The sequence below is a fragment of the Mirounga angustirostris genome, unplaced genomic scaffold (genome assembly GCF_029215605.1).
Source record: "Mirounga angustirostris isolate CCGP_5_RB_7025 unplaced genomic scaffold, mMirAng1.0.hap1 SCAF_11, whole genome shotgun sequence".
In the NCBI taxonomy this organism is placed as follows: domain Eukaryota; kingdom Metazoa; phylum Chordata; class Mammalia; order Carnivora; family Phocidae; genus Mirounga; species Mirounga angustirostris.
This window is the reverse complement of record NW_026991719.1, coordinates 95,721,098-96,009,455: the sequence shown is the minus strand read 5'-3', so window position 1 is coordinate 96,009,455 and position 288,358 is coordinate 95,721,098. Positions and strand designations below refer to the sequence as shown.

General features: G+C 40.4%; 1 protein-coding gene and 1 pseudogene across 10 annotated transcripts; one reads left to right on the top strand and one right to left on the bottom strand.

The window, feature by feature from the left end:
• Positions 1-75,690: 75,690 nt before the first annotated feature.
• KLHL13 (kelch like family member 13) lies at positions 75,691-281,261 on the top strand. Of its 10 annotated transcripts, none has more exons than XM_054509024.2 (9): positions 75,691-75,970; positions 161,228-161,301; positions 230,639-230,707; positions 236,428-236,569; positions 256,152-256,284; positions 256,837-257,033; positions 268,635-269,430; positions 276,853-276,966; positions 279,649-281,261. In XM_054509024.2, the coding sequence occupies exons 2-9, from the start codon at positions 161,252-161,254 to the stop codon at positions 280,134-280,136; spliced, it is 1,989 nt and encodes a 662-aa protein (XP_054364999.1). In that variant the 5' UTR covers positions 75,691-75,970; positions 161,228-161,251; the 3' UTR covers positions 280,137-281,261. The 10 variants fall into 10 exon arrangements, with proteins under 10 accessions (XP_054364999.1, XP_054364994.1, XP_045737765.1 ...); XM_054509019.2 differs by having other exon boundaries at positions 75,691-76,050; XM_045881809.3 differs by lacking the exon at positions 230,639-230,707.
• On the bottom strand, positions 109,369-109,899 carry LOC123842624 (large ribosomal subunit protein eL27-like; annotated as a pseudogene).
• Positions 281,262-288,358: the final 7,097 nt, after the last annotated feature.

Sequence of the window (288,358 nt, the reverse complement as noted above, 5' to 3'; positions counted from 1 at the left end):
TTATAAGTCACAGTGTTCTAGGGCGCCTGGGTGGCTCAGTTGGTTAAGCGACTGCCTTTGGCTCAGGTCATGATCCTGGAGTCCCAGGATCGAGTCCCGCATCAGGCTCCTTGCTCAGCAGGGAGTCTGCTTCTCCCTCTGACCCTCCCCCCTCTCATCCTCTCTCTCTCTCTATCTCATTCTCTCTCAAATAAATAAATAAAATCGTAAAAAAAAATTAATAAGTCACAGTGTTCTAGCAGGGTCAATGGCCAGGTTGACTGTGTGCAGTCATGTGAGTTATGGAACTCAGGCTCCTTTATTTCCCCTAAATGAATAAACAGGATTTGTTCTAGAGCTTGGGGCTGACTGAATCTATAGGAGTGGGGTTGGGTTAGTCAAGTGGCTTCAGCTGTGGGAATTGGTTTGCTCTTTTACTTCTTGAATATAAATCTAACACTTTTCATAACTGTAGGTTTTTTCCTAGAGATGTGACTAGATTCGGGTTCACTTTTTAAGTTAAGAATCCCTCCTGGGTGGTGTTCTTTTTCCTTTATTGCATCTTGACATCGGAAGGTCTATACTGTCTGGTGTCTCACTTTTTATAATATTAAGGTTGATGAGTGGGGTTCATTCAGGTGGTTCAGGCTGATTTTTGCATTATAGTATCCTATCAAGCTTCAAGCTGATCATTTTAGCAGTCACTGATGATCATGGCCTAGGTCCATTATTTCCTTAGAAGGAGGAGATTGTTGATTTTCCAATGCCATCATTTCTTCTGCATTAGCTAGAATTCTATAAAGAAGAAATTTCCCTCATCTACATCGTGTCTATGTTGAAATGCAGTTCTTATAGGAAAGGTAGGACAACTGTGTGATTTTTGCCTTGTAGTTATCAATTTTCAGAATGATTTTGGTGTCCAAGTAAGCTTCAATGGTGACTAATATGTTTTTATCAGCTCATGATGAATTCAGAGATTTTTATATATTGGATGTGTCTCAGTAAGTCAGTGATTTTTTACTTTGATACCCCAATTGCCCCATAGTAGGCTAGTGGGAGCCCCTTTAAAGTTGACTCATGAGGCCTCTGGGCATGACCACAGTAGTTGTTACAGCTTCCTTGCTTTCCTGCACAAGAAGACCTCCCCAGCTCATCTAGTACAGTCCCTATCCCAGACCTGGAGTCAGCGACTTCTCTAAGGAATCCTCTTTATTTCGTGGGGGATGATATTCAGAGATCATAATTTGTGTCCGGGTCCTCATTGCTACTATGTGGTCATTGCTTCTTGGACTCTTCAATGGTCAGGGCAAGAAATGACTTTTTTGTTTAAAAAAAACCCTGAGTTTATAGTGATATTTCCAATTTAAATTGAACATTGCAGGGTTTTTACCTAGCTTCGACTTTGTGTATGTATCTCCTTTCTCTTATTTTGAACATCTTGGTTCTTAATAGCATTAACATAGTTACCTATAATATAGCTCCCTATAAAAATAAAAATAGCACTATTATCATTAACAGTAAAACTACTGAATGCAGTTCAGAATTTCTTTGTAGTTCTCTGTGTCCTGACAGTATATCCAATTTGGGATGTACAGTCAAAATCCTGTGTTTTGAAGTCAAGTTGAAATAATTCTTTTCTCCATATTGCTTTGTCACCAATTTAGTATAAAGTTCAGTTCATTTGTTTCCATTTGCTTTCTATTTTTAGGGATTTTTTCTTTTTGATTAATTTTGTTCCAAAGTCAAAGTATATAACAAAGTATATTTAAAGAAATCCCAAAATCATCCCAGTGTTGTCCACCCTCCCTTGCACTATGGAGAAGCATCTTCATTAGTTATTGTTTATCCTTCATGTTGTGTCATTTTTTTTTTTAAGATTTTATTCATTTGCGAGAGACAGAGAGTGAGCATGAGGAGGTGCAGAGGGAGAGGGACAAGCAGATTCCCTGCTGAGCGGGGACCACGACGTGGGGCTCAATACCAGGACCCTGAGATCATGACCTGAGCTCAGGTCAGACACTTCGCTGACAAAGCCACCCAGGTGCCTCTTTATGTTGTTTCATTTTGAAACTATAAGTGAATGTGGGCATGTGGAGGGAATATGTATGTTTCCCTTTAGATTAGGCTACTAAAAAGGTGCCATATTAGAAGCATTGTTTTACTCTTGCTTTTTTCCCTAGTAATAGATCCTGTTGATATACCATATCAGAATATAGAAGTCTTCCTCATTCTTTAATTTTTAAATAGCTGAATAATACCCTTTGTGGGTATGTACCATAGTTTATTTAAGCAGTTCCCAACTGGCGGACATTTGAGTTGCTTCCAGTGTTTTGCTACTACAAATGATTCTCTATTGAACGGCCTTATACATACGCTATTTTGGTTTTGTCAGTGTATCTTTGTAATAACATGGATGTAATTATTAATGTGAGCTTCAGTTGAGCAAAACTATTTCCATATCCTAGTAGCTGGTCAATAGTAAGAGCTCTTTGCCAATCTAGTGTTGATGAATGCTAGCACAGGAATAATCCTGAAGATAGCCAACACGTACACAAGTCACTTATAACTCACTGGCTCTCAATTTTCCCCAAATGCATCATACCCACTCTAGTCTTTGGCCCTTTGCTCTTCCACAACCCACTGTCCCTAGAATTCTTACCCTTCACCATGAATTCTAATGTGAACGTTTCCTATCTTACTGTTTTGTTTCCTCTGTCCTTTGAATGTATTTTAAAACTTTTAAGTTTGTAGTTTGACTATCCAAGCAGTCTTCAAAATGATGCCTATCTTCCCCCTGCAATTAGGGTATACTGCTGCCAGATGGCAGAAGTATCTTGGTTTGGGGGCACCTGGGTGGCTCAGTTGGGTGTCCAACTCTTGATTTTGGCTCAGGTCATGGTCTCAGGGTCATGGGATTGGGTCTCATGTGGGGCTCCTGCTCAGCAGAGAGTGTGCTTGGGATTCCCTCTCCTTCTCCCTCCGCCCCTCCCCCCTGTTCTTGCGAGCTCTCTCTCAAATATATAAATAAATCTTAAAAAAAAAAAAAAAGAAGTATCTTGGTTTTGTTCTCAAGGTCCAAAGGTAAAAGGATGGGCGACCTGGGCAAGTTTCTCAGAGCTGTTTCCTTATACTGTAAATTGAAAGGAATGGGTTGGGTGATTTCTAAATCCCTGTCTCTAACTTCTATGAGTCTATATAATTTCCTAATTGTTTTCAGTTTCTTCTGACCACCTTTTTTTTTTTAAGTTTCTTTTTTTTTTTAGTAATCTCTACACTCACGTGGGACTTGAACTAAGAACCCCAAGGTCAAGAGTTGCATGCTCTTGTGACCGAGCCAGCCAGGCACCCCTCACGGCCTTTTTATTTCCTCTTGGCAAGTGAAAAAAGTGAGCTATAGGTCTTTCCTAGGCTGAAGGCATATAAAACTTAGGAGTTCTAACTGAAAAGAAAAATTAGAAAAGAAAAGCCATTTTACATGTTATTTTGACCAAAGAGTGAAAATCCTCTTATCACTCTGGTTTTTTATGTTTTGTTGTTGTTGTTTCTTTGTTTTTTATTGTTGTGGGTTTTTTGTTTTGTTTTGTTTTGTAGCTGCTGGCTAGGTATTACTTGAATTTGCATTTGTTTGACTTGATAATTTATTTACTTATTCAACAAATACTTGTTGAAGGCCTTCGTGCCAGGCACCATTTGGTTATTATTGGCTTTGCTCCTTTTGTTGTGTTTTGTTTTTAGCTGTAGCTTGAGCTCCAAATCTGTTTTGTTTTTTGTTTTTTTTTGGAGCTTCTAATCATAAATTCAAACAATTCCCAGAACAGAAACTTCTATATAACAAATTTAAGCAATTTTCTGGACTAAACTATAAACCGGATTGATCATGTGACTTAAGTAGGTGGAAGTTATTTAGCGAGTCTCATTCATTTTGAATTATCTGACCAATAAAATTAAAAGACAAAAAAGGACTGAATTTTTGCCTGTGGTTTTTTTTTTGGTTTTGCTAAGTGAGGCTGTTAAAAAGAGGCAACTGCCACCCTAAGATAAAAAAAATCATTTCAGCGCCTAGAAAAAAATTAGAAGGGAAATATTCATCAGAAACTTGTAATAAAGGAAATTCTTTCAAATTGAATAGATGTGTAGAGCCACAGAACATTCTCTGTATTATCCTCTTTGTTTTTCTTTTCGTTTCGCCATGGACTTGTGTAAACACTGTCAGGGGCTAGTCCCAGTGTGTGGAGCGGTGTTTGGGATTCACTGTTTTAGGACGAGAACTGTATTTTATTCTGACTTGTCTTCCCATTGTGCTAAGGCTCCAAGAGACAGTCATCAAATTCAGTTGAAGTCTATCTTTGGAGTTAATGTGTTTTCACAAAAGCGGTACTGTTTTGACTGAGGAGGTGGTGTGTTATGCTGTGAATGACCCTGATGCAGTAAAAAAAAAAAAAAAAAAAAGGCTTTGTATCCAGTTAAGTATTTGTAGCCCAGATTTTACAGATGATGAAAGAGACACAAAGGTTAAGTGAGTGAGCACCCTCAACTCAGTGAGTCAGGAAAATAGACAAGAACAGAGCAAGACTCTGACTTCTAGGACCATGTAACCACTCAACTGGAATCAGAAATTAGAACAGATGGGGGCACCTGGGTGGCTCAGTCAGTTAAGCTTCTGACTCTTGATTTCGACTGACGTCATGATCTCAGGGTTGTGGGATCGAGTCCCCAGTGGGGCTCCGCGCTCAGCAGGGAGTCTGCTTGAGATTCTCTCTCTCCCTCTCCCTCTGCTCCTCCACTGTGTGTGGGCACACTCTCTTTCTAAAAATAAATAAATAAATAAAATCTTTAAAAAAAAAAAAAAGAAATTGGGAGAGATTAACTGTGATTTACAGCAGTTTTGACTGACTCATTACCTGAATGATCCAGGATGACTTTTCAAGCAAATATGCATGGGTTTAGACCCTAGTCTCAGGCTGAACGGAATTTGCTTCATCTGTGTTACACTTGGCTCTGGAATAAATTTGCAGTTTGCTCCAACTCTCTAGAAGAAAGTGAATTCTAACAATGGTCTTCCAAAGTCCCACTTAATGAAATTCTGTGAAGATGCACAGATTCATGGGATTTGACAATCAGTAATTATCCCCAGCATTCTCACAGCTCCCTCCTGCAAACTGGACTAATCTTGAGGCACCCCCTCAGCTCAGAGAGCCCAGAATTCTATGATTTTCTACATCTTCTGACCCATAGGCTGATCCTGAGTCGACTAGATGAGGGACTATCCATTTTGACAAGATTTTCTAAAGATTTTGTGCATATTGTGTGTCCAAAGCCATTTTTTATCATCAGCGGAGTACAGGGAAATTTTTGCTTTGTTTAATTTCAATTTTATGTTTTGGTGTAAAAATACTGTGAGTCTGCAAGAAACCCCCTTAGAGCCCATTCATATTATTATGAGTAATCTCATACTATTCTCTCTAGTCCTAATCATCCTGTGAAGTTAAATTTTATCCCATTGTTTGAAGGGAAAAAGCCAAGGCTTAGAAAGGTAGAATTTCAAGTGGTCCTGGAGGACTGTAGGGCTGTCAGCTGATAAGAGTTATGAGGCAGGGAGCTGCCCCCACGAACCCAGCCCGAGTCCTCAGAGGATGTGGTCCCTTTAAGACTAGGAGAGGCTACCAGAGAAGACCTGAGCAGGGAAAACCTGGCCAAGATCCACAGACCTTGTTGACACAACCTGGCTTCTCTGGAGAAGTCCTTGAGGCTATTTTGTGTGGCTGGGCTCCTGCCTTGCTATGGGTTCCACTTCCTTGGCTCCTTGTATGTCTGCTATAGCCCTGACCCCACGTTTCCAGGACCAGACTGCTTGATCACGTAAAGGGATGCTTATTTGGTCAATGTTCATGATCTCTCTCACTCCCCAAAGTGAGTATATTCACTCTTTCTTTTTTACCTTAATTCCTCTGACCTGAATCTCAGTCCGCGTGGTCTAGCAGGCTCCAGCCTCAGCTCGCTTTTGCTCATGCCCGCTTAAGGATCCTCTGTTGCCATCCTTACCAAGAACCTGTCTATTCACTCTCACCCTTTCCAGCTATGTGTCCTTGATCCCAGCCCTGGGCCTTCTATAGTTACCAGTAGTGGGGGGATTAGAACTGATTATACAGCTCATATTTGTTCTTCGACATGTATTCATTTGCATCCATTTATTCCAAATGTATTCACTGAGGGTCTACTATTAGTCCCTGTGGTACGCACTGAGGGTAAAGCAGTGAACAAGACAGTTTATGGTTCCTGTTCTCATGGAGTTTAGAATTTAGTAAGAGAGATGTTCATTCATCTAATAATCACACTAATAAATATATAAGAACAAATTGAGACAAGTGCTCTGAAGGAAAGGAACAAGTTTTCATGAAAGCATATAAAAAGGTAAGTTTACCTTGCCTGGGGTCGGGGGTTTGGGATGAGGAAGGACTTCCCTTGGGAAATGATCCTTTGGCTGAGATTTACCCGTTACGAACAGAGGAGTCAGGGGTGTGTTGGGGCCCCTTAGAGTCGGACTGGCAGACTGTCTAGAATAGGTAAATTGACTGAGGGCCTCAGCTGCTGTGTTCTGGCCCTTCCCATGAGCTGTTCCCTCCTGCGATTGTGTCCAGTGGGGAGCCTAAGGCACATTTAGTGCCGGTAGATATGTGCACTGCTTTGTTGGTCACCTTTGGCTCCAGGACTTGGAGAAGCTTCCTTAAACTACATGGTAGTCCAGACCACTCCCATTCCACCTTCCCGCCTCTCCCCCTTCGTCAGGGTCAGGCTTTCGTCACAACTCCCTTCCTCTTTTCTTACACACACTCACTTCTTTTTTTTTTTTTTTTTTAAGATTTAATTTATTTATTTGAGACAGAATGAGAGAGAGAGCACATGAGAGGGGGGAGGGTCAGAGGGAGAAGCAGGCTCCCCGCCAAGCAGGGAGCCCGATGCGGGACTCGATCCCGGGACTTCAGGATCATGACCTGAGCCGAAGGCAGTCGCTTAACTGACTGAGCCACCCAGGTGCCCCGTCTTACACACACTCACTTCTGCTATGAAAATCTTTCCATGTTGGGTCCCTTCTTGACATGTGCTTCTGGGAGGACCTCAAATAACACGCATAGAGTGGGCTTCTGAATCGCAGGGAATCATCTTTACTTCCTGGGCCTAGCTTTGACTTGCATGAGGTGGAAAGAAGACTGAAAGCTGTGAAGCTTCAAAAAACTCATTGTTGGTAGATGTTGGGGGCTAGCAGCAAGTCTGCCATGCCCTTCTGCCATCCAGAAGCTGGGGAAAGGTCTCTGAGCAGGGGTCTTAGGGACACTGTTATCTTTATTCCCCACCATCCTGCATTGCTGCCTCTCGTCTGTCTTCCTGGCTACAGCTTTCACTCTTTTGCTCCAGATAGTTACTACAATTACCGAGTAATTACCCAAGGAAATATGGGTAATATAGCAGAGAACATAGAATACCCCTTTCCTGATAATTATCTCATTCATCAGGGCCTGTCTTCCAGTTCCCTCAAATCTTGCTGATCTTGGTTTGGGCCTTTCCACAAGTTCTTTGCCATATTTTTTTGTCTTCCTAAACCTGAAATCTTTTCTTTTCCATGCTCAATTAAAATGCCCTTCTGTTTTGAACTTAACTTGAAGGAGCAGTGAGTATTCTAGAAAAAGTCAGGCCAGAGATGGAATCTCAGCTCCACACCACTTCCTGTATGTGAGACTTTGGGCAAGTTACTTAATTATAAGCTTCAATTTTCATATTATAAAACAGAGTTAATAACACTTGCCTCCCAGGATAGATGTGAGGATTAAATGACCTAGAATATATAAAAGGACCAAGTACATAGTAGCTATGGAAAATGCCAGATCCCTTTTAGCTCCCATACCACCCTTCCTCTTGTCATTCTTAACTCTTTTTTACTTCCCTGGAAGCCTAGTCCCCACAGCACATTTGCCCTTCCCAAAACAGTAAGGGCCTTGAGAGATCTATTTCTTTTTAAAATTTTCCACATCCCAATGATCTAACCACAAATAAGTCCTTTCTCTTACTCATTATCTTTTATTATTCTAGACTTTGGTACATTCAAAACTCGAATGAAAACATTCAGCTCATCGTAGAGACATGGAGCTTACAGGGCCACAAGAGGAAAAAATTAAAAACTATAGACTAGACTCCATTCATGTATTCACCAAATATTTCTTGACTCTATTATATCTCCACTGTGTGATGCCTAAGTGTTCCACGGCTTACTTTTCCAGGATAGATCTCAGCATAGAAGAGGGAGCAGTGTAAAATGTGTTGAACATCAGGGTTCCAAAATATCCTGGGCCTCATCTCATGGGAGGGATTGGCCTACTGGTAGACCACTCTCTCCTTAGGCCCTGGTGTCCCCCCAGCTTGTGGAGATCTGTTCTTACTCTACAGCTCTTCCGTTCTCTAACCAGGTAGCCTTGGACAAGTTCCTTAACCTTGAAGACACTGTTTTTTCACTTGCAAAATAGAGTGAAGACAAATATTTTTCTCTGAACGTTGTCACGAGGATGAAATGACCTGACTCCTCCAAAGTGCTTAGCACCATGCCTGGCGTATCATAAGTGCCCAGGATCTGTCCCCTTCCCCCTGCATTATCAGCACCACTATTATTTAGGTTAAGTGAGCCTAGCAGCTTGGAGGCTCAGATTTCACAAGTTCACACCATTTTCCCCTTTCTTTGGAGGAGGATGGGGGCAACAGATAGGAAGGCCAACTTTGCCACTTAGTAGCTATGAGCCTTTGGTAAGTCATTTAACACGGCTAAACCTCAACGATGAGATCTGTAAAATGAGGAGACTAACGGTCCCAATTTCGTAAGACTGTTGGGAAGATTACATGAGATAGTTGGGGAAAGGCACTTAGCCTGGTGCCTGGCAGAACATGGTGAACACATATTAGAAGTTAGCTGTCAGAATGACAAAGTTCCTCTTCTAAGCTCTCTGTACCCTCTTACACTCCCTTTCTATCTCCTATTTGGGGCAGGGCTCTGTTTAGAGGAAGCCGAAAGTAATTGCTCACAGGAACAATCTCTTTATTCCTAGAAAGACCTCTTTTCTACTTTATTATGTAGGCAATTATATCCCTTTTGACTAAATCTCCCCATTTCAGACTCTGCCCTAGGCTTAGGCTTTTATCCCCAAAGGATCCATAACTGTGTTTTATGAAGCAGAAGAATAGCATACCCCTCCTCCTAACACACCCACCCACCCACCCACCCACACACACACACATTCACACTCCCCAGGTAAATTCTGCGGTCCCTTCCTCCATGTGGATTCTATCTATAATTTTTAAGAAGCAATTTTTCTTTCCTGCAATACAGTGGGTCAGTAAATAAGAGATTTCATGCATCAGTGTCAGACCAAGAGGCCTCATTGACTACACTGTGTGTCCTCTCCACCTTCAGCAATTTCAATCTAGGAGTGCCTCTGACCTATTAATGTCAAATGCAATGTGCTCAGCCTCCAACAGCCTCCGCTTTGGCTTACAGGTGCATTAATGCCATTCTGACCCTCGGAAACCTTTGAGTCAGCCTGTATGGTGAAGAGAGGAGAAAAATGTGTGTGTGGTTGGGGGGAGGTGGGGTAGGGTGGGGAAGGGCAGAACTCAACTGAATTATAAAGCCCATACTTGCCAGCTTATAAGAAACATTAAACCAAACAGCCTGTACAGTCCATTTGCCGAAAAGACATTTAATTATTTCAGCGAGAACTAGTTAGAGATGGGAGCTCATAAAATAAACAAAGAGACCCTAGCATTTGATTTGAATGCCTTCCTATTTTGCCACAGGCCACAATTTAATTAAAATTCTGAATAGAAATTTTAAGATGACACATTCTTCTCCCTAGCAGCCAACAATAGAGAGAAAACATACCCAATATTTTCCTGGAATTTTGGAAGCTTTAACGAAATGCACAAAGCTAGGCGATCTTTGCCTTCTGCCCCCACCCCCAGCCTCCCGTGGATGAGAGATGTTTGCAATCCTTAGGCTTGATGTTTAAATCTGGGCCAAGAGCCCACAGGTCATAGAAACTTTGCTATTTTAGAGAAAAATGCAGAACTGATTATGAAAAGCTGACCAAAAGAGGTGGAGGTTAGTGTGGGTTTTGGGGGAGAGACATGGTTTTATTGATGTGATTCCCTCAGTAGAGCAAGCGCTGAATCAAAACTCAGGAATTCTGGGCTCTAGCCCTGGCTCCAGTCATTAACAATTTATTTTAATCTTCTCATTAGTTCAACTTTGCCATCTGTGAAATGGGATAGTTGAGGCCATAATCCTTGCAGGTCTCTCCAGCGGTAATATTCCATGTCTTTCTATAGGAAGATAAATATGGCTTTAGGATAGAAATGGCCACAAATTCAAACAGTTTGGAAATGAGGGCAGTTCTTCCAGCTGTGTTGATGAGGCTCCAGAAGGAATTACATAAATCAACACATCTATTTTTTGTTGATATCTAGTTACTAGAGCAATGCCTGGCTCATAGTAGGGGCTCAATAAATATTTCTTGGCTGAACTTATGACTCTCCTAGAGAATTTTAACTCTCTTTCTTTCTTTCTTTTCTTTTTTTTTTTTTTTAAAGATTTTATTTATTTATTTGACAGAGAGAGAGCACAAGCAGGTGGAGTGGCAGGCAGAGGGAGAGGGAGAAGCAACAGGGAACCTGATGTGGGACTTAATCCCAGGACTCTGGGATCACAACCCGAGCCGAAGGTAGATGCTTAACCGACTGAGCCACCCAGGCGCCCCTGTTTCTTTTTTTTTTTTTTAATTTAATTTATTATTTGAGAGGGGAGAGAGTGGAGTATGAGTGGGGAGGGGCAGAGGGAGAGGGAGAAGCGGGCTCCCCACTGAGCAGGGAGCCCGATGTGGGGCTCGATCCCAGGACCCTGGGATCATGACCTGAGCTGAAGTCAGACTCTTAAGAAGTCAGACTCAACCGACTGAGCCACCCAGGTGCCTCTTTAACTCTGTTTCAATTACCTAGCTTTCCAACCCCTGTTGTGCAGATGTTTAAGATGTTTTGATGTACTTGGGGGTAAAATTTGCTTAATAAGTAATATGTTAATTTATAGGCCATTACAATTGACTTGTTTTTTCTGTTAGTAAATTGCTACCATGAGGGATTTTAAAAATTGTTATCTATACATCAATTAGGTAAAATCCTAGGGATAGCAATAATTTGTATCCTTCCTCAACATAGGTTGTGTGGTTTTGTTTGACCTTGTGGATTTAACAGCCAAAGGCCTGAAAAATGATTTCTGTCACAGTCTCACTTTCCATTCATTTCTTTATATTTATGGCCAAAGAGAAATGCATTATTTAAATATTTAATTTTTCTGTTGCACATAGAAGTTTCAGAAAGCTCCTCTGCACCTGGGAGGAGCCTTTATGTTGGATGTTCCATCCCTTATCAGCAGGAATCATAAAACCTCTGAGTTTAAGTCTTAAAAGTTATTTTGGTCAGTATCTCATCTGATGCTTGATTCCCTTTGACAATATTTCCAATGGAACAGTACTTTCTGGCAATGGTTCAGGTCTGTCTTATAAACGAGCTCTCTGAACTACGGTTCTTAGTCAGTTCAGGCTGCTATAACAGAATACCATGGACTGGGTGGCTTATTAACAACAGAAATTTATTTGTCACAGTTCTGGAGACTGGGAAGTCCAAGATCAAGGCCCTGGCCCATTCAGTGTCTGGCAAGAGGCTGCTTTGTGGTTTCTAGATGGCTGTCTTCTTGCTATGTCCTCACATGGCACGAGGGGCCAGGGAGCTCTCTGGGGTCTCTGTTATAAAGGCACAAATTCCATTCATGATAGCTCCACCTTCATGATCTCATCATCTGCCAAAGGCCCCACCTCCAAATACTGTCACCTTGGGAGTTAGGGTTCCACATACGGATTTTGGAGGGATACGCACATTTGATCTATAGCAGATTCCCCCCTCATCCACTTTCTTCTTCCTGTTCCAACTAAAGCTTCTAAAACTGGTAGCTTCCGCTTCCTTGCTCCCGATTTACTCCTCCATTCACTCCCCCATGTGGTGTGATTTAGCAATGATACCGTTCACACCAAGGTCACGGGCGACCTCCATTGCCAAACCAATGTATACTTACCTCGCAGCGCTTCACAGCATGTGAAATAACCAATCCCTCCTTGAAATCTTCCTTCCTTTGGCTACTGTGCCAATCTGCTGTCCTTGTTTTTTCCTCTTACCTCTTACCTCATCCTCTGGCTCTGCTTCCTTGGCTGGACTCTTCAGTGTTGTTGTTTCCCAAGGCTCTAATCTTGACCTTCTACTCTGTCCCGTACACTTTTCCTAGAAAGTCTAAACCACTACCATTTATTTTATTTTCTAATTTTTAAGTAGGCTCCGTGCCCAATGTGGGGCTTGAACTCACGACCCTGAGGTCAAGAATCTCATGCTCCACCCACTGAGCCAGCCAGATGCCCCTAAACCACTGCCATTTATATACAGATGGCCCCCAAACCTCACCTTGAACCTAGATTTCTCTTCTAAGCTCCATATTCATTCGTATGGGTATCCATATTCATTCATGATCTACATAATCTACATATTCTAGATATGCAGACAACAGCATATCCCCACCTGGATGCCTTAGAGATACCTCACCATGTCCCACCTGGATCATTGCAGCCATCTTCTGTCTCTTCCTCATTCCATTCTCCACGCTTCTGGCTGAGTAATTTTTAAAAATCCAAATCTGATCGGGCCACTCTCCAGTTCAAAATTATTTCGTTGTTCTCCATTGCTTATAGTATAAATCTAAACTTCTTTATAGGTCATATAAGGCCCTTCATGATCTTTACCATTTTCTCTAGGTTTATCTCTGTGCCCATCCATCCTTTCCCTCTGCAACACTGATCTACGTGATTCATCTGATAATATCACGTCCTTTCATGATGTCTGAGCTCTTGCACAGGTTGTCCCCTCTTTTAAGTCAGCTTAAGCGTAGCTGTCTCTGGGAGGTCATCTCTACTCAGATTCTCACCCCTCTAGTCTCCCGTTGTGCCATATATCGATCTTCATTATAGCTCTGATTGCTTCTATTGTGTGTTGGTTTCATTAAATACTCATTTCCTAGTTCTTTTTTTTTTAAGATTTTATTTATTTGAGAGAGAGAGACAGAGATAGTGAGAGAGAGCACAGGGGGGGAGTGGAAGGCTCCCCGCTGAGCAGAGAGCCCGACATGGGGCTCGATCCCAGGACCCTGGGATCATGACCTGAGCCGAAGGCAGACGCTCAACCAACTGAGCCATCCAGGTGCCCCCAAATGTCCCTTCTTTTGCTGACAGGTATTGTCCTAATTATTATGGGGGAGGAGGGGTAGCCAGACTGCTAGGATCTTGGGTAGCCTAAGCATATTAAGGATAACAAAATCTTTAGGGGCTGGGATGCTCAAGTATATCAAGGAAGATCAGCATTTAGAGGCTAGAGTTCTCCAAACAAATATAACTCATCAGTGCTTTGAAAAATTCTAAAGAGCCTATTACACGAAAATCAAAATAGTGGTAACTTCATTGTGGTGGGGTGTGGTTAATCTTGTGTTACAGGAGAAGCTTTTGGTGTGCTATTACATTTTATATATTGATCTGGGTGGTAGTTATGTTGTATACATAAATAAAAATTTATTGAGTGATTCACATAAGCCTTGTGCACTTTATATATATTATATCCCAGTAAAAAAAAAAAAAGAGAGAGAGAGAAACTGAAGGGAAAATATATGTAGCAGAAAAAGTAGCCCATCACAATTTGTATTTCAAACCAAGCTTGGCACCCATGTTCAAACTGCTGTATTATAATCATGCTTTACCTAAGGCCTATAGAGGACAAATTGGTGACCAAAGGAACAGAGCTTCCTTTTAACAGTATTCTTTACCTGCCCATTGTCCTCATTATATGTCAAGCCTTTTGAGGGCAGGGACTGTGCCTTTCATGTATGTATTCCAAATGCATAGCGCAGAGTAGGTGCTTAATCAACAGGCACCTCTATGACAGTTGATACTCTTTTCTGCAAAAGAGTAGAGCAGACAAAGCCTGTCCTTTTACCTTCCTTCCTACTTTTCCATGTTCCTCACCTCCATCTTGGTGCCCCTGTGCCCTGCCCGTCACCCCCAGCTCCCTGCTATCGTAGCTGAAGGAACCATTCGCCTGGTAGAGGGAGTGCTATGCCTGTCCCATAGTAAGCCCTCAATAGACACTTGATGATTGAGGCAGAGAAGCAAGGTTCCAGGGTGCTGGTGTAAGTGGGGGGCTGAGTGAGTTGAGGACGTCGGACAGCGGGAAGGTGCACTAGGTCACAGGTCGAAATGGAGCCAAGGGCAGGTGCCACCGGCAGCAAGACACCAGAAAAGAAAGTCAAGAAATAGACTAGGGCCCCAGAAACTAGAGCCAAGTCTGGGGCCCTGGGGCCTGGAATGCCGAGCCAAAGAGTGTTCCGCTGCAGGAGCCAAAGTCAAGAAGAGCCAGAGCTGAGCCAGTGGAGATTCATGGTCAGGTGGGATCAAGCCCCAAAGAGACTCACCTGCGCAGGCTGACAGTTTTGAGTCAGCTGGACCATGATTCTTTTTGGTTTATGCCTTGTCTGTCCATCTTATACTGGCTGAGTACATTTCTTTGGTAGTCCACTAATTCGTATTTTCCTACCAGGGGTTTAGCCGATGATAAGAACAGCTTATAGGGGGCGCCTGGGTGGCTCGGTCATTAGGCTTCTGCCTTCAGCTCAGGTCATGATGCCGGGGTCCTGGAATCGAGCCCCGCATCGGGCTCCCTGTTATTCAGGAAGCCTGCTTCTCCCTCTCCCACTCCCCCTGCTTGTGTTCCCTCTCTCGCTGTCACTCTCTCTGTCAAATAAATAAATAAAATCTTAAAAAAAAAAAAGAACAGCTTATAGTAGTAGAGTCCTTTAAAGTCTGCAAAATGCTTTTGCAACCATTAAATTCCTGTAACGATCCTATGAGGGAGTCCCCGCAGGTGTTACCATTGCCACTGAACAGATAAGGAAACCGAGACTCAGAGAAGTTGAGCATCTTCCCCGATGTCACACAGGTACTAATTGGCATTAGAGCCGGGAGCCAACTCTTATGAGTGCAAGTTCAATGAACTTTTTTTTTTTTAATCACACTGTAGATGCCTGATAGGGATTTAAGGGATTACCTTGCCCTGTGATATTTACCTTTTCATAAAAGATTCTTGAAAATGCCAAAGCCCTTAAGAAGTAGAGAAGTGACTTTTGACCGGTGGAAATTTGGGATATTTTTACAGAAGGTGGGGGATGTTTTCAGTCATGAGATTCTGCTCGGTTGTTCCCAAATCATACCGTGTAGTTGGCAGCCTAGTCTGTGTTCTCCTGAGAATAGCCCTGTTATCTGGACTTTATGTTACATCTACCTGGGCCGATGCGGGTGATAGTAAAGGGTCGTCCTTTGCCTATAGTAAATGCTACAGAAGTGTTACTTACTTTTTTTTTTTTTTATTGGCAGCATTTGTTTTTGTTTTGTTTTGTTTTGTTTTAGATTTTGTTTATTTATTTGACAGAGAGAGAGAGAGAGAGAACAAACCCAAGCAGGGAAAGCAGCAGAGGGAGAGCCTGAGCCACCCAGGTGCCCCTATCGGCAGCATTGGCATTATTCTATGTCCTTCTGGTGAGAACTGTGTCGGGTAAGTGTGTAATATGAGTGTTCTCAGGGATGCCAAATCAGGTAGAGTGAGAATTGGCTTCCTTAGGAAGAGCCCCAGATTGTGCAGGGAACCCAGCCTGTGATCCCGTCTGTATCTCAGGACCCTGGAATATTCATTTTGCCAAGAGTCCGAGCACCTGAGGAAGTCAGAGGTGTCATTTCCCACAGACAACGGCAGCTTATTTCCAGAGCAGCTCCTGCCCTCCCAGTGAGGGATGTATCATTATAATCACCAAATTACATGATAGAGCAATGCCCCTCTGGACGCCAAATGACCGAATGTCTCACCTTGCATGTGTGAAGAATTATATTTAGTGCCCTGAAATTTTCGTGCGAGTGGATGCTCTTTTATTCCCTGGGTTCCCGGAGGGGGAGCAGACCCCCTGGGGGCCAAGTGTAGGTGTGGCCACTAGGAAAGAGCGGTGGAAGGTAAGTAAATGAAGCTCTCTCTTCATTGTCAGAGAGCAATTGAGATGTGCAGAGTCCCAGCGTCTTCTCTGGCCGCTCCAGAAAGCCTTCTACAGTCCCTACAGCTCCCACTGATCTTCTTGCCTCTGATCACTTGCTATAGCACGGCCTGCCACTCAGTTTGGCACTTAATTATATACTGCCTAAGCTGAAAGTCTCCCTCCCCAATGACAGGCCCGTTCCAAGTACAACCATGTTCTCCCAGCACAAGTCTGATGGACATAGTTGCTATTTCAGAGGGAGAGTCCAAGCTATAAGTTAACTATCTCTTCCCCAGGATCCTCCAAGCTCTATCTCTGTACCCAGTCAGATTGCCAGAGAAGCTCCGTTACTGGGCCGTTTTGCTTTGGTCTCTTCCCCTACTCCCCACCTCTTAAAATTGCCTTTATAACATTGTGTCATATTTTATCATGTTTTTTTTTTTTTTAAAGATTGTATTTATTTATTTGACAGAGAAAGCGAGAGAGCACGAGCAGGGGGAACAGTAGAGGGAGAGGGAGAAGCAGGCTCTCCGCCAAGCAGGGAGCCCGATGCGGGGCTCGATCCCAGGACCCTGGGATCATGACCTGAGCTGAAGGCAGACGCTTAACAATCTGAGCCACCCAGGCGCCCCTGTTGTATCATGTTTTTGCATGAAAGCTATCTCAGGTCTTTGACGGATGCAGGGAACACGTACGGAAATACTTAGTGTATTCCTGTGTAGGGTAGACCAAATGAGTATCTCCGTAATTCGTGCCACGTAGGTGTTAATGAAGATGAGGAAAGCAAAGGGTTAGTTTATCGGGTAGGCTTGGAGCAGGCAGAGATAGTCGTGGGGAAATGTCAAACAGCGGATACCTATGGTTTCTGAAGTGCTAAGAAGTATAAGGAAGTTGTGAAAAATAGGAACGCTTAGGGCTGTGACTGCGGCAGGGTACTGGCTGCTTGGGAAAGGGAGTGAGAACACTCTCCCTCCATCTTGTCCCTTCTAAGTGTCCCCCATCTCAGCGACCCTGAATCGGGCTGATGCTCTCCCCCGACTGGCTTCATGACACCTCCTATAGACACTTTTCTTTTTTGAAAGATTTATTTATTTGAGAGAGAGAGAGTGCGAGAGCGTAAGCAGGGTGAGGAGCAGAGGGAGAGGGATAAGCAGACTCCGTGCTGAGCACAGAGCCCAACACAGGGCTTGATCCCACCACCCCGAGATCATGACCTGAGCTGAAATCAAGAGTTGGATGCTTGGGGCGCCTGAGTGGCTCAGTTGTTAAGCGTCTGCCTTCGGCTCGGGTCATGATCCCAGGGTCCTGGGATGGAGCCCCGCATCGGGCTTCCTGCTCCACGGGAGGCCTGCTTCTCCCTCTCCCACTCCCCCTGCTTGTGTTCCTGCTCTCACTGTCTCTCTCTGTCAAATAAATAAATAAATAAAATCTTAAAAACAAAAGTTAAAAAAACAAAGTTGGATGCTTAACCAACTGAGCCACCCAGGCACTCCTATAGACAGTTTTTTTCTTTTTTTCTTTTTTTTTTTTTTAAAAAGATTTATTTATTCATTTGAGAGGGCGAGAATGAGAGAGAGTACATGAGAGGGGGGAGGGTCAGAGGGAGAAGCAGGCTCCTCGCCGAGCAGGGAGCCCGATGTGGGACTCGATCCTGGGACTCCAGGATCATGACCTGAGCCGAAGGCAGTTGCTCAACCGACTGAGCCACCCAGGCACCCCTATAGACAGTTTTTAATAGCTGCGGTTTCCTGGGGACTCTGGCGTATGTTTGCTTGGTCACACACTGTTGATTTCATGCACACGAGGGCCCCGGAGCCATGTTGGGATCAGACTATATACCTTTAGCTGGTATGTGATCTGCAGATCTGTGTGCTTGAAATTGGGCATCAAAATATTGTTGTGCCCAGTGTGGTCATCTTTCATGATCTTGACCATGGGGTGGAATCTGATTTTAGATATGTCAAAGATATGTCCAAGGTCCTTTCAGACTCGATGACATTATGAGTCAGTGACTGGGAACTGAGACAGATCTTTCAGCTGATGGTAGCTACAACGTAGAGATGGCAAGATTCTGGCATGATCTATTGGTCATGACTTTGTGCTTACCATTTTTCTCTTAAAGTAAAAGCAACGTGTGGAAATCAGATTTCACAAATAAATTAATGGGTGGTTATTTGCTCTACAAAATGACTCACAGAGATTCCTTTAAATAGCAAGCTCCTCTGGTGTGCTTAAAATATGGGTCAATTTATTTTTAAAAAGGCTTTTCACGTGCAGCACATTTAGAAACAAGTCTGTTATATAAAGAAAGATACATATGCATGATGGTTTGGGGTTTGGTTTTGGATTTAACAGACTTCGCTTGTCCAGATGAATTCGCTTCTATCTTGGTCCAGGAAAGTCTTATTTTGACTTTGGTAGCTGAAGGTAATTGGATTAGGATTCTTAAAAAAAAAAAAAAAATCAACTGAGAAGTCCCATTCATTCTGCCTCCTGTGGTGGTCTCAGACAAGCAGACTCTTGTTGCAGGGGAGTCTTAATGGTCTCAATGGTCCTTTCTATTCACTTCTTCCCTGGGGGTGTTAGCAGAAAGTGTGGTATTTAAATTTTTTTTTGCTGGAGTATCTAGATTCTCAAAAAGAAGTCAGAAACCTCTGGTAATGTGTGAATCACATGGACAAGGTCTGCAATGTTTGGACAAAAGGTGACCTTCCTGAACATCGTGGGAAGATCAGTACCTCGTCTTGAGTTCTAATTGAAGTCAATATTAAGACCTTTGGGAGGTAAGTTGCTCTGAAAGTCATGAGACCATCATTACCTAACTGTCTTGTTCTGCCTTTTAAGTCAAACCCATATGTATTCATCTGTGAGGCACGCTGAAACTCAGCAAGAATGGGGAGGAGGAGAAGATTGAGCTGAACCTCAGTTAAGGCTCTCATCCGAGGAGGATGGCCAACTACCCAAATCCCAGCATCTAAAGAGATGGGACAAAATTCACCTTGAATTGGGCAGGTATTTGTGTCCTGAGGGTCTCATCTGATGGTTTGCGCCTAGTGGCGCAAGTAGAAGTCGGAGTTAAGTACATGGCAGTATCATGCTTTGTGGTAGGTGGTTGGCTCTATCTTTCTGGTTTCAGTAGGATTTCAGCTAGTAGCTAGGGAAAGTAGGACAGGTCTAATCCAAGAGGAGAAGGAGTGGCCAGAGTCAGACGGGGACTGAGGGATCTAGCCAAGCTGGTTGGGGTTCCAGGTAGGATTCCAAGTCCAGCATAAGACATCGGATGTGATTCACAGACTATGGAAGAAGCACAGTCATGCAAGGAATAGTAAAAGCTGCTTCTTATTCACCACTTACTACCGTGTGCCGCAGATTATTTTACTTCATCCTCAGACCATCTCTACGAGGCAGTCTGTTGTTGGTTTTTCTTTCTGACATCAAATATGTGGTGTCTTTTCCAACACCAACTAACTCTCCAATTCTCTGACACCAACAGGGTGTCCAACAATTCAATTAAATTCTGACACTCACTACCCCAGAGTTAGTTCTGACTTCGGAGGTTAAAGGCTCAGTCCCACATGATTGCTGTCACTTCAGAGACCAGCTGCCAATGGGGGGGGGGGGGGTCCCCAGGTGACACATACTTCTGCCTGGCTGACAACCAATTCACATGTTCCCATGACCTCCCCACCAGGTTTGATAGTTCTCTAAAATGACTCACAGAACTCAGGAAAGCACCTGACTTATGATTACCGGGTTATTATAATGGATAGAACTCAGGAACAGCCAAATGGGAGAGATGCAATAGGGCAAGGCACGGGCGGGGAAACAGGGCTTCCATGCCCTGTCTGGGTGTTCTCCCTCCCAGCACGTCAGCACATCAGCAAGCTCACCAACCTGCAAGCTCTCCTTTTTCAAGAGTTTTGCTAGAACTCAATCTCCGGTGCCATCCCCCTCTCGCCCACTCCCCGCACTCCCTCACCAGGGAATACAGGGGAAAATGCCAGCGCTTGAATCGCATGTTTGGTCTTTCTGCTGAGCAGCCTCCATCTTGAAGCTATCTAGGGGACCCACCTTGAGTCAGCCAGTTGCATAAACTCATGCGTGGAAAAGGGCTCATGATGAATAACAAAAGACACTCTTAACACTCTGAAAATTCCAGGAGCATTAGGAGCTTTGGGACGAGAATTGGGGAAGAAGACGGAATAGATTTTTTTTACTTTACCATTGGGAGGGATTGCTATCTTTACTTTCCAGATAAGGAAACAAAGAGGTCAATTAACTTAGCTGGGAAGTTAAGTGATAGAGCTAGAATTGTACTCAGTTGGGTGGGTATCAGAGCCCTGCATTTAACTAGCTTGCTGATTATACCACATAGTGTATGGCATGGCGGAGGTTGGAGGGAAGGATTGTTGAAACTCGGATGGCTCCCTGCGCCTACACTGCTTAGGGCAGGCAAGGCCTTAGGTATCAGGCAGTGTAGAAAATAAAATTCCCAAATCAACACTGCAGAAATTACAGCTCAGTTCTGCTGAAAATCTAACACACCAAAGGTGGTAATACTAAAGACCATTTTTCTTTTTCATTTTAATTCAGGGAGAGCTGGAATGCACATGACTACCAGTCGCACGTTGGCGGGGGGCGGGGGGTAGGGGCAGGTTGGTGGAACAGATTTCAGATACGAAGGGGAAGTTGAGTTCATGGCACCTTTGTGGAGCGCCTGACTGCTATTTGCAAGGGGCTCTGTTAACAATGCTTAGAGAAGAAAGGTAGAATGAGGAAATCAGGCAGAAGCTACACCAGTCAGCCTTTAAGAAGACTCTAGACTCCAGAGATCACCCTGTCTAAATGTGTCAACCCTATAGGATCAAAACAAGTATCTTGGGAGCTTACCTAACAGTCACCCGTATGTGGTATCAGCATCGTCTGCCTGAAGCAATGAGCTTCTGAGACTCACCCCTCTAGCCCTCACGGTTGCCCAGGTGGTAGGAGGTCTTGGGAATTGGGTCAGTCTAGACCGGTTGTTATCCAAGGAGGCATGAGACTGCATTTCCGGTGCGGAGAGGCAGGGTTGTAGATACTCATTTGGTCATCATCAGGAAGAAAATAATACTGTGCAGATGTAAAGGATGAGTCAGGTACATCATGGAAAGAGCAGAAACAAAAAGAATCTAATGTTTGGGAATCAGACATTGGGAACCGGTGGCCAGCATAGTTTGGAGCTGAACAGGTTAGGGTCCTGGTGGAAGGAGCCAAGCCCTTGAGAGTTTATCCTCTTGAGGAGGGCATGGGTGCCTAAAAGTGCCTTAATTGTGCAAACATGCATCTCAGATTTGTTAGGCCAGCCATAGTAAGCGTTGTTTACAGTCTTGAACTCAGTATAGTCTGTTCAAGTATAAGGATATGCCCTGAGGCAGCACGGTGCCTGAGGAAGAGCAGGGAACCCTGAATTGGGAGCCAGGAGATTTGGATGCTAATTTAAGCTCTGTCACTAAATTTGTTGTGCCACTAATTTTCGGAGCAAATCACTTAACCTCTCTGGGTCCTAGAATCTCCTTCTATAATGGGAAGAGGTTGGGCTTGACAGAACTTTCCATAATCAATTAAGGGAGAACTTCAAACTGACACCTGACTTCTGTCTTGCCCTTCCCCGACCTCTTTCTTTCTTTCTTTCTTTCTTTCTTTCTTTCTTTCTTTCTTTCTTTCTTTCTTTCTTTCTTTCTTTCTTTCTTTCTTTCTTTCTTTCTTTTTCTTTCTTTCTTTCTTTCTTCCTTCCTTCCTTCCTTCCTTCCTTCCTTCCTTTCTTTCTTTCTTTTTTTTTTAAATATTTTATTTATTTGACAGAGAAACACAGCGAGAGAGGGAACACAAGCAGGGGGAGTGGGTGAGGGAGAAGCAGGCTTCTCTCAGAGCAGGGAGCCCGATGCGGGGCTCCATCCCAGGACCCTGGGACCATGACCTGAGCCGAAGGCAGACACTTAACAACTGAGCCACCCAGGTGCCACCCCCCACCCTGCCCACCTCTTTCTTATTCCTTCTGTCTGTGGTAAAGAATGTCAACACTGTCGTGGACCACAGAACAATTGGAGTTGTCCTCAGGTCCCTTCCAACTCTAAAATTCCATGATTTTGTTTCATTGTAAATGTAGGTGTGAGAAACATTAACTTCATCCTTAAAGATTGAGTTGCAGTTAGTTGGAAGATATGTTTAGGGCATATATGGGCGATAGGGCTTGCCACGTAAAAAGCTCTGCAGAGAAAATGGAATTAACTGGAATTAAAGAGAGGGATGGTTGTATCTAAGTTGTTGGAAACACAGCAAGTGTGAGGATCTCATCTGTCCAACAGGGAGAAGTTAAATGGAGCAAACTCATTATGATTATTACTGTTGTTATTATGGTTAGTTATTTTTTTAATAATTACCCCCAGGGCAGCAAGTACCCAGCCAGGCTCCCTATATTAGTTACATCTTTCATTCTTACCCTAAACCTATGAGATATTATTGTTTTCTTATCCCCATTTTTCAGATGAGGAAATGACTTCGCTCACTCCACAGGAAAAAGAAGCTTCTGGAGCCATGTGGATTGGGCTTGAGGTGAATGAAGAAGAGAGTATACCATGGTTTTGAAACTTGGATAGGACCTGGAACCCTCAAAGGAAGGGTTGAGTGTCTCCGATGACTGGGTTAAGTAGTAGCTGATGAGCTTGGAGCAGAAACAAAAAGAATCTAATGTTTGGGAATCAGACATATATGAGAAGGTATCAAGTTGGTTTTGTTTTGTTTAGAGTCCCCATCATTTTCTTCAAAATACTACTTTTTGTTTTTATCGTGAATTCTTTGTCAGTAATGGAATACATCAAGTGGATTTCTATGGCTTGCCTGTAGAGCGGAATGCACCATTTCTGTAGGGACACGTTTGCCTACAGAGATAAAGTGTTGAGCCTGATGATAATTCCCCTTTAGGGAGGCACTGTACTAAATGTATTGGCTGATTTGATGCTCATTATAGTTGGCGCCATTTAAATTTATTGATCTTTAGAGCTATGCTTTGTAGCATATATCTGGGCAGCAATCAATAATTTTATATTTAGTGTGAATTTAACTGTAACCAAGAGATGGAGTGCTTCTTTGTCATGGCTCTTTATTGTAAATAGAATTTATGCTTTCTCTGTAGTAATCAGAATGAATGCAAAATGAGTTTTCGGTATTCCTACTATGCTCTCAGCAAAGTCACAGCCAGGTTAGGAGGCATAGAATTCAGTATCTCATGAATATGAGATTTATGGATTCCACTTCAGTGTGATGGAGATTTTTTAGAAATATGGTACTTACTATGCTTCTGTATTTCAGAAATATTTTTAAAATTGTCTTATTAAATATCATTAAGAGGAAAGTGCATCTGTTTTGATAAGAGCTTAATTATATCAATTTGATTCACTGTCCATGAATATAAGTCACTTCCCTTTTGTGTTTTATTTTATGTGTGTTTCCTGCTGAAACATACCTATTTCCTCAGATCTTTCATGAGTGCTAATGGGGAGAGTATATACTATTTATTAATTTGTTCGTATATTGATGGTAATACACACTATAGTCTACCTGTGTAAAGTAATTTTCAGAATTCTCAACAAGATTATACAATCTTGTTAATCAGCTCAGCCTCTGTCAGTTTAGATTGTTCTGAAAACTCTAGTCTGGCACACCTCTATGTTGCATTTATTTATTTATCTATTTATTTATTTGTGAGAGAGTGTGTGTGCGTGAGTGGGGGGGGGCAGAGGGAGAGGGAGAGAGGATCTTAAGCAGGCTCCATGCTCAGCATGGAGCCCGACATACGGCTCCATCTCACAACCTTGACCTGAGCTGAAATCCAAGGGTCAGATGCTTAACCGATAGAGTCACCCAGGTGCCCCTCTACGTTGCTTTTATTGACCCTCTCTTCTTGATCTACTCTGAAATTTCTACCATTAAAATAACTCTGGAAGGATATGCTAAAATACACAGATATTGCCTGGAAAAGGGAGGAGGATCCTGATCATCCTATTCTAGCCATTTAAAGGTGCCTTATCAGTGTTACGTGCCATAAGAGAAGTATGGACAAAGAGTTAAGTGTATAGAAATATCAGTGCCTGCCCAGTACTTTGTACCGTGTTACCTTGGAAGATACTCACTAAACAGCATCATAATGTCATCTAAAATCTATCCTCAGGGTGAAAATTTATTGTAACGATAAAATCAACTGGAAGATGTGTGTGTGTGTGTGTGTGTGTTCCTATGGCATTTCCAACATGGATTACATACATCTATATCACTGGGACATTTTAAATAAAAAGGAAAGAGGATTATCACCTGATATCTTGAGTCAGCCTCTGTCTAACCAACAGAACAGAAAAAGATCCTGGGATCTAAGTAGGGCACTATCCTCCTAGCTGCAAAAGGGCATTAGGATTTGTAGGGGATCATAATCTGCCACGTGTCACTTTGGCATTAAGGATTATTTTGAGCTAAAGGCATTTAAGATTCAACAGATGCAGAAAGAACCTTCCCAGAATTTCCCTTATCTAACTAAAAGTAGAACCTTCTGAAAAATGAGTACAACCCTAAGTCCCCTCTCCCAGGAAAGATTCTGGCCATGAAAAAGGCAGAAAGTTGATGCCAGTGTGGGCCTTCCCAAACAAATCTTACTTCATTAGTTTCCCCCATATATTTGCATCCCCGCATTTCACTGCCCTTGGAAGCCCGAAACCCTTTTCTTTTGTCGTCACTTCTCTATAAACTCATTGTTCTTTGTTAAGATGCTATATAGGAGCAAGCTCTAACCACCCCTTTGAGTTACTCATCACTGAGTTTCCCCTATGTGTATTTCTGCTATGTGTGTTATTTATTAACTGTTTGTTTTTCTTTTGTTAATCTGTCTTTTGTCAGTCAGATTTCCAGGATTCCAGCTGAAGAACCAGGGAAAGTAGTAGAAAAAATCCATTTTCCTTGCCTACAGACTAATGTCTGAATGTCTGTTTATTTTAAGCAGAAGTGGCAGCTCATATGCCGGTAGGTGCAGACATGTGATTTAAATGAGCGAAGCAAGACAGATATATTTTATTGAAAGACACATTTGTTTGGCATATTGAGCACATAGCAATATTCTTCATTTTTGCAAAAAATGCTATGTTTTTCTTGAAATATGTGGCACATATTTAGCATTTGTTTTCCTACTTCCGTTAGACACAGGAGAAATATTTCATCATCTTTTTTTTTTTTTAAAGATTTTTATTTATTTATTTGAGAGAGAGAGAGAGCATGTGAGTAGGGAGAGGGGGAGAAGGAGAGATAGAATCCCAAGCAGACTCCACACTGAGAACAGATCCTAATACGGGGCCTAATCTCATAACCCCAAAATCACAACCAGAGCTGAAATCAAGAATGGGATGCTCATTCGACCGAGCCACTCAGGCGCGCCTCATCTTCTTTACTGGAAGAAAAACAATAGTTCAAATGTCATAATAAACGGCCCCCTATATCCATCTGCAGGAGAGGAGTAGAGGAGGCAGTAGGGAATGGTGAGGAATGTGGCTACTTAGAGAATGCATGTCCCCTCACATAGGGGCAGCTTCTATTCAGCTCTGGCCAGTCATTACCACATGAGAGTATGGGACCAACATGGCCATATTTTCTGATTTTTCAAGAAAAGATGGGAATAAAAACTTTTTAATGTAAAATCTCCCATTTTTTATTTTTATTTTTTTAAGTAGGCTCCATGCCTAGCGTGGAGCCCAATGTGGGGCTCAAACTCATGACCCTGAGATCAAGACCTGAGCTGAGATCAAGAGTCGGACACTTAACCAATTGAGCCACCCAGGTGCCCCTCACTTTTTAAAAAAATTTAATTTTAATTTTTTTAAAGATTTATTTATTTATTTATTTATCTATTTATTTGACAGAGAGAGAGATAACAAGAGCAGGCCCATAAGCAGGGGGAGTGGGAGAGGGAGAAGCAGGTTTCCCGCCAAGCAGAGAGCCCGACGTGGGGCTCGATTCCAGGACCCTGGGATCATGACCTGAGCCGAAGGCAGACACTTAATGACTGAGCCACCCAGGTGCCCCTAATTTTAATTTTTTAAAGATTCATTTATTCATTTGAGAGAGAGAGAGAGAGAGAGGGCGAGCATGGGGACGAGGGTCAGGGGGAAAGGGAGAAAAAGTCCCAAGCAGACTCTGCACTTAGGGTGGAGCCCAATGTGGGCCTGGATCTCATGACCCCAAGATCCTGACCTGAGCCCAAACCAAGAGTCGTCCGCTCAACTGACTGCGCCACCCAGGCACCCCGGTAATTACACTTTTTGAACAACAAATTGGGACACATGATCTGACAGTGAGACATAGTGTTTGAACGTGGGCATGTTCAGGACAATATGGGACACACGGCAGACATTTGATAAAAACACATTTGAATTGCCTCCGAGGGATTTACTGTTTTGCTTTCTTTCCAGGTAGTAGTCTCCTGTCACAGGGTCTTTTGTGGTTTTGGTTTTTAATACTGCATCGACGAAAACTCCTTGCGTGGACCTGCCTTCTAGTGAGTTGCAGATACATAGAGGCTCTGGTGCTCTGGCTCTTCTTCAAGGCACTGAAGAACCTGGCTGACCCCACCCTTAGCCTGTGACAGTTCCCTGTCCTCCTAGTCCCCCATCTGCCGTGGAGAGAAAAGCCCCGTGCTTAGTATGCAGGCCCACTTCCAAGTGCTCCCTCTGTTGGCTGGGGTGGTAGTGCAGGCGAAGCTCTCATATTTGAATTAAATGCTTTCTAAGAGAAGGTTCAGACCAATTTGACTTTGGGGTTGTTTAGTTTTGGGTGGCTGCTGGGGACCAGGCTGAGGCCGATCCTTCATAGGGCAGATGTGAAGAGGGAAACTAGAAAGCAGCAATGGCGTCATGGAAAGGTCTGGCCTCCGAGTCTTAGCTCAAACTGAAAAGTGTTTTGGGGCCTGGCTCCTCTGTGTAAGTCCAGGAGGGGTGGCTGCCTACAGAAATGGGAGAGTATGTGCTCCTCGCAAAGGTATTCCAAAATCAAAATCATTTTAGATCCGTTCTGTTCTCACAAAACATGTGCTGAATTAGGCTCACCTGCTAACATTGGGCAATCCGGCCTAGACCCTCTCTCTAAGAGCCCTCCCACTCTGGCCTTTCATTAAACCCAAACGGAAAGAAGGCCAAGTGAATGTGTGGCCAGACAGCTTCTAGAAAGAAATGCTGTTGCTCCCAGAGAAGACTGGAGAGGAACCAGTTCTGGGCAGGCATCTACATCTTTTTTTTTTTTTTATTTTATTTATTTTTATTTATTTATTAGAGAGAGAGCGAGCACAAGTAGTGGGGAGTGGCAGAGGGAGAGGGAGAAGCAAATTCTCCACTGAACAGGGATCCTGATGAGGGGCTTGATCCCAGGATCCCAAGATCATGACCTGAGCCAAAGGCACATGCCTAACCGACTGAGCCACCCAGGCGCCCCTCTACTTCTTTTCCCGTGGAGGTTTTCTTGACCTCCTGCCTGGGCCCAGGGGTCTTCCAGACCTCTTGTTTAGACCAGTCCTCTCCAAGGTAGCCTTAAATCAATCACATCCACATCTTGAAGAGTATTGTTCACGTTCTGTTCGGTGCTTGTCCCCGTAGCTGCCAACCAGCAGATGGGGCTTGTTCGATTGGATTTGGATGTGGAGACAATCCCTGATTTGACTCTGAAGCCTTGAAGAGTAATCTTGTGTTGGAATGCGGTGTGACGAAGGGCGAGGCAGCATAGTTTCTTGGACTTTGAATTCTTACTCCTGTCTGTTGAAAATGAGAATGAGGAGCAAGGTCCGTTTGTTTAATGACAACTTATTGACTCACGTCTAGTCCTTACACGTTGGTGGTGTTTGTTGACTCTTTCAGAGTATGTATGTGCTGAGTGGCCTGGCGATGAATGTGGGTTTTATGTATGTTTTAATTTTTTTCTTGAAGGATTTTATTTTTAAGTAATCTCTACACCCAACGTGGGGCCCAAACTTCCAACCCTGAGATCAAGAGTCACATGCTCTACCGACTGAGCCAGCCTGGCCGCCCCTGAATGCGGGTTTTATAGACTGCAGAAAATATCAGAGCTTGAAGGAACATTGCCCACCAAAGCCCTCATTTTCCAAATGAGGAAGTTGAGGCCCAGAGAAGAGAAGTAGCACAGTGTTTTTGTGGCTGAGCTTGTAGAACTCAGGGCTCCTGTTATTTATTTATTTTTAATCCAGAGCTATTGATCTTTATTATTTCCTAATGTGTCACGGTTTTCATAGATCATTTGTAGAAATCAGCCATCCCTTCATTCATGACTCTGGTACTTGCCTTCCTAAGAAGCCCATAAATATTGGAAATCCCACATGACTGATAGATACTCTGGAAAATGTTGCTAGTGAAAATTGTTTCCTAGCTGCAGGCTGATCACATCCAATAGGGATTCCTCAAACTTAGTAATCAGTGGGAACACTTAAGATATATATATATATACATATATATATATATGTATATATATATACATTTTGCAGGTATCACCATCCCTAATTGTTGTTAACACAGTTTTTAGTTGGTTAGAAAACTATGATCATGGTAATGGTTAAAAAAATCGTAGGTTTGAAAAACAGTGTCATACTTTTTTTTTAATCTTAGTATTGAGTATGGAGTAGCTTTTCAATAAACATAGATAAGATGAAATAAATAGTTCACTGCAATTCTAGCTTTTGCTTTTGTCCATTGGTCCAGACCTCCCAGGAGAAGGGGGACACATGCCCTGAGCTGCAGGAAATCTGATGCTGTTTTTCTAGAGCAGTCACAACAGCAAAGGGCTCCAACTATGAATATTTTCTAATGGCATCTGTATAGTGTAGACAGAGCTTAGCCCATCCTGCCTGATCAGCAAATGTTCCAGGCCAATGTTAAAACATTACTGTAAGGAGCCTACCTAGGTAAGCATGTCTTATCATTTTTGGCCATCTTGATGACACTTCTTTATTTCTTAGCTCCTCTGTTCTTCCCATGGTACAGAAGATCAGCTGGATATGGTGCTTCTCAAACAATTCTGCTTTACTTTATAGTGGAGAAAAATATATGTGGACCTTGGCAAGTCAGGGAGTAGTTTGAAGTAGCATCTTACACGTGCACAATTTCTGTAAAAGCTTGTGTTTTATTTTGTAAATTCATGAGAAGTTTTTATTCTGCTATGTCCTTATTTCAATAGAAAATTAATTGTTTTTTTTTTAAAGATTTTATTTATTTGAGAGAGAGAGAGAGAGAAAGCATTCAAGAGAGATCATGAGCAGGGGTGAGGGGCAGAGGGAGAGGGACAAGCAGACCCCCCCCCCCCCCCACTGAGCAGGGAGCCCTATGTGGGGCTCTGTCCTAGGACTCTGAGATCATGACCTGAGCTGAAGGCAGATGCTTAACTGACTGAGCCACCCAGGCGCCCCTAGTTGGGTTTTTTTTTTTTTTTTTTTTTTTTTGAGAGAGAGAGTGAGTGAGGGAGAGGCAGAGGGAGAGGGAGAGAATCTTAAGTAGGCTCCTCGCTCAGCGTGGAGCCCCATGCAGGGCTCAGTCCCATGACCTTGAGATCATGACCTAAGCGGAAATCAAGAGTCAGTTGCTTAACCGACTGAGCCACCCAGGCGCCCCTAGTTTTTGCTCCCAAATTTGAGGTAAAGTTGCAGCTCAGGATAATGTGCTTTGTTTATATCCTAAGGCCTTCTCTGGGACACCTGGACCACATTGTCAGAGCCCAATTTTAGGAAGATGGAACTAGAGAGTACCCAACAGATCCATCCCCTGAAGCAGGTCATTGTTCTTAGCCTGAGGAGGTCACGCTCTCTGATTTCTTTAGATTTACGGCAGTTGTTTTGAAACAATTCTTAAAAACCCATACAAGTAAGGGCCCCTGGGTGGCTCAGTTGGTTAAGTGTCTGACTCTTGATTTCGGCTCAGGTCATGATCTCAGGGTCATGAAATGGAGCCCTGCGTCGGGCTCCATGCTGGGTGTCAAGCCTGCTTAAGATTCTCCCCCTCTCCCTCTGTCTCTCCCCCGCCGCCCCCGACCCTTGGCTCTTGTGTGTATGCTCTCTGTCTCTCTCTCTCTTAAAAAAAAAAGAATCCTATCCAAGTAATGTTTTCTTTAAAACAAAGCTGTCATGGAAGATGTGTCAGATTCAGGTTAGAGGGGGATTGGGGGATCTAGAGCCTTATCCCTTTGGGTTCCTTCTCCTTTTAAAGGGGGCACTGAAGCTCTGAAGGTAGTCAGAAAATCATTAAACTAGGGTGAATCCATTCTTCATCCAGATCTGGTATGTTTTATTCAATCAACACCTATTTACTTAACAAACATTTGTTGAGTGACTACTTTGTGACAGGCAGTGTTGATATAGCAGTGAAGAAAAGAGGTAAAATTTTCTGCCCTCATGGAATTAATGTTCAAGTGAAGTAGTCAAGCAACTAACATGATAGGTAACTGAAATGTATAGTTTGCTGGCTAATGATAGTCCTACAAAGAAAAACAGGGAACAGAGGTCCGAGGTGCCAGGATATTTCTATTTCAGTTTTGCAGGGTGACTAGGGAAGGCCTGCATGAAAAGATGAATTTTAAGTAAAGACCCAGAGGAAATGAAGAAGACACCCCCCCCCCCCCCGCCCCCGGAGATCTGCTGAAAAAAGCCTTCCAGGTAGAAGAAAGAGCAAGTGCAAAGCCCTGGAGTGGGAGTGTGCTTGGCATGTTCGAGAACAGCAAGGCTTTCGTTAGGAGCCACATGGAAAGTCCCTGGAGAGTTTTGAGTAGATTCTGTTCAGTGCCGACAACATCACCCTGGCTGCTGGATGCAGAAGAGACTGAAAACACAGCAAGGGCAGGGTAGGGAAACATGGTAGGAGGCCACCGCGAAATGCCAAGAGAGAAATGGTGGCGACCTGGGACACTGTGGTGGCAATGGGATGGTGAACTGCTGAACAGTGGTCAGACTTGGGCAGGAGGGCCAACAGGGTTTGCTCCGGACCATAAACAGCACAGGAGAAAAAAGCAAAGCCCCAGGAATGTCACTAGGGTTTTGATGTGAACAGTTGGGAGGATGGGGTTGCCGGGGTGAGAGGGCCGGGGTTGAGGGAATATCAGGGGCTTATTTATTTTTTTTAAAGATTGTATTTTATTTATTTGAGAGAGAGAGCACAAGAAGGGGTAGGGTCAGAGGGAGAAGCAGGCTCCCCGTGGAGCAGGGAGCCCGATGCGGGGCTCAATCCAAGGACTCCAGGATCATGACCTGAGCCGAAGGCTGTCACCCAAGCAACTGAGCCACCCAGGCACCCTATCAGGGGCTTATTTAGACAGGTGAGGTTTGGTATGTCTGTCGTACACCTACGGAAAGTTGTCTGCTAGGCAGTTAGGCCTGTGGATCTTGAGTTAGGGCACAGTTCTGGCTGGAGATTCCCATTTTCCCCAGCCCTGTAGGAACGATGTGGTGTATCCGAAATACATCAGCAAACTTGTCTTTCTACAAATGGCATGCATCCAGAGGGCTTATGGCTTCCAGGCCCAGTCTCTTGAGGGCCCCATTCCAGTTGGCATGTGGACAATCCCTGGCTTTTACCCTTCAGCATGTGGGTTAGATAAACATGTCCACACTTTCTTTCAAGGACCCCTAGGGATGACTTGTGAAGCTTGGAAATATAGTTCCATGGAACTAAGTTTCATAATAGTGGATCCAGAGCATTGGTTTTCAATTGCAATGGCCTCTTCGGTGGGGGGGTGGGGGGTGGGGGGGGGAGGGGCACAAAAACTTCAGAATAAACAGCAACAACAAAAAAACTTGTTTAGCCACCAAGGCTGCCTTTTTAGAACCCAGGGCAGATCATCAGAAAGCTGGCATTATCCCACATTGTAAGTGAATTTGTTGGGAGGAAATCAGCTTCAAAGGGCAGCCTTGAAGGGAAAAGAAGGTAAAAATGCAACAGGCAGCCCTGGGACGAGGGGAGGCAGATTGGCTTTATCTAGATCCAGAAGAAACAATTTGTTTGACTTGTGTGTACAGGAGCTTCGGTTTCACTTAGGATCCAGAAGGCCAAGCCAGCTCCCTCTTGCCCGGGAGCTGCGTCCCAGAGCAACTGCTTAGCCCCAGGTCTAAAGCGTGGGAACTGGAACAGGGCCACTAGTCACTCAGCACTGACAAATATAGTAATCTCCTGCTGTCTGTGTTAGTGTGGGAGGCAGAGGAAGGGGAGGAGGTTGAGGCAGGAGGGAGGAATACATGGAGTGTAAGGAAAGAATACTGGGACTTCTAGAAGGAGAGCTGAGGGTCACTTAGAGAAGCTTTGAGGAGTGGGTGGCATTTGAATGATCAGTAGGATTTGGTTAGGCAGAAAGATGGAAAAGGCAATCCTAGTGAAGGAAATGGCATGAGCAGAGGAAGAGGTCTTCGACGAACAGTAAGTTCCAGAGGGCAGAGTTTCAAATAAGAGAAAGAGGGCATGAAAAGGCAGTCAGTATGGTGGTGCGGTTAAGTCCTTGGTCTCTGGAGTCAGACACAGAGTGGTCTGCTATTTACTCTGTGACTGGGCAATTTGCTCAACCTGTTTCATCTTCTGTTTCCTCAATGTTAAATGGAAATAATAAAATTAATTGCATGATAGGGTGTTTGTGGGAATTAAATGGGATCATTTATTTAAGCGCTTGGCACCCTTCCCCATAACCTATCAGTCTTACTATGAAAGGTAAAAGACTCAAAAAAAATCACACAAAAATATTTAGAGTAGTTATCCTTCCTCTGAACGATAACAGGTGGTTTTTCTCTACAGATCTTTGTCAACTCACAATGGGGTTAGGTCCCAATATGCTCATCGTAAGTTGAAAATACCAAAGTCACAAATGCATTTCATACATCTAACCTACTGACCATCAAAGCTTGGCGTAGCTTACCAGACACCTACGTCAGCTTATAGTTGGGCAAAATCAGCTAACACAAAGGCCATTTTAAAAATAAAATGTTGACTATCACATGTACTTTATTGAATACTGTACTGAAAGTGAAAAACAGAATGGTTGTATTTGTTGACCCTTGGGATTGCATAGCTGACTGGGAGCTGGGGCTTGCTGCTGGTCGGTGTCACCAAAGAGCATTGTACCCCATATTGCTAGCCTGGGAAAAGATCCAAATCAAAATTTAAAGTACAATTTCTACTGAATGTGTATCACTTTGGCACCATTGTAAAATCAAAAAATTGTAAGTCTAACCATCGGAAGTTGGAGATCATCTGTATTTCATTCTTTTCTGTATTGGGCAGATTTTCTTCTACAACCACTAATACTGATCATCTGAAAAACATAAACAAGTTTTCTTGCTTTTAAAAATGTGTGAAAGGGGGCGCCTGGGGGGCTCAATCGTTAAGCGTCTGCCTTCGGCTCAGGTCGTGATCCCAGGGTCCTGGGATCGAGTCCCGCATCGGGCTCCCTGCTCGGCGGGGAGCCTGCTTCTCCCTCTCCCACCCCTGCTGCTTGTGTTCCTTCTCTTGCAGTGTATCTCTCTGTCAAATAAATAAATAAAATCTTTAAAAAAAAAATGTGTGAAAGTTGGGCGCCTGGGTGGCTCAGTCAGTTGAGCATCCGCCTTTGGCTTAGGTCATGATCCCAGAACTCTGGGATCGAGCCCTGCATTGGGCAAGGAGCCTGCTTCTTCCTCTGCCTCTCCCCTGTATTTGTGCTCTCTCTCTCTAATAAATAAATAAAATGTTTAAAAAAAATGTGTGAAAGGCGATAGAGGACAATAAGTTCAGAAGAATATATTGAGGCCAGATCAGCAAGCACTTTTCTTTCATGGCAAGGGCTTCTAACTATATTTCATGAACTCAAAGATTCTGTACAAGTACTTCAGGGCTTCCATAGATTTGATTTATTTTTCTACTTTAAAAATATATGATGAAATATATATATTTTAAAAGCATGAGAAATTACATGTTTATGTGATATACAAAAATAACACATCAGAGACATTAAAATAATTTATGCTACCACTTGACATATTTTCATGAGGACCTTATAGTAAAGCTACTTTTGTGGGTGCCTGGGTGGCTCAGTCAGCTAAGCATCCAGCTCTTGATTTTGGCTCAGGTCATGATCTCAGGGTCATGGGATCGAGCCCTGCATTGGGCTCTGTGCTGGGCGTGGAGCCTGCTTAAGATTCTCTCTCCCTCTGCCCCTCCCCCCCAAAATAAAAAAAGCTACTTTTGCCTTCTTGTGCAAATAAGGTATCTTGCAAGATTAATTGAAAAAAACTTTTTTTAGCATTTGCAGTTACTTATCTGTGTATGTATGAATTTTCTCAACACTGTACAACCAAAATTAAAAAACAGAAATAAATTGAATGTTTATATGAGAACATTGTTTACTTACCCTTGATTTTGGATTTTTGTGTTTATCAGGAGAGCTTTATTTTTTTCCCCATTGACTTTATGATACATATATGTAATGATTGTTAACTTAAAAAAAAAGATTTACTTATTTTAGAGAGAAAGAGAAAGAGCGTGTGCGCATGCGTGCGCTGGCAGGAGGGGAAGGGGGAGAGAAAGAATCTCAAGTAGATTCCCCATTGAGCATGGAGTCCTAGGCAGGGCTGGATCTCAAGACCCATAGATCATGACCTGAGCAAAACAAGAGTCAGATGCTTAACCAGCTGAGCCACCCAGGTGTTCCATGTAATGATTGTTAACTTATAATAAATTCATATTAATAAAATATTTTTATATGTGTATACATTGGCGTCTGTCAGATTTTTTGTCTAAGAAAACAATCATCCTTCTTGGAAAAAAAAAAATGTATGGGGCGCCTGGGTGGCTCAGTTGGTTAAGCGACTGCCTTCGGCTCAGGTCATGATCCTGGAGTCCCGGGATCGAGTCCCGCATCGGGCTCCCTGCTCGGCAGGGAGTCTGCTTCTCCCTCTGACCCTCCTCCCTCTCATGCTCTCTGTATCTCATTCTCTCTGTCTCAAATAAATAAATAAAATCTTTAAAAAAAAATGTATGAAAACCAATATTCTCTAGGAAAAGGGAGACAAAGTTTTTGGGTATAAGAGTTTAAATCTTGAGTCTGTGCAGTTTATCTCGCAGGAATGTGAGAGATGGATTGAAGGGTAAGGGGTAGAGACTAGAATCAGGGAGACCAACTAGAGAGCCACTTCAGAAGTATAACTGGAGGTGAATTGGGTCTAAACTAGGTGATGGAGCAGTGGACATGGGGAGGAGAAGGTGGATGAGAGAAATGCTGGACGTGGATTGACAGGACTTGAGAGGACATGACCGCTGATTAGGCATGAGGGAAGTCAATGATGACACGACGAGGTTTAAAACATAAGCCCCCAAGACAATGGTAGTGCTATCCTCCAAGACCATAGACCCAGGAAGAGGAGCAGATTTGAGATGCAGGAGCAGGAGATGATGAGTTCAGTTTGGAATCTATTAAATGTCAAGTGTCTGTTGGTAGGAAAGTGTGAGAGACATCTATCTAATCAGCAGATGGATATATGGGTCTAGAGCTCAGGAGATTGTTCTGGGCTGGACACAGAAAGGGAAACTTGGGAGTCATCCACTTGGGATAAATGAAGCCCCTAAATTCCTACTGCAAACTGAATGTATAATTATATTATACATTATTATTTTGGCCAATATTCTTTATCTCAAAAGGTGTCACGATAGCAATTAAACATTGTTTCCTCTTAAGTAACAGTTTTCTCTCAGTTCGTGCTTGATAATGGGTTGGTATTACACTGGGTAGTGCTTTTTCAGTTTAACTTATGGAGTGCTTAAGGCAGAACCTAGGTTGAGGCTTATGTTTCAGGACTAGGAATATTCATGTAGATGCCAGAATGATATGAATTATAGACATGATGCAAAAATTCCGGTGCTTCTATAGAAAACTAATTATTTACTAAACAAAGAGGTGTTACTATGTTGTGGTATCTTACAATTTGGAATCTGACAAATAATGGCATTTTGGAACTAAAATGGTCTATAGAGTTCTTCCAGCTCAACTTTTTAAGTTAACATAATATGTGGTAGCAGAGCTCAGAACTCAGGTCGGCCCAGGGTGCTTCCATGACATCATATTTCATCCAATTCCTTTTTTTTTTTTTTTAGTTTTGTTTTGAACTCTATTAGTCCTCTAATTCAATGGGATTTGCGTCATGTAGGGGAAATGTATGTCTGTGTATTAAGCAGTGCTTGATCTGAGGTGAGGTGAGGATGTTGCAACCAACTTACAACCTTTGATCTCTTTGGATCAACTACGTCTTTATTTCTCCTTGTATGTATTGACATCTAGAATACAGTTGGAGAGTGTGGATTTTACAAGTGAGTGTTAAATGTGCAAGGGAATTATCTATGTCAGAATGTCACAGTTGTAAACGTGAATGGGTGTGTGACAGAGGGTGGTAGTCACACTTGAAGTGTGTGGAAATGAAGCAATTCGGCTCTTCTTCCTCTTTCTTCCCCAACCCCTATCAAGCCCTTCATTTACAACATTATATAAACGGTACCTACTTCGGAGTGGTGAACGGAACTCAAGGCAAATTTGAATCAAGAGGTCATCTTTTTTTAAAAGTCTTGAGGGTGCAATTTCATCTCAAAAACTTTGAAAGAAATGGACTTTTATTTAGAATAGCACCGAGTTAGGGGCACCTAGGTGGCTCCGTTGGAGGGGTGTGCGATTCTTGATCTTGCAGTCATGAGTTCGAGCCCCACGTTGGGTGTAGAGATTACTTAAATAAATAAACTTTAAAAAAAAGGAATAGCACCAAGTTAGAAACAAATAGTATTTTTAAACAGTTAAAATATTTAGAATGATCAGTTCTTTTTTCAAATAGTGTCTCAACTTTTATCACAGTCTTAAATGGTATAATACTGAGGTTTTGTAATTCAAAAGAGATTAAAATAGCTTCAAATGGGAGTTAGATAATGTCATATTTAGTATTTTAAACGTGTCTTTCTGAGTTTCAAAACAATATATAATGATCATAGAACACTTTGAGAAATAAAGGAGATTATAAAAAAGAAAATAAAACTCAGTCATAATCCCATCCCCTATTGTGTTACCTGATTTTAATGCGAAATTCACATGTAAAAGTAATTATAGGCATATCTTGTTTTATTGCGCTCCACAGATAATTATGTTTTTTACAAGTTGAAGCTTTGGGGCAACCCTGCATCAAGCAAGTCTATCGACACCATTTTGGCAACAGCATTTGCTCACTGCATGTCTCAGTGTCACATTTTGGTAATTCTCGCAATATTTCGATTTTTCATTATTATCGTATTCCTGGTGATCTTTGATCAGTGATCTTTGATGTTACTATTGTAATTGTTTTGGGGCACCGCATACCACACCCATATAAGACAGTGAACTTAATCATTAACTGACTCCACTGACCAGTAGTTCCTCCATCTCTCTCCCTCTCCTGGAGGCTCCTTATTCCCTGAGACATTACAGTATTGAAATTAGACCAATTAATAAACCCTACAGTGGCCAGTAAGTGTTCAAATGAAAGGAAAAGTCACATGTCTCTCACTTTATCAGTATTTTTTTTTTTAAGATTTTATTTATTTATTTGACAGAGAGGGACACACAGCGAAAGAGGAAACACAAGCAGGGGGATTGGGAGAGGGAGAAGCAGGCTTCCTGCAGAGCAGGGAGCCCGATGTGGGGCTCGATCCCAGGACTCCAGGATCATGACCCGAGCTGAAGGCAGACGCTTAACGACTGAGCCACCCAGGCACCCACATGTCTCTCACTTTAAATCACAAGGTAGAAATGATGACGCTTAGTGACGAAGGCATGTCTCAAGCCGAGACAGGCTGAAAGAAAGCTAGGCTAGGCGTCTTGCACCAAACAGCCTCCTTGTGAATGCAAAAAAGGAGTTCTCAAAGGAAATTAAAAGTGCTACTCAGTGAACACACGGATGATACGAAAGCAAAACAGCCTACTGTGGCTACGGAGGAAGTTTGAGTGGTCTGGACAGAAGATCCCACCAGCCACGACGTTCCCTTAAGCCAAAGCCTAACCCGGAGCAAGGCCTTAACTGTCTTCGAGTCTATGAAGGCTGAGAGAGGCGAGGAAGCTGTGGAAGCAAAGTGTGTGAAGCCAGCAGAGGGTGGTTCATGAGGTTTAAGGGAAGAGTCATCTGTCGCACATGCAAGTGCCAGGGGAAGCAGCCAGTGCCGATGGAGAAGCTGCCGCGAGTCATCCAGAAGGTCTAGCTAAGATCGGTACCGAAGAGGCTGCACTACACAACAGAATTTCAGTGTAGATGAAACAGCCTTCTACTGAAAGAAGATGCCATCTAGGACTTTCATGGCTAGAGAGGAGAAGTCCGTGCCTGGCTTCAAAGCTGCAAAGGATGGGCCGGTGCTCTGATTATTAGAGGCAACTATGGCCCGTGACTTTAAGTTGAAGCCAATGCTCATGGACCATTCCAGAAATCCCAGGGCCTTAAGAATTGTGCTAAGTAGGGGCGCCTGGTGGCTCAGTCATTAAGCGTCTGCCTTCGGCTCAGGTCATGATCCCAGGGCCCTGGGATGGAGCCCCACATCGGGCTCTCTGCTCGGCGGGAAGCCTGCTTCTCCCTCTCCCTCTGCCTGCCCCTCTGTCTGCTGCTCTGCCTACTTGGGCTCTCTCTCTATCAAATAAATAAAATCTTAAAAAAAAAAAAGAATTGTGCTAAGTCTACTCTTATGCTCTCTATAAGGAATGACAAAGGCTGGATGACAGCACATCTGTTTACAACATGGTTTGCTGAATGTTTTAAGCCCACTGTTGAGACCTACAGCTCAGAAAAGAAGATTCCTTTCAAAATAATCATGGCTAACAGACAGTTCACCTGGTCACCCAAGAGCTCTGGTGGTGATAGTCCTCCAAGATTCATGTTGTTTTCGTGCCTGCTAGCACAACATCCATTCTGCAGCCTATGCATCAAGGAGTCATTTCGACTTTGAACTCTTATTATTTACGCAACACATTTTGTAAGGCTCTAGCTGCCATAGACAGTGATTCCTCTGATGGCTCGGGCAAGGTCAGTTGAAAACCTTCTGGAAAGGACTCACCATTCTAGATGCCAGTAGGAACATTTGCAATTCATGCGAAGTCAAAATTTGGAAGGAGGAGTTTGGAAGAAGTCGATTCCAACTGTCATGGCTGACTTTGAGGGAGGAAGTAGCTGCAGATGGGGATGGTGTGGAAATAGCGAGAGAACTAGCATCAGAAGTGGAGCCTGAAGATGTGACTAATTGCTACAATCTCAGGATCAAACTTGAACAGATGAGGAGTTGCTTCTTATGGATGAGCAAAGAAAGTGGTTTTTTGAGATGAAATCTACTCCTGGTAAAGATGCTGCAGAGACTGTTGAAATGATAACAAAGGATTTAGAATATTCCATACATTTAATTGATAAAGCAGAGTCCAGAGAATGGACTCTAATTTCGAAAGGAGTTCTAGGGTGGGTAAAATGCTATCAAACGAGATCTCATGCTGCAGAGAAATTGTTTGTGAAAGGAAGAGTCCATTGATGTGGCAGATTTCATCGTCGTCTTATTTTAAGAAATCGCTATGGTCACCTGAACCTTCAGCAAACTCTATCCTGATCAGTCAGCGGCCATGCAACATCGAGGCAAGACTCTCCACCAGCAAAAAGATTACAGCTTGCCAAAAGTTTAGTGGATGATTAGCATTTTTTAGCAATAAGGCATTTTTAAATCAAGATGTGTAAATTTTTTAGACATAATGCGATTGCCCACTTAATAGACTCCAGTATAGTATAAGCATAACTTTTATATGCACTGGGAAACCAGAAAATTAATTTAATTCGCTTTATTGCTATGTTTGGTTTATTGTGGTACTCTGGAAGTATACCCACAACATCTCTGAGGTCTGCCTCTACTTTTAAAACAGTAACCATTGAAATTCTCGAAGCAAACTTGTGGGTGAAATTCACAAAGTATGATTCTCATTTGGCTTCTGCCACGCACATGCTGTTCACCCCAGGCCGACAGGAAGGAAGCCCAGTGGCACAGGAGACAGCGCAAGAGTTGCTGACCAGCAGGCTGATCTTAGGTTCTGACAGCTGAGAGGAGAGATTGTCATTGCTTAGGTCACAATGCGGGCAGAGCAGGCTGGTTCTGGAACGCATCTCTTCTCCTGTCTCTCTGTGTCCTTCCATCTCACCGTAAACCTCTGTTTCTGAGCAGAACTGAGCTAGGCATGGATAGACATGGAGGACAGGGAAGACAGCAAAATAGGGCAGGGCCCCTGCCTTTGTGATGACTATAAACTGACAGTAATAGGAGGTCAGTAATTATGCCGATAAGTACAGTCATAGTAGAGGGTGCGCTTCTGTGATTTCCATTCTGAACACTTTTCTTTTTATGTAATTAAAATACTGATGTAGAATTTGCTATATAATCTATTATATACTGGATATTCCTGTGTACAAAGTACATTTATAAATACATGTACAAGGCAGAATATACAAACCATCCATACTGTGTTTTATGGGAAATTTAAATGATTGTTTTTTAAAAAAAGATTTTATTTATTTGAGAGAGAGAGAGAGAGCATGAGCGGGGGGAGGGGCAGAGGGAGAGGGAGAAGCAGACTCCCCGCTCATGCGGGGCTCGATCCCAGGACTCCGGTATCATGACCTGAGCCGAAGGCAGATGCTTAACTGATTGAGCCACCCAGGCACCCCTCAAGAAGTGAAAGTTATTGAATAAGTAAACTCTAGGCCCGTATCATTAAGAAAGCTGTGTAAAGGTACCAAACTTTAAAGCAGTTAAATTTACAGGGTGGTCTGTGTCTTTGGAAGACATTTACTATGTTCCCTGGGTATATCTTTAAAAGGTTTTATTTATTTAGGGGCTCCTGGGTGGCTCAGTCGTTAAGCGTCTGCGTTAAGCATCTGCCTTCGGCTCAGGTCATGATCCCAGAGTCCTGGGATCGAGCCCAGCATCGGGCTCCCTGCTCAGCGGGGAGCCTGCTTCTCCCTCTCCCACTCCCTCTGCTTGTGTTTCCTCTCTCACTGTGTCTCTCTCTGTCAAATAAATAAATAAATCTTTTTTAAAAATTAAGAAAAAAATAAAAGATTTTATTTATGTATTTGAGAGAGAGAGAGTGTGTGAGTGAGCAGGGGGAGGAGCAGAGTGAGAGGAACAAGCAGATTCCATGCTGAGCGCAGAGCCCAGTGCGGGGCTTGATCTCATGACCCTAAGATCATGACCTGAGCTGAAATCAAGTTGGATGCTTAACTGACTGAGCCACCCAGGCACCCTTCCCTGGGTGTATTTTAAATAATTAACACAAATATTGCAGTAGGTCAGTGTATTTTGTAAAATGGCAGCTAAAACTAGGAGAGAGAGGTACAAGTTTTCTACCAGAGTAAAAATGTACCAAAGTGGGTATAAAGTGCCCAAGTGATATTGCAGTTACCCTTGAAAATGCTGGGAACACAGGGAAGCTGGTAATAAACTCCTGGACTGGACAGATGATGCTGTGGGTCTTTGATCAGGGAATCTATGTATCTATTTAGATTTTAAATCCAAAATGTGGCTTAACTGGAAGGAAGCAACCATAAACATATCAGACGGCAGCCCAATTGGAATTTAAACTTTGGTGCTTATAATCTCCGCATAAAATATTTGACTTGATTATAGTAACTTCCTTAAGGAACTGATGAACTTCCTTGTACTGTTTTGATTCACTTTCGTTATTTCCAGTTTTAAGTAAAGTCTCATTGCTGTAGGCTCCTGATAACAAATTTCTCAATGTACTTGAATTTTATGGAAATGAATGTTATTTCAGTAAATGAGCTATTGTCTCTAACTTGGATAATCTTTTTTTTTTAAGTTTATTTTCTTAACAATATATATTTTTTAAAGATTTTATTTATTTATTTATTTGACAGAGAGAGAGAGCACAAGCTGGGGGAGCGGCAGGCAGAGGGAGAAGCAGGCTCCCAGCTGAGCAGGAATCCCGGCGCGGGACTCGATCCCAGGACTCTGGGATCATGACCTGAGCCAAAGGCAGATGCTTAACCGACTGAGCCACCCAGGTGCCCCTTGAATGATTGTTAATGGTAAATTTAAGTCTGCTATTTTCACCTCATGCTGACTTCAGAACCTAACCCGTGGGTGAGCTGGAGTTTTGCTGTGATAAGGGTTGTGAGGCGAGAGCCCAGGGGCTAAGAGCCAAGACAACCGATGGACCCTATTTAGATAGGGAAAGCATGAAAGGCTTACTCTTCCACTCTTGGCCCATTTTTGGTAGATTCTCAGAGACCTAAATTAGGTCATTACTCAGATCAGGAGCAATTGTCTTAAAATATAGCTCCAAAGCAGCAGTGCAGCTTTGCAAAAAAAGAAAGAAAGAAAGAAAGAAAAGAAAAGAAAGAAAGAAGATAAGAAATAGAAAATTGAACAACTATCTTCGGCAGTGGTTCTGAACGAGCTCAGAAATGTTGAACCCGGCTCCTACAGAGCTGTTCTTTGTTCCATGTCTGATTTCTTCTACATGAATAATTCCCATTCTTGTGTTCAGAGACAACAATCCCGCATTCACTGTCATGATAAAAATAGAAAATGACAGGCATTGAATTTTCACAGCAATTAGCCCTATGTTTGTTTTTTCATTTCTTGAGCCCTTACAGGCGGGATGGGAGGGGCAGGAAGATGGGAGAGAGTGGCCTCCTGCATTTGACGTGAGACAGTTGTTTGTCAGTAAGGAATGAGGAGGGACAGTGCGAAAGAAACATCTGCTAAGACGATCAGATTTTATCTCATTAACGTAACCACAACAACTTTATCAGGGTTTCTTTAATCTCTGCTGATACTTGCCATTTCACAGACTATTTCTCAAGGCCATCTGTTTGGATGGTACCAGAAGGGGTCTGATATGATCGACTGAGATAATGTGTTGAGCAGTATTTTGTAAATTGTCAAAGTGTTCTAGGAAGGGGAGGTATTCTTCTTCTTCATTTCATAAATATTTACTGAAAGACTCTTCTGAGCCAGGCGTTGTGCTAGATGCTGGGGAACATGTAGAGACTAAGGCAGGCAAAGGGATAGTCCAGCCCCTCATGGAGCTTACATTCCGGAGGAGGTGGAAGAGTCAGTAAGAATATGAGCTACGTTCTGGAGACCTTGCTCGTCTTCTAGATAACTCACCCTTCAAAACTCCTTCCAAGCACCATTTCCTTCAATAAGTAGTCCCTGGTTCCCCCTTCTGCCCTTCCCACCATGATGTGTGCATATCTCCATCATAGCACTTATTTCATTATACTGTGAATGGTCCTGGTTTACCTACCTTTCCATTCTCTTATATTGTGAGTTCCTCAATGGCAGGCAACCTGGCCTATAAGCTCCTTGGTACATGCAATGCCTGCCTTGCACATAGCATATACCTCATTAATGTTTGTCGTAATGGATCCGTTAAGGCATACTGGTTTAATCTTGGCCCTGAAATCAGAGACTCTCAGTCCAGACCCATAAAATAGGAAGTGATATCTACAATCATATAGTCTAGCCCACCCTTTATATATGAGGAACTTGAGCCCCTCGGTATGATGTATGACTTCGGCCAAAGCACATTATCATTCTGTGTCTCAGTATTTGCGACTGTTAGGTACAACAAGAATTTTAGAGCTGAGTGAAAGTTCATAATGGTCCAAATACTTCATTCGAGAGGTGATCAAAATGAGACACAGAAAGATTAAGCCACCCTTCTAAAGTCCCACAACAAGTTAGTAGAAGAACCAAGAAGAGATCAGATGTTCTGGAACACATAATAATTTTCTTTTCACATTCCCTTGTTCCTTCTCCCTGTAAGCTTTGGTAGTATCACAAGAATACTGTTAAGTTACAGGGAAACAATAGATATGAATACCGTGGATGGAGTATGAATTAGTGCTACCACGTTGGAAAATGCTTTGTTAGTATCTGGTAAAAATGATTGTCCATTATGACTCGGGTTCAACTCCCAGGAATTCATCCTAGCATTCTTGGACTTTTATGTAATTGGCATGTATGTAAAAGAATACTCAGAAATAGGGTGACTGGTGGCTCAGTCGGTTAAGGGTCCGACTCTTGATTTCAGCTCAGGTCATGGTCTCAGGGTTGTGAGATTGAGCCCTGTGTCGGGCTCCGTGCTCAGTGGGGAGTCTGCTTAGGACTGCCTCTGTCCCTCTCCCACCAAAAAAAAGTATATTCAGAAAAGCCTTAAAGCTTTATGAATAATAGTAGAAAACAAAATGAGAAACCACCCCAATGTCTAGGCACGGAATGGATAGATATTGGAAGCATGTACATAATGTGGAACATGATATAGCAAAGAAAACAAATCTCAAATATAATGTTGAGTGAAAAAAAGCCCAGAGGACTAAATACAGTCAATATCATTTATAGAAAATTCAATTATGAGCGGAGCTCAGCAATATATGTGGTAAAGTAATAAATAGCAGTAAGAGATCAACAAATACAAAATACTGAGGTACCTGGCAGGCTCAGTTAGAAGAGAATACAATGGGGGTTGTGAGTTCAAGCCCCACACTGGGTATAGAGATTACTTAAATAAATAAAACTTTAAAATATATATATTTGGGGGGCACGTGGGTAGCTCAGTCAATTGAGTATCTGACTCTTGGTTTCAGCTCAGGTCATGATCTCAGGGTTGTGAGATTGAGCCCCGCGTTGGGCTCCGCACTGAGTGTGGAGTCTGCCTAAGATTCTCTCCTTCTCCCTCTGCTGCCCCCTTCCTCGCCACGCTCTCTCTCTCTGCCTCTAAAATAAATAAATAATTAAAATCATTTATATATATATATATATCTTTTCTTCATTACATTCTGATTACATAGGAGGTTGAAGATGGTTTGGTGTGGATGTGGTTATAACTGATTTGGGTTTTTCCCTCCCTTGTGAAATTTTAAGGTGACAAAGTTGATATTCCATTTTTAATTTATCCTCATAAAATGTAAAGCATTCTCAAATAGAGCTTTTCTTTGAAAAGCTGATGGCCTAAGTGGAATTATATACCTAAAAATTAAATTCAGTCCTTAGACATCATTTTGTTTCATGTTAGAAATACAAGCACACCAAACAATTAAAAAATATCCTAATTATTAAGTAATCTAACCTATACTATTTGGCCTTGAATTATTATTTAACTTTTGTAACATTAGCTCAGAAAGTATGTAATTTTCCTCATAGATTAATCTAGTGAATGCACTCTTTTAATATTTATATTCTAAATCTATCTCCCTGTTTAACTATTTGACATTCATAATAATTGTGCTTGCACATAAATTTAACAGATCATTTATATATCAATCATTTATTAGTGTAGCATTTTACTCTTGCAATAATAAGGGAATTTTCAGTCTAAGTATCATCTGGAATGCTTACTTATATTTGAAACAGAATATTTTGATATTCGTAATAATTCCAAATGCTGTGCTTTGGTCATGCACAAGTTCAGAAAAGCTGAAAAGCTGTTGATGTAGGCATTTGCTATTCAACCTTCCAAAGACCTAGACCAAAATCAAAACCAAGTAACAGACTTGGTCCAAATACAGAAGCCAAAGGCAACTTTCAGCATCTCTTTGGTGGACAGTGGGTTCACAGGTGTTGTGACTGTGCTTGCTTGCTTGCTTGCTTGCTTTCTCTCAAAGATGTTGTTTATTTATTTGAGAGAGAGAGAGAGAGAGCAGGAAGGAGAGGGAGACAGACTCTGAAGCAGACTCCACACTGAGCGCAGAGCCCGACGCGGGGCTCGATCACACCAGCTCGAGATCGTGATCTGAGCCAAACCCAAGAGTAAGTGGCTCAACTGACTGAGCCACCCAGGTGCCCCATGACTGTGCTTTCTAATGTACATATACATTGCAGAGATTTCTTTAAAACTTTCTGATATTGAATAATTAAAATGTCAATGATCTGGAGGTGTTTTGGAAAAAAATTCATATGAGGATAATCCAAGCTGTAGTCCATGCTTCTGTTTTCCCCTTCCTTCCTCGCGTATCTCAGCCAGTTTCTTGAAGAGGCCTGATCCCATGTGACCTCTCACATTCAGCACTCGAGTGCTCCTTGGACCGGCTGCCGGGCCCTGGCAGCCAGTGCCCTAGTTAGTAGCCTTCGCTCCCAGGCTGTGCTCGGGCCAAGGCTTGCCCAGCGTTTCCTTGGGCACCACATATACCCATGGCAGACATACAGATGGGCATATGGATGTTAATAAGCCCTCCCTCGCTATAAATTAATCCGAAGAAGGTTTAATGAGCTAAGCATATTAACATTTATTAGCTTAAAAACACCATTCATATTTATAGTGAACTTCCTGGATGTAAAAGAAAATTTATGCAGGAATTGGTTGATGGCCTTTGGGAAAAGTATTAATGTCTTCCTGTTCGTGTTTATGAGCCCAAAGACATAAAGAATGTGAGGCAACCAAGGACACACTACATAATGATCCCTTTTCTCCCCCCGCCCCTTTTTTTTGCTTTTGTTGTTCCATCGGGGTCTCATGACCAGAGAAGTTCTGTTTTCGTGGGACATAACTGATCTTGTAACTGACAAGTAGTGAGGGGACTTTTTAGTTTTTGAGAATTTGCTGCGGCCTGGAGAACTGAAACGTACCCCGTTGGTAAATAGGAAGAGTCTCCTGGGAGTATTTCCTTGGTGTCATGAGAAGCAGTAGAAGTAGATACATTATTGGCAGGTATTGGTAGAACAATAGGGCCTTGGACTCCAGTGACACTGTGGGACCCGGGATGATTTGCTCAACGCGTCTGCGCCGCCATTTTCACTTCTCTAACATAGGGCCTGCAATGGGCTTTATCTCATGGTGTTGTTATAAGGATTGAATGAGATTTTGCCTGTAAAGTACTTAGCACATTGCCTGACACAAATGTCCTCAATAAGGATTATAAATAGCGTTTGATTATCGTGGAGGCTAAATTGTTATCTCTTATCTGTAAACTTTATTTATGGCTCTCTTCTGACACCTATGACCGTCTTTCTTGTATCGGAGCTATTTAATAAGGGCTGAACTCCTGAACCCGGCTCCTTGGGGGTAGAATGCTTGTCTGCTTCATACCCCGTAGGGCCCAGCCCAGCGAGGCAGCACGAAGGAAGAGGTGAGGCTGAAGTGGTTTTTTTACCGTGGCCCAATTTGGTTTCCATCGTAACTGAATACATACCCACGTAATCGAATCTGGAGAGTTGTGCAAGATGAACCATATTATATGCCATGCAGTCTGATATTGTCTTTTCTGTTCTGTTTCGTTCCATTAAAAAAGTCTCATCTTGGCCCGCTCCATTTGTTTCAAAACTTGCCAGTGAGTCTCAGCCTGTGGTTTTTAAATCCGTGGGCTAGACCGTGAAGCAGCCTTGACTGTCCCACTGACGGTGGGGGTGTGGTGAGTGGGAAGCTACCAGAAACGCTGGGCCTGCGCCACGTGGCCATTGCTTTAAGGACACTTAGGGACCAAGTCTAAATAGCAGAGATGAGGCAACTCAAGACTACTAGGGCTGGGGAGGATAGAGCTTTGACTTGGAAATGCTGAGTTTTGAAGGTGAAAGCATTCAGTACAGAGCTAGGTCACTCCAGCAGTTCTATTCAAAAACAAAGGAAGAAAGAAAAATAGCAACAGGAACGATTCCCTTGAAATGCGGCTGGCAGGACAGGCCAGGTAGACACGGGTCTCTCTCCTGTCCCAGGAACTCTCCCTTTTTTCCGATTTTTCGTTTTCCTATGAAAAATAGCCTTTGAGTGATTAAAAAAAAAAAAAATCCCCACAAAGTGAAAGTCTGTAAAGTGCACGCACATGTACACACACACGCACACACGCCCCAAACTTTAAAATCCTGCTTAGCTGTCACAATTCAGTGGATTCAACAGCCCTCTCCCTTCCTCCCTCCTTTTTCTGTTTTTCAAAACTCCACTTTTTTCCATCTTATCATCCTTTATTTTTATTTTGAGAGAGAGAGAGAGAGTGCGCACAAGCGTGGAGGTGGAGGGGGGGAGAGCTGGAGGGAGAAGGAGAGAGAGAATCTCAAGCAGACTCCACACCTACCTCGGGGCTCCATCTCACAACTGGGAGATCATGACCTGAGCCTAAATCAAGAGTCGGATTCTGAACCGACTGAGCCACCCACATGCTCCCCATCTTATTACCCTTTAAAACACCATTTTTGTCTCAGAGCTTTTGCTTCTATAGCCTCATAACTGTTGCAAGTTCCAGACTATTTTACCATCTCATCTGCAGAGTTGGAGCTTCAACTTTCCATTTCTTTTTGCTGCCATTTGATCTTTCTATACCAGTTAGATTCATTCATTTCGTCTGTCAATTTCTTGAGCACTTATTATGCGCCAGGCACATGCTACCAGCTACTGAGTTCGCGGTGCACAAAATCAAGTTCCATAATGTCACTGAGCATCCAGTTAGGTAGGGGAAGCAGAAATGAATCCTCCATTCACACAAAGAAGCAAAAATGGCCCCCGTGATATGTGCAGTACAGGAAAGGTATGTGACGAATTGACAGTGTTGATAAATCGTTAGGAGTGTGTTCTTTGGGGAAGTGAGGTTTGAGCTGAGTACTGAAGGATAAGGAGCCATTAAGAAAAAGGAATGGAATCATTCAAGGCAAGCAGAACAAGGCCCCAGGGTGGGAGGAAGCAGGTTGAGCACGAGGAACGAAGAGAAGGCCAGTGAAGGAGTAGGAAGGTTCTAGAGAGTAGAGTGGGAAGCTCAGTTGTGGGTCTATGCTGTAGAAATTCACCTACTACCTTGTGTTAGCCTATGTTAGGGGGTTTTGAGTTTATCCTCAAGGCAATATCAGTCAATTAGAAGGTTCTGTGGGTACTGGTACATAGTGGCAGTGGGAGGATATGATCATATTTATTTTGGAAAATGCTACTTTGGTTACAGTGTGGAGAATGAATGGGTGGCTGGGGAAAGGTGAATGCAGACAAAATGTACAAAGCTCTCATGTGGGTTCCACGTACTCTGTGTTAAGCATTGCTGTAAAGGGTTTTTATATAGACCGTTATGGAATCTTCATGACCTGTCGGGTGGCTGGTTATTATCCCCACATAACCCATGAGGAAACTGAAGCTCAGAGAAGTGAAGAGACTTGCCCAAGATCACACAGCTGGAATGTGGCAGAACTGGGATTTCATGGGATTGTGTCTTGGGCCAAACTTAGTGGTGATGGGGAGAAGGAAACAGATTAACGAGACATTCGGCAGGGAAAATTGATAGTAATTCATGGTACCGTGGGCGTGGGGGGTAAGAGGAAATGTTAAGGAAAATGTTTAAATTTCTGATTTGTACAACTGAGTGGCCGGTGGTATGTTCATTGAGGCAGGGAATATTGAAAGACAGTGAAAGGAGCTTGCAAGAGATAGAATAGTGGTTGGCGAGGCAGTAGGCAAAGCAGGAGACCAGCATGGAAATGGGGTGGGGCGGGGGAGGGCAGGAAATGATTCAATAGGAAGCGATGGGCCCCAGCTTCAACTGATGCTCAGGGTGTCCTGTTCAACTCCATCACTCAGAGTTCTGTTGCATTTGCTGCCATGTGGGAATGCTCACACCAATTTGTCACATTCTCAAAGGTGTCAAACTCAAGCTGTCCCTTGATCTGGATGTCCAGTGCTGCGTGGCATTCTCGAATGAGCTTGCCATCAAGTGCTGCCTATTTCCCCGGCCTTATTGCTTTTCTTCCTCCACAGTCAGTGGCTACCTGTTCTCCCACCTGCAGTTCAATCCCACCTGAGCCCTTGGTCCAATTTTGATTTTAGACAGGAGGGACTCAGGCAGTTCTAGCCTAGCCCTCCAGATTTCAGTATTGGGTTATTATTCCTATCATAACCTTGTTTCCCGTTTTTAAAAACAGGGCTTCTTGGTGTTTGTGTGTTTTTTTTTAATATATATATCTGAGTCCTTGTATCAGCCAGGTGAAATAATGGCTATGGAAATGTTTTGGAAATGATAGAACTTAATACATGTAAAGGTTCTAGCATAGGCGATTAGTACACAGTAGATTTTCAGTAAATAATAGCTGTTGCTACCGGGACCATCGCTTGGTTACTGCAGGTCAACCAAACCAAATCACAAAGAGTGTTGCTGAATTGCAGTATCTTTTCAAGGAGTGACCTATTCTTCTCCTTCACAGATCCCCCTTGCCCTGTTCTGGACATGTTACCACTCTCTCAGATTTTCTTTTCTTTCCTTTTCTTTTCTTCTCTTCTCTTTCTTTTCTTTTTTCTTTCCTTCTTTCTTTCTTTTATTATTAACATATAATGTATTATTTGTTTCAGAGGTACAGGTCTGTGATTCATCAGTCTTACACAATTCACAGCACTCACCATAGCACATACCCTCCCCAATGTCCATCACCCAGCCACCCCATCCCTCCCACCCCCCACCACTCCAGCAACCCTCAGTTTGTGTCCTGAGATTAAGAATCTCTTATGGTGGGGTGCCTGGGTGGCTCAGTTGGTTAAGCGACTGCCTTCGGCTCAGGTCATGATCCTGGAGTCCCTGGATCGAGTCCCGCATCTGGCTCCCTGCTCAGCGGGGAGTCTGCTTCTCCCTCTGACCCTCCTCCCTCTCATGTGCTCTCTCTCTCAAATAAATAAATAAATAAATCTTAAAAAAAAAAAAAAGAATCTCTTATGGTTTGTCTCCCTCTCTCAGATTTTCTACTTGGACTAGTCTGCGCCTTTTCCCAACCTGGTTCATAACGTGGAGGGTGAAATATTCAAAAAGAGCATGGCTTCTGGAATCAGACAGATTTGCATTTGAATCCTGACCCTGTGACCTCAGGAAAGGTACTTAACCTTTCTCCAGTTTCCTCAACTGTAAAATCGAGAGGACCTCCTATGCCTTGAAGGATTGAATTCAGCCAAATACATCAAGGCACCTGGTAATGCATTGGTATTCATTAACTACGAGCTTCTTTTTCTCTCCTTTTTTCTTCCATGTGCCTCATCATAGCTGTTCTGAGCCTTGCAGACTTCTGAAGCAGTTCTCATTTTCCTATCATAAAAAAGTCTCATGACTTAGGGGTGTGCTCTAAACTTTGATCTATTTTATTCTTGTGCACGTTAATGTGCCACATTAACTTTCAGACCACCAGGATGGTGTGTAACTAATTATTGCGTGACTAGCCCAGTTAATATTAACTGACAATTTACTATGGGAAAGGCACCATAGGAAATATGAATCCACCCCATTCCTGACTTTTTACATTGAGCTGAGTTACCCACCCTTCTTTTCAACAGTCCCTTGTGGGCCTATGAAGCCAGTCCCAATAGCTATCGGGCACTTCAGAGGATCCCTATAGCTTCTCTTGCCCCTAATTAGTCCTGATTGGGTTTTGCTAGATCTTGTCTCCCTCGTTCTCTCCTTTGGCTGTGTACTCTGATTTTGATCGTTCCCGTCCCTGACTCCTCTGGGATTTGATCTTTTCCCTAACTTTCTCCTTGGCATTCGGACGTTGGCCGGCTGGTATCCTTTCTGGCTTAGCTAACCACTATGGCCCCAGAGTTTCCTATTGCCTCAGGTGAGAGCACTTCCCTCTTCACCCTGTTTTCCTGCCCAATGGGCTCCTAACACCTGTTCAGGTCTGAATTCTGTATCAGTCAGTCATAATGACTGAGGGTGAGGGTGGCTTGAGAGAGGAGGTGAGTGCTAACCAATAAAAATTTGTCATGGCTTGCTGCCCTTAGGAAGCTCACAGTCCATTTGGGGACGATAAAGACATCAACACTTCAAAAAAAAGCAAGGAATGAATGGTAAATATCAAATACTTAGGGATATCAATATAAGTTACTATTAAAACTGTCATCTGGTATTTTTAAAAATGTACATTAGCTGAAAAGAAATTAGTTTTCAGAGGTGCCCAATATACAAACTAGGTTCTCTTGGACAATCTAGTTTAATATACTTAATAGATATTTAAAAAGTAATTTTAGATTCAGTTTTTATTTTTTCACTTAAAAATATTTTTTGTAGGTCATTTTCCTGTTAAGATCATAATTTTAGAATATGTGATTCCAATACAAAGAAAGTCCCTTTGCAATAGGGTTAAAATAACTGAGACTCATTAGCAGAAATATGACTGTATTGTTGTTTATAGTGTACACTTTTCAGAGTTTTGTTCTATAAGATTTAGCTTGTCAAAAGTAAAACAGCAAATTTATTTTACCAGCAAGATGGGTTGATTCGGGAATAGCAGCGGGATTTCAATTCAGGATATGCAAGCTATGGCACACCATAGATAAGACCGGAGAACAAAGGAGAGGAGCTGTACAGAGAAAAGAAGGAAGTTGGGAGGGGCTCTTTGAACAAAAATACTTCCGAGGAAAGCAAGAGTTCAGGGTGGTGATGGTTTCTCATTGGATGGCTTGTGGTCATTTTTTATTGGCTGAGCTTGTTGCTGGGCGAGGAGAAATCCTTTCCTCCTGTTGGAATAGTCAAGTAGGCTTCTTCCTATAGTGAATGCAAAGTACTCCTCTTTTTGATGGGGGTCTGTAATTTCCGAATAGTGGTAGCGGGTGAGAGCGCCCCCTTCTGGCCTCCCGACTCCAATTTAAATGAGGTTTCCTTCATTCAGTTTTTTTTTTTTTAAAGATTTTGTTTATTGATTTGAGAGAGAGAGAGAGAGAGAGCACGCGCACGAGCGTGAGCAGGGGGAGGGGCAGAGGGAGAAGCAGAAGGAGAAGCAGGCTCCCCGCTGAGCGGGGAGCCCAACGTGGGACTCCATCCCAGGACCCTGGGATCATGAACTGAGCCGAAGGCAGATGCTTAACTTGACTGAGTCACCCAGGCGTCCCAACCTTCATTCAGTTTCATAAGCTGAATCCATGTTCAAATCGGGATGTACTCAGTTCTATAAAAATATTTGTCAATCTTACCTTGCAAAGTGGATAAGTGGGATTTTTCATATTACTATTGGATCATTCACGTTTACTTTTTTTTTTTTCCTTTTCATCTACTGCCATAAGCTGCCTAAGCTGGTTGAGGTTGGTGGGGAAGCCATGGAGCCTGAGGAAGGACGGGAAAAAATAGAGGAACTAAACAGTCTATGTATTGGGAATGTGTGCTGGGGAGAAAGCATTCCAAATAGAGTTGTGATATTGTGATTTCTTTTTTTTTTTTTTAAGATTTTATTTATTTATTTGACAGAGAGAAACACAGCGAGAGAGGGAACAGAAGCAGGGGGAGCTGCAGGCAGAGGGAGAGGGAGAAGCAGGCTTCCCGCTGAGCAGGGAGCCCGATGTGGGGCTTGATCTGGGATCATGACCTGAGCGGAAGGCAGATGCTTCACCAACTGAGCCACCCAGGTGCCCCAATATTGTGATTTCTAATAAGAAATATATATTTGGTCTTCCCTGTTTCTGGCACGGAGCCCCTAAAGCCCTTGGAATTTCCTGTGATGAGAGCAATAAAGGTGTCTATTTTATGTCATTGAAATGACTTTGGGATTGCACCTAAGGATGGGGCGTGGTTGCCAGGTGAACCAACCTTGTGATTGGCGGGGTTGGAACTTTCAGCCCCACCCCTTGACCTCCAAGGAGGGGGAGAGGGCCTGGAGGTTGAATCAATCACCAGTAGTCAATGATTTTTTTTAAGATTTTATTTATTTATTTGACAGAGAGACAGTGAGAGAGGGAACACAAGCAGGGGGAGTGGGAGAGGGAGAAGCAGGCTTCCTGCCGAGCAGGGAGCCGGATGCGGGGCTCGATTCCCAGGACCCTGGAATCATGACCTGAGCCGAAGGCAGACGCTTCAGGACTGAGCCACCCAGGCGTCCCAATAGTCAATGTTTAACAAATCATGCCTTTGTAATTAGACTTGTTTTTTTTTTTTTTTTAGAGATTTTATTTATTTATTTGACAGAGACAGAGACAGTGAGAGCAGGAACACAAGCAGGGGGAGTGGGAGAGGGAGAAGCAGGCTTCCCACTGAGCCGGAAGCCCGATGCGGGACTCGATCCCAGGACTCTGGGATCATGACCTGAGCCGAAGGCAGTTGCTTAACCAACTGAGCCACCCAGGCGCCCTGTAATTAGACTTGTACAATCTATAGCTGGTCGGTCAGAAGCACAGGTAATAACCTGACAGTGAGGGGGCGGTCTTGTGGGAATGAACACTTAACTTGGGAAAACTGATGCTATCTCCGGGTAAATAGTGTCAGAATTGAGTTCAATTGTAGGACACCCAGCTGCTGTCTGGAGAATTGTTTGTTGGTGTGTGGGAGACCACCCCCCACCCCCCACACATTGGAATTGGGTACAGAACCCAAACTGAGTGTTCAAAGGGACACAGCAAACTCTGGCCTCGAAGAACAGCCAGGTAGTGATGTTTGGGGTCAGGCTGATAGTTGCTGTTCGTAGGTTGGAGCAGCCCCAGTTTAGGGTAAAGGGAGCGTTTGGGTTCTGGTCAAGTAAGTTGAGGTTTAGGGCAGGCATTGAGCCTCAAATTGAGGAACTGGATTGCAAAGCAAGAATCCAAGGTAGGAGGCCACTTTTCTAGACTGAACAAAGCCAGTGGGGATTAGAAGAATAACTAGGTGTGAGTATGTTCACTCTTCACTTCAGGTCTACCAGTTTAAGAGGAATGATACTTCTTTTTTTTTTTTTTAAAGATTTTATTTATTTGACAGAGAGACACAGCAAGAGAGGGACCACAAGATGGGGGAGTGGGAGAGTACCACTTTCCAGGAACATCTGTATTGTTCAAATATTTGTTGAAGATTAGCTCTTGTGGTGGTTAATTTTATGTGTCCACTTGGTTAAGCCATGGTATGCAGATATTTGGTCAAATATTATTCTAGATGTTACTGTGAAGGTATTTGGTACATGACATTAACATTTAAATCAGTAGACTTTGAGTAAAGCAGATAACTCTCCGTAATGTGAGTGGGCCTCATCTAATCAGTTGAAGGCCTTAGGACAAAGATTAACTTCCACCAGGAAGGAAGAATTCTGCTGGCAGACTGACCTGAGCTTAAACATAAACTCTTCCTTGGGTCTCCAGCCTTCTAGCCTCCACAACTGTGTGAGCCAATTCCTTAAGTATCTCTCTCTGTCTCTCTGTCTCTCTCTATTTATTTCATTATATTTTAAGATTTTTTGCTATTTTTTAAGTAATCTCTACCCCCAACATGGGGCTCAAGCTCACAACCCAAAGATCAAGAGTCACGTGCTCTACTGACTGAGCTAGCCAGGCGCCCCTATTTTTTACTTTTTAAAGATTTTTTGCGGGGGAGACACCTGGGTGGCTCAGTCGGTGAAGTGTCTGCCTTCGGCTCAGGTCATGATCCCAGGGTCCTGGGATCGAGTCCCATGTCGGGCTCCCTGCTCAGTGGGGGACCTGCTTCTCTCTCTCCCTCTGCCACTCCCCCTGCTTGTGCTCTCTCTCTCTGACAAATAAATAAAATCTTTAAAAAAAATTTTTTTTTTGAGAGAGAAAGCACACATGGGGGGAGGGGCAGAGGGAGAGGGAGAGAGAGAATCCCAAGCAGGCTCCATGCTCAGTGAGGAGCCCAACACAGGGCTCAATCTCACGACCCTGAGATCATGACCTGAGCTGAAATCAAGAGTCAGACGCTTAACTGACTGAGCCAGCCAGGCACCCCTAAAGACTTTCATTTTTAAGTAATTTCCACACCCAATGTGGGGCTTGAACTCACAACCCTGAGATCAAGAGTTGCATGTTCCAGCTACTGAGCCAGGCAGGCACCCCTCTCTCTATAGATCTTATTGGGACTGTTTCTCTAGAACCCTTACACAGTTGTCTAATAAGAATTACATGATTTTTTCTCCATTGAAGGGTATCACCTGCTTATGTCATGCTTCCTTTGAAACTATTCCATTAGTAGGATCTCTATCCTTTTCTTCCACCTGGGTCTATCACAAGGATAATAGAAAAAAAGTCACAGATTTGGAAAACTTTATATATTAAACGCATTTTGGAAATATCTACTTTTAAGACCTGCTTGCTTTTTTTTTTTTTTTTTTTTTTTTTTAAGATTTTGAGAGCTAGGGGAGGGAGAACACGAGTGGGGGAGTGGCAGAGGGGAGAGGGAGAAGCAGACTCCCGGCTGAGCAGGGAGCCCGATGTGGGACCTGATCCCATGAACCTGAGATCATGAGCCGAAGGAAGGCACTTAATGGAATGAGCCACCCAGGCACCCCAAGACCTGCTTGCCTTTGACATCAAAATGTGACGGTAGTTACAATGGCGTGCGGAAAAGTAGTCACGTGAAAATGAAATGTTGAACTCTGAAGGATATTAAGAGACATTGTGGACATATTTGTTTGAACTGATTTCAGTTGTGGAAGTTTTTTCAAATGTCTGGAATGGGGGATACATGGATACAAGTGGTGATCTCATGGCTGACCAAGCCTGCCTTCTGGCTTTCTGCACAGCGTAATGCTTTGTGGTTGCTTTGGCTTGTGATTCCTCCTGGGACATACATTATTTAGCTTGTTAGCTCAATGCAAGTTAATATTAAAATTCCTGTGTGGTCTTTGTTTTAAATGCATTTGCGTCCATCACATCACCAATACATTTAAAAAATGGAGTAGTATATGAGGTAACTTAAAATATGAGTGGTTCTGTGAATTTAGGTCAGATACTCTCTTAGTAACTAAGCTGCTAAATGTTGAAAACTCCTTTTTCCCTGAAGGCACTTAAATCTTAGTTTTGGTTGGACATCTTCCTGGTGGCTGAAAGCTAGTAACTATGGACATTCTTCAAGCTGTTTTCTCAAGTTTCTTACATTTTTCTTTTCTTTGACTTCACGTTGGCTCTTCCCAGCTGTTTATGTTTTGATCTGTTGTTTTCTAAATATTCAATTTCCTTTAATATGTTCAGTGGAAAATTTCAATTTCTAGGGTAGAGAATGCTACCATTTATCAAAATTAGTTTATTGTGAAATTTAAGTCATCCATTAAAACCTGTTTTTGGTTTCACCGTAGTATTTTGCTGACGTTCTTATATGGGATACATACATAGCTGGCACCTAGACTTGCGCTCCAGAGAGAACGCAACAAATCCTTCTTCAACTAAGTCAGTTAATAAAACCCAACCAAAAGTTGATAGTAAAGAGAAGGGCAAACATACTGTACAGAAAGTGTTCTCTTTTAACAAATACCACTATATTTCCCTTTATTGCCCCATTTACTACTTTAAAATCCATACATATATGTTTTTGCTGATTTAGTTCTTTTTTTTAAAAGATTTTATTTATTTATTTGAGAGAGAGAGAGAGCACAGAAGAGAGTGAGCATGAGTGGGGGGAATATGGGATGGGGGTTGTGGGGGAAGGGCAGAGGGAGAGGGAGAAGCAGGCTCCCCACTGAGCAGGGAGCCCCACACAGGGCTGCATCCCAGGACCCAGGGATCCTGACCTGAGCCAAAGGCAGACACTTAACTGACTGAGCCACTGAGGCACCCTGATGATTTAGTTCTTGAATAAAAAAAATCATAAAGAAACTCTGGAAGGATACATAAGAAGTGAATAATAATGGTTACGTGGGATGTTGGTAGTAGGTGGATGGGACAGAAATGGAAAGACTTCTTTGCTGGATATGATTTTATCACTTTTTGGTTTTGAATCTTGTAAAATTATTCATTATTCAAAAATTGAATTAAAGAAAAGGAAATTGTACGAATGAAATCAATTTACAAGTCCCTCCCCAAGAAATAACCACTTAGACTAATACATATGCATCCCATTTGGAATGATGTTTATGTATACTAACAAAACTTGGGTGTATGTACAGGATTCAGTAATATTAATATATTGGTTAATTAATAATGGCTTTTATTGATTTGTTAATTGGTTAATTAATATTTTTTTTCCCTTTTAAAAAAATTTTAATTCTAGTATAATTAACATACAGTGTTATATTACTTTCCGGTGTACAATATAGTGATTCAACACATGACTCAGTGCTTGTCACAATAAGTCTACTAATCAATGGTTTCTAAAATATTGTATTTTTTGCATTGTGTGAATCTATCACTTTAAACTGCCTTAAGCACCTTTGAAACTGAGTGCTTTTATAAAGCATAACTTAAAGTAGTTTAGATATGGTGATGCACAAGTTTCGATAAGCTTTTGGGCTTATTAAAATAGGATTCTATTTATATAGCTGTCTCAGTTGCCCATTTCTGCCTAATAAGTTACCCCAGAGTTTAATGGCTTAAAACAGCAATCTCTGATTTGCTTATTCTCCTGTGAGCTGGTAGTGTGGGCTGGGCTTAGCTGGGATGGCTGGTCCCTGCTGCCCTCGGTGTTGGCATGCCCTACTCCTGGGCTTGGGCTTATTCATATGTCTGGTGGTAGTTCGCTGGGTATCAGCAGGGGTGATGGAAGTAACTGCGCCAAGTGTCACTCACATTCCTGCAGGCTAGCCTGAGCTTCACATGCTGCTGCCTTCCACCAGCAGCAAGGGAGAGCAAGCTCCAATGCCTAGATGCTTTTCAAGCCTTTGTTTGTGACTTGTTGGCTCGTACGTACGTAGGCCAGGGAAATCAGAGAGTCAATGTGGGAGGCCAAGCACCGAGTCAGTGTGGTAGAGGGCTATGGGAGGGTAATGAGTACCGGGAGATGTGATTCAGTGTGGGGCCATTACTATGAAAGTAATTGTTACGATTTCTAAAAATGTCCATTGTTTTCTTCGATGTTCAACGAATTCAACTCATGACCAGGGAATTCTGTAAACCCCTGAACACTAATGATAAGTTACAGCTGTTGTCATACTCTGATTTAAGGTTTTAGCACCACTTAATATTATCATTTAAAATACTAAGGGGCGCGTGGGTGGCTCAGTCAGTTAAGTGTCTGCCTTCGGCTCAGGTCATGATCCCGGGGTCCTGGGATTGAGTTCTGCATCGGGCTCTTTGCTCAGTGGGGAGTCTGCTTCTCCCTCTCCCTCTGCCTCTGCCCAGCGGCCCCCCCCCCCCCCCCCCCGCCCAGCTTGTGCTCGCTGGCTCTATCTCTCTGTCAAATAAATAAATAAAATCTTTTAAAAAATAAAATAAGGGGCGCCTGAGTGGCTCAGTCGTTAAGCGTCTGCCTTCAGCTCAGGTCATGATCCCAGGGTCCTGGGATCGAGCCCCGCATCGGGCTCCCTGCTCCGCGGGGAACCTGCTTCTCCCTCTCCCACTCCCCCTGCTTGTGTTCCCTCTCTCGCTGTCTCTCTCTCTGTCAAATAAATAAATAAAATCTTTAAAAAATAAAATAAAATAAAATAAAATAAAATACTAAGATCATATTACTGCCTTGCTCCCAATTTTCCCATGGCTTCTTACTGCAATCAGAATAATATTAAAATTTCCTGGCACAGCCCACAGGCCCTAAATGATTTTGTTTTTATCTACATCTACATGATGTTGTTTTCATGACATCATGCCCTACCTCTCGGCTGATAATTTACTGTTCTTCAGCTATAATCGCTATTTTTCTATTCCTTCAATGCATCAAATTCATTCCACCTCAGGGCTTTTCACTTGCCATTCCCTCCCTGGAATGATTTTCCCTCAGATCTTTGCTTGGATGGCTTCCTCTCATCATTCAGAGCTCTGTGCAAATTTTACTTCTTGAGAGCAATCTGCTCTCCCCTCCTTCAGAAGAAGCCTCCTCCTATCCCAGATCACTCACTATCCCATTTCTTTCTTTTTTTTTTTTTTAAAGATTTTATTTATTTATTTATAGGACAGAGGGAGACACAGCGAGAGAGGGAACACAAGCTGGGGAAGTGGGAGAGGGAGAAGCAGGCTTCCTGCCCAGCAGGGAGCCCGATGCAGGGCTCGATCCCAGGACCCTGGGATCATGACCTGAGCCGAAGGCAGACGCTTAATGACTGAGCCACCCAGGTGCCCCTCTTTTTTTTTTTTTTTAAAGATTTTATTTATTTGACAGAGAGAGAGAGATAGCTAGAGAGGGAACACAAGCAGGGGGAGTGGGAGGGGGAGAAGCAGAATCCCCGCTGAGCAGGGAGCCCGATGCGGGGCTCCATCCCAGGACCCTGGGATCATGACCTGAGCCGAAGACAGATGCTTAACCGACTGAGCCACCCAGGTGCCCCACTCACTATCCCATTTCTGTTTTATTTTTTTCATAACACTTGTTATTACCTGGAATTATCTTATTTATTCAATTGTTTGCCTGATTATTATCTTACTCTCCCTGCTAGTATATAAGCTTTAAAGGCATACTTTGTCTCTTTTGCACCATGTAGAATAGATAGTGGGTACTCAATAAATACATGCAGAATTAGTGAATTAAGTAAGTAAAGGCCTGGCCTATTCAGTCTTGACCTTGGAATCTTCACCTGTAAATTGGAAAGGTTGGATCTTCTCTAAAGTCCTTCCCAAGTCATACATTTTGTTCTTCCCATGCCTATAACTCAGTTTTTAGATGAAGTTGGAGCAGGGGGAAAAAAAACCAGTCAATAACAAGGAGTGTGGGAATAAATATTCTATATATAACTTTCGTGTTGGAAAAAAACACACCATAGTGATTTCCAAATAAATAAGAATGTGGATAGAGTTCAGGTTGAGGAATGATGGGGAAACTTATATTGACAAAAATTATTCAGCATTCTTTGTCACTGCATCTATATACCCAAGTATCTTTTAAAAAGGCTTCTTCTAGCTTTATTGAGACATATTGACATATTGTGTAAGTTGAAGGTATACAACGCAATGATGTGTTGTTATATACCCAAGTATCTTGAGTAAAAATAATACCGTTTTTTTTTTCCCTATTCCACTGAGAAAGCCAGAGCAAGGCAGATGGGAGCCCTCCCCTGGGTGGCCCCTGAGTGTCCACATTTCCATCAAGATGATGTAATGTAGACTTCAGAGCCACCCTGCCTAAGATGGAAGCCCAGCTCTGCCGCTGAGTCACTGGGAATCCGTAGGGAAGTTATTTAACATTCTGTGCCTCAGAGTGCATCTCTACACTGAGGACACCGTGGCACTTGCCTCCTAGGATTGTTGCAAGGATTAAATGAGATCATGTTTGCAAAGGGTGTAGCACTGTTCCTGGTGCACTCTAGCATTCAACAGATATTAGCTCTCGTTAGTAAGAATAATCAGGGAAACAGCAGCGGATGTGAAACCCAAAAAATGGCAAGTGAAGGCTGGTGAGTAGGCTGGGGTGAAGAGGGAGGTGGGAGGTTTGGAAGAGTTCAGGACATTTCGGACACGCATGAGGCTACACGAGTAAGTAGAATATTGTCAGAGTTGAGCAAGTCATGTATGGCTACTTAAGGGAGTAGCTCCTGGCTGTACAGATTTTGTTCTGCAAGGAAATAGTTGTTAAACTATTATATGTTTTCCAGGGGCGCCTGGGTGGCTCAGTTGGTTAAGCGTCTGTCTTCGGCTCAGGTCCCAGATCAAGCCTCCCTCCAGCGCCCTGCTCAGTGGGGAGTCTCCTTCTCCCTCCCCCTCTGCCTCCCCCACCCCGTTCATGCTTTCTCTCTCAAATAAATAAAACTTTAAAAAAGTATTTTTTTTCCAAATGTGCCAGAAAAATTTGAATGCAATTGAAATGTAATTTCCCCTATCTTGAATGTATGAATGTGGGATTTATATCAAAACTCTGTATTTAGGTGAAGTACATAGGGCTTGAATCAAAAAGAGATGCACAGTTTAAAATCATTCATGTTAGGTAGATAAATCACATTCTGAAACTTTAATCCTTGAGATGAGGTGGCTGCTATGAAGTTTCAAGGACAATCTAATCAGAATACAGTATAGCCTCATTAAAGTGTCGTTGACTGCTTGAGAATCTGAGAACATTGAGACGGAGACTGAGATTTTGCCCTTTTTATGGAAAAATAAAAGCATTGCCAAAAGCATCAATATTATAAACAAGATTGTATCAAGAAAGTATAAAGTGCTTAAAAGAATAAACACTGTTGTTGCACTCTTTTAGGTATAATTGGTATGCTAATATAGTCAGTCCTTCACATAACATACTTAGGGACTTGAGTCAATAGATTAAGTCAACAGTATTTACTTGTGCATTACTAATATGCCAGGCTTTATTTGAAACACCGGGATCCAGTAACAAATGAGACAGACCTGGTGCATCCCTTCACAGGGCTTATATTCTAGTAAGAAGACGAATAAAGGTTTGCATTCACAGGAGGCTATGATTTGAGGAGTATAGTGTGCTGTGGGAATAGTACAGAAGTACCCATTGTAGTCTAGAATATGAGGAGAGATCTTCCGGAGAAAAACATGAAGCTGAGACCTGAAGAGTAGTAGAAGTTGTCGAGGAGAATGGCCTGGGGAATGGTGTGCCTAGACGGAGGAAACTGTGTGGGAAGACTTGGACGCATCGCTCGGCTGGCTTTCTGATTAATAGAGCGGGTCTGTCAAGGGCTTCTATCAACTCTTTGCCAGTCTGATTTGCATTTCTCTATGTACTTGAGCGGAATATAAATTGTTTTTCTTAAAAATCTTCTGTGATTCCAAATCTTCACAACTTCAGACAAGCATTGCTATTGTTTAAAAAATGTCCTCTGTTCTCCACTTGATAACACTCAGTAGGTCATTCCTGGTGCCCACTTCTCTTTGGATTGGTCAGAAATGTAACAGTGGCTTGTATGTGCAATCCAAATCCTTTACAATGTATATAACATTTACTAGTGTAACATATTACTGCATGATACCATTGTCGCTTATTAGCGGTATGTAGCAGAACCTCTAATGTGTAGACAATAAAAAATGACCACATTTTCCATGTCAATTCCTGCACTCATAGGGTGTTGTGTGAGGGGAGTAGTGCTGGGGACCATTCTGTGGTATTTTTGTGTGTGGTATATCTTATATATATAATTTCGTGTGTGTGTGTGTGTGCACGCGTGCGTAATTTGAGGTGACTTTAGGTCAATAAACCAGATCTCTAGACCTGTACTGTCCAACGTAGTAACCATGAGCCACGTGCACCTATCTGGCAGTTAGAATGTGGCTCGTCTGAATGAGATGCGCAGTAAGTGTGAAATACACACCAGATTTCAAAGACTTGGTCCAAAAAAAGAGGAATGTAAAATATCTCATTGTTTTTTGTAATGATTGCATGTTAAAGGTGTTTTGTTTCATTGGATTAGATACTATATGTTTATTATTAAATTGATTTCACCTGTTTTTTGTTTGCTTGTTTTTTACTTTTTATAAAGTGGCTACTTGAAAATATAAAATTGCATTTGTGGCTCACATTTGGGGCTCACATTATACTTCTCTTGGCTGGCACTGCTCTAGACTTCTTTTTTGTTTTTTTTTTAAAGATTTCATTTATTTATTTGACACAGAGAGAGACACAGCGAGAGAGGGAACACAAGCAGGGGGAGCGGGAGAGGGAGAAGCAGGATTCCCGCGGTGCAGGGAGCCCGATGTGGGGCTCGATCCCGGGACCCTGGGATCATGACCTGAGCCGAAGGCAGACGCCCAACGACTGAGCCACCCAGGCGCCCCTAGACTTCTTTAGTTTGCCTATGTTAGCAAAAGCCGAGGCTAGTCAGGAGACATGGCTAGTATGTGCTCTGGCTGTTAGCGAGCCTGGGGGGTCATCACTGCGGGTTAAGGAGTGTTTGGGTTTTAAATCGAATCAGTTACTGAAAGAGATCAACATCTGCAGGTGCAACGGAGACTTTGTTGGGGATGAGGGATTGGGGGAAGAAACTTGATCAGATGCTGTTCAAGTCCCACCTAACAATAAGAGGAGATCCTTAACACTGTCATGTTTATGAAAGTGGAACCATTATTCCCAAGGAGTTCTTGCTGCTTATTTTGCCCCTGAAAGCAAGGCAAGCCCATAAGGACTCCCCACGCTTGCTAACGGCCACAGCACATATTAGCCATGTCTCCTGACTAGCCTCGGCCTTTGCTAACATAGGCAAATTAAAGAAGTCTAGAGTATGCCATGTTGTATCAGAAGGAAAGTTAACCTGAAGAAATGGAAGTTGAGCCTCCTTATAAACGAAGTTCCTATATTCACATTCGCTGTTGCTAAGAATAAAGATGACGAACCCCAGCAACAATAGTTTGCAATTCCGTAGCCCATTTCATCTTGAAGTACATTAGTAATGTTAATTCATGAATCATTGCAGTTTGTCAAATGTTTAGTAGTGTTATTATCACATTTCTGGATGAGGGAAGAGTCAGTGAAGGTAAAAGGCTTGCCCAAGTTAGAAAGTGTTTAGGAGAGCTCACTGACCAGCATCGAAGAAATGAAATGGAAGCCTTTTCCAAAGCACTTTTGAGATTGTTTTCAAAAGGATGTGGTGGTATACGATCCAGTGATTGCACTACTGGGTATTTACCCCGAAGATACAAAAGTAGGGATCCGAAGGGGTACGTGCACCCTGATGTTTATAGCAGCAATGTCCACAATAGCCAAACTGTGGAAAGAGCCAAGATGTCCATCGACAGAGGAATGGATAAAGAAGATGTGGTATATATACACAATGGAATATTATGCAGCCATCAAAAGGAATGAGATCTTGCCATTTGCAACAACGTGGATGGAACTGGAGGGTATTATGCTGAGCGAAATAAGTCAATCAGAGAAAGACATGTATCATATGACCTCACTGATATGAGGAATTCTTAATCTCGGGAAACAAACTGAGGGTTGCTGGAGTGGTGGGGGGTGGGAGGGATGGGGTGACTGGGTGATAGACACTGGGGAGGGTATGTGCTATGGTGAGCACTGTGAACTGTGTAAGTCTGTTGAATCACAGACCTGTACCTCTGAAAAAAATAATACATTATATGTTACAAACAAAAAAAAAAAAAGAAGAAGATAGTAAGAAGGGAAAAATGAAAGGGGGTGGAAATCGGAGGGGGAGACAAACCATGAGAGGCTATGGGCTCTGAGAAACAAACTGAGGGTTCTAGAGGGGAGGGGGTGGGGGGGATGGATTAGCCTGGTGATGGGTATTAAAGAGGGAATGTATTGAATGGAGCACTGGGTGTTTTACGCAAACAATGTATCATGGAACACTACATCAAAAACTAATGATGTAATGTATGGTGATTAACATAACAAAAAAATTTAAAAAAAAGGATGTAGTAGAATAGCACATCCCCACTTTCTACATTCCCTTGACTAACAGAATTGAACAACTGTGTGAGTGTTTTGTAAATGGACATTGACTCAAATGTACTTGCAGGGTTTAATATTTAAAGCAAGGATATACAGACATTAATTTATTCCCTTTATACGTTCTTGTAACAGTCTTATTTGGGGCCTAGTTTGTTTAGGGGAGGGATTACTTGTTTGACACAGTCATTTATTGGCCCCATGAGCATTTATTAAACACTCATTATTGCCATCATCCCTGACCTCAAGAAACTTATGGTCTAGTAAGAAGAGGCGGACATGTTAGAAATACCAGAAGGTATTTCTGCTACTCTGATAAGAGGAGTAGGTCCTAGCTAATGATGTCCAAGACTGACGTAGCACTTCCTGTGGACCAGGCACGATTCTAAGCGTATTTCTGTGTAATGACTTATTCAACCTTTAGGAGAATCCTATAGATAAGGAATGAATAGTATTCCCATTTTACTCAATACTGCAAGTGGGCAAAAAGAGATTCAGTAATTTGCCTGAGGTCACAGTGAGTGGCAGAGCTTGGATTCGAACACAGGTAAACTTTGCTCTTTACCACCACGCACAGGTGTGTGTGCATTACCACCTAGGTGGACAGAAAATGCTTGTTAGGGAAAATGACCCTTGAACTGAGTCTGGTAAAAGGAGAAGCTGTTTGCTGGGATGGCAAGAAGGGGGTGTGCCTATTATGGTGATCCTAACAGAGACCTGGCAAAATAAAGCAGTTAGCTCAAAAATAAACAGGTTCAGGAGAAAGGAGAAGGGAAGGTGGAAAGAGGGGGGAAACAGAGTAGGCCATTCCGAGCTCCAGGGAAGGAAAAGGTTGGAAAAGGAGGAAACTTGAAACTGCTGAGTACATGAGTTTAACAGAATATCTAAGTATTCATTTACCAAAGCTCCTGCATTCCCTTAGCAAAGACAGTTGGAAACTTTTAACTCTGTTTAAGTCACTGGCTGTGTGACCCAAGGCAAATCAGTTTTGTTTTCTGGGCCTCGCTTTGCTCATTGGTGAAATCAAGGGTCAAGACAAAAGGGTCTTTGCATTCCCTTCCAGCACTGGTCTCATGATGTCTGTGGTTCTAATGTGCAAACAAGAAGCCCAATTTTGAGTGGCGCCTGGGTGGCTCAGTCGTTAAGCGTCTGCCTTCGGCTCAGGTCACGATCCCAGGGTCCTGAGATCGAGCCCCCTACCGGGCTCCCTGCTCCGCGGGAAGCCTGCTTCTCCCTCTCCCACTCCCCCTGCTTGTGTTCCCTCTCTGTCTCTCTCTCTGTCAAATAAATAAATAAAATCTTAAAAAAAGCGCCCAATTTTGAATTGATAAGTGAGAAATTTAGATTTGCATTTGATAAAGATGACACTATTTTACATGGTATACCATGGTAAATTTTTTTTTTTAAAGATTTTATTTATTTGACAGAGAGAGACACAGCGAGAGAGGGAACACAAGCAGGGAGAGTGGGAGAGGGAGAAGCAGGCTTCCCGCGGAGCAGGGAGCCCGATGCGGGGCTCGATCCCAGGACCCTGGGACCGTGACCTGAGCCGAAAGCAGACGCTCAACGACTGAGCCACCCAGGCGCCCCCATGGTAAATTTTTTTAAAAGTCTTCTTAAGCTTTAAAATTCAACACTCGCTCTGGACACTTCCACTTGGAGAGTGTTTCCATGTGCCTCTCCACTCTCTCTTTTATGTTTAGCACACCTAATTCTCCTTTGGTTCTGATGTTTTCTTGTTTCTCACTTGGAGGTGACCTCTTTTCTTTTCCATCATTCTTTGGTCTCTCATCTGGCGCCTAACACTTCTGTGAAACTCTGTTCCCCTGAGTTTTCTTGTTTCCATTGTTTTAGCTACCATCTCTATATAAATATCTTCTGATTAAATGCTCTACCTTTTTTTAGATATTATTTTTTTTTAAAGATTTTATTTATTTATTAGAGAGAGAGACAGCGAGAGAGGGAACACAAGCAGGGGGAGTGGGAGAGGGAGAAGCAGGCTCCCCACTGAACAGGGAGCCTGATGATGCGGGGCTCGGTCCTGGGACCCTGGGATCATGACCTGAGCCGAAGGCAGATGCTTAACGAATGAGTCACCCAGGCGCCCCTAGATATTTAAGTGCTCTTTACGCCCAATGTGGGGCTCGAACTCACAACCCTCAGATCAAGCAAGAGTCAGATGCTCTACCAACTGAGCTAGCCAGGTGCCCCAACTACTCTACTTTTTATCTCTAGTGGATATAGTCCCCCTTAGAAATGACATGGCTAAAACATGACTTTGTATTCAAATTTTCTCTGAAGCCTTTTCTCTTTATTAGAAAAAAAAATCACATTATTTTCTTCTTCCATGCTCAGTACAGAAAAATCAGAAAGTACAAAAGGAAGAGTATAGTCATACCTATATTCCTACACAGCAGTGATTAATCACTGGTACTATTTTATTGTAGAGTTTTCTCTGTATATATATGTGTGTGTGTATCGTGATGGTATCATACATACTGTTTTGTAACCTACTGTGAACATCTTTCCATTTCAATACATAAAATCATATATCATTTTGAAAGACTGTGGATTATTCAATTATATACTCGTATAATGTATTTAACCTAATTCCTGATGCTGGGAATTTATTTCCAACATCCATATAAATAGATAGAACAAACAGTGTTTATATGAATTCCCATTGCTTGCAGGCACTTACCACATACAGCTACTGTAGAGGTTACTTGAGCTTTGATGTATCTCCCCAAAATGATTTTATACTTTTTGAGACCAGATCTTTTTTTTTTAAGATTTTATTTATTTATTTGACAGAGAGAGAGAGAGAGAGAGCACAAGCAGGGGGAACAGTAGAGGAAGAGGGAGAAGCAGGCTCCCCACCAAACAGGGAGCCCGATTCAGGGCTCCATCCCAGGACCCTGGGATCACGACCCGAACCGAAAGCAGATGCCCAACCATCTGAGGCGCCCCTTGAGACCAGATCTTATATTTTTTTGTGTCTCTCATAGAGTTTAGGTTTGGCCTTGCATAAGGGAGACATTTAGTAAATACTCATTGAGTGAATGGGGAGATGAGGTTCCAAGTTTGGGTAACAGGAAGAATGATACATTTATTGACAGAAAGAGGGGCATTGGTTGAGGGAAAAGAGAAGATGGTGAATCTGACTTTTAACATGTTAGTTTGAGGTGATAGTATTCTTAGTTTTTTAAAAATATTTTTTAACAACTCCTGGAATAGCTTAATCTCTTGCCTGTCAATTTCATTTCAGGAGACTCAAGCTACAGGACAATTCCAGAGCCCTTTTGTGTTATTTGGCATCCTGAATTCCTTACTATAACACTTGGTTACTTATGGTGAGAATGATACTCTCTTTGCTTAACTTGGTTTTTTTTTTAAGACTTTATTTGTTTATTTGAGAGAGAGAGAGAGAGAGAGAGAGCATGAGCGAGGGGAGGATCAGAGGGAGAAGCAGAATCCCCACTGAGCAAGGAGCCCAATGTGGGACTCGATCCCAGAACTACGGGATTATGACCTGAGCCAGAGGCAGTCGCTTAACCAACTGAGCCACCCAGGCACCCTCTCTTTGCTTAATTTGATTAAAAGCTGACATTTGAGGCTCTATTCCTTCCCACTGTTCCCTATTTAATGGTCTTCAGAGCGTGGTGGAAAACTCTGTGGTAGGGTGAAGGTAAAGAATGGGGGCTTCCCTTCTCTAATTTCTGGATGCCTCTATTATATATTCCACCAATCATGGTGTTACTGGCTTTACAATGAAAACCATGAATACATTTGTGTAGCAGGAGGATGCATCAGGAAATTCGTTGGTGAGACCAAGAATTTAGAAGTTGAAGTTCCTTACCTAGTATGTCTGGCTTTCCCCTGGTATCCCCCATTATAAATGCCAGACGGTTTAGTTAGGACTCTTGGCTGGCCCAAATTCTTAATGGCTAGGCTAAGATTTTTCTCATCTAGTTTAGATTCTGTGCGGGCCAGAGATTGGTTCATTGATCCAGAAGTCCATACCTGATACAAAAGGGCCAATCAGAGACACTCCAATGGACTATGGAATTGAGTTTTAGAGATCCTCACATAAGTCTGGTTGGTCTCTCAAATAGAGGAGCTATAACTTAACGATTTGTGGCCAAACATGTCCTACCATGCAGCTGGGAAAGCATAAAATGCCAGTCTGTAATAAGAGTAATGAAGTAGATTCCTTGATAATATACAGAGACAAAGATGGAGATAGTCCTGCCAGCTTTCTAGTCTCTGATTCTAATCCATTCCTGGGCTTTGACTGTGTCCCTGTTTTGGTATTCTTATTCAGAGAAAGAGAATAAAATAGAGACACTGCAGTTGGTCAAGGCGTATGACTGATTTCTCAACAGATAAGTGACATACAATGAACTGCACATATTTAAAGTGTACAATTTGATAAATATTGACATTTGTATATACAGGTGAAGCTGTTACTGCTGTATAGTGATAATGAACATACCATTAACCATTTCAAGTTTCCTTGGTATCCCTTTGTCATTCTTCCCCTCACTCCCTACTCTTATCACCAGGCAATCACCCATCTGCTTTCTGTCCCTATAGATTCATTTTGATTTTCTAGAGTTTTATATAAATGGAATCATGTACCTTTTTGTGTGTGTGGCATCTTTCACTTTTGAGATTCATCCAGGCTATTATGTATATCATGTTGTAGCCTGTTGGTGGGGGGACAGACAATGGTTACACACTGTTTCTTGTAGAGGCCTGCCAATGAGGACTCTCCATCACAGAGAATCTATTCTGAGCCTTTGATGCATACATCCCTGCCTGCTTGTTTTCTCCCCTTGAATATCTATCTCACAGACAAACGTAACATGTCTAAAAAGGAACTTTTTAGGCAACAACCCCCACCCTTCTCCCCCCCCAAAAAAAACAAAACCTCCTCCAAAATCTGGTTGCTCCAGTCTTCCCCATCTTATTAAATGACATCATCTTTCCTCTAGTTGAATGGGTCTTCCTAGTTGCTGGGTCATCCTCCTCAATAGATCACTAATCCATCTGTCTTTTTTTTTCTGTCTCTACTGCCACCACCCTATTCGAAGCTGCACTGTCACTAGTCTGCTTACTGCAGCCTTCTTCCCAGTCTCTTGGCTTGGCTTTTGCCCACGGCCAACTCAGAGAAGCCATGGTGACTCTAAAGCATACATTGTCTCTTCTCACTCTCATACTTAAAAAGTGCATCAATGGTATCATTTGCACTTGAAATCAATTCCAAACACTTCATTGTGGCCTGCAAGGCCCTACAGGATCTAGCCTTTGCCAACATCTCCAACTTCCTCCTGTTCTCCTCTTCTCCCTTGGTACTCTGTGGCCTCCTTTTTTCTCTTTCTTTCTTTCTCTTTCTTTTTCTTTCTTTCTTTCTTTCTTTCTTTCTTTCTTTCTTTCTTTCTTTCTTTCTTTCTTTCTTTCGATTTTATTTATTTATTTGAGAGAGACAGAATTAGAGCATGAGCATGAGCAGGGGGGAGGAGGCAGAGGGAGAAGCAGACTCCCCCCTGAGCAGGGAGACAGATGGGGGCTCGATCCCAGGACCCTGAGATCATGACCTGAGCTGAAGGCAGACACCACCCAGGCGCCCCATCAGTGGCCTCTTTTCATTCTGCAAAGGCACCAAGCTCATTCCCATTTCAGGGCCTTTACCCATGATGAGCTTTTGGTATGAATGAAAGGATGAAGGAGAGAGGACTGCAGCCAGAGGGCTACAAATGGGCAAGTTAAAAGGGAAACTTGTGTGTTGTTTGAAGACACAGAATAAGAAGTCAGTTGAGACATAGAAATTGAGGACCCTTTGGGCAGTGGGGGTTTCTATGGGTGCAGTTCTCTGTAGAGTCGGGACATAGACTGGAGCATCAAGGCAGAGAGAGGAGCTCCTCCTATATCTTTATTTTTAAAACCTTATACTTACAGAGTCCCCAGGAAAGTTTTGATTCCTAACCCTCCAAATTCGAGCTCCTGTAAGTATTTAATGAATAGGAGCTGTGCTAGAAGTCGGCTCTGAAAAGTTTTGACAGAAGAGGGCAGGGTTAAAATCTTCTCAAAGATCCCCACACAGAGTTAGTGTAGTTATGGCTAGGGTCATCCTTGATGTTAGAAAACCTGTACAGATCCTTTAGATCCTTTCCTCCCTCTGACTCTTCCATCTTGAGTTTGACCTCTCCTTAACACCCAGTTAAGAGCTCACTTACTCTAGTGCTCATCAACTGGCTAAGGGGTTGGGGGAGCATGTTGGTTTCACTTTGCTTAGCAAGTGTGTAATTATTTATTTCTGTGTTTAAACACACAACCCTGCCTTGACCTCACTGTAGTGTGTGTGTGTGTGTGTGTGTGTGTGTGTGTCTGGCTACTTTTCTTATCTGGACTAGTTTCTGAGCCACAAGAGAATAGAAACCTTCCTCCTGATTCTGTTCCTTATTCCACTCAGTGGAGTAAAGGCCTAAGCAGACACCCTGTGGGCTCTCCATAAATACTGGTTCCATTCAGTAATGGATCAGATGAATGTTTCAAAGAAACACAAATTGAGCAGAGAGATGAAAAATGTGTCCTCATACTTCTCGTTTGTTCTTTAATCAGAGTGAACATCATTGTAATCCTTTGGTTTCACAGCTCTTAGGCACACAGCAGGTTTACAAATATTTCTTGAGGGACTAGGCCTCTGCCATGACTTTGTGCTTTTGGGCGCATGTGCGCACGCGCGCGTGTGTGTGCGTGTCCATATCTGCCTATGTGGTCTCTGTCTTGGTGAATTTTTATAAATATATAATTAAACTGGTGCCATCAAAACTTTGGGGAGTGTGGTGGGCAGAATTCTAAGATGACCTCCAAGATCCTTGGCCTCTGGTGTAGATGCCCCATAAACTCCCCTCCCCTTAAGTGTAGTTGAGACCTGTGCATATGCTGAGGTCACTCTGATGGTTAGGCTACATTATATGACAAAGGAGAAGAGAATCTGAAGATGTAATTCAAGTCCCTTCTGGAGGTGAGAGTTCTCCTGCTGACCGGACAAAGCCAACAGCCATGTTATAAACTGCCTATGGAGAGGGGCAGTCTCTTAGAGCCTGTAGATGCTGAGAGTCTCAGTCCTACAAGCATGAGGCATAGAATTCAGACAACAATGTGAATGAGCTTGGAAGAGGACTCTGAGCTCCCCATGTGAATGCAGCCCGGCTGACACCTTGCTTGCTGCCTTGTAAGACCCTGAGCAGTGTACCCAGCTCAGCCATGCCTGAACTCCTGACCCATGGAAACGGAAACGTGTGTGGTTTTAGGCTGGCCACCAGTCTGTGGCAGGTTATTGTGCAGCAATGAACAATTACTAATACAGAGGATACTCTAGCTGGAATTTAAAATGTTTGCCATTATATTAGTTTGTTACATTGGATGACGTGAACAGTAACAAATGAGAGAAACGCATTTTCTCACGTTTCTCATTGAGGCTACGCGTTGGAGATCCAAGCGTCAGCAAGTTTGGTTTCTTCTGAGGCCTCTTCCCTTGGCTGGCCAACTTCTTCCTGTATCCTCACGTGGTCTCTTCTCTGTGTGCACGCAGGTATGTGTCCCGATCTCCTCTTCTTACGAGGACAACAGTCATGTTGGATTAAGACCCACGCTAAAGACCTCATTTCAATTTAATTAACTCTTTAAAGAATTCATTGCTGAATAAGATTACATTCTTTTTTTTTTTTTTAAGATTTTATTTATTTATTTGAGAGAGAGAGAGTGAGAGAGAGAGAGAGCACAAGAGTGGGGAGCGGGAGAGGGGGAAGCAGACTCCCTGCCGAGCAGGGAGCCCGATGCGGGACTTGATCCAGGGACTCCAGGATCATGACCTGAGCCGAAGGCAGTCGCTTAACCAACTGAGCCACCCAGGCGCCCAAGATTACATTCTGATGTATCAGGGGTTAAGATCAAGCATATGAATTTTGGGGAGGGGGACACAATTCAGCCCCTTATAGCCATTATCCTTTTCTGTATTCTTTGTACCAATATTTTCTTTTGACTTGTTTTCTTTTTTCTTGAATCTCCATTGTATCTCCCCATTCTTCAGATTTTTACCGTACAATTGTATTTCAAATGCTTTTCTCAGTTCTTGACATTTTTGGGTACAGGTTAGCATGTAAAATCCTTCATAATTACATCTGTAGCTTGTAGTGGCCAGTCTGATATTAATAAAAACATCACTTTACATTTGCATATCTTCTTGACATGTTTATAAGAAACTTTCACATGCCTTATTTGACTTGAAATCCAGAATAACACGGTGAGCAGGTCCAGCCAATATCATTATGATCCCTACTGTAAATTCAGGAAAACACACTCAGAGAGTTGATGGGGCTAAAAATGTCACATAGTACGTAAGTGTCTTCTAACTCCAAGTTGGAGTGCTCTGTCCACTAGATTAGCTATTCAAAACATCCTAACCCAAACAGCAACTAATTCCTACAGAGTAAGTGTATTTATAATGACTTATTCCCATCTGGTTGTTCAAATTCAGATTCTGTAATTAACCCTCTCCTTGCTATGCACCATGAAGGGTTTTCTCATCCTGTGACTAAGGGCCCCTGGGGCCACACGTGATTATTCCATTTTCCTGTCTTTTCTGTTTGAGAATTTATTGTAAAACAACCCCACTTGAACCTTTTTATGGCGGGGTGATGCAATGACTTGGATGTGTATCAACTCAGTTTTTATTTATTTTTGACCTACCTGCCAGGTTTTTAATATATGCTGAAATCGATTGCTTTAAACATATCTCCTCAACAAGACTGTAAACTTCTGTAACAGGTGCTTTTGGCATAATAGGCATTTTGTGTGTAATGTAGGCATACGGCAATTAATGAATAAGCATGGTAGAGAAGCCAATGAATGCATTCCGGTTAACAAAGATGAATTGTGTTGAAAATACTGACAGGTAAAAGATAATAATGCAAATTCCATGTGCATTTGGAGTTGCTTCTTTTCACCAGTTTGATAAAGCCTAACAATGTGGTCATGTCTTTAGTTCTAGAAAGTCTTTGAGCAGCTGATTATTTTCAAAGTTACCTCAAACCCGCTGCTACAATTTCAGCGTATGGAATTTGAATTACCAAGTCAGCAATGCTGAGAGCTCAGATCCCTGCTCCATTCACTGGTAGGCAAAGGGAGAAATATTAGGAAATGTCACGAACTACAGTCCCCACACTCAGCCAATCACTTCCTTAAGGAAAACACAAAACAAAACAGTGAGTAAACTGGCTGTTTACAGCAAGCGCCCACCATTTATCCTAGGAGGAGACTGGAATTACAAGTAGACTAGGCGAACGGAGAGGTCTAAGAAGGTGGCCTCGGCCTGTAACCTTCTGGAAGGCAAGGAATGACTAGGAGACCTGCAAGGGGGAACAACAGGCTGGACTGGGGTTTTTGTTGGGGGCTAGGCTGACCGAACTGGGAGGAGAGTCAAGATTCTGACTTAGAATAGCAGCCGTCGTGCCAGTTTGCCAGCGGTAGAGCCCGGCGGTTAAGAGCTTGGGATCCTGGGTCCCGCTCTGTCCCTTCCTAATTCTGTCACCTTCGCCACTTGCTTGACCTTTACGCCTCGGTTTTCTCACTGGCAAAACGGAGAGGAGAATAATGTGGACCTCGCGGAGGAGCTGTGCGGGTTCAGGGAATTAACAGTTCGGCGCGTGGTTTATAGTAAAGGCTCGGTAAACTGTGAAACTGCCGGATCTGTGGTTATTCTTCCTCTTCTTCTTAATGCTCCGCACTCCCGTAGGGAGGGGGAGACGCGAGGCGCTCGGCGCACGGGCAGGCAGATTTTGAGGTGCGCGCCCCGCCGAGGTGAGGTGCCCGGGCCCCTCGGTGAATCGGAGGGGCCGAGAGTACGGCCGGCCTCCTCCTTGGAGCCGCCAACCCGGGGCGGGCGCGCTGCCGGCCCTGGACACTTGACGGTTTTCACCTCTCCTGCCTCCGGGGCGCGCGAGGCCACGCGGGCTCAAACGCGAGCGTCCCGCTCGCGGACGCGTGAGGGCCACTCGGCAGGCCGGGCCCACCCGCGCTGCGCACCGGCCGTGGGGGAGGAGTTCTGCTCGGACCCTACACACCGTCCTAGCCCCAGCTCTCCCCCCACCCCGCCCCCCGCCTCCCGCGCAGGCGCCGCCGGGGCCACCCCCGCCGCCATGTTTCCCCCGCCCGCGCGCTCGCTCCCCCCGCCCCCTCCCCTCCTTAACTGGGCTCCCGCCCCCCTCCCGCTCCCCCCCCCCGCCCCCCCCCCCCCCCCGGTGAGGTCAGGCGGAGGCTCTGCCGCTGCGGCCGCCGCAGCTCAGCTGGCATTCCGGGGAAGCCTGGAACGGGCACTTTCGAAAATAAGTGGAGCGGCGCTCGGGTTAGGGTCCGTGCTCTCCGCCTGCGCGAGGGCGAAGCGACCAGGGCGAGCAAGGGGCTGCGGAGGTGCGGGGCCGGTGTCTCGCAAGCCGGAGGGAGCCCCGGCTGCGCCGCGCGACTCGCTCTTTGGCCCTCGGAGCGCAGCGGCGGGCTGACGGGCGGCGGGACGCGGGGACGCGGCAAACAAGGTGAGGCAGGGTCCTGAAGTCGCAGGGGCTCCGTCAGCCACCTCCCCGCCTCCGGGACGCGGCGCGGCAGGCGGTGCGCGGTAAGGAGTTGCGATCTGCACCGGGGGCAGAGGGACAGGGAACCAGCTGCGCTCTTTGCACGCCCCCCCTTCTTTTTTCTCTCGCGTGCGGGTGCGCGCTCATCCCTGCACCTTCTCATCCTGACCTCCCGGACTCGGAGGCTCCGCCAGACGCCTGGGTTCTTTCAGCACCCTCCCGACCCCCAGTTTTCCTTTGCTTCTTTGTTATCCTTCCAAGATCTTCTCGTCCGGGCTTCGCTGTCGCTGCCCTGATGGTCTGCGGTCCCTCTGCTCGCCTCAGCCCCACTGTCTCTTGCCCTCTAACAGTTTCGGCTTTGTGCCTCCCAGCCCATCCCTCCCTCGGAATCTTCTAACTTGCGAGGCTTCGCTGCTGGCTCGAGTCAGGAGCACACTCCTCTTCTTCGAAGCTTTTTACTCCTCTCTGGACGTCTTCATCTCTGAATGTCTTGGCTTCTTTGGTTTAATCACAGTTGACTAATGATTTTCTTGGAAGCTTGCTGTCTAGCCGACGGCTTACTGAAATAGATGGGAATGATCTTCTAGTATATATTAGCTGAGGAACTCAAAAGTTTCTTTCTAGGTTTCAATAACTTAGTCCAAGAACCACAGCCACTTGAAATGTATGTTATGTATGTTTGTGTGTTTGTACGCAATCGTAGCACATGGCCCTAAATCTGATTCTTCCTCCACTGCTGAGCAGGCCTGAGAGAGAGAGAGAGAGAAAGAGAGAGAGAGAGAAAGACTTTGGATGCCTGCTTCCATTTCTCCATCTGCAAACTGGAATGTTCATCTTTTATTGTACTCAGAAAGAATTCTAGGGGTTTGGGATAGTCACTCAAGTTAGTGTAGGCTGTTTACTAAGCACACTGCATGGGAACTGAGAAAATTCGGGGTTTCAAACTGCGTTTGTTGGGAGGGCACCTGCCTTAAAAAAATTTTTTTTTTTTTAAAGAAGCCGGAGTTTCTTAGTTTACATCTCCTATTTGCATAAACCCTCAAGAAGCAGCATTTACAAAGCACGTAGTTAGAAAAGAGACTACTTTGCTGTGGACTGGAGATTAGTTTGCTTAAGTCAATTTCACACAGTACCACTTACTTTCTCAGCGATGTCCAGTCGCTCCCATTCTGAGGCTCATTTACTCACTTCCATGCTGAAATTAGTGTGTGAAGAAAATTGAATGGAAAGGCTGAAAGTGGAGGCAGATACAGTGAATTAGCACATGCTGACGTTCGTGGCTGTGTTTTTTTTGGAAATGGGCTGTATCTAGTGCTCAGATTTGAAAAGGGAGAAAAGTGAAATGATCAACCCAGCAGTTATGACATCATTTTACACTTAAAAATAGTAGCTCCTTGAATTGCAAGTTTTTATTACTATCCTTATACTTAGAATGATAGCATTGGGGGCACCTGGGTGGCTTAGTCGGTTAAGCGTCTGCCTTCGGCTCAGGTCATGATCCCGGGGTCCTGGGATCGGGCCCCGCATCGGGCTCCCTGCTCTGCGAGAGGCCTGCTTCTCCCTCTCCCTCTGCTGTTCCCCCTGCTTGTGTTCCCTCTCTCTCTCTCTGTCAAATAAATAAATAAAATCTTTAAAAAAAAAAAAAGAATGATAGCATTGTCTGCTGGGTAAGTGATCAGGTGTTGCCATTGACATGATGTGCATTAACGGGCAGTAATCTCAGAAGAAACTGAGTTGGGAATGAAGGTAAGGGCTAAATTTCACTGTCCTGGTAGCAATTGTGTTGGCAGTGAGACAAGGAATGTTAAGTTTCTGCTGCAGCATCCGGTGATGTATTTAGAAAATAGATGAATAAGAGCCTCAATTTCCCCTGGTTTTAAAATCTGCACTTTCATAAGCACACTCTGAAAAGTGTGGTGTGACTCTATGGAGTTTGAAGTTGAGGTTCTGAGGAAAGCAGTTTTTAGGAGAACAGTAATGGCTATTGATTATCAGTTTAGTTAGATGGATTGCAGATGATCTGTAGTTTCCCTCATTTGTTTGGTAAATTCCTGACTTCACTTTAGTTTTATTTTTTAAAAAATGGAATAGAGTAGGGAAAGAGGATTAATAGTAATAGGGCCAACCTAAATCTGTAATTTTCTTGGCAACCCCTTCTGGAAAGACATACTAACTTGCAAACTGTTTCAAGGAAAACAGTTTGTATCATTCTGTTATTTTTTTTCCTTTTGTGATTGTTATTGATACTAAGTCTAAGTTAAGATTGCCACCAATATGAACTATTTGTTTGCCAGAAAAAAAATAAAGTTGGTTATGAGTTCATCCTGAGCATTTTGCTCTGAATCTTTTCAACATGTCTCAATATGTATTTGATAAACCCACTTGGTAGACCTAGAGGTTATCAGACCGGGTGTTTCAGATGTCACTAAACATAACTGCAGTTTGCTAATGAATTGTCTTTCTCATTTTCTTTACATTTTACATTACTTTTCTTCATGTAATTTGACTTGCAGTAGTGAAATGGGACTGAGCAGTTTTCAAATTGATTTGGATGTTTAATAAACTACTACAACCTCCTCAAAGTATTTTTTTTTAAATCCAGTGCTTGAAACGGATCTATTTTTACTGCTGTGAAATAACTCAACAATTTGCCAGGCATCGTCAGATTTCAGAAAATGTAGAAAGATTATGGAAAAATGAACAGCCCTAGAGAAAGCATCTCAAAATTAGAGGGAAAAAAGGCTTTTTTCAAGTTGCTGACATTCATATCAATCACCTTTTAAATATATTGTTCATTCATTTAGTAATTTATTTGACAAAATCTGTTGAGCACCTTCCATTTGCCAAAGCCCTCTATTAGGCACGAGGCCCTGTATTATTACGAGGCATGATCCTTGCCCTTGTGGAGTCTCCCAGAGGCTATAGTCCACCAAAGGATAGAGACAACAAACCAGTAAACAAACAAAGAAGATCCTCACAGGTTGTAGAAAGAACAATGAAGGAAATAAGTAAGGAAATGTGATCTGGAGACCTGAGAAGAAGGGCTTATTTGGCAAGGATGGTCAGGAAAGGCCTCTTAGCAGTGAAGGTGACCTTTGAATGGAGACCTGAAAGAGAAGAGAGAATAAACCTACCTTGTGAAGGGCAGAGAGACGAGTAAGAGCCAAGGCCTTGAGGCAGGCAAACAGACAGCAGGGTGTTTGAGGAACAGAAAGCAAGCCAGGATGGCCAGCCCCAATGACATGGGTGGGGGGAGTTGTTAAAGGTGTTCCAGAGCCTAAAGGGAGTCGGATAATAATATAGGGCCTGGTAATTCTGAAGAAGAATTTGGGTTTGATTCTCAGAACAAGGGGAAGCCAGGGCAGAATCTTTATGAACTACTTTTCTGTGGAAGGTCACTGGCTGGAAAAAAAATTACTCAGTGGAAATAAATAAAAACGTGTTTTGCAGAGGTTCTCTAGCTCCTCAGTTGTTTACATTAAGACCTGAGGATGAAAAGCTTTGTTTGATATGTATACTAAATAAATAAGTAATTCAGTTCTTCCACTCTGTGTAGATAAGGGGATAGGGGACTGGGAACTCTGAGGTGAATGTGTTAAAAAGCAGTTTACTTTCCAGAGTTATGTCACCTGTGCCCTGAGGTAAGTTATCACCAGCTTTATTAAAAATCGGACCATTGTTCAGCCTAAGAATTTGTTTTTCAAAGAATGATGTTTTATTTTCTCACAGAAATATGTTTCCTTTGGAAGGTTGGACGTTTCATTTGAATATGAAAGAATATTTCGGTTTTAGAAATGGCATGTGAGATTTTTCAGGGGAGTTTCCTGTTTTCCTTTACCTGTTGCCTTCTCCAGAGTTTTTTTTTTTTTTTTTAAGATTTAAAAAAAGTTTTTATTTAAGTAATCCTTATACCCAATGTGGGGCTTGAACTCATGACCCCAAGATCAAGAGTCGCGGGCTTTTCCGACTAAGCCAGCCAGGCGCCCCTCTCCAGGGTTTTCCAATTGCCATTTTTTGAGAGATTAGGGTTACTCTATTCCTTGAGGCTTACATGAATTTAGATTTGGTATTTATTTTGTGCCCTGAGCTCTTGCTCAAAAGCAATCCAGCTTTGAGGTCTGGTTGGCCCCAAATAGGAATTCAGATGGTCGTCGACATTCCATAGGGGTAAATCTTTTTTTTTTTTAAGAAAGGTTTTTTTTTTTTTTTTTTTTAAGATTTTATTTATTTGACAGAGAGAGAGATAGCCAGAGAGAGAACGCAAGCAGGGGGAGTGGGAGAGGGAGAAGCAGGCTTCCTGCAGAGCAGGGAGCCCGAGGCGGGGCTCGGTTCCAGGACCCTGGGATCATGACTTGAGCCGAAGGCATATGTTTAACCATCTGAGCCACCCAGGCACCCCCATAGGGGTAAATCTTAATGTTATGGGGCAATAACCTGCGAAAAAATCTTCAGCAACTCCCACAGAGTCTACTTCCTACTCCTTAACTTAGCACTCAAGGATTCTTCATGGTTCGAGCCAAGCCTACTGTCCTCCATGTCTTTATTATTCTCTTACATGAATCCTCCGTTGGTTTAAACTGATTTTCTCCAGTTTGGAACTTTTCTGCTTAGCTTCATTCTTGGCCTAGAGTAGGTACATGGTAACTGCTCATTGAATGGATGCCATGCCATCTCTTTGAAAAGCTATCTCCTTTCTTTTCTGTCATTGCAAATCCCAACACTTGTCATGGAACAGTTCAGATCCCTTGTCCTATTTTACACCACACCCCCGACCCAATCTCTTCCTCTGGAGGTGAGCGGTAATCACACACTTGCCACATGTCACATCATTATGTTGATTTGATGCCTGGCTACCTCCCCACGGGTCTCTGACTTCATGAAGGCGACCTGGATTGGTCTGGTTCACTCATCCATTGTATCCTGAGCACCTGGCATTTGCTATGCCCTCTATAAATAGTTGTTGAATAATGAATAGACACTGCCTTGTGATGTTTCTCCTATTATTGTTTTGGATACTTAAATCGCTTCATGCTGTTTTACTTTTCACATATTTGTCAAGTGTTCTCAAGCAGTTTCTGAGAGGACCTGGAGTACAGTTGTTAGGAGCACAAGCTCTGGGGTTAGGCTGTTTGTGTTCCAGTGTTGGCTAGGAGACTTACTAGCTGGGGGACACTGGGCAAGTTGGTTAACCTCTCTGTACCTCATAGTTCTCATCTGTAAGGTAAGGATAATAGAACTTCCCTCTTAGGGTACTTGTAAGGATTAAATGAGTCACCTAAGTCTACAAGTTGTTGTTTGCAATTGTTAAAATTCAGAAGCTCTGACAACCGAAAGAAATTTTGTTTGGTAAGTGCCATACTCAGGTGGTGGCAAAATCTGACTTGAACTGATATGAGGGTATTTATAGTCTTTATTCTATTTCATGTTATTCTTTATTTGGTTTTGCTGTAGAATTAGTAGTATGTTTATGGGGTAATGCCTCAGACCCTATTGGGGTATTACATAATATATCGTATATGTAGGTTATTGCCTCTCCAAAAACCCGGACATATCTGAATTTGGAAACACATCTGGCACCAAGGTTTTCAGATAAGGGATTGTATACCTCACGGTAAAGTGCTTAAATCAGCGCCTTGCACATAAGAAGCTGTTGCTCTTGGTGGTGGAGATTAGAGAGGTAAATATACAACTGTCTTCTTCCCAATACCTTTCTCATACTGGTTACCATGTAAATACATGCTGATTTATTCATGTAACAACTCTGAATAGAGGGCTGGCTGTATGAGCCTCATTTTATCATAGGAAAACAGATATGGGTCATGTGATTGAAATGAGCCAAGAACTAGGTCTCTCAATACTCTCTCATCGAATGCCATTAGGAATATTTATTTTTTGTTTTGCTTTTGTTATTTAAACCAAAGCATGCTTCTTTAGGGTGAGTCTTTTCATCGGGGGAGAGGGGAGGATTGAGTTAAGAAGAATTCATTTAATATGATTAGACATTATACTTTGCAGTTGCTAAATATTTATTGAACTCCTCATGTATATGGAAATCAGTATTAAAAACAGGAGAAAGGTACAAAACAAATGAGGCATAGTTCCTGGCTTTTAGTGGTCCAGTACCATGCACGGTTACATGCGAACATGGTTGTCCATTACAGTTCTTTCTTTTACTTTGTAAGTTTGAGATCATTAATATTAAAAATGTACAAATGAAAACACAATAGGCAATTGAAAACTCATCTTAGTGTCCAATATATGGAATTGGTTTTTAATACCTTAACTGCTCCCCACCCCCTGAAATATCATCCCTATATGACATCCTGGCAACCTTTCCTTTCTAACTAAATTAAGTACAGTATGATTTTTATTGTTCTTCCTTATCAATATTTGTAAGTCATAACTCATAATTTTCTTTGTCCTTTTGCCTTTGTGGGTTTGGGAGTAATTATATGTCTCAAAAGATTTTTTGGGAATGTTTTCTTGCAGTGGAAAATTAGTTCTTGAAATCATTCTGCCAGTTCATTCAACAGATATGTATTAAGTACCTATTATAGTCTAGGCATTGCACTAGTTTAAGCAAATAGAATCTCTGCTCAGTGTTCTTTTCCTCAAACTGGAGTACACTGGGTATGCGGGGGTGGGGGGGATGTGATAGTGTGCTCGGGAGCTACAGAGGAAACTAGCTTGTGTATTCTTCTTTTTTTTTTTTTAAAGATTTTATTTATTTATTTGACAGAGAGAGACACAGCGAGAGAGGGAACACAGGCGGGGGGAGTGGGAGAGGGAGAAGCAGACTTCCCACAGAGCGGGGAGCCCGATGTGGGGCTCGATCCCAGGACCCTGGGACCATGACCTGAGCCAAAGGCAGACGCTTAACGACTGAGGCACCCAGGTGCCCCTAGCTTGTGTATTCTTTTTTTTTTTTTCGAAGATTTTTTTATTTATTTGAGACAGAGAGCATGAGAGGGAGGAGGGTCAGAGGGAGAAGCAGACTCCCTACCGAGCAGGGAGCCCGATGCGGGACTCGATCCTGGGACTCCAGGATCATGACCTGAGCCAAAGGCAGTCGCTTAACCAACTGAGCCACCCAGGCGCCCCTAGCTTGTGTATTCTTGAGGAATCTGTTTTCCACAAAGATTTAGGAGAACATTCACTGGTAGCTAATTAAAACTAATAATATTTAAACAGATTCTTATACCTTGTGCTTTAGAGTGCAACATTCACATGAAAATTTGAGGTAAAACCCAGTACTTCGAAGAAAGTCTCTGCTTGCGCGAGGTCAGCTGTGGTAACCCTGGGGTGACCCTTTGAAAAGCACTGAGGCCACAATATGCCGAGTCTGTTCCTTTAGTCAAATGCCTGGACATTTTCATAGCCCTAAATTTTCATGGTGACCTTCAAGAGCGGTAACAGACATTAAATTTTTCCACCATGTTGCCTAATTTCTTTTAGTTCAAGAGAACACTCTGGTTGTTTGATAACGGTCTAAATCTTAAAATGTGTTGAGTCCTAACAGAGTTCTTAATATTGGTGGGAAATAGCTAAGATTGATAGTGAAGGGCCTGCCAAGGGACTGGTCTTCAGAAGACAGGCTGTTAGAACACAATGACCATGAACTTAAAGCAACACAATTGATGGGGTCACAGCATTGTCCCATCCCATGAGCACTTGCCTCTCTCACCGATTGAAGTTAACTCCTGCTAACTTTAAAGCTGCTTTCATTTCTAACACATACAGGCTACAGATTGCTTTGTTAATTGCTGGCTACCAAAATGTGTAATAATAGAGGAAAGTTGTCAAGGTTCGTGCGCGTTGAGGGTAACAAAAGCTTTCTAGAGTTTTAGACGGTTTTGAAAAGGGGTGAGCAGTGCATTGGAGGAATGCCTGTTACCAAGCCAATGATTTGATTTGCTCTGAATGAGGAAGATGAAGAAGAGAAAGACAAGTGAAGAAAAGGAGTTAAGTCAAACGCTAAATCTCTCAACTGATTCTGATTATTGCTGTCCCACTTTCATTGTTGTCCCCCCACTCCAGACACAGTTCACAGGGCCTGCCATTGTTGTATTGTTGTGTTACTGCCCAGGGCTCATCAGGACATGGGTATAGAGGGGCGATTAAGGGATGGTCATTATATTCTGTGTGTCAAGTGCTTTTACATTTTACAGTCTTTTCAGTAAAAGGGGATAATAGAGTTGTAGAGTTTTGCTTCTTGGTTCCATTTTATGAAAATGGCCAGACTTTTCTAAAGAACTTCATGTCAGCACTGTTTTCTGTTCTACTGTTAAATATTTCTCAGTGGGAAGGCAGTAGAAATCAGTGGCTAAGATCTTGGGCCCTGGAGGGGCGCCTGGGTGGCTCAGTTGTTAAGTGTCTGCTTTCGGCTCAGGTCATGATCCCAGGGTCCTGGGATCGAGCCCCACATCGGGCTCCCGGCTCAGCAGGAAGCCTGCTTCTCCCTTTCCCACTCCCCCTGCTTGTGTTCCTTCTCTTGCTGTCTTTCTCTGTGAAAAAAAAAAAAAAAAGATCTTGGGCCCTGGACTCACAGGCTTGGGTTCAAATTCCAACTCTGCCTCTTGTTGCCAGTGTGGTTTTGGGCAATTCCCTTCACCTCTCTGAGCCTTGTTTGCCTCCTCTGAAAACAGTCTCATCTGGTGGTTTTAAGGATTATATGAACTAATGCATATAAAGTCCTAAACATAATTCAAGCTACATGGTAGATATTCGTATTATTGACTCTTAATAGATTTAATGGCTTAACTAGCTAAAACTTGTGGCATACTATAGGAGCTTTGCCACTTATATATGAACCAGAAATGTAAGGGAAAATTGTATCTTTCCTTTATATTGCCTTACTCCCAGTGGGAATGATATTTTTTTGAACATACTATCTCTTAAATAGTGAACTGACTGCTTAGAAGTAACAGTAGTTTTCTGGCAGACAAGAAAGTTTATGATAAGTGCTTGGTTTATTACTTATTCAAAGATGATATCACATTGAATGCAAGGAAACTGTCAATTTTTTAATATGATTGACCCAATATATATTTAAATATGATAGTATTTAGCTTAATAGAATTTAAAAGTTTAATCTTCATTTCGAAGGGAAAGGGAGACACAGGAAAATGTATACAATAAACAATGTTGACTTTGAAATGAAAATTTTTTGTTGTTCTGATGTTCAAAGAGGTCATATATTTTCTTGATTTATCTCTATTCCAGATTTGAGGTCCTCACAGAAGAAAATATTGAAATATTTATAACCGTTAATCCGCTGGGAGGAGGAGTAATTCTGTGTGAATAATGTCTTCTATAGATTTTGAGTTGTGATGGTTATCTTAAGCTTTTGTTATAGTTACTCTGGCAACAAATCAAATAAAACCTTAGAGATAATAAAAGTTCAGTAGCAGTTTTGGTAAATGAACGGATAAGTCTAAATAGATTATTGAGAGTAGCTTCCGGTGGTTTAGGGCTGGTGTAACCTTTTGGGTTGGAAGTGCATGAAGGTAGTGTTCCTGCATTCCCCTGTTCCAGTGTTCTTCGGTTCCAGTGTCAGACAGATGATGGACAGTTGATCCTTGGGTAGCTGACTTGGTTATGGAATGCCATTGGTATACAGAAGGGAATGAACCAGGAGACACATTGCTCAAGTAACTGTATATTCACTGTATATTTTGTGATGGTTATTAGGATAATGTACATTCAAGTACTTGAAAAGCCTAGCTCACCATACTAATGAGATATATTATGTATTAACAGTGTTACCTGCATTGATAGTCATCATGATCAGCTTCATATTTGAACATGGAAAGACAACATTTAAGTATCTTTAGAAAAATTAGACTTATTCTGTCCTTAGGTAATAAGCTCAAATGTTAAGGATAATGCCATTTACTTACAGAGCAACTTTCTTTTGAAGCATGGTTAATTATTCTTATTTTCTTTACTTCAGTGGAGTATGCACAATGAGGTTGAATGACTTGCAGAAGGTCACATTGCCCGAGATGGACCTAGGAGCAGAATGTAGGGCCCTTGGTTTTTAACGAAGTGCTTTTTCAATGATAATGTAAAAGACTTGTTACCCAAAGGATTCTTTCATGTTTCTTTTTTTTTCTTAAAGATTTACTTATTTATTTTGAGAGAGAGAGAGAGAAAGAGAGAGCGCAGGCAGGGAGGGGCAGAGGCAGAGAGAGTCCCAAGAAGACTCTGCGCTGAGTGGGAAGCCTGACATGGGGCTTGATCTCAGGACCCTGAGATCACAACCTGAGCTGAAGCCAAGAGTCAGAGGCCCAACCGACTGCACCACCTAGGCACCCCAGATTTTTTTTTTCTTTTTAAAGAGTTTATTTATTTATTTGAGAGAGAGAGAGAATGAGAGAGAGCACATGAAGGGGGGAGGGTCAGAGGGAGAAGCAGACTCCCTGCCGAGCAGGGAGCCCGATGCGGGACTCGATCCAGGGACTCCAGGATCATGACCTGAGCCGAAGGCAGTCGCTTAACCAACTGAGCCACCCAGGCGCCCCGGCACCCCAGATTTTTCATGTATCTTGTCTTTCAGTTGACAGGGTGAAACCAGAGTTTCAGCAGTGGACAATGCGCAATTTGGCACTTAGGAAAGTGAATTTTAGGTTTATTAGAAAATTTTCTAAGCACTTTTGGCATCATAGAGGTGTTTTATTTAAACATTCATGATCAAACATTTGTTAATAATTATATGTAAAGCATTCTACTTGGAGGAAGAAAATATATCCACTGCCCTGAAATATCCTGCAGTCTAGCAGGGGCAAGAAAGAACATGAAGCAACCTGGTATCAGTCAATACTAATATTTTTTTTGAAAGATTTCATTTATTTATCAGAGAGAGAGAGAGAAAGAGAGAGAGCACAAGCAGGGGGAGAGGCAGAAGGAGAAGCAGACTCACCGCTGAGCTAGGAGCCTGAAGCGGGACTCGATCCCAGGACCTGGGATCATGACATGAGCCGAAAGCAGATGCTTAACCGACTGAGCCACCCAGGCGTCCCAGCCAATAGTAATATTAATAACCAGTCAGTAATTACTAAGTTATCATAGCACCCACCATGAGTATGGCACCATTGTAAAATCCTTTATATGCACGAACACATTTAAACCCTATAACAATGCTATGAGGTAGTGACTTTATTATCCCCATTTTACAGATGAGAAAACTGAGGCACAGAGAAGTTAGATAACTTCCCAAGGTTGCACACCTAATGAGTAGAAGAGCTAGCATTAAAATCTATGCAACCTGGATTTAGAGTCTGTGTTTTTTAACCACAATGCTTCCTTTTTGTTCTGTCTCTGACAGGGGACATTATATAAGAGCATGATAGCTAAACAAGGCATGCTAGAAAGTGTTCTGGATAAAAAGAAAGGATCAGAGTAGGGTATTAAAGTTGGCAAGCTATTTTGAATAAGGTACTTTTGAAAAGCAAGGAATGTATTCTGAATATTTTAATGCCCAAAGCTGTGTGCATGTATGTTGCATGTGTATGCACAGGGTCGTGTGTGTGTGTGTGTGTGTGTGTGTTCATTTTGAACTGGAAAAAAATTGCAAGGGTAAATCAAATTGAGAATCCTTTATATTGACAGCCAATCATAGCTCTGTTTTTGTGTACACTGTATGGCTCCACAAATATGTTTTTAAAAATATGTAGCAACTTTATAGAACTCTAATTCAGCTACCCTACAATTGACCCATTTAAAGTGTACAATTCAGTGGTTTTTAGTATCTTCACAGAGTTGGGTAACCATTACCACAATCAATTTTATAACACTTTCATCACCCCAAAAAGAGAAATAGGTGTTTTGAAACAAATATAACCACGAGGGAATGGAAGTAAAGTGTCTGTTGGTCCTACTGTTTTTCTAGCAAAATGTTCAGAGATCCCGCACCATTCTTTGCAGTGTAGCTCTAACTGGCTGCAGAGCACCTTCTTTTAATTTCATTTCAATCATTGGCTAGTCTTTGAAAGGATTATATATTTATCTGATTTTGAATTCTGTATCCATATTGATGGTATAGATTTGCTCATTGTGTACTTATCACAAGCATATGGATATTCGTACTACATAACTAAGCCAGGCTCTATTTAAAAACCAAACTGCTAAAAAAATAATAAAAAATAAAAACAAAACTGCTAAACTCCCTACCATGAATGGCTCGCTCCTTGTCTAGACCTGCTTCTATAGTGTGCCAGAGCCAGAGACACCTGAGAAATTTTATGCGTACATACTGGCATTTTTAAGTATTTCTAAAGATTATGCCTGACATAGGTTAGTAATGGATAGATGGTGGAGATAAAAGTAACGCTTGTTGGGGCGCCTGGGTGGCTCAGTTGGTTAAGCGACTGCCTTCGGCTCAGGTCATGATCCTGGAGTCCCGGGATCGAGTCCCACATTGGGCTCCCTGCTTGGCAGGGAGTCTGCTTCTCCCTCTGACCCTCCTCCCTCTCATGCTCTCTGTCTCTCATTCTCTCTGTCTCAAATAAATAAATAAAATCTTTAAAAAAAAAAAATTAAAAAAAAATAAAAGTAACACTTGTTTTTGGCCAGGATATAGTATTGGGATGGTGTGTTTTGGAAAATGTCCCATAAAATATATTCCGTGATATTGTGTACAGGTATTGTGAAATAACTGGAACTTAAAAAAGAAAACTGAAGATTTTTCAGCTACTCACACTTCACTAAGATATAGTCTGTTGTTACAGTCAAGAACGTTTCTGTCTAGTGGGAATTACCAAACCAGGTATCTGTGTGTGGTGCAGGGAAGGCAGGCTATTCCCAGTTATCCATTAGAGTGATAAGTTATAGTCAATGTTAACTTTCCAGCTAAAGAGTGGCTATTTACTTTTTATTATTAAAAATAATCTTGGGGGGGCCACCTGGGTGGTGCAGTCGGTTAAGCGTCTGACTCTTGGTTTCAGCTCAGGTCATGATCTCAGGGTCATGAGATCGAGCCCCGTGCCGGGCTGTGCACTGAGCGCAGAATCTGCTTGGGATTCTCTCTCCCTCTCCCTCTTTCACCTCCCGCTTGTGCTCTCTCTCTCTTCTTTCTGTCTCTCAAATAAATAAGCCTTTAAAAAATAAAAATAAAACTAATCTTTGGACAAAATTAGATGTCTTGAAGACTGTAGCTATCTTTTTAAATGAGTTCATCTTGGATTGGTCTCTTCCTACTTCTAATTTCACCTCCTTTTTCTTTCAGAATGATTTTGTAATGTTATTTTATGCTTCCTCAGTAGTTTTTTTATGCTTATTATATTCTTGAATTGAGTTTCTTTTCAGGGGCCAAAGTAGTTTCATTTGAAGTTAAAGCGGCTTGATTCACTCAAAATGATTTGCTATAAATGTTAAGTGTGTGTGTGTGTGTGTGTGTGTGTGAATGAATATATATATATACATATATAATTTATATTTTTATATGTTTGAACTATAGTTGACATACAATATAATATTTCAGGTGTACAACATAGCGATTTAACAATTATATACATTAAGAAATGCTCACCAAGATAAGTGTAGTTACCATCTGTCACCATACAGAGTTATTACAGTACCATTGATTATATCCCCTATGCTGTACTTTTCCTCCCTGTGGCTTATTGATAAATGGAAGTTTGTACCTTTTAATTCTCTTCACCTATTTTGCCCATCCCCCCAAACCCCTGTCCTTTGGCAACCACCAGATTGTTCTCTGTATTTGTGAGTCTGTTTCTGTTTTTGTTTGTTTGCTTTGGCTTTTTAGATTCCACATATAAGTGAAATTATATGGTATTGGTCTTTCTCTGACTTACTTCACTTAACACTTTCTAGGTCCATCCATGTTGTCACAAATGGCAAGATTTCATTCACTTTATGGCTGAGTAATATTCCAACACACACACACACACACACACTCCACATCATTCTTATGCATTCATCTATCAGTGGATATTTAGGTTGCTTCCATATCTTGGCTATTGTAAACAATACTGCAGTAAACATAGAGGTGCCTATATCTTTTTGAATTAGTGTATTGGTTTTTTTGGTTCAATACCCTGAGGTAGAATTACTGGATTGCATGGTACTTCTATTTTTAATTTTTTGAGGAAGCTCCATACTGTTTTCCACACTGGCTGCACCAGTTTGCATTTGTACAACAGTGCACCAGGGTTCCCTTTTTTCCACATCCTCACTAACACCTATTGTTTCTTGTCTTTTTGATACCAGTCATTCTGACTGGTGTGAGGTGATATCTCATTGTAGTTTTGATTTGCATTTCCCTGGTGATACTGATGTTGAGCATCTTTTCATGTGTCTGTTGATCATCTATATGTCTTTGGAAAAAAGTCGATTCAGGTCCTCTGTTTTTAGTCAGATTATATCTCTTTTTGATGTGGGTTGTAGGAGTTCTTTATGTATTTTGGATATTAACCCCTTATTGGATGTACCATTTGCAAATATCTTTACCCATTCAGTACATTGCCTTTTCGTTTTGTTGATGGTTTCCTTCATTGTTCAAAAGTTTTTTAGTTTGATGTAGTTCTAGTAGTTCATTTTTCTTTTGTTTTCTTTGCCTGAAGAGACTGATCCAGAAAAACAGTGCTAAAACTAATGTCCAAGAATTTGCTACCAGGGTGCTGGGGTGGCTCAGTCAGTTAAGCATCTGACTTCGGCTCAGGTCGTGATCTCACGGTCCTGGGATTGCCCCGTGTCAGCTCTGTGCTCAGTGGGGAGTCTTTGTCTCTCTCCCTCTGTCCCTCCCCCTACTCATGCTCTCTCCCTCTCTCTCTCTCTCAAATAAATAAGTAAAATCTTAAAAAAAAAAAAAGAGTTTGGTACCTATGTTTTTGTTTAGGAGATTTATGGTTTCAGGTCTTACATTTAGGTCTTTAGTCCATTTTGAATTTGTTGTACATGGCAGAAGAAGGGTCTAGTTTCATTCTCCTGCATGTAGCTGTTCAGTTTTCCCAACACCATTTATTGAAGCAACTGTCTTTGATTGTATATGCTTGCCTCCTTTGTCTTAATTGACCTTATAAGCATGAGTTGGTTATTCCTGGGCTCTTTATTCTCTTATATCAGTCCTATGTCCTTTTTTTGTGTCAGTACCATTCTGTTTTGATTACTGTAGTTTTGTATAACTGTTTGAAATCTGGGATTGGGATACCTCCAGCTTTGTTCTTTTTTTTAAGTTTTTATTTAAATTTTAGTTAGGTAACATGCAGTGTAGTATTACTTTCAAGTGTAAAATGTAGTGATTCAACACTTCCATACAATACCTGGTGCTCATCACAAGTGCGCTCTTTAATCCCCATCACCTACTTCCCCCATCCCCCCAGCCCCCTCCCCCCTGGTAACCCCTACATTGTTCTCTATAGTTAACAGTCTGTTTCTTGGTTTGCCACTCTCTTTTTTCCCTTTGCTCATCTGTTTCATTTCCTAAATTCCACATATGAGTGAAATTATATGGTATTTGTCTTTCTCTGGATGACTTATTTTGCTTAGCATAATACACTCTAGCTCTATCCATGTTACAAGTGGAAAGATTTCATTCTTTTTTACGGCTGAGTAATATTCCATTATATATATCTATATATATCTATATATATCTATATATATCTCCTATGTGTGTATATATATATATATACACCATATCTTCTTTATCCATTCATCAGTCAGTGGACACTTAGTGGGCTGTTTCCATAATTTGGCTATTGTAGATAATGCTGCTATAAACATCAGGGTCCATGTATCCCTTTGAATTAGTATTTTTATATTTTTTGGGTAAATAGTAGTGCAATTACTGCATTGTAGGGTAGATATATTTTTAATTTTCTGAGGAACCTCCATACTGGTGTGAGGTGATATCTCGTAGTTTTGGTTTGCATTTCCCTGATGATCAGTGATGTTGAACATCTTTTGATGTGTCTGTTGACCATCTGTATATCTTCTTTGGAAAAATGTCTATTCATGTCTTCTGCCCATTTTTACTTGGATTATTCATTTTTTGGGTGTTGGGTTTTATTTATATATTTTGGATACTAACCCTTTATCAAATATGTCATTTGCAAATATCTTCTCCCATTCTGTACATTGCCTTTTAGTTTTGTTGACTGTTTGCTTTGCAGAAGATTTTTATTTTGATACCTCCAGCTTTGTTCTTTTTCTTAAGATTTCCCTGGCTATTCAAGGTCTTTTGTGGTTCCATTCAAATTTTAGGGTTATTTGAGTTCTGTGAAAATTACTATTGGTATTTTGATAAGGACTGCATTGAATCTATAGATTGCTTTGGGTAATATGGATATTTTAACAGTATTCTTCCAATCCATGACCATGGTGTATCTTCCCATTTATTTGTGTAGTCTTCAGTTTCTTTCATCAGTGTCTTAATAGTTTTCAGAGTACACGCCTGTCACCTCCTTGATTAAATTTATCCCTAGGTATTATTTTTTTGGATGCAATTGTAAATGGGATGGTTTTCTTTTCTTTTTTTTTTTTTTAAGATTTTATGTATTTATTCATGAGAGACAGAGAGAGAGAGAGAGGCAGAGGCAGAGGGAGAAGCAAGCTCCTAGGGAGCCTGATGTGGGACTCGATCCCAGAACCCTGGGATCATGACCTGAGCTGAAGGCAGACTTTTAACCAACTGAGCTACCCGGGCGTCCTGGGATGGTTTTCTTAATTTCTCTATCTACTAGTCCATTATTAGTGTATAGAAATGCAGCGGACTTTTTTTTTTTTTAAGATTTTATTTGAGAGAGAGAGATAGGGAGAGAGAGCACAAGCGGGGGTGGGGAGAGAGGGAGAAGCAGGCTCCCCGCTGAGCAGGGAGCCCGACGTGGGGCTCGATCCCAGGACCCTGGAATCATGACGTGAGCTGGAGGCAGACGCTTAACCAGCTGAGCTCCCCCAAGCACTCCTGCAGCAGATTTCTGTATATTAATTTTGTATCCTGCAACTTTACTGAATTCACTTATTAGGTTTAATAGATTTTGGTGGAGTCTTTATGGTTTTCTATATCTAGTAGCCTGTCATCTGCAAATAGTGACAATTTTCCTTCTTTCTTACCACTTTGGTTACTTTTTTTTTTCTTGTCTGATTGCTGCAGCCAGGACTTCCAGTACTATGTTGAATAAAGGTGGCAAGAGTAGAATTCCCTGTTTTTTCCTGACCGCAGAGGAAAAGCTTTGAGCTTTTCACCATTGAGTATGATCTTATCTTCTGGTTTGTCATATATGGCCTTTTTTAAGTTGAGATATGTTCACTCTAAACGCATGTTGTTGCGTTTTTATCTTGAATGAATATTGAATTTTTCAAATGCTTTTTCTGCATCTATTGAGATGATCATATGATTTGTATATTTCATTTTGTTAATGTGCTATATCACATTGATTTATAGATATTGAACCATCCTTGCATCCCTGAAATAAATCCCACTTGTGGTGAATGATGCTTTTAATGAATTGTTTAATCTGGTTGATTAAAATTTGTTGAAGTTTTTTAAATCTATGTTCATCAGGAACATTGGTCTGTAATTTTATTTTTTTTGTAGTTTCTTTGTCTGGTTTTGGTATCAGGGTAATGCTGGCCTCATAGAATAAATTTGGAAGCATTCCTTCCTCTTCTGTTTTCTGGAATTGTTTGAGAAGGATAGCTATTAACTAGTCTTTAAATGTTTGGTAGAATTCACCTATGAAGCCATCTAGTCCCGGATTTTTATTTGTTGAGAGCTTTTTTTTTTCTTTTTTTGTTACTGATTCAGTTTGTTTATTATTAATTGGTCTATTCAGATTTTCTATTTTTTCCTGATTTAGTCTTGGAGGATGTATGTTTCTAGGACTTTATCCATTTCTTCTAGTTTCTCCAATTTGTTGGTGTATAATTTTTTGTAGTAGTCTCATAATCCTTTGTGTTTCTGTGGTATCAGTTGTAACTTCTCTTTCATTTCTGATTTTTTTAAAGATTTTATTTATTTATTTGAGAGAGAGAGAGTGAGCAAGAGAGAGCACAATCAGGGGGCGTGGCAGAGGGAGAGGGAGAAGCAGGCTCCCTGCTTGCCCGATGTGGGTCTCGATCCCAGGACCCTGGGATCATGACTGAGCTGAAGGCAGATGCTTAACTGACTGAGCCACCTAGGTGCCCCACTTTCATTTCTGATTTTACTTACTTTGAGTAGTCCCCTTTTCTTTCTTGATGAGTCTGGCTATGGATTTATCAATTTTGCTTATCTTTTCAAGGTCTAAGCTCTTAGTTTTACTGATCTTTTCACTTGTGCTTTTAGTCTGTATTACATTTATTTCTGTTCTGATCTTTATTTACTTCCTTCTCTTCACTTTGGGCCTTGTTTCTTCTCCATTTTCTTGTTCCTTTAGGTATAAGGTTATATAGTTTATCTGAGATTTTTGTTTCTTGAGATATAGGCCTGTAGCATTATAAACTTTCTTCTTAGAAATTTTTTTGCTGTGTCTCAAAGAGTTTGAACCATTGTATTTCCATTTTCATTTGTCTCCAGGTATTTTCTGTTTTCCTCTTTGATTTTTTTGGTTGACCATTGGTTGTTTGAGTAGCATGTTGTTTAGCCTCCACATCTTTGTGTTTTTTTCCAGGTTTTTTTTCTTGTAATTTACATCTACTTTCATACCATTGTTGTCAGAAAAAATGCTGGGTATGATTTTAATCTTTTAAAATTTATAAAGGCTTGTTTTGTTGGCTGACATGTCATCTATCTTGGAGAATGTTCCATGTCCATTTGAAAAGATTGTGTATTTTGCCGTTTTTGGATGGAATGTTCTGTATTTATCTGTTAAATCCATCTGGTCTAATGTGTCACTCACTGCCACTGTTCCCTTAGTGATTTTCTGTCTGGATTATCATCCATTGATGTAAGTGGAGTGTTAAGTCCCCTACTATTATAGTATTACTGTTAATTTCACCTCTTATGTCTGTTAATATGTGCTTTACATATTTCAATGCTCTTATGTTGGGTGCATATATATTTACAACTGTTATATCTCCTTGTTCGATTGATCCTTTTATCATTATGTAATTCCCTCCTTTGTCTCTTGTTACAGTCTTTGTTTTAAAGTGTATTTTGTCTAATCTAAGTATTGCTACCTCAGCTTGTTTTTTGTTCCATTTGCATGGAATATTTTTCTTCATCCTCTTCACTTTCAGTCTGTATGTGTTTTTATGTCTGAATTGTGTCTCTTCCAGGCAGTATATAGATGGGTATTGTTTTTTTATCCATCAGTCACCCTTTGTCTTTTGATTATAGCATTTATTCCATTTACATTTAAAGTAATTATTGGGGGCCCCTGCCTGGCTCAATTGGTGTAGTGTGTGAATCTTCATCTCAGGGTTGTAACTTCAAGCCCCAGGTTGGGTGTAGAGATTACTTAGATTACTTAAAAATTATTTTAATTTTTTAAAAGATTTTATTTATTTATTTGACAGAGAGATAGAGAGAGAGAGCACGAGTAGGCAGAGTGGCAGGCAGAGGCAGAGGGAGAAGCAGGCTTCCCGCGGAGCAGGGAGCCCGACGCGGGGCTTGATCCCAGGACTCTGGGATCATGACCTGAGCTGAAGGCAGACGGTTAACCAACTGAGCCAGCCAGGCGCCCCCGCCCCCCTCTTTCCTACTCTTTTCAATGATCTTTTTCTTTATATTCCGAGCTGGGGAGGAGCTGTTCTGCTAGTCTTTAGGTCATTTTCAGAGCATGTTGCATTTGATGTAGTTGCAGCCTCAGTGTGTCTGTGGGAGGGAGGTGAGCCCAGGACCCTCCTGTTCTGCCGTCTTCCCTGAGTATATATTTTATTTGCTTAAATGGATTCTCTGTTCATCATGTGTGGTGATGGTGTCACGATCTCGCAGCTAGTAGGTAGGATGGAAGTCGACAAGGTGGCACTGCTGTCCCTGGAGGAAGAAAACTAAGTATACCTTTATGTTAATTAGGTGGAAGCACATCTTTATCATAGAGATTAATAGTTCACATCACCTGGAGTTAGCATATAAGATGCTGTGGAGTAAAAAAAAAAAAAAAGCTTGATTTAGGAGTTTTGGTGTCTGTATTTTGATGCTGCTTTTATCATTGCTAATTTTGTTTATTAAGCCATTTTGATATGGAAAGGGGTCAGGAACCTGCTGATTTAAGACAAGCCAAACTGGTCTGGTTTAAGAGGACCATTGTGACAACGAGAAAGTATCACCCATTTAGAAAAGAGGATTTAGAGTGATGTGAGTAATCAGTTTCCTATGACTTGAGATATCATTCACTGATATTAAAAAATGAACCCATTACAGTATACTCAGAAACTTCACAGTACTTTGATTTTTCTGCTTAATTTAGTGCCAAAAATGGTAGAGACTCCTTAAGCGTTTAGAATGTCTCTGAGTGACTGTATGTGGGTTAGGTCCATCCAGCTGTTTTAAAGATGAATCTGCTTTTTCTGCATATAAAGGAGACTCACTGGCTTTAATTAGCCCTCCTGTATAGGGCAATGCTCTTTGATGAGAGGAAATGAGTTATTTCATGTACATTCATTCAAGAAAAATTAGTGAGCACCTTCTCACCCATGTCCTGGGGATGCAGTGGTGAACACAAGGCAAAATCCTACTTTTCTTCCCAGAGGCAGTTGCAGTATCCTGTTCATTTTCTTTGTTCTTCTAAAATGCTGCAAAAAGACCTTAGAAGGCCTAGTGAGTCTCCCTTGGCATTCTGTGTTTGGAGTCATAACTGGAAGGAGGAAAAGGAAAGTTGGTTTCTGGCTCCATCAAGCTGAAGTGCTGCCCTTAGTTATAAACCCTTGTTTAATTCTTATGAGTCCAAAGTACTTTCTTGGTTGTTCCCTGTATCCCTTTCCAGTAACTTAATGGAAATAATAAGCTCACAGCTGTGACCATAATCGTTTAATTTTCAACCGGAGAAACACAGTTAGTGGAAATACAATCTGCCAAGGGACTTGTATAGGAATAGGTAATTTCCATGCCATAGGATGACATGACAGGCACCTAGTGGTCCTGCCTGTGTGAAAAATGTTACTTCCATACATACTGAAGTCTTAACGATTTGTTGGACATTTCCACTAGTTGGTTACACCTGTGGCTTCTGAAGATTTTTGTTAGTTTGGGTTTTGAGTTTTAGTTAACAGAACCACTGTTTTCCTTTCCTTTCCTTTTCTTTCTTTCTTTCTTTCTTTCTTTCTTTCTTTCTTTCTTTCTTTCTTTCTTTCTTTCTTTCTTTCTTTCTTTCTTTCTTTCTTTCTTCCTTCCTTCCTTCCTTCCTTCCTTCCTTCCTTCCTTCCTTCCTTCCTTCCTTCCTTTCCTTCCTTCCTTCCTTCCTTCCTTCCTTCCTTCTTTCCTTCTTTCCTTCTTTCCTTTTTTCCTTTTTTAGAGGGGGGGCAGAGGGCGAGGGAGAGAGAGAATCTTGAGCAAACTCCCTTGCCAGCGTGGAGCCTGATGCGGGGCTCGATCTCACGACCCTGAGATCATGACCTGAGCTGAAATCAGGAGTCAGATGTAACCAACTTAGCCACCCAGGTGCCCCACCAGAACCACTTTTTTTCTTTTTAAAGGTTTTTTTTATTGATTTATTTGAGAGAGAGAGAGAATGAGAATGAGAGTAGGGAGGGGCAGAGAGAGAAGGAAAAGCACACTCCCCGCTGAGCAGGGAGCTGGACGCAGAGATCAATCCCGGACCCCGGGATCATGACCTGAGCTGAAGGCAGACACTTAACTGACTGAGCCACCCAGGCATTCTCCAACAGAACTACTTTTTAAAAAATAGCCTAACCAAGTGAAGGTTAGGTACTTTTGCTGTACCAGATCAAAATAGGTTTATAGAAAGCCCTGGTGCTGTCTTCTCTAAACTTTATTCATTAACATGGAATAGTTTACTTGATATGTAATTATTGAAAGATACTAAGAACCTGACCATGACAGTAATTTTCAATATGGTGGGGTTGGAGAGGGGTGGATATCAACCATAGAAGGCAGCATGGGATGCTGGCAGTCTAGGCTTGGCCATAGTGGGGTACCTCCAAAGGGCTTCTTAGGCTCCTATGTGTAGGTTGTTGTGTTAGGAATGGTAGGAGAGGGCAACCTGAGATTCCTGAAGACTTATTCACTTTTACTTAACTAGTTTGAGAACCTGAAAGATCAATTTCCTTAGTTTGAGGGGCATGGGTACTGGTAAATTTAGGTGTAGATCTCTTACTTCCTTTCCTGTGTTATCTTTGTTAATGGAAACTTTTCTGTCAGTTTAGAAAACTGATTTTGAATACTGGAATAATAATTTTAGGACCATGAATTAACATGAGCCCATTGCTGTACTGTCCTAACCACATTATGCAAGTAATTCGTGTTGACAACCCATTTTTGTCTTCTATTCATGTTTACTACTTAGCATTGTTTTAACATAATGACATTCTTTTTTTATTTTAAATTCAATTAATTAACATATAATATATTATTGGTTTCAGAGGTTGAGGTCAGTGATTCATCAGTCTTATATAATACCCGGTGTTCATGATATCACGTGCCCTCCTTAATGCCCATCACCCAGTTACCCCATCCCCCTCTCCCCCTCCCCTCCAGCAACCCTCAGTTTGTTTCTTATGATTAAGAGTCCCTATGGCTTGTTTCCCTCTCTGATTTCGTCATGTTTTATTTTTTCCTCTCTTCCCCTATGATCCTCTGTTTTGAGGGTATTATGCTAAGTGAAGGAGGGTATTATGCCAACTGAAATAAGTCAGAGAAAGACAATTATCATATGATCTCACTCGTATGTGGAATTTAAGAAACATAATGACATTCTGATAACCTATACATGCTCACTAAACTTGAAAGATGTGAATTCTAGAACTCCTTATCTCTCTGTCTATTATGTATTTATTTTTAGAACTCCTTTTCTATTGTCTGGTGTTATTGTAGGTATGAGCAGTTCTTGAATCCTTCAGATCCAGTTTTAAATTCCACTGTATATTCATGTAGATAGACGTTATCTGCTGTAACAGAGGCCCCCAAATAGAGTGCCTTAAACAAGCTTGCTCTTTCCCACATCAGGGTTGGATGGCAGCTCCTCAATTATTAGGTACGCAGGCTCGTTCTTCTCGTTCTGTTGTCCTCAAAAAGCATCCTCCATGTTGTGATTTGAGCTGGCTGCTCTAACTCACTATCACATTCTTTTTTTTTTTTTTTTTAAGATTTTATTTATTTACTTGAGAGAGAGCGCACAAGAGTGGGGAATGGCGGAGAGGGAGAAGCAGACTTCCTGCTGAGCAGGGAGCCTGACGTGGGGCTCAATCCCAGGACCCTGGAATCATGGCCCGAGCCGAAGGCAGATGCTTACCCAACTGAGCCACCCAGGCGCCCCTATCACATTCTTATTCTAACCAAAGGGATGGCAGAAGGGGCAGGAGATAAGACACTCCTTCCATTTAAGGATCTAACTTAACAGACGTGTACATCACGGTTGCTCACATATCCCACTGGCCAGACCTTAGTCATATGATGACACCTAGCTATAAGGGAGGCTGGAAAATGTGGTCCTTAACTACGTAGCCATGTGTCCAGTTAAAATGATGATTACTTTCTTAGAAAGGAAGAAAAGATACTGGGGGACAACTCAAAGTCTCTACTGTACACGGTTTCTGATGTACAATTTTAGGACTTATCTGGAGATATTATTCTCATAATATTGGGTACTCAGTTGCTTCAGGATTAGAATCCAAACTCGTCTGCATGACAGATTTTGGCTCCTGCCTATCCCTCTAGCTCCTCTCTCACCTCTCCTAACGTCACGTTGTAAACTGCACTTCAGCAAACTTTCCGTGTTTTCTTACCCTCACACTTTTGTAGTTGCTGCTTTTCCTGAAATGATGACTACTTTTTGTCCTTCAGGGGTTTAGTTGTCACCCATCTTGGGAACATTTCCTTGAGCCTCCTCTACTTCACAGCTGTTGCCAGTTGTTTCTTTCATATATTTGTATAGTATCATTTGTGCCTTTCTTTAGCAACCTTTATTATAATGAGTGCTTTTACTTCTCTGTGTCTCCCACTGGATTGTGAGTCACTTGAGGGCAAGGGCCAAGTCAGTCACCTCTTTGTTGTCTGTTATGACACCTGACCCCGATATGCTTTTTTTGTTTTATAAAGATTGTATTTTTTTGTCAGAGACAGAGCGCACAAGCAGGGGGAGCGGGAGAGGGAGAAGCAGGCTCCCCACTGAGCAGAGAGCCCGATGTGGGACTCGATCCCAAGACCCTGGATCATGACCTGAGCTGAAGGCAGACATTTAACCCACTGAGCCACCACCCAGGCGCCCCCTGGCCCTGATGTTTAACTAATGTTTGTTGAGTGAGAAAACGAATGAATGAACATTTGGCTTACTAATTATGGCTGTTTGATTAAGCTGGCAGCTCTTTTGCCATTTGGAAATTGCCATACTTAGAATATTCTCCAGTAGCCAGCACTGGGTAAGTTTATAGTAGGTATTGGTAAACTCAAACAGACAGTTTGAAATATTTATCAGATGACTAAAATATACACATATTAGGGGATACAAGAAACAGATGTGTAAAATTTTAGAGCGAGGAGGAGCCCTAGGTATCATTTCATTCAACCCTACTGATTTTAAAAAGGTATATAATATAATGGAGAGGAAAAAGTTAAATCACTTGCTCAAGGGCCTCTGTGTTCAAGGAGCTTGCAATGTCATTGGATAGATGATATGTACAGACATGAAAAAGGTGATTGAGAAAAAAGTGCCCAAGGAACAGAGAAGCCTGGACTAGTCAAGGTAGGTTCAACCACAGACTTAGTTTTTGAGGTGAGTCTTGATAGCTGCGAAGGATTTTGAGATGAGAGGATATTCCAGGTGTAGGGAATGTGTGAATAAAAGTGCGCATATAAGGGGAGCTTGGGTGGCTCAGTCGGTTAAGCCTCTGACTCTTGATTTTTGGCTCAGGTCATGATCTCAGGGTCATGAGATGGAGTCCTTTGTAGGGCTCCGTGCTGGGTGTGGAGGCTGCTTAAGATTCTCTCACTCCTTCTCCACCCCCGCTTAAAAAAAAGTGCACATATGGGGATGTACAGGTGACTGTTGGGATCTGTTCCATTAAATGGTATTTAGTAATAAGAGAAAAAGGAAAATAGAGTCAGAAAATGGAGGGACTTGAATATCGTGCTGTGGAGGGAGACCACTGGCACTGACTGATATAATGAAAATGATTTTTGCATGTTTTATTTGACTGGTAGATGGACTGGGTTGAAGGCTAAATGGGTCATGAAACTGGCACTTGGTCTAATATGCCGATTAAAAAATATGAACTTGGGGCACCTGGGTGGCTCAGTCGTTAGGCATCTGCCTTTGGCTCAGGTCATGATCCCAGGGTCCTGGGATCGAGCCCTGCATCAGGCTCCCCGCTCAGAGGGGAGTCTGCTTCTCCCTCTCCCACTCCCCCTGCTTGTGTTCCTTCTCTCACTGTGTCTCTCTCTGTCAAATAAATAAAAATCTTTAAAAAAAAAATGAACTTAATGGATTCTAAAGTTTTCGCTCAGTGGTGAAAACATGAACCATCACGAGTTCCTATGATAATTAACATGTCAGCTTTCTTCTTAATGGAAACAGTAAGCCCAAGCTGCAAGCTTGTGCTGTTACAATGTGCATGTATTAGTCATGACATGACATACTGTAGATAATTGTATAAACTCTCACATTACGCCAATAAACCGTACAAATTCCGGAAGTAACTGAGAACGTGGTAGCAGCTGCAACACCAGGCCTTGCTGTTTTGTCAGTCCAGCCGATTAACGTGAAGCGGCATGAACCCTCTCAAAGCATTTGGAAACCATTTTTTTAAAAATGTTTTCTTTAGAAAACTAAAATGCAATATTGTATTTTGGTACAAAACAGAAGCCAAGAGGGAACACTAGTCAGAGATATACACTAAGTTAAACTTTATCCAAAAATGAAAAGCATTTTTTATAGTCTGGAATGAGCGTATTTCTTTAAGGGTGATAAATGTGTGGATGTGAAGGGACCTGTGGATGGGCTTCACGTAGACTTTTGAAAGTGTCTAAGTGTATAGCTTCAGAAACATATCTTGAATACCTAATCATTTTTTGAGGTTCTATATTAGAATAGTTTGTATTATTTATCTTTCTCCTAAGAATTACAGGGAAAAATCTCAGTTAAATGAAGGTTCATTTAAGTTATGTTTATTTGAGCCTAGCATATTTGTGAAACACTTTTAGGAAGCTCACCCAAAAGTATTTGTTTCAGATATTGTACAGTTAAAGGTATCAATACCTAGTGTATAGTATTTTTGTATTTCACCATGATTTAAAGTTAACTGTATGTTGGCTTTTGAAAATTAAAAGCATTTTAACAACTAAAGGAGTGTATTTTTTCTCTGACCCCAAACCCCCCACTCTGTTAGATAATTTGGTAAACTTGATTTTTTAAAAAAGATTTTTTTAATTTGAGAAAGAGAACATGAGAGAGAGCAGAGAGCACAAGTGGGGGGCGGGGAGGAGAGGGGCAGAGGGAGAGGGAGAAGCAGACTCCCTACCGAGCAGGGAGCCTGATGCGGGACTCAACCCCAGGACCCTGGGATCATGACCTGAGCCGAAGGCAGACGCTTAACCGACTGAGTCACCCAGGCGCCCCAAATTTGGTAACCTTTAGCCCATCATAAACTTTTTATGCCTTGATTAAAACATGAAAATCTGTAACAACCAGTTTTAGCATCATACACTATTATAAGACTTATTATTCTTGTAGGGAAGTCATGGTATTGAATGTGCCTTTAAGACCTAAAACCAGTTCTCATGATCTCTTAGCTATAATATATTGAAAAACATTTATTTGTTCTAGTTCCCAGTGTGATTGAAATCCTAATTGGAATACTTAAAGTAATTTGCAGTGTGTTATTTAATAGGAATCATTCAATAGACATCAGCACACATGCTGTTTATTATATAAAAACAGTACTTAATCACTGTGGACTTAAGAATTATAGTAGTGGTTAGGAGTATCAGCTCTAAGCCTGATTTAAAATTAGACTGCCATGGGGCGCCTGGGTGGCTCAGTCGTTAGGCGTCTGCCTTCGGCTCAGGTCACGATCCCAGGGTCCTGGGATCGAGCCCTGCATCGGGCTCCCTGCTCTGCGGGAAGCCTGCTTCTCCCTCTCCCACTCCCCCTGCTTGTGTTCCTTCTCTCGCTGTGTCTCTCTCTGTCAAATAAATAAATAAAATCTTTAAAAAAAAAATTAGACTGCCACTTCCTACTTGTGTGTTAATAAGCAAGTTACTTAGGGCGCCTCGGTGGCTCAGTCGTTAAGCGTCTGCCTTCAGCTCAGGTCATGATCCCGGGGTCCTGGGATCGAGTCCCACATTGGGCTCCCTGCTCGGCAGGAAGCCTGCTTCTCCCTCTCCTGCTCCCCCTGCTTGTGTTCCTGCTCTCGCTATCTCTCTCTCTGTCAAATAAATAAATAAAATCTTAAAAAAAAAAAGCAAGTTACTTAATTTCATTGAGTCATGGTTACCTTGTTTCAAATGGAGAAAACAAGGAATTTTTTTTTCATTTTTTTTTTAAAGATTTTATTTATTTATTTGAGAGAGAGCAGGAGAGGGAGGAGGGTCAGAGGGAGACGCAGACTCCCTGCCGAGCAGGGAGCCCGATGCAGGACTCGATCCCAGGACTCCAGGATCATGACCTGAGCCGAAGGCAGTCGCTTAACCGACTGAGCCACCCAGGCACCCTAAAAACAAGGAATTTTTATAAGAATCAAATAGGGGTGTCTGGGTGGCTCAGTGGGTTACACTTGTGACTCTTGATTTCGGCTCTGATCGTAATCTTGGGGTCGTGAGGTGAGCCCCGTGTGTCATGCTCTGCATTTAGTGGGGAGTCTGCTGGAGATCCTCTCTCTCTCCCTCTCTCCCCGCTCTCTCTCACTCTCTCTCTTTAAAATAAGTAAATAAATCTTTTAAAAAAAGGAATTAAATAAAATAATGCATGTGAGTGTTTAGCACAGTACTTACAATATTGTAAGATTCAATGAATGCTAGCTATTATTATTTTATATAAATAGTATAATATGATTTTCAAAAGCATTTTGGCTGTTAGTTTAAAATTTTTCCAGCTATTTTATTTAAAGCAAACATCTACAGAAGAAAAAATATCAAAAGAATGAGCTAAGTGACAATATCAGCAACTTAATAGTTATCAAAGAATAGGGGACGTTTTTGTCAGGTGAATTACTTGTTGTCAATTATTTGGACAAATAACTAAAGAAAATGACAAAAATTAACCAGCAGGCTTCAGATGACTTTACCTTAACTCTTAAGTTTTAAATTGCCTCACTATTACTTAGGAAATAACCTGATTTTAATTAGACTTTTAAAAAAACTTTATTTTGAAATAATTACTGATTTTCGGGCACTAGTAAAGATAGTACAGAAAGATGGGCGCCTGGGTGGCTCAGCTGGTTAAGCGACTGCCTTCGGCTCAGGTCATGATCCTGGAGTCCTGGGATCGAGTCCCGCATCCGGCTCCCTGCTCGGCAGGGGGTCTGCTTCTCCCTCTGACCCTCCTCCCTCTCATGCTCTCTGTCTCTCATTCTCTCTGTCTCAAATAAATAAATAAAATCTTTAAAAAAAAAAAAAAAGAAAGAAAGAAAACCTGTGCCTTCACCTTGTTTTCCCCAATGTAACTATTTTATCAGAGCCTAAAAAATTAACATTGGTACAATGTGTTTATAATTTTACACCATTTTATCGCATTATATATGCATGTAACCACCTCCAGATCAAGAGATAGAACTATTCCATCTCCATAAACACAATTTAGACAATTCAAGAGAATAAGGAAGGAAAGAAAATCTATTGTATTTACCCATATTTTTCTTACCATGTTCTTTCTTTCTTCCTTATATTATAAGATTCCTTATTTAATCATTTCCTTTCAGTTTAGACATCTTCCTTTAGCTTTTCTTTTAAAGTAGGTCAACAAATTCTTAGTTTTCCTTCATCTGAGAATAGACTGATTTCTCCCTCATTCCTGAAGGAAATTTTTGCTGGATATTGGATTCTGGGTTGACAGTTCCTTTCTTCCCACATTCGAAAAATCTTGTGTGCCCTTCCTTATGGCCTCCAAGGTTTACTGATGAAAAATCTGTCGTGTGAATTGTTCCCCTTGTAGGCAAGGTGGCACTTCTCTGTCTCCCTCTGATTTCAGGATATTTTTATTTGTCAAAAGTATGACTATGATGTATATTAGATTAGATTTTTTCAGATTTACCTAGTTTGGGGTTCGCACAGCCTCTTGAATCTGTAGGCTTTTGAAATTTGGGATGTTTCCAACCATTATTCCTTTGAGTACTTTTTCAGCTGTACCCTATTTTTCTCTCCTTCTTGGACTCTGATGACATGAATGTTAAATCTTATAGTCCCCCAAGTCCTGATGTTCTGTTTATTTTTTCTCTCCCTTTTGTTTAGGTTGGGTAATTAGGATTATTCTGCCTTTGAGTTCGCTGATTATTTTCTTCTGCCCCTTTCATTGTGCTGCTGAGCCTATCTGCTGAGTATTTTATTTTCAGTTATTGTATTTTTCCAGTTTTAAGAGTTCCATTTGGTGCTTCTTTATATCTTCTATTTCTTTGCTGTGACTTTCTATTTCTTTGCTGAGACTGTTTCATTTGTTTCAAGCATGTTCATAATTGCTTGTTAAAGCATTTTTATGATGGCTGCTTTAAAATCTTTGTCACATAATGTTAACATCTCTGTCATCTTGATGTTGACATTTATTTATTTTGTCATTCAGCTTGAGATCCTTTTGATTGTTGGTATGATGAGTGATTTTTTTGGATGTAAACTTGGACATTTTAAGCACGTCATGAGATTTGGAGTTTTATTGACACTTTCTGTTTTAGCCAGCTTCTTCTGGCACCACTCTGTCAGGGGTGGGGACAACGGTCCCCATTACTGCCAAGTGGGTCTTGGTGTCCAGATGCCCAGTTGACCTCTATTGACACTTGAGGGGTCAGCTCCTCATTACCGATGGGTGAGGGTGGGAGTACTGGTTCCCCATTAGGCCTCCAGTGATACCTCCCTGACCGAGAAGGGTAAGAGTGCATTGTTACCGCTCTGCACATGGCCTCCACGGACACCCTGGTGGGGGATAACCACATTACCACGGGGCAGTGGTGCAAGTTCTGATGTTCTAGTTAGGCTTCTCTTACACCACCCCAGCCAGGGTAAGTGTGCCTCCCTACAGGCTTGTGAGGATGGAAGTTTCGGTTCCCTACTAAGTCTCTGTTGATGTGGGTATAGTTACATTTTTTCCGTGCTGGAATAGAACAGTTCTTACCTAAAAGTGTTCTGTCCTGCTAAGCTGCCCCTTTCCTGATCCTTTGGCTAGGTGAACAGGCTTTTTTTAGGGCTTCTTTTTTCCTCTGTGCTCATTGTCATTTCTAGGTTTTCAGCTTCTTTGGCTTCACAGGTGGAATATATGGGGTTAGTAGAAAGCTCACGGAACTCACCACTGTGTTGTTCTTTGGGTCCTGAGTTCCCTGGCCAGTCTGCCTCTTCTCTCCACCTTTCAGAGCTTTCTTGTATTTGTTTTATATATAATGTCCATGGTTTTTAGTGGTACTTTGCAGGAGGAATAGGGAAACACACATCTACTTCATCTTTTCCAAAGCAGAAGTGTGACTTATTTTTGGTATTTTTGAATTCTTGCTAGTTGTTAAGGTTTAATTCCATCTCAGAACTTACAACCGGAGACTTTTTGGAGTAGCTTTGTATGCCATCTTGCTACTTTGGCAGTAATATTATTTAAAGGTATCTTTATATAGGCAACATTTCTTTAGTTTCTAAGGCAAAGTGCTAATTCTAAGAACCATGTACCTCACATTCAAGAGTCTGTTATACCTTTAAGAATTTACATATGTTAAACAAATCTGTCTTGAGGTAAGGGCAATAAAAGAGGACGGATGTATAGATGGCAGATTTCACAGAGGATAAAATCTTAGAGTGAGAGTGCGGGACTAGTGTCGTACTGAATTTAGTAATGTAATTATAATGCTTAAGTAATGATTAAACTTGCATGTTATTGCAGCATTAGTTAACTGGCAAACACATAACTCTCCTTAAAATCCTTTAGAGACATATTGTATTGGCATACATTACTGTTTTACATGTCCTGAAACAATAAATATAGATTGGACTGATTGAAAGACTTTCTGCTTTAGCAGTGAATTTCCTCTGTACTTCAGTATCTCACTGTGATTTTACTTTGTCTTTTCTGTTGTTTGCCTCTTAAGGAAGTTCGAGAACATGGCTACAAACATAATAGCAGGGGCAAAGCCTTCCTTTGCTCTTGGAGTTGATGTATACTGCTGATAGGGCTAGAAGGGGCCATTGATGGCCCCAGAGCTAAAATTTGACTTAATATAATGAAATATTCAGAGCCGAATGTGAACATATATATCCTCTCAGTTTAGAGACAAAGAACTTGAAGCCCAGAGATGTTGTCAGACCTGGGAGAGGTAACAACTACTTGGAAAAAAAATGGCGCTCAAATTCAGATGCCCTGATCCTGGGGCCATTGTGTTTTCCACTAGCTGGTACAACGAGGGGAGACTGAGACCCAGAGCCTGCCCTCCAAAATTCTAGTGGGGGAGATGGCAAGGATAAAAGAAACTATGGAATGTGGTAGAAAGCTACTGTGCTCATAAAGGATGGTCAGATAAAGTTCTGTGAAGTGTAATTCTTCAATCATTTAAAAATATACGTCATTTCAAAAAAATCTACTTCAGTTCTGTCCTATGAATACATAAGGAAAAGGAAAGAAGTCAGAAACCTTACTTCCAAGCTCTTCTAGAGAGAAAGATCCCTGAGCTTACTGGTTTTTATTTTGAAAACTTAGGCTCGTAGGATAAAAGTGTAGACAGTGGTGCTTGGTTTAGCATTTTTCATAATTTATTTAGCCTGACGTAAAGTGTTTCTGTACAGGCACGTCTCATTTTATTGTACTTTGCTTTTATTGCACTTCACAGCTACTGTGTTCTATAAATTGAAGGTTTGGGGGCAACCCTGCATGGAGCAAGTCTTTCGGCACCATTTTTCCAATAGCATTTGCTCACTGCATGTCTCTGTATCACGTTTTGATAATTCTCGCAATATTTCAAATTTTTTCATGATTTATATTTGGTATGGTGATCTGTGGTCAGTGGTCTTTGATGTTACTATTCTGATTATTTTGGAGCGTCATGAACCGCATCCATATAAATGCTGAACTTAATTGATAAATGTTGTGTGTGTTCTGACTGCTCCAACATGGGGAACCACATGTTCCCCAGTCTCCCTCTTCTTGGGCCTCCCTATTTCCTGAAACACAACACTATTGAAATTAGACCAATTAATAACCCTACAATGGCCGGCAAGTGTTCAAATGAAAGGAAAAGTCACATGTCTCTCACTTTAAATCACAAGGTAGAAATGATGAAGCTTAGTGACGAAGGCATGTCTCAAGCCGAGACAGGCTGAAAGAAAGCTAGGCTAGGCGTCTTGCACCAAACAGCCTCCTTGTGAATGCAAAAAAGGAGTTCTCGAAGGAAATTAAAAGTGCTACTCGAAGGAAATAAAAAGACACACGGATGATACGAAAGCAAAACAGCCTACTGTGGCTACGGAGGAAGTTTGAGTGGTCTGGACAGAAGATCCAACCAGCCACGACATTCCCTTAAGCCAAAGCCTAACCCGGAGCAAGGCCTTAACTGTCTTCGAGTCTATGAAGGCTGAGAGAGGCGAGGAAGCTGTGGAAGCAAAGTGTGTGAAGCCAGCAGAGGGTGGTTCATGAGGTTTAAGGGAAGAGTCATCTGTCGCACATGCAAGTGCCAGGGGAAGCAGCCAGTGCCGATGGAGAAGCTGCCGCGAGTCATCCAGAAGGTCTAGCTAAGATCGGTACCGAAGAGGCTGCACTACACAACAGAATTTCAGTGTAGATGAAACAGCCTTCTACTGAAAGAAGATGCCATCTAGGACTTTCATGGCTAGAGAGGAGAAGTCCGTGCCTGGCTTCAAAGCTGCAAAGGATGGGCCGGTGCTCTGATTATTAGAGGCAACTATGGCCCGTGACTTTAAGTTGAAGCCAATGCTCATGGACCATTCCAGAAATCCCAGGGCCTTAAGAATTGTGCTACGTCTACTCTGCCTGTGCTCTCTACAAGAAATGACAAAGGCTCGATGAGGACAGCACATAAAAGAGCTAGACATCTCAATATAAGGGAGATTTTCTTTTGGGTGTGTGGTGTTTGTTTGTTGGGGGGGGGGTATTTTTAATGACTGCAACAAAACCAATCTAAAATTGCAGCTTCTGGAAGAACCATTTATTCTTGTCTTGTACCTCTCCTGGAACTTGACCTTCTTGGCCTCTCGTGTGGCCTTGCATTGAAGAGCAGGTTCTCTGAAGACACCCTTGTTGACAACAGTTTTGTCCAAGGGGATATCGGCAGAGTACCTTGTAGGCATGAGATGACTGTAGTTATAAGCATTCACAAAAGACTTGATCTTTGACCTCTTGGCAATTTCTTCTTGCCCATGGCAGCTGTCATTTTGGGATAGTGGTCCATTCCAGCCACCAGAGCATGTAGGGGCAGTCTGAGGTGCCATCATTAATGTTCTTCAGGATGACCGCTTTGCATTGGGAATAGTGTCCAGCCAGGACCAGCACCACCTTCCCGGGTTTCATGAACTTGCCCATCTCGACACCAGCCACTCAAGCCTACAGCAGAAAGAAGGGAGATTTTCTTTCTTTCTTTTTTTCTTTTAAGATTTTATTTATTTGAGAGAGAGAGAATGAGAGATAGAGAGCATGAGAGGGAGGAGGGTCAGAGGAAGAAGCAGACTCCTTGCAGGGAGCCCGATGCGGGACTCGATCCCAGGACTCCAGGATCATGACCTGAGCCGAAGGCAGTCACTTATCCAACTGAGCCACCCAGGCGCCCCAAGAAGGGAGATTTTCTAATAAAGCCCTTGAATGATGGAATGAGTCATCTCAGGGTACAGAGAATTCTGTCACTGGAAGTGAATTAGGAAAGGCTCACTGACCTCTTGACAGGAATGATAGTTTATAGGAGAATTAAGCATTGTGTAGGTGGTGGGATCTAGATGATCTATTAAGTTCCCTTTGGACCCTAAGATTTTATTATTTAAGTTATTTCAATTGCTGCCTAAGCTTTAGAGACACAAGCATCGTTTAAATATTTTATTTTCCTCACTTGACACAGAAATCCTATATTTCTTGATTTTTAGAGAACTAAAGTGTCATATCTAACATTAAAAAATCTATCATTGTGGAGTAACATTCTCATTATTGGGATTATATATTACATTAGGCATCACTGTATTTTACCAGAGGTGTCTATAGGACTAACAGTTTAGTCCACGGATCCCTCATGGGTAGAAGAATTGAAGCAGAACACCAGATTTAGCCTGTGTGCTGGAGATTTCCCGCTATAACAAGATATGAATGTGTTTTAATTTCTAGTAGTGGTCAATACAGTAATGTCCAATGTTCCTTCTCAGTACAGACATTTCAGGTGCTTTCTAGTCTTTATTATAGAGTAACTCATACACATAGCAGAATGCTTTAAAAAAACCCAAAAAGTATCCATGAAAAATAAGTCTTCTCTCTCTAGTGGCAGACACTATTAGTTTTTTATTTTTGTCTTTATGCTTACAGGTGTTTTCTATGCAAATAAAAGTAGGTACATATATCCTCTTTTTTTAAAAAATTTTATTATGTTATGTTAGTCACCATACAATACATCATTAGTTTTTGATGTAGTGATCCATGATCCATTGTTTTCGTATAACACCCAGTGCTCCATGCAGTACGTACCCTCCTTAATACCCATCACCAGGCTAACCAATCCCCCCTCCCCCCTCCCCTCTAAAACCCTGTTTGTTTCTCAGGTCCATAGTCTCTCATGGTTCATCTCTCCCTCCAATTCCCCCAGCCCATTTTTCCCTTCCTTCTCTTAATGTCCTCCATGTTATTCCTTATGTTCCACAAATAAGTGAAACCATACGATAATTGACTTTCTCTGCTTGACTTATTTCACTTAGCATAATCTCCTCCAGTCCCATCCATGTTGATGTAGAAGTTGGGTATTCATCTTTTCTGATGGCTGAATAATATTCCATTGTATATATGGACCACATCTTCTTTACCCATTCATCCGTTGAAGGGCATCTCGGCTCTTTCCACAGTTTGGCTATTGCGGACATTGCTGCTATGAACATTGGGGTGCATGTGGCCCTTCTTTTCACTACATCTGTGTCTTTGGGGTAAATACCCAGCAGTGCAATTGCTGGGTCATAGGGTAGCTCTATTTTTAAATTTTTGAGGCACCTCCACACTGTTTTCCAAAGTGGCTGTACCAACTTGCATTCCCACCAACAGTGTAAGAGGATTCCCCTTTCTCCACAACCTCTCCAACATTTGTTGTTTCTTGCCCTGTCCATTTTTGCCATTCTAACTGGTGTAAGGTGGTATCTCAGTGTGGTTTTGATTTGGATTTCCCTGATGGCTAATGATGATGAACATTTTTTCATGTGTCTGTTAGCCATTTGTAGGTCTTCTTCAGAGAAGTGTCTGTTCATCTCTTCTGCCCACTTTTTGACTTGATTATTTGTTTTTTGGGTGTTGAGTTTGAGAACTTCTTTATAGATTTTGGATACCAGCCCTTCTTTAATTTCTTTAATTTCTCTTTCAACAGTTGCGTTGTTAGTGTATAAGAAAGCAATTGATTTCTGTGCATTGATTTTGTATCCTGCCACATTACTGAATTGCTGGATGAGTTCTAGTAATTTGGGGGTGGAGTCTTTTGGGTTTTCCACGTAAAGTATCATGTCATCTGCGAAAAGAGAGAGTTTGGCTTCTTCTTTGCCAATTTGAATACCTTTTATTTCTTTTTGTTGTCTGATTGCTGTTGCTAGGACTTCTAGTACTATGTTGAACAACAGTGGTGAAAGTGGGCACCCTTGACGTGTTCCTGATCTTAAGGGAAAAGCTCTCAGCTTTTCCCCATTGAGGATGATATTTGCTGTGGGTTTTTCATAGATGGATTTTATGAGCTTGAGGAATGTTCCCTCTATCCCTATACTCTGGAGAGTTTTAATCAGGAAAGGATGTTGTATTTTGTCAAATGCTTTTTCTGCATCAATTGAGAGGACCATATGGTTCTTCTCCCTCCTCTTATTAATGTGTTCTATCACATTGATTGATTTGCGAATGTTGAACCACCCTTGCATCTCGGGGATAAATCCCACTTGGTCGTGGTTGATGATCCTTTTAATGTATTGTTGGATCCTATTAGCTAGGATTTTGTTGAGGATTTTGGAATCCATATTCATTAGGGATATCGGTCTGAAATTCTCCTTTTTGATGGGGTCTTTGCCTGCTTTGGGGATTAAGGTAATGCTGGCCTCATGGAGTGAGTTTGGAAGTTTTCCTTCTGTTTCTACTTTTGAAACAGCTTCAGCAGAATAGGTATTATTTCTTCTTTGAATGTTTGGTAGAATTCCCCAGGGAATCCATCAGGCCCTGGACTCTTGTTTTTTGGGAGGTTTTTGATCACTGCTTCAATCTCGTTACTGGTTATTGGCCTATTCAGGTTGTCCATTTCTTCCTGTTTCAGTCTTGGCAGCTTATAGGTTTCCAGAAAGGCCTCCATTTCATCCAGATTGCTCAGTTTATTGGCATATAGTTGTTGATAATAATTTCTAATAATTGTTTCTATTTCCTTGGTGTTGGTCGTGATCTCTCCCCTTCCATTCATAATTTTATTAATTTGGGTCCTTTCTCTCTTCTTTTGGATAAGTCTGGCCAGTGGTTTATCAATCTTATTAATTCTTTCAAAGAACCAACTTCTAGTTTCATTGATCTGATCTACTGTGTTTCTGGTTTCTAATTCATTGATTTCTGCTCTAATTTTAATTATTTCTCTTCTAATTCTAAGATTTGCAAATTTTATTATTACATGCCGGGGTGTTGGCCTGTTTTCCTTGATCTTAGGAGGGGTCCTCTCTGCCTCTAGGACTCGAATGTTTGTTTCATTCCCCAGATTAGGGAAGTTCTCAGCTACGATTTGCTCAAATACATCTTCTAGCCCTCTCTCTCTCTCCACTCCCTCCGGGATTCCAATGATTCTGACATTGGAACGCCTCATGGTGTCACTTATTTCTCTGATTCTATTTTCATGGATTCTGAGTTGTTTTTCCCTGGCCTCCTCTTTTCCCTTTTTATCTATTATACTGTCTTCCAGATCGCTTATTCTCTCTTCTGTCTCAGTTACGCTAGCTGTTAGATTATCTAGATTGGATTGGATCTCATTGATAGCATTTTTAAGTTCTGCCAATTCCCCTTTTATTTCTGCCCTCAGAGACTCTATGTTGCCATTAATTGATTTCACCATTCTAGCCATTGTCTTCACAATTGCTAGCCTGAATTCCATCTCCGACATCTTGGTTATATCTGCATCCATTTGTAAATCTGCAGCATAAGTCATGATCTCTGAGTCTTTTCTGTTTTGGGGGCTCCTCCTCCTAGTCATTCTGTTGATGGGTGTTTGAGGGAATGTATAGAGTCCAAATTATTGACCAGAACCCAAGCAAGATGCATCTGTTTTCTTGGGACCTTAGGGTTGCTGGCCTCGTTTTCCCAGCCTGTCTTCCGGGGCAGGGGCCCGCCGTGCTGTTACTCAGGCAACCCTGTTTGGGCGGAGTTGCCCTGCGCCCCTGTGGCGGGGGATGGGCTCAGTGGGAATCAGTCTTTGGGGCTTTTGTTCTCTGGCGCCTTTCCCTGGTGGCTTTCCGTGTCTCTTCCTCAAGTCAGAGCAGAAGAGACCGTTTCCAACCCTCTGCCTCAGAGCAGAGACCTCAGTCTGTTCTTCAGTGAGCTCTCCAGGCCATACCGTCTCCGTTTCTGTCCCTTCTGCTCTAAACTGCAGGGCCTGGGTTGTGCGCCCCTCCGCAGCGCTCCCAGTCCTGCCTCCAGGTCGGGCGTCTCTGCCCTTTGTGCTTCTAAAACTGCCAGCCGCTCCCAGGTCGCAAGCGCGCACGACTCTGCCACTTGGAGTCCTGTCCTGGGGACTGCAGTTCGTGTGTGCGCGACCCCGCCAGTCTGGTTCTCCACCCCGGGGGCTGCCCTAAAGTCCTTTCCCGACGCTACCCATCTGCGAGTCTGTGCCCGCCTGCAGTGCGAGGCTGTCACTCACCGGCGGTGCAGGATCCCCACATCTAGGCTCCCTCCCGCCGCCGTTTATCCTCCGATATCTGCCCGTGGAATCAGGGCTCCTCGCTTCGTACCTTGGAACCAACCGCCTATGATCTTCTGTTTGTAGAGATCCAGATCTTCTTACATCTCAGGCTGGTTTCGTGGGTGCTCAGAGTGGTCTGGTTGATATCCAGCTCAATTCCGGGGACCAGTTGAAATAGGGTCCCCTACTCCTCCGCCATCTTTCCCCCCTCCTCAAGGCAGATGCTTAACTGACTCCATACAAATGAGAACAAATGATAGAGAAACTGCTCTTTGCTTTTTAAAAAATGATTTAATATATGTTACAGATCTTCCCATGTCAGGACATAAATACCTACTTTATATAATTTTTAACAATTGAGATATAATTCACATACCATGAAATTCACCCTTTTCAAGTACACAAGTTAGTCGTTTTTTTGAAAATTTGTTCACAAAATTAGCAGACACTACACACACCCACACACACATACACACACACACACACACCCACGGTCCTTGGCAATCACCCTGCTGTCTCTGTGGATTTGCCTATTCTGAACATTCCATATAAATAGAATCATACAATATATGGTGTATTTTGTCTAGCTTCTTTCACTTAGGACAATGATTTCAAGGTTCCTTTATGTTCTCTAACATGTATCAGTAGTTAATTCCTTCTATGGCTGAATAACATTTTATTGGATAGATATTGCAGAATTTTTTATATATGCATCCATTGATGGATATTTGGCTTGTTTCCACTTTTTGGCTCTTATGAAGAATGCTGCCATGAACATTCATGTACACACGTTTATGTGGCGTGTTACCTTCCTATTTTTAATAACTTCATAGTAACCCATCATGTGGATGCTCTGTAGCTTATTTAAATTGTCTCCTACTCAGGGCATTTGGATTAGTTGTAGACTCTGTAATTATATCTCTTGCAAACTGTCTTGCGCATCCATTTCCATGCAGCTTTGTGAGACAGCATTCTAAGCGGTAGAATTACCACATCAAACGATATGTGTAATTTTTCATTTTGATTAATATATTGCCTCATTGCCTCCTGGAGAAATTTCATCAATTTATGCTTCCACATATCTGTTTCCCCACAGTTTTTTTTCTGTTATCTTTTTAATCTCTCCAGCATTTGTAATGTTCACTTTTATTCCTAATATTTCATGCTGTCTCTTTTTGCCAGAGGTTTGGCACTGTTATTAGGCTAACTGCTCCTGTTCCCCAACATCCCAACTCTTGACTTTCTTGATTTGTATTATTTTTGTTTTCTATTTCATTTCTTTGTGCTCTTTATTATTTGTATACTTTTTGAAAATTTTTTTACGTCGGTTTTTTTTTTTTTTTTTTTTTACCTTATTACATTGGATGCCTAGTCTTTTTTTTTTTTTTTTGGCCTTTCTTTTTTAACGTAAGCACTTAAGGTCATAAGCTTGCTTTCTTTTTTTTTTTAATATTTTATTTATTTATTTGACAGAGAGAGAGCATAAGCAGGGGGAACGTCAGGCAGACAAAGAGGGAGAAGCAGGCTCTCCACTGAACAGGGAGCCTGACGTGGAGCTTGATCCTAGGACCCTGAGATCATGACCTGAGCTGAAGACAGACGCTTAACTGACTGAGCCACCCAGGCGCCCATATCATAAGCTTTCCTCTAAGCTTTGCTTTAGCTGCACCTCACAAGTTTTGCTGTGTTGTGTTTGTTCTTCTTCCATTTTAAGCATTTTCTAATTTCTTTCGTGATTTCTTTTTTGACCTATGTGTAGTTTAGGAGTGTTTCTTGATATCCAAACTTGGATGGTTTTAGTTATCACTTATTGATTTTTAGCATAATTTCATAGTGAGTATAGAATATACTTTTTTAAAAAAAGATTTATTTATTTGAGAGAGAGAGTGCACTAGTTGGGGGGCAGAGGGAGAGAGAGAGAGAGTCTCAAGCAGACACCTTGCTGAGTGCAGAGCCTGTCTTGGGGCTCGATCCCACAACCCTGAGATCAGGACCTGAGCCAAAACCGAGAGTTGGATGCTTAACCAACTGCGCCACTCAGGTGCCCCTAGAATATACTTGGATTTTCAGTCCTTTTGCTATTTGTTGAGACTTACTTTATGGCCTGGTATGTAGTCAATTTTTGCAAATATTCTGTGTGTGCTTGTAAAAACAAGGTATTTTCTCCATTTGATGAAATAATGTTCCATGTGTACTCAATAGGTTAAACTGGATAATTGGATTCAAAGTATGTGTAATCTTACCAGATTATTTTTGTCTGCTTGTTCTATCAGTTACCGAGAGAGGTGGTTTAAAATATTCTAGGGGCACCTGGGTGGCTCAGATGGTTAAGCATCTGCCTTTGGCTCAGGTCATGATTTCCAGGTCCTGGGATCAAGCCCCACATCGGGCTCCCAGCTCAGCGGGGAGTCTTCTTCTCCCTCTGCCTCTCCCCCTGCTTGTGCTCTCTCCGCCTCTCTCTCTCTCTTCAAATGAATAAATAAAATCTTTAAATAAAATAAAATATTCTAATCTGTGCGTTTTTCAGTTTCTTAGTATTGTTCAGCCACTTTTGTTTTATGTATGTTTTGAAGCTATGTATTGCATAAAAGTTTAGAATTTTTTTGCCTTTCTTGTAAATTGAAACTTCTATCCTGATGTGGTCAGAAGGAGAAAGAATCCTCTGTCCCTCCTGCTTTTTTCTTCTCCTTTTCCCCCAGTAACATCCTCCCTGCACACACCTGGCTGTGGGAGTAACGGTAGATTGACTGGACGTTCAGCTCTATCTGTTGGGGAAAGCAACCACATCATTTGTAATTCAGTTTTCTCCCAATATGGTGTGTAACCATAGAAGGTCTTAGAAGAATGAAGGAAATAATTCTGAAGGTTAGGGGAAAGGGTGTTTGGAAAACAATGGCTAAAGCTTCTTGACTAATAAAATTATGTTGACTCCTTATATCCAGCTTCCCTATATAATTTTTACTCACTTCTACCAGCTGTCAGTACCTATTTGTCTTCCTTGCCGATAGTTTTCATGTTTGCCTGTTTCTCTTCCACCTCCTGTGTATTTGTCAGGGAGTTCATCTAGTTTCAAAGCTGGGAGGGACCTTAGAAGATTTTTTTAGCTGTCTTTTCTCACCCCCAGTACACTTGATACATGAGGAAGCTCAGCTCCTTATAGGTGAATTAACTTTTTCAGAGTTAGACCTTTTAGCAGAGTGGAGATGAGAAAAAAAGTCCCCCTTCTGATTTCCTTGTCTTATATTTCCTGCTTTTTTCCTACTTGAAGTTCTCCTGATAGTCACAGACCGAGCAACCTGCTGAATTACTGGACTGTTCTACCTATATAAGCTGCTACAAGCTATTTCTTCTTTGGACTCTCTTTGGTGCAGAGGATACTATGACCTCAACGGAAACGTGGATTCTACCTAAGGGTTTGCTTGTTGAAGTAAAAACCTCAACCGTAAATATGTCAGCTCTTCTCAGTTCAGCCACTCTTGGGGATTGGGGACAAACTGGTTTTCAGAGGGTCCAGAGCCTCTTCAGATGCCTATTTCTGAGTCTGACCTGGCAGCAGACGTTCCTATGTATTTCACCGAGCACAGTAAGTTGGTTGGCTTCATCCTGTTACAGCGGTTCCACTGTAGTGCTTTTAATAGTTTGCTTTTTCTTCAGTTATGTGACTGTTAGCATGTATCCCATGGATGATCCCACTCCTTCGGATCATGCCACTGCTTGGTATAGGAGCTCGTGGGGACAAATGGACTTCCCTTTATGGTAAGTTCCATATGTCCTTCAAGCTGGTCATTGAATTTATGACCATGGCAAACATTTTCCACTGGTGATTTTATAAGAATTTATCAAGTTGTAAACATCACAGGCTCTTTGCCCCTAAGTTTATATGTTTGAAGGCTGGACTCTAGTAAATCCATTTTTTATTTTACTGCCCCTGCGCTTGCAGCATAAAAGTTGGAGAAGGTATCTGTGGGTTTGTGTAGCTGGTTCCCTTTCTTTGATTTTTTTCCTCCTGCCCCACCATGTACACTTTTAATTATCTCTGTCTAAGCTTCCCTTTACCTTCTAGAGGGTCACTGCATGTGTTGAGAGTTACCGATGGAATGTACTACACAGATGAACAGTAGGACAGAAGATAATACTTTGAGAACTTCTGTCTATCCCCTTTGGATTGGAGAATTGTTTCTGTGGCCTATGTTAATCTTAGAAATAACACTGTCAGGTGTTTTAACAAAAATGGGTTTATTCAGAGATAGTGGAAAATTATAATTTGGGACGAGCAAGCTGAAGCAAAACCATAGGCAAGTCTGGAGAACAAAGAAGAGGAACGCTCTTTTAACAGAGGAAAGAGAAGAGTTGGGGGGGGGGTGGCTGTTATAAACAAAAAGTCCAAATGGTGAGTTCAAGGTGTAGTGGCTTTTCATTGACTGAGTTGTGACAATCTCTCATTGACTCTGCTGCGGTGGTGGCGACGGAGGGAACCTTTCTTCTTCATTTTGGAGTAGTAAAGTCGTAGCTAAAGTAGTATCAACTTGTAAGGTAGGTCTCTTCCTTTGGGTCTGCCATTGACCACCCGTGGTAGGGCACGAGAGCTCCCCCTTCTGGCCTCCTGACTCCATTCTAAATGAGGTTTCCTTTTATTAAGTTTCCCATCTGTGGGGCTTTTTGTTTCAGTATCTCTGATCTGTGCTCCTCTCCCAAGCTCAGTACACTATAGTTCATCTTCCTGTGTCCTTAGAGCTTTTCATCAGTGATGAGGAGAGATTTCAGTCTTGACAATGTGTAGGAGTTAACTAGGTATCCTGGGGGACGGAGGGGCATTCCAGGGTGAGTGAACCGTATAAGGGAGATAAAACGTGAACCAGAGCTAGGGACTCTGTGTGCCGGTGGTGGAGAGTGATGAGAATTAGCAAGTGACCAGGTCCTCACTAAAAGGTTTATATATAACTCCAAAGAGATGAGTTTTTATGCTGATGACCCTGAGGAGCCACTGCAATATTTGTAAGCAGAGGGGTGACTTCTGAGTCGCCTTTTAGCAATATTAGTCAGGCTGTCGCTTCTAGAAAGAATTGAAGGAGAGCAAATCCCAAGATTAATCAGGAGATTAGTTAGAAGGCTGATAGAGTAATTCAAGCTAAAATAATGTGTCTGAACTAAGGTCTAATAGAGAGGAGAGAGAGGAGGAAGGATGGATTTGAAAGCCAGTTGAAGGCTTCGCAGCTTGAATGGATGAAGAATTGAGAATGTGGGAAGGAATAAAGGATGAAGCCCCAGGTTTCTGGCTTGCACTGAGTTGGTGGAAGACCCGACATTCCCAGTGCCGTAGAATACAACAGGAGTGGGGGAGGGAAGAAGCAAATCATGTAGATAGGATGATGAGTTCAGTTCGGGACACATTAAAATCGAGGCACTCGTCTTCCCCCTCTGTTATCTAGTAGACAGTTGGCTATGTGGTTCTGGATCTCAGAAGAGGTCTTGGCTTAAAATAAAAGAATTTTATGTTACATGTTTTTGACCACAATGACAAATAATTTTAAAATAACATAAATGTAAAATTTTTATTTTAGAAATTATCAGCAAAGAGGTAGTAGTTGAAGCCAAAGGAATGCACGAGATTGTTTGCTCAAAGTGGGCATATGAAGTGAGAAAGGCAGAAATAAGTGAACCACCAGCATTGTAGAGAGAGCTGGGCAGAGAGGAAGAGATCTCAAATTGTGCCATGAGGAAAACCAGGAGACCAAGACCGAGGGATTTAGGACGTGGTGGAAGAGATGTTTAATGTTTAATCTACAGAGTAGTCTTCAGTGTCACGCTCCAGCGATGCCAGGTCAGGAAGGAGTGAACGTGGTCAGTTACTTGGATTTAGTTACTAGAGCCTCTTAGTGACTTTGGTGGGTGAGAGCAGTTGCATGTAATGCATTCATTTGCAATTATGCTTTTATCCAGTCTTCTCCACTGGAGACATCTTTATATTGTCCACAGTACCTAACACATAGTAAGCACTCGATAAATATTTGCTGCATTAATAAATTTGAATGTGATCGTCCTTACTATCAGGAGAAATCCTGATTGAAGTCTGGCTCTGCTCTGCTAAGAGTTTGGTATTTGGTGGATAGAGGAATAGTCTGCTAGATTCTGCTTCTGTTCACAAGATATTTGTGGATAAAATCTTGAAAATTCTTAGTTAAAATAGTCAAGACAGTTTCTCACTTTGTTTTTCTTTGAGCATCAGGGGATTTTAGCATCCAAGATGATTAGTCCTTATCCTTTATTTTGCAACGTTTTTTCTCTTTTGTTTCTTCTTCCTTGATACGTTGAAACTTCACTTTCTGTTGAGATGGCTTGGATCTTATTTAGAAAAAGCAGCATAGGAAGAGAATGTTGGGTTGTGTTCTAGGAGTCAGGTTATTTTGAAATGAACTCTGTGACTTTTTAAAAGGTACTGCAATGTAACAAAACTAACATCAATTGCAATATAAATTATACACAATTTAGGTGTTTAAAAGAGCCTTTGAACATTTCATAATTGGTTAATTTGTTTTACATGGCCTTAGTCATTTGGGCTTCTGGAACATTATCATTTGTTAGAACCTAGCAGGAGTTTGTATAGCTTCCCTTAAATAAAACTGTCCCTTTCTAAAGGGAGTAGCTCCCTCTGTAGTAGTAGCACTGGGGAGAAGGACTGGGAGGAGGGGGGTGTGGAGTGCTGTGTAGAAAAAAGGGAGTGTTAGGATGACTTTTCTATGTCAATTTGGCTGTTTGGCTGAACATTCTAATGTTTCTTTGGACGTATTTTTAGATGAGGCTAACATTTAAATCATTATACTTTGAGTAAAGCAGGTTACCCTCCATAGAGTGAGTGGGTCTTATCCAATTATTTGAAGGCCTTAATAGAGAAAGACTGATCCACCCCAAAGAAAGAATTCTGCCAGCAGCCCAACTACCTTGGGACTCAAGCTTCAACATCAGCCTACTAGCCTCCACAATTGTGTGAGCCAATTCCTTACAATCTATATCCCCCCTCCCCCCCCTTTCTGTGTGTGTGTGTGTGTGTGTTTTATATTTAAATATATATAATGTGTATATATAAATATATAGGGGCGCCTGGCTGGCTCAGCTGGTAGAGCACGTGACTCTTGATCTCGGGGTTGTGAGCTCAAGCCCCATGTTGGGTGTAGAGCTTACTTAAAAAAATTATATATATATATATAATATATTTTTATATTTAATGTTTTATGTTTGTATGTTTTATATATACATATAAAATATATAATCTCTCTATATACATATATATAAAATCTCATATATATGATATCTCTCTCTCTCTCTCTCTATATAAAATCTCTTATTGCTTCTTCTTCTCTGGACAACCCTCACTAGTGCAAGGGGAAACACAGCTTTGCTTCATTATTTTAAATATTTTTGCTTTCCATGTCTACCTCTGTATCTCTTCTTGGTTTGGTGCTTTCTGGAAATGTGTGACACACTTGATTACAGATGCAGGTCAGCGAACATGCTGGGACCTCCCTGTGCATAGAGTAAGGTACACTGCTCGCTATTTGGTGGCTCCTAGCTGAGTAAGGCAAGGTCTCTGCTCTTGAGGAGTTTAAGAGCGGAAGTGAGCAAACATCCGTGAGATAAGGCAGTTGGTGATGGGTTCTGTAAGAGAAAGCTAAGCAGCATGCCGTAGAAATCAGAAGGGGGTGATGAGTTCTGCTTGGCTGGTTGGGGAAGTTTGGGACTGGTCCTTAAGGACAGCGGGGTTTAAATTACTGCCTTGTGGTAGAGGAAGTGGTTCATACAAGCACATCCCAGAAGGAGGTAATATGATGAACAAAGGCCCAGGACTCAGGAAGTAGGGGGTGCACGGGGAATAAGAAAAAAATGTGACTGTTATTTTACAGGAATACTCTCTAGCGAGCTATTTTCAGAATGAAATGGACCCTAGAAAAGAGACAGCTTGCCGTTTCCTCTCAGCAGCTGTGGGCAGGAATGAATGCAAATGTGTGCAAATGCTTGTATACATGTGTGCTCCGCCTTCTTCCACCGGGGTTGCGTCATTTAGAGACGCCATAGCCTTATCTTCTAATCTGGTCTCTTCTACTATCAGGGATGGACTGAATTTTACCTCTGGGCTCCGCATCACTCAGAGGATGGAAGGCAAATGAAGCTTGAGGGTTCACAATCCCTACTTCACAGTTGTGCTCTGAGCTTGTCTCACGTTGGCCATTGGGGCTTGCTGCTCCCTGGGAACGTGCCTGGGGGAGGCCCTGTGAGGTATTTTGGTTGTTGTTAGTGAGGTATTCTTTGCTCTGAGGTATTTTGTAATAACTCAAATGACATGGCGTATACGAAAGCACTTTGTAAACTGCAAAGTCCTGAACAGATGCAGTCATTATTATGTTTTTTTTTTCTACAGACAGTGGATGCTATGTTAGTGTCATTTAAGTTTTTGAGCAGAGGCCTTAACTCTAACTTTCTGTAATCAAGTATTGGTATAACAGCCTTTTTTTTTTTTTTTTAAGATTTATTTATTTATTTATTTGAGAGAGAGAGAGTGTGTGCATGTGCATGTGCATGAGCAGGGGGAGGGGCAGAGGGAGAGGGAGAGAGAGAATCCTCAAGCAGACTCCCTGTGGAGCTCAGAGCCCGATGTGGGGCTTGATCCCAGGACCCTGAGATCATGACCTGAGCTGAAATCGGGAGTCTGACGCTTAACCGACTGAGCCCCCAGGCGCCCTAAATCACACAGTATTTAGTCTTGTGAATCTGGCTTCTTTTACTTACTTAGCATAACATCTTTGAGACTCATTCAGGCATGGATCAGTAGTCTGTTCCTTTTTATTGCTGAGTGATATCTTTTGGTATGAATGTACCACTGTTTATCCATTCACCACTTGGAGAACACTTGGACTGTTTTCAGATTGGGATGATTATAAATAAAGCTGCCATAAACATTTGTTTATAGATTTTTGTGTGAACCTAAGTTTTCATTTCTTAGGGTAAATATCTTTTTTTTTTTTCTCTCTTTAAGTTACTTTTATTTTCCTGATGGGCCATTTTGAAACCTCATTCAAAGGATTTAATAGAGGCTGCAAAAAGAACTCCTTTGTGTCACCTCTAGGAGTCCTGTAGCACATTCTTATTTCATAATCCCTAAATATGGGTCCAGTTGGTAATCCAAGTCACATAGATTGAAGTTTTAAACACTTTTGGTTAGGTTTATTGAGGTGTAATTTACATATAGAAAAAAATTCTCCCGCTTTAGTGTATAGTTCTGAGTTTTGACAAACCTGTAATAGTCATGTCACCAGCACCACGATAAAGATATAGGACCTTTCTGTGACCATCCAGATTCACTTGCTGTGTTGTCAGCCTCTTATCTCATTCTGGCCTCCAGTAAGCACTGATCTGTTCTCTGTCCCTATACTCTTGCCTTTCCCAGTTTGTCATATAAATGGAATCACACAGTATTTAGTCTTGTGAATCTGGCTTCTTTTACTTACTTAGCATAACATCTTTGAGACTCATTCAGGCATGGATCAGTAGTCTGTTCCTTTTTATTGCTGAGTGATATCTTTTGGTATGAATGTACCACTGTTTATCCATTCACCACTTGGAGAACACTTGGACTGTTTTCAGATTGGGATGATTATAAATAAAGCTGCCATAAACATTTGTTTATAGATTTTTGTGTGAACCTAAGTTTTCATTTCTTAGGGTAAATATCTTTGGGTAGCCTTGATGGATCATACGGTCAGTGTATGTTTAACTTTATAAAAAAATGTCAGACTATTTTTACCAGCAGTGTATGAGAATTTCAGTTGCTCAGCGTCCTTGCCGGCACCTTGGTATTGTATTTAAAAATTTTTTTTAGCCATTCTGTAGGTAGTAAGATAACTAATTGTATTTTTTTTAATGTTTTTAAATTTTTTATTTTATTTTTTAAAAGAGTTCATTCATTTCGTTTGACACAGAGAGAGAGAGCACAAGCAGGGGGAGCAGCAGAGGGAGAGGGAGAAGCAGGCTCCCCACTGAGCAGGGAGACCGATGTGGGGCTCCATCCCAGGATCCTGCGATTGTGACCTGAGCCGAAGGCAGACGCCCAACTGACTGAGCTACCTACCCAGGTGCCCCTAATGAATGAATTTTGTATGTAAATTATACCCCAGTAGTTCATCATTTTTTGAAAAGTACCAGCAACAAAGTAGGAAAAAGCAATAGTAACATACAAAAGTGACTAAGGATGACTATCTAAGGAAGAGAAGGAACTCATAAAATTAAAAAGGAAAGCATAAACGGTATATGATTGAAATGGTAAATTCACAGAAAAAGATGTGTGAATAGCCAGTAAGTATAATACAGGTTCACTAGCTAAGTATCAGGAAATTCAATGGTTTTTTGTTTTTTTTTTTAGGGAAATTCAATTCCTTATTCTTCCTGGGAGTCAATTACTATGGTTTTGTACTTTTCATGCGTAGCTATGAGATATTTGCCTATCCTAAGATCCTAAAGATTTTCTTTTGGAACAATACATATACCCTTCATTCCAGTGATTCTGCTTTGAAGACTGAATTGAATAAAGTGTTTCACATGCGTGCAAAGATGTATGAACATTGTTAACCTTAAAAATAAAGCTGTCAGTTATTTTACCAGTAAAAATGGGTTTATTTGGGAAGAATAGCAGAGAATTGCAATTCAGGACATGCCAACTTGGCAAAACCAGAGGCAAATCCAGAGAACAAAGGAGAGCAGCACTCTTATAGAGGAAAGGAGGTAGTTGGGGGGTGCTGTTATAAACAAAATGTTCGTGGGAGCAAACTGGGAGTTCGAAGTATAGTGGCTTCTCATTGGCTGAGTCATGACAATCTCTCATTGGCTGGGTTCTTGCTAGGGGAGGAGAAAACCTTTATTCCTCCTGCTGGAATAGTAAAGTAGTATTCACTTGGGACTTAGAAGGTATGTCTAAGTTGATGGGGAGTGGTAACACATGAGACCTTACCCCTTTTGGCCTCCCGACTTCAGTTTAATGAGGTTTCCCTTTATTAATTTTCACAATAAGAATGTTCATATAATATTACTTGTATGAGGAACTGTTGGAAGCTCCCTAAATATGTACCAAAGAGGAGAATGGATAAAGAATTACCTTACTGTCTTAATTTGCATGTACTTAATAACTAATGATTTTGAGCATCTTTTCATGTGTTTCTTGGCTACTCTTATATCTTTTGGTTAAGTATCAATTTGGAACTTTTGCTCATTAAAAATAGGTTGTCTTTATTGTCAAATTGTAACTGTTCTTCGTTATTATTATTATTATTATTTGTAATTCATTTCCCTCCCCCCTTGTATTTGTTCCTGAAAGATCATGGACGCAAATTCTTTATCAGATATGTGGTTTGCAGATAACTTTTTCCTAGTTTGTGGCTTGTCTTTTCATTCTATTGATAGTATCTTTCTCAGAACAAGAGATTCTAATTTTGATAAAGACCACTTCATCAGGTTTTTTTGTTTTTAAGATGTATTTATTCATTTTAGAGAGAGAGTGTGCACAGGCATGCGAGGTGGGGTAGGGGCAAAGGGAGAGAACCCTTAAGCAGACTCTTTGCTGAGCTTGGGGCCAAAATGGGCTTGATCTCAGGACCCATGAGATCATGACCTGAGGCAAAACCAAGAGTTGGATGTTCAACTGACTGAGCCACCAAGGCGCCCCCCGCCATCAGGTTTTTTTTTTTTTTTTTTTTTTTTTTTAAGATTTATTGTAGGGCGCCTGGGTGGCTCAGTTGGTTAAGCAACTGCCTTCGGCTCAGGTCATGATCCTGGAGTCCCGGGATCGAGTCCCACATCGGTCTCCTTGCTCGGCAGGGAGTCTGCTTCTCCCTCTGACCCTCCCCCCTCTCATGCTCTCTCTATCTCATTCTCTCTCTCAAATAAATAAATAAAATCTTTAAAAAAAAAAAAGATTTATTGTACTTTTCATGCATAGCTATGAGATATTTGCCTATCCTAAGATCCTAAAGATTTTCTTTTATCTTTTCTTCCAGAAGTTTTATAGTTTTGCATTTTATATTAGCTCTGTGATCCATTTTGAGTTCAAGTTTTATTTTCTAGGAATAATTTCATTTTTTTTAACTCCGAGAATAAATATAGTTTGGAAGTATAATTGTAGGACCCATTGTCTCTGGTTGGTATTTTGGAAACATGGCTTTGTCAATGACTTTTAAGCTCCTTGACCAGCAGTAAGATATATAGTTGACTTTGTGACTTAGTTACTCAAAAGGGTATGTACCTGAAATAAAAGGTTCATGGAAGAATACTTACCCTAATACCAGTATTTATTCTTACTACATTTTTCCTGCAGTTCTGTGTCATTAAAAACAAATGCATGGGGCGCCTGGGTGGCTCAGTTGGTTAAGTGACTGCCTTCGGCTCAGGTCATGATCCTGGAATCCTGGGATCGAGTCCCACATTGGGCTCCCTGCTCAGCAGGGGGTCTGCTTCTCCCTCTGCCCTCTTCCCTCTCATGCTCTCTGTCTCTCATTCTCTCTCTCTCAAATAAATAAATAAAATCTTTAAAAAACAAACAAACAAACAAACAAACAAACAAATGCATGTGCTGACCTATTAAAGAGATTTCATATCCCACTAATGGGTCCAGATCAGTGAAAAACTCTGGCTTAACTCTTAGTTAGAACTTACAACCCTCACCACTTCCACTCATAAACGTAACTTGTTTTTACCATTTTCTTTCTGCTAAGTAATAATCCTACTCAGTTTTTCTCTAAACACAATGTAATTTTTGTTACAACTGAAAATAGAATTTACCATAGAAGCGGAGATTTTTCTCTCCGTTATTTTAGTTGTGATAAAATCTTAGCATCTGTTAAAATAGTGATGCTCAGCCCTTGGGGAGCTATAAAACCTTTGGTGTTTGTGTTTCACTGTCTATCCCTCTCTTAGTCAAGTTTTTTGTTGTTGTTCTTTTTTTGCTTCTGAGTAACAGAAACACAGCTACCACTGGCTTAAGGAATGGTTTTATGGGGAGGAGTCAAGGGCAGTGAACTGGCAAGTCTCAGTAACCTTGCAGCTATTGTAGCATTTGTGTTTTGGGCTACATTGGCTTCATCTTTTTTTTTTTTTTTAAGATTTTATTTATTTATTTGAGAGAGCACATGAGTGTGCGCACAGATGCGCACGAGTTGGGGGAGTGGCAGAGGGAGAAGCAAGCTTCCTGCTGAGCATTGAGCCCGTTGTGGAGCTCCATCCCAGGACTCCGAGATCATGACCTGAGCCGAAGACAGACGCTTAACTGACTGAGCCACCCACGCGCCCCTCCATTGGCTTCATTTTGCTTCTTTCTGTGTGATTCCTTCATCCCTCTCTCCCTGAAGACTCCCTTTCTCTGATTCTCTTTGCACATGGCTGCCCCAAGACCTTGAGTTTACTTCAATCCATCCTAGAATTACTCTGCTCCAGTGCCCAGGAGAGACAGTATAATTAGTTTGGGGCAAGTTTCACTTCTGGTCTAGTTAGTTTGCCCAAGTGGGGTAGGACCAGAAAATATAACCCTTGTCTCTTACTGTTCATAGAAGGTATGCAGTTCTCAGAGACTGAGAAGAGTCTCCCACAAGTTTAGTAAGTGCTGATTGGCATACATTTATCTTTTAATATGTATTTTAAATTAATTTGGTTTTCAGAATGCAGAAGTTCAGAAAAAGTTTGTAGGGATTAAAAAACCTAAAGTAAGTTAGGGATTGCAAAACCAGAAAATTCACACTGTCATCTAAGAATGACTTTATTTCCTTCATTTTTTTATGTAATTGAACTTATATAATACATAGAAATTGAGTTTAATGTATTGAGTACAGAGTGCTCTTTATTTTTCTATGTTTTATTTTTATTTTTTTAGAGAGAGAGAAAGTATGAGCGGGGGAGGAGTGGAGGGGGGGAGAGAGAGAGCACATCCTAAGCAGGCTCCACGCCCAGCGTGGAGCCCAATGTGGGGCTCGATCTCACAACCTTGAGATCATGGCCTGATCTGTAACCAAGAGTCAGATGCTCCACCAACTGAGCCACCCAGGCACCCCTGGAGTACTCTTTATTTTAAAATATGGCAGTCATTAACATAAAAATATCTGTGGGTTCAACAACTGAGGGAGTTTGAGGTTAAAGAAAATAGAAATTTAAAATATCAAACATGTATTACAGATTAAAACTGCAATAAGTTTTTTCTCATGGTTTGCATTGAAGGCACTTTATTTGAAGAGTTTTCATTTTGATATATTAAAATTTAAAGTCATCTCCAGGGCGCCTGGGTGGCTCAGATGGTTGGGCGTCTGCCTTCGGCTCAGGTCATGATCCCAGCGTCCTGGGATCGAGTCCCGCATCGGGCTCCCTGCTCCTTGGGAACCTGCTTCTCCCTCTGCCTCTCTCTCTGTCTCTCATGAATTAAAAAAAAAAAAAAAAAAATCTTAAAAAAAAATAATAAAGTCATCTCCAAGTTGGGAGGGGAAGATAGGAAACTAACATTTATTACAGTTCTGCTTAGTTAGGCACTTAACATTGTATTATTCTAGCCAGCCCTTATAACTACCCTTTGAGAAGTAGGTGTTATCATCCCATGGCCAATGAAGAAATTGAATCCCAGGAGAAAGAGGAAATTCGTGACCAGCCTAGGATTTAAGCTCAAATCTGAGTGACTTGAAAGTCTCTTTTCTCTCCACTTTACCATTTGGGAGTAAGAAAAGGTTATTTGCAAAACCATTCCAAAGGAGGCTGTAAGTAGGACTATACAGAAACTACCTAGCTCATTTTCTTGTCTGTATACTTAAGACTCAGTCTCAGAGTTAAACGTGTGGCAACCATTTCTCCAATATCTGGAACAAAAAGAGAGTCCTATCAGTTATCTAATTAATGTTAGTCACTTAAGCACCTGGATTTTTCAGAGGTGACCAAAGGGATAAATCAATATTTAAAAATAGCGATAGGTTCCTCAGTTTGGAAAAAAAATTGTGTTTCAACCTTATATTTTAAAGATTAATGCATGCTAAATTGGGAATTGGAGGGGAAAAGGGAAAGCTGACCTTTCTTGTCTGAATAAACAGGAAGAGGAAAGCAAAGACTGGCTAAATAGTGTAAAGCAGTATTTTCAGTTTTCCTTTTTTAATGTGAAAAATCAAGAAATACATGCTTCAGAAATGTTTGTTGTAGACAAATATTTATAACATAAATGCTTTATGGTTTAGTTAGGTAAAACAAATTTAAATTGTTATTGATGATATTAACTTGACAGAGGCAAAGCTATCCTTCAAATATTCATGATTTTTACCTGTGAGTTAATGAGAGTTTACCTTTTAATTTATCAACCTAAATGGCTTTGGCAAATAAAATTAAAATGAATCACCATTTGGTTTCTTGTAATTTCAGACTCAGTCTGAAAGAATTTCAAACCATGGCAAGGTTTGAACTAATTTTTGCCTTTTGGGTGGTGAAGAATATTCATTAAAATTCTAGCAAAAGATAAGAATGTGCTCTCTTTGTAGGTAATCTGATCAAATGTGGTCTCCCTGGTTTTTCACTTAAGATTAATTTGATATGAATTAAATCTAGCTTAATGCTTTATTTATTAAGAATTCACAGTGACCTTTTTAAAAAAGAGGGACGGGGGATGTGGATGAGCTCGATGTTCCAGAATTTATATTGCTGATATCCTTCAGGACATGAAAAGTAGGAATGAAGATTGTTTAGTTCTTTAATTGTTTGGCCATTCTTTAGAAACTATCTTTTCTAGTTAAGGAACAAACTAATATAGCATGACATGCTTTAAACGTCAAACATCACAGAGTCCAGACCAAACTGTTTTCAGCATTTCTGTTCTAAAAGTACCTAATTAAAAGTAACCCTGAGTTAACTGGCTCAGATGTTGGTCCAGGCTTAGGGAAAATGAAGCACGCTTAGAGTTAATGGGTTGAACCAAATGTCTTCTTATTTCTCTTCAGTGCCCCTAATGTGTTTGTCATTGGTATGCCTAGAGCAGGTAATGGAAACTTATTAATGACAGAATTTTTTTCTTCTGAAGCTAAACCCTCTTGGCCTCTTCACCTTACATTCTTTCTAACTTCTTGACCCCCTTTTCTTATTCCCCAAAGTTCACATATACAGGTCAGTCAAAGTACAACTAAGCTTCCGCCTAGTGGTGAGCATGTTCTGGGGGTCATAGACTTTATTTAAAGGATTAATCTATTGATCAAAGTCAGCTTCTTGCCACCCTTTCAGGATTGAAATTCTAACTAGTCTGTCTTCACATCTTCCATCTTAGACACCTAATCCACCCTGATGCTCTGGCTGCTGCTGGGTTAGATCTGAGAACATTACCAGGAGTCAGTTTTGCATATTCACATTTAATTGTTGGGTTTCTGATAAGCTACTTCTCTGCTCTTTCTTTAACTTCTTTGCTTCCAATTTCTGTTTCTTAGTTCGTTTGCTAAGCTATCTGAGTATCAGTAATGAAGAACATTTTCCTTTTCCTCTTGACCAGATTCAGGACCTGTTCCTGAGTTCTCCTGGTTCAGATCTCTGCAAGGCACTGTACGCGCTCTTATCCATATTGGACCCCTAAGCTTCCCTCCACCTTATTTTAGAGAAGGGGGGGAGGAGCAGAGGGAGAGAGAGAATCTGAAGCAGGGTCCATGCCCAGTGTGAAGCCCGACGCGGGGCTCGATCTCACAACTCTGAGATCATGACCTGAGCGGACTCACAACTCTGAGATCATGACCTGAGCGGAAATCAAGAGTCGGACACTTAACCAGCCACCCAGGCACCCCACATCCTGCTTTTAAAAGGCGAAAGATTTATACGATCTGAAGAGAAACCAGAGTATCACATCCTGCTTTTAAATAAAGATTTTGTAATATTTTCTTAACCAGAAATAATGTTCACAGATAATATAACCTACCTCTACATATAATGCCATGATTGTAATATAAAGGGTAAGTGAATGTAACGTCTAATAACACAGCATACATTCCAGGATGTAACTGTGAAGGCACAGTTGTACCAGAAGATGGAATGAAGCAATGAATGTTTGTACCTACTTCTAAAGAGCGAGTTTGAGTTTGTGAGAAGTAAGAAGATAATTCTGTATAAGAAGCTGGGGAAATAAAAAAAAAATCAGTGAGGCACATGAACCATAAAATAAAAATGTTAGCATATGTAACAACCAACCAGACTTGTTTGTATATGATAAGAGAAAGAAGGAATTCGTTGAAGTAGAGGAAGCATGCCAGGACAAATGATAACTGTCAAAATGGGGAATATGAGGAAGTATGATACTTCTCACACATGACCTGGGCCAGATTTATAAGTCTGGTGACAAAATAACTCCCTTTGTTGTGATACGGGGCAGGGGACTGAGATTTTCAAATACTACCCCTGGTCGATGCATATTTTTAGGTTCTCAGCACTTGAAAAAATCTTGAAGACCATATCCTTCTTTAGGCGGTAAGGAATAGAGGATGGTTTAAGAAGAGAAACAATCAAAGAAGAAGCGATACAGAAGTTGGGCAATAGATGTCTCTGCACAGAGAAGATGGAAAAACAGGCAGCTCCTAAATACTTCCAGGATGGTCTTTCAGAGCTGAAGGTTTTTAGTGTTATAATTTTTTTTTTAGAGATTTCTTTTTTTTTTCCCAAAGATTTTATTTATTTGAGAAACAGCAAGAGCAAGAGAGAGAAAGAGAGAGCATGAGCAGGGTGAAGGGCAGAGGGAGAAGCAGACTCCCCGCTGAGCAGGGAGCCCGATGCGGGGCTCGATCCCGGGTCTCCGGGATCGTGACCTGAGCCGAAGGCAGATGCTTAACCGACAGAGCCACCCGGGTGCCCCCAAATTTTTAAAAAACATATATATCATGGGGCGCCTGTGTGGCTCAGTCAGTTAAGTGTCCTACTCTTTCAATTCAGGTCTTGATCTCAGGGTCGTGAGTTCAGGTTCCATGTTGGGCTTCATGCTGGGTGTGGAGCCTACTTTAAAAAAAAATATATATGCATGCACATATATACATATATATAGCATGACAATAATCTGAAATAGTAAACATAACTTTCGAGAGCCATGTGGTTTATGTGTCTAATTTAATGACATTTTGTTTGAAATTTATTAAAAAGAAAGCCATACCCTCTGACCTTGTTGCAAAGGTTCCCTTGTGTTTGCAGTAATGCCACTGTCGCACTGAAACCCTTTTCAACGATGGGTTGTTGAGAAATGTTTTAATATATAGAGCATGGAGTGAGTACATCTTTTAATTTTGAGACAATGTCTTTATTTGATTCAAACTTCTATCTCCATGAAGACTTTGCCCTAAATTATTAGGCTTTTCTCTTATTATTTTTTAAAAACATTTTTTTATTTATCAGAGAGAGAGAGTGTGTGTGAGCAGGGGGAAGGGCAGAGGGAAAGAATCTCAAGCAGACTCCCCACTGAGTGTGGAGCTTGATACTGGGCTCGATCCCATGACCCTGAGATCACGACCTGAGCCGAAATCAAGAGTCAGACACTTAACCGACCGAGCCAGCCAGGCACCCCCTCTTAGCTTCTTATAAAAGCTACCTAGTATTAGTATACCCGAGAGTGCTCCTGATATCATGTGTGTTGGATTTAGTCTGCTAGAACATTCCTCTCGTTTGGGATATGGGGCAATTCTTTGTTGCCTGGGACTGCTCCAAGCATGCTGTGACTCTGGTCTCTGCCCACCGAATATTAGTAGTTTCCCCAAATAATTAGGAGTTGTAAAAGCACCTCAACACATTTCCAAAATCCTCCCTAGGGAGGGGAAATCACTGACTTATTGGCTCTACCTTGCTATGAGTACATGCCTGCATTTCTGAAAACAACCTTCACAAATTGCATTTATGACTTAAAAACGGGCTGCTGGCTGGCACAGTTGGGGGAGCGTGCGACTCTTGATCTCAGGGTTGTGAGTTTGAGCTCCATGTTGGGTGTAGCAATGACTCAAATAAAAACAAAACAAAACAAAACAAAACAACATTGACAGTGCTTCTCCATGTTCTCTTACAAAGAGGATCTTTTTCACATTGTGACTGTTATGGGGTGAATTGTGTCCCCTGCCAAATTCAGATATTGAAGTCCTAACCCCCAGTATCTCAGAATTTGACTGTGTTTGGAGATGGCTATTTTAGCCTGGGCCCTAATCCCATATGACTGATGTCCTATATAAGGAAGAGGAGCTTAGGACCCAGAGGGAAGAGCAGGTGAAGACCTGGAGAGAAGACAGCCATTTGCAATCAAGGAGAGGGGCCTGAGAAGAAAACGATCTTGCCAACACCTGTAAGGAAGAGTTCCAGCCTCTAGAATAGTGAGACAGTACATTTCTGTTATTTAAGTCCCCCGGTCTGTGCTACTTGGTTACAGCGGCCCCAACAAACGAATCCAGTGACTGACCCATACATCCAGATGTGGGTTACCCGCCATGCCGGCACACAAGGGCGACAGTGTAATTGAGTGGTTGTCGTTCATGTTTTCAGGGTTAGAATCCTGACTCATCCACTTAGTCATCATGACCTTGGGCACCCTAACCTTCTGAAGGCTCCTTTTTTTTTTTTTAAAGATTTTATTTATTCATTTGAGACAGAGAGAGAGAGAGGGAGCATGAGCAGGGGGAGAGGCGGAGGGAGGATCAGACTCCCCACTGAGCCAGGAGCCCGACGTGGTGCTCAATCCCAGGACCTGGAGATCATGACCTGAGTCAAAGGCAGACACTTAACCATCTGAGCCACCCAGGCACCCCAAGGCTCCATTTTTTTTTTTTTAATCCATAAAATGAGGCTCATAATGCCTTCCTCACTGGGTTGTTGTGAAGATTAGGTAAAATAAGTCCTGTAAAGAGCCTGGCACATCGAAGACTTCTATAAATATTAGTTCCCTTTACATCTGCCTCCACTTTTAGATCGGTTTTGCATTTTCTAAAAGGATGTGATGGCATGCTTGGGAGACGAGCCTTTCTTGTGGGAATTTCAGGCTGCCTGACCACTGGATGGGGGATGGTTTGGGAGCGGTTGGGCTCTGTACTCAATAATGCACATAGAATGCTTTGCCGTTTACAAACACATAGCGATTCACTCTCAGCTATGCATGATGCGCAAGGATTAACCCTAATTGTGCCTCAGGAGATATTATTGTAGCCTTTGTTTTGCTTGTCTAACTTCATTTAAGACACAGGAGACCTGTCTTCTGGGAATACATTGGGTTAAGTCCTTCTCTGCGTTCCGTAGCACCATAGCTCACATACCTTTATTCATAACGTGTATATGCTCTATTTGAGTGTTCTGTTTTCCCCATGAGATTGAGTTCTCTGAAAGTGGTGGCTCTTCCTTACTCATCTTTGTATGCCTGATGCCCTGTGCAGTGCCCGCTTCTTTGTAGGTATGCTATAAATTATGTATTGCTAACAATTTTTGAGTGATGTTAAGCACTAGGTACTTTTATTTTTTATTGTTTTTTTGCACCAGGTACTTTTAATGTCCACTTTACAGATGAGAATTATGTGTTCAGGGTTACACAGTTCATTGATAAGCTAGCATTTGAGCTCAGGTTGGCTATCTGAGGAGTCCATGCTCTTAACCATGATACCAGAATGCCTCCCCCTGAGGATGAAAGAGTTATCATCTGGGATATTGTAGGGCAGGGTTAGCCAGAGAGAATGTGGAGCGTCTCGTGGAGAGCGTCAGGAGCCTGAAGTACATCTTACCTGGAGGCAAGTTGGTGTGTGTGCACGCGAGTGTGTGTGTTTCCTGAGGCTTAGAAAGGAAGTTCTATTTTATTGTACACACTTTTTTCCTATATTATATCAACTATTAGTAATGAAGGTGCAGACAATGAATTGTATCTCTGAAATGCATTTTGGTCATTATCAATGTATTTATATAGTGAGGAAGAGTGATTTTTTCTTGCCATAAGCCCCCTAAATTTCTCAATATGCACGTTATCATTACCCCTGACTCCTTCATACATTATGAGATTTACTTTGATAGCAGAATTAAGGCAGTTGATATGCCTTTAGGGAATTTGCTATATTTTTAGTGAAAGTAAGGTGAGGAAAGGTGATGATATATACTGCTCAGATTTCTCGATTCCTTGGGCAATGGACCACGGTAGAATTTTTCTTTTTAAATAACAGTTTACCCCCTTATCATCAACATGTTTTTCATTTTAAATACTTTGGTTAAATATTTTCTTGCTGACGCATGGTCATCTTTACAGCTTTTGCTGTAGAGTGTTTTAGAGATGCCCTTAGGATTTGTTGAGACTTGCAGAAATACTTGGTTCTATAATATATGATCTCAGGTGGTTATGCTCTTCCTATCTTCGTTGAACTGGTATTTATGATTTTCCTCTTTCTATTGCTATCGGATGTCATGTGGTCGCATCGTCAGTGTGCCTTCCTGTAGCTGCCTCCTGGCCCCCTTCTGATTTGTTGCAGGCACAAAACCAGTTTGCCAAGCTTCTTAAGAATTGTACTCGAAGGACCAAGGGGCATGTCAGTTACAAAGTGAATGTTCATTTGTGCTTGAGCTTTGTGACATCTGTTTTGTCTCTAAGGCCTCTTATTATTTACTTCCTTCTTTGCTGCAGTTTGAATAAAGTCCCCACAAAATGGGTTCATTCTATTCTATGGGCATTATATTGTAAAATATTAGACATTTTCATTTTATGGGTTAAAAAGAATTATTTGGCTTAATATTCAATAATTTTCCAGCAGATTGTTTCAGTGACGTTTTGTAACTGGATATATTGGAAAGTAAAATCCTTTCTGCTTTACCGGAAGAAATGGTGCTGTCATTTATTCTGTTGAAAAGGAGGAGAAAAGTCAACAAATATTTTCAGTGGTAGTTTTGTGACCTGCATTTATTTAGGTACTTTGCAGGTGAGTAACTGAGTTCTAATTCTTTTTTTTTTTTTTTAAGATTATTTATTTATTTGGGAGAGAGAAAGAGAAGGAGAGAGAGTGAGCACGAGTTGAGGGAGAAGCAGAGGGAGGGACAAGCAGACTCTGCTGAGCACAGAGCCCAATGCGGGGCTAGATCTTACAACCCTGAGATCATCACCTGAGCCAAAATCAAGAGTCGGACACTCAACCAACGGAGCCACCCAGGAGCCTCCTGAGTTATAATTCTTGATCCAGAAGAGATTCCTGGCTTAGATTCCTGGTTTCATCACTTCTGGCTGATTTGACATTGGACAGATCTCAAGGTCCTCGTCGGTAAATTTCAGATAATTATGTCTATCTTCAAGGAGAGGGAGAATTACTGAAAATATACACACTGGTTGCTTAGGAGAGTGCTTGGCAAGTAGTTAATTTTTCATCAAATACCTACTAATGTATGGTTAATCCTGGTCCATGATGTACATCTAGCAACTGTTGATAAGTAATTATAAATTGAAGGCCTAATATCTTCTGGAATACTTTAAACTATACGTGCCCTTTTTTTGCATTCTCCTTTTATTCTCCTGCTTTACAGTATTCAAAGCAGCTTTAACTTGCCTTATAGCTGCTGCTATCACTGCTCTCCTTGTAGTTTATTAGGTGAATGAATAGACAGCAGGGGAAATAAGTAGGATAAATACTATCACCTGTTTTATAGATAAGACTAATGAGGCTTAGAAAGGTAACTGGCCAAAGTCACATGGCTAGAAACTGGTTGAGCGAGAACTGAAACCCAGGTCTTTGGTCTCATCATCCTAGAAGCAGTGAGCATAGAATCACTTATTTGAACTGTCTTCCACAGAAATGAACCTAGCAAAGTCAACATTTAAAAAGTATTTGTGTACAGTGGAAGTGGCTATAATGGATCCTATGGACCAAGTAAAGATTAAAAGGTAGTAAAAGAAGAAGGGTAATACCAGCCCTTACTTTTCCTGGTTTTCTTTATTCCCTAATTGGCCACTGTGCATTTTTTCTAAGGATAATTCTGAACTTTGTTGGAATTTGATGGAAGTATTGCTTTTCCTGACAGTCATCAGTTTGGTTAATGGCACCACCATCCATCAGTCACCCAAGATACAAAAACATTAGTGATATTTTTAACTCCTTCCATCCATCCAGTTAGTTACATTATTAACTCACTCCACTCCATCCTCACCACCACTATGTTGTTTCCAGATCTACCTGCCACTCCTTTAGACTGTTAGGATGATTGCAAATTGTTCTTGCCATTACTCTCTGCACCTCCCCATTGGTCTTCCACACTGTGGCTCGTGCTCCCCAGTTCCTCTAGCTTGATTTTCACACACTTCTCACTGGTGCCCAAGTTTGTACACTTACCTCTATTGTGGTACATTTGTCCTGAGGTAGAAATCACATGGAAAAGGCAAGAGGAGTACTTGATACTTTCCCTTTATTTACCAGTTTCCAAAATAATGAGCTGGCTTTTTAGCAACTTCCGAAGATGATCAAGGATCATTTTTAGCATCCTTATGAACTCCTGCATTTAAACATATATGACGTGCTTCAATCCTTGTGGCTATTACCCTTAAGGATGCTGAAATGATCCCATATTTGGCCAATGGAGGCTTATTTGTGTTGGTTTCAGAGTCCTCTTGGCATGGCCCTAATAGTTTTTGATGACTTCCTTGCTTTTCAATGTAAGCTTTTCCAGTCTCCTCGCCTACATTTTCTGCTCTAGACCCCATAATCAGCCATTTAAAAAATGGAGTTCTTGTTCCTTTTTTTGGGTGGGGGGGAATGTTATTTAGATATACTATATAGCTGGTAGGAGCATTATTACTACTAGGATGGTCATTGTGTTGAAGCCTTTTTCTGGTACATAGCTATAATTTTCCTTTAAGATAAACTGTATCTCGTGTTCTTTTTGATGATGCCAATCCAGATTTAGGGCTACATGATTTTTACTTAACCTCATTGATAGCACATCTCTATCCCCTTTCAACAAATCCAAAATTCAGTGACCCCTACATAATTATTTTGTTTATCGCAGTATACATACTCAATGGCCTCAGAATAACAATATCAACAGTACCATCAACTACAGGATTATTGGAGGCAATTTACAATTTATGTCTGTGTGTGCACATGGACACATGCATGCTTACATACTTGTGCTCATGGGCAGGTGTTTTTGTCCTTAAGGTATATCCCACCAGAAATATATAGTTAAGTTGTGTTTTAAAGTCACTCCATATAGATATAAGATTTTATTTATTTATTTTGAGAGAGAGAGAGAGAGAGCATGCAAGCAAGGGGAGGGGCAGAGGCAGAGGGACAGAGAGAATCTCCAGCAGACTCCACGCTGAGCGTGGAGCCTGATGTGGGGCTCGATCTCACGACCCTGAGATCATGACCTAAGCTGAAATCAAAAGTCAGATGCTTAACCGCCTGAGTCACCCAGGCGACCCCTCAACCAGTCCCCTCTTGAGGAATATTTGGACTATTTCTGCTTTTGCAAATAGTACTGCAACAAAGGCCTTGTGGAGGATAAGAAGAAGACCTTTAGTTAGATCTCTAAGAAAATTTCTACCTTAAATGAAACTTACAGACATCCTGTGTAGTCTGATAATGGGAATGTGGAATACCAGCTAGTGAGTTAACGCTGGTATGATTGAGCTTTTCGTGGTGATGTAGGTTATTATGTTAGCAGTTAATGTGTTCAGGGTTTGTATTCAGTTCCCTCATTATTGGCCATAGTGCATCGCTCTGATTTAGTTAAGATGCCACGGAGATTAAGAAATCTACGACGGATGTGAACTTATTAAGGATAGCATATTTACATGTTGTATTTCCCCCTTCTCATACATATTGTGAGAAGAAAATACTTAAAAATACCTTTTTTTTCTTCTTTCAGCCTTTTTTTCTCTCTCATGATTTCTAACCACTTAGGTAAAAGCTTTTTTAAAGCAAACTGTTTTTTGTCCTTGAAAAAGCAGATAGAGGATTAAACGCGCCAGTGCCTCTGAACTCTTGCCCAGGTTGGTGATGGGAAGTTGGGCCTCTGTGTAGGGCCACAGGTTTCTCAGCTGGACTGCTGGTCATCTTCCTGAAGTGTAGAGAAAAAGGAGCCTGTCAAATATGAGTCCTGAACTTTGCAGGGAGAAGGAAGTTCCAAATGTAAGCCTTGGTGTTCTGGACGCATGCAATTGAACTTCTTTCTTTCCCTTTTAAACACTAACCCAAACCAAAGCCTTAAACCTGCCTTTTACTGTTACTAATATAAATTTCAGGAAACTCTTCAACAAATGGTGTTGGGAAAATTGGACAGCCACATGCAGAAGAATGAAACTGGACCATTTCCTTACACCACACACAAAAATAGACTCCAAATGGTTGAAGGAGAAATATTTTAATTGAAAATATCAGGAAAAGTTTTTTATGTGTGTGTTTTCGTGAGTAAATATGTAAATAGTCATAAAATTTTTGTGTTCTAGTCTATTGGGGTCGATGGAATAGTGGTTGGAAATGCTAAGTAATAAAAATATTTAGTAAAACGAATCTTGTGTTTTCAAATGATCTTCTTTTCCTCACTCTTATTTCAGAATTCATGAAGCTGCATTTCATAGGGTAGACTCCCAGATTCTCAGCCACTCACTGACCATTTTTCAGTACCCATGGTTTGCCCTACTAGCAATTTCTTTAAAGTAGAGTTGCCAGATTTAGCAAATAAAAATATAGGATGCCCCATTTGATTCGAATTTTATATGAGCAACAACTAATTTTTTTTAGTATAAGGAAGTTCTGGGCAATATTGGAGGCATCCTTATACTAAAAATATATTTACTGGGGCATCTGGGTTAAGCGCCTGCCTTTGGCTCAGGTCATGATCCCAGGGTCCTGAGATCCAGTCCTGTGTCTGGCTCCCTGCTCAGCGGGAGTTTGCTTCTCCCTCTGCCCCTCCCCCCACCCACTCGTGCCCTCTCTCTCTCACTCTTTCTCTCTCAAATAAATAAATAAAATCTTTTAAAAAAATTAAAAAGTGTATTTACTGTTTATCTGAAGTTTTGAATTTAACTAGATGTCCTTAATTTTACCTGGCAACCCTACTCTAAGCCAAATACATTAGAAGCCCCGTTTAACAAGTCAGTAGCCTTTAAGTCATAATAATGGAAGCCCTGACACACTGAATTCTCTTGACTAGGGGTCTCTTTTCTAGTTGTCCTTCTAGTCTCAGTTGGTGTCATGAGTCAGTGGTTTGACACCAAACCTCTTTTTTTTTTTTTTTTTTAAAGATTTTATTTATTTACTTGAGGGAGAGGGAGAAGCAGACTCCCTGCTGAGCAAGGAGCTCGATGCGGGACTCGATCCCAGGACACTGGCACCATGACCTGAGCCGAAGGCAGACACTTAACCAACTGAGCCACCCAGGCGCCCTGAAACCAAACCTCTATGCATTTTGTACTGGTTACTGTGATTACATTATTTATGTATTACATTCACCCATCAAATGCGAGTGAACAGAGAGTTGTTTCTAAGAAAACAAGTTGTATGTTGGAATGACTACTGAAAATTCAGGGATCCATTTAAATGCTGAATTTTAAGGAGCTGCTGCTGGGTGTGGGTGAGATAGCTGCCTTACCTGCAGAACCATGCTGGAACCTGACGCCATAGGACAGACCAGTAGCGCTGATGCTGTCTTTATTGAAAATACTGATAGTTTGGTCATCATGGGTTTTCTGCATTAACTTAGATGTTTTAAAAAGCAGGCTTATTGAGACTTCATTCACATACCATAGGATTCATCCATTTAAAATGTGCAGCTCCATAATTTTTGGTATATTCACAGATAGGTGCAACTGTTACCATAAGCCATTTTGGTATGTTTTTATCACCACCCCCTGCCCTTTAGATCTCACCCTCCACCCCCAGTTCCTCCAGCACTAAGCAACTACTAATCTACTTCCTGTCTTTATAGATTTCCTTAGTGTGGACATTCTATATGAATGGAGTCATACAATATGTTACCTTTTTTGATTGTTTTCTTTTTTAAAGATTTATTGTTTATTTAGAGAGCATGGAGGGGGGAGGGGAAGAGAGAGAGAGAAAAAGAGAATCTCCAGGAGACTCCCTGCTGAGCATGGAGCCAGACGTGGGGCTCAGTCCCAGGACCCTGAGATCATGACCTGAGCCCAAACCAAGAATCAGACGCTTAAGGGACTTCACCACCCAGGTGCCCCTTTTTGGCTTCTTTTAGTTAGTGTAATGTTTTCACTGGTCATCTCTGTCATAGCATGAATCAGTACTTTGTTCCTTTTTATGGCTGACTGGCGTCCCATCGTGTGGATACAACATGTTTTCTTTATTCATTCACCCACTGATGAACACTGGGGTTGTTTCCAGTTTGGGGCTATTGTGAATAGTGCTGCTATGAACATGCATGTGTAAGTTTTTGTTTGATCCTCTGTTTTCAGATCTTTGGGTATATTTCTAGGAGGTGATGTACATGTCATATGGTAATTCTACATTCAATGTATTGAGGAACTACCAAACTCTTTCATTATAGCTGCGCCATATTCTCTTCCCACCTGTAATGCATAAGGGTTCCTATTTCTCCATGTCCTTGCCAACATTTGTTACTGTCTGTTTTGTTTGGTTTTTCATAATAGCCATTCTAATGGGTTTTGTTGAGTAGTATCTCAATGTGGATTTGATTTGCATTTTGCTAATGATTAGTAATGTTGAGCATCTTTTCATGTGTTTTTTGGTCATTTGTTTATCTTCTTTGGAGAATATCTATTCAGGTTCGCTGTTCATGTTTTAATTGGGTTTTTTGTTGTTAAGTTGGACTTCTGGGTATTAATACCTTATCAGATACGTGATTGGCAAATATTTTCTCCCATTCTGGAGGTTGTCTTCTCAGTTTTCTTTTTTCATTTTCTTTTCTCACTTTGAAAACATCTATTCATTTATTTTACTTCTGAAATGGGGCTGAGTGTGGTGCTCAGGCCTCCCAGGCAGGCTGCATGGGGCTGACCAGCAGCTGGGGCCCCCTCCCTCTTCCTTCCAGGCCCAGGAGCTTTGTCTGTGCCTGCCCTTTGGAGAGGGGCCCAGGATGCATCTTTTAACCACCCCATCTCCAGGTTCTCTCTTTTGTCCGGGCAGCAAGCCCAAGGCTTCAAAACTTTTATTTCCCACAGCCCTCCTTTTGTGTGACTGCTCAGAAATCTCTTCGCCACAGTGGACTCCTTCTGGCTGCCTCTTCTTCCTTTTCTTTTTATTTATTTATTTTTAAAGGATATTATTATTTTTTTTAAGATTTTATTTTTTTCAGTAATTTCTACACCCTGAGATCGAGAGGTTCATGCTCTACCAACTGAGCCAGCCAGCCGCCCCCTACTTTTCTTGATAATGTCCTTTGGTACCGAAAAGTTTTTAATTTTTTCCCACTGGTTTTGTTTTTAATTTTTTCTGTATTCATTTTTAAAAAATTTTAATTGAAATATAGTTGACATACAATATTATATTAGTTTCAGGTATACAATACAGTGTTTGATAATTATGTACATTAACACATGCTCCCCACCATAAGTGTAGTTACCATCTGTCACCATACAATGTTATTACAATAGTATTGATGATATTCTCTATGCTGTACTTTTCATTCCCTTGACTTCTTTATTTTATAACTGGAAGTTTGTACCTCTTAATCCCCTTCACCTATTTAACTCATCCCCCCATACCCCTCCCCTCTGGCAGCCACCAGTTCTCTGTATTTATAAGTCTGTTTCAATTTCTTTTGTGTTTGTTTTGGTTTTTAGATTTTGTGTGTAAGTGAAATTATATGGCATTTTTCTCTGTCTCACTGATTTCATTCCTTTTTATGGTTAATATTCCATTGTGTATATATACCACATCTTTCTCTCTCTCTTTTTTAAAAATTTTATTTATTTGAGAGAGTGAGCGAGAGAGAGAGAACACAAGCCAGGGGGGGAGAGGCAAAGGGAGAGGGAGAAGCAGACTCCCCACTGAGCAGGGAGCCCGATGTGGGACTTGATCTCAGGACCCCGGGATCATGACCTGAGCCGAAGGCAGATGCCTAACCGACTGAGCCACCCAGGCATCCCCTACCACATCTTTTTTATCCATTCATCTATTAAAGGACAGTTAGATTGCTTCCATGTCTTGGCTATTGTAAATAATGCTGCAGTAAACAAAGAGTGCATATGTATCTGTTTGAATTAGTGTTTTTGTTTTCTTTGGGTAAATACCCAGTAGTGGAATTAATGGATCTATGGTATTTCCATTTTTAAATTTTTGAGGAACCTCCATACTGTGTTCTGTGGTGGCTGTAACAATTTACATTCCCACCAGCAGTGCACAAGAGCTACCCCCTCTTCTCTGCATCCTCACTAACACTTCTTGTCTTTTTGATTTTAGCCATTCTGACTGGTGTGAGGGGTTACTTCATTGTGGGTTTGATTTGCATTTCCCTGATGGTTAGTGATGTTGAGCATCTTTTCACGAGTCTGTTGGCCATCTGTATGTCTTCTTTGGAAAAATGTTTCTTTAGGTCATCTGCTCATTTTGAATTGGATTGGGTTTTTTTTTGTTTGTTTGTTTCTTTTGGTGTTGAGTTGTTAGGGTTTTTAAAATACATTTTGGATATTAACCCCTTATTGGTATGTCAGTTGCAAATATCTGCTCCTATTCAGTAGGTTGCCTTTTCATTTTTCTGATGGTTTCCTGTGCTGGACAAAAGCTTTTTAGTTGGATGTAGTCCCAATTAGTTATTTTTGCTTTTGTTTCCCTTGTCTGAGGAGACAAATCCAGAAAGATATTGCTAAGACAGATGTCTAAAAGTTTACTATCTGTATTTTCTTTTAAGAGTTTTATGGTTTCGGGGCATCTGGGTGGCTCAGTAGGTTAAACATCTGCCTTTAGCTCAGGTCATGATCCCAGAGTCCTGGGATCGAGTGCCACGGCAGGCTCCCTGCTCCGTCTCCCGCTTCCCCTGCTTGGGCTCACTCTCTCTGTCAAATAAATAAATAAATAAATAAATAAATAAATAAACATCTTAAAAAAAAAACTTTTATGGTTTCGGGTCTTACATTTAGGTCCTTAATCCATTTTGAATTTATTTTTGTATATGGTATAAGAAAGTGGTCCAGTACCATTCTTTTGCATGTAGTTATCCAGCTTTTCCAACACCATTTATTGAAAATACCATCTATTTCCCATGGTATATGCTTGCCTTCTCTCATTGATTAATTGATCATATAAGCATGGATTTGTTCCTGGGCTCTGTCTTCTGTTTCATTGATCTCTGTGTCCATTTTTTGGCCAGTACCATACTGTTTTGCTTACTGTAGCTTTGTAATATAGTTTAAAATTTGGGATTGTGATACTTCCAGCTTTGTTCTTCTTTCTCAAAATTACTTTGGCTATTTGGGGTCTTTTGTGGTTCTATGTGAATTTTAGGTTTATTTCTTTTAGTTCTGTGAAAAATACTATTGGTATTTTGATAGGTATTGCATTGAATTGGTAGATTGTTTTGTGTAGTATGGACATTTAAAAATATTAATTCTTCTAATCCATGAGCAAGTTATTATCTTTCCATTTCTTTGTGTCATCTCTAGGTTCTTTCATCATTGTTCTAGTTTTTAGGGTACAGGTATTTCACCTCTTTGGTTAAATTTATTTGTAGGTGGGACGCCTGGGTGGCTCAGATGGTTAAGCATCTGCCTTCGGCTCAGGTCATGATCCCAGGGTCCTGGGATCGAGCCCCACATCAGGCTCTGTGCTCAGCAGGGAGCCTGCTTCTCCCTCTCCCTCTGCCTGCCTGTCTGCCTACTTGTGATCTCTCTCTCTCTCTCTCTCTCTGTCAAATAAATAAATAAAATCTTAAAAAAAAAATTTATTTGTAGGTATTTTATTCTTTATATGCAATTTTAAATGGGATTGTTTTCTTAATTTCTCTTCCTGTGATTTCGTTATTAGTATATAGAAATGCAGCAGATTTCTGTATATTAATTTTGTATTCTGCAACATTACTGAATTCATTTATTAGTTCTGAGAGTTTTTTGGTGGAGTCTTTATGGTTTTCTGTATACAGTATCATGTCACCTTCAAATAGTGACAGTTTTACTTCTTCCTTACCAATTTGGATGACTTTTGCTTATTTTTCTTGTCTAATTGCTGTGGCTAGGACTTCCAATTTTAGTGTATGTGCTGCCGAAGCGAGCACGTGGCTAGGACTTCCAGTACTATGTAGATAAAAGTGAAAATGGACATCCTTATCTTGTTCCTGATCTTAGAAGAAAAGCTTTCACCTTTTCACCATTGAGTATGATCTTAGCTCTGGGTTTATCATATATGGCCTTTATTATGTTGAGATATGTTCACTGTAAACCTCTTTGTTGAGATTTTATCCTGAATGGATGTTGAATTTTGTCTAGTGTTTTTTTCTGCATCTTTTGAGATGATGATATGATTTTTATCTCTCATTTTGTTAATATGGGTATCACATTGATTGATTTGTGGATATTGAATCATCCTTGCATCCCTGAGATAAATCCCACTTGATCATGATGAATAATCTTTTTAGTGTGTTGTTAAATTCAGTTTGCTAATATTTTGCTGAGGATTTTTACATCTGTGTTCATCACAAATATAGGTCTATAATTTTTCTTTTAGTATCTTTGGTTTTGGTATCAGAGAAATGGTGACCTCATGAACTGAACTTGGAAGCATTCCTTCCTCTCTTTTAGAATAGTTTGAGAATAGGTATTAACTCTTTTTTTAAGTAGGCACCACACCCAGCATAGAGCCCAGTGCGGGGCTTGAACTCACAACCCTGAAATCAAGACCTGAACTGAAATCAAGAGTCGGATGCTTAACTGAATGAGCCACCTAGGCGCCCCTATATTTATTCTTTTTAAAATGTTTGGTAGAATTTATTTGTGAAGCCATCTGCTCTTGGTTTTTGGTTTGTTGGGAGGTTTTTGATTACCAATTCAATTTTGTTACTAGTAATTGGTTTGTTCAGATATTCTGTTTCTTCCTGATTTAGTCTTGGAAGATGTGTGTTTGTAGGAATTTATCCATTTCTTCTAAGTTGTCCAGTTTGTTGGTGTATACTTTTTCTTAGTAGTTTCTTACAGTCCTTTGTATTTTTGTGGTGTTGGTTATCACTTCTCTTTCATTTCTGAGTTTATTTATTTGAGTCCTTGTTTTTTTTCTTGATGAGACTGGCTAAATGTTTATCAATTTTGGGGTGCCTGGGTGGCTCAGTTGGTTAAGCGTCTGCCTTCGGCTCAGGTCATGATCCCAGGGTCCTGGGATCAAGCCCCACATTGGGCTCCCTGCTTGGTGCGCAGTCTGCTTCTTCCTCTCCCTCTGCCTGCCGCTCTGCCTACTTGTGCTCTCTCTCTGTCAAGTAAATAAACAAAATCTTTATAAATAAATAAATAAATGTTTATCAATTTTATTTGTCTTTTTAAAGAAAGAGCTCATAGTTTCATTGATTTTTTTTTAGTCTGTATTTCATCCATTTCCACCCTGATCTTTATTATTTCTCTCCTTCTCACTTGGGCTTTTTAACCCCCTTCTTTTTCTAGTTTCTTTAGGTGTAAGTTAGATTATTTGAAATTTTTCTCGTTTCTTGAGGTAGGTCTGTATCACTATAAACTTTCCTCTTGGAATTGCTTTTGCTATATCCCAAAGGTTTTGAACTGTTGTGTTTTCATTTCACTTTATTTTTTGATTTCCTCTTTGATTTCTTTTTGGGCCCGTCTGTTTAGTAGCATGTTGTTTAACCTCTTTTAATCTCTGCAAGGTTGTTCATGCTGCTATGGTCAGAAAAGGTGCTTGATATCATTTTAGTCTTAAGAAAAGATGCTTGATATGATTTCAGTCTTCTTAAATTTATTGGGACTTGTTTTGTGGCCTAACATGTGATCTGTCTTGGAGAATGTTCCATGTACACTTGAAAAGAATATATATTCTGCTGTTTTGGGATGGATTATTCTGTATATATCTGTTAAATCCATCTGGTCTAACGTGTCATTCAAAGCTACTCTTTCTAGGGGCACCTGGGTGGCTCTATTGGTTAAGCATCCAACTCTTGATTTTAGCTGAGGTCATGATCCCAGGGTCATGAGATTGAGCCCTGTGTCAGGCTCCTTCCAGGGCATGGAGCCTGCTTAAGATTCTCTCTCCCCCTCTCCCTCTGCCCCTCCACCCCACACTGGCACACTCTCTCTAAAATGAAAAAAAAAAAAAAAAAAAAGCTACTCCTTCCTTATTGATTTTCTGTCTGATCTATCCACTGATGTAAGTGGGGTTTAAAGTCCCCTACTGTTATAGTATTACTGTAAATTTCTTTCTGTATGTCTGTTAATATTTTCCTCATATATTTAGGTATTCCTATGTTAGGTATATAGATACTTAGATTGTTATAGACTCTGTTGGGTTGATCCCTTTCTAATTATGTAATGCCCTTCTTTCTTATTACAGTCTTTGTTTTAACATCTATTTTATCTGAAAGAAGTATGGGTACTCTAGCTTGTTTTTTCTCACTTCCTTTTGCATAGAATATCTTTTATTATCCCTTCACTTTCAGTCTGTATGTGTTTTTAGGTCTGAAGTGAATCCACTTGTAGGCAGCATATAGATGGGTCCTGTTTTCATCCATTCAGTCACCCTGTGTCTTTTGATTATAGCATTTACTCCATTTACACTTAAAGTAATTATTGATTCCCTCTTCTCTTGCTCTCTTACCTTGTAATTTGATGCCTTTCTTTAGTGTTGTGCTTGGATTTCTTTCTCTATTTTTTTGTGTATATCTTATAGGTTTTTGTTTTGTGGTTACCATGAGGTTCATATGTAACATCCTATGTATATAGCAGTCTATATTAAGTTGATGGTCATTTAAATTTGAACACATTCTAAAAGCACTACATTTATATTCCCCCTTCACATTTTATGTACATGATGTCATGTTTTACATCTTTTCATTTTGTATATCCCTTAACTAATTTTTTTTAGAAGATTTTATTTATTTATTTGACAGAGAGAGACACAGCAAGAGAAGGAACACAAGCAGGGGGAGTGGGAGAGGGAGAAGCAGGCTTCCCACAGAGCAGGGAGCCTGATGCAGGGCTCAATCCCAGGACCCTGGGATCATGACCTGAGCTGAAGGCAGATGCTTAATGACTGAGCCACCCAGGCACCCCTAATTTTTTAGATATAACTGAGTTTACTAGTTTTGTCTTTTAACCTTTATACTAGTTTATAAGGGATTTACCTACTACCTTTACTATATGTTTGCTTTTACCAGTAAATTTTTTTCCTTTCATAATTTTGTTAGTTCTAGTTATGGCCTTGATTTATTGCTCTGGAAGTACCTTCAATATTTCTTATAATGTCAGTTTAGTGTGACAAACTCCTTTAACTTTTATTTGTCTGGGAAACTCTATCTCTCCTTAAGTTCTGAATAATAACTGTGCCAAGTAGTCTTGGTAGTCCCTTTTAGCATTTTGAATATGTCATTCCCCTCCCTCTTTTGGCCTACGAACTTTCTGCTGAAAAATTGGCTGATAACCTTATGGGGTTTCCCTTTATTTTATTTTATTTCATTTTATTTATTTGACGGAGAGCACAAGCAGGGGGAGTGGCAGGCAGAGGGAGAGGGAGAAGCAGGCTCCCCACTGAGCAGGGAGCCTGACATGGGTCTTGATCCCAGGACCCTGGGATCATGACCTGAGCTGAAGGCAGCCGCTTACCCAACTGAGCCAACCAGGCGCCCCTGGGGTTTCTCTTTAAGTAACTATTTTATCTTGCTGCTTTTAAGATTATTTCTTTATCTTTAATTTTTGACATTTTAATTACTATGTACCTGGGTATGGACCCTCTTGGGTTCACCTTGTTTGGGTTTCTCTGTACTTGCTGGACATGAATATCTGTTTCCTTCTCCAGGTTAGCAAAGTTTTCAGGTATTATTTCTTCAAAGAATTTTTCTGCTCCTTTCTGTCTTGTCCTTCTGAAACCTGTGAATGTTAGCACTCTTGTGTTGTTCCAGAGATCTCTTAACCTATTTTCATTTTTTAAATTCTTTTTTCCTTTTAGTGTTTAGCTTGGGTGATTTCTACTACGCTGTCTTCTGGATTGTTGATCCATTCTTCTGCTTCCTATAATCTGCTGTTGATTTCTTCTAGTGTATTGTATTCTTCAGCTCTGATTGGTTCTTTTTTATATTTTCTCTTTGTTGAAGTTCTCTCTGAGTTCATCCATTCTTCTCCCAAGTCCAGTGAGCATCTTTGTGACCATTATTTTGAGCAATCTATCAGGTAGATTGTTTATCTCCATTTTGTTTAGTTCTTTTTCTGAGGTTTTATCTTGATCTTCCTTTGGAACATACTCCCCTCTGCTTTTTTTTTTTTTTTTAAGATTTTTTTCTTTTAATTTGACAGAGAGAGACACAGAGAGAGAGGGAACATAAGCAGGGGGAGGGGGAGGGGGAGAAGCAGGCTCCCCACTTAGCAGGGAGCCCAGTGTGAGGCTCCATCCCAGGACCCTGGCATCATGACCTGAGCTGAAGGCAGATGCTTAACGACTGAGCCACCCAGGTGCCCCCCCACCTCTGTTTTTTGTCTGACTCTCTGTGTCTATTTCTATGTATTAAGTAGGTCAGCTATGTTGCCTGCTCTTGAAAGTAGTGGCCTTATATAGAAGGTGTCCTGTGGGGCCCAGTAGTGTAATCCACTGTGGTCACCTGAGCCAGACACTCTAGGGGTGTCCACCTATTTGGGATGCATGCACCCTCCTGTTTTTTTATTCTTTTTCATGCTGTTATTATTGGAATTGTTTTCTTAATTCCATTTTCCTTTTGTTTATTGCAAATGTATACAATTGATTTTGGTATATATAACCTTGCTGAACTCGTTTATTAATTCTAGTAGTCTTTTACTTGGTTCCTTAGGATTTTCTTTATGCAAGCTCAAGTCATCTGCTAATAGAGATAGTCTTATTACCTACCTCCTTTCTAATGTAGATGCCAGTTTTTCTTTTCCTTGAGTAATTAATTGCTCTGGCTACTTCTTCCAGCACATCGTTGAATAGAAGTGGTAAGAGCACAAGGATATCTATCCTTGTCTTGTTCCTCATATTAGAGGGAAAGAATCCAATCTTTTATTATTAACTATAACAGGGGTTGTGGGTTGCTTTTTAAAAATTGCATTAAATTAGCATTTATTTTAATACTGAGTTTTGGGCACCCTCTTAAAATCTTGAGCCTGAGGTGTAACTGCATTCACTTCAGTCTTGCACCTGCCATTTTAAAAGATTTGGGGGAGGGGTGCACCTGGCTGGCTTAGTTGATAGAGCATGCAACTCTTGATCTTGGGGTCATGAGTTCGAGCCCCGTGTGTGGTATAGAGTTTACTTAAAATAAAAAAAAATTAAAGAAAAAAAGTTTTGGGGGAAATTATAAAACCTATTAAGGATTCTGAATTTGTATTGCTATGCAAGTGCCTTTATATTCTCTGTCTGTTTTAAAGAAAACAAATCTATAAATCACAGTTCATGCATTTATTGTGATGGTGAGCTTAATTTATGAAAGAAGATGCCAAGATTCAATTAGTAGGCCAATGCACAGAGAAAAAACTTTGATTGTAGATCAAATGATAAGGCAAATCACAAATGACTCCTACTTCCACTTTTTTGATTCATCAGTGAACTATGGACCTAACTAAATCCCATAATACAACTTCCACTGTGGATATGTAACTTCCCTTCCTACCTTCTTTCATTTTGTTAAATTTGCTATACTTACCTGTTACGGCCCGGGAAAACGATTCTTTTTTTTTTTTTTTTTTTTAAGATTTTATTTATTTGACAGAGAGAGACACAGCAAGAGAGGGAATACAAGCAGGGGGAGTGGGAGAGGGACAAGCAGGCTTCCCACAGAGCAGGGAGCCCGATGCGGGGCTTGATCCCAGGACCCTGGGATCATGACCTGAGCCGAAGGCAGACGCTTAAGGACTGAGCCACCCAGGCGCCCCAACGATTCTCTTTATCCACACCTGCATCCTGTAATCCCTTGAATCCCTTGCGCAGTAAAAATCGGGTGGCCTAATTAGTAAAGTGGAGACTTATGTTGGAAAACTCTTAGTCTGAAAGAGTTGGCTTTCTGTGGAGTTCTGACTAATGAATTGTCACTTAACAAGTCTTACCATATTTGAAAGTTACTTACTAAAAAGAGGTAAAACTCTAGTAAATGGACTACACTAATTGTGATACCAGATTTTTATTGTTGTTTTTCATTTAGTTGATTCATGTGGATTATGCCCAAATGGGATGTCAAATAGTATTGTATCTTTTTAAAAGGAAATTCTTTATCTTTTTAATTTAATGTTGAAGAATAAGATAAAACTTCAAGAAGGCAGATTACTTTTTTTTTTTTAAGATTTTATTTATTTGACAGAGAGAGAAAGACAGCGAGAGAGGGAACACAAGCAGGGGGGAGTGGGAGAGGGAAAAGCAGGCTTCCTGCTGAGTGGGGAGCCCGATGCGGGGCTCGATCCCAGGACCCCAGGATCATGACCTGAGCTGAAGGCAGACGCTTAACGACTGAGCCACCCAGGCGCCCCAAGGCAGATTACTATTAAATGCCCAATTTTTTTCTGAGATTGTGGTCTATAAATTACAGTGGTTCTTAATTAAAGAGGGTTCTTAATTCAATATAAATAACAGATCGATCATATGGGTAGAACTCAATATATTCTTCTTGGTCAGAATAACAAGTATTATATCTAGTATTTTATATAAAAATATATAAATGTATTATATATGAACAAGTAGACTAATGAATCTCACCTGTGTGAATTTTTCAAAAGTTTCTCATAAAAATTTTGTTCAAAATATAGTCAGAGGATTCTATTCATATTAACCTAAGTTATTGAGGAATGATTAATACTTTTTAAAGAAATGCCATACTGAACTTATCACTGTGAAAGAAATACTTTTCTTTTTGTTATTGTTTAGATATTGCTTAGCATTTAAAGCATGGACTTTAGACTTCAGCTATAGATTGATTTGAAAACCAGAATCCGTCAGCTTAACGATCTCTTGTGCAAAGACAATAAAATGATTCAATCTTTACTTTGATAATACTAGAAAAATATAATGTAATAAAAATACTGCATTGCATCTAGATTTTTCAGCAGTCACTTGGAACTTGATTATTCCATTATATTGGAGATACAAGCATTTCTGTTTTCAGATCGCTTGTGAATCTCATTTTGCTTGGATAAACAGCTTTCTGGTAAGATGATTACTGTAATATAAAACCACTTAAGAATTTTGCCCTTTGGAACATTGAGGACAAATTGAATTATGGCCTGCTTGCATAGAGATGGGGAAAAACAACCTTCACCTGCTTTCTTAAATGCACCCCAAACTGGAAGCTTTAATAGATGATACCCACTTCGTTTCCTTCCTCAGTAAAATGCACAATAATTGTTTACCTTTCCTGAATTTTGGTATAGATTTCATTTGTAGGTTTCTTGTAAGCCGCCTTCTTTCTGTTTTGTTGTCTTTCTCTTGTTTGGAAGTTTTCGTAGGAGATATAGGATTTTCCATGGTGAATAGGACCCGAGAAGTGTCTTTCTATCTTTTGAAGGTGAAGATGCGGGAAAGAGCAGGGTGTTGTGCAACTAATGTGTCTTTAATATGGCTGTGGATTTTCTCCAGTTTTACACACACGCGCACACGCACACACACACACACACGTGCATGTGCAATTGAAGTCAAACATCTTTCCTTACACTTATTCTTTCTGTTGTTATTCTTTCTTTCTGTTGTTATTCTTTCTCTCTGCCAGGCCTCTTCAGATACTTGCCTACTGGAACGCACACTTTTGTTACTGAATTTTGGGGGGGAATACTTGATGTACTGTGAACATTAAGAGACCTGTTTGTTCCATGTTGCAGGCTTCCTCCTCATCTCCCCACCGGCTGCTCTATCTTTTCAGGATGTTTATGGTGCGTTGTACCTTATAGAATTGTAACCTTGTTTTTCACTAACAGACTTAGAAACCATTTTCATATTCTTTGTGGCTTCTGAGTTTTGTGTTGGCCCTTAGAAAGACTTTATCTTTGCCTCATTAAAAATGTATATTCTTTTTATCTTTTACTGTTACAACTTTATTTTTTCATGTTTAGTTATTTATTCCATCTGTGGGATGTATATATATGGTGTAGATAGAATTTCAGTTCTCCTAACATAGCCAGTTTCCCTAAACCTATTCATTGAGAAATTCATCTTTTAATTACTGATCCTAAGTACCACATGTACTATGTAGTTAATAACCATATGCAATTGGATCTGTTTTGGGACTTGATTCTATTGATCTCTCTGTCCCCATACTGGTACCATACTGTTATAGTTACTGTGCCTTTATAGTACATTTTATTGTTTTATTTTTATTTTATTTTTTTGAGAGGGAAGGTGAAGGAGAGGGAAGGGGCAGAGAGAGAGAAAATCGTTTTTTTAAAAATTTATTATGTTAATCACCATACATCACATCATTAGTTTTTGATGTAGCGTTCCATGATTCATTGTTTGCATATAACACCCAGTGCTCCATTCAGTACGTGCCCTCTTTAATACCCATCACCAGGCTAAGCCATCCTTCCACCCCTTCCCCTCTAGAACCCTCAGTTTGTTTCGAGAGAGAGAATCTTAAGCAAGCTCCACGCCCAGCATGGAGACCGATGTGGGGCTTGATCTCACAACCCTGAGGTCATGACCTGAGCCAAAATCAAGAGTCAGACGCTTAACCAACTGAGCCACCCAGGTGCCCTCTTTATAGCACATTTTAATATCAGCAGGGAAAGGTTGCCTCCTCCCTTATTTTTCCGCTTTAAAAAAATTTCGGATGGTTTTCATGTGTTCTCTTTTTCTGATGAGCTGAGGAATTCAACATGGAAAATATCCATCCCCTTCCACCAAAAAAATTCTGACCCTTTGCTAATTGGATTGGCATTGAGTTGAATTTTCTATATGAATTTTGAGGGAAATTTGCATCTTTGTGATTTTGAGTTTTTCTATTTGATATTTGTGTGTGTGTATTTGTATCCATGTATCCTTTTATTCATGTCCTTTATGATTTTATAAACTCCAGTAAAATTTTATTTTTTATGTCTTTCAGATTTCTTTTTAAGCTCATTCCTAGATATTTTACAGATTTTGTTGGAAGATAAGACACCTTTGTCTTTATAGAGCTGATATTCCTGTAGTGGGCATTTTACTATATTAGTTTTCCAGTTGACTCTTCTGAACTTTGTATAGAAGCTGTGTTACCTGTAAATCATTTGTTCTTCAAGTGTCATCCATGATCTACCAGCAGCAACATCCTTTGTGAATTTCTTAGAAAAGCAAATTCTCTAGATCCATCCCACATCAACTGAATGAGAAACTCTGGGGATGAGGCCCAGCAATCTCTGTTTATCTCACCGTCGAGAGGATTCTGATACATACTCTGGTTTGTGGACCACCGATGTAAATAATGATTTTTATTTTTACTTACACATATTTCCTTTTCTCATTTCTTTTTTCTTGCAAGATGTTTGTGTAACAGTGCTTAATGAATTATGTAGAATGGACTTTGTAGAGGCTGAAACAAATTGCTAACTTCCAAAAGTAAGACTGTAGACGGGGATGGTGAGAAATGCACTATTCCTTAAGCAGGTGAATGGGGGTAACTTAGCCTGAGAGAGAGGGAGATGGAGTGAGAGAGACTGAGGATATAATTTAGCATAAGGATTTTGATGGGTAGCAGAAAGAGGTGTGCTTAAAAGTGAAACATACTACAGTGTCGCTCCTGTAGATAAGGGTGATAACATGAAACTGAAAGAAATGAAGACAGCTAAGCTTGGCAGTTGACACTTAAACAGTTGTTAGACCAAGTTCAGCCCTTTTTACAAGAGGGCAGCCACTATTAGAAAAATCAGATAGAATTGTATTAATACAAGGGGAGCAACTTGAACACGGGTAAAAAGGCCAGTTGCAGTGATAAGATGAATGAGGCCATCAGCTAATGATATGTCCCAGCGGAATTCCTGAAGCCTGAGTGACGAAATGAAAAGGGACTACCAAGGGATCAGAGCAAGAAGGAAAGAATGGTATTATTGCAAGAATTAGCAGAACCGGGTGTGTGCTGTATGCCGTAGCAATCCAGAACAAGATGGTAGTGACCACATGGTGGTCCAGGGGCAGGCCTCGGTGACTATGGAAAGGAAACCGTAATTGCTGAGGACAGTGTATCAGCCATCCTGGCATGCGGCCAGGGTAAAGGGAGAAACTTCTAGAACATGGGGAATCTAGTCTTTTTGGTAGGAGTTTAGAACAAGAAGTGGCTCTTAGACCTCTCTGGACCCCCTCGTTTCAGCACAGAACGCTGATAAGGAGGAAAACAGGCAGATGGATCACTTGCATAAGTGTTCTAAAATCAGGTACAGTTGCAGCCTTCATAATTTTTAGCGTTGCAAATTTTCTGATGGGTGCACATATGTGGGAGCATACTACCTAGTCGCAGCGGGTTTTAGATTTACTCTAGGGAAGAAAAAATCACCACCCAGTTTAACATCTAGTATGCAAGTGTCTTCGGGTGGGCCCTTTTCAGCGCCCCAGGTGGGAGGTGAGTGTGGCGTCTGGCCTGGGTGAAAGCCGAAAGAGGTGATAGCCTAACCCTCCGTGACATTTTTAAAAATTAGCTTTTGTATGACAAACTATATTCCCAAAGAATACAATTCTGTTTCTTACACGTCACTTTTTGCCGTGTCAAGATGATTCGGAATTTTTGGTGCTGCTGCTGTATATAACTTGATTGAGAGAAGTGCAATTATGGACAATTTTTCTACATTGTGCAGTTTTTCAGTTTTGCAGTGTTGAGCACTTTTCACTGATCTTTTCTGTCAGCTTTTCTTATCAGAGTGCTTGACAAAATTTTATATGAAGGCGGACGATCCTAGCCACTCTGAATTTCTTTTATGTAACATGAGGTTAGCTCATAAGCAGGGTTTACTTTACATGGTGTAAAGTTGGCTAGGCTTTTCTCAAATTTCATTATTTTTAAAGCTGTTGGTTCTCGGGCAGAGCAGGACAGAGTGAGACAGTGGATCTGAATTAAGTGCTAAGTCGTAAACTAGAATCTCTATTTGAAATAACATCTAACTATAGGATAGGTGCTTGTGAAATATTAGATTTGCGAATTACCTAACATAAATGCTTAAGAGTAAAGTTGGTTGAACTTATGCAAGTTATCTCAGCAATCCAAAGCAGTCCTGTCAGTTTTATTTCTGGTGAGCTAGGTAGGATATTTTAAGGGCAAAACCACAATTACGTCTTTGTCAGGTGTGTGCTCTTAGTAATGATTAGTTTCCCCTTTATTCACGAGAGTAGCATGGCTGTGGAGGAGTGTGTCTTTTTAAATTATAATGCATGTCTGCTTATGTTTTTGTCCTGCCTTTTTCCGTCATCTTTGCAAATGTTCTATCCACCTATCTATATTTGCTGGCCTTTGTATGTCATGTCTGGTCTGCTCATCTACACGGTCCCTACTTTAGGGGAGAGATCATGTATTATACTTTTTCGTTTCATTTTATTAAAACACTTCAAGCATACAGAAAAGTAGAGAGACCAGTATCACAACCCCTCCTATAACCACCACTTAGCTATGTGATACCGTAGCATTTTGCCTTTTTTTTTCAGACACCTGTCAAAATGTTAAATACAGGTGAAGCTCCTAGTCTGTCCCTCCTCAGTTGCATCTCTCCCTTTCTCTCCTCAGGTAACACTGTCCCCAGTTGGGAGTTTATCATTCCCATGAATATTTTAATGCTTTTTCTGTATGCATGTATGTGTATATAGTGGGTATGCGTGTACGTATATGTGTATACACACACGTATGGTCTTACGTGCTCTTGAAATTTTTATATATTATCATACTTCTTCAGTTTCCATTTTTGTGGGTTTCACCTGCCATTGTATCCCCCGTTATCAGAACAAAATAAAAAACATCTCCTTCCACCCTATATCCCCCCTCCAACTACCACCTTTTTTTTTTTTTTTTTTTGCTCCTTATTAAAGCAAAACTCTTGGTAAGAGTTGTATGTACTTGTTTCCTCTCTCTCCTTTCATTCTCTCTTGAACCCATGCTCAGCAGCCATTTTCTCCACCATTCCATGTAAACCGCTCTCATCAAGGTGTCCAGTGACCCCCTTGTTACCACATCGAGTTGTCATTTCTCAATTCTTCACTTCTCAGCAGTATATGACACACTTGATTACATCTTTCTGTATGTAACACTTTATTCAGCCTTCTCGGTTACCGTACCTTCCTGATTTTCTCCTACCTCGTGGCCACTCTTTCTTATTTCTTTTGCTGGATCCCCCTTTTTTTAAATTTTGGAATAAGTTGGACAGAAGAGTCTAGAATGAAAAGTGAACATTCCTCCCAAACTTATAGTCCCTCTCACTAATAATGGATATACAGACTTTGTGCATGTGTGTTTGAATCTTATAGGTGAACCAATGCCTCAATTTAAATTGTATTTATTTGTTTTTTAATGATTTGTATTTTTTGTGTGTGCACGTCCTATTTCTCTCATTTGTTCACTGTTACTATTATGTTTTATTGTTTTTATTAATTTTGTGTGTGTAAGTTAAAATCATTAGCCCTTTGTTGTCTGTCATGTGGGGGGGGGGATATTTTTTTCCTAGCTCATCAAATGCCACTTGACTTTGTGATATTTTTGAAGTACAGAGTTTTAATTTGTTTTGTACAGTCAGATTTAACGGTTTTTTTCTTTTATGGTTCCTCAATTTGGGGTCCTGCTTACCTTCTCTGCTGCATGATTATAAATAATTTCACTTGGGTTTTCTTTCGTACTGTTTCAGGGTTTCATTTTTTCCCTTTAAATCTTTGATCTATCTGGAATTTATTTAGCATCCCCTAATGTGAAGTGAAGTAGTATAAGCTTATTTATTTTTCTAAATGGCTGCCTCATTCTTCCCCAATCACTTATTTAATCATGTCTTTTCCCTTACTTGTTTGGAGGCTACCATTACCATAGAGTAATTCCCTGATGAATTTGAGTTCCTTTCAAGTTCTTGAAAGAACTTGTGTTGTTGTGTTTTTTTAAGTTTATTTATTTATTTATTTAGTAATCTCTACCCCTAACGTGGGGCTCCAACTCACGACCCTGAGATGAAGGGTCGCATGCTCTTCCCACTGAGCCAGCCAGGCACCCCCATTTATGTTTGTTTTATTTTTCAAACCACTGCAGTGGGGTTCTCTGCACCTGTGTTCAAAATACTCTCTAAAAAAAGTAATCACTGACTATAGCTGTCACATCACTTAGCTGGCATCTTACTTGGACTGGACAGAACTTGCAACAGTCGAATACCTTCCAACCACTCTTCTGTACCCACCTCCTTCCTTAGCTTTAATCTCACATTTCTCTTAGTTTCCCTCCTGCCTGCTGTCTCTCTCTTTGCTAGCTGATCTTCCTCGGTTTCTGGCACAACAGTGTTTTGGGGATTCCACCTTCTCATGGCAAATACACTTCTGAGGAATATTTCCCAATCTCTTTACTTCAGCACTTACTTAACTGGCTAAATATCCTCATATTTTCATTTCTAGCTCCAGTCTAAATCTGGGTATATATATCCAGTTTTCTGTTAGATGCTATATGGCGTGCCCTAGAGGACTTCAGTATGTCTGCACCAAACCCTTGTTCTCCTTCCTTCTGATATTTTTCCTTCTTCCCTCTACCCTGCCTCACCTGCTATCATTACCATTTCCCCCAGTTATGTAAATAGATTTTGTCTTTGACGTCACTTTATCCCTTTAATATCTACCAATAATCTGTCAGTCTGAAGTCCTCGTTTTCCCTGGCTTTTCCCATAGCTCTTGTCTGTGCTCTTATTTCATGCCTTGATTATAGAAGTGGTTTCTTAACTAGTCTCCATACTTCCAGTTTCTCTCTCTCTGATCTACCCCCACGTTGCAAGCTGTGTCAATTTTCTAATACATAGATTTGATCATATAGATTTCCTGATTGAAAAACAGCTGGTTTTAGTTAAATCTTGTGTAAATTGATCATTGTTTACATTGTTTACTTCCTCTCCCTTCCTAACTTCATTAAAATGAGACTAAAGAAATGGAAAAATTCAAAAGGACAAAGAGAACAGGAGGGGCAACATTGACAATTGCAAGGTTTAAACTGATTTTTTATTTAGTCAAAGGAAGTTAACAACTTGAGAATCTCCCCCTACACGAACTTTTGAGAGAAACCAACTAATTCTTTCCATACAACTCCTAATATTTCAAGATTTGGGGGCATCTGGTCTGCGGAAGGCAGGAATAAGTCTTGAGATTGAAAATGTGGGCTGTTCTTTGAAAGTCTTTATAGTAAATGGCTGGAGTTCCATGTCCTGTCATCTACTCCCTGCTCCTCAGGAGACCTGAGGTTTGTAATCTGGAGAATTTGAATGGGAGAGCCCCAGATTCTGAGATGCAGCAGGTAGATTAGTTGAAACCATGGGACTGAGTGAGAGTTTGAATACCTACTTTGGGGACTTCTGTGTTCTACTCTAGATGCAGTTGATGAAAAGGGGCAAGAGTTATTTATTTTCACACTCCCAGATTCCTATTGATAATCTAGATATGCTTGTTTATCTCTTGGCACATCTCCTAAAAAATTGTGTAGTCTAAAAAAAATTAAAATTTCTCAACACCTTAAAATTCTCTCACCACTTCAACATTTTTTAAAAAAGTAAGTCCAAAGGTCAGTTGATTTTGAGATGCTTAAAAAAATTTTTTTTCATTTAGGCTACTCAATTTCTTGTAATAACAGAAAATATGATTGTGTAAATAAATAAAAATGCTAAATTATCATTTGATTTCTTTTTCAGAATTCAGAATTCAGACCCAAGAAATAGAGTACTTTTTCCCCTTCTGCATCTTTTGCTCTGACCCCAAATTAAGGGACAGGAAGGGGGCAGCGGAACAATGAAGAGAACCTTTTTTCTCTGACTTAATTATCTGAGGTCTTCACATAGTTTTATAACAACCATAATTATATGAACAAACTAAATTGCATACTCTACATTTTTATCTCCCCCGTGCAATAAATTGATTTTATTAACAAGAAATATTTAAGTAAAGTATACTGGTCTGCTTCCCAGTATATTTGAAATGAATAGAACCCTTGAAATACACATCTCCAATGCAAAGCATTCACACGACTAGAAACAATGTATTAGATTTAGTTTGCTACCACCTCACCGGCTCTTTTTCCATAAAAAACCACCAACCAAACAAAAATTCAGTCCGGATCAAGAAAACAACCCCCACTACCTATTTTATGTCTTTAAGATTTCTATGCCTTTCTAGCCTTAATTTTGACCAACCACTTCTAAAACTGTGGGCCCTAATTATGTCTTTTGAGGCCTCACGTGCTCCTGGTAACTCGGGATTTAGTGCTGTCCGTGTCTCTACTTGGCACATGTTTGCCTCCACTCTTCACCTCTAACTTCTCTTGTCTCTCCCAACTTCACCCAGACTCCTCAGGTCTCCCCAGGGTTAATCCAACTTCCCATTTACTTGGTTGTTATTCTAATGATTTCACAGAAATGCAGTCAGTGCTATTTAATGAGCCACTATGGAATTTTGTAGATAATTTGACTGTTGCAGATTCAGTTCCTTCAATGTTCTCCATTTTCTTAAGTTTTCATAAGCTAGAATATGGACATTGGGAACACAGACATACATTTTTGTCTTTCTGTCACAAAATATAGAAAATATTACATAGATAGCATAATTTGAAAATTCTAGTATTGATGTCTGTAGTAAATAATTGACTTCTTTTCCTCCTGAACAGGTCATTATCCAAGTGTTAGAGGTGATGGATCATCTTCATAGAGGGGAATCAGTTGCTGCAATACTCCGTAACCGGTATATTTATGGAAGCAATTTACCTTATAAGTTATATAATGTCTCTCCCGCCTATTTATATACCTAACATAGTTGCTATTTGTTGAATGCCTGGAATAATATAAAATATTTACTATATGAGTGAATGTAAGAATGAGTGACAAAGAGATGGAATGAAGAGCATGTTAGCGACCGTGTGTTCTGAGCTAATGAAAAAGTAGAGAATATAATTAGACATCATAATTGGTGTAAATTGTGATCACGTGACATTCAGTAAATGGAGCTATTGACTTGATTTTTTAATTTTAAAGCATGTTAGTGAATAAATACAGGTATCCATTGCTTAAGAACAGATGTCTCAACCAAGTATTTTTTTAAAATAGTATTGTCCTGTGATGGTACATTTCTGTTATTTAAAAATCCAGTTAAAACTTTTTCAGAGAGTTATAAGAAATTCTGAACTTTCTCTGGCAACTTATGATTTTAAATTCATGGTTTAAAGAAACATAGCCTTTGCTTTGTAGGAGCAAAAGAGTATCCCTTATTCCCAGTAGTTGAATTGCATGGTTTGAGTGAATCCTTCGAAATAATATGCGGGAGTTGTCTATATCATGGCTCTGACACTTACTAGTTGTCTAGTCTTGGGCAAATTTCTTAATTGCTCAGTGCCTTAAGTTCCTCATCTATGAATTGGGGATAGTATTACCTACATCTCAGGGTTATTTTGAGGATTAAGTAAGCATCTGTGGGGTGTGGAGAGAGCTTGGCAAATAATGCATGGTATATTGGTGCTCTTATTGAAATGTAAATGTGAGATTTTAACTATTTTGAAATACAATATTGTGTTTCTGAATTCTGATATGCTTTAAAATAGGTGTGTCTTAAAAGAGTAAGAAAAGAGGGGGGAGTTTGAAGTAGGAAGGGGTCATATATGAAGTCATTGTTACTTGCCAGATACCATACTAGGGATTTTACATAATAATCCTATTACGGAAATATTATATGATGGGTGCCTGTTTGTTGGAATGTGTACTCTCATGTGGGCAAGGGGCTGTAAGGTAAACTGTTCAGAGATGCAGAAAGCAAGGAAATCCTAGCAGGAATAATGTGTGGCCATGTTGGATGAGAAGAGAGAAGAAAAGAGTAATGTGTGTGGGGGTGAATTCCTACTGGTGAGTTGAGTCTGCAGAGTCCAAGCACTGCTGAGTAGGAGGGTCTGTATCACACATTTGGAAGAGGAGAGAGTAGGAGGGCAGGATTTCCAAAGGTCAAGTCAGTAACTGAGGTAGTTATAGCATACTTGAATTTGTTTCCATTATTTTTATAGAGGTGTAATTGAGCGCAGTAAAACATACAAACACTTAAATATACATCTTTCTTTTTATAGAGATATAATTAAGTGCAATAAAATATACAAATACTTAAATATACATCACGATAGATTTTTACACAGCATACATCCAGGTAACCACGACTCAGATCAAGATATAAAACAATTCCATCCTTCCAGAGAGTTACCTCTTTCCCCTTTCCAGTCTCTATCCCCTCTACCCCTACTGAAGAGAACAAGTATGCTGACTAGCATATTAGTGTTGTTTCGTCTCCTTTTTTTTTTAAAAGATTTTACTTATTTATTTGACACAGAGAGAGGGAACACAGCAGGGGGAGTGGGAGAGGGAGAAGCAGGCTTCCCACCTAGCAGGGAGCCCGATGCGGGGCTCGATCCCAGGACCCTGGGATCATGACCTGAGCCAAAGGCAGACACTTAACCAACTGAGCCACCCAGGCGCCCCCATGTTGCTTCTTCTTGAACTTTGTGTAAATGGAGTCTGACACTCTGTATGGCTTCTTTAGTTCCAAATAATGATTTTGAAATTTATCATTCCTGCCAGTATCAGTAGTTGTATTTTATTGCTGTGTTGTATTCCACCCCCCCCCTTTTTTTTTTTTAGATTTTATTTATTTATTTGACAGAGAGAGACACAGCGAGAGAGGGAACACAAGCAGGGGGAGAGGGAGAGGGAGAAGCAGGCTCCCCGCTGAGCAGGGAGCCCGATGCGGGGCTCGATCCCAGGACCCTGGGATCATGACCCGAGCTGAAGGCAGACACTTAACGACTGAGCCACCCAGGTGCCCCCCACCCCCTTTTTTAAACTATACCACAATTTGTTTATCCATTTTCTTGTTCATAGTTATTTAAGTTGCTCCATTATTCGGTTATTAGGAATAAAGCTGTTCTTGACATTTTTGTACAAATCTTTCTGTGGCTATATATAGCCACAAAATTTCCTTTGGATATGTCCCTAAAATATGAACATATATAAATTATTTATTAAATTTATTTTATTTTAATTTATTAAATTTATTTTCTGTAACATATATTAAATATGTATATATAATTTATTTAACATTAATAGACTGCCAAAGACTTTTTTTTTAAGATTTCATTTATTTATTTGAGAGAGAGAGAGCCAGAGGAGGAGCAGAGGGAAAGGGACAAGCAGACTCTGTGCTGAATGCAGAGCCTGATGCAGGGCTCGATCCCAGGCCCCTGAGATCATGACCTGCACCGAAATCAAGAGTCAGACACTTAACTGACTGAGCCACCCAAGCTCCCCTTGCCAAAGACTTTTCTAAAGTGATTGTATCATTTTCTCCTCTGACCAGTGACAAGTGAGAATCCTCGCTAATTCTTGGTATTGTTAGCATTTTAATTTAATTTAATTTAATTTAATTATTTTTAAGTGGGCTCCATGCCCAAGGTGGGGCTTGAACTCACAACCCTGAGACCAAGGGTCACATGCTCTACTGACTGAGCCAGCCAGGCTTCCCTTGTTAGCCTTTTTAATTTTAGCCATTCTCTTGGGTGTGTAGTGGTTTCTCATAATGAATTTCAGTTTGCATTTTCCTCATGTGTAATGATTTTGAGAATATTTTCATCTGTTCAGGTCCTTTGCCCATTAAAAAAATTGGGTGGTTTTCTTTTTGCATTTAAGGAGGGGTGTTTTGTTTTTTTTAAGATTTTGTTTATATATTTGACCCAGAGAGAGAGAGATAGTGAGAGAGAGAGAGCACACTCAGGGGGAGAGGGAGAAGCAGGCTCCCCGCTGATGAGGGAGCCCGGCACGGGGCTCGATCCCACCTGAGCCGAAGGCAGATGCTCAACCCACTGAGCCACCCAGGTGCCCCCATCGTTTGAGGAGTTTTTAAGCCTATTCTGAATATTTCAATATGTTGCATTATAGATACTTTCAATCTGTGCCTTGCCATCCTGTTTTTCTTATTTGTGTCTTTTGATGAGCAGAATTTTTAAAATTTTGATGAAGTTCAGTTTATCTTTTTTTCTTTTATACTCATGCTTTTTGCATCTTACCCAATAAATCTGTGCTCTCCCAAATTTTAGACTTTCTTCCTGAAGTTTTATTTTTTTATTTTTTTATTTTTTAAGATTTTATTTATTTATTTGAGAGAGAGAATGAGAGACAGAGAGCATGAGAGAGAGGAGGGTCAGAGGGAGAAGCAGACTTCCTGCTGAGCAGGGAGCCTGATGTGGGACTCGATCCCGGGACTCCAGGATCATGACCTGAGCCGAAGGCAGTCGCTCAACCAACTGAGCCACCCAGGCGCCCTCTTCCTGAAGTTTTATGGTTGTAGCCCTCACATTATAAGTGCATTCTTAACCAGAAACCAAAGAAATGAACTTATGTCCTAGATTTGACATAGAATCTGAATAATTAATAAGAACATTTTATAAAAGAAAAGCCTCTTTGTAGTTTTAATTTTAAATTAATACCTTTGTACACGTAAGGGATCTGAATTATAACCTGAGCCATACCTCATAAGACATAAGGAACTAGTTGTATGACCCCTAGTTTATAAATCAGTGACTTGTGATTTCCTACTGTTACAAACTTTATTATAAATAAGACTCCTTTGAAAGAAACAGATAATTCTGATACTAAATAAACTGAGAGCATAAAAAATGATGGAAAACTGCCCCATTCATTTTATAATGCTGCATAATTCAGGTATCAAAATCTGAGAAAAATTTTGCTTGTTTGTGTATATATATTATAGATCAATTTTGGATTCTAAATAAAATATAAACCAAACACATTCAGGAATATATGCAAAGAATTGACCCCTTGTGACTAAGAATGTTTTATCCCAGAGTGTTAATTGTTTAATACAATGAAAGTTATATGATGCATTGTGTCAATAGATCTCATTAAAAAAATAAAATAAATGCTGAAGGGGGGCACCTGGCTGGCTCAGTCAGTAGACCACGTGACTCGATCTCGGGGTCTTGAGTTTGAACCCCACGTTGGGTGTAGAGATTACTTAAAAATAAAAATCTTAGGGCGCCTGGGTGGCTCAGTTGGTTAAGCGACTGCCTTCGGCTCGGGTCATGATCCTAGAGTCCCGGGATCGAGTCCCGCATCGGGCTCCCTGCTCGGCGGGGAGTCTGCTGCTCCCTCTGACCCTCCCCCCTCTCATGTGCTCTCTCTCTCAAATAAATAAATAAAATCTTAAAAAAAAATAAAAATAAATAAAAATCTTAAAAAAATAAATGCTGAAAGTGTTTGAAAAAATGCAGTGCCCATTTTAAGAATAAAAATGTGAGGGGCGCCTGGCTGGCTCAGTCAAGAGAGCATGTGACTCTTGATCCCAGGGCTGTGACTTCAAACCCCATGTTGAGTGTAGAGATAACTTAAAAAAATTTTTTTAAAAATGTCAAAGAAACTTGCTCTCTTAATAAGAAAAATAATTATCTCTCTAAAACCAACAATCCAGCATGTAATATAGTAGTTCCATAAGCAGCAACAAAGATGCCTACAGTCATCATTATTTAAAATAAATTCTGGCCAGTGTCAATAAAGTAGCATAACTAACAGAAAGGAGGAGACAAAAAAAAAAGATCAAGTTTTAGAAGATAGGCTTACGTAACCTACAAAAGCTAAGACTTAAAAACAACTTCTTAGTTGATAGAATTCTAATGAGTGCTAAAAAAGTAGTGGGATATAAGGTAAAAATTAACCAATACCTTTTATTTATCCCAGAAGTAGCCATTTAAAAGGTATAATATAAAAAAAAATTTACAAAAACCATAAAACAGAAGTATGTAGTAATAACCCCAACAAAGGGGCGCCTGGGTGGCTCAGTTGGTTAAGCAACTGCCTTCAGCTCAGGTCATGATCCTGGAGTCCCTGGATCGAGTCCTGCATCGGGCTACCTGCTCGGCAGGGAGTCTGCTTCTCCCTCTGACCCTCCCCCCTTTCATGTGCTCTCTCTCTCTCATTCTCTCTGTCTCAGATAAATAAATAAAATCTTTAAAAAAATAAAAAATAAAAAATAACCCCAACAAAAATGTCTCAGACCTATCTGAAGAAAATTGACAAATTCAAGAAAGCAGGCATACCATGATCCTGGTTTAAAAAACTAACTCCTCCCAAATTATTATATAGGTTTAACATGAATTTTTTTTTAAAGATTTTATTTATTTATTTGAGAGAGAGAGAATGAGAGACAGAGAGCACGAGAGGGAAGAGGGTCAGAGGGAGAAGCAGACCCCCTGCTGAGCAGGGAGCCCGATGCGGGACTCGATCCCAGGACTCCAGGATCATGACCTGAGCCGAAGGCAGTCGCTTAACCAACTGAGCCACCCAGGCACCCGGTTTAACATGAATTTAAAGTGCTTATTCAAGTAAGATAATGAGTGTATTGAAGCAGTGTATCCCCATTGTGTTGCACAATGTCTGGCATATAGTAATTGCTCATCAAAAATATCTAACAGTTTCTCCGATTGGTAATTCAACAAACATTTACTCTGCAATTGCTAAGTGCTAACTAACCACTTTCATGTGCTAAAATATGATGAAAATGATGAATCTTTGTTCTCATTGAGCTTATATATATTGGAGAAAATTGCTATGAAAAATTAATAAAGCATGTAGAAAGATAATTAAGGGTTGGGGTGGCAACACAAGAGAGCATTGACCTCTTATTCATCTTAGATGTTTTTAGTCTTGTTGTCTGCCATTCAGCGTACATTTTACCCTTTCTGAAGTTTTATTCCAGTGATTCAGGAAGCTCTGCGAAAGGTCAGCCATAGGTGGCTTACTTTGCTGGGAACAGCATCTCTATCCAAACATCATCCTCACTCACACATTACAGTAATGTCTGGGAGGGCACATGGTGGTAAGAGTCACCCATTTGGTATTGTGTTGGTCGTGGGTTTTGAGGAGGTTCCTAGCTCTAATAAGGAATTCTGCAATGATGTGTAAAGCTCTGACAGTGTTTCAGTTTTCTAAAAGTACTGATGAATAAAACACAGTATAGAATACTGTCTGGTACTTGCAATACAGGAAAAAGAGTGCCGAACACTGCATAATACAGTTTCCATCCCTTTAAATAATATCATGTACCACTTACCATGCAAGGTGTTAGGGATATACCAGTGAATGATAATACATGGTTCCCTGCCTGCTAGGTAGTTATTGTAGTAGTCAGAATAAGAAATGAGGAGCGTCTGAACAAAGGTGAGGTCAGTAGAGAAGAAGAGGGGTGGGGATGGAGTTGTGAAATATTTTGGGGTAAATTTCACAGTATTTGATGTTCAGCTAGAGTCTTCACACTCTAGTCAAAGTGATCTTTTAAAATTGCTAATCTGATAATATCACCCAGATTGCCTTCTCCTGTCTCTGACTGTTGAGAATCGCACCTGTTCTTCAAGACGCAGATCAAATTCCATGCCCTACCTAATGCCTTCCTTGATGGATCCAAGCCGATGACCAGTAGCGTCTCCTTTGCCTCTGAACTGTTTTATCACATACGGTTCTGCACTAAAGTAATTTCAGCATGTCTTTGCTTTACACCATCATTAAGGGTGCTCTTTGAGAGAGTGACTAACTGTATCTAATTTGTATTTAAATCCCATATAATACAGGATTTTGTGCATAATAGGAATTCCTTAAATATTTGAGAATGTACAACACTAATAATTATTTGTTGCTGATGATTTTATTTGGTTAAATTGTTTGGGTAGTTTTGTTTCCCACAGTCAGGTCTTATAGTTAAGTAATTGAATATTAAGTGACAGTCATTAAAATTGTAAAATAGGATAATGAAATTCAATACAGAATCTAGGAATAAGCTCAAGCTTTTTTTTTACTGATATAATATATAATTACTTCTTTTTTTATTTTAAAGATTTTATTCATTTATTTGACAGAGAGAGACACAGCACGAGGGGGAACACAAGCAGGGGGAGTGGGAGAGGGAGAAGCAGGCTTCCCGCAGAGCAGGGAGCCCTATGCGGGGCCTGATCCCAGGACCCTGGGGATAATGACCTGAGCGGAAGGCAAATGCTTAATGACTGAGCCACCCAAGCGCCCCTATATAATTACTTCTTAATAGTGTATGATGTCAAAACGGAACACAGGGCTTTGATTCAGTTCGTTAGATATTTAAAAATATTGAGCCTTTACTCTTTGTCAAGCACTGTCCTCATCTGTAAAATTTAAGGATTGAAAGATCCCATCCTCCCTTTTAATTTTAAAAGCCTGGAATTATATCACTAAGCCTGAGCACATAGTAGGTGATAAATAAACATAGGGGTTTTTTTTAAGATTTATTTTATTTTTTGGTTAAAGATTTTATTTATTGTGTGAGAGAGAATGAGCAGAGGGGAGAGGCAGAGGGAGAGGGGAAAGCAGCTAAGCTCCCTGCTTAGCAGGGAGCCCAACTTGGGGCTCGATCCCAGGACCCCGGGATCATGACCTGAGCTGAAGGCAGACACTTAACTGACTGAGCCACCCAGGCACCCAAGATTTATTTATTTTAGAGAGAGGGAGAGAGTGCTTGTGCAGGGGGGAGGGCCAAAGGGAGAGAGAGGGAGAGTCTCAAGCAGACTCCATGCTGAGTGCAGAGCCCCATGCAGGGCTCAATCTCAAGACCCTAAGATCTCAACCTGAGCTGAAACCAAGAGTCAGATGCTTAACCGACTGCGCCATCAAGGCGCCCCAATAAACACATCTTTGATTAAGTTCAAGGATGATCAGTCATGGAAGATAAGCCCTTTTATTACTGTTTTCATAATTTGGCTTTATAAACTTCCACAAAGATATGTTTTTCTGTGCTTTTTAAGGATTGAAAACTTATGAGGACCTAGTTTTTCCTTTGCTGAAGTAAGTGAGGCAATGATGATAATAAACTCAAATTTTAGACTAGAAGATGCCTCTGAGGGTTATAATACAAGGGGGTAATACGTGCATTTCTGAGGCCACTTACATTCTATATAATGGACTTCTCTTTTGGCCCAGGTATTTTGTAGATTTGGCTTACACGTTATTATTGTCATAACATATTGCCAAACTGCATGTGCAGTTTGTCAGCATACTTCTTCCTCTCACTGAAGACTTGTGTACCTTTATACAAAGGACACGAACTTATTAGTAATGTTGCATGTTTGATCTATCTAGAGGAATTTTCCAGGCCATAGAAAGTATTACTACCCTTATTCCTCTTCCTCTACCTATGTCTTGAGTGTTGCTGTTCATAATTCTGTACATATTCTACACGTATCTTTCTGGGCAAGCTCTTCTACAGCCGTTACCTCAGTCTCAGATGATAGGCTGAAGACCTTAACATTTATATCTCAAGTCTAAATTTTTTTCATGAGTCCCAGACTAAAGAGTTCTTCATTCCCCTTCTCCACCATTTTGACTCTATAAGTAATACATATTTATTATAGAACGCTGAAAAAGAGAAAATTACATATACACGGTGGAAATAATCACCTAAAGGAATCCCTGTTAACCCCTTGGGACGTTTCTGCTCTAGCCTCTTGGTGCTTCTTTAAGTGGAACTGCGTTTGTAATTATTGAACATGCTCTGGTTTCAGTGTTGTGGTTAAGAGCAGAGGCTCGGAAGTCTGCCAAATACAGGTTCAAATCAAGCTCCGCTACTTTTAGTAGCTGTGTGAACTTTGGAATGTTTCTTAACCTCTCTCAGTCTGTTTCCTCATCTATAAAATAAAATGGTATCACTCTGTGGGATTGCTCTGAGGATAAAATAAAATGTTTTTAAGAGAGTCAGGTTCTTGGCACATGGTAAATGCTCAGTATTTGGAAGCACTCACTATTTTTTTTTTTTTAAGATTTTATTTATTTATTTGACAGAGACATAGCGAGAGAGGGAACACAAGCAGGGGGAGTGGGAGAGGGAGAAGCAGGCTTCCCACTGAGCAGGGAGCCCGATGCTGGGCTCGATCCTAGGACTCCGGGATCATGACCTGAGCCGAAGGCAGACGCTTAACTGACTGAGCCACCCAGGCGCCCCAGCACTCACTATTTTATATGCTGTATATTATGTCTGTATCCTGCTAGTTTTCTTAGTTGTACTGTTGGCATTTTCACATGTCAGTGCAAACTTGTTAGAGACATAGTAGCTACAAAGTAGAAACTCTTCCATGGGACAAACGATTTCTTCATATGAAATATTTAGGTTGAATCCACTTTGGGGTGTTATTAGTTATAGTGTCTTCCATATATATCATCTTCTCTCTCCTCGTTTTAATATTTACCTTTTTTCCTTCTATTTCATGAATTCATTTTATACTGGTCAAATCTTCTCTTTCCTCCCTCTAATGTACATTTTGGATGTGGCTCTTGAGTTTCCCTGCAGTTGACCAATAGAATGTATACTTTCCTCATCCGGTCGTGTTACATTTGACTTCCTCTTCCTACTTGATTGAGGCCATGTTTTCGTATTCTCCTTGAATGTGCCAGAGGCTTTCAACATTGTTTTCTGGCTACTATATGAAAGCATTTGCAGAGTTCTGCTCTTTCCCTGAGTGTTTATGATGACAAATTTTTCCTTGTTTCTCAATACATTTTCATTGGCCCCATGCTAGCTGTTTTTCTGTTTGTTTATTCTCAAAGGAAGAAAGATTCCCAGAATGGCTTTGTACTGGCTGTTCCCTTTGTCTGAAACGTCCTTCCCCATGGTCTTTGTGTGGCTGGCTCCTCTTTTCAGATCCCTACTTAAATGGCCTCTCCTTTGAGAAGTTTTCTTTGACTACCCAGTCTGAATCAGCTACCTGTGTAGTGGCACATCACCTTAGTTTCAATCTCTGCTTCTTCCTTCTTTGTTTATTTATTATTTACCACCTTTCACTAAAATAGAAGCTCTAGGAGGACAGTGATTTTGTCTGTCTTATTTTTTTTTTAAGATTTTATTTATTTGACAGAGAGAGAGAGCGAGAGCAGGAACACAAGCAGGGGGAGTTGGAGAGGGAGAAGCAGGCTTCTCATTGAGCAGGGAGCCCAATGCGGGACTCAATCCCAGGACCCTGGGATCATGACCTGAGCCGAAGGCAGACGCTCAACGACTGAGCCACCCAGGCGCCCCTTGTCTGTCTTATTGATTGCTTTAATGTGAGTACTCACAACCAAGTCTGGGACATATTAGTTGCTCAATAAACATTTGCAGAGTGAATGAATTAACTGTTGTCCCTCTCTGTGTGCTCTTGGGTACTAATCCAACCCCTTTCTCAGACTTTTACCTACAAGTCAGTACTAAGAGAAATAAACAACCGGAAAAAAGTAAATGAGGGGCACCTGGGTGGCTCAGTCGGTAGAGCACCCAATTCTTGGTTTTGGCTCAGGTCTTGATCTCAGGGTCCTGAGATTGAGCCCCATTTTGGGGTCTGCACTCATCCCAGAGTCTGCTTCTCTCTCTCTCCCTCCCGCTCTGCCCCTCCCCCTACTCACACACACACACACCCTCTCTCTCTCTCAAATAAATAAATAAATAAATAAATAAATAAAATCTTTAAAAAAAAAGAAAAGAAAAAAAATGAAGAAGACCCAAATCTTGCTTACAGAAGAATTCCAAATTTTATATGTGTGTATGTGTGTGTGTTCATGTATATTCATTTTCCCCATCTATGAAATAGAACTTCATCTCCCTCCTCCCTTGAGTTTGGACTTCCTGATTCACTTCCAAAGAAATGAGTGTGGAAAAGAAAAAAATAATACCTTTACAGTGAAGAAAACTGGCAAATACTACCTGTATTAGTCAGAATAATGGCCCCGTAAAAAGGCCCACATCCTAATCCCCAGAACCTGTGACTGATAACTCTATGTGGCAAAAAGGACTTTGCAGACATGATCGAGTTGAGATGGGAAGATTACCCTGGATTATCTTGAAGGGCCCAATGTTATCACAAGGGACTATTTCTAAGAGGGATGCAAGATGAGTCAGAGTCAGAAGAAGGAGTTAGGAAGATGGAAACAAGTTAGAGCTATACTCTTTGACGATGGAGGAAGGTTCCACAAGCGACAAAGTGCAAGGGGCTTCTAGAAGCTGGAAAAGGCAAGGAAACAAACTCTCCCCTGAAGCCCTGCCAACACCTTGATTTTAGACATCTGACCCCTAGGACTGTAAGACAGTCAGTTTGTGTTGTTTAAAGCCACTGAGTTTCTAGGAATTTGTCACAGCAGCAATAAGAATTGAGTACACCATGTTTGCCGAGTGTGGCACATAGGCTTCCTTTCTGACTTGGTAGGAACTCAGAAGAGGTACTGGGGTCGGCGGTGTTTGGAAGGGGCCTCCAGTAGAAAGGAACAGCACCTTTGCCAGCTCTCAGTTGCCATGCGGACGCTGGTTTTCCTCACTCTTTTGTCTGTTTGACATTTAGTGGGAAGTTGGGGAAGGCAGCCCATTCTGTGTATCTGTCTTAAAGTTTTCCTCACCCAGTTGTACAATATATGCTCACTGTGAAGTATTTGGAAAAGTATGATTCCACTTTTCTGAAGCACTCTTAATGTTTTAAAACTCATAAGTGGTTATTCCGTATGAAGATTCTCCAGTACTGGGGAGCCTGGGTGGCTCAGTTGTTTAGCATCTGCCTTCGGCTTGGGTCATGGTCCCAGCGTCCTGGGATCAAGCCCCGCATCGGGCTCCCTGCTCAGCCGGAAGCCTGCTTTTCCCTCTCCCTCTCCCCCTGCTTGTGTTCCCTCTCTCTCTCTGTCAAATAAATAAATAAAATATTAAAAAAAAAAAAAAAAGATTCCCCAGTACTGTAAGCACTGTGGGTCCAAACCCATATAATGGCAGTTCCCAGCACCTGTCTCCTGCTCTTTAGGCTTGGCTTTGTTTAACGATCCACCACTCACTCAGTGGCTTGAGTCAGAAACTTAGGCATCATCCTGGACTCTTCGTTTTCTTTCTCATCCCCCATATTCAGCCAGTCACGAGGTCCTATTTCTCCTTCCTAATTATTTCTCCAGTCCGTTCCTCCCCTGGCTCCCCCTCCGGTCCAGCCCTCCCGTGGCAGCCATGATGATCTTTCTGAAATGTAAATCTGTTCGTATCATTTCCTTGTTTAGATCTCTTCAGCGACTCAGGTGTGACAGGGCCTTTTGTGCAGCTCCCCTCCGCCTCACTGGCCTCCTCTTCTGCCTAGAGCATGCATTGCAATGTTCCCCAACATTGGAAGGTGACATAGTCCCTCATATTTCCATCCCTTTTTCTGGTATGCCTTCTCTCTCATTCTTGGCCCAACCAACTCCTGTTTATCCTTCAAGACTCAGCACAAGTATCAACTCCTCTGTGAAACTTGTGTACCCCCTTGCCTCTTCCAAGCAGAATTTGGTGTTCTTTCTTATGGCTTTCTTTTTTTTTTTTTAAAGATTTTATTTATTTATTTGAGACAGAGAGAATGAGAGAGAGAGAGCACATGAGAGGGGGGAGGGTCAGAGGCAGAAGCAGGCTCCCTGCCGAGCAGGGAGCCCGATGCAGGACTCGATCCCGGGACTCCAGGATCATGACCTGAGCCGAAGGCAGTCGCTTAACCAACTGAGCCATCCAGTTGCCCTTATGGCTTTCTTAGCATCGACTCTCATTTCTCTGGTGGTGGTAGCAGCGATCAGTGTCCCAATAAATGGTATTAATAGTTCCATTGGCAATAGTCATTATAATAGCTAACACTTATATAGCGTTTACATTGGGCCAGGTTCAAACCCTGCCTATTAATTGATCTTGTTTTCATAATAATCCCCATGAAGTAGCTACTATCATTATTCTTATTCCACAAACAAGAAATTGAGGCACAGAGAGTTTAGGTAAGTTGTCCGAGTCACACACTAATACGCATGGATACAGAGTTCAAATCCAGGAAGTTCAGCTCCGGAGTCGGTGCATTTAACCTTCTGCCTCTCCGTCTCCTTCCTTGGTTTGTGAACTCCCCAGGGAGGGGGGTTGTGACTGTCCTGTGTCACCTGTCCTACATTCCCTTCCCTGAATGCATTCCATTAACTGCATTGCTAATCTCTGACAAACGAATACGTGGCAGATAGGTAATGGTTAACCAATTCCATGATGATCTTTTAGAGAGGGCAGCAAACGAATAAAAAGGAACGGCTCTAAGTTTGGTGCAGAGCTTCTAAATGCTACCCACGGTGTTGACCCTAAGGCCAGGCCAATTCTGCTGACTCTGGGTGTATGCATACATTCTGACTGATAGGTTCAGTGCTATAAATGAATTGGGGGCTTGAAAGGGGATGAAAGTAAGTTTTTCTCTAAAAACTTTCCACTTCTCTCCTTTTCTTATCTTTCATTTCCCTCCCTTTTCATCTTCCCAGCAAATGCTGTTGCATGGAGAGTGTTAAAAGACGATGTCAAATTTCCAAGCGTTGCTGAACCCCAGCTGGGTTATGTTCTGTTTTGGGTTGCATTCGGTTCTATTTTGGGTGACAAGGACTATGGACCCGTGAAATAATTCAGAGCCTTAATGAATGTGGATGCTTTTAAAAAATAGCCAGAAAACAGAGGTTTCCTTTGTCTTGCTAGTTACCGGTGTTGTGTGGTATTTCAACTCCCAATCCCCCGACACTTGTTTGGTTTTTTTTTAAAGATTTTATTTTTAAGCAATCTCTACACCCAATGTGGGGCTTGAACCTACAACCCCGAGATCAAGAGTCGCATGCTCTACCCACTGAGCCAGCCAGGCGCCCCATCAACACTTTTTTTAGGGGTGCCTGGGTGGCTCAGTCGGTTAAGCATCTGCCTTTGGCCTGGGTCATGGTCCTGGGGTCCTGGGATCGAGTCCCATGTCGGGCTCCCTGCTCAGCGGGGAACTTGTTTCTCCCTCTCCCTCTGCCACTCTCCCTGCTTGTGCTCTCTCTCTCTCTGTCAAATAAATAAATAAAATCTTTAAAAAATACCCTTTGAAGAAAACAAAAAACAAAAACAAATTTTTTTTGACCATTGCTTCATTTTGGATTGAAATGAACAGAAAAAGAGTAATACCTTTACTTTTTCGTGGAACCTCTACCCTTTGATTAGCTTAGAGTTTCCGTACCTGCCTTCAGGGTTGAACTATGGCAATTTAAAGCTTTGTGAACCTTAGACAGCCCTACCATGGGGCTCTTCTGAGAGCCCAAGGCCTTAACCTGGCATTGAAAGAAAAGAAGTGTGTCCTCCTCCCTTCCTCAGGATCTCCTTATTCACAGTATGTTATGAAATGAATTCTCCTGTGTGGTACAGGCTATAGATAGCCGGAGAGAAATCCTCTGGTGGTCTTAGCAATCTGTTTTCTGGGAAACAAAGTAACAGAGACAGCAGAGTGAATTCAAATCAAGCTTGATGTTGTTTTTGACAGGAGCTAGAGCTATGCCTAGATATACATTGTCATTTATTTTTCCTGGGCACCTTATTGAAAATACTCTTATGTAACTTTGTCTGAACTTGTCTGAGCTCAGCCACTGTCCAGAGTTGGCAGGTCTGTCAGGCTTAGCGAAGCTCCCATTTTCGGCCTTCTCAAGCTTCGATGGCTGTTCGCGTCAGTGGGAAGCCCCCTAGAACACACTTTTCTCTCTGGGTTCCCTGAGGCACTGCTAAAATGGGTAAGGGCTCTAGGGACACAACAGCTCTTTGATCTGCAGACCCTGCAGTCTGCACTCCCACGTTACATTTATCCTTTGACCGTGTCACATGAAGGGAAAGCACTTAAATATTAGCTCTTGAGCCTACCTATTCCTACCCATTCCCCATAAAGGTAATTCATTTACCTGATTGACACTTCTGTGGAAAAGGCGGAATGCAATACTGAATTTGGAGTTTGAGAAACCGTGTTTTTTGGCCCTGGCTCTGCCATCGGCTACCCGTTTCTTTTTCTTTCTCCTTGTTTTCCGAACAGAAATACTTTCTCCTTTCCTCAAAAATTAATGAGGTGATATGCTGAATTACTTTATTCTCCCTGGAAGGTAGACCCTGAATCAGTTTACCTTGGTTTTTGAAAGGAGTTGAAAACACAGGTACGGTTATTTGTTTTGCTAATGATAGTTGTGGCTCCCCAAATAACAGCCTACATTTCTTGAGAGAGAGAAGATTGCAGAGAGAGCGTTCAACCCTCTTAAATGTAAAAAGACAGGGAATCTGATATGCAAAGGTGAGAGAGTTCCTCGAAGTTCACCTAGCACGGGAAAGAGCCAACACACGAGTATCCAGGTTTTCTGATATACTTAAGCGTCGGTTATACATCAGAAAGCTGCATTTTACCTATTTCAAGTAAAAAACAAACTTCCATACTAAAAACTATTTTGTCAGATTTTCCGTATTGTACAGTGCATGTGATATATTTAATATTTACAGTTAAATTGGTACAGCCTTTATCATTATTTTTATGTATAAAATACTTCTTCTCTTGGCTACATATTTCAAGTAGTTTCTTTTCTGTGGGTTGGATAGGGAGTAAGTATTAATCTAATGATCAGTGGGGAGTAGGGACATGGATTGAAATAGAAGGGAAACTCAACCCGGTCTGTCCTAGCCTTTCCTTTGAGTGCAAGTCTGGTGTATCGTTTGGCCTTAAACATATACTTAATGACACATTTACATCCAGACACACCTCTTGCCGTTAACAACATTGTTAATTCAGTTGCAGCGCACTTTCCGGCCTCATTTTGTTCTCCCTAAAACAAATTGCTAAGATCAGATTTTTTTTTCTAGCTATCTATAACCCCACGTATTCGTTTCCTCTTGGTGCTGTAACAAATTCCCACAAACTCAGTGCTTAAAACAACACAGATTTGTTATTTGACAGTTCTGGAGGTTATTGGGCTAACACCAAGATTCAGGCAGGGCTGCCTTCCTTTCTGGAGAGATCCATTTCTTTGCTTTTCCCAGCTTCCAGAAGCCACCTGTGTTCCTTTGCTGGAGTCTCCTTCCTCCATCTTCAGAGCCAGCAACTGTAGGTTGAGTTCTTCTCACATCTCACCCCTTAGACCTCTTCTGCTTTCTTCTAATTGAAGGACCCCTTTGATTGTATTTAGCCCAACTGGGTAATCTAGGATAATCTCTCCATCTCATAAAATTTAGTTACATCTGCAAGGTTTCTTTTGCCATGTGAGGTGACATATTCACAGGTCCCAGGGATTAGGAAGTAGATAGCTTTGGGGGAGGGACAGTATTTTGCCTATCACACCCAATATCCATGTCAGCTATTCCATGCTGTGTCTTTTTCTTCTGAGGATATTAAGATGAATGGATCTTTTTCGATTGCAAATATTATTTTTTAAAACACTCATCATTAATGCTTATCCCAATACTCCCATGTACTTCCTTTGCTTATTAAGTGAATTTCCACCCATTAAAGGTTATATATATATATATATATATGAAATTTATAGAAGTTTTGGAAAATGCAGAAAAGAAAATAAATCACACATTATTCCACCCTATCTAAAATAAAACAGTTATTATCTTGGTATACTTCCTTTCAACTTTTTCCATGCATATATTTTACATAGTTATCATGATTATGTACAATTTTGTCTTTTTTTTTTTTTAAGTAAGCTCTACACACAATGTGAGGCTTGAACTCAGCCCTGAGATCAAGAGTTGCATGTCCCACTGACTCAGCCAGCCAGGCGCCCCAGGATTTTGCTTTTCTTACAAACATGATACCATGAACACTTTCCATACTGTTAATAGTCTTCCTAATCACCTAATGGAAAAAAAATAACATTTTTCTTATAATGTTAGTCCATATTCCTAGTAGAAAACTTAGAAAATATAGGAAAGTATAAATAAGAAATAATTTCCAATCCCATTATTCAAATTTCACTACTCTTAACATTTAGGTGTATTTCATTCAGTCATTTTTTTTTCCGTCCTATTTTTTTTTAATAAGGCAACATTTAGACTCCTATCTTCTGTGTAGCTTTGTATCATGCTTTTCTCTAATAATAATATATTAACATTTTTCCCATGTTTTTAGTATGTATTGTTTTCAACAGTAAATTTTAAAATATATTGTATTGCAAAATTAATATGGCCATTTTTATTTTTTTATTTTTAATTTTTTAAAAGATTTTATTTTTAAGTAATCTCTTCTCCCAGCATGGGACTCGAACTCACACCCCGAGATCAAGAGTTGTATGCTCCTCCACTGAGCCAGCCAGGAGCCCCTGGTCATTATTTTTATTTTCGTTAATTTTTTAAAATTATTTTTGAAACTTAGAAAGTACACATGAAAAATAAGAAAATTTATATCATTTCATAATTCAATCAGTTGATATTTGGGTCTATATACATATAAAATGTGTAGTTGATTTATAAAAATGGACTCATATTATCCATACTCTTTTGTATTTGCATTTTTCACTTAATATCACAAGGGTCTATTTTGTGCCCTCATTGATTTTCAACATCATTCTACATAGCATCACATGAGATATGCTTATAAAGTATTTTAAACTCTGTTTGAACATAATAAGCACTCAAATGTCATTTCTTGTAATCGTTGTCAGCCTCATCCTAAGAATTATTTTATTGTATGTATGTGCCAAAATTTATATTAGCTTTTTTCTCTTTGTGAATCTTTTTATCTTGAAACATCTCCAATTAACAGAAAAACTGCAAGATCGGGACCCAGGACTTTTTTTTTCCTTGAATCATTTTGGAGTAACTCACTGACACGGTGCCCATCAGTCCCAAATTCTCTAGAGTATAATTCCTATAAATGAGAACATTCTCCCATATAACCTCAATTCAACCATCAAAATCAGGAAATGAACATTAATACATTACTACATTCTAATCAAGTCTATTCAAATTTTTCCAATTATCCCCAAAGTGTTCTTGATAGCAGAAAGTTCCAGTTCAGAGTCACGCATTGCATTTAATGTGATGTCTCTTTGGTTTTCTTCCATCTGGAACACTTAACTCAGTCTTTCCTCGATTTTCATGACCTTGACACTTTTGGAGGCTATAGAGGCCGGTTATTCTGTAGAATGTTTTTCAGTTTGGGTTGGTCTCAGTGGTTCTTCATGATTATATTCAGGTCTTGATTCTTTGGGAGGAATTGCACGGTAATGATGCTGTATTCTCATTGCATCCTGTCAGGTGACACGTGGTTTTGATTTGCCCATATTGATGATGTTAGGTTGATTAAGGTGGTGTCTGTTAGCTTCTCTGTAAAATTAGGTTTTCAGCTTGTTCTCATCAGTGCTATTTTGGGGCAGGGTATTGGGAGGATGTTGAGGCTCTGTAAATAGCTTGTTCCTCAGCAAACTTTTAATATTTCATTTATTTATTTTTATCAGTATGTAGTCCTAGGTTCCCAATTTAATCGAAGAATTATAAGCTGTTATTTCTTTTGATGCCACTTGGCCCCAGATTCGGCCAGTAGGAGCCCATTCAGGTTGGTTTCTATGTCCTTTTGACATGTTTCCATCATTCTTCCTTGCATTTTGAGTTATCTTTTACTTTCTGAGCACTTCCTTAGGTTATGGTTCATCTTGGACTTTCTCTGCCTTAGCCCTGGAATCGGCCATCCTGGTTCCTTTTCATGGAGAATGATATCTAGAGCTGAAACCTGCATGCTCACGTGTGTTCATTGCTTTTGCGGTATTGCTGTCCCCAGGCCCTTTCAGTGGACAGAGCTAGGAAATGTATGTATATATATTTATACACATATATATACATATACATCTATATTTCAATATCTTTCTATATTGAAAACCATGAGTTCTCGCCAATACCTCAAGTTTCAGTCCAACGCCATGGAGCTCATTCTAGATTTCTCCCTTTCCATGTTTTTACCCCCTTCGTCTCTAACATTGAGAAACAAACCTGTGTCTCATTATTTGACCAATGCCCCTGGACGCAGTAGGTAGTCAGTACCCTACTGATGCATCCTTGCCCTTTCCCTCCTCAAATGTTGGCCTGCGACAGTCCCTGCCTGGCTGTGGTGCTGTCCACCCGCACGAATATTCTCCTCATTTGGTTTGGAGCTCAACTCACCGTGTCAGGCCCCCAGCAATACCTAGGCTTCCTCTGCCTCCCACCCCCTTGCCTAGGCCAGGAGGCCTTCTTTGCTTTACCCTAACTAATAATGGCTTTTAGACTAAACTCTTCAGGAAGGAGAAGGGAATGAACATTCTCTCTATTTTTTTTTAAGGATTTTATTTATTTATTTGACAGAGAGAGAGAGACAGCGAGAGAGGGAACACAAGCAGGGGGAGTGGGAGAGGGAGAAGCAGGCTTCCTGCTGAGCAGGGAGCCTGATGTGGGGCTCGATCCCAGGACCCTGGGACCATGACCTGAACCAAAGGCAGACAATGACTGAGCCACCCAGGTGCCCTGAATGTTCTCTATATTTTGACTTTTAAGTTATTGTCATGTTTTTCCTTATAAACATAATTTGTAATGATCACTACCCTCCTTTTGAATGGCTAGTTACCTCACATACGTCTTGCTGTTGTTCTTCTAAATAACACTTTCCTGCCATCAACATCCATATTTTCTTCATTATATTTGATGATTATTTGCTTCTCAATTTGAGTACTTTTCTTTAGATGAATATTAATTAGCTTATTGGTTTATTATTGCTGATTTCACTTTTACTTAATTATAGAATAAGCTGTCTGAAAAAGAGGCAGTTGGGAGTAGGATGGTTTTTCAGATAGTTACGGTATAATTTGTAGAGTAAAAGGCGAAAGATTTATGCGTTTTGAAGAGAAACCGGAGTATAATTTGTAGAGTCACTACTGCTTTCTCATAATAATCATTCTAAAATGGAGATTATTTAAAAACCTGTTGCATAGTAACCTTTCCCCGGTTATTTAAGGTTGGGGTCCTGAGTTCAAGAAGTCTGATTTCCTTAGCATGGCATAGAGAGCCCTTCGTATTAGGCTCCAAACCACCTTTCCAGCCCTACTTCCTGCCACTTCTCAATTCAGCACCCCATGCTGTTGCTGCACCCCATTTTTTGTCCTTCCCCAAATGTACCATATTCTTTCATATTTCTGTGATACTGTTGGATTACCCAACAGGTAGGTTAAGCACATACGAGGCATAGGTCCCAAACAATGAGGGGAGAAAAAGAGTATATGATATTTCACGAGCATCTGATTTGCTGTCATCAAAGACATTAGATCGTTGTTGGATTTATATTTTGAAATACATATGAGAGTTACCATGGCCTTTTCTGCGATGAAAGCCTCTTGAGGTTTATTCAAGACGTTTTCTGTGCCTGTGGTCTTGCTGGGTCTGTGAACTCTGCTCCCTGCCCCCAACAGAATGACATGATCTTCCATCCCACAGCATTTGGCTGGACACCTGTCATATTACAGAGCACATGGTGTAATAATTACTTTTCTTAGTAGTCTCTCCTAACTGGACTATGAAGTCCACAAGGAAAATGAGATGTTCCTATCAAGCCATCCCTTTCCTGCGTCTAACGCAGTGACTGATGCAAAGTAGAGATTCATTAAATGTTGTCCAACTGAATCATTTATTGCACTGTCTATGGATGCAGATGGTGGCCCTTGTAGGAGAGATGAAATGTTCTCTCTTAAACTACAGGACACCTGATTCATGAGCATCTGTTAGGATAGAATTTGACATGTCCAAGAAGGTCAGTTTTGTTAGTTCGTCAGACTGCTCAGGGAATAGGCAGTGCTCAGAAATTGGCAATCTGAGAAAGCCAGAAGATACTCACGCCACAGGTGGGTCTACTGGTGGTGTTTCCTTCTTGCTTGCCCAGTGTTCTAACAATCAGGATACATCTTTAGAATTTTTTAGATTTATTCTTGTATATACATGTTTATCCAATTGCATTGGTTCTTTAAAAATCAAAGAACTGGGTGCCTGGGTGTCTCAGTTGGTTAAGCGTCTGCCTTCAGCTCAGGTCATGATCCCAGGGTCCTGGGATGGAGTCCTGCATCGGGCTCCCTGCCCCCCAGGGAGCCTGCTTCTCCCTCTGCCTCTGCTTCTCTCTCTCTCTCTGTCTCTTATGAATAAAGAAATAAAATCTTTAAAAAAAATCAAAATCAAAATCAAAGAACCTTTTCAGTTAGATCTGGACCAGAGGTGTAAGCACCTTCTGATCTGTTCACTAGAGGTAGTTTAAGGTGGGAAAGATGTAGAACTTCTCTTGTTGGATGGAATTCCACATGACCACTAGCTTTTGTACTGCATAAACATCATTTATCTATGGGCTACCGCAGTCATAGCATGGCTTAACTTGTTCCTGTCCTAGAATTTCAGCTCTGCCCCAGACTAAAGAAAGAGTCTAAAGATACTCTTTTGAGCGTGGAGCCATCTGAGTAGAATGTCTTCCAACAGCAGTGGTTCCCAGATGCCATTTAGTACATGGAAGCTGGTTTGTTGTGGTTATTGTTACATGTTTGAAATAAAAAAAGAAAAACACAATTTAGTGATTTTTTTTTTCTTCCAGAAAGCTCAATCTATTGAGTATAAAGAGCCATCCTTTTTTCTGAGACTGCCCTTCACTTTGATGGCTAAAAAGTCCTCTTGCCCTTTCTGTAATGAAATGATGGCAATAAGAGGTTGTGTACCCTTATTATCTAAAAACCTTAAGGCAAGATATGCTTCAGAATTTAGGTTCTTTTTGGATTTTGTACAGGTAATAATATGCATGTATTGTATAACAGCCCCCCCCCCCCCAAAAAAACAGCCCCAGCCAGGACTGAATTGATACCCCATAATCAGTTTCAGTAATATTGTTGCAGTGAAATGTAAGAATATTTATACCAAGTTAGACAGAAAAAGCCTGTGGATAGCCTCACATTCATTCAGGTCAGGCTTTACTGCCAGATGAGTTCAGGTCAGTTCACATTTTGCTGCCAAATGAATTACAGGCAAGAAAAAAAAGGGCAGGGGGAGCATCTGATTTCCAATTGTTTGGATTTTTGAATTGTGGGTAAGGGGTCATGCATTTATAGTTGCCTTTTAAACTTTCTTACTTTGCAAAATAAATTTGGCTACCCTTTGTAGGACCCGAAGATGTTTTTGAGATTTCACTGGTCCGCAAAAATCCAAGAGCATAGAAAGACACGCCCTTGAAAGCTACTGAAGTGAGGATAGCTTTACTTTTCTACTCATCCCTATCCAGTGATAATGTCATCTTTGAATGCTGGAAGATTCCTCAAGTATACTTCTAATCAAAGTAAGTTGATATTAAGTTTGTCTTGTAGCAATTTTAGGAGACTGGAGCAGGAGAGAAGTTTGTAGCAGAAAACCACCCGTGACTCCCAGTGATAGCTTGGGATTCTCTGGTAGGAATTGGTTATAGCCTGAAAGATCCTATTGAATGCATCTGTTTGGCCAAATAGATAATTGAACCTTAGACCCTGGAGATAAGGTTGTGTTGGGGAAGGGCACCAGCAAATAACTATGTAAACTTAGGTTAACTGATGAATTTTTGGCATTTGTCGTTGAAGTTCCTATCCATCAGATGGGGCTAAAAATTTCCTTCTTGCAAGTTTAAAACAAGTTAGCAGCCATGAAAGCACTTTGACAGTAAAGACCACTTTAACGTGTAAAACTGGTATTTTGAGGAGTAATTTCATAGCTACTGTATATTACCCTTCATACTACATGGTCCAATCTGGCTTCCAGATGGAGAGGTGATTTGACCTCTTTATTCTATATGATCTTTAAAGGTTCTCTTTTCTAGCATTCTAAAAGGATGTATTATCTAAGTAAGAAGTCTAAAAGTAATAGAATCAAAGCAACACAGCTACTTAATTCTCCTCCTACCAAATCTGTCCATTGTGTGGGCTTGGTAAAACAAATAATATACCTAGCTGTGCTATAATTTGGCTCTTGCATGCTTACAACCAGCATTTCTCTGTTAACCAAGGTGCCAGTTAGTTGACTTATTGCCCTTCAGCTGCAAATTCATCCTTTTTGTCTGCTCTGGGAACATGGACCTGAGCCCTTTAAATATTTGTTTCCTTTACACCTGGCATTGAAGTTTTGTTAGTAGAGTGTGCTGGGAAGGCATACCAGGAGGAGAGGGTTTTGCTTCCTGGTTCCTGTGTGCTTGCTCGCAGACTGTTCCTACAACTCCGGTTCTTCTTTAGAGCTTAACTTCTTCACCCAACGGTCAGGAGCTTTTCCCGGTGCCCCCTTAGGTAGCTTTGTAGCAGAGTGCTTCTGATAAGACACTTTCCGGAGGGTACATTTGGGGCATGTTCCAAAGGGTGAGTCTCAGAAAGTTCTACAGGATGGGTTTCTGGCCAGTTTCAGAAGATGGTCACCACGGCATCTTCTCTACCCTCTAGTGAGCCATAATTCTGCCCTCTCCAGATAAGGTCTGGATCTCCATCTGGGTGCGGGGTGCTCCTTTGGACACTTAGACACTATTGCAGCCCTGGGGGAGGGATCTCTTCCTTGGGTGCTCTGTCTCAGCTTTACGGAGAGTAGTTGTTCCTGATACCTACGATTCCTGTATTTTTTTTTTTTTTTTTTTTTTTAGAATTTTCTTTACTTACCACTAGGCAGTTGCTCATCGCTCCAATTTTCTGTGATTCTAATTCTGTCGTAGTTAATTATTCCTTATGTGAAACTCTCCCGGTTCGAATTCCTGTTTGGTTTCTCTCTCCTGATTAGGCCTAGGCAGATACGAGCAGTTGAAGGCCCTTAGGAGCCACCATGCATCACTTACTTGCAAGGCAATTCTTAAGAGATGATACCATTGTGCCTGCAGTTGAAAAAATTAAGACCGTGCATTTCAAACAGTATTCAGGGAAATATCTTAAAATACCATAAAGTTGAAACGTTCTTCCAGTGCAGTTGTCTCTCCCCTCTCTCTCTCTATGTCCCCTGCCTTAACTCGTATCTGTTGTTACACTTCTCCTCCCCTTCTCTCCCTATTCGCCTGATTCAACTCTTTCTAATTTCAGCTTTGCCTTTAATAAGCTGTCATGTCTCAATGTCTATCTTGTTGAGGCAGAGATAATGAAAGATCATAAGTTAATGAAATTAGGACATGAAAGTGCTTTGTAATTGGTAGGGCATCATACAAAAGTAAGGTGTGACTACTTGCGTTTATTAAATAGTTTTCTCTTCCATGTGTTGAATTTTTAGGTTACATCTTATTTTAAAAGCTGTAAGGAGCCTGCAAGGGGACTTACAACCTAATAATACAGATATAGAAATACATATAATTATTAGATGAGGCAGAATGTGCTGGGTGCTAAAATTGGGGAACATATAGGATTATGGGAGCCCTGACAATTATGATTTAATTTTGGCCTGAGGATTGGTGTTTTAGTTCCAAGGAGAGCCACCTAATCTTGAAGGATCTAAAGCTGCCATTTGATAAATTTCTGTGCTACCAGTGGGCCTTGTGCTGGGCACTTTACATATATTATCATATTTAGTCTTTACATTTATTCTTATAATCTTAAATTATTATGTCTTGGACTCATTTTTTAAATATTTGGCTCGAGGACAGATTTTTATTCATTTGTTTTGTTTTGTTTTATTTTAACTGAAAGCCCCTTCCACTTATATGTGAGTAGTCAGTGGCAGTCAAAGTCTTCACGATAGAAAATTTTACTTTTTGATTGCAGCATTTCAGGTATATTCCATTTTTGTATCTATCCCTGGATACCTGCATTTGAAAAATTGGTCAAATGCTTTCACCTTAGAACAAGGGTAGACAGAAGGATTCTCTATAATCTCTATATTGAAATAGGGAAATGATTTGTTTAAAAATTACTCTCCCTTGTTTGTCAGTAGATAGTGTGTCAGTGGGCATAGTACATTCTAGGGGATGACATGGTTGACTACGGGAAGAAACATAGCATACCATTTAAATTAGAGACGCGTGCTCTTTGAATACCAAGTGTTCTGTCAAATCACAGGATGAGTGCATCTCCCAGTGGAAGATGTTGCAAAGTGCAAGTGACTCTGAGTTCTTCCGAACGCACTTGTCTTCATTGCTTGGCTTCTGCGAGATGCCCACCAAAGATAATTCATCTTCCCGTTAGGAAGTCAGGAGAGCTACATCTTCAGAGTCATTAGAAACCCCTTCTGCAGTTTTGAACTCTTTGGGATGAGCTGTGCATTCTTTCTTTGTCAGTTTGCAGACAAGATAGAAGCTTCCTGTTTCTCTGGCAAACAAAATATGTGAGGATAGCATGTGCAGTCTTAAGAAATCGCTCCTAACCCATCAGTGCTTTCTGAAGGATGATGTGTATGCAGACCTGAACTTTCAATTTGAATAGTTTTGTTATTTTTTTTTTAATGCTATTAGAAAAAAAAAAAAAAGCCTGGTGTATCAAACCCATGATTTCATGAATATTATTGCTGAAGTCAAGACTAGAGCAGGTTACAACATCTTATCCAGACCAACTGAATTACTAGTGCAGTGCTCAGGCATGCCCAAGAATGCGTGGCTACAATCTTTTTAGGGTTAGAGCAAAACTTGACATCTAGAAAATGCTAACTTTGAAATACCAAGTATTTATAGTATATGTAATTGTGAATTGGAACCAGGCCTGTGCTCTTTTTTTGTTGTGGTGGTGGTTGTTTTTTTTTTTTTTTTTTCTATTTTGTTGTTGAACTAACATGGATCAATGGATAAAATGGAATTTTGAAAACGTAAAGGTGCCAGACTGTGAGGGAAATGCTAATACGCAGGCATGATTTTGAGGAAATTTGAGATATGAAGACCTCATTTAATAATTGCCTGAACCATCTACTATTTGATGTAAAAGGACCAGCTGCAAAGAAAACAACTATCACACCAATATGATGAAATTTGAAATTTATATTTTAGTAAGCACGATGAGAATGAGCTTCTTTTAAAAAAATATTTATTTATTCAACAGAGAGAGAGAGCACAAGCAGGGGGAGCAGCAGACAGGGTGGGGGGACAGGCTCCCCGCTGAGCCGAGAGCCCGACGCGGGGCTCAATCCCAGGACCCCGGGATCACAACCTGAGCTGAAGGCAGATGCTTAACGACTGAGCCACCCAGGCACCCTGAGAATGAACTTCTTTCCTCGCATGTCTTATGTTTGGAGACACACATTCTGACATGTGTTATTTTGAAACCCACAGGGTGTTGTACTCAACCAACCCCAGAGGTTCTTCCAAAGGTTAAACATAGTTACTATATGTTCCAGAAATTCCACTTCTAAGTATATACCCTGAAGAATTGAAAGCAGGTGGTCACAGTAGCACAAGAGCCTAAAGGGGGAAACAGCTCGGATGTTTATCAGTGGATGAATGAATAAACAAAATGTTTCCTACAATGGAATATTTAGCCATCAACAGGAATGAAGTACTGGTGCATTATACATTGTGGATAAACCTCTAAAACATTATACTCAGTGAAAGAACTTGGCACAAAGGATCACATAGTGTATGATTCCATTTATGTGAAATATCAAATAGATAAATCCATAGAGACAGAATACCTATCGGTGGTTGCCAGGGGCTGTGGGAGAGAGGAGAACAAGGGGCAACAGCTTAACTGATATTGGTTTTTGTTTGGGAGTAATGAAAATACTTGGGGACAAGAGAGGTAGCGATTGCCCAACATTAGGAATGCACTGGATGTCACTGAATTCTTTAGCTTAAAATTGTTAATTTTCGGGGCACCTGGCTGGCTCAGTTGGTAGAGTACATGACTCTTGATCTCGAGATCATAAATTCAAGCCCCATGTTGGGCGCAGAGCTTACTTTTAAAAAAATTGTTAATCTTATGTGATGTGAATTTCACTTCAATTAAAAAAAAAAAAACCTGCCCCAGAGTGTGGTAAGTGTGGCACTGTGTGGGGAATAGGATGATGTGTTAAGTTGTGTGCAAGCATTTCTCATTTTAGGAGTTACGCATCTATTTTTATAGCTGCCTTCTCATTATTGTAAGATATAGCAGTTTGCCATTTGCAGTAATAAGTAGAAAGTTTTCCTTTGAAGACAAGTGTAAATTTAAAAGGGCCGATTTAAAAATAGAATAATAATAAAGGTGTTACTGAGATGCGACAAATAATGGTAATTCACAGCTGTGTGTAGAATTGGAAACTTTAAGAAATGTTATATTCCATGTTTAAGCCAATTAATTTTAATTGTGTATACTGGGTCCTGGCTGCTATTCATCAAAGGTGAAGATTCAAGACTTTTTTTTTTGCCTTGGATACTTTTAACCTAATAAAGGAGATAAGCTACATTGATAAATAATTATAGGAAGAGGCTAAATGTGCCAAGTGCTAAAACTGAGAACCAGCAGACTGAGATCAAGACCAGGTGACCAGTCCCAGTGAAGAAAATGCTAGAATATATCTGGAGAAAATGAACTGAGAAATTTGCTTTTGCCATTAGGAACAAGGAACAGAGGTAATTAATAAATGCAGCTGATGGTATTCAAGTTTCATCTATTAATTATTAGTAATTATTAACTTTGCGGTCATCCTGGGCTCCCTTCTCCCCAACGATCCTACATTTAAAGATAGCAGAGTGGAGGGTTTACGTACTGGACCCCAGAGCTAGACTGCCTGTGGACGAATTCCAGGCCCAACATTTACCCCCTGTATAACTTTAGTCATGTCACTGGACTTTGCTGGGCCTTAGTTTCCTCTTCTGTAAAATGGAGATATTTTTAAAAAATGCTTTATTTATTTATTTGAGAGAGAGAGAGAGAGAGCGTGTCCGCAAATGAGTGGGGGGGTTGGTAGAGGGGGAAGCAGACTCCCCACTGAGCAGGGAGCCCGATGTGGGATGTGGGGCTCCATCCCGGGACCCTGAGATCCTGACCTGAGCCCAAGGTAGATGCTTAACCAACTGAGCCACCCAGGCGACCCTGTAAAATGGAGATATTAATAGTACCTACAGTACATAGTCACAGTGAAGAGTAAGTCAGCTAAGCGAGTAAATGGGTAAAGCATTTAGAAGGCCACTCGTTCCATGTTATGTGGCCCACAAACATTAGCCACTATCGTCATCTCCTGCCCATTCCATCTGCTAAAAAATCTTTTTGAATCACCCCCCGACCCCCACTACTCCTGCTTAGTTTAAGACTTCATGTTGTTACAGTTGATTGTAGCTGTGCCTTAACTAGTTGGACCTCCCCCGCCCCACCTTTCCCTCTGTCTCGCTTGACTGCCTGACACCTTCTTGCTCAGGCTTAGCACTCAGCTCAGGGGTCCCCTCTGTGAAACTTGCCCTGACTCCCTGGCCGAGCCCAGTGCAGGCTCTCAGGCTGTCCGCGTGCGTTCATATGACCTTGAGCAGGCCTCCTCTGCAGTGCATCTCACACAGTACTGTGACTGTACTTGATATTCCCTGGGCTGTGAGCACCTTGAGGGATGGGGATCTGGGCTTAGACTGGGGTTTGAATTTCGAGCTGAAATACAACACTTGTTACAAAGTAGATGCTTATTAATTGTTTGGGTGGATGAATGAATTGCCTCTGCCTGGGGAAAGCTAGCTTTTACAGCCTTGATTTTGCAAGCTGAGGTGAGCACACATAAGACTAAATAAGAACAGTGTGTGTTAAGGGCCACAAGAATTCAGAAAAGGGCATTTGGTGGGTGTTAGACAAATCAAATTAGGCTTCAACAGGCAGAGTTAGAGGGGCGCCTGGGTGGCTCGGTCGGTTAAGCGTCTGCTTTCGGCTCAGGTCATGATCCAGGATCCTGGGATCAAGCCCTGTGTTGGGGCTCTCTGCTCAGTGGGGAGTCTGCTTCTCCCTCTCTCTCTCTCTTCCTCCCCCGCTCGTGCTCCCTCCCTCTCTTTATCTCTCTCTAAGAAAGAAAATCTTTTTTAAAAAAGGTAGAACTTGATTTGGAACTTAAGAACATGCAGAAGTTGGGGCCCCTGGCTGGCTCAGTAGGTGGAGCATGTGCCTCTTGATCTTGGGGTCATGGGGTCAAGCCCCATGTTGGGTGTAGAGATTCCTTAAAATCTTAAAAAGAAATAAAGAGGAGCAGGCAGAACTTGTGTGAACAGAGGAACATATTTTAGGCAGGGGGAATGTTTTGTGAGTTGAATAGATGATAAGCGAATAAAAAACCCAAAAACATGTAGCATCTCCCAAAGAGAAGAGAGCAGCCTAATGAGGGTGTGTGTGTGCAGGGTGAGGCGAGGGACGCACAAGCAGATCCCAGCCTAACAATGGTGTGTGTCCTGAAGGTTTAGTTTATTTACAGATTGTTTGCACGATGGTGAAGTTTCTGGCCGTGCCCAAAATATTGTATTGAACCTACTTAAGTAGCTGATCTGTCCCACGGACAGTACTCGCCTGAGCTCCAGGGCCTAGGAGCAGGGCGTCAGGAAAGGCGTGACAGGTTCTGGGCTGGAAGACGCGGAGTAGTAGAGGAAGTGGGGCTTTGTTATTCTACAACCTTCTCTGCACGCTTATCGATACCTCGGTTTCTCTTTCTCTATCTCTAGACATAGTTGCTCTAGCCCCCCAGCTTCCCCCATCCCCCAACTTCCTTCATAGAGCACCCCACCCAAGTTCGCAAAGACTCCAGAAGGTTCTCACCACCAGCCTTTCCCCATTCCCTGAGGGCAACAGCTCTTTGCTATTTGAAGAAACTTGACTGAACTCATTCACACCAGTGTGAGAATAACTGACAGCCACCTTATCCTGGCAGCTCTCCTTATTATCATTTTAACAGGATTCTCTTTTAGCTCAAATGAATGCGTACTTGATGGAATTTCTGGCAGTGGTACACAGCAAACAACGAGAGGGAGAGAATAAGTGAAGGTGCAAACATCGGAGGGAGGGAAAGCTTGTTGGCACTATAGAAGAAGATATTTTGGGACAGGGAAAGCCTTTGCTAATTTCCCTTTCTGCTCTAATCCCTTCTCTATATATTTTTGGTATATTCTTCTCTTGAATCCACAGCAACTGTAAGCTGCATTAAAAAAAAAAAATTACAGCTCCCATGGCAGTTCTTGGCTAAAGAGATTCTGTGTTTTCCAGTTGTGTGCAAATCTGGGACAACCCGTAATGGGAAATAAGGTTAAATAAGTAAGGAAGAGCTGGGATGGAGGGAACCTTGAATGTGGAGTCTACAAATCCATCCACACAAGTAAGGAGTCATAGAAGGTTTTTGAATAGAGGATTGAGATGGTTCAAGCAAGATGGAGGGCATAATTCATTCTGAGTTTTGGATTAGTAATGACGGGGTGTCAAGTTCACTCTTGGCTCTTGTGAGTAGTCAATACAGAATCCTACTTTTTTGCTACCCTTTTTTCATTGTTCTGGGACTTCTTCCGTTAACTGTCGGTGTCTGAATCCCTGCCTATCTGACTGTCCTGTGTGGGTTCCGAGCCGATCTTTCTCTTTCCGATTCAGGATCCTAGAGACTTTTATGACTCTTGTGTTTCCAACTAGCCCATAGGGACCTATACACTGTGTTTCTTGGTCCCAGCAGCAAAATTCAAGTGCAGTGTTAGCAAAACACGGCTCCCTTTTATAAGACCATATTACTTTCATTTAAATAAAAACCTCCAGCCTTTGTACCCCGGAACACTCCCCCAGATAGCGGTTAATGATCTGTATCAGTTAGCCCGTCCCCGCGGCAGGAGCCTCCACCCCCTCTACCCAGCGCTAAGCAGATGCTACAGTGTGTTGTGAATATGCTCTTCCCTGTGGGGAACTCCATTGTCTTTTATTCTTTTTATTACTCATTATGTTGCTATCCTTGATATTTCTACTCCGCCGGTTTGCATAAATGGGAAGGCCAGGAAACGGCATGAGAAAAGGATTTGAGGCCTTTCCTTCAGCCTCAATTATAACTCTCATATTGGAACAGAAGATTCATAGATCTTTCATCAAATATATATATATATATTTCTCTATTTTGAAAGTTACAGGGCCTTGTTAGCATCGGGCCCTCCTGTGCCTCATTTGTGTATTTTACTCTTGACTGCTCGCTGTGCCGTTTGAGTGACTAGGTATTGGTGATGTACAGTGCCTTGCTTGGTTGAACTCACTATTTTATTTTTTCATTCAATCTAGTGGAGCAGTTATTGTCAAAATTGGATTTGGGGGCTTACTTTTTCAACATCACTGGCTACAATAATTGAAGAGGATCTACCAGTCCAAAGAAGATGCTTTTATTCTTCTCAATTAGCAGTCTGTAGAAATTATTGGTTTTAGGAGATGCTGCTTCATATTTCAGTGTTCTGGTCTAGGTGGTGAACCAGTGAAACGCGTTTCTTCAGTTTTTAGTTTCACCAGGACTACCTTGCTTAGACAAATGATGATCGGCATTGCCCTTCCTTACTGTAGCCTAAGGGTCTCGTTGGCTCGGTTTAGTTCAGCCGTCACTTCCTGAGCCATTCACCCCTCTGTCCATCCATCCTAAAGTTGTTGTTTGCCTGCTGTTCTGGGCATCCTGCTAGGCACACACGGGGTCCATCAGAGAGACATCAAAAGGAGCCGTTTAGGTATTTAGGTATACTGTTTGTGATTGTAGCCTTTCATTTATTTCTTACCATTCATAACTTAGTTCAGGAAGGATAAGGCCCTTTCACAGTTTCTTGTTTCCTTATCACCCCAAAACAGCTTAGTCTTGGAGGAGAGAAAACCGACCTCTGCCAAACTTGATTTCACCAAAATCGCCTCCTATGATTGGGCTTCTGCGTGACGGGCACTGAGACAGGTAGAATAAAAACGTAAGGAGGACCCAGAGGCAGCTCTCCGGAGTTTATAGTCTAGTTTATAGTTTATAGAAACCGTTACGATCCAAAGTGACCAGGACCTATAATATTTAGAGTGTCATGGGGGTTTAGAAAACCTAGCAACGGAGGCCGCTAAGGGATGTGAGGGGAGGTCTCATGGAAGGAGATATACTTGAACACTTACTCGAGTATGACTAGAAATTGGCTTGGTAGACAAGGAGAGCAGGGAATTGCAAGTGGGGAGAGTGTCCTAGGAAAAACTACTGAGGCCTGAGGGAGTATGGCACGTTAGAGGTCTATGCCAGGAAATGCCACCTGAGGGATAAAAGGAAGGTCTGAGAATTGTCACTGGGAGGGTCTTTCTGGCAAAGGTACAGGTCGATGATTCTGCAACTTTAATCAGATATCATTCTATGTCTCTTGTGACATAGTCCTCTTTTTCCTCCAGCCTTTTACTGACTTCCTCGTAAAGTAACTCCATGGTGGTGTTGAGGAGTCATATTTGCGGGGGTTTTTTTTCCCCTCAAATAAATATTAATACAATACAGGGGTGACTAATGCACACCAAATTAGGTGTCAGGGGACCTGGATTCTTGTTTTCCAGCTCTCTCAGCAGCTATGTCACTTAGTAACTAACTTTCTATAAAATGGGAATTTTCAAATGGGAATATTAACACCTGCACTGCCAACCTCAGAGTCTGGGTGAAAGGAAAATGAGACTCTTAAAAATTAAAAGGAACAGTACACTTTTTTATTTGGAATTCTGCTAGCTCAGGCTGTCTGTCACCTGACACTTAAGACAAGTAAAATACTTCATGGAGTATCTGGATACGAAAATTAGGTTGAAAGGAAGTTGACAAATAGGAATATTCTTACTTCCTCATTAACTCCCTACGTCGGCCCTTCTGTCTGTGGAATGTCATTTCCCTTATTTCTGTGTTTCTTCGCTCACATGATAAAATCTCCTTCTTCCCCATGGTCTGTCATGTATATCTTCACCCATTTTAGATTCTCGCAGTAGCTATTAAATAGTAATAGATTTAAGACTTAGGCTGCTGGAGCGCCTGGCTGGCTCAGTCGGTGAAGCGTCTGACTCTTGATCTCGGCTCAGGTCATGATCTCAGGGACGTGAGATCAAGCCCCGCATCGAGCACCATGCTTGTCCCTCTCCCTCTGCTCCTCCCTGTACTCTCTCTCTCTCTCAAATAAATAAATGAATAAATGAGTAAATAAATGAATAAATAAATAATTTTTAAAAAAGACTTAGGCTAGTAAAATATGAGTTGGTATATTTCATAGTCAACCTTGAATAATTTATATCCACCAGGTAGTTTGAATTACTCATGAATTACCCTCAGTTGTTTGTGTTACCATATAGTGGAAGGACCCACACTTTGTTACATTTCAGGGATATATGAAAAGGTTGTGATTCATTCCAGTAAGAATGGCAAGTTAGGAAACTTTTATGGCCTTCTGCTTTTTTTGTTGTTGTTGTTGCCATTTTTCCTAATCCAGTGACAGTACAGGTAGAGTTATCAGTAACAGGAAAAGGCTTTTCTTCCCCCTTTGACCCCACCTTTCCCACTAGATTGAGTGGTGAGACTACTGGAATCTGGACTAAAAGGAACTCCTGGGCTGTAGGAATACGAGCAATTGCTCCAGGTATAAATCCCCCTGACCAACCCTTGTTTAGATCAGTGGTTTTCAAAATCTGTCATCCAAGGACATTTCTGCATGACTGAAAACTCTCTAAACCACTCAAGTCCTCCTGCTCTGAACCATCTTAACATACGGCAGAAGGAAGGAGAGTCCAGTGCGGCTATGGATGAGATAACACAATGAGGCTATTTTAAATGGAATGTAAGTGCATTATTTATATTAGATTAATATAGACCCTGTCATCAAAATCACTAATACTCTAAGAGATTTACTGTGCACTCCCAGGAGGTAGTTATTCTCCTCCTTTCTCCTCTTCTAGATGAGCTCGTGCATGTAAATGTGTATGTGAATTTGGATTAAATACCTATTCTAGTTCAAACTATAATATAAAATGGTGATTGCTTTTTTTTCTGCCAGGCTTGGGGGAAATATTCTGGCAATTGTTCTGTTTTCCACAAAATTAAGTGAGGAAATGGTCTGGTTTATTTTTCTCTTTGTTTTAAAGTCTACGATACCATTGATACATAGTTTAAAAACATTCTTCTGAGGACCTCGTGGATTAAATCATTTTTATGTCCCCTAAGTACTGCCCTTTTTTGAAGAATTCTTGAGAAAAGTGTGGCCCATATCCAAAATCACATTCTCCTTTTTTTTTCTGTATTCGAATTTTTTCCTTATAAGTTAATGGAAAGGGAAGTGGTCAGTTTTTGCACTCAATAAACAAGAAAAAAGGTGTAGACAGCTTTTATCTGGGACATTTTTAAGTCATTGAATGAATATTTTCAAGTATTATCCGCTTTTTGAAATTATTGGCAGATTCCTCTTAACCCACTTTAACATAAAATTGTTGAATAAGATGAAAAGATTTTTTTATTGTCTACATAAAAGAAAGCTCCATGGTTTTTGCATCATTGCAAAATCTAAGAGATTATGCATACATAAAAAGGTTGAGACAAAGCTGAATGCTAAATGCCAACATCAACGAAAGCTTGTCTGAGTATTTGACGCTGAGCATAATGGGGTGTGGTTCCACAGGGAGAGAACACTCAATATTTACACCCCCAGGACTTGTTTCTGTGGTAAAGCTTCTTGTCCTAGATTCATCTCCCAGCTAACACTATTACCCCCCACCTTTTAAACATCCCCCCCACACACACACATGGATTTTCTCCCTTAAACCTCATGAGATGCTAAACCTTCCGGATCTAATGCCCTGCCCTCACTCTCTCTCCCATCTCTTTCCGTGGTCTTCATGAATTCTTTTTGTTTATTGTATGCGCCTTCAGGTGAATTCTCTCGGTTTACTGCAGATAGTAAAACACAAGTACAGCAACCCCCCAAGCCCCCTTACAGCTCTTTTTTTTTTCCCCTCAAAGATCACACCTCCATAATTAAGCTATTCTGTTGGTATCCCTTTCTCATCAATTTTCTGGAATTTTCAAATGGGAGCTGTGAGGTATATAACCAGCATTGTTACATGGTAATGCAGAGTTGCTGTCCAATGCAGATAGAGTTCACTTCACAGTTCATAGCCTTTTTTTTTCAGGCTTGAGAGTGGTAAGAGAAGGTACCGAGACTGGTGTGTACTGTGAAGTCTGGGGAGGTGTGCTTTCTTGGGCCACTTACCCTCAGGCTCTCACTGGCCTTCTCTCTGCTTGCTAGGCTTTATGGGCAAAGAGTCCAAAGGGTTTTTCAAACAGTGTTCAATGGTAGGAGTAATGCGTGGTCTGTGTAATGGAGGAACATTTAAAAACTGGAGGAGACTCAAAGTACCACGGGAGACATCACAGAAAAGAATGGAATTTGAGCTGGATCTAGAAGGATGAGTTGAGTTCAGAAGAGTGGAGAGGGAAAGAGATTTCATGTAGGAGGACCTCCGGAGCAAAGGGAAACAAAGAACAAAACAAGTTTGTGAGCTAGAGAATAGGCAGTTGGGGTTAGGAGCTACATCAGTGGACTCCAAGACTAGGTTAGCCAGCTTGTAATGAGTTCTTAGTGCTGGGCATTGTTGCTTGATTAATTCCTTGAGTGATCCACTCATTCAACAGATGGCTTCTCGTAGCTCATGGGATAAGATCCAAGCCTCTTCACTCACTCTGTAGACCTTAAAATCCGCTCCCCTCAACACTATGTACCTGTACTTCTTCCAGTAATATTGAAGACTTTCTCGATCCTTCCAACACATTGGACTCCTTTAAATTTCTGTGTGTCCACACAGATGGTGTCTTCTGGAGTCTGCCTGGGGAATGCCTCATTCTTCGACCTCAGTTGCAGCCCAATTTTTATTGCTCCTCTGATTTTTATCGTTCCTCTGTAGAATCCTAGGCATATCCTAGCAAAGTTTCTATGCCATATTTTGTGCTGTCAGGGTGCGTGTCTGCTTCTCTCACTCAACTAAGAGCTTCCTGAGAACAAGGGGTGGTCTTGTTCACCTTTATATCCATATCACCTGGCAGAGTCCCTACCACACATGTAGCAAATTCTTAACAAGTATTGGTTGAATAAAATATTTATCAAACATTTAATTTACATCATGTGTAGTTGCATTTTAAGAGAGCTCATCCAGAAGCGAGGTGATTGATGGAACACGGCGGTGCAGAGAGACCAGTTATATGTATTTTTGGAAGAAGCTCATTTGTTAAAAAAAGACACAAACACTAGGGATTAGACACCTGTACAAAATGATAAAGGATAAAGGATAGGACTTAATGACTGGCGGCTAGCGGCACGAGGGAGGGAAGAGTTACAGGTAATGAAGATTTAAGGGAATAGGACCGATAACAGGGCAGTGACCCTTGAAAAAATCAGGTTACTTTCAGGTAAACATGTTTTGTTTTGTTTTGTTTTCTACGTCAGATCTCCTGATGCTAGTATTTGTCTCATCCCACCTCTGCTCTAAAGATGAACACTTTGTTCCTGTTCAATTAACTGGAACTAAGCTCAAGATTCATGTGGTTCTGATCTCTGTATCTGATCCGCACCTAAGATAAGAAATAGAAATAGTTCCGCCACGCTGGCTACAATTTGCTACCAAGGGAAGGTGTTCAGTGGATGGGTTTTTGAATACATAAAGGCTGTTTTCTGCTTTTGGGAGCCTCAACTGAAGTGCTATACCAGGCAGATGCACTAGGGTGCGCTACTATGTAGGAGAGCCTAGCTGTGCATCGCCGCTCTCAACTTTAAAACTCCAGAGAATTTGATGAGAGAGGGATCCACAAGAACATGACAAATGATGAGAGTTCAAACCTTAAGAGAAAAATGGGCTTATTGGTAAGAGACCTTTCTTTTCCTTTATTTACTGCTGTTGCTTATTCATTAAAATAGCAAGCCTGTTGTTTTCCTATGTGCCTGTGAAGCGGTGTACAAAAATCAATTTTATATGTATTGTAGAATTCAGGAGACATATTGGTAACCATGCAAAAATCATAGGAAAGCATATATAAAGCTTGATATTTAAAAAAAAAAAATCACTGGGGAAATCCTGCTGTATTTCAGAGTGTGGTAGAGATGTGTGTCTATGTTTCTCTATATAGCTTAAATGTAATACAGGTTAAGAAATATATATATTTTTTAAAAGTTAAAATAAAGAATAGGGACTTGTGTAGCGATACGTAATTTCACTGAGCTACCAGAAGGTGGCACACCAGATTCTTCTTAAATACACAAAGGAAAGGAATATTAATAGGAATATAAAATAAGCTGTATTTAAAGATACTTTCCTGCATTTTTAAGGAAAAAGATAATATAATTGTTATTTGCGTGGTGAGGTTTAATGCTAAAATGGGGCAGATATTAATTCAATCCATTGTAGCTTTTTCTGATTCAAAGATAACAATTTTGATGTGTGTAGCGTTTTAAAAGTAGACTTTGAAACAGTATTGCCATTAAAGAGATGCCGTTTTGAATTCATCGTCCTAAAAAAGAAATAAAAGACTTGCTGCCTACCTTTGGCATAACAGGTCCTTAGGCTGAGGATCCCATTTTGGGTAAGGTCTCTGCCAAGGTCTTTCTAAAGATACTATTAGGCTATGACTTTGATTTAGTTGTGACTTTAATAATGCAGTGGTGCTTGTGGGATGACCCAGAAAAGAGCCCAAACTGCTTATTTTGAAGCAAAAATTAGGTAAGTGTAATGCTTAGTAATGGTCACTTTCTGTAAGCTAAAAGCAACGTAAATGTCACAAATGTTAAATGCATTAAATTAGGGCTTAGAGCTCCTCCAGCACCTGCCGCTGTACTTTCATTTCCCCACAAAGTTGACTGGCGACAGCTCACCGCAGTGCTCCTGTGGTAGTCTCTATTTTGAATGCTGCCTGCCCCAGGCAGTGGCTGAAGTCTGTCTCTTCATCACCATCATCTTTTAGATTAGCCCAAAGGGATGAGATACATGGCAGAACTTCACCAAAACAAAATCCCCTGCTTAGGAGACACTGCGTCTATTTGTATGTTTTTATTAATTACAAGCAGTATGAAAATAAGAAAATTGGTAGTAAACGAACCTAGGAGAACATTAGCCATCTGTTCCCTGAAAGCTTGTAATGTGTGTCATTTGCTTTCAGGTTTTTATGGCGAAACAGTCTATCAGCAAAGAATTGAACTTTTTAGGCTTCAAAAACAAGAAGATGACAAAGCATTCCAAGGCTGCGTATATATTTACTGGAAAAGTGTTTCCTTCTGTCCACATTTGGCTAGTTTAGTCTTTCTGATCAGCTGCCAATAGATGTTGTATTTCATATCAGTCTTTAGTCCAGACTTTCTGAAACATTAAGAGAGCGTCTAAAAACAAATAGAATCTTATGGCTTTCTTGTTAAGTGTTTTACAGTTAATTTACATGTTTAAAAATTGTTCTGTGTGGTATTAGCTACTCAGGATTTAGAAACGTGGTTTATTAACTTACAGCTAAAGTATCTGCAGAGCATGCTTTGAAAAATCCGAACTAAATCCAGTAAAGCCACCATTAACCAGATTTTTTTTTTTTTTTTTTTTTTTGCACTCCACTTCAGGAGACGGAGGCAATTGTCTTTAAAACAAGCCGATTTCAAGGATATATTCAAAAAATCAACTCCAGGGTATGTCCAAGGGTCTGCATTTTCCTCTACCTTTTTTGTCAGTGAGAATTTATTTTCGTCAGAAAAGACCCTGAGATACTACAAGACATTCAGTCATCAAGGAAACTTTCAATAATGTCTAGGTTGCTTGTTTATTAAGCTGAAAAAAATGATAAATTATTCTGTTACAGAAATACCATACATCCTTGTATTGTGCTTTGTATTTTCCAGTGGGCTTTCTCAAACCCAAGTTCAGTTGGCTTTCAGAATATTGCCGTGAGTCGGGCAAAGAAAGGGGGCATCTTCCCTATTTTACAGATAAGGGAGGATTAACACGGGCTGCCACAAAGCTAGTTAGTGGGAGATCTGCAACCAGACCACAGGTGCCTACCTCTGTCCTCTCCCCCATCCTTCCTCATCGGAAAAGTTGGAGACAAGTTTTCTTTAACTTTTACCTGGCATTGAACAATCGATACAATGGATAGCACCTTTGTTTCCTAATTGCTGGGGTTTCACAATTCCCCTCTTCGAAGATGTCTGTTGGTCTGCCTCTGTGCCTCTCTGTCAGCCAGTTGGAGACCTTGCTGTCAGACTCTCCCAGACCTGGAAGGATCTAGAGTGTGGGAGGGCAAGATAATGGCCCTGGACAATGCAGTCTGACAACGAGTGGTGGGCAGCTGGCTCTGATATGTTGAGGAAGGCTGGCAACTGAGAGAGAAAACAGTCTCGCCACAGCTGGGGCTATCTTGAGTGGGGGTTAGCGACCTTGACTTTAAAGCAGTGTTTCTCCAAGTTTAGTAGACCAGGTCTGAAAATCAACTGGAGTCCTTGTTTAAAATCCTAGGCCCCACGTCCAGACTTCTACCTTTAAAATATTCACCCCAGATGATTCTTAGGCATACTAACGTGTGAGACTATCCGCCTTCAAGGTATAGGGCTTCTCTCTTGGTATAGGTACCCAAGTGTAAAGAAAAGAGCCCCTTCTCTCTCCATAGCGTCCGTGTTTCATGTCCAAGTATATACGGGGGCCAGAGTCAGGCGAGGGTGAGGAGTGACAGATTGCCGGCCCACCCGAGGAGTCATCACAGGAGCTCTTGCGAGTTATGGTGTCTGTGAAGTACTTTTAAAAGACTTGTGTCCGGTTTAGACTTGAAGACGGTGAAGGGCCAAAAGATTTCCGTCAAAAGGTGAAAAATAAGGAAGTTTTGGTATTTGAAGAGTTAGCCCATTCCTGTTGTTTTAATTTGATTTGTTTTAATTTAATTGGAAATTATTTATTTATTTATTTATTTATTTATTTATTTATTTATTTATTTATTTATTTTATTTTATTTGTCAGAGAGAGAGAGCATTAAGCAGGGGGAGTGGGAGAGGGTGAAGCAGGCTTCCCACCGAGCCGGGAGCCCGATGATGCTGGGGCTCGATCCCAGGACCCCGGGATCGTGACCTGAGCCGAAGGCAGACGCTTCACTGACTGAGCCATCCAGGCGCCCCTGAAGTTAATTTTTAAAAATTGGCTAATTGGGGCGCCTGGGTGGCTCAGTCGTTAAGCATCTAACTTCGACTCAGGTCATGATCCCAGGGTCCTGGGATCGAGCCCCACATCAGGCTCCCTGCTCCGCAGGAAGCCTGCTTCTCCCTCTCCCACTCTCCCTGCTTGTGTTCCCTCTCTCGCTGTCTCTCTCTCTGTTAAAAAATAAATTAAAAAATCTTAAAAAAAAAAAATTGGCTAATAAACTAGGCTTATCCAGGGTTCTGGATTGTCAAGGCTTTACAGTAGCAATATATTTATGCTTACCCATTCATGTTCCATATGTGAATATGCAGTCTGCCTGATTAGATTGCCAGAGATTTGTGGCTAGGGAACATGCGTTCTTCTGTATACTTGTAATATCTAGCAAAGTCCTAAGTTCTTAGTACTTGTTGACGATTGAACTAATTCAGCATGTACCTCTTCTTTATAGGCTTTGGGCTAGGCATAGCGAGTTGATTGATTTTGGTATTTGTGAAGTTCAAGGAGTCAGTCTTGCACTGTCGGTAATGCTAATATGGGAAGAAGTCCTCAGTTGAAACAAATGCATTTTAGTTGACAGATGTGAAAACATGGTCCTAATTATTTTGCTAATGTTTGTTCCATGTTTAGAGTATCAGTTTAAGCTCAGTCTTGCTGCCTCTTCACCCTTTTTGGAATATAAGTTATGTTGCTCTGTGCTTTACAGATCAGAATCTCAAAAATTGGTAATTCTGGAAATTCCCAAACATAAATATTTTCGTTTACTGACTGAACAGCATGATAGGAATTTAAATAACATGTCCAGACCTAGTGGTAGAAGACTCATAAAAATGCTCAACAGTGTCTGTGGCTTAGATCAAGCTGAATAAGGAATGAATGAATAAATATATGCTAGCTAATGGGAAGATAATAGTTCACTTAAATATTATGTAGCTTCAGAATTCCATGAGAAGTAACTGATTATTTAATACATATATTTGATTTTGAAGACATGAAGTGGTTCTGAACTTACTGATTGAAGTAGACAGACTTAGGCAGTCATGAAACCCAAATTTAAGTTGCATCTAGCTTAAGGGGCACCTGACTGGCTCAGTATGAAGAGCAGGCGATTCTTGATCATGGCGTCCTGAGTTCAAGCCCCACATTGGTGTAGAGGTTACTTAAATAAATAAACTTAAATAAATAAATAAATAAATAAATAAATAAATAAATAAATAAAATTTTCATCTAGCTTAAATCTAGGGACCCCCTAGAAAATAAAGTGTGTTTTTTACTTCCTCATATCAAAACTGCATTTACTTTAGTTAGTAATAGAACATGAGATCAAGGAAAAGAAATTATTGCCTCCCACTGGACAACCATTGCATCCACGTAATGAAGTTAGACATAACTTTACAACGGTGTTGTGGTTGGTTCGTAACACATGAACACTTTATATATCATGAATTAATGATGTCTGACATCATAGGATTTTCACTGAATTGCTCAATAGTTTTTGAGGCATAACTATTTTATTTTATTTTTAGAGAGAGTGTGAGCGGGGTAGGGGGAAGGGCAGAGGGAGGAGGAGAAAGAGAATCTTAAGCAGGCTGCATGCCCAGTGAGGAGCCTGATGCCGGGCTCAATCTCACGACTCTGAGATCTCATGACCTGAGCTGAAATCAAGAGTTGGACGCTTAACCAACTGAGCCACTCAGGCGCCCCAAGGCATAACAATTTTAAATTGCACACTTTTCGGCTAGCTTCTGTAATTTAGACTTACCAGCATATATTTGTTATCTTTCAGTGTGTTTCTATACCCCCTTTCTTTCACTAAGAATAAAATCTTTCTAACTTAAGATCACCCAAGAGAAGAATTACAAATTGGAAAATGAGAAGGATTTCAAAATTAGAAAATAGAGGTTTGAACTGGTTGCTAAATCTCTTGGATACCACCATAGGAGGCATATCCCATGACTATAAAACTACACAGCTTTAGGAAAACTGGTGAGCCCCATGTCATGGCAACAGGTCATAGGGTTCAAGTTCAAAGTTGAGTCTTCTCTGGAGTTTAAGTAATTTTCTCATTCATATCTGGTTACAGCCTTTTATTTTAGTCAACAGTAGTTTCTATAGATGTATGTCTAGGAAATTTAAAATTGTAATAGTTAGGCCTGGGAAGTACTAAAAATAAAGTTAAACCAATTGAATATAAAGGGCCCTTTTTCGTGGAAATTTTAAGTAGTGTTGTATGACCTTAGTGAGTCATTAGAATTAGCTTTCCATGGAAGTGTTTACTTCTAGATCTCATTTTAGCTATAACATTTATGGTACAGATGTGAATGTTATAATAACTCTTTGGATAAAAGGAAATAAATATCATTTTTTTAAGTAGTAGCATTATTTCATTAATTTTAATCAGAATGTTGAGGAAAATGTCATGTATTATTCTGAAGGTCTTTCCGTAACTCAGAGTTTTATAAAAGTATATTTATTTCTGAAACAATGTAGAATATAGCAAATGTTGCCTTTCCTTAATTGACATGCCTTTTGAGACTGGGTACATGATGTGCTTACTATTGAAAAGTTTTTCAATCATCATAGATAAGCGTTTTGCGTGCAGCTTTTATGGTTTTGCTTCTCTATGTGATGCCAAATTAAAAGAAAGTAGCAAAACTATTTAAAAAGCTTTATATGGGGCGCCTGGGTGGCTCAGATGGTTAAGCATCTGCCTTCAGCTCAGGTCATGATCCCAGGGTTCTGGGATGGAGTCCCGCGTCAGGCTCCCTGCTCAGTGGGGAGCCTGCTTCTCCCTCTGCCTCTCTCTCTCTCTCTCTCTCTCTCTGTCTCTTATGAATAAATAAATAAAAATCTTTAAAATAAATAAATAAATAAAAAGCTTTATATGATTATATTTTTTAGCCAGGAGAGCCATATTCTTTTTGCTTGTTTTTTTAAAGATTTTGTTTTTAAGTAATCTCTACACACAACATAGAGTTCAAACTCACAACTCCGAGATCAAGAGTTGCATGTTCTACCAACTGAGCCAGGCAGGCCCCCTAACACTGTACATTTTTAATGGCTTTTTATTTTGATAAATTTGCAGGTTTAATGGACAAACACATCAGAAAATCTAATGATGGTTTGGCTGTTTTACTTACCTGTGGTAATTTAAGGAGATACTTAGGAATTTGCTGAGAGACAACTAAACAGATACATTATCATTATTTGAGATGAGAGCAAGGATTTTTCATTAGAGTAATCCACCATCACTATAAGTGATGCATTTATTTCATTTTAAAAAACTTATATTCTGGGTGATTTTCTTCAACATATACTTACTTTTAACAAGATAATGTGTATATTTAATTTTTTTTTATTTTAAGGAATTCATAGCCTAAAATTATCCAATTAGCAGATGAATAGTCTTTTTACCTGTACTCTGCTTTTTAGTCATAGCAGAATTGGAAACACTTAAAAATCCTTCCAGGATATATCCTGGCTTTGATACCCAATTCTTGCTTAATCACCCCTCTGCTTATAAACTTCTCTTTCCGCTTACCCAACAAATATTTATGGAGGGCCTTCCAGTATGCTGGGGGTGGTGCTCAGTTAGGAAGATACAAAGATTCAGGGATTCCTTCTTGAAGGAGGAGCAGGAATTTGGGGAGGGTGTCTCGGCCATATGAAGTCCCATGGCAGGAACACAGGGTGTGCTAAAGCATGGCGTCTTACTGGAGCACTAGATGCGTTATCTCTACTTGATGATAAACTGCCTCTCTGAGTTGCTTTTTTCAAACAGTTTGACAATGGTAATACAAAATCAGCTGTGCAAATATTATATATTTAAAAATCATTTTTTTCTACCGCCACCATTCCCAACACATACAAACACTTTGGTTTGGAGTTTAAGGCAGGTGTTTTGTTTTGTTTTGAGAGAGAGAGAATGTGGCTACCCATGGGGGAAGGGAGGAGCAGAGGGAGAGGGAGAGAGAGAGAATCTTAAACAGGCTCCACACCCAGCATGGAGCCCAACGTGGGGCTCAATCTCATGACGCTGTGAACAATCAAGAGTTGGGCACTTAACCAACTGAGACACCCAGGTGCCCCTAAGGCAGTTTTTAATAGATGGGACTACTTAAGGATTAATTTAGTTTGTGCATGTCAGAGTTGTATAAAGACTTACTTGGGCGTGTGGATTTGGGAATCATATACGAATGAGGCACCCAGGGGTAGCCAAGAACAAAAAAAGCTTACAGATTTTACTAGAATGTAGCTACTCCAGGAAACGAAAGCAGGAAAGGCAAGAACTTCTAAATTTCTCATTCAGTGCTAATCCTGTTTTCAGCTGTAGTGAGAGAGTAAGGGTAGGCAGAAGCTGTGGGTCATTGATGCCCCAACGGTTGGACCTTTCTTGTCACCTGCTCAGTCCCTCTGGATTTGCTCTCCTACCCCAACTCCTGTCTTAGCCCCAGAACCTCATCCATCTGACCCCCAATTACAAAAGTTGCCACATACTGGGACCACTCCCATTCTTGGCTCTTCATTCTCCTTCCATCCCGTCATTCCCCTCCTTACCCTTTCCGTTTTCCCCTTTTGTCCCTTTTCCTATTGTTTCCTGGCTTGCCAGCCTACCAGCCCCACTTATTGCTGTTCTATCCCTCCTCCCCACAAAACTCAGTATCCTTCTTCTCTTTTGGAAATGTTAAGAGATGGAAAGAGTGCTTCCCTTCGCTTCACTCCTGCTACAAGTACACAAACACAACTGTGCAGGTACACACTTGTTTGCATTGTGAAGAAGGAGATAGGTACTGTATTAATCTGAGACATAGTCAGGAGATGTAAATCCTCTGTGGGACTGGAAGGACCCACCTGGCTCTGCAAAGGAAATTGACATGTGAGAAGGGTACTGATAAAAGATGAAATTATGACTTTCCAGCGGTCGTCTTAGGAGACATCTGGGATTTTCCATTTTGGTTTTAGCCAAGGCTACATATCTGAGTATCCGGTAAAAATTTTTTAATGTCGTTGATATTCAGTTTCCTGAAAGAAATAAAGGAGATGTGGCGCGCGCGCGCACACATGTATATGTAGTCATTCATGTGAACAGTTCTGTTTTCTGTAATAAGGAGCCCTGAATGTATTAAGAATTTTGCTCTGTTGTGCAGAAGTCAAGTTTTTGTGTGCTTTAAAAGGTTTAACAGCCCTACTTGGTCGCCATCCAAATACTCTTACTGATTGGTAGAACTTAACAGAGCACACAGTTTGGCTGATCTATAGTCTTGTCTGGGCAACACGAATAACATGGATAGCCCACATTAGTCTGAGGAGACATTGTCAGGACCGAAGAGAAGATTATACGGTGCCTGCTCACACAAACCGTGGTCAATGCTATTAGTTTGTAGTTGTACCTACCACAGGATTCACCAAAACTTGCAAGAAGGTAGGTTAGTTCTTAGGGAGTATCATGAAAATATGGAGAGAGACAGAGGTCAGATGGGTGACATTATCAGTCAGTTCATTTCATGGGGTGGTGGGATGAAAGAACCATCACTGTCAGCCAGTGAGTTCGATTTTTCTGTAAAGTTATTTAGAAACATTTATGTTTAGAAAAAAAATTCCCCCTCCTAGCTGTATATTTCACTTCTCTCCCATACTATGACTGGCTAAATTCTCATTTACCTTTTTCTCCCTCATCATACTTAAACACCTTCTGGAATGAAGATTTTGTGAATGGTCTTTGCACACACTTTTGTATTTTTGGTGTTTGTCTCCCACTTCTATCTTTGAGCATACATATCATTGGAGGAATAAATAGCTCTTGGTAATTCTTGTTTATTTAGACACATGGAGGTACTTACAGAATGTGGTTCACGTCACAGAGAAACACACGTCTTCAGGAAAGGTCTCATCGAGAAGGAGGGACAGTGAGGATTCTAGAGTGCGAGTCCCAGGCTAGCAGATGGAAACCTGGTTCCTAGTCCCAGTCCTGCTGCTAGCTAGCTGGGTGACATTGGGCAAGTTCACATCTCTGGGCTTCAGTTCTTTCATCTGTACAATGAGGGTTCTGAGCAAGATGATTTGTAAGAATTCTAAAAGTTTTATAAAATATCTCCTCTTTCTACGTGGGGAAACAGGGAATTCTGCCTTGTAAGATTTGGCCAGGGATGCCTCTTTTTGTGGCCTTGGCCAAGTCCCAGCATCGTCCTTTGTTTATGACATCTCTGAAATACGCATTTCACAGGTATTTTCAAGTGATTAGTTAATGTTCCTCAAATGCTTCGAAGAGTTTTTGTGTATGTTGTCTTTCTGTCCTTTTTTATGCACTGGTCCCTAATAGGAACCAAGTGTTCTGTAAATGAAATCAGTGTTTCATATGAAGTCAACGAGGGTTTTTGACATTTCCCAGCATAAAATTCTATTTAAAATATACATTTAATCATTTTCTCCCTTTCACTCTGGAGGTGAAAACATTTTCAGGTCCAGAATGTAATGGTAATTACGCTCGATATTTGCTACCAGAGTCGCCGTCAGGGTAGTAAAATCTGATTAATTTGGACTCTGCTAATTTGTAATTGGGGTTATTTTACCTGGCTGAAGTTTATTTCTAAACGATGTATGAGGAGCATTGTTGTTAAGCAAATTAATAGTGTAAAGTAGATTTCATGGACTGTATTTCTACGTAAAGGAATTATTTTTAAAACCTTTGGCATATTAGTTGTTTGCTCGTGAGTGATAATGAAAAATGACTCCTAGCAATTTGTTAAAGCGGGGAGAACTGAATAGAAATAAATGGTCATCATTGGATGTAAGCTTTTATTTAGGGTTTTGGGGTCTTTACCGGTGCTGAGGGTGGGGTGGAGGGAAAGCAGTCTGTCTTATTTTCTTTTCACTTTGGGCAAATATGACAGTTGTTCAAGGGCCCCCAAAACAGGTTGTAAACGTTAAATCTAAGAGAAACCTAGACAGGCAGTTGACATAGAGGATTTGGTGCTACTGGTTGATTTCTTTGGAGCCTGAAGTTAGACAAAGATTATGTGGGTTTTTTGAATACATTGATTGCTCACGAAGAATAATAACTGGAGAACCTTTGCAATGAAGTGATCTTCACCTGTTTGTGGGGGTTACCCCCTGGGAAATCTCGAAAACTCCACATTTACCCCATATCCCACTCATAAATTTTGAGTCGACTTTATAGACTGCTCGCAACACTTTACTAACCATGTTTTTACGTAGGTTTGGGGGTCTTTGTTCTCAGAAGTTGTATTTGCAATTACTGCTTTGTAATATTTTCATAAGCTGGAAAGTGGTTGAATTTCCTTTCTAAAATATCACCTCCTTGCTACATACAGCTAATTTGTAGCTGTTTTATGTTTTATATTTGGAAATGTTTGAGAATGCTTCACGTTTTTGGAATGGGACATTCCAAACTTGCTTGATGAGAGAGAGAGTGTGTGTGTGTGTGTGTGTGTATGTGTGTGTTTATTCTGGGGATTTCCAACAAGTTGGCAAGGCTGATTGTTGTACCTGGGACCTTTTTGCTCCATAACTATTAAGAGTTATTACATAAAGCCTTCTGGTGTAAAATATTGACTATGGTTTATTTGTATTAGTGGTGCTTTTTTTTTTAACCTTTTAAATGTATTTTGCTCATTAGGGTATTGATAAATACTCCTTTCTCTGATTCCTTTGAAGATTTTTATGAGACAGTTTTGTGTGTGGGTACTAAAAAAGAGAATTATAATTTAACTTTTTAAGTTGCTTGCCTGGGGTTTTGGGGGGTGCTTGTGTATGGTCGATTGAATAAAAATTATTTGTGAGTTACTACCTAATGTTTAATAAAGTTTATGCGTTACTCGTCAATCTTTCAAAATAAGCTTTCTCTCCATAGATGTATGTATGTATATACTGCCACATGTATGGGTGGTTTTCATAGGAAAATACTCTTTGCCTGAATATTGACGTGTATCTCACAGGAAGGTATTTGTGATTACCTGGAGCTAATTTCACACTGTATTTCTGGTATATTAAGTTCTATATTGTGGAATTTTTGAAGGTGGTTGCTTCCTATGGTAACATTCATCTGTGCTTTTTGAATACAAATGAGAAGCCTCTTAAGGGACTAAATCTCCGTCTTTTAAAAACTAGGAATGATTTGGAAGGAGTATCTGAAAGCCAGCCTACTCAAGTTAGAAGCACAAGTTGATTTTTTGCATACAGACCTGAAAGTAAATATGAGCTGTTTGTCACTGCAGTGCTTTTTTTTAAAAAGGTAGTGGCTTCCGTGTCGAGGGCAGTCTGCTTTTACTAAGCTTGCACTGGTGAAGGCAAGGTAATTCTGTTTTTAGGCAGATGTAGAAGGGTGCTAGGACAGTAGATGCTTAGTGATGGCCACTCGCCAATATCAGAGGTGAAATGCTTCAGCCCATAAATAAAGAGTTCAGCATAATACCAGCCTCTCCTATTTTCACTTCTTAGAATTGCGTAGAAAATGTGTGAGATTGGGGCTTTAAACAGAAACTTACAACACCCAGTCACTTTCGGGGCACTTACAAGGCTGTTTTCTGGCAGTATTCTAAAATGATATGGATGAACCGTATATTTGCCGCTGCTTTCATGGCTTTGACAGCAACTTGAATTTTTCAATCTCCTTGACAGTTGCTAACCCCTAGAGGTTACCGGACCCGCCGCTGAGCTTTGGAATGGTCCCTGCTGGACACCTGCTTGGCCAGCCGCATTGGTCTCTCCTCTAGGCAATTTGTGAGCTGTTTGGGGGTGGGGGAGGAGGGAGGGGGCCGAACGGGAGGGGAAAGGGGGAGAGAAGAAGGGGAGGGCAGCACTGAATTAGATTGTTGATAGCGTCCCTCCGAGGACTGCTCTTAAGAGCACGCCACTCTGTACTTCTCTGCTGCAGAAGACAGAGTGATATTCGTGGTACCACAGCATGTTGTAAATGGATGAGATTCTGCTCATCCCGGCTTGGAAATAAGAATAGGGAAAGGAGAGCAACTTGAATCAGAAGCCGCTAGAAGAGCGTGCAGAGTTCTGCAGCAGTTTATACTTGTTCTTACATTTTGCCTTCTTCTAACGGGAAAACTGAGAGACTGGCATTTTTTAAACGGGCTTTTCCCATAATGGCATTCTTTTATTGTGTGGCCAGAGCTTGTGCGGGAGGAAAGCGGGCTGCTGAATTTAGTCATTGATCTCTATTAGCTGTGGCCTAAGGCTATGCTGAGGTTTATATCCCATTTGTATTGTTGCAGCTCAAAAGAAGAATGTTCAGAGGATGACAAGTGTATTCTGAGTAGGTATGTTGTTTCATTTTCATATGAAACCCATCTATTTTTTTTTTTCCTGCGACCATTGGTCAGAAATCAGGTTAATAGGTGTACAGCGCTGCAGTATCCCTGTTAAGGTAGAACAATGGTAATGCCAGCTTACACCGACGACAACAACAAAATAAAACCCCAGCCGCTTTTTATGAAATACAGCTGCATTGTGTGGTCTGCACGGTGCAGTCTTAAAAAAATATATATATATATATACTGCAGTCAACGCTTTCCTAACGAGGTGGCACTATTGTTGAGTTAGAACGATAGGATCATCGTATTGCTTTAGGGGACAGGAGGATTTAAAGGAGGTGCCTTGCAGCCCTATTTTACAGATCGGAGGCTTCGGTGTTAAGGGCACGGGCAGATCGCTTGCTTGTTCTCTGCGGCAGCCGCTGCTGTGTGTCGGGACAGTGTGGAATGGAAGTCCTAGTCGGTAGTCTGTTATGGAAACGCCGTTTACTGTTATTGTAGTACCGTGGTGACAACATGCCATTGAAATGGAAAACGAGCTCTCCTGCTATCTGGAAATTCCCAGTTCCTGTGCTTAAAACATCCAGGTCAACTCCACTTTCTCCAGCATACATGTAAGTGAGAGAAAATAGGATATTAAAGTGGGGTTTCTTTCTTGAATCAACCTTGTGGCAAAAGGGGTTTAAAAAAAAAAAAAAATCCCAAACAGCCACATCCCCAAACCCACAAGAGTAAAAACCGCAAGCTGGCTTATAATAAGATATATGGGCATGCCCACATTTTACCTTCGGTTGCTTGTCCTGGGAGTTGATGTTTATTTTTATTTAACGTGCTTAATGGTCATCGGATTACTAATGTACAAGTCTAAAGGTATACCTAAGGAAATGCCTAAGGATAGACGTTAATCTTTCACGACGGGTGGATTTTGTTTCGAATTTTTGTATATCTGAAATATTTAAGATGACTTCTTTTGTGTAGTGGCTCTCTATAATTTTTGGACGAATTGGAAACGTTCGGAGTTAACACATGGATCAGAAAATGAGCCTTGTAACCAGGACTTTTACACTTGAGTTGTGTATGAATATTAATAAGTTCGATGTTCTAGCTTTCCCAGTTTTATAATTGCGGTTCTGAAGTGTAAGTTCAAATTTGTGCAAGTTCTAGTTCTTTCATTAGTTATGTACATACGTGGAGTTGAAAAATGTGTTCTACAAATGCCTGTTTTAGAAATTTATTTTAAGTAAATATATACTAAAATATATTGGGAAGTCTTACTAGAATTTTTGAAAATCTGAGTTTTTAAACTTGCAAACTGTTGCCTTAGAAACAAAATCCAGGAGATATAATTAAATCTTCTTTTAAAATATTGTCTGTGATCCTTTTTTTTTTTTTTTTTTTCCTTTCGGTAGGGGAAGGCGTAAGGGAAAGCTGGACCTTTTTTTAAAAAAAATTTTTTTTAAATATTAGTACGAGAAAAGCTTTTGGAGTAGAAGCCTGTTTTAACTGTATTTCCTTCACAATATTTTTCAGCAGGAAAGCTGTGGAAAATTCTTCCTGCTTTAGGTTAATTGTGTGTTTAGAAAACCGGTGAGTTGCCATTTTATTGGTTTTTGTTTTATAGGAGGTTCAGAAGCACAGTGGTGTCTTAGTCTGGTTCTTTGAAAGGCTTTCAGCTGCTGAGGAAGTATGCTGGTGTCCTCAGTCCAAACGAAGCAATTCCCTAGAAAGCGCTGAAAAATGAGGACATTTCAGAGTGAAATTCTGTCATCATGTCATTTTCAGATTATTTTTTATGTTCTTCCTGAGAGATGCTTGAAGTGATTTTATCTGTTTACTTGTGTGACTTTTCCTCTCAAGTTAAAATTTTAAGTCAGATTTGGAAAAGAAAGGGAAAAAAAAAGATCAGCTATATTTGTTTCTCAAAAGCTGAATTTGTCAAAAGCACAAATTAATGGAGGTGACAAGTTAATGGAGGTGACACGTTAATGGAGCTCCTTCAGATCATTTGAGAAAATGAGATGTGCCTGTTGACTTTATGAATCCTAGCTGGTGAGAAATGAGCAAAGATTTACCAAAAGCAACTTCATTGTAAAAACAACAAAACATACACACCCCAAAACTTGAAATCAGCAGGGTACAATTAATAATGGCTATTAATGAGTCTGGTATTCCTCCTATATTTTACCATACAGAGGATCCAAACTGTAGCTCCTATTGTGGCTCAATTTTTAGAGATGGTTAAAAAATGTATATTGTATTCATACTAGCCATAGGCTCAGGTACAGCTTAATACAGCATCTGTAATGAATCACTTTCCTCCTTTTAAGTACTCACCGCTTTGACCTGATGATATGAGTGAATTGATTTAGATGGTAGAAGCTGGAAAATACCACAGATCTTGCATGTTGATGTTGATTGTTGGTAGTACACAGAGGTAGAATGGGAAAATGTATTTGAAGGGCTAGCATTAGGTTACACCATTTTGACATTGTGACAGGCCAAGTTATTAAATTGGCCTTAACTTATTTTTCTTTATAAATGAATTAATACGGGGTTTTAAATATCATGTTAATATACACAGGGAAAGACTAGCTTGGGGAATTTAAATCAGGTGTCTAAATATATCATTTAGTTTGTGACTGTTTCAGATTGGAGTTCATTGTCTTACTTGGCCAGAAATAAAAATATAATGTGTAACACGTTGTTCTCATCAGAGCTTCTTTATATTCCACAACACTTCTGCACACAAAATGATACTTAAGTTGAGTGTGATTTTCACTCTCAAAAATTACAAGGACTAAGTTAGAAAACTGGGTCAAGTAACATTGTGTTTGCTCTCACAGTTGTTGGGTTAAATGGTTATTTGTGTCTTTGGGTCTAAAGTCTTTGCCTTGAAATAGAATAGTTTAATTCTGACTTTTTGGTCAATTGTGATATCTGAGAGTTTATCTATAAAATTATATCTAAACCTTCACAATATTATCTGGAATATAGAATTCTTGACAGTTAAGAGAAACATCTTTTTTTGTATGTTTGCTTGAGTCGCATCAGTATTGGTTTGTAGTGTTTCATCAATATGTATTGTGATTTGTCAAATAACACATTCCGTGGTTTTCATCGAAGATTTGAGTCTGTTTTTCAAAGACCGAAATTTCAATAAAAATCTTTCGGGCTGTAGTAAAAATGTGCTGTGGTAATTGAGCAAGTATGGAAAAAATATAAGGGCTCCTTATGGTCTTGTTCTCAGCCCAGTGTAGGTGCTACTTAGCTGGAGCTCCTTTATTTTTTTATTTTTTATTTTTTTTTAAGATTTTATTTATTTATTTGACAGAGAGAGAGAGCTAGAGAGGGAACACAAGCAGGGGGAGTGGGAGAGGGAGAAGCAGGCTCCCTGCCGAGCGGGGAGCCCGATGCGGGGCTCGATCCCAGGACCCTGGGATCATGACCTGAGCCAAAGGCAGATGCTTAACGACTGAGCCACCCAGGTGCCCCTGGAGCTCCTTTATTGACGCTTATAGGTAGGGCAGTGCTTCTCCTCCCGTGAAAGGTACAACAGACAACTTTTCACTTACTGCAAACATTGAACAGAAAGGCAATTTTCCCCTTGTGGATTTCAAATCCAAGTTTGCCTTCTTTCTGCTTGTTTAAAGCTTGAATGAGAGGTGCAGCCTCTCTCCACATATTCAAGACTGATGATAAGGACAATGTTGATGACGATATGCAGGAGAATCATCTCTTATATAGATAGCATAAAGCGCTTTTCAAATTGTGTTATCCTATGATTCGGGAATAGTGGGAGTACCTTAAAGACAAAAGATGGAGGAAAAAAAATCCTTTGCCTTCAGGCAGCTTGGTTACCAAATGCTTAGTCTTTACTGAGTAGATTGAGTCCTCCTTCAGCTTCCGTTTTGAACCCTTGAAGGGTGGTGTGCCATCCATGTGGAATTTGCGTTACACTCTGTTCAACGGTAGGTTGAAGTTCAGCCTTAGCCTGAGGGAGGATCTCCTGGTCAGTGTAAACTGAATTAGTAAAGACTCCATTCCTGACAGGTGTGAACCATATAAATTAACCTGTCATTTTGCCTAAATTAATAAAGCTGAAAGGGCAGTCACATCTAAGTGGTTTTCTGGTATTTTGGTATTCATTGTTTCAAAACAGCAAATGGTTCCTTCGGGCTAATGTTACAGGGTTAATGTATTGCTAGTTTCTAAGAGCATGCTGAAATAGAACAGGATTAGCATTAGCGATCCTTTTATCTTTTTTTCACGAGCTGTAAGTTTTGATAACAATGGTGTGGCAATAAAGAGGAAGACAATGGGTAGGAATTAACCAGTGCAATGTAACAGTGAATTTTCTAGCAAGTCAGACACACGGTGGGATGTTTTCCTTCAAATTTTACCTTTCTCAAGCAAAAAGACAATGAGTGTAGAATGAGTGTTAGTGAATTAAGCTTGTGCCCCTTAAGCTAATGAATGCACTTGCCTTCCGTCAGCTTCCTGTTTACGGTTATTTTGTTTAATATGTAAAATAGAGTTTTAGTAAATATCAACAGCATAGTATTTTATAGCAATTGTTTTCTATCATTGTATCATTAAAATGCAGTATCTAGATTTCCTGAGAAAAGACTGTGCAGACTAAGTATCCCTTGTTTCAAAAAAGAGAAAATGATTCAAAAAAGAATAAAAATAGGCATATTTAAAAAATTGACACGTTTTCTATTCCCTAAGGTTGTCTTTTTTTCTAATTTAGTGATTACAACAAAACCTCATGGTTTTAGAAGTCATTTTTTACTTGGCAAAATACTTCTTAAATTGATCATCTCAAATAGGAAAGGAATATATGTAGCTATTTTCACAGTTACCACATATATAAACTTTTATTTCTGTCTGCTTAATTTGTTTTTACTACATGCTCACTCTAACAAAATTACGTGGAGAAATAACATAAACAACGCCTAAGAACAGTTTAGTGGGAGTGTGTAACTTTGGTGGCATGTCCTTGGGAATTTCTATTGTCTGAGCTTACAGAAGGGCTAGCTTAACATACATTAATGGGAAACCATAGAGATAAAGGTGACCTTAGAGGTCATTTAGAGAATCCAAACCCCCTTTTAAAGCAGGAATCCTTTCTGCGACACCTCTGAAAGATGGTTTAATACACATTCTCCTTGATCACTGTCAGTAACAGAGAGCTCACTACCTCACCAAGGCAGCACCTCTCATGCGTGGACAGCTCTTCCTTGCATTGAGCAAAATCTTTTCTAGATCTTTTAAGTCCAGATCCTCATGTAGCCTTTTGGAGGTAGATAGAAAAATCCCTATTTTCTGTACTACATACAAGCCTGGAAATCTCTTTCTTTAACCCTTGCTTGTATGACATGTTTTCCAGACCCTTCACTCTGCTGGTTGTCCTCACCTGGCCCCGTTTTTTTCATGTTAATCTTTATGGGAGATACTACATCTGAATGCAGTCCTCCGACTGCATGTGGAGGTCCGACTAGAAGACACTTTTCTCCTTGTCTTAGAGACTGGGATTAAATCATTTTTAATCACAGGATTCACACTGTTCCGTAGTGAATTCCAAGTTTACAAACTTCCTTTCCAGAGGTTCACGACTGGATGGCTTGCACCTCCTAGTCAGTGTGGGTTCTTTTCACTACTTCAGAATTTTTAGTCTGGGGACGCCTGCCTGGCATGTGCAAGGGAAGTTAGAATCTTGTCTTAAAGCCAATTGTGTGTGTGTTTTAAAAGATCTCTTGAAACCATTCAATGTTACTGAAGAATACCTCACAAAAGAAACTTGCAAGACAGAAAGCTAGTATTTCTGATGCTTTCAGAAATTTCCAAGAATTTTCCTTGTTGAGAATTTCTCTAGATGCATTGTTTTTTTTTTCTACTTTAATGTGACTTCCAAGTACCCCTCAAAACACTTGCCCCATAGAGAAGAGGCAGAAATGCAAATCTCTTATAGCCTCACGGGAAGTCTGGAGTTACTAAGAATTCTAAGGATTCCAGACATTCTGCTTGAAAGTTAGAATATTTAGATGAGAAGCTAAGTCGGGCCGAGTTAGGGGGAGGGGAAAGAAAGAAGTAAGAGATAGGCAAGTATTTGTGTTAATGACTTTAACTTCTGGTTAAAGAGTCAAGAATTATAAGCACTGTGCATGATGATATTTTAAATTGAAATGGCAGCCACAGAGTATTGCTTTATTTCCTCAAGACTGTGAGAAAGAGGTGGTGTCAGTGTGTGATTCTTGGGGAATCTGTACGTAAAGAAGTTGCTGAGTAAACCATTTTTGAAAGTGCTCAGCTCTTTTTCACTCACCTTGTATATTGACTTTATAATATTCAGAATTACTCACTTTCTGTTATGAGCCAGGCATAACTCTGCTGGGTATTAGGGGTGTAGTCCTTACAATCACTCAAAGTAACTATTCTTCCATCTTATCTTTATTCACGAACAATTAAATTGCTTAATTTATTTTACCGGTATGAAAATTCTGATCCAGGATAATCAGGTTAATTTTTGTTTATTGTACTTTCAGTATTGATAATGGATTTAGTGGGAATGAAAATACTATAGAAGAGAAATGTGTCTGAGCTAAATATGAAGACATGAATTTTGAAAATAGATACCAGATTTTTTTAAAATTTTCTTTTAAAGATTTTCTTTTCTTTTCTTTTCTTTCTTTTTTTTTTTTTTTTTTGATGAACTGGTTCTTTTTTTTTTTTTAAAGATTTTATTTTTATTTATTTGAGAGAGAGAGAATAAGAGACAGAGAGCATGAGAGGGAGGAGGGTCAGAGGGAGAAGCAGACTCCCTGCTGAGCAGGGAGCCCGATGCGGGACTCGATTCCGGGACTCGATCCCGGGACTCCAGGATCATGACCTGAGCCGAAGGCAGTCGCTTAACCAACTGAGCCACCCAGGCGCCCCTTAAAGATTTTATTTTTAAGTAACTTTGACACCCAACGTGCGGCTCAAACTTACAACCCTGAGATCAAGAGTTGCATGCTCTACTGACTGAGCCAGCCAGGTGCCCCGAAAATAGATACCAGATTATAAAGTGCATATTACATAGGATGGAAAGTGAACCAATTTATGTTTAAACTTGATAGTAACCGTTTAAAACAAGAGGAACAGAGTACCATCCTTTAAACTGGACAGGGCATAGGTGCTTTCTAGGGCATAAGTGTACATATTTTACCTTTCAAGCAGCAATAATTTGATCCTGGTCTGTAGGATGTCATCTTATTGAGAAATAAAATTATATTTTGTTTTCAATTAGAGTAAAATATTTTCTTTGGTGTGACTTCCCATGATGAGGGTATATGTTGCTTTTATCCAGTGTTGCCGTATTTATGGTATGCTAAGATAAGAACATCTCCACCTTGTTGGAGAGTACTTCTTAGGATATGGTTCAATAGTGAAAAGCAGTAACTTACTCTTCTCTAAGAAAAAGGTAAATAAAAACAACTTTCAGAACTCCAGGAGCTTAAAACTTGAATCTAGCCTGTGAGACCAATATTCTACATTTCATGTGAAATGTATTTGTTTGCCATTTTTAGAAACTGTCCTGGTTTAACAGAGCTACATATAATACAGTTTGTTGAGTGCTACTATAAAAATGCCAAGCCCTTTGCAGGCTGCCTCCCAAACACTCTATACGAGTAAGTTGTCTCTGTTTTACACCGAAGGGCACAGTGGTTCAGAGAGGTTACTTAACTTGTTCAATGTCACACTCAAAGGAAGAGGTGAAGTGAGAATTCAAACTCAGGTCTGCTTGATTTCAAAGCTCTTAACTTCTCTAATGCCATTTTGTTTTTGTCGACTTTTGCTACTTTCCTGCCAGCTATTAATTAGATAATATCTTACTAGGGTCAGAAGCACAAAGAAGTATGATAGATGAGGTAAACTTTTTTGAATTGGGTGGTGGCATAAGGAGAGGTCAGCTTTACTTGGCCGTACTGTCAAGTGGTGAAGTTGTAGGGAAATATTGGGGCAATTATCTTTACTTGCTGTTAGGGTATCCGGATTCACTTCACTGTTTCCTATTTTTCTTGCAACACTATTCTATCTTCATTGGCTCCCCGCGTTTTCCCCCCATGGTAATCAGCCACCATGGACAATGCTCTAGCTCTTAGGTTCTTTTTAGTACTTTCCTAGGGTACTCCCCAGTCAGCATGTTTAGTATTTTCTTGCGGACATTTTTGTCCCATTGCTTAATTGCGTGCAAGCACTCGAAAAGAACTCTGTATTAGTTTTCTTACTGCCATAACAAATCACTGCAGACTAATGGCTTAAAACCTCACTAATTTATTACCTTACAGTTTTTTTAGCTCCAAAGTCTGGTATGGGTCTCCCTGGGCTAAAATCAAGGTGACAGCAAGGCTGTGTTCGCATCGGAGGCTCTAGGGGAGAATCAGTTTCCTGCTCATTGGGGTCAGTGGCACAACTCAGTTCTTCGCCATTGTCGGACCACCAAGCTTCCTGTCTTCTTGCTGGCTGTAAGCTGAGAGTTGATCTCAGCTTCTAGAGGCGGCCTGCATGTCTTGGCTTGTGGCTCCCTTCCTCCATCTTCAACACTGACAGTGGCCAAAGTCCTTTTCACATGAATCATTTTCTGACCCACTCTTCTGCCTTCATCTTCCACTTCTGAGGACTCATGTGACTAGATTGGGCCTGCCTGGAGAATACAGGAGGGGTTCCACAAATTGTACATTTTTATCAGTAAGGCAAATTTATTAATCTCTGCACCAGTGACTTTGCTCTCAAAAATTCTGATAAATCAAACATCACTAGGCAGTTCTCAAACTCTGCAACCGTGATTTCCTGGAAATCTTATTAAAAAGTAGAATTCTCCAGGCACGGCATTATAATCTGGGGTTGTGTTGAAAATATCATGAAAACCAGTTCTACTGTTAGAACTTGTATTATACTCCCAAGTCCTATAAAATAAGCACAAATGTATACATCAGTTTTGCAAGTATACGCAAACACATAAAATGCAGGTGTGAGTTAAAACCAAGATCCTAATAATTTCAGACTTTATTATTGATTTGACTTCTTGAAATGCAGGCTGTTTTTGAGATGATTTGCATGGTCCAAAGTCTCCTTTTAAAAGCTAATAAGCATTAGTGCCACTTTTTAAAATATATATATATTTTATTATTTATTCGAGAGGGCGAGAGAGTGTGTGGGGAAGGAGCAGAAGGGGAGGGAGAGAATCTCAAGCAGACTCTGTGCTGAGCTCAGGGCCCAATGTGGCACTTGATCTCATGACCCTGAGATCACGACCTGAGCCAAAACCAAGAGTCAGACGCTTAACCCACTGAGCCACCCAGGTGCCCCATAGTGCCAACTTTTTAATAAAATCATAGAATTTGTTTTCTTAATAAAGTTTTATGAAATGAGCAGAAACATTCAAAATTACTCCATTGATATTAGAGCTGTCTAAAACGTTGTAAAATGAGTGCATCCTACAGGTTGGTTGATGTTGATTGTATTTTATTGATGAATTGAAGAAAACATTTCAAAGGACTCTGCATTCCTTTCCACTTTCTCAAAACATTTTCATCTTATTTGGGGAGAACCTTCAACAAATCTTCAAAAGGTATTAGAAAATTACCTGGCATGGGGTGCCTGGGGGCTCAGTCAGTTAAGCATACCACTCTTATTCTCACCTCAGGTCTCAATCTTGGGGTCCTGAGTTCAAGCCCCATGTTCAAGCTGCATGCCCAACATGGAACCTGCTTAAAAAAATTAGCTGGTGGTGGCATACAATTGTGTGACTGTTGCCATGCTAATGCCCTTCAGTGCTTAGTGCAGAGGAAAACACCGAAATTCGGATGTTACTTTGTTAACATCCGTGAAATAGGAACCATAAAAGCACAAATGAGGACTGTCTATGCCACTCAGCTATTGAACATTAAACTGGATTCTCCTGCAAGTCAGTATGTAGAAAAGTGCCATTTCTTTTTTTTTTTTTTTAAGATTTTTTTATTTCAGAGAGAGAGAGAGAGCACGCGTGCACGAGCGGTGAAGGGGAGTGGGAGAGGGAGAAGCAGGCTTCCGGCTGAGCAGGCAGCCTGATGCAGGGCTCGATCCCAGGACCCTGGGATCATGACCTGAGCCGAAGGCAGATGCTTAAGTGACTGAGCCACCCAGGCGCCCCAAAAGTTCCACCTTCATGTTTTATCTTGGAATTATCATGTTTAAACTTGGAATTGAGTGTGGGAATGTTCTGGACTCAGAACTGGTTATTTTTAACTCTCTGGACACTGTCTGCTTTCTCTTATGGAAGGTATAGGGGCTTGATTGAATTTTTTATTTGAAAGGCTTGGATACTTACTATATTTTATGGCACTAACACTTGAGAAGGGAACATCATGAGAATGATAGGTTGTAGGTCAAGTTCTGTTGGGTGTTCGAGGGCTACTGGACTACATTAGTGACCCTCCTCTCTCCCCCTTTTTCCTTCCCACATTAAAGTCTCTCACTGCAAGTGTTTTTAGAAATTCTAAATCACCTTTTCTTTTCACCTCCAACTTGCCCTGTAACATCTTCTGTGTTCACTTTTTGTTTCTCTGATTTCAAAAATATAGTGCTTTTCACTGATCAGTGGGATAAGACCTTGCCATCTTAAGAAGAACATACTTACTGGGGTGCCTGGCTGGCTCAGTCGGTAGAACATGTGAGTCTGGGTCTTGGGGTCATGAGTTCAAGTCCTACGTTAGGTGTAGAGCTTACTTAAAAAAAAAAAAAAAGAACATAATTATCATATTCAGGGAGAGTTCTTTGAATCCAAGAAGGAAGGAACCTCACAAATTACTCTTTGTCATACCTTTATACCTTGGAAGAGAATGTGATATTCATGTTGGATCACTTTTCCTTCATGCATGGTTGTATTTGATGATTCAACCCATTTTTAATTTGTATTTCCTTTTTATTATTTTATCCCATTCCATCAACTGTATTACAAATTAATGTTTAAGACTAGTTTACTACAAAAGCCTCAACTAGATTTGTCTTTATAGGTGGGCTTACATTGGAGCTCTTCTCTTGTCTGCAGTTAACTCACTTAATTCCTTATTAACTCACTTAGTGTGACCTAGCTTTACTTTGAATGGACCCATGAAATATTTGAAACAGAATTTTGAAAAGTGTGTGGATGTTCTAGGTGGTGAATAGGCTATCCAATCCCTTTAGCATCACCAAACTGAAGCAATTTTCATTTATTATGAGCACTTTCCTACAAAGGTTGAGTGTATATAATCATTTCTGACTGATTCACAGCTAAACAAAAGTTCATGGAATTGGAACCAACATTTTGATCTTAAGGAGACTGAAGACCTGGATCATCAGAATATTTTTCATAGACCTACTGCTGTGCTGTAGAGACAGATGCAATTAGAGACTGCCTTTTTTTCAAATGATGTAATGTGATCTGGGATGAACAATCTTTTAAAATAATAGTAAGGAAAGTTACTGTTATTTATCTTGTTTCTTTGGTCCTTATATGCTGTCAATGGACTGATACACTCCTGTACTAGGGAGCAAAGTTTGCAATTAGTTTTGTTACCGTGGCTTATATGAATTGTGCAACATGGTATTCGTTAGTAGATAATGGTGAGAATTTATTATTATTTTTTATACCATTTAACCATTTGGAAAGTAATTATTTCTTTTGCTGTGATTTCTTTACAAGCAAGTGTCCTGCCCTGTCTTACCTATCTTCTAGTGCAGCTCCATAAATGCTGAGTTAGATGAATGGATTTAGGGAGAGTCGTTTTTAGGTCTGGAGCCCTGTGCAGATCATTTCACGTAAGAGTGTTGAATTGCTTCATTTGATATATGCAGTAATCTAATATATCACAGTCTCATTAGAGAGTAAGTTATGCCTATCTTTCCTATGAAAAAAAAAAAACTAATCCAAAATCCTGATTCTGTTTCTTGCTTGCTGATAAATACCATGATGCTGGCACAGACTGAAAGTAATTTTAGTAGAAACAATTTCCCAATGACGAGAATACTTTAGTCATGGTTCATCAAATAGTAATTTGATAAAGAAAATAAGATTATAATCTGTTCCAAGACTGCAACTACTCTTAGACTTAAGAGTTATTTGACTTGTGTTCACATATCCTCTACCATCATGGGAAAAGCTATTTTAGACAAATTTATGTTTTAAAGCTAGCATGTTTGCACTTAAATGATAACATGTTTTGCGTGTGTAATTTGGAAAAAGGAATGGCAGATTCGGAAAAAAGGAATGCTGACTAGGGCTTAGGAGACATGAATTTTAAAATTAGTATTCAAAAAAATCATCCACATTTACTTAACTTCTTAATTGTTTTATACCTAAAAGGACTTCGGCCTAATTGCAAAGGCTTAGCAAATATTAGATTTAAATTAAATAAATTTTCCTGCTATCAAAAATGTTGAAAATATTCTAGATATGTCTCCTGAGGCAAGGGAAACACAAGCAAAAATAAACTATTGGGACTTCATCAAAATAAGAAGCTTCTGCACAGCAAAGGAAACAACCAACAAAACTAAAAGACAACATTAGTGAATAGGAGAAGATATTTGCAAATGACATATCCGATAAAGGGTTAGTATCCAAAATATATAAAGAACTTACATAATTCAACAAAAAAAGACACGAATAATCCAATTAAAAAGTGGGCAGAAGCCATGAACAGACGTTTTCTCCAAAGAAGATATCCAGATGGCCAACAGACACATGAAAAATGCTCAACATCACTCATCATCAGGGAAATGCAAATCAAAACCACAATAAGCTATCACCTCACACCATTGAGAAGGTCCCAAATCAAAAGCACAAGAAACAACAAGTGTTGGTGTGGAGAGAAAGGAACCCTTGTACGTTGTTGCTGGGAGTGGAAAGTGGTGCAGCCAGGGTGGAGGACAATATGGAGGTTCCTCAAAAAATTAAAAATAGAGCTACTGTACCATTCAGTAATCACATTACAGAGTATTTACCCAAAGAATGTGAAAACACTAATTCAAAGGTATACGTGCACTCCTATGTTTATTGCAGCATTATTTACAGTAGTCAGACTATGGAAGCAGCCATTGATAGATGAATGGATAAAGATGGTATGGTACACACACACACACACACACACACACACACACACACAGGAATATTACTCAACCATAATAAAGAATGAAATCTTGCCATTTGCAACAACATGGGTGGAGCTACAGAGAATAATGCTAAGTGAAATAAATCAGAGAAAGACAAATACCATATGATTTCACTCATATGTGGAATTTAAGAAACAAATGAACAAAGGAGAAAAAAGAGAGAGACAAACCAGGAAACAGACTCTTGACTATAGAGAACAAACTGATGGTTACCAGAGGGGAGGGGGGCGAGGGGGTGGGTGAAATAGGTGAAGGGGATTAAGAATGGCACTTGTTGTGATGAGCACTGAGTAATCTATGGAACTATTGAATTACTATATTGTACACCTGAAACTAATATAACACTGTATGTTAACTACACTGGAATGAAAATTAAAAAAAAAAAACAAAGGGGTGCCTGGTAGGCTCAGTCGGTTGAGCGTCCAACTCTTGATTTCAGCTCAGGTCATGATCTCGGGGTTGTGAGATCAAGCCCCATGTCCAGCTCTGAGTTCAGCATGGAGTCTGCTTGAGATTCTCTCTCTCTCTCTCTCTCCCTCTCCCTCTGCCCCTCCCCTGCTCTAAATAAATAAATAAAATCTTAAAAAAATAAAAATGTTTAAAATAAATGGTTTTTACACATTACTTGGTTAACAATAGAAATAAGGCATAGCTGTTACTATGTATGAAAACAACATACTCTAAAACAAAACAGTTGATAGTTTGTGAATAGATTTGGGTTTTTATTTATATTCTAACCATTAAATATATATTTATTTTGAATTATTTGCTGGAATGTGTATTAGGTTAAGGAAGGCTAATCAAAGAAGCCTTGAACCCGAGTGTGGCATTTGGTTTTTGTTCAGGAAGCCGTGAGGAGTCATTGAATACTTTTGAGCAAGAAGTTATAAATACAGAGTTATAAATACAGTCACAGTATGTGAAGTAGCTATGCTGTGACAAATATGTACTTTATATTAATAACCAAATCCAAGTAAGAAGTAATAGATGCCAGAAGCATGGTGTAGGGGCAGTGACAGTGGAGAGAAGTGAAGGATAGGAACATACTGGAGAGATATTCAGTAGTACTTTGACAGTTGACTGGACATAGGAGATTGGGAAGGAACAGGAGTCATAGATGACTGAAATATTTTGATGATAACGATTTTCTTCTAGAATCTAAAATGTCCTATCTATAGCTCTCTTGAATGCATGACACTTAGATTCCTGAACTTTCTTCTGTCTGGCCAAGCTTCCCAAAAATGATCATTAAGAACTATGTAGTCTGGGGGCGCCTGGGTGGCTCAGTCGTTAAGCGTCTGCCTTTGGCTCAGGTCATGATCCCAGAGTCCTGGGATCGAGCCCCACATCGGGCTCCCTGCTTGGCGGGGAGCCTGCTTCTCCCTCTCCCACTCCCCCTGCTTGTGTTCCTGCTCTCGCTATCTCTCTCTCTCTCTGTCAAACAAATAAATAAAATCTTAAAAAAAAAAAAAAGAGCTATATAGTCCAGGGCACTGGCTGGCTCTGTAGGTGGAGTGTGCGACTCGATCTTGGGGTTGTGAGCTTGAGCCCCATGTTGGGTGTAGGGATTGCTTAAAAAATAAAATCTTCAATAAGATAAAATAAAATCTTTAAGAGCTATGTAGTCAAATTTGTTTCCATTAAGAGTACATTTAAATAAACCACTTTTTCTCATTAAAGTGGGATCTCTGAAAAGATTAGATTTTGGAGATTTAAAATGCCTTACTGCTTCAAGAAGTAGCTGGTGTAAATGGGGTGAGTGAGGGAAGTAGCATTTAGAGCAGCATTTTCCAACTAGCTGGGCAGAATTTTAACACCTCGACTCTTTGCTCTCCTTACCTACTTGGTGACTCTCCCCTGTCTCCTTCTCATCTGTACTCTGAGAGTCAAAAATTATAAATTGGGGCATGAAACACTGGTTTAAAAGACTGTAGGGGGGCACCTGGGTGGCTCAGTCGGTTAAGCGTCCGCCCTCGGCTCAGGTCATGATCCCGGGGTCCTGGGATCGAGCCCCGCATTGCGCTCCCTGCTCTGCGGGAAGCCTGCTTCTCCCTCTCCCACTCCCCCTGCTTGTGTTCCCTCTCTTGCTGTGTCTCTCTCTGTGAAATAAATAAATAAAATCTTAAAAAAATTTTTTAAATAAAAAAAATAAAAGACTGTAAGAAGGAAGGAAGGAAAGGAAGCTTCTCTCTTGTTTGATATCCCTCTTAGGAAAGAGCCACCTGGGTGGCTCAGTCACTCAAGTGTCTGACTCTTGATCTCAGCTCAGGTCATGATCTCAGGGTCCTGGGATCAAGCCCCATGGCGGGCTCTGAGCTCAGGGGGGAATCTCTTTAGAACTCTCTCCCTCTCCTTCTGCCCCTCCCCCCACTTGCGTGGGCGCTCTCTCAAATAAATAAATCTTTTAAAAATAATAAAATACAATTCCCACTTAAATGACTGGGAAATGTGAATGCTTGACTCCTACTGTGTCAAACTGTTTAAATGATATGGTCTGCCTCTACCCTTTTGGAATTCCACGCAAGAAGACACCCTCTATTTAAGCCAGAAGTCATAATTTTCCTAAAAAGAAACACCTTGTCCCCAAAGTGGCAAACTTCCCAATGAATTTTATTTTGCATCTACTCCCTCCAAAAAGGAAAAACAAAACAAAACAGAACAGTCTGTGCCCTCTAGGAAGTCATTACTAATTTTATTAAGAATATTTAATATGGGCGCCTGGGTGGCTTCAGTCAGTTAAGCGTCTGCCTTTGGCTCGGGTCATGATCCCAGGGTCCTGGGATCAAGCCCCGCATCGGGCTCTCTGCTTGGCGTGGAGCCTGCTTCTCCCTCTCCCACTCCCCCTGCTTGTGTTCCCTCTCTCGCTGTCGCTCTCTCTGTCAAATAAATCAAATAAAACCTTAAAAAAAAAACAACAACTTCATTTTAACTCAGACTATGATACTTGAATGTGTAGATAGGTGGGTGGGCTATAAAGGACAGTAAAGATTTTTTTGCATCTCCTAACAACTTGAGAAATTAAGGTAGACAATGGTTATGTAAGCATTGTTATAAGAGGGATAACTTAAAGTCTTCTAACAAAGTTTTATGAAAAAAAAAAAAACCCACCTTGGGGCACCTGGGTGGCTCAGTCAGTCGGGTGTCCGACTCTTGATTTTGGCTCAGGTCATGATCTTGGGATTGTGAGATTCAGTCCTGCACTGGGTTTGCGTGCTGGGCATGGAACCTGCTTAAGATTCTCTCACTCCCTCTCCCTCTGCCCCCCACTAAGAAAAAATCTTAATGATGACACAGATGTGTACAAAATGGAAAATAATTTTAATATGAAATATTATATAACTTTGATTCTTTGTTTCCATTGGCTCGATATCTGAGATAAGCTTGAAAGAACTATCATAAGTATGATTCCCAGATTCATTGGTATTGAGGGTCTGTCCTCTGATACTTTTTTTGTATTACCTTGCCCTGTATGAAAAATACTGGTTGCCAAATTAAAACACTGATTTGATTACATCACATTAAACATGCTATATTAAAACATGATTGATTCAATACTGAAATTTTTACCACGTTCATTGAAATAATTAGGGATGCCTCTAGGTACTTGCAGAATCAAGGTTGAGATTTGTTACATTTATTACAGGCTTTGAAGACATAGAGGCAATGGGACTCAGAGCTGCCAATTATAATTCTTAAAACCAAATGCAATTGGTTATTACTTTGTAAGTTTAAAAGTCTTACTCTTTGGTTTTTTTGGTCATGTTTCCTTTTAAAAGAGAAATAAACATTCCCTTAAGATCTGGTCATGAATTATTGACTTTATGAAGTTGAATGTAACTAGGAAATTCAGAAAAGGATAGGATTTTTACCACTTGAATAATGATTCTTCTGTTCCCAAACAGAAGTGATTTCTAATTGGTTTTGCGTTTGTGGAATCTGTCTTTATAATAAACTCAAAAAATTGGATAACTTGGCTGTTTGAATATTTAATAAACTGACATTTTAGGCAGGCATAAGCCCAATTCTTTAATAACACACTCTTCCATTGAAATGCACCATAGCTCAAGAATCAAATTTCAAAGTTAGTGCGCTACAGATAATAGAAGTAAAATGACACCTTGGTTAACAAATCTTCTGGGAGCAAAAGCAAAAAGCTCCTTCAAAGAACGTTGGCCAGGGTATTGGAGCTCCCATTCCAGTTTCTTCATTTGGGAATTGAAGAAGAAGTCATGCTCCCTGCCTTAGGTACAGCTAGATTTCTCAATGGTAGGCCTGGTGCTGGCTGTAGGGTGGATCATCCTTCCATAGGGCTTATGTGTGGCCAGAGGATTATAACTATTATTTTCTCTGTGTCCTGAGAATGGGGTTATTGAGAGTGATGGGAGTACATGCTGTTTTCCCCAACTCACATCTACATATTGCCATCTCCCTATACTACTACTATTTCTTGTGGACTCTCTTACCCTGTATGGCTTCTTAGGGCAAGGGAGCTTTGACTTAGTTATTTTATATATAGTAGGTATGGAATCAGCATTTAGGAATTCATTCTTTTGCTTACTCTTTTCACTCTACTTCAGGTATGTGTGTATGTATCTATATCTTTTATTACAATATTAATAAGAAATGTGAAGAATGAGGGGCACCTGGGTGGCTTAGTCGGTTGAGCATCTGCCTTTGGCTCAGGTCATGATCCCAGAGTCCTGGGATCGAGCCTCACCTCGGGCTCCTTGCTCAGCGGGGCGTCTGCTTCTCCCTCTCCTTCTGCCCCTCCCCCCCCCACTCATGCTTGCTCACTCACTGTCTCTCTTTCTCTCAAATAAATAAATAAAATCTTAAAAAAAATGTGAAGAATGAGAAATAGTATATGAACCAAGCTTCTAAGCAGAAGAATTTTCTGGTCTAGATACATGAGACTTGATATAGTTTAATTGGTATGTGAATTTTTACAAGATGAAGAAAGACTAAAGTATTGAAATATGGTAGAGGGAACAAACATTAATTTTAAAGTTTTGCAGGGACAGGATTGAGATACTCAGTGCAAATGCTTTATGCATTGGATAATTAACTTTCATCCTGTCATAGTTATCTAATGGAGTATCATTTGTCATTCCATTTGTTTAGCCCAGTTCCCTCATCTGTGTTGTAGTGCTATTTCTGTGATAGCGATGGGTGGCTTTGGAATTCAGAATGTGTTCCCTTAAATGTTGATAGCGGTAATGTAAAGTTCTCCCTAAATTTGATCTCAGTTATATCCTAAGATAGGCTGCCTCCTTACCCTCTGTGTGTTGGGAGAATGGCATGAGAGATTTTTAGCCTTGGTATTGTTTTTATGCAAGTGGGAAAAGTGGGTAATTTTAGACTGAATTAATCCAACCAAAAAATTACTTTCCTTTAACAGAATGTGTCTTTCTGAGATCTTCCTCGTATTTATCAACTAAGCGTTGAAATGACAATTGCCTAGGGCGTATTTTTCATTTTTTTTTTCCAGGCTTGGTGTAATGGGAACATTGTGGGATCTGGGATCAGACTCAAGTTCAAACCATAGTTGCCAGACTCACAGTGAAGCCGTAAACTCTCTGAGCTTCAGTTTCCTGTCTTTAAAATGGGATTGCTATGAGGATTAAGTAGCCCAGAGAATGTGTCTGGCACAATGCCTAGTACATAGCAGGTGCTGGGTAAACGATCTTATTCCTATGTTAAAACTGACATCAGCTATTTATTAATGTGATTTTATTTTAAATGTGACCGACATATGCATGTCGAGAAGCTTTTTTACTTCAGAAAATCATTTTGCAGTCTGACCCTATCACCTTGAACTGAGAATTTTTCTCTTTTGTGGATTCTGGTATTGCCACAGCACAAAAGAAAGCCTTGGAAAGATTAGCCTCCATTTTATATCCTACATGCTAAAGATTTCCATTAGTGAATTCATTGCAAGTTGACAATAAAGTACTTACACTTGTGTCATTAAAAAATACAAGTAAATAACTAACCAAAGCTTTATCTTTCTTGATTTCTTTCAGGCAAGCACCTCGGTAAGAGCTCTGTTCTCCATTGTTTCTTAAACAGCAATTAATTTAGGCCTTACTAAGAAAAGCTGCTATGATATTTGTAATTTCTTTGTATAATGATGCTGTAAATGCCATTTTCATTGGGACATATCTTTAAAATAGTTGAAGTTTTTAAGGTTTTTTTTCTTCCTTTAGGTGAAAATACCAGACTTATTTTATATGTATTTCCTTATGTCATAAGTTGAAGTTTTCTTTCTGATTTTTTAAAAACAATTTCCCGTTTTTTTTTAATGGAAGTTGAGTGAGAGAGAATGTGTGTGCGTGCGTCTGTTTGTGTGTGTATGTGTTTGTCATGTCTATCATTCAGTTTTTGTTTGGGAGGGTTGAAGGAGGATGGTTAAGATTCTAACTTTGGTGAGGTAGGAAGGTTATTAAGATCTTTAGAATTAAAAAAAAAGATCTTTAGAATTCAGTGCAGTATGCATACTTTGAATCTATAGAAAAATCTATGGGGAATAACTTCCACCAATCTTAAGTTTTTAATTTATTTCTCAAGGGTGGAAGGAAATACCTTGACAGATTTAGCACTCAAATTCAAATGAGTATGAGAACAGGTGGCTAAATTTCTCCTCCACCTGCCATGCAACTTTATCACAAGAAATGTTTCATTTAGCAAATGCCACGGCTAACAGACACTTCTCTGTTTCAGAGCAGAAAAACAAATGGAGGGGGAGTACTTCTTTGAAGAAAACCTTTTTCTTGATTTTCTTTTTAAATTGTGAGTGTGACAAATATGTATTTTATTTTTCTGGGGGATAGATGGTGGAAAGCATGAGTCAATGCCTTGATTAACCCGATTTGTTGTCTTGTTACACCATTCATGGCTTTCATTTCTGTTTTTACTTACGTTTTGTTTTGTTATTGTTGCTGTTCTTGCATACTAACCCACTGCGTGCTGACTTTCAGTTAGGATTATATTGTTACTCTGAGAAATTACAATATTTGTATAGTACTTTTAACACTAACTTAGAAACCCCTACTCTTTTGTCACGGTGGAATTATGTTATTAAAATACATTGTTGGGGGGTGCCTGGCTGACTCAGTCAGTAGAGCATGCGACTCTTGGTCTCGGGGTCGTGAGTTCGAACCCCATGTTGGGTATAGAGATTACTTAAAAAAATAAAATCTTAAAAAAAAATACACTGATGGGTTTAACCACTTTGTAATGTAATGGTAGCAAGCAAAAAGAAGTGCTGTGAAGCTAACTGGGAACTAACTAGAGAAAACTTAAAGGTGTTATTCATATATTTGTACCTTTGTAGTGTTCTCTGATTCATCACCCCCACCCCGGAAATTAAAAACAATATAGGAAAATATAAAGAACAATTTGATGACTATTCTGAGAGTCTTGGGCAGCACTTTGTTTCTGCAAGTCCTATATTCTCCCAGCGTCTTTCATGCAGAGCCCTCTTAATGTGCTATTCTTCATTTGATGTGAGCAGGAAGTGAATGTGCCCGCGCATGGGTTGGCGCATAGAATATCTCCACCAAAAACAGTCAAGTGTTTCATGTGTTTTCATGCTGGTAATTTCAAAAAGCACTAAAACGACCCCTTTTCCTCAACAAGGAAATTTGACCTCACATGGCTTTCTGTATAACATGATCTGTGATAGAAAGCAAGGAACTGAGATGGGTGTTTCATCGTTTCTCAAGCTAAGACCTCATTTTTTAAACACAGAAATACTCATTTCAGTGGATTGGGGGGGATTCTTTTCTTCTTCTTCTTCTTTTTTTTTTTTTTTTTTTTTTGGTATGGAGCGTTGGAAGACTGTTTGAGGCTTTGGAGCCAAATGGTGTAATTGTGAGATGCTCTTCCCTTACTCACACTGCATATCAAAAAACCCAATTGCTATAGTGAATTCTGAGAGTATGGCTTCTTTATAGAGTATGTACCAAACTATTAACCTCCAAGAACTATTCACTATAGAAAACATATTTCAACCAGATTGACAGAACACTCTGGCTGCAGCTTACCTACCAGGTCAGACGTGTAATACACAATCCTTTGTTGTCCTGGTGTTCACTATAAAAAGAAAAAAAAATGTGTCTGTTTGATGATTTTTAAAACTTAAAAAATCCATTTGGGTGAACAGTGCCATGTAGACAACAGGGGCTTAATACATGTTTGCACTAGCAATTTCAAAAGTATATCTTCAACTCTTTAAGTCTATGAATTTCAAGATGGAATCTTTGCTTTAATTTGCATATTCTGGAATACTAATGAGTTAGAACATTTTTCTCTCTGTTAACCATGTGTACTTATGTCTTTATGAATTGTGTGCTCACATCATGTACACATGTTTCCCTTGGGGGTGATTTTTAAATTATAGAAATATTTTAGGCAAGATTACAATGTTAGCATCACCCTGTTAAGCCTGACAATTGCTTAGACTTTCTTTTATCTTCACAGAGCAATGCAAAGAAATACCATAGTTTGTGTATGTTCAATTTGACCACCTTTGCAATGCTTTCAGTAAAATGATCAGACAATGCTTGTGTCTCTACCCTCATGCTCTTTGAAAAAGTAGTTGTTCTCTTTGAACAAGCACAGTTGAGTGATTCGTGTACACTTTGTGAAAGATTGCTTTTGTGCTCTGTGGTTGGTCATTGTTAAGAAAATAAGATGTGTCCAGTGGCAGTGGGGTGGGCTGGGGGGCCTGATAGCACAGACGTAGGAAGAAGATTTGAGTTTTGGACAGAAAATTGATGAACATACTCTCTCCCATGAATAATTTTATAGCATTGATGCAATGGGACTATTTAGGCAGGATTTGCTTGATTCGAAATCCGCATGAAAAAGTGAATCCAAATAGCAATTGTTTTAAGCAGAACTACGGAATTATTATTCTTACATGAATTTACATAGAACAAAAGCTTTCCTGCACAACTGTCTGGTAAACTTCAAAACCATTATCTACTTCTCTACTGTAAACACTTGATTGTTCAAATTGTGGGGCTGGAGGAAACAGAGGTATTTTCTTGTTAGGTAGTCTTGGAAGAATTAGTGGTAATTAATAATCCTACTGTGTTTCTTACTGCCAGCATTAACCTTATGTAGTCAACCCTCAGACTGAGAAGTAATTTAGAACATGAAATTGCTTTAGAAAAATTTTCCTGGGGCACCTGGGTGGCTCAGGCATAGGGTATCTGCCTTCGGCTCGGGTCATGATCCCAGGTCCTGGGATCGAGCCTCGCATCGGGCTCCCTGCTCGGCGGGAAGCCTGCTTCTCCCTCTCCCACTGCCCCTGCTTGTGTCCCCTCTCTCGCTGTGTCTCTCTCTGTCAAATAAATAAATAAAATCTTTAAAAACAAAAACAGAAGAATTTTCCTGAGTAGGTTAATCCCTCTATTTCAGGGTTTCTCGATCTTGGTACTCTTGACATTTTTGCCGAAGTACAAATTAGCCGGGGAGAACTTTCCTGGGCCTTGGTGGCATGTTTAGCAGCATCCCACTAGACGAAGGTAGCACACACACCCTCTTGCGACAATGAATGACGTCTCCAAACCTCGCCACACGTGGGGAGGGGAGAAACAAAATCCCCTTGGTCCCCTAACCCCTTCTGAGAACGACTGGTCTTTTTAATTGCTTTTAACCATATGACTTGGAAAAGTAATACTTAAAAACTGTTATTTGTCCTTGGACTTACTCAGGGAATCATTCCTTTAAGGATAGCGTGATGTATTTGTGGCCTGGGCTTTGCAGAGAGGTTTTACCTCCTTGCGATGTTGAAAAACCATTCTCTTCACACCCAGTCAGTAAACTTAATGAAAAGCAGATAGAAGAGAATATTGAGTCTGCTGAGAAGGTTGACATGGCATGTATTGTTACTGATGCAGAAATAATAGGGAGTGTTCTGAATGTTAAAAAGTCAAAGTATGTTGATAAGAAGTCATGAAGAAGATGACTTTAGTGAAGGCTTCTTCAGCATTTGAAGTAATTAATTAGAAAGCCAACCATATTATCTTGCCAAGAAAGGGCTGCATTTTCACATTCTGCTTTTCAATTTTAGGAGCTAGAGACAAATGACAAGTAAACAAGTTGTTATCTATAGTTTCTTCAAAAAAAGCAATTTCCAGGATATGTCATAGGCACAATGTGGCTCCAGCTTTATTCCTGTCCCTTTTACATCTGTGGTTCTATAAAAATGATAATTGATGGTCACTGAACGCACTGTGTGAGAAAGAAATGTCCACAAAAATGAGATTCTGTGTTCATTGAGATGACATATGTTAAAATTCTCATGTGCTAGGTTCTGTGCAGGGAATACAGAAAATAATAAAACATTCTGCTTGGATATTTCATTAAAATAATTCTGTTTGAATGGAAATTTTCTGGTTAGGGGTACCAATCACTATCAGTCTATTTCCCACTCTTCCCATTAATTCTGTACTTTTGAATATCTGTCTGCAAAAGCTGTTTAAAAGGGTGTGTGAGTGTGTGTATGATATGTCTTGTATATAATTTAATTCTTTTTAAGGCTATTTCTGAAATTAGTAGAAAGCTATATTCATTTTCTTCTATGCTTGTTAAAATCTTATTTAAATTATTCTCTTTATTAAATATCCATGAGAGTTGAATAAAACATGGTCATATATTATTAATTCATTTTTGGTTATACTATGGCTCTAATATCCTTAAGAAGAATTGATCTCACCCTTAAGGCCTGAACTTTTGCTAATTATTAGAAGATTTAAAACCATTTCGTTGATGTCCGGATTCAAGAAGCAGGATCTTAAAGTATGGTGGTCTTAAAACTTTTTTTCTGGTTCAAACTGATCAACTGAGGTTACAGGTAAGGTAGGGAACAAGTGAAATCTTCATGATATTGGATAGGCCAGAGTTAGAAAAGCAAAGAATTTGGGGTGCATGGCTGGCTCAGCCAGTGGAGCATGTGACTCTTGATCTCAGGGGTGTGGGTTCCAGCCCCATGTTGGGTGTAGAGCTTACTTAAAAATAAAACCTTAAAAAAGAAAAAGACAGGGACGCCTGGTTGGCTTGGTTGGTTAAGCATCTTTCTTCGGCTCATTTCATGATCTCAGGGTCATGAGATCGAGCCCCATGTTGGGCTCTGCGCTCAGCGGGGAGTCTGCTTCTCCCTTCCCTCTGCCCCCCCTCTCGCTCTCTCTCTCTCAAATAAATAGAATCATTAAAAAAAAAAAAAAAGAAAAAAGAAAACCAAATGATTCAACATGTAGGAAGTTAGAGGTAAATAGCAAAAGTGGAGTTCTAGCGCTTGAAAATGTGTTCTTCCTCTTCCTCTCCCAGTGTCCATTTTAACGCTACATCATGAATGCACAAACCCATTCAGAGCTACCAGCTCCCTGCTCTTAGATGATTCAGAGACACTTTGGGCAATGTTATACCTAAGGAAACACAGGCCTGCCTCGTCTAAGGGATAATAAAATGTTGTACTGTGGTGGTCAATTTTCAGGGTAACCTGAGGCCCTTCATTAAATATTTTGTGTGGTCTCTGTGAAACAAGCTGACCTGTTAACTACAGGTTCTCCAATCCTTTTTATGGCCCCCCAAAAGTTATTAGTGTAATATATACATCAGCATAGCTTGCATTTATTATTTTTTACTTTTTATTTCTTAGAAAAGATGGAAATGCCACTAGACTCTAGCGATTTAACTGAATAAATCCCAAAATGATCAGTGAGAGAGACTGCTGGAAAAAGAATTATGTCAGGTGTAAAAGTTTTTGTTCCGTTGGGGGTTGATTAGAACTATAACTAATTACAGAAGAGGAAGCAGTGTATTACTGTCACAGTTAATCTTTGACTTTTATTAATGGGGTCTTTGGAGTTTGGAATCACACTAGACTTACATTCAAATCCTGACCCAACTACTTTAATAAATTTGCGACCTTAGGTGACTTACTTTTAACTTTTTTGTAGCTCATTTTCCCTGCCCTTCATACAAAGGAAATAATAATAGTACCTATTGCATTGGATTGTTTTAAGGATTATATGAGGTCATGTTTGTAAATTTCTGGACAAGTACCTGATACATAGTGACTATTCAATAACTGATAGCTATTATTTTTATCTTTCTCAAATTAGGTATTCCAAAGAAATTTTAACTATGTATAACACAATTTGATGTTCTTGCTACCTAAACAGTACAATACCAAAAGCAATTACTCTTGCACTGAAAATACAAAGACCCTTTGTGAATGTAGTTTTGAACCAGCTTTTAGGTTGATTTCTCACTTCTAATTTTTTTCTGACCTTGAAAAGTTTTTTACAAATACATAATATAATTTCTTCTAAGGTGTAGAATGGTATCATCCTAAAGCACAACAAAACAAAATCCAGTATATTCCATAGTCAAATGATTGGCACTAGTGACTGATTATTACTCTAAACAATGCCATTATTGTGAATTATATGTCAACTTTTAACTTGCCTTTCTTTCTGATTTATACACATTTTCAGATCTCTAGTGGAAGAGGAAGACCAACACATGAAATTGTCCCTTGGAAGCAGCGAAATGGGTCTCTCATCCCATCTGCAGTCTTCCAAGGCAGGAACCACACGCATCTTTACCAGCAATACCCACAGTTCTGTGGTGTTACAGGTAATCTAAACTGTCCCTTTTGTAATATTTAAATGGATTTAAAAACCACTCAAGAGTATTTGTGGTGTGGGATGTTGATAGCGGGGGGCGAGGAGCATGCATGTGTGTGGGCAGGGCGCCTATGGGAACCCTCTGTACTTGCTGTTCCATTTTGCTGTGAACCTAAAACTGCTCTAAAATAATTAAGTTTATTAATTAAAAAAAGAGCAAGCAAACATCAGGAAGAAACCTTGAGGGGAAAACTACATACCTTCCTGATGTTAAAAAACAAACAAACAAAAAAACCCCAAACCCAGAGTTCATTATTTGTTTTGTTTGTATGAAGGAGGTCTCGCTGTCGGCCACTTTGCTTACAGAATGTTATGTCTGGCAGCATTGACTTTCCATTTTGTCTCAGCCAATATAAATATCACAAATCCCTATGCTGAATTTTCTAGTTCCTCACTCATGACCTGCTTCACTGTCACCTTTATCATAGTTCTGAAGATCATATTTATTTGGCGTCTCAGCTCACATTGACAGTAGTAGGTGTGGGAGTGTAGATAAGGATGGCTGGATGCAAACACACTGGTAGATGTAAGAGGTAGTAAGTGACCTCAAAGGAGAGGACGGAAATACAGTAGAAAGCCAAAAAAAAAAAAAAACAAAAACAAAAAAACCCAACCCATCAAAAACTGCAATGTGGAGCTAATTAGCCTAAGGATAAGCAGGCATAGTACTTCCGGCAGTTATGGACACTCCCTGACCTCTGTGGGCATGGCTGAATTAGGAAACAATATACTATTGGATGTCCCTCAATGTCTTCTAGATATAGGCAAATTAGATCCGTGTTCCCTCTAGTAAGATAAAGAAAAGAAATTTTTCTGAATGTGTTTTTCCAAGAAATCTCCCCAGGTGAATTTCATGCATATTCCTGGTCAGCGACCATTAGGGTAAAGCAGTATATAGTATATAGTGTTTCGTGTACAGTCCAGTATATAGTGTAGTAAGAGAGGAGGCCTTCTGCTCGCTCTGCGGCTTTGTTGTGTCATGTAATTTTTCTGGGCTTCATTTGTCTTATCTCCACAATGTGTCTTGACTAGGAGATCTCTAAATTCCATTCTAGTTCCCATCTGTAATTCCATGAGATCATATCTTCCATTATTTTGGTTTGTAATGGGAGCTGGGTTTTATGGTTTGTTGTCCTGTGGGTCTCATCAGCAGAGATGTGAGGGTCAGGAAGGAGAAGCTTGCCAATTCCTGGCATCTCAGTGCTATGTAAATGGTTTAATTGTTGGCTGTTCAAGGCTATGGGAAAAGAGAATGAGGGGTCAAGCAGATAGGAAAAGTCTGAGAGGAGGAGGGTTTTTTTGTTATATTAAAGTTATCTCTCTAAAGAAAAAGAGACTCACCCCCCCCCCAATACATCTACCCCATCCATGCCCATAGTCTTGTGTTAAAGCCAATGTGTGTGTTCCTGCTAATTTTTAAATGAACTTTAAACTAAATAATGGAAGCCACTTTAGTGTAGTGATACAGATTTGGGGCAGTCAGCCTCAAATTTTAGTGCATTTCAGAATCACAAGGAGGAAGGCTTGGTAAAACAGCGAGCACTGGGCCCTGCTCCAGAGTTTTTGAATCACAAACTCAGATACATGTATTTTTTTTTTTTAAGATTTTATTTATTTATTTGACAGAGAGCTAGCAGGGGGAGTAGCAGAGGGAGAGGGAGAAGCAGGCTCCCCGCTGAGCAGGGAGGCTGACGCGGGGCTCGACACAGGGCTCGATCCCAGGACCCTGGGATCATGACCTGAGCTGAAGGCAGACGCTTCACCGACTGAGCCACCCAGGCGCCCCTCAGATACAAGTATTTTTAACAAGTTCCCAGGTGATGCTGCAAGACCAGGAAACATACCTTTAGAATCACTGTTCTAGAGACAGGGTCCTTCTTCTGCTGAGAAAGATGGCCTCTCCCTTTCTCCCTACATATCGTATGAGGGTGATAAGCTAATTGCTTTAATGGGGAGACATCAGGAGTAGCTTCTATATCTATCAACAGGGAAATGCTTACATAAATTATGTGGTATAACAACTATGTACTACTGTGCAGTCACCAAAGAGGGTGAGGTAGATCTGTGTGTAAGAATGGAATATTATTCGGCTCTATACAGGAAAGAAGTACTGATGCATGCTACAACGTGGATGAACCTTAAAAACTTTATGCTAGTGAAAGAAGCTAGTCACAGAAGGCCGTATTTTACATGATTTCATTCAGACAGAATGGCCAGAAGAGGGAAGTCTATAGAGACAGAAAATAGACTAGTGGTTGCTTACAGGTGGAGAGAATGAGAGGATACGAGGGTGCTAAAGGGTCCAGGATTTCTTTTTGAGATGATGAAAATATCCTAAAATTGACTGTGGATATGGTTGCACACATTATCTGTGAATGTACTAAAAGCCACTGAACTTTTCATTATATGTAAGTGAATTGTATAGTATATCAATTCTATCTCAATAAAGCTGTTAAAGTTATAGGACAGTATGTACTGTATAATCCCATCTACTGGTAGAAAAACTATACAATAAATGGGGCGCCTGGGTGGCGCATTCGGTTGAGCTCCCAACTCTTGGTTTTGGGTCAGGTCATGATCTCAGAGTCGTGAGATCAAGCCCTGTGTTGGGCTCCATGCTCAGCACAGTCTGCTTGAGATTCTCTCTCCCTCTCCCTCTGCCCCTCCTGCTCGTGCTCTCGCTCTCTCTCAAATAAATAAATCAATCTTTTTTAAAAAAGAAAAAGACTATACAATATATATATGAATGTAAATGCACAGCAAAAGGTCTGGAAACATTAAGGGAGGCTGGTGAATGTTGTCTTATACTTTCTGCTTTGTACGATCCTGCACTGTTTAATTTTTTTTACAATGGAAATATTTTTGTGTATAACCTGTGTAGTTTAAAAAAGATAATTGTTCTCTTAACTATGGGGAAAAAAAATGAGGGTTGCTGGAGGGGAGGGGGATGGGGATGGGATAACTGGGTAATAGGCATTAGGGAGGGCATGTGGTGTAATGAATGAGCACTGGGTGTGATATGCAACTGATGAATCACTAAATTCTACCCCTGAAACTAATACTATACTATGTGTTAATTAAATTGAATTGAAATTTTTAAAAAGTTATATATATGTGTGTGTGTGTGTGTGTGTGTATGTATATATATATATATAATTGTTGACAAAACCAGTATGGCTGGGTCTTAGACCCTTAGCTATATTATGTTTTAGTTTAGCCTTTGTTGGTCCCGACTGGTGGAAAGAACAATGATGTGAAAGTAACTAGAGAGTTTGTATGGAGTTAAAGGTGATCTTTCATCAGCTGACATTTTTTATTATTATACTATTTTCTATGGTGGCATAGAGCTACCACTCTGTATCGCTATTGCCAAAGTTTGCTCTCTTTAAAAGTCCATTAAAAATGATGTTCTCACAAAGGGAGATTTTTAAGTAGCAGCACTAACAGAGAACTACCCCCCCCCCCCCCGCATCTAATCTTAGGTGTATGGTTGTCAAGGGAACAAGTTGGAGAAGTGTTTAATGTGTAAATGTTATCATTGTTTTAAAATTAGCAATCACACAAATGTCAGCTTCAGAAGGCATTGAGAGTCACTGTCAGGGGAAGGGACCCATGGGGAGAAAGTGTTTTCAGAAGTCTCACTCTGCAGGATTACCCACTGCATAACTCTAGTGGGAAGGACATGAGTTTAGGCCAAACCTGGAATCCTAATTTTACCAATAGTTATGTGACTTTGGGAGCCCTCCATCCTCTCTGGGCCAGTTTCCTTATCTATAAAATGGGTAAGAGACGTGAGGATTAAATGTGACAATTTATGGGAAAGTAAGGTGCATCATAAATATCCATTTTCTTTTACTTCCATTTGAGCCAAACATGGAAGGCGTCAGAGAAAATGTAGCTGATCTGAAGTGGTGGGTGTGCCACATAAGACATCCATCTGGGTTGGCTTGATCTGCTCTTGCAGATTAATCATCTCCGTTAAACAGGCTTTTGCAAACTCGGCTGTCGAAGAAAGTGCCTAAAGAATGGCGATACCTAATAGGTTTGGATTCCTAGAACCTTGAACAGATCCCCAGAGAATCCATGATGGAGTTAGGCAGTGCAAATTGCTTTCACTCAATTAAGGAAGGTTAACCAGGGTTTGCTTAAGTAGTAACTGGTAAAATCAAGGGCTAATCTCATTTTCTTCACTCATGTAGTGCTAAGATAATGGTTATTTCCCATGGAAAGCTTCCATCCTTTGGCTTCACCTATTATCCCACGTTGTCAGCATTTTTCTTTTACTGCCCCATTTTATGGAAATTCATTGAATCGTACTATTCCTTGGCGCCTTCATGCCTTAAAAATAACAGCTTTATGGAGATATAATTCGTATACCATCTAATTCACCCACATAAAGTGCACAATTCAATGGTTTTAGTTTTTAGTATACTCACTGGGTTTTGCAAATATCACCACAATCCATTGTAGAACATTATCATCTGCTCAAAAAGAAACTTTGTATCCATTAGCAGTCACTCTGCATCTACTTACAATTCCTTCCCCGAACCTAAGCCACCACTAATCTATTCTCTGTCTCTATAGATTTGCCTATTCTGAACATTTCCTACCAATGGAATCATCGTATGTAGTCTTTTATGACCAGTTTCTTTTACTTAGCATCATGTTTTCAAGGTTCATCCATGTTGTAGCATGTATCAGTGCTTCTTTCCTTTTTATGACTGAATACTATCCCATTGTATGGATATACCACTTTTTAAAAAAAAATTCATCCATCCATTGATGGACATTTGGGTTTTTTTCTGCTTTTTGGCTATTATGAATAATGCTGCTATGAACCTTCATGGAGAAGTGGGTGTGTGGACATGGTTTCATTTATCTTTCATATATACATAGGGGTAGCATTGCCAGTTCATACAGTAATTCTGTGTTTAAACTTTTGAAGAACTGCCAGGGTGTTTTCCAAAGTGGCTGCACCACTTTACATTCCCACCCACAGTGCATGAGGATTCTAATTGTACCATATTCTTGCCAACACTAATTATCTCTTTTTGATTGTAGCCATACTGGTAGGTGTGACGTGGTTTTGCATTGTCCTTCCCTGATTGCTGATGATGTTGACCATCTTTTCATTTGTGCTTATGGCCATTTGTCTAGCATCTTTTTTTTAAAGATTTTATTTATTTATTTGAGAGAGAGAGCACACAAGAGCGGGGCAGAGGGAGAAGCAGACTCCCCACCAAGCAGAGAGCCCGATGTGGGACTCGATCCCGGGACTCATTCTGAGCCGAAGGCAGATGCCCAACCAACTGAGCCACCCAGGCACCCCTGTCTATCATCTTTTAAGAATTGTCTATTCAGATCCTTTCCCCAATTTTTGGTTGGGTTATTTATCTTTTTATTCAGTCGTAAGAGTTCTTTATATATTCTAGATACAAATCCCTTATGAGAAATGATTGGCAAGCATTTTTGCTCAGCACCTTTGGTTTTATAGTCCCTTGTTGTTCTGTCATCGCTGCCTTGCCTAACCCCTGTCCTTTATCATTTCAATCATATGATCTTTGCTTCTGCTTAACCTTAGTAGAGTTCATAGGACAGATGGTCAAGGCAAACACCTGGAAGACTTCTGACTTTTCACTATTCTCTAAACATACATTTTTTTTTGCACACTTCAGGCTCTGCACCCATTTCCTGTCCCTGAACTGCCCTTATTTTACTTTTTGTTTTTAAAAACCCCTGTTTATTCATAATTATCCATCTTAAATGGTAAGTGATAAAACTGGAATTCTAGTTTTGCCCTAAACTCATGTCCTTCCCACGACAGTTATATAATGGGTAATCTGCAGAGTGGGACTTCTGAAAACAGTCACTCCCCATGGGCCTGTTCCCCTGACAGCTACTTTAATTGCCTTTTGAAGCTAGAGTTTGTGGGAGCCAGGCAGAGTTAGCAGCTTCTTCTCTTCCTCCCTCTTAGTCCTTGGTAATATGACCTATCAGTGCGATTCACAACATCTAGGATCTAATTTGTTGTTTCTGTATGCCTGTGATCGTGTTCTGGGGTACATGGAGAATGCTTAATAAGTGTCCATTATTATTATTATTGTAAGACTTATGGTCATTCAAAGAGATAATACATATAAAGAGCCTAGCCCATCACCTGGCACAGAGGAAATAGTGCTTTTCACTGCTATTATTGGTATTATTGGCAGAATAAATGAATTTGGGTGGCAGTTATAATAACTTTCATATATACTTGCCTCATGATACTTTAAACAATATTGTGAGGTAGAAAAAGCAAGAATTATTCTCTCCATTTTATAGATTAGGAAACTGAAGCTTGGGGAGGTTAAGAGGCTTGCCCAGATCACATAGCCAATAAGTGACAACACCTAGGACTTGAACACAGGTTTTCTGACTGCAAATTTGGTTTTATAATCTGTTTTTGTAATTTGTTTCTTCTAACCTTGCTCTAAACTGTATTATCTTTTTAAATATAATGTCTGTAAATATTAAGTTTTCATTGACTGTAAGTGTAAAAACATTAACAAAGGCTCACAATTTGTTGTGAATGATATAGTAAAGATTTTATTTTATTTTTTAAGATTTTATTTATTCATTTGAGACACAGAGATGCAGGGAGAGAGAGAGATCATGAGCAGGGGGAAAGGCAGAGGGAGAGGGAGAAGCAGGCTCCCCGCTGAACCAGGAGCCTGAGGTGGGGCTCGATCCCAGGACCCTGGGATCATGACCCGAGCCAAAGGCAGACACTTAGCCAAAGGCAGACACTTAACCATCTGAGCCACCCAGGCGCCCCTTATTCTTTTTTTTTTTTAAGATTTTATTTATTTATTTATTTAGAGAGAGAGAGCAGGGGCAGGGGCGGAGGGAGAGCGAGATCTTAAGCAGACTCTGTGCTAAATGTGGAGCCTGATGCAGGACTCGATCTCACGACCCAAAGATCATGACCTGAGCCGAAATCAAGAGTCGGATGCGTAAACAACTGAGCTACCCAGGCGCCCCTATTCTTTTTTTTTTAAGGATTTTTTTTAAGTAATCTCTACACTCAACTCGAGGCTCAAGTTCACAACCCCAAGATAAATAGTGATCTAGAAGTCACACACAGCTGAGCTATCCTCAAAGTATTAACTCATAACTTGAGCCTACCAGTTAACGAAATATTGCACACTCACTAATAAATGTCAGCAATAAACCAGTTGAGATAACATTACTAAATGAACATTTACCCATGTTAACTAAAGAGAGAAAAGATCTATCACTTTATGCTTAACAGCTTTGTAATAAAAAGTCTACTAAAGTGAAAAAAAAAAAAAAAGCTGTATGCTCTTCTGACTGAGCCAGCCAGGCGCCCCATAAAGATTTTATTCTTGATAGAAATAGTAGAATTATGAAGAAGGTCTTCCTGCCTCTCTGCCCTACTTCCCTTCCCCTATCAAAATTGGAAAAAACAAAAGCAAACAAACAAAACAGAAAAAATGTTAAGTGCCAGTTGGACACATCCTTTTTTTTTTTTTTTTAAAGATTTTATTTATTTATTTGAGAGAGAGAGAATGAGAGACAGAGAGCATGAGAGGGAGGAGGGTCAGAGGGAGAAGCAGACTCCCTGCCGAGCAGGGAGCCCGATGCGGGACTCGATCCCAGGACTCCAGGATCATGACCTGAGCCGAAGGCAGTCGCTTAACCAACTGAGCCACCCAGGTGCCCCTGGACACATCCTTTTTAAGACAAGGAGGCCATAACTGTAGTACCATGTTTCAGCTGGTAGCAGTGTATATTAATTGTAGAATGTTTAGAAACATTCTAGGTAGAAACAAATTATTTCTTGATTGGTGGCTATGCTTACTCAGACCTATAGAGTTTTCAAAATGCCTCCTTGCTCTGCGTGTCTAGACTCCTAATTGGCATTTTCTCATGTTAAGACTAGTGCCTACCAGATTGTTCTTCCTATATTTTCCTCCATTTTTATCTATTTACTGTTTTTTCCTATCCACTTTTAGTTGTAAAGCCTATAAAAGATCATTTTATAGTCTCAAATTATTATCTAGGTAATACAATGTTAAAGAAATGAATTATCCCAAGAGCATATACAAATTAACTTGTCTTGACTTCCAGTGGGCTAACTTTATGAAATGTTTATGCTAAGGTAGACATTTGGGTTGCTTATCATGTCATGTTGATGAACTGTACCCAATTTTAAAACTTTATGATCATAAAATAAACAACTTTAAAAATGTATTGTTGGGGCATCTGGCTGGCTCAGTCAGTAGAGCATGTTACTCTTGATATCAGGGTTGTGAGTTCGAGCCCCATGTTGGGGATAGAATTTACTTTAAAAAATTAAAAAATAAAGATGTATTAACATAAGAAAGGGAGGCATAATAGATAAATTGACAAAGAATATGTGGGAGATACACATGTATTAATATATATGTATTACTTAATATATATTACATACAGTAATATTTCATTATATATGCATATATATTTCTGTATAATTCTATTTCTGTTAAGAATAAAATTCATTATATATTATATAGAATGGAATATATAATATGAATGTATGAATCATATATAATGAAATATTATTAAGCCATAAAAAAGGATGAGCTCTTGCCATTTGTGACAACATGAATGGACCTAGAGGATATTATGCTGAGTGAAATAAGCCAGAGAAAGACAAATACTATATGAATTCACTTAAATGTAAAATGTAAAAAAAACAAAAAAACAAAAAAAACCACCCAAACAAACAAAGGCAGAAACATACCTGTAAACAGAGAACAATCTGATGGTTACCAGAGGGGCGAAGGTTGGGGGGCTGAGCAAAATGGGTAAAGGCTTTCAGTTATGGAATGGATAAGTCACAGGAATAAAAAGTACAGCATAGGGAATATAGTCAATGGTATTGTAATAGTGTCGCATGGTGACAGATGGGAGCTACACTTGTGATGAGCATAACGTAACATATAAACTTGTCAAATCACTATATTGCACACCTGAATCTAATGTAACATTCTGTGTCAACTATACTTCGGTTAAAAGAAGAAGGCATGGGGCGCCTGGGTGGCTCAGTTGGTTAAGCGACTGCCTTCGGCTCAGGTCATGATCCTGGAGTCCTGGGATCGAGTCCCGCATCGGGCTCTCTGCTCGGCAGGGAGTCTGCTTCTCCCTCTGACCCTCCTCCCTCTCATGCTCTCTGTCTCTCATTCTCTCTGTCTCAAATAAATAAATAAAATCTTTTAAAAAAAAAAAAAAGAAGGCATGAAAATTTTAGAGTAAATTGTATTGTATAAAAGAAGAGCTCAAATAATCTAGATTGTTGAACCTTTTATCAAAATGAAACTTTTTATTTCTTTATTTCAGTTACCTAAATGGCAGCTAGAGTATAGAGAAATGAATGTATAATTTTTCTTGGGACTAGCTTTTGTGGTACTCAGGATAGGGTACAATAAGTTAACCTACTACTTCCACAATTGAGTGTGCATCTTTAAGATACCAGTTGGAAGAGAGTCTACCACCGTTCCTTTTAGTGTACTTTGGTATATTATTACCCTGCTCTCTCAAATGAGTCTTTGTTGTTGTTATTTAGCATACATTGAAGTCATAGAGACGACTAGCACATACCAACTGATAGTTAAATATGCTGTAATACATAATTTCAATTTCTGATTGTTTGTTGCTAGTATAGAGTAATACAGTTTGTTAATGATTATTGAGCTTATATCTTACAACCTTGATAAACCAACTTACTCTAGGAGCCTTTATTTGTAGAGTCTGTAGGATTTTCTACATAGACAATCATTTTGCCTATAAATAAAGATATTTATCTCATTCTTTCCAATCTGATGCTTTTTATTTCATTTTCTTGCCTTACTACACTGCCTAGGAACTCCAGAGAAATGTTGAATGGAAGTAGCTGAGAAAACATTCTTACTTTTTTGCTGACATCAGGGAGGAAAGCATTCATTCTTTCACCATTAAGTATGATGTTAACTATAGGTTTGAAGAAAAGTTCCTTTCTGTTCCTATTTGCTGAGAGTTTTGTGTCGTGTTTTTAATCAGAAATGGATGTTGGATTTTGTCAGATACTTTTTTGCACCTATCAAGATGATCTCATCATTTTTCTTTTTAATTTGTTAATATTGTGAGTTATAGTGATTGATTTTTGAACACTAAAGCAACCATGCATTGCAGGAATAAACCCCACTTGGTCGTGATATATTATCCTTTTTATATATTATTAAATTTTATTTGCTAAAATTTTAGGAATTTTTGCGTCTATGCTCATGAAGAATTTTGGTTTTCGTTTTATTAGTTTTCTTACCTTTGTCTGGTTTTGGCATTAGGATAATGCTGGCATTAGGATAATGAGTTGAGACATGTGCCCTCCTCTTAATTTTCTGGATATGTTTGTGTGGAATTGGTGTTATTTCTTCCTTAAATGTTCGCTAGAATTCACCAGTGAAAATTTAATTTTATAGTTAGACATATAGCTATTCAGGTTATTGATTTCTTCTAGAGTAATCTTTTAACAGCTTGTATCTTTCAAGGAATTTATCCATTGCAACTGAGTTGTCAGATTTATTGGCATACAGTTCATATTTACTTATTATCCTTTTAAAAGCTATACAGTCTCTAGTACCATCACCTCTCTCAATCCTGGTATTGGTAATTTGCATTTTTTCTCTTTATCTCCATAATCTATCTGGCTGGAGTTTTATCAAATGTATGGGTCTTCTCAAAGAACCAGGTTTTTTGGTTTTATTGTTTTTTCTCTTTCTGTGTTTTCATCAATCAATGAAATAAATTCATTTCTTCAGTCTCCTCTCTGATCTTTATTATTTCCATTTCCTCCTTTTGGGGATTAATCTTCTCTTCTTTTTTTAAAAAGATTATTTATTTTAGAGAGAGCATGCGTGCGGGCATGGGGCGGGGGGAGGGCAGAGAGAGAGAGAGTGTTGAGCAGACTCCAATGCCCAGTGCAGAGCTTGACGTGGGGCTCGATCTCACAGCCCTGAGATCATGACCTGAGATGAAATCAAGAGTCAGATGCTTAACCAACCGAGCCGCCCAGATGCCCCGGGGTTAATCTACTCTCCTATTTCTAGTTTCTGAAGGAGGAAACTGAGAGTGGTAATAAATGTTCTTTGCTCTGAAATCTATTTTGTCTGATATTATAGTCATACCAGCTTTTTTTTTTTTTCTGAGTAAGCTTTATGCCCAACATGGGGCTTGAACTCACAACCCTGAGATCAAGAGTTGCATGCTCTACCAGCTGAGCCAGCTGGGCGCCCCTATGCCAGCTTTCTTTCAACTAGTGTTAAATTGGCAAATCTTTTGTTTATTTGTAAATTAACATACATGTTTACATGTTATTTTGTAAATTAACATACAGTAAAATGGATTTTTTATTGGGCTGTACCTTTATGAGTTTGGTTTTTGTGTTTTTTGTGTTTTTTTAAAGATTTTATTTATTTATTTGACACAGAGAGACACAGCGAGAGCAGGAACACAGCAGGGGGAGTGGGAGAGGGAGAAGCAGGCTTCCCGCTGAGCAGGGAGCCCGATGCGGGTCTCGATCCCAGGACCCCGGGATCATGAGCTGAGCTGAAGGCAGACGCTTCACTGACTGAGCCACCCAGGCGCCCCCGAGTTTGTTTTTTGGTTTTTATTTTATATTTACGAGTTTTATTTATTTTTTTAAAGATTTTATTTATTCATCTGAGAGAGAGCATGAGCAGGGGGCAGAGGGAGAAGCAGGCTCTTGGCTGAGCAGGGAGCCCGATGTGGGGCTCCATCCCGGGACCCTGGGATCATGACCTGAGCTGAAGGCAGACAAGTAATGACTGAGCCCCTCCATTTATGAGTTTTAACAAATACATTGTTTTTGTGTAATCACCACCACAGTTGATACAGGACTGTTCTGTTGCCCCAACGTACTTTTGTTACTGCTTGGTAGTCACATTCATCTCCGCCTCTAAACCCTGGATACTACTGATCTGTTTCCTGTCACAGTGTTTTGTCCTTTTGAGAGTATTACATAAATGGCATCGGACAGTCCAGAAGCTTCTTTTTCTTCGTCTAACATCTCTGAGATCCATTCACTTTGTTGTGTGTATCAGTAGTTTGTTTCTTTTTATTGTTGAGAAGTATTCCATGGTGTGGAGCTTTGCGGGGTCTCTCTTCCATGCCCCTCCATCTTGACCATCTCCCCAGGACTGTCCGGTTCTCTAGGGCTCTCTTTGTGGTCCTCTGGCCTGAAAGCTGGGTTTTATTTATCCTGCTCTGCCATACACTGACCGCCACTGAACCCAGATCCTGGTCCAAATACAGAGAGGTATTTATTGCAGAGGAGTCACAGGTCCTCTGATCAAAGAGGAAGCTTCTTTTCCCTCGGTTCTCACTGTCACTGTTGCCACCAACACAGCCTTGGAATTGCCTGGAGATTGGGACTCAAAAGAGCAGAGGGAAATACAAGTAAAATGGATTTTCTCCACTCTCTCTGAGCTTTGGGAGTTTCCTCTGTCTGCTCCCAGATGACTGCCTCCAGGCGACATGGTACCTTAATTCCAGGTTGGGATATATTGGGGGAAAAAGTAGGGGGTAGGGTGGAGGGCTCACCATCAGTTTGGTCATACTTTGCATTCTGATTTCCTTCCCCAATTCTTTTGCTATTATTAACCTATTTTTCATTAACTTTTAAGCTTTGTGTGGTAGTACCAGAACAGCATTTATTCTGGGGCAAACTACTTCCCAGTACTGAGGCAGATGCTTACGAGTCCTCTGCCTAAGGCCCTAGAATCATAAGGTTTCCATTTTGGTGGTTTGAATGAGTTATGCTCAACCCTTGTGAGCCTTGGTGTGTTTTCTTGTGTTGCTTCTGGGTGGTTCTTTCCCCAGACAAATACACTTATCACTACTCACCTGAATACTTGAGGGAGACTTTTTAAAATTTTATTTCATTTTATTTTACTTTATTTTATTTGTTTTTTGATCTCCATAGCCTCCTCTCTATGCAGATCTCTTCTCCAGTGTTCTGCCCTACACACCTAGCTGTCTTAACTCCCTCAACACTCACCAGGAGAGAACGCTGGGCTTCGCCTGCCTTCCTACTCTCTATACCTCTGTCTTGGAAAGTCCAGAACAATCATGGGGCTCATCTAACTTGCTTCTCATCTTTCCCTTCTCCTTCGTGCAGTTTTAAACTTTTTTTTTCATATATTTTGTCTGGTTTTAAGTTGCTTCAAGAGGTAAGGCAAATCCAGTGCCTGTTATTTCATCTTCGCTGAAAACAAAAATCTATAGGATATAATTAAATGCTAAATTGTGAGACTCCGACTAAAGGTGCCTGATTATTTTGGAGATTTGGTTAGAGGTAGCTTTACAAAGGAGGTCAGATTTGAACTAGGCTTTGAAGGAGGGAGGATATTCTGTGTGAAAACTAATGGCATAAATAAAGGTATTAGAAAAGAGGTAAGCCTGGTTTTTACCAATGAGCCAGTCTAGACAACAACCTGATAAAGTGGGTCAGAGTACTTAGGGAAATAATGAAAAATAAGGTTGAACCGTTGAGCCGGGGCCAGATTAAATAATCTTTAAATTCCAGGGGTGGCTGGCTGGCTCAGTTGGTAGAGCGTGCGACTCTTGATCTCAGGGTTGTGGGTTCGAGCTCCAGGTTGGGTATAGAGATTATTTAAAATCTTAAAAAGCAAAACAAAGCACAAAATCTTTAAATTTCTATATTGTGATATAACACTGATAGAAAGCCATTAGAAGTTTTAAACTCCAGGCCGTGCCATATAATAAGAGCACAGTTTAATTCATATTAATAGAAACTTTTATATCCGGTCTGTATCTCTCTTTTGCCTTAAACATGCATCTGTTCCTTTTCTGTCCTCGGAATTAAATGAAGAACACTATCATAAAAACGTGGATATGGTATTGTTTTGATCAAATACATTACATTTACTTAAAGATTGGAATAAGCCCATTCCTTAACCTTTTTTTGAGTTCCTTTATCTTTGTAAAACATATTTTCCATTAATAATCTTTATTGTTCTTCTCAGGATGCATTTCCTTTTTATCTCACTTCCTTTTCAAAATTATACTGATCAAAACTGATACAATATGCTAGTAAGTTACTTCCAGTGCAGAATTTAATGGAAAGATTTGCTTATCAGATTGCTTTTTTTTTTTTTTTAAGATTTTATTTATCTATTTGACAGAGACAGCGAGAGCAGGAACACAAGCAGGGGGAGTGGGAGAGGGAGAAGCAGGCTTCCCACTGAGCAGGGAGCCTGATGTGGGACTCGATCCCAGGACTCTGGGATCATAACCTGAGCCGAAGGCAGATGCTTAACGACTGAGCCACCCAGGCGCCCCAGATTGCTTTTTAATACCCAAAATTATCAATCTAACTTTTTTCAAAATGACATTATATTGAATGTGAAAGCTATTGACATCCAACCAACTTTTGGTAGTAATTATTTGTAGCTCATATGGTTTCTATACTGTAGTTGTGTAATGTCAACACATATCCCCTTCTGTTTTAATGTGGCCATTTAAAAATTTATCAAACTCATTTAAAATGGCTCAGTCCTTCAGGGTATTACATATATACCTCCCCCTACTAAATAGGATTTGAAGTTTTGATACATAGGGTAAGTTTAATAGAGGGAACTGAAAAAACTTTTTTTTTTTTTTAATGCTCGGGGTTTTTTTTTTTTTCCCCAAAAAGTATGTGAAGAAGAAGAAGAAGAAGAAAAAATAGATGTGGGGAGTTTTATAGGAGGGGGAAAGGGAAACATTAGAGTAAAGAAACCAAAAACAGATAATAATCTCTACATCAATGGAACCCAAGGCCCAGAAGAAATAGAAAAATAAAGAACTAAGATATGGATTGGGGCAGAAAAAAGTTTAGTTTAAAGCAACAGGAACCACTTTACAGATACTCTAAAAGACTCACTGGAAACTTGGCGCCATTTTGTGTAAAGCAGAGCTGTATCAGTGTTTGGTGAACTAGACACAGAAAAAGACAATAGACTTTAGAGAATTTTGACGAGAGGAATGAATACAAATCTGGTGGAAGAAAACAATTTTATAATAAAAGGACACATTTTAAGTGTACACGGTATCTTTTTATTTATTTAATAAGTAATCTCTACACCCAACGTGGGGCTCAAACTCACGACCCTGAGATCAAGAATTGCGTGCTCTGCCGACTGAGCCAGCTGCCCATCAAGGCATCTTTGAGAGTCTTCCCAGAGTTAAATAGGGCAAGAGATTTATAAGAGTGAAAGCAAAAGGTGGATACATACAGGGCAAATGAGAATTGTGGGGGAGAATAACCTCCCCTTTTCTTCGAATGTGTGCCTTCACAAGATTAGAGTATAAAAGTTGTTTAGAGAAATGACTGTCTTCTATACAACAGAATATGCTGTAGAAGGAACTTTAGTTTTTTTCTCTTGAGGCAGAGCTGGGATATACAGATAACAGCATGCAAACAAGATATTTCGAATCTGTATGAAAACAATCTGGATTGACAGATCTTATTTGGATAAAGATAGCAATAATCAGGAATAAAATGGGCAAATATGGAATTGGATGGTGGGATTGTTCATTTATGCACTTGAAAATAAAGTTTGTGAAATATACAGATAGGGAAACTACTTCATATGCAGTGAAAATAAATGCAGAACCTCACAGAAACAGACACTTTGCCAAAGGTAGATAAATTAAGCTTAGAATAAAAGATACTCAGAATGCACTCAAAGTGGTCTTGGAGCTTCAGCTTCCTTTCTTTGGGGATGCCAGATCATACTGATGAAGGGAAAGGATTTGTTTTTTTTTTTTTTTTTTTTTTAAGAGAGTGCAAAGGGCAGCAAAATGATCAGATTTGTGAAGCAGGTAAAAGCCCTTGGTGTCTTAGCTGAGCCGTCCAGATTTTGAGGATTGAGTATATACACCTCAACAAGCAGTATCTTAATAGAATATGGACAAAATGAGAAAGGACACAAATAATGATACAGGAAGCATTAGCTATTCCTTTGTTCGAAAGGAAAAAGAAGGAATAATAAGGAATAGGAATGGAGCCTACTTACATTACTCAATTCCCAGTATAAAATACTTGTAGGAATATTTTCAAGACAGAAGGGCTAGCAAATGAACTGAGGTTTTAGTTTGTTTGTTTGTCTCTTGGGCTTTTATTGTTGTTTTTAGTGGAACAAAATAACTGACTGGATACAATCACTGCTTTTGACAGAATAAGTCATGATTGCCTTTCACAGATAATTATCTATATATACCTTAGAGAAGATTCAGAATTTTTTTTCATGGATAAAAATAAAGCAAGGTGGCATACAGTACCTAGTCTCACTTCATTGGTATTTTGACATCTTTTTTGCCAGTACCCAAGGTATAATCCTTTTCCCAAGATAAACCATAGGCTTGAACTTGCCAGTAGCTATTCAAACTTTAAAAATACGTTTTCTTCAAACCAACAATTGCACTTTTATGAATACCTCCCACAGATCTACCTACACAGGTAAGTATATGTACAAGAAAGTCTGTTACAGCATTGCTTGTAATGGCCAAAGTTGAGAGATAGCCTAAGTGTCCAGAGGGGAACGGATGAATAATGAATGGTATGCTGCCATGATGGAATACTGTGCATCCCCTAAAAAGAATGGAGTAGATTTGTGTGTATAGAGTGCTGTCCATTTTATGTGCTCAAGTGAATTTTAAAAATGCACAATAATATGTATAATATTCCACTTTAAAAAATCCTATTATACATACAAGCAAATGATATATTATGCATATGTATAGAAAGAGGCCTGGAGGGGCGCCTGGGTGGCTCAGTCTGTTGAGCACCTGCCTTCAGCTCAGGTCATGATCCCAGGGTCCTGGGATTGAGCCCCACGTCAGGCTCCCTGCTCAGCCGGGAGCCTGCTTCTCCCTCTCCCCCACCCCCCCGCCACCTGCTCGCGTGCACGCTCTCTCGCATGCGCGCTCTCTCTAAATAAATAAATAAATAAAATCTTTAGGAAAAAAGAAAGAAAGAAAGAGGCCTGGACGTATATATATTAAACTGTTAACAATAATTACTTCCTGTATGTAGAAATGGTGTTTTAGTTTTCAATTTATATCTTGTATTTTTATAACAAGCATATATTTAATTTTTTAAAAACCTGCAATTTATCTGAGGGAGGAAAAGCCAAGCCTTTGTGAGTCAACCTTCCCCCACCCCCGGACCCTGGTTCAATTCCTCTTCTCTCATCTTAGCCATTACAGTTTAATACAAAGAAACACTGTGGGTGCAATTAGTTTTTATTATTGGGAGAAGTTTCCCAAATAAAGTGCCTGGTTTCTGGTTAGCTTGGCCCAAAACTAAAGTTCTGCTCAACATGACCCCATGGTTTTAAAATACCAAGTGGTGGCTTCTTGGTAAAATCAGAGTTGTTTGTTCCTGCAGTAACTGAACATAAATCAAACATATATTAAGTGCCAACGGTGTACCAGGCAGTGGGGAATGCAAACATGCTAGTCCCTCAACTCTTCTGATGGTTCCCACCATCTTCTTGACCATCCCGTCCCCACCCCAGTGGTCACTTTCAGTCCTTCCCAGTGCTGTTTTCCTTTGAAAGGCAGTCCTCTTAAGCCTATTGCACTTTTGACTCCGTATATGAATTTTCAAAGAGCTACTCTTTGCCTTCTGCGTGAGACTATTCCCCTAAAATGGACATCGCTTTTTACCTTTACTTTTCTAAATAAGAGAGGCTGGAGATCATTTAGCAATGGGAAAATGGAAAATATCAAGGGTGGGGTATATAATGTTTGTGTTTATAGAAGAAAAGAGGCATTTGTGAAATATTTGATATTTGTGAACAAAAACATATGTCAGTCACTGTTGGAGAAAGAAAAATATACATAATCCTGTTCTAAAGTATATGTATAATGTATAAATATTTTTGGAATAAAAGTATTTATATCTCTCTCAAGAGAGAAAGTGGCTGGATCACATTATCTCTTTGAAGTTCCAGTTCTGTAGATTCAAGCATTTTCTTTAAAAAGTAATTTAAAAATTATGATGAGAAGATGTTTAGACTGAGATTTATATTATACATATGTGTAGGATCAGTATTTCTCAAACTGCATTCTTCAGTATGTCATGCCTTTTGCTTCTTAAATCCGTGAAACACAACTTTAAATAAAAGTTTTATTTGGGGTCATTAAAATGCGAAGGGGATGGAGTACTCTTTGCTGTTAGTTCTTGTTGTGTTACATTATTACATTACAATATATATTAGAAGGTAACTTGTATGAGGATCTTCGTGATTTTTAATAATAATATATTACCATTTGAAACTATAGAGGAAATCTTGCTGAAATCTTCATTTTTGAGCCTGAGTATTAAATTACATATTGTCTCCCTTTTGTGCATTTTACCAGCCGATTATCATCTTAAAATGTTTCCTTCTCCCAAGAATAGACCAAAGGAACGTCTGCCTATTTGTCATAGGTTGGGATCATCACAGGAGTGAGTGGAAGAGCTAACCGATAGGCCCTCTTCTTGCAAGAGCCCTGTCCATCCCCTGAATCGTGGGTGCCAGCCTATTAATTCTCCACTGAACTTTAGGCATTTGGGGACAATTATGTCCCATGTCAGAGCTACCTGGGCTCTTTTTTCCAAAGGTAATTAAATTCCAAGCTTGAAACCTGAAAGATAATTGGCCAAGCAGCAGCAATGTGCCGAGTATAAGGATATCTAAGACAATCCCTAATTCTCAAAGAGATGGAACAATCTAGTTAGTAGCAAGGAATGCCTATCTTGCAATTAACATAGATTCTCTATACCTTTCTTTCTCAAAAAAACCCAAAAACTAGGGGCGCCTGGGTGGCTCAGTCAGTTAAGTGTCCGACTCTTGGTTTTGGCTCAGGTCATGATCTCAGGGCTGTGAGATGGAGCCCCACATTGCCTCTGCACTGGCGTGGAGCCTGCTTAAGATTCTCTCTCTCCCTCTGCCCCTTCACCCACCCCCCGTGCTCGCTCGCTCTCTCAAATAAATAAATAAATCTCTAAAAAGCAAAAAAACCCCACAAAAAGTATAAAAACAAGGTGTGTCCGGAATGCACTATAGAAGAACTATAAACATATTATTGCAGAAAGCATGTTATCCACCCTGATCCTACACATGGGAAAATGAACGCGTACGTGGTAATTTCTTTTCAAAATAAGATAAAGCCAATAGTTGTGTAAATAAGTGAATATATATACTCTATGCTCTTTCCATATGTGCTCTTAATCTGAATTAGTCTTCATTTTACCTTTTCCTACTGCGAATTAAATAGACATCGTCACACATCAAGTAAGTTGTTCAGTTTTCTTCTGAGTAATTATTCTACTGGTTTTATGTTCCAACACACCCGTTAATACATACACAGAATTTTAGTGGGCAGAAATCTGCATACCCATTTAACCTTGATTAGTGACTCAACTCCCGCTCTTGGCGTAGGGCTTTGACCAGCTTCGACTTGAAGGATTGCTTTGTGATGTGACTTTGATGCCAGGCGACACCGATGACGCCTTCCCTGTGCATAGAGTCATGATGGCCTCTGCTAGTGATTACTTCAAGGCCATGTTCACAGGTAAGTTAGCTTGTTAAATTCTGCACCCCCCCTTAAAACAATCTGAAAAATGCATGTTTACATATTTTTGTTTCTAAAGTGAAATTCAGTTCTTTTGATCTGTGTCTTTCCAAGAAGAAATCATCTCAAAAGGAATATACACCTGGTACGTGTAGTTGTAAGTGGTGCTTTTTAAACTTGGGAAATGAATGTGCCTTTTTCATACTTCTGTCCATCTTTGTTTCACAACTTCTCTTGTCCAGATACACATCTGAATGCTCTACTAGAGACTCTGGGTCTGACTAAGACAGTCTTTAATCCATCAAAGGATATGAAGTGACAGGAGAACATTTTGGAAGCACTTGCATTATATACGACTTCCATTAGTATAGAGATATTCCTTTTTAAGTACTCTCTTTTAACTGTAAAATATGCAGAAGTCTGACTCTGACATGAATGCTTACATAGAATAAAACTTTTCCTTGATTTTATTGCATCTAATTAGCAGCAGAAGTGCGTTTGACCTTAATTAAATTATCCACCCCCATTTAAATGAATGTCTTTTTCTTTAAGGTGGAATGAAAGAACAAGATTTAATGTGCATTAAGCTTCATGGTGTGAGCAAAGTCGGCTTAAGGAAAATTATTGATTTCATTTATACCGCAAAGCTTTCTCTTAACATGGACAACCTTCAAGACACACTGGAAGCTGCCAGTTTTCTTCAGATTCTGCCGGTTTTGGACTTCTGCAAAGTATTTCTCATATCTGGGGTAAGGCGTTTTCAAATCTTCAGAACTTTTCCTGCAGTATACTCCGGTGTAGCCTGTTGAAAGGCTGCTGAATTTATTATGTAGGCAGGTGAAACTTCGGCCATGAGAGAGAGGGCTCAGGTAGTGTGTGTTCTGGAACGAAGTTGAGAGGGAAACAGTACAAGGTGCCATTTTATAAAATGGAATCACTTCATAAAAGCCTTCTGTGTAATCCCATGACATCAGACAGGAATAGTGTTTGCTAACGATATATATGTTAACCTGTTTACTGACGTTATATATTTTAATCTGGTTTTGTTTGCCTTCATGATATTAGGCAGGCAGGCTTTCTTAAATGGAATTCCATGAAAATGTAATTTGAACTTCTGTAAGTCTTTTAAACTAGGCTCAGTAATTTTTTTTTTCTTCCTTAAATACGGGATCTAGGTCTTGAGAAGAAGTAACACATTACGTGACAGCCTGTAAGATATAAGTCTTAGTTCCATAGAAACACATCACCTACTAAATCATTTTTAGCCTCTCTTAAGAAATAGGAGAGGGTACAACTACCAATCAGTGAACGCCGTAGCAGTCACATGGTTCCTGAAGGCCCTGCCCTATTTGAGACCCTTAAATTTGACTTCTGGGAAACAAAATGCTTTGGTTGCAAAGAAATATTGCCAAGAAGATTTCTACAGCTTATAGAGCTTGCTTTTGTGACTGAAAATTATGGCAGTGGTAAATTTTGATATATTTTCTGATTTATTAAATAAGTGGAGAATACATTTTTCTATAATTGATTTAAATTCATACCAGTTTTAATATTAGTAAATAATTGCTGTTGAGCTTTTTTAAATTTGCAGTTACTAAACCGGGAGCCCCGTTTTTAAAACCCTAAGTTTCAAGAGAACATGTCCTCAGTGATTTTATTAATAAGCTATTCCTTATCTTACAGAGTCAGCCAACAGCTAATTTAACCGGACTATTGAAAATATGTTTTGTTTCTGTGTTTCCATTTTAAAGTACTCACACGACTGCCTCACAATTATTTATAAACTTTAAAACTAACTGCTATTTTTCAGGGTTTTAAGGCAGTGTGGTGTTATAGAGTTTCGTGTTGTCCTATTCGCTATTGTATAAGTAACCCGCATGAAGTTTGTTTATTTCCCATGATACTGTTTGTCGTCGTTACTGAATCTGAGCACTAAATTTCCTTTTAATTTAATCACACAAAGCCCTTCCCCTTAGGACCTATCAGCATCTCTCCTCTAGTTTTGTGCCACTGGAAAAAAGGAACTGAATTACATGTATTTTTTAAAGGTATCAAGTCCAACAATTAACTTAGTAATAACACTTAATGCTTACATTTATCGACTCTTAACATTGCTTTACACTGATCTCAGCAACACCTGGTCATCCTGAGCCAAACTAGGTACAGTGTGGTGATTCTTTGGAACTAATCATTAATAATAGACATTTATTGTCGACTTCTTCTCTAATATCAGAATTTAGTACTTATAACTTTAGATATTGGTTGTGATCTGTTCCTTTACCTGAAAGAAAAGGACCAAATGGAATAAAGCATGATTTATGAAAAGTCATAAAAGCATACAGTTGTCAAAGTAACAGTATTAGAAAACAATTTTGTTCTAGAAAACTCTAAAACAAGTTTATTTAAAGATGACATCACAGTAATTTTGCAATAGTGATAAATTTTCTGTAGTTAGAATGTTGATTCTTTCACCTGTTTGAAACATTTATTATAACTGTGTGTTTTACCTGTTTGGAAATTTCTTCATTTTTATGAACACTTAATATTGTCTTAAAGATTAAATTCTTCATTTCTAGTGTCCTCTGCAGACATCCTAAAACCCATTTCTAAAGGAGAAGAGGCTTGTCTCAGACAAAGCTTACCTGTGGTATAGTTTATTCCTCCTTCTCTTGGTTTTAGAACTTTCTATGAGCTCTGAGGAAACACCTCTTTTCTTAGCACCATTCTGTTTACCTGTCTTTCATCCTGTTTGCTAAGGATATGTCTGCATGATTTTACTGTGGAAATATTCCATCTCAGAATCCATGATGATTTTTGAGAGCAGTTGGTAGATTATTAGCATAAGGATTATATAAAATCCAACTTTTCCTTTATCCTTCTTTCATGCGTTCTATTTCTTAGTTAAATGTTCAGCCTTACTCTGTTTAACAATTTCCTATTTCCTTCTCAGCAATCAAGTGGATCAGGCAAAAGAGTAGCCCTTGGGTGTCTTTTCTACTTATGAGAACTGGAAGTTTCGAGATAATGTATTTTTCAAAGGTAGATTTGTTTTGAGCTTTCCCACAAGCTAAGTTTTATGGATAGTTTTTAAATAGAACAATCTCATGTTTTAAGGATTGTGTGCTTAAACCAAAGGTTTTGAGTGATAGATTTATGTTTTTATTTTTATTTTTTTATTTTTTAAAGATTTTATTTATTTATTGGAGAGAGAAAGTAGGAGCAGGGAGGAGAGGGAGAAGCAGTCTCCCCGTTGAGCAGGGAGCCCGACACAGGGCTTGATCCCAGGACCCTGGGATCATGACCCAAGCCGAAGGCAGACGCTTAACTGACTAAGTCACCCAGGCGCCCCAGGTTTTTGTTTTTAATGATATGGTGTGATTATACTTCACATAAACAAGACACTACTTGGGTTTGAGCTTTTAGAAAGAAAAGTTAGCTTCCAGTACATCTATAGTCTATCCCATTCTTAACCATTTGTGTAGGTGAAAATGTGACTTAGCAAATAACTCACAAAACATTTTTATGGTAGTTTTGAGTGACAGCTTTAAAGATTTATTTATTGGGGCGCCTGGGTGGCTCAGTTGGTTAAGCGACTGCCTTCGGCTCAGGTCATGATCCTGGAGTCCCGGGATCGAGTCCCGCATCAGGCTCCCTGCTCAGCAGGGGGTCTGCTTCTCCCTCTGCCCTCTTCCCTCTCGTGCTCTCTGTCTCTCATTCTCTCTCTCTCAAATAAATAAATAAAATCTTAAAAAAATAAATAAAGATTTATTTATTTGAGAGAGAGAGAGAGAGTGCAAAAGGGGGGAAGAGCAGAGGGAGAGGGAGAGAATCTCCAGCAGACTCCCTGCGGAGCGCAGAGCTCCACTTGGGGCTCAATGCCTTGACCCTGAGATCATGACCTGAGCCGAAATCAGGAGTCAGACACTCAACCGACTGAGCCACCCAAGCGCCCCTTGAATGATAACTTTAAATACGATAATATAGCCACCCTCACCTTTGGTGAGGTAGAAGCACCAGTGTTCTAGAACGGAGCACCAGGCTCCATAGAACAAGAACCACTCCCCGGCCAACGTGGTCATCTTTTGCAGTAATGCTTTTCTCTTAAGGTATCAATTAGTATTATAGTTTATGGGATCTGGTGCTTTTGTTCTCACTATGTTACTTTCTGGCCAATTGTAGAAAAGAAAACTATGGAGCGGATACAAAGAGATAAGAGCAAAGGATGTAAAGCAGAGTAGGTAAAACTGTCTGTTAAACTAAAAACATTCTCTTGTATATCATGGAGATGATGGAAAATTACCTTCGTTTAGTTACGGGCCGAAAAATGACATCTGTTTTTGTCTTTAGGACATTGTATAACTACAGCATGCTAAATGCTGTGCAGCCATTCCCTGATTTACAAGCAGGTTGTGGTTAAATTTTTTGTTTATCATTTGTCTGCTACTTGGAATGTGTGACATCTAGCATTTGCCCCACGGAATTACTGTTATGGAGGACTACAGGCTAGCAGCAAAACCCAATTTTTAACATAAGATTGCTGAAGGAGGACATTTGTCATTGAACTGGAAATGTTATAATTTAAGTATACAGTTATCCAGAATAAACAAACCAGAATGAAAGTGGGCAAAAAAACCATTTTCTTTTTCTATAAAAGCATATTTAATCAGAGAAGGAAGATGCCATTGTGCTTTAGACTTTCTTTAAACTCATTTGAAGTTGTGTGTGTGTGTGTGTTTTTTCCTTGATGTGTTTATAGCATTGGTTCCCCTTGTAGATTTATTATCACTGATCAGGGTGGGGAGGTCACAATGAAATGTAGAGAAATTTTATTGAGGCGACTGGGGGTAATAAAGAATTAGCAACAGTGGAAAACAAAAGAGGTGAGGGGCGCCTGGGTGGCTCAGTCGGTTAAGTGTCCCACTCTTGGTTTTGGCTCAGGTCATGATCTCAGCATCGCCGGATCAAGCCCCACATCAGGCTCCACGCTTAGTAGGGAGTCTGCTTGAGGTTTTCTGTCTCTCCCTCTCCCTCTGCCCCTCCCCACCCTCTCTCTGTCTCTCAAATAACATATATCTTTAAAATACAAAGAAAAGAAAGGAGGTGCATACGTGGGAGAGGTAAAAGGCGGAGAAAAGGAGTTCTCTCAAGGGAATAACGAAGGAAATCAGAATAAGTTATTGGAAAAGACAGTTTCTTTTGCTATTCAGTGATGATATCAGCAGCAAACTTTGGGAATGTTCTTCTTGATGTCAGAATTTCCTGTATGGTAATTATGTTTCACATTCCTTGTTTGATCTAAATTGGATTTGCCCATAAAAATTAACAAACATGTCTTTTCAGATAATTTTTTTGCCTTTGGGAAGGTTTAATGCAAATCAGAGGAAAAATGGTATAGATAATTTTACAATGAATCAAAACTCTTCCTCCCCTTCCCCAACCAAACCATTCTTGACTTCCTTATTGTCAAGGCAGACATTCAGCGAGTAATACCCAGATACTCGTTGTTTATGGTTGAGCATCTATTCTCACTAGCTGGTACCCAGACTGTGCTGATTGTTAAATATTCTAAATATTATTCCTGCCTGTAACTTGAATCACCGTATTCTTGCCCATCTGCCATGTGGGACTCCGTAGGGGAAGAAGAGGCCCAACCTGGGCTCAAACCAATCCATTCTCCCATGACCATTATAATATGTAATATTGTATCCAAGAAGGGACATGCATTCAGAGTGCAAAGCAGTAAGACAATTGGATCCCCCAAGCTGGAGACACACCATCAGTATTCCCCTCAGATGGCTGTTAGAATTTGAAGAAAGACAAAGACTGAGACAGAAAAGTTTTTGGTTTTTAGTCATCTTTTTGTTCTTCTTACCAAAAGGTCCCTTCCCGGTGTCCTGTGATGTTCCCACCTGTGGAAGGAGGCCTGGGACAAGATGTCTCTTATATCCTCTGCCTGCCCCCCCCCCCCCGCCCCAAAGTAGCTTATTTGATTTCTTCCCAGTCTGTGGACTTGCTTTCTCTCTCTCTGCATTGGTTGTAGTTGATGTCAGGCTGCCATTTTAATAAACTAGATAGCACCAAGGAGAATCTGGTGCATTGACTATCTGAGGAGTCCCCCCCCAAATTTGTCAACTAACTTCTTAGTCTTTGCTTTTCCTTGAGGGTACAAAAGCAGATACTCGTTTTCATTTTTGCTTTTTTCCTAAGTGGAAGTTTATTCGTGTAACGCATTGATCTTCAACAAAATAACATCACAGATTGCTGATGAAGCCTGTCATTAAAATATCATGTTATGGTAATGAAATGTTTGGGTGCATTGAGTGTGATTTGAACAATTTAATATAGTAGCAGTGAGTAACTATGTTAATGAGACTACCACTTTGAAAATTATGATGCCTGGAACTGCCTTTAGGGTGACCTAGGAAGGTTCTTTGATTACAGTAGAATAATTTATAATATTTTATATCAAGGAAAGCTAAATGTGCACTTGATTATTTTTAAAAGCAATTTTATTGGTTCTCATAAGTGGTTGAGAAGTTTTGTCCTTTTTTTGCTTCTCTCTCCTTTAAAACACTAATATATATTTGAATTCATGTCTGTAATAACTCTTCTTTGGAATTTCGGCCAGGTTTTATATTCTTTTTTTTAAAGATTTTATTTATTTGACAGAGAGAGACACAGCGAGAGAGGGAACACAAGCAGGGGGAGTGGGAGAGGGAGAAGCAGGCTTCCCGCGGACAGGTTTTATATTCAGATGAAATTAGAGTTCTTTCTACTTATGAGCTGTTTTTTTTTTTAAATAAGCTTTAAACTTCATATTTTATATTTCAAAATGTAATGTACTCTAATATATACATGAATTTCGTTAAATGTTACATTACTGCACGTATCCATTATTTAAATACTGTCTAGGCTAAATGTTTGCATATATGCTAACTGAAGCACTTTTAAGAATCATGACTGAGAGGTGGATGAAAATGAGCCATAATTGAATAATCGTGTATTTTTCCAAAATCGTTTACCATTATTCCATCATTTTGATCTGCTTATATTGTTAACTGTTATTCTAGACTTTGCTTCTATATAATCCCTATAATCTATGATTAATTGTTTTAGCTTTGATGACACACACTTCAAAAACAACTCATTTTCTATTACATAGTTTTTATCTGAGTTTCATTTTAAAATTAAGGGTTTGGTAATGTTTTATATTCAAAATGTATTGTATTTTTAGTTGTATCTATCATCACATCCTTAATTTTTATATTGCTGATAATTAGTGTTTAACCTTTGTTATATACCCACAGTGTGATACCTATAGTATGTGGGGTATAGAAAATCCTAGTCCTTCCATCAAGAAAATGACAGTTTGGGAGGTTATGAAATACCTTTCTCTGGTGATTTTTAAGAAAAGATTAGGCAGCTACCCGTATGTACTAGGTGGTCTGTCACAGTCTTTTGCAGTTTTGTGTATCTGTCTCTGAGCATACCGATATATAGAGGATATTTTCAAAATGCCCTTAAATCAAAGGTAGGTTTTTTTTTATGCTGTTATTTTAGTAATTGTCTTCCTACTGGATAAAGTTGAAGGGGGAAAAGGGGAAGGAAGTAAATACCTTGATCCTATTTCTAAATTACACAGTTTGGTTTTTAATTTTTTATCTCTGTTTGTTTTATATGCTATAAATTTAGACTTATATTTGGTGACCAACAACTGATGGTATCATTTTGCCTATTTGAAGTACCCAATTTTTTGTCGTTTTTATTTGTAATTGTATCCGTAATGGTGAGAATCTGCAAACTTGGGAATAGTTAATTTTGTGTTCTCATCAACTTTCACTTATCCATACTAGTCAATGTGTTCAAAAGTGCAAATTACCCTTTGCTCTGGGGAAAGGCTACTTCTTTCCTGCTCCAGAAAGTGGACTCATTACCTCAGATACTAATTCCTGCCACCCAAGGTGATTTGGGCAACTGGGAATTCACTGTAACTTCATTTACACAATGAAAACTTTTATGAGACGCCAACCTGCCACGCCTAAAATTGGATTGAAATGTACTTTTTATTAACCACACTGGAAATCCAAGGTACTGAATGGTGTGAAACTGTGTATTTCAAAAGGCCCCTAATTTCTTACTTTATTTTTCCTACTTCTTCTGTGTTGCAATTGTGTTTTAACTATTTTTTTAATATATAGCTATTAAGGATAATAAGCAATTAAAATTTTTTGGCGATTCCCATAAAGCAAACCAGCTGCTTAAAATTGTTCAAATTCTTCCTGAGTAATCAATCTATGAAAATAGCCTTGTGTGTGTGTCTTAACCTTTGAGCTTTCAGTGATGATATGTCTTAACTGGGCTGATATTTTATGCAGAGGAGTAATTATTTTAGTCTCATTTCAGCTTTTAAATAAAAGGATAATACAAGGATTAGCCAATTTTCTCTTAATCATCTGCCAATCTGTTAACAATGCAGTTTCGTTCGTGAAGTTTACATGACATACGTGAATACACACACTGAGAAAATTAAGAGAAAACTGAGTCCTTTGCCTGTGACCTGCTTGTGTGTTTGTATACACACACAGGTATTTGTATGGTAGGCTTGTTTCAGTGATTTATTCCTTGCATAATATTTGCTGATATGATTTTCCTGTTTTCACTTTTATTTATTTATTTTCTAATTGTTATGTTAATCCCCATACATTACATCATTAGTTTTAGATGTAGTGTTCCATGATTCATTGTTTGTGCATAACACCCAGTGCTCCATGCAGGACGTGCCCTCCTCAATACCCATCACCAGGCTAACCCAACCTCCCACCCCCCTCCCCTCTAGAACCCTCAGTTTGTTTTTCAGAGTCCATCGTCTCTCATGGTTCGTCTACCCCTCCGATTTCCCCCCCTTCATTCTTCCCCTCCTGCTACCTTCTTCTTTTTTTTTTTTCTCTTAACATATACTGCATTATTTGTTTCAGAGGTACAGATCTGAAATTCAACAGTCTTGCACAATTCACAGCGCTTACCAGAGCACATACCCTCCCCAGTGTCTCCTGTTTTCACTTTTGACCAGTTATGAAAGCATCCGAAAGAGCTCTTGCTGAAGATGGGCCTCTCCATCACTTGTCTCCTTTTCCTATTTTCGGTTTTTGCTACATTGTCATCTGTGCAGGGGAGACTTTTCTAGGCTCATTTTGACTCCAGGCAGAGCTAGATTATGCTGGGAGTAAGAGAATTGCCAAGGGAAACTGTGGCAAGCCATCATCATAGACACCAGAAATTAACTATGCCATGAGTAAATTTGATGGAGATACACCTGTTCCAATCCTCACCGAAGTGATTCCTTTCCTTGTATTTCCACATAAATAATGTGAAAATAACTTCACCCTAGGAATAATTGCCTTATTAAATTACCTTCATTAGAAACAATAACTTTTGAAGGAATCAAAATGAATTACAGTAATGAACCGTGACTGTTTGCATGAAAGAGATCCTGTATTAGAGATTTTCTGTTTGTGGATCTGCTAGCAATGTAACTTTTAAGAATCCTGACTAAGAAGTGGATTAAGGTGAGCCAAAATAGAATAACCCTCTATTTTTCCAAAATTTCCATCTAGCCAGAATTTCATTTAGTATTTTTTTTGAGAGGGAACACACATTTTCAAGAAGAGAAAAGGAATTATTTTGGCCATAACCAACTTACAACATTGTTTCTTGGGGTAACTTCTAATGTACTGATTTTGATACTTTTTTTATTTTTCAATAGTCAATAAATATTTATTATCCACTTCTTTTTTACATTTTAATTCCAATATAGTTAATATACAGTGTTACATAAGTTTCAGGTATACAATATACTGATTCAGCAATTCTGTACATTACTCGATGCTCATCAAGATAAGAATACTCTTGATCCCCCTCACCTGTTTCACCCATCCCCCCCCCAACCACCTCCCCTCTGGTAACCATCTGTTTGTTCTGTATAGTTAAGAATCCGTTTTTTGTTTTGTCTCTTTTTTCTTCATTCATTTGTTCTGTTTCTTAGATTCCACATATGAGTGAAATCATATGGTATTTGTCTTTCTCTGACTTATTTTGCTTACCATTATACTCTTTAGATCCATCCATGTTGTTGCAAAATGGCCAGATTCCATTCTTTTTTATGGCTGAATAGTATTCCTGTGTGTGTGTGTGTGTGTGTGTGTGTGTGTGTGTGTCACATCTTCTTTATCCATTCAGCTATGGATGGACATTGGGCTGCTTCCATAATTTGGCTATTGTGATTAATGCTGCAATAATCACAGGGGTGCACATATCCTTTCAAGTTAGTGTTTTCATATTCCTTGGGTCAATACCCAGTAGTGCAATTACTGAATCATATGATAGTTCTATTTTTATTTTTCTGAGGAACCTCCATACTGTTCTCCACACTGGCTGCACCAGTTTGCATTCCCACCAACGGTGCATGAGTGTTCCTTTTGCTCCATGTCCTCGCCAACACTTGTTGTTTCTTGTGCTTTTGATTTTAGCCATTCTGACAGGTGTGAGGTGATATCTCATTGTGGCTTTGACTTGCATTTCCCTGATGATGAGTGATGTTGAGCATCTTTTCATGTGTCTGTTGGCCATCTGAATGCCTTATTTGGAGAAATGTCTGTCCTGTCTTCTGCCCATATTTTAATCAGATTATTCGTGTTTTCTTGGTGTGAGTTGTATAAGTTCTTTATATATTTTGGATACTAACCCTTTTTTGGATATGTTATTTGCAAATATCTCTTCCCATTCAGTAGGTTGTCTTTTTGTTTTGTTGACTATTTATTTCCTTTGCTGTACAGAAGTTTTTATTTTGACATAGTCCCAATAGTTTATTTTTGCTTGTGTTTTCCCTTGCCTCACGAGATATATCTAGAAAAATGTTGCTACAGCTGATGTCAAATTACTGCCTGTGCTCTCTTCTAGGATTTGTATGGTTTCAGGTCTCACTTTTAGGCCTTTAATCCATTTTGAGTTTACTTTTGTGTATGAAAGTGTTCCAGTTTCATTCTTTTTCATGTAGCTGTCCAGTTTTCCCAACACCATTTGTTGAGGAGACTGTCATTTTCCCATTGCATGTTCTTGCTCCTTTGTCAAAGATTAATAGACTATATAATCATGAGTTTATTTCTGGGTTTTCTATTCTGTTCTATTGATCTATGTGTCTGTTTTTGTGCCAGTACCATACTGTGTTGATGACTACAGCTTTGTAATATAACTTGAAGTCTGGAATTGTGATGTCTCCAGCTTTGTTTTTCTTTTTCAAGATTGCTTTGGCTATTCAGGGTCTTTTATGGTTCCATACAAATTTTAGGATTGTTTTTTCTAGTTCTGTGAAAAATGCTGTTGGTATTTTGATAGGGATTGCATTAAATGTGTAGATTGCTTTGGTGCTTTGGGTGGTATGGACTTTTTAACAATATTTATTCTTGCAATCCATGAACATGGATAATCTTTCCATTTGTGTCATCTTCAATTTTTTGTCATGAATGTTTTATAGTTTTCAGAGTACAGGTCTTTTACCTCCTAAGTTTATTTCTAGGTATTTTGTTATTTTTGGTGTAATTGTAAATGGGACTGTTTTCTTAATTTCTCATTTTGCTACTTCATTGTTAGTATATAGAAATACAGTGGGTTTCAGTATATTGATTTTGTATCCTGTGACCTTACTGAATTCATTTATCAGTTCTAGTAGTTTTTTGGTGGAGTCTTTAGGGTTTTCTATATATAGTATCACGTCATCTGCAAATATTGACAGTTTTACTTCTTCCTTGCCAATTTGGATACCTTTTATTTCTTTTTCTTGTCTGATTGCTGTGGCTAGGACTTCCAGTACTGTGTTGAATAAAAGTGGTGAGAGGAGACATCCTTGTCCTGTTCTTGATCTCAGGGGAGAAACTCTCAGTTTTTCCCCATTGAGTGTGATGTCAGCTGTGGGTTTTTCATGTATGGCCTTTATTATGTTTGAGGTACTTTCCCTCTAAACGTACTTTGTTGAGGGTTTTTATTATGAATGGACATTGTACTTTGTCAGATGCCTTTTTTCTTCAACTATTGCAATAATCATAGGGTTTTTATCCTTTCTCTTGTTGATGTGATGTAGATAATTTTCTTTTAGTTACTTTCTATTGGATTAGGTAAAGGTGGTTTGTGAATTCTCTTTAGATCATTAATGTATTTAGGTAAGAATTTTTATTTGCATCTCTATGGACAGTAAAAAGCTTAGTTGACTCTTCTTCTAGAACAGGTATTTCTGTTATCCAGAATATGAGTGTCATGAAATTGGTAGCATTTTAATTTTTTTTTTACTGGTTTAATAGGTCACTTTAGACAATTGTGTCGAAGTTGGTCGGATTGCCAACACCTACAATCTGACAGAAGTGGATAAATACGTCAACAGTTTTGTCCTGAAGAATTTTCCTGCATTGCTGAGCACTGGGGAGTTCTTGAAACTCCCTTTTGAGCGTCTTGCCTTTGTGCTTTCCAGCAATAGCCTTAAGCACTGCACTGAACTTGAGCTCTTTAAGGCTACCTGTCGCTGGCTACGCCTAGAAGAGCCTCGGATGGACTTTGCTGCAAAATTAATGAAGAACATACGATTTCCACTGATGACACCGCAGGAGCTCATTAATTATGTGCAAACCGTGGATTTCATGAGAACTGACAATACCTGTGTGAATCTGCTTTTGGAAGCCAGCAATTACCAAATGATGCCGTACATGCAGCCAGTGATGCAGTCAGACAGGACTGCCATTCGGTCTGACACCACTCATTTGGTCACGCTTGGAGGAGTGCTGAGGCAGCAGCTGGTTGTCAGCAAGGAATTGCGCATGTATGATGAAAAGGCCCATGAATGGAAATCGTTAGCCCCCATGGATGCCCCAAGGTACCAGCATGGCATCGCCGTCATTGGAAATTTCCTCTATGTCGTCGGTGGACAGAGTAATTATGACACAAAAGGAAAAACGGCAGTCGATACAGTCTTCAGATTTGATCCTCGCTACAATAAATGGATGCAGGTTGCGTCTTTAAATGAAAAGCGCACCTTCTTCCACCTAAGTGCCCTCAAAGGATATCTGTATGCTGTCGGTGGGCGAAACGCAGCTGGTGAACTGCGTAAGTGTGTGCATTTCTGTTAAACATAGAGACTGATTTCTTTACCCCCAAATTCTCGTTAAATCATAAAATAAGCAGTTCTATAAAATTAAAGAGAAAAATGTAGCTAGGGTTTCATTTAAACTGTTTGGCTCAGGAAATATCCGAGACAATCTATATGCCTAATCCGGATTTATGTTGTTGGCCAGGGTACAAATTATATCTGTAATGCTGGGAATGTTGCAGAATATTTTATTTGGCAGTATATATGGTTTTCATCTTGACAGTGTAACTACAAAGTATATTCTGCTAATTTAAATACTAATAGAATCTCGGACAGAAGTTTGGCATGTTTCCTTATTTTCCATTTTTAAAAGCCCACATAATACTTTATTGTACAGGTTAAAATCCTTCCTTACAGAGGACTGACTGTTATCGTTTCTTCGTTTACGTAATCTTTTACCCTATCCTAGACCCTTGACCGCCATAGTAAGATCATTTTCTTTGTCAATTAAATGTACCAAGTTCAGTATTATCCAAAATGTATTTACTCTGAGTAATGTGATCTGTGACTATCAGTTTTAAAAACCATTGTCTCTTGGGGCACCCAGGTGGCTCAGTCAGTTAAGCGTCTGACTCTTGATTTCAGCTCAGGTCATGAGATCGAGTCCTGCGTCGGGTTCCATGCTCAGCACGGGAGTCTGCTTGTCCCTCTCCCTCTGTTCTTCCCCCCTCCCCTCCCCACTCACATGTTCTTGCTCTCTCTCAAATAAATAAATAAAATCATAAAAAAAAAAATCATTCTCTCTTAGTGAAATACCAAACAGTTTTCTTCACTGTAAACTGCTCTGGTAAGCTTCATTAGATGGGGCCACTTTTTTTGTCTCCCTAATTGAAGATTGGTCACAAGTGCAGTTAACGTAGAATAGTACTTTGGCTCCATAAATGAACACTAATTTTGTTATTTTAGGTGAAATTGGAGTAAGATAGCTGTCCAAAAAGAAGTCAGGAAGACCCCATTTTCTGTCACGCCTTCCATATCTGTCATTACCATCATCGTTTGGCCTCTTTTTTTCACCCCCTCTTTTATGCTGCAATGACCAGAGTCCTTGTAGTTGACCAGTAGTCCAGGCTCTGTAATGCTGGGAATGTGGAAAATATTGGCCTTGGCTCTGGATCAATTCAGAGTGACTATCAGCATCTTTTTCTTGGTAGCTTAATGGATTTAAGAATAAGTTATTTATTGGAGGCCAAAAGAACTGCTCTCAGCTCTTATACTCTCCAGCTGATCAATCCCTTTCTCGTTAGTCACGTCTTAATGTTACTGCTCTTTCCTACCTACAGTTTTTTTTCCCTTTGTTGTCGCAGTGATATTTTTTTCTAAGACTGGGCTCTCCAAAAGGCGGGACTCGGGATCCTTATCATGAACCACACAGATTGCCCAATATATTTTAATAATCAGGCTTTAAAACGCATTCGAGGGATCAGTACCTGTCGTGTCGAATTGTCATTTCAGGTCTCCTCACTCAGCCCACACACGTTATTTTCATGTTGTGATACTATTTTAAATGGACGGTGTCTGGAAATATTCAGAAGCTGCAACTAGTGATTTGGCACTTTCTTAGGAAAACCGCTTGTATAAGATAATCTTTCCAAGTTTACAAATTATAGGTCATCGGTCCTGGCAGTGTGTGGTCATTTCAGACCTTCTTTCCTCAAGGGAAATAGCTCCAATTTCTTAGTCAGTGCTTGCTTATTGATGTTATCACCGCTGTTAATATGCAGTCTTCAATATATCATTCCTCCTATTAATTAGAGGCCTTATTCTTCTGAGAATTTATCATCTTCAGGCCAAGGAGAGTCATTACATAAAACCAAGAAGCTAGAGGCTTTCTTTTGCTGAGCTCTTGCCATGTTATACTCATTTGGGAACGAGAAGTAGACGACGCCGTTGGGCAAGTGGCTGCCTTCCTTGCTCATGACCTTCAGAAATCACACCCTCCATCTCTTATTAAAAATAGTCTTCTGAGTTTCAGTTGTTTTTTTTTTTTAAAGATTTTTTATTTATTTATTTGACAGAGAGAGACACAGCGAGAGAGGGGAACACAAGCAGGGGGAGCGGGAGAGGGAGAAGCAGGCTTCCCGCTGAGCAGGGTGCCCGATGCGGGGCTCCATCCCAGGACCCTGGGATCATGACCTGAGCCAAAGGCAGACGCTTAATGACTGAGCCACCCAGGCGCCCCTTCTGCATTTCAGTTTGAAAGTAAAAAGAAATGAGAAGCGTGCTTTTCATGAGCTATTCCTAATTCATAGTAACTATTTGATTATATTTAGGTTTTAAAATCAGTCTCCCAGAGCTTAAACCTAAGGATAATGACTTATATAGCCTAAAAAATGATTACCCCTCTAGATGGTAGAGGCCCATTTTTATCTAAATTTGTAAACTGCATGTTTCACAAATACATAGATGGTTGTAATATAGACACAAACCCTCAATACCAAGAAACAGCTCTAATTCCACTTTAAAGGCCAATGACATTTCTTTCCCTTTGAAATTACCTCCTGTAATCTGTAAGTAAGTACGCTTTTGTAGAAAATGACTGTTTGCCTTAAAATCAGCATACCCAGCAAAGCCTGGCTGTAGTAAATATTTTAAGTTAAAATATATTGGAAGTTTTTTTTAGAAAATCAGTTGATTGGCTTAAGTGCACTGAAATCTTGGATCTTAATTGCACAAGAACTTTCAGGCCACCCCAACTCCTTTGAGTTTTTCCTATTTTAGACCCACTTGGGAGCAGGAAATAGACTGTTTTAAAACAATCGTGTCACATTCTGTATTGTTGACTTCTTCTGAATTCTCTTTATTAATAATGTTTCTCTTTGTATATGTGTCACTTGCCCTTTCCAGTTTTCTTGGACCCATGGTTTTTGCAGAATAGCAGATTTAGGTCCTAAAGAGACCCTTGCTTATATTTCTGAATGTTCCAGCCAGAGGCTGGGTTTTTTTTTAACATTTCTCCTGCTCCGTAAACTTTTTTTTTTTTTTTTTATGGGACTGCCCTCTACACGCACACACAAGAACATCTGTTATAGTAACTTCACAGTGCCATCTTAACTGATTACATTGCCATATTAATAGGCCTGTGTAAATAGAGAAGGGGGTAGCAATGGGTGGCAGGCAAAAGGGAATCGATGGGAGGGTCATTTAACAATTTAATAGGTTTGGGGCCCCTGGCTGGCTCAGTCGGTGGAGGATGTGACTCTTGATCTCAGGGTTATAAGTTTGAGCCCCACGTTGGGTGTAGAGACGACTTAAAAGTAAAATCTTCTCTTAAAAGAAAATTTTAGTTTGGTTCATTAGTACCAGTATATTATTTATTCTTCATATACGCAATGACCATTTCCTAGATGTAATTATGAAAAGAAAACAGTGGCAGCATTTGTAAGACATTTTAGATCATTTTAATGCATTTGGCCTTCTAAAATCCCTTCATGGAGTGTGTATGGATGGACCTAAGCCCATAGTACATCAAAAAGATACTACTAATGTGTGTGTGAGCCTGATATATTGCTGAAATATAATTCCTTAGAAATGCTGCTTTCCTTTGACACTGGGTACAATTGGAAACTACGTGAAGCTTAGAGTAGCTGTCACTTAAGTGAAAGAGAAGTCAGTTATTCCTGGCATCTTTCAAACTTATGTCATTTAAGAAATCGATCTTCCATTGAGGTTTTCTATATTGAAGAGAAATATGATAGCTCAGATAGCTTTCATTTCTGTTAAATATTAATAAGTCAAGCTTTCAAGTAATGAAATAACTTATAGAAAAAGGTGTTAGACTTTTTTTTCAAGTAAATGTGCAATAAAATTACTGAAATTTATCAAATGTCTCCATATCCCTTCATGGATTTGCAGTTTTCTTCATTAAGCAACACATCGCCAGCGGGCACTCTTAAGATTCTAGAGATCACAGCCCCTCTGTGGGAACCATCATTGTTCCGGTGGTGATTCAGGGTTCATCCCTTTCTACTCTCAAAAAGAACAAGTTCCACATTATCCCTTGGAACCAATTCCAGGCTCCAGTAGAATCACCTGAGAAAATAGTAATCTTTAATGATTTATGTGAACTAAGCAACCTCCATGTAATTCTTAAATTGGAGAGGGTCTCTAATTTAAATTGCAGGCAACCAGGTTACTGAAGATGATTCTCTAGAATAAGGGTCAGTGAAATTCTGTAAAGGGCCAGAAAATCAATATTTTCAGTTTTGTAGGCCATAGGATCTTGTCACAGCTTATCACTTCTGCTGTTGTATTGCAAAAGCAAGCATAGACAATTTATAAATGAACGGGTGAGGCTGTGTTCCAATGAAGCTTTCTATAGGAACATCAGCATTTGAATTCCATATGATTTTCATATGTCACAAAACATTTCCTTTGATTTTTTTTTCCCCCAACTCTTTAAAAAAAGGTAAAAGCCATTCATATTTTTGTCTTGTGGGGCATACAAAAGGCAGGCAGCATGATGGATTTGGCTGACAGGCTATAATTTGCCTGACCCTATTCTAGACTTTCCTAATTAGTTCATTACCATTCCTACCTCTCATAGACTATGATGGAACCACTGTTTTGTCCCTTGCATCATCCCTTGCCCCCTCCCCCTATCAAGGCTGTTGGCACAAGCCTATATCCCACTGCCTTGTGAATATGGAAAATAAGGACATGTGTGTGTATACACTTTTAATCGGATGTGTTCTATTTTAAAACTAAATACTCTTGATTTTACTAAGAACAACAATTCTTCATGGAGACAGTCTAGAGGTTGACAGTAGATATTAAATGATAGGAAAAACTAAAGGATATGGATTATTTTGCCCAAGGAAGAAAAGTTGAGGGATGATGAACTATTACATAGTTATTATATTATTGGTGGTTAATAGCCATCTTACACTTAGGTTACTCCTGTATGAGAAAATAGAGATGGATTCTTATAACCCCTCTTAGGGAAAAAAATGCAATTAATTCACTGACGGAAGAACAGCATTATCTTTCTACATGGGAAAATTTTAATAATCATAAAGAGTGAATAGCTGTTCAAGCGCTAGTTCCACTCCAAAAAGAACAGGAGGAAACTAATGGAAACTCCATCAAAATAGATTGAATTAGACATAAGGACAGACTGTGACACTCTAGAAATTTCAAAGTTCAAGGCAGAATTTTTCATTAAGGGAAGCATAGAACTATAGTAAAACCTGTCTTTGCCATCAGAAATGTGATCTCTGAAAGTCTTTTAAAACCCTTTCACTGATAGGGTGTGTGATTAGACTACTTTTTTTTTTTATCAGCTAAAACCCTACCATTAATTACTTTGCTGATGCCAAGTACCAATCAATATACTAGATCCTCTGTAAGTGGAGAGAGAGAGAGAGAGAGAGATAATAATGTATGTTCAGTAGGATTGAGCTTGTCAATGAAGTGAAAGTCATGCTAAAGGCAAATGGAAATAAACATTGGAGAAGATGTCCAGTGACTACAAAGAGCCAAAACCAGTATCGGAGGAATCAGTTTCAGCTTGTCATGAATTGTGGCAATAGCTCTTCTTATTTGGGGGAAAGATTTTGCAGGATCCAGCTACTTAATGGAAGGATTTAGAAGAAATAGAGTTGGGAGGGAAAAAAAAAAAAAAGAAGAAATAGAGTTGGTGAGGGTCCAGGCCTAAAGCAATGAACAAAACTAACAAGACAGTAGATCAAAATGAGAACAGGAAAAGCCTTTGAGATGAGCCTGAAAATGTAAAGCTCAAGCCAGTGCAAAAAGCAGTCAGTAAAGGGAGATGAGAAGTGGTATAATATAGGAGTCGTTAGGTGAGAAATAAGTACTGTGTGTAGTCAGTTTGATGAAGAAATGAAATTGTTGAATAGAGTAGAAAGTGCATCTCTCATTTTTTCTCTCTGGTTTTTCCTGTTCTCACGTTATTATTATTTTTTTTTAATAGGAAATCTTGTTCAAGGGATGATTTATCAGTTAGGTGTTCCAGTGGCTTGATCAAATGGCCCCACTCAGTAGATTTCTGCTTCCGTTTCATTGCCTAGAATTAATCATATGGTCCATTCCAGGTTCAAGGGAACCCGCTAATTTGAATGTTGAGTTTAGCACAGCACTCCGGTGTGCAGTGTCTTGGTTCTTCTGTTCCTGAGAAAAAAGCAGGGTGAGGGGAGACAAGAAATCGGGTTGCCAACTGACAGCATCTGTAGTAAATAGTATAAACTTTTCAAGTCTCCCTAGACTTTGTGTGGGGTTTCTGTTTGTTTCTTTTTTAAAGTTTTATGTATTTAAGTAATCTCTATACTCCACATGGGGCTCGAACTCACGACCCCAAGATCAAGACTCACGTGCTCTTCTGACTGAGCCCGCCAGGTGCCCTTAGACTTGGTGCTTTTGACCAGAGTACTGGGAACAGCCCTATTTCTTTCTGCCTTTTAAAAAGGATTACGTTTTCTATCTGTCATTGTTCTATTCTTGAGGTTATAACAGAGTGATATTTAAATAGGTTGAGGTCACTTCTCCAAAATACTTTATGTTAAAGATGATAAATTTATTACTGGAAGGAAGCGGCCCCAATAAAAATCTTCCCTTCATGTCATGCTGCCACTATTGACTTTAATATGGAAATGTGGAAAAATTATTACCAATGTCTATTGTGTAGTCTGGATGTGAAATAAAGCAAGAGGCAGCCAGCACATACGGCAGGCGGTGTGCATACATACATACATTCATTCTCACCCTCAGACTTTGCTTCCTGTCTATGAACCTTTGTTTCCTAGATGGTGGATCAGCACGGGGGGCCTAGAACTGACTTTTCTTCTTCCTTATGATTTTTTCATCTTCCCACATATTTATCTTTTGTAAAGATTTTGTTTATTTTTGCGAGAGAGAGAGAGAGAGAGAGCACGAGCGGGGGGGAGGGGCAGAAGGGGAAGCAGACTCCCCACTGAGCAGGGAGCCCGATGCGGGACTCGATCTCAGGGCCCCGGGATAATGACCTGAGCCGAAGGCAGATGCTTAACCGACTGAGCTACCCAGGCTCCCTCATCTTCCCACATATTTAGAGCAAGGAATTGGGAGAAATGTCAAATTAGAAAGATGTAACAAGATACCAGAAGAAAAGAAACCCTAGCAGTTTCTGCAGTGACAGAAATGTGTTAGATTATTACATAAGTCTCTAGTCTAATGTAAAATGTATTAATGGTTCATCTTAGTAGTATAATCTCAGTAAATAAAAAAAGAGACCCCCAAAGAGTATCTCATATCTGTAATAGATACGGTTCCGTTCTTTAAATATTATTATTTTACCTAAAGGGAAAAATAACTCATTGCTAAATTTGAAATTATAAATTATTTTCTTTTGTTCTTTTTTTTTTTTTTTTCTTTTCGTCAAACAACAGCCACAGTGGAGTGTTATAATCCAAGAACAAATGAGTGGACCTACGTTGCCAAAATGAGTGAACCCCACTATGGCCATGCCGGGACTGTGTATGGAGGAGTCATGTATATTTCAGGTAAACCATTATAATGCAGATGCAATTAATATAATACGTACGCTTCTAACTATGGCACCATCTTTCCATACAATATTAGAAAAATAATGTAAGTGCTGCTACATTAGAAAAAAGAAGAAGAATACAGAAAAAGGGATCATCAAAAGATAATTTGTGGTGATTTTAGAAGATACCTTGTACGTGCGTGTTTGCGTATAGATGCCTTTGGTATTCTAGAAGTTCATAAGACTAGCAGCAAACCCGTCGTGCTGTGAATACATAACTTGGAAGAAACTGGAAAGCCTTCAGCTTCTGCAGGTTGCGTTTTGGTCCCCATATTCTGTACTCTAATGAACCCTGTAGGCCAACAACCCCCATTCATAGTCCCGGTAGCGACCCTTAATTCATTTTGAGCTTACATTTAGCTCAGCTCTATGAGGAAATCTATCATTATTTAATATATAAACTCTGCCGTGCATAAGCTGGCTCCTGATACACACGTAATGCATAATAATGTTCACGCTGTCATTTAGTGCGACTGATAATAGGTGTTTCCTTTTTTCCTCAGCACTATCAGGGGATCTACTGTGGGGTCCTTGCATGAATAATTCTGTGCTGATTACCTGTATATATGTTGGCCACATGCGTGTGTATTTTTCTCTTGACACATCGTCCCCCTTCCGAGAGCCTGCCAGTGCCAGGCCAGCAGTTACATTATTAGAGAACGGAGGCATTAGGTTATGGTGGTCTGGGTCTCTGAACGCCGCTGCCTTACGAAGTCTGTAATCAAGAGGGATCAGCGAAAGGCCTGGAGTGGGTGATTGATAGGTTTGGGGTGTTAAATTTATGAGCAACTCCAGGACGTCTTATACTGAAAGAGCCATCCAGGAAATCATATGCTCCGCTAATCAATGATTTACACCCTCTACCTATTTTATGTGTGTAGATACTATGCCATTATAATGAGAGCTCCAGATCCTCTGGGGGGACAAAAATGACATGAAATTGTTCTCGTGGCACTTTGGCATAGCTAACATGTATTTTATAAATGACCTCACCGGTCAAGAATAGGGTAGGACCAGAGCTGAATCTCAAACAAACAAAAAAAAACAAACACCGTTTTGCTTCCTGAGAATTCTGTAGAGTACAGAAAACAAAACAAAACAAAACAAAAAACTAAACTAAAAAGCAGAGAGGAAACAGTGATTGCCAACTGGTCCCCAGATAGGAGCGCTTTGATTGATACAGCTGAAAATTTGTGTAGTTCTCTTGCTAATCTGCAGAACAGAGTCTGATACTTTCCTTCTAGAGACTGATTTCTGTGTGACCTCAGAATACACTCTGTAGATAATACAGACTCAGTGGATCAACAGCCAACTGAGGCACATACAAGATTCCATATGTATTCAGCATTCGGCTTTTTTTTTAAGATTTTATTTAGGGGCACCTGGGTGGCTCAGCCGTTAGGCGTCTGCCTTCGGCTCGGGTCGTGGTCCCGGGGTCCTGGGATTGAGCCCCGCATCAGGCTCCCTGCTCCGCGGGAGGCCTGCTTCTCCCTCTCCCACTCCCCCTGCTTGTGTTCCCTCTCTCGCTGTGCCTCTCTCTGTCAAATAAATAAAATCTTTAAAAAAAAAAAAAAGATTTTATTTATTTGACACAGAGGGAGACAGCGAGGGAGAGAACACAAGCAGGGGGAGTGGGAGAGGGAGAAGCAGGCTTCCCAACGAGCAGGGAGCCCGACATGGGGCTCGATCCCAGGACCCCGGGATCATGACCTGAGCCAAAGACAGACGCCTAACGACTGAGCCACCCAAGCACGCGGCTTCTTTAAGTGTCCAGGCCGATAGCACATGACAGTACCTTCCCGCACCCACCCAACAGAAACTCTACAAAAACACGGTGCTGAGTATTCTTATAGGCTTGGACATTTGCATAATCCTGTCAACTTTTCAAAGCATTTTGATGGATTTGACTTCATAGCCCCAATGCTGATGAGATAATGAGAGTAGAGATTTTTATGTGCTAAGTGCAGAAATGGGCAACTGGAATTAAAATGCCCAAGCCCAGCATTCAGCTGCCAGGGCGTGCTCGCCCCAAAGCAGTAGGAGTGAGTGATGCTGGGGCGCCTGGGTGGCTCAGTCGGTTGAACATCTGCCTTCGGCTCACGTCATGATCCTAGGGTCCTGGGATCGAGTCCCACGTCGGGCTCCCTGCTCAATGGGGAGCCTGCTTCTCCCTCTCCCTCTGCCTGCCGCTCCCCCTGCTTGTGCTCTCTCTCTCTCTCTCTCTCTCTGACAAATAAATAAATAAATAAATAAATGCCTTTTTTTTTTTTTTAAAGAAAAAGAAGTGCATGATGCTTCATACACGAGATTGACAGCAGACCCAACTCTAAAAGTGGCCCAAATCTATTTTCATTTAGCAAAGCCTCTTAAATTCCACGGGTCTCGGCTTCGGAAGGTCCTTGCGATAACATAAGCTACACTTTTTGGTTCTCTAAGAGCTGAAAATGTTACTTTCTGGATTTTTAATCCCAGAGCAAGTACTTCTGGAGGGCAGACATTTATAAGGACACCAGCGATAAAGCCATAAGATGGCATAATAGGTGGCTAGACTTTGATGATCTAGGGACAGAGAGCCTTTTATTTACTTTTGCATCTTTGTAATAATCTGTTTACTGTCATGCCTATGTTCATGCTTTAGGAGGAATCACTCATGACACTTTCCAAAAGGAGCTCATGTGCTTTGACCCTGACACTGACAAGTGGATCCAGAAGGCGCCAATGACCACCGTCAGAGGTCTGCACTGCATGTGTACGGTGGGCGAGAGGCTCTATGTCATCGGTGGTAACCACTTCCGAGGCACGAGTGATTATGATGATGTCCTAAGCTGTGAATACTACTCACCTATCCTTGACCAGTGGACCCCAATTGCTGCCATGCTAAGGGGGCAGAGTGATGTTGGGGTTGCGGTCTTTGAAAATAAGATCTACGTGGTCGGTGGGTATTCCTGGAATAATCGCTGTATGGTGGAGATAGTGCAGAAATATGACCCCGATAAAGATGAGTGGCATAAGGTGTTTGATCTCCCAGAGTCCCTCGGTGGCATCCGAGCTTGTACACTCACGGTTTTCCCGCCCGAAGAAACCACACCATCCCCCTCTAGAGAGTCCCCCCTTTCTGCACCTTAGGATCATCCCCCTACAACTAAGATGCTGTAGTCCTATCTTTGCAACGTGTCAAGAATTCTCTTCTTTTGCGCCCCCTTTAGTAGTGTATGTTAGGATTAGCCTCCAGTCATTGATACAGATATTGGAAAAAAAGACAACATTGATGTTATTTGTGCTGTTTGTTTGGCTTAGAGTGTTTATAAAGTGGTAACAAAACCTTTCTGGAAATGTATCCCATTGAAGCTGATGTTTAACATACAAAAAACAAAACAAAACAAAAAAAACAAAAAAAAACCCCAAGATATTGTCTATAAAATGTTTCTTCAGTACTTTTTTGATGCTGTGTATTGGGTGTAAGGTATTTGTCATCTTACATTAGAAAGCCCAATAAACCAACTTGATGGTGGATTATAGTAAATGTACAACTGTGCTAACTAGGCTTCAAAGTCCAAAAGTTTTCCTTTCATCTTTGACTGTGAGATGTCAACAGGACACAATAGACAAAAGGTTGCCAACTCGCATGAGCTACCTCCCTCTTTGCATAAAGTGTTTTTGACATATCTGTCAACCCACCGGTCTGTGTGGGTGCATTGAAAACATATGAAGTTTCTTAGACACACAGGAGAAATAATAACTGAAACTCACCAATATTAATTTAAAAAAGAAACAGCATGACCCCTCTACTTAGAAACAAGGGTTTGGGGTTTCTGAAGTGTGTATAAATACACACACACACACACACACATATAGCAAATATAAAATTTTAAAAATTGAATGGCACGTCAAATAAACATGAAAGATCTTTTTAAATTTCTACCAAAAACAGCTTCCCTTAAAATGGGAATTCAGTATGCACATACTGAATGCACACATGGAGAATCCTACTGGATTTAGGTGGATAAGGGCTAGAAATTTTGAGCAACTAAATTTGTCACTTGACCAAATTTTTCCTTCCGAAGCTGTAACCTACACCTTCTCCTTTGCTGTTGAGGTAACTTGCATATTATATGTGTTCTGTATATTCTCAGTTCATAAGGTTATTTAGCACAAAGTATAGCAGCCTCACGTGGGAAGCTGCTTTTGCTCAGTGATTTCAACTTCCATGTTTTATCTCTTTTTGTTCAATAAAAAAAACATTTAATGTCATTTTGGTCTGAGGCATCCCATTATTGTCCAGTTGGACTTTCATTAATTTTTTTTTTTTTTTTTTTTGGTGGGCAAGATTCAAGTGATCGGAACTGAGAGCACCGAACAGTTTGGATTAATTAATATTAATGACTTTTATTCAAGGAAAAAAATAATTTGACCAGGTCTAACCTCATTGGTCAAACTCAGTGCTGGTTGTCTCTGTGGAATTAGTTCATCGAAGATGCTAATCGGTCCCCCCCCCCGCCGCTTCCCCACAGAAGAACTGCCAGACATGTGGAAACCTTAAGAGGAGTTATTTTCTGAGGTCAGTTTCCCTGATCTTCAAGAAGATCCATCTTGCCTAATGAGAAGACATTCTGTGAAATGACCTAAGAGATTTGTTCTTGACCTAGGACTGTAAAGGAATAATGTTTTGGGAAAAGATCGTTTGAGGATTCCATTAGGGCCATGTGCATGATCTTTCTGACTTTATCTGCAAATGACCCAATTAAGTCTGAACTAAAAATTTTGAGCTATTCCCAAACAACGAGAGTGTCACCAGATTTCTTCCCCAGTGAGGCATGAGCAATGCAGATGTTACTACCTCTGTCTTGAGTTAAACATAAGGAAGAAAACAATTTTTCCATCAATGGTAGTTTGAATGTTGGGAGAAGCCTGGTATGAATTTGAAAGACCCCCTTCGTCAACATTACCCTTCCTGGGGCGCCTGGGTGGGTCAGTCGGTGAAGCGTCTGCCTTCGGCTCAGGTCATGATCCCAGGGTCCCGGGATCGAGCCCCGCGTCGCGCTCCTTGCTCAGCGGGAAGCCTGCTTCTCCCTGTCCCCCCTGCTTGTGCTCTCTCTCTCTCACTACCTCTCTCTCTCCCAAATAAATAAAAAAAATCTTTAAAAAAGAAAAAAAAAAATGTTACCCTCCCCTCAGAATCACTGGTCGAGTGATTTCAGTCCTGTGCTCAGAGGCAGGGTGCATTTAGCCATTCACACACAGTGAACACCTGCCTCAAGACGGGGGTATATACAGGACAGATACCTGGTCCTGTCACAGTCCAGTGTGGGTGTCCTCGGTCAGGTGGCTCTCCTCTGAACAGCAACGGTTCTTTGCATCTTGTCGCCTCTTCTGCCTCTTTGGCCTTAGAGTCCCCAGTCAGTCAGCAGAAGAAAAATGGAGCCTGGCAGGCGGGAGGCCCTGTAAGGGTCAGGCCTGAAAGAGCCATACATCTCTTCTCCGCACATCCTCCTGGCCGGAAGTCCGCCCCGTGGTCACCCATAAGCACAAAGGGGTCAAAGAAATAGAGAGCTGCGTGCCCAGAAAGAAGGGCATCGGGTTGGTGACCTGTTAGCAGGTCGCCACTGGGCTCTGTTTGATGGCTGACCTTTTCTGCATCCACACCACACGGTATTTGGAATAGCAATTAATGTCGCACGGTGCTATTATTAAACAGTTCCAACAGCTGACAAGTGATTACACATTGTCCTTCACAATGAATTAACTCTTTGTCTTCATGAAAAATATCTGCCAGTCATTGGTTGGCTTTGCAAACATTTCTCACACTTGCCTTTCTTAGGTTCTCGATCTCCTTGCAAAAGGAGTTCTAGAACACATTAAATCTCAGAAGGTTCATAATTTGCCTTCTTGGTCAACGTTGGTAGGGTGGGAAAGACGAATAAAAAAATCTACTTTGGGGGCGCCTGGGTGGCTCAGTCGTTAAGCGTCTGCCTTCGGCTCAGGTCATGATCCCAGGGTCCTGGGGTCGAGTCCCACATCGGGCTCCCTGCTCCGCGGGAAGCCTGCTTCTCCCTCTCCCACTCTCCCTGCTTGTGTTCCTGCTCTCGCTGTGTCTCTCTCTGTCAAATAAATAAATAAATCTTAAAAAAAAAAAAAATCTACTTTGCCTCTTTCTAGAATTTTTAAAAACGCATCCAATAATCAGGTTTTGCTCTGAAAAGTAACATTATGACCCAAAACTATTCCCTGTCTGATATTACTGTAGGGACTTCGGAAAATATATAGGTATGTAATGTTTGCAGGTTGCTGAAATAATTCCCTCACTTTAGCCCCGAGACGGTGCTCCACAGGGCAATTAAGTAGTGTTTTATTTATTTAATTACTTCGACCATGTGACCTTTTCTCTACCCCCCACTTTTTCAAAGGCCTTTGTGTTTTTTCCCCCCAAGAACAGTGAGCAGACTTTCTTGGGTGGAAATTTGGCGCTTGTTTTTCATTTTCAGACTGCCAAACCTCAGGTTTATTTCCTGCCACATCAGATAGCTCTTTGGCTAGGCTAGGGGTAAAGTAAATGCAAAGCAATTTCATGAGGATTAAGGGAATTTTAAATTGGTCAAATAATGCCCTATTTAAAAACTCCTTTGGTAATTACAACGTGCAAAATATAGACAAATTGGAAAATTCAGGAAGGAAGAAAAATAGTTATCTCCCCCATGTCGAGATAACTACTGCTAAATATGAGGATATTGTTTTTTACACCATTACCATTTAAAGACAGACTAAATAGGAGCACCTGGTGGGCTCAGTCTGTAGAGCATGCGACTCTCGATCTCGGGGTTGTGAGTTCCAGCCCCACGTGGGGTATCGAGATGACCTAAAAAAATAAAGTCTTGAAAAAAAATTCAGCCCAAGATAATTTAAATTATTTATTTAAAAATTCTGTATGCATCATAAATTTTTTGGTATGCCAATCCACATTTTCTGATACAAAATATGTTCTGATATATCGATGCATTTATTTCTGATACAAAATACATCAATGCAGTATTTAGAATAAGATTTTCTAAACCCCTCTATTAAGTGAGGTGAAACTACCGGGCAATGTTTTGGGCTTTTGTCAGTTTAGAAATATCGAAACATCAATGTCCAATCAGGTGTTTGCAGAATTAATAATGATCCTGGACACTGAAAGTATTTATTTAATTCAGTGAGTCTAAGTAATTTGTATAATTCAGATCTCAAAGTGAGTATTTCAATCTCTATTTAAAAATTTTTTTAAAGATTTTATTCATTTATTTGACGAGAGAGAGAGCACAAGCAGGGGGAGCAGCAGAGGGAGAGGGAGAAGCAGGCTCCCCACCCAGCGGGAAGCCCAGTGCGGATGCGGGGCTCGATCCCAGGACCCTGGGATCACAACCCGAGCCAAAGACAGATGCCCAACTGACTGAGCCACCCAAGTGCCCCTCAGTCTCTATTTAAATTTAGTGTCCCCTAGTGCTACACAAATCGTGTATTGCCATATAATTGTTGAACACTTCTTTCCCTTGCCTGTGTTCTTTGGCCAAGTGACTAAGATGAATGGAGATTGAATTTTTAAAAATGACTATAGAGACCATACTTCCATTAACCTACCCCCCCCCAAAAAAAAACCCAGGAAACAACAAGGGTGGCAGACTTGTTCTGTAAACAATCAGTAAATATTTTAATTTTTGGAGGCCATATGGTCTTGTAGCAACTACTCACCCCTGCTAATGGTAGTTCCAAAGTGTAGACAGTACGTAAATGAATGAGTGTGGATGTGTTCCACTAAAACTTTATGGATGCTGAAATTTGAGGTTCATAGAATTTTCCTGGATTAAAACATACCACTCTTCTTTTGACTTCTTTCAGCCATTTAAAAATGTGAAGAGTGGGGGCGCCTGGCTGGCTCAGTCAGTAGAGCACGTGACTCTTGGTCTCAGGGTTGTGAGTTCGAGCCCCACGTTGGGTGTAGAGGTTACTTAAAAATAAAATCTTGAAAAATAAAAATAGGGGCGCCTGGGTGGCTCAGTTGGTTAAATGACTGCCTTCGGCTCAGGTCATGATCCTGGAGTCCCGGGATCGAGTCCCGCATCGGGCTCCCTGCTCGGCAGGGAGTCTGCTTCTCCTTCTGACCCTCCTCCCTCTCGTGCTCTCTGTCTCTCATTCTCTCTCTCTCAAATAAATAAAATTCTTAAAAAATAAAAATAAAAATAAAAATGAGAAGACTGTTCTTAGCTCAAGGGCCACAGAAAAACAGGCCACAGGGGCGCCTGGCTGGCTCAGTTAAAAGAGCATGTGACTCCTGATCTCAAGGTTGTGAGTTCGAGCCCCATGTTGGATGTAGAGATTGCAAAAAAATAAATAAACTTAAAGAAAGAAAAAGAAAGAGAAACAGGCCACAGACCAGATTTGGTCCACGGGGTATAGTTTGCTGACTCCTACTGTTACAAGAGCATGTTTCATTATCATTCATTTATTCTTTCAGCAAACATTTATTGTGAACCTATTTCATATTAATGCCAATGAAGAGTCCTAGGGCGACAAAAATGAATGCAAATTAATCCCTGCCCTCAAGGTGCTTAGTCTAGCTGAGCAGATGTAGCGTTCTAGTGGCCATGAGGGGGTGTGTAAAGAAGCAACATCTGAGCACAGTAACACTGTGCTTATAAGCATAGATGTTTATAAAGTGGGAGGCTACAAAGCAAAGAGTGCGTGTGTTAATAAAATATAACTTTTCTTGCCACAAAGCTGTAAATAGAAGAGTACCCATAGGGAAGGAGCAGCCAATCCTTGAAATCCTGTCCCTTGAGATTCAGCTTGATCTTACAGAGCTCTCACTGATCACCCCGACCAACAACTGGCTAGTGCTGTGCCCGGTAGGGTCGCACATAACCTGTTCCTTAAAGGACTCACAGAACTGCAAAGCCCACTAGAGGGAAAGGAGGCCCCAGGTGTGCTAGAATTAGCTCTGTCCTCAAATACCTGGAGTTTTTTGTTTATTTTGGTTTTTATCTCCCCACTCTGTTTGCAAGAACATTTCCAACACTCTGTTTTGCTGGTAGTGTTCCTGTTCACATCCAGGAAGAGAAGAAATCTCCTTCAACTCTGGAATTTAAATCCTCCTCTTGAGTCTGAGGGAGCCAACTCAGGACATATGACTGCCCCTGGACCAGTTGCTATGCCACGCATGGATTGGCTTAGATTAATTATCTGATGTGAAATTGTTGTTGGGGAATTAACCATAATACCTTCCTCACTCCGGAAGAACAAGAGGAAACACAGAGAATGAAATATAGCTAATTGGATTTACTTGGTTCAATTTGTCCATAATTGCCTTTTTCTAAATGAGTGTTTTTCAAAGTCTGGGTCACACCCTATTAGCACAGAAGTTCTCAAGGTGTGGTCTAGGCTCCTGGTGTCCCTGAGACCCTTTCAGAGAGCTCACAAGGTCAAAACTGTTGTCATCAGAATCCTAAGACATCATTTCCCTGTTTCACTCTTGTTCCCTCCCAAGTGGACACTGGAGTTTTCCAGAGGGTCAAGGATGCACGATGATGCCATTGCTCTGTCAAGTGGTGGGGTATGACTTTGTGTATTCGTGTGTTTAAAAAACCTCATTTTTCATTTCTAATACAGTAACTATCAATAGCTATAACCCACATAAACAAAGCCTCTTTAGTGTCCTCAAAAAATTTTAACGGTGTACAGGAACAGTGCTGAGATGTAAGAGTTTGAGAACTGCTGTATCAGTTCTAAAATCAATTTTAGGGGCGCCTGGGTGGCTCGGTCGGTTAAGCATCTGCCTTCAGCTTGGGTCATGGTCCCAAGGTCCTGGGATCCAGCCCTGCATCAGGCTCCCTGCTCAGCAGGGAGTCCGCTTCTCCCTCTGCCCCTCCCCCTTTGTGTGTGTGTGCACGCTTTCTCTCTCAAATAAATAAATAAAAATCTTAAAAAAAAAAAAAAGCCCCGCATCGGGCTCCCTGCTCAGCTGGAAGCCTGCTTCTCCCTCTCCCACTCCCCCTGCTTGTGTTCCCTCTCTTGCTGTGTCTCTCTCTGTCAAATAAAATAAAATCTTTAAAAAAATAGAATAAAATAAAATCAATTTTAGCAGTTTTTACAGAAATGCAATAAAACTAGAGTGTACTCTATATTATTTCAAGTGTTTTGTGAACTTTTCTTTTGATTAATATCAAAAGATTTGATTAATTTTAATTAATAAAATTCACAAAACAGTACGCGTGTATGTGCGCGCACGCATGTCGTTACAATATAAATAAGATGTATTAATGTAGGACCTGATCGAGAGTGGCTGAAAGTGCTGCTCACTGGCCCCTGACCACGCTCCATGTAACAAAGGCCTTCTTAGCACCATCACTCAGGATTACTTGAAGTCCTGCTACCGAAGAGTGAGACTCCAAGAGATAGATCCCCTAAGGTCCGACTTCTCCGTTCTCATGTCTTGTCTGCAAACCTACCCGTTCCCTCGCTGATTAAAGCCAGGCGGCCACAACCACCTATCAAGTCCCTCCGAGCCCTGTCGGAGTTGGTGTAACAGCCAGACTAGAAGAGAACTCATACCCCAAGCGTCGCATTGGTGACAAAATCATGGTAGCAGGCTTTTTGTTTCCTTCTACAAATCTCCTAATTACGGCATGTCCCAAAAGGAACAGTAGTCACAGTAGACATGAATTAATAAGGAGTCAACAAAGGCCTGAATGCAAGCCAAAGGAACCAAACTCTGACCAGCTGAGGTTAAGAGGGGAAAACTCCTAGACCCATGGTGGGGCAGGTCGCATCACAGAAGCACAGCAAGACCAGAAGCTGCAGCTGGGACGCAGGGAGAACCCAAAGAACGACTCCGAGGCTGCCAGCCCTCTGTCATTCGGCTTGGCCCTGAGGGTGGGATTCACCGCCTCCTTCTGCAGCCCGGCTTCCTGGACGTTGGCAGTGTCCATGTGTGGGAGCTCGGAGAACTGCCGCCTTGGCCCGCAGTGGAGAAATGAAGGCTTTCCATTTTCCATTTCACTTTTTCTTAAAGATGTTATTTTATTTTTTTTAAGTAAACTGTACCCAACGTGGGACTCAAACCCACAACCTTGAGATCAAGAGCTGCCCGCTCCACTGACTGAGCCAGCCAGGCGCCCCTACATTTCCTTATCAATAGGAACATTTTCAAACACACTGGCATATAGAGAAAATAGTATAATGAACACCTGCGTACCCATTGCTTATGTGTAACAATTATAAATAATTTGTCGTATTTGCTTCATCTGATTTTTCTGAAGGTAAAATATTTTAAAGTAAATATGGACATTATGATGTTTCTCCCCTAAATACTTCAGAACGTA

Excerpts from the sequence above, each read along its gene's own strand:
- KLHL13 (XM_054509024.2), top strand. The coding sequence starts at position 161,252 with ATGGATCATCTTCATAGAGGGGAATCAGTTGCTGCAATACTCCGTAAC. Across the intron at positions 257,034-268,634 it reads AAGTATTTCTCATATCTGGG|GTCACTTTAGACAATTGTGT; the intron begins GTAAGGCGTTTT and ends CTGGTTTAATAG. Across the intron at positions 269,431-276,852 it reads AAACGCAGCTGGTGAACTGC|CCACAGTGGAGTGTTATAAT; the intron begins GTAAGTGTGTGC and ends GTCAAACAACAG.